General features: G+C 46.0%; 3 protein-coding genes and 1 non-coding gene across 9 annotated transcripts in view; 2 read left to right on the forward strand and 2 right to left on the reverse strand.

The window, feature by feature from the left end:
* Nucleotides 1–103,635: 103,635 nt before the first annotated feature.
* Nucleotides 103,636–232,411, reverse strand: RNF144A (ring finger protein 144A). 6 transcript variants are annotated; one of them, XM_061433381.1, is made up of 9 exons: nt 231,721–231,801; nt 222,580–222,789; nt 199,816–200,004; nt 131,841–131,945; nt 131,638–131,698; nt 123,237–123,444; nt 121,575–121,722; nt 114,555–114,644; nt 103,636–107,903 (listed from the first exon to the last, which is right to left on the reverse strand). In XM_061433381.1, exons 2-9 carry the CDS (start codon nt 222,601–222,603, stop codon nt 107,772–107,774), a joined length of 957 nt encoding a protein of 318 aa, XP_061289365.1. In that variant the 5' UTR covers nt 222,604–222,789; nt 231,721–231,801; the 3' UTR covers nt 103,636–107,771. The 6 variants fall into 6 exon arrangements, with proteins under 6 accessions (XP_061289365.1, XP_061289371.1, XP_061289369.1 ...); XM_061433387.1 differs by lacking the exons at nt 222,580–222,789; nt 231,721–231,801 and adding an exon at nt 232,318–232,411; XM_061433385.1 differs by lacking the exon at nt 222,580–222,789 and having other exon boundaries at nt 231,721–231,879.
* Nucleotides 189,449–189,520, forward strand: TRNAC-GCA (transfer RNA cysteine (anticodon GCA)). Its single transcript has one exon. It is a non-coding gene; the product is annotated as a tRNA-Cys (tRNA).
* An 11,772-nt stretch (nt 232,412–244,183) lies between the features above and the next one.
* On the reverse strand, nt 244,184–262,329 carry RSAD2 (radical S-adenosyl methionine domain containing 2). Its single transcript, XM_061433380.1, has 6 exons — nt 261,865–262,329; nt 257,581–257,742; nt 253,298–253,527; nt 250,667–250,816; nt 248,477–248,509; nt 244,184–246,560 (listed from the first exon to the last, which is right to left on the reverse strand). Exons 1-6 carry the CDS (start codon nt 262,214–262,216, stop codon nt 246,396–246,398), a joined length of 1,092 nt encoding a protein of 363 aa, XP_061289364.1. The 5' UTR covers nt 262,217–262,329; the 3' UTR covers nt 244,184–246,395.
* Nucleotides 262,330–274,114: 11,785 nt separating this feature from the next.
* CMPK2 (cytidine/uridine monophosphate kinase 2) overlaps nt 274,115–288,358 on the forward strand; it is a 17,294-nt gene continuing 3,050 nt past the window's right edge. Inside the window, exons 1-4 of the mRNA XM_061433379.1 lie at nt 274,115–275,374; nt 276,934–277,048; nt 278,364–278,565; nt 287,746–287,979. Coding sequence (XP_061289363.1) covers nt 274,307–275,374; nt 276,934–277,048; nt 278,364–278,565; nt 287,746–287,979 — 1,619 coding nt within the window. The 5' untranslated portion in view covers nt 274,115–274,306. The remainder of the gene's footprint in view (nt 275,375–276,933; nt 277,049–278,363; nt 278,566–287,745; nt 287,980–288,358) is intronic.

A 288,358-nucleotide genomic window follows, 5' to 3' on the forward strand; every position in this document is an offset into this window, starting at 1 on the left:
TGTAGTCAAGTTATGCTTGACTGTTTTTGCAGCGGTATAACTGGTGGGCAACTCAGTCCCTCCAGTTTCTGGTTATCAGGACAAGCCTCACCTTGTCCCCCAGTGCACAGCCCTTCTGGGGATCTGCAGGTGGTGCTGTCAGAATGTGAGGCAGGGGCTCTGTGTCCTGTAAATGTCCCCTTTCTCTCCTGGCATCTAACACAGGGCTGGACAGAGCTGCAATAGATTATTTGGCCAGGTGCACTGACCAGGCCCCTCTTTGGAATTAGACTCAGAGCCTGTTTCTAACTACACAGTTGAAGGGGTCAGTATTTGGCCTTCTCTCCCACCCCTTGGGGGGGTCCCTGCCCCCGAGTCCTTTCTGGGAGCTGGTGTTGCTTCTGCGCCGTTCCTCCCACCTCGCTGCATGCAGGTGACAGGGTGCCTCCCAGCTATTGCCACCACGCCCCCTTCCTCTGTTTCCGCTCCAGTCCCCACCAGTCACAGAGACATCTTCCCCCAGAGCTACAGACCCTCACCACAGGAAGACACACGAGTGCTCCAGTAAAGTGCTTACTGTGTTTTACAATCAGGTCAGTTATTTTTCAACACAGGTGCATTTAATGGATTAGAGCCACATGCTCCAAAAATGAACCAGGCCATCCCTTCTGATCTGAAAGGAACCAGCCATGCTTCAAGATGACACCAATAAGACTTGCTCAGCAAAGTACTAGAATGGCGTGGCTTATTGCTAGGATATAAGCAACATGGGCTGGAGGGATGGAAAAGAGGCGGATCACAGACTGTAAACAGGACCCAGTTGTAGCAATGACCTCAAAGGATGATATTCAACACACCGAGTCCAAAGGAGGAGATAGTCACAGTATTCGTGGGAAACCACGTCATGTGTGGGGACACAGCCAAGGAGCTCAGGTGACAGGTGGACCCTGAATCACCTTCAGTATCTGGCCCAGAATGTAGCTTGTAGTTGGCAGGCAATAAATCTGTGGATTAAGGACAAGCAAGCAGACCTCAGCCACCTAGGGAGAAGTTTGACAAGTGATGTGCAGGTCATCAAAGGTCAGTAGGAGGACCTGGGAATGAGGCAGATACTGAAGTGTTAGGTGTGCACTCCGATGGTGGTCTGGGAGAGAGCCTGGGTAGCTGAGGGGATGCTAGAGAGAGGCTAAGACTCAGACAGTAGTAGGTAGACAGGCTTCTCTCAGTCACACCAGGTAATAGACTTTAACACGGATTCCAGGGCCTCCCTCCTGGTCAGACCTTCTTGACTGGTCAGGAGAACAAAGTGTGACCAAGTCTTTAGGTAGCAGGCATTACTGATTACAGACTGCATGGAGGGCCAAGGAAGGTAAGAATTGGCATTTTTGTGCTATCATCCTTCCTTGAAGAAGCCCAGCTAAAACGGAAGGGATGCCACTGATGGGTGCTAAAGGGGCTTGTTCTTTTCCAGTGTTTCCATTTCAAGCTCAGTTGCAAGGTCTTCCCCTCCAGTGAACACTCCATCAGGTATGTCACCGGGTCTTTGAACACACCATTGTCTTCGAGGTTTATGTGTAGGGGAGGTGTTCTCATGGGTAATTGGATGGGAGTTGAGCAAAGGCACGTGGCCCCTGGGTATTTCTTCCATTTAAAGAACCAGTATTTCTTTTAAAAAAAAAAGTTTTTTATTTTGTATTGGGGTATAGCTGATTAACAATGTTGTGATAGTTTCAGGTGAATGGCAAAGTGAGTCAGCCATATACATATATCCATTCTCCATTGAGCAGAGTTCCCTGTGCTATGCAGTAGATCCTTGTTGGTTATCCATTTTAAATATAGCAGTGTGTACATGTCCATTCGAAACTCCGTAACTATCCCTTCCCTTTGGCAACCCTAAGTTTGTTCTCTAAGTCTATGAGTCTCTTTCTGTTATGTAAGTGAGTTCATTTGCACCATTTATTTTTAGATTCCACACATAAGGGGCATCATCTTATATTTCTCTGTAGAGAATGGGCATTTCTGGAGCTGGTGATGTACAAAAAAATTTACAATACCTTGCAAGTAACTTTGAAGTGTTAGTGGTATGTCAGCTGGGATTTATGGTTGCCTGCAACAGAAAACCTTAAACTTGGTGTCTTAAACCCATGAAATTTAATGTTTCCATGACCAAGACGTAGTCCAGGGTTGATATGGTGGTTCTCCATCATCTTCAAAGATGAGATACCTGTAAACCATCGCTCTGCCTTCTCAAAGGTGCCTTCCCCATCCTCAGGGTATAGGAAGTATGTGGGGGACAAGATGGGAGAAGGAGCTTCCCTCCATAGGCCATAACCCCGAAATCACACAGACCACGTGTTTGTGCCCCACTGTGTGTGCGTGTGTGTTCAGTCACTCAGCCATGTCTGATGCTTTCTGACCCCATGGACTGTAGCCTGCCAGACTCCTCTGTCCATTAACCAGAGTTTAGTAACATGGCCATCTGCACTGGGAGAAGGCTGGGAAATAGGGAGATTTCCTGGAACATACTGGTATTAGGCATTCTGATTTTTCAGAAGGGCATGAACAGGTGTCATGTTGTCCTTCAGTGGCTCTCTGCCACAGCAATATTTTCCTGTACCAACAACTCTGGGATTCTTTTCCAAGTCCACAACGAACACAGGATTCCACCGTCTTAAAACTGACATCACTCTCAACTGCTTTGCTACAAGGAGCAAAACAAAGCAGAAAATAAAAACGAAAAGAGCACACAATAAACAACAGAATGGTAAATAAAAACCTGACATACAGTATCCCACAAAAATAGGAAATGTTTTCCTTCGAAACCTACACTCACCCACCAACACACCTCCTTCAAATTTAGTTGCATTAAACAAAAACAGAGTCGAGCTCTGTTGCGATTTTCGAGTCCATATTGACACGCACCAGAATTCCACAGAGGAGCAGGAATGGGTAAACGGCATCACGGGGTCAGCTCAGCACTTTACCCACTGAGAATTCAAGCTCTGGCTGAGCCACTGAGAGATGCTTCCCAGAGTCTCGGCCGGAAGGGGAAGAACCAGGTCCTGGAGAGGGCCTCGTGGTTCTCTTTGCCACTTGGATGTGAAGCTGGATTGGCAGCTGGATGGATTGAGGCCTGTCACAGCTTAATGGGAGAGGATGACAGAGTGGTTGTGAGCACCGTGTCATATGTGCAGTATGGCTGGGGCCAGAGGTCTGGGAGATGGAGAGTGAGGGGCCATCTGTCACCCAAGGCAAGGATGTTCTCCAACCTGAGGCTGCGCGAGACACCTAGGTCTCCACCTGATGGTAGACAGCCTGTTTCTTTATTCAGGAGAAAAATAACCAGGGCTGGATGCCAGGGAGGAGGCCCTGGCTGCCCACCATCAACCGCAGGGAAGCTCATTAGCTTAATCTTCAAGCACTTGCCATTGAAAACAGGGCAGCTCCAGGATGATCAGAAAGGCCCTGGCTCAAGGGCCCCCCACTCAGCTCCCTGGGGTCAGGAAAGCCGAGCCAGGCACCCTGCCCTGGGGTCTGGCTCGGGCGGCCCATACTTCTCTGATCACTGGGGCTCAGGGAGCACGCTCCCTGCTCCGAACTCTGAGCAGTGGTTCTGTGCACTGGTGGCCTTACCTTTGAAACACCCTGCCTTACCCCATTCCAGTGATTTTTCTGTGCATCCTCCAACTGTATAATTCAAACGTAAGCCTATCGTAGCTCTTCGTAAAGCCTGCCGAACTGGAGTGTATTTGGCACACGGTCCTTGTTTGCTTCAGAGAGTTGTATGAGCAGTTGGATGAACCATCACGTTTGATACCTGCCGTCTTCAATCCAAATCTACAAAAAATCTTTTGAAGCTGCCTCTTGGTTGCCTGGGTGAGAACTAGCTCAGCTGCAGCTCTGGTCAACCACCAGCCAGCTATGGTTTGGGGGTCCTGCAGCCCTACCCAGGCATTTCCCTTAGTCTTTGAGATGGGCCCACTGCAGGATATCACCAGGAAGAAAGAGTCCCCAACACTGAATACAAGTTGATACTGGCACTTTCTTGCAGTTTCTTTAGCATTCCAGAACCTGCCTCATCAGTGCATGAAAGTGTAGTACTAGTCACCCAGTCATATACAACTCTTTGCAACCCCATGGACTGTAGCCTGCCAGCCTCCTCTGTCCATGAGGTTCTCCAGGCAGGAATCCTGGAGTGGGTAGCCATCCCCTTCTCCAAGGGATCTTCCCAACCCAGGGATTGAACCTGAGTCTCCTGCATTACAGGCAAATTCTTTACTGTCTGGGACATCAGGGAAGCCCCCATCAATGTACGACCCTGATTAATTTGACCAGTAAAGTTTCAACCACTTCTGATGTTATCATGATGGTGAAACTATAGTTCACAGGAAGCCCAGAGCAGTCTCTGGTGCATCAGCTGTGCTCCCACATCTAAATTCAACCCAAATTCTTCTTGCCCCCAAAGCTCATATTCCTGGTAAACAATGAGGTCACTTTCTCATGTCCAGTTTTCATCCAACCTAGCTCCCCTCATGTGTATAAGAAGATTCCACAGCAAGAACTGGGGCTAAACTTGAGAGAAATTGGGGGAAGGAGTAGCTGTCATCATCGCGCACCAGAAAATACCGTGATGAAAAATGTCGTAGCCTCAGAAGACTTCAGTGGGGTGCTTCTTTGCTGAGCGTTCATACAGCACGGCAGCCTGAGTTTCTGTCTGAACACAGATGGTCAGGTTGAGATGAAACATCAGACTGGCAAGAGTTCATCTTTCTGTTCTGTGAGATTCTGTTGCTGTGTGTCCAAGGAGATTTATGGTTTCCTCCAAAGGGCCAACATGCTTACACCTTTCCAAAATAAGATTCTTTCAAAGCAGCCAATAGTTTTAGTGATGGACATGCAGGACAAGGGGCCCCTGAATGCTCAAGCCCTTCGGCCAGCAAGGACCGTCTGCCCTGTGGTTTGCTGGGGTCTCACTGCTCCTGGGGAATCTAGTGAATAAATAGGTGCTGGGGACACCCATTTAGAAAACAGATTTTCTACCTGGGTCTTCCCATCTGTCAGCTCATGAAATGGTCTCACATGACACAGACTGGATGGAGGGGACCAGGTACCTGGAGCATTGACCAAGCACAGATCAAAACCCAAACATTATCTGCTATTTTGTGTGTGTGTTTTTCATTCTTCAGAGTGGGGACAGATTTCCTTTTCTAAATACATGTTTCTTGGGGAGAGGAGTGGTTTGGGGGAGAAGAAGATTTTGTAGAGATGAAATAATGGCAAAGTGCTATGCTTAGTCATTCAGTTGTGTCTGATTTTTTGCAACCCCATAGACTGTAACAAACTAGGCTCCTCTGTCCATGGGATTTCCCAGGCAAGAAGCTGGAGTAGGTGGCCATGCTCTCTTCCAGGGGATCTTCCCAACCCAGAGATTGAACCCAGGTCTCCCCCAATTTTCTTTAACAGCAGGAATATGTTGAGATATTACAAGACCATCATACAGTAGAGGGAGGATTTTGTTTTTCTTAAAAATCAGTATAAGGACTGACGTGGAGATGTAATAAGGAAGATCTCTTAGGTGGCTCAACGGGTAAAGAATCTGCCTGCAATGCAGGAGACACAGGTGACATGGATTTGATCCCTGGGTCAGGAAGGTCCCCTGGAGGAGGGCATGGCAGCCCACTCCAGTATTCTTGCCTGGACAATCTCATGGACAGAGGAGCCTGACAGGCTACAGTCCATGGGGTCGTAAAGAGGCGGACATGACTGAGTCCACACTCATGCGCACTTAGTAAAATAAATAATAATAATAAACTTTCCCAAAGTGAAGCTTTAGTGGGTTAAGTAAACATCATGCAGAGGCTGAGGTTCCCTGACTCCTGGGTGAGGGTCACTGTCTGCAGGCCTCATGGAAAGGAGCCCTGTGTGGAGTAGAGTCTGAACTCCAGATTCAGTGCAGTCTTTTCTCCTCTACAGAGCTGTAGAGTTGTGTCCACATGTGGAAGTGAATGGGCAAGACGTTTCAAGGCACAGGCCTGCTGCCCTGGACAGAATCTAGACCACACACCCATCAGGCCAGCATTATTGTTAACACGCCAACTCGGGAGAGAAATACAGGGGAACTAGCCAACACACATAGACACGGACTCTGTCACCAGCTTATGTCCATGCACGGGCTCATTCATATCCAACTTTGCAACCCCATGGACTATAGCCTGCCAGGCTCCTCCGTCCATGGGATTTTCCAGGCAAGAATACTGAAGTGGGTTGTCACTTCCTCCTCCTGGGGATCTTCCCGACCCAGGGATCAAACCTGCATCTGCATCGGCAGGCAGATTCTTTACCATTGTGCCACCTGGATGAGCACTTAAAAGCTTACTTACCCATTATTGCAGAGACTAGCTCAGGTTACAGAACTAATAAGAAGAGGACCTAGAATTTGACCTCAGGATGTAAGACCCCCAAAATTTATGCTCCCATGTTTTTCCTACACAGCCCAATAGAGGGATCTTTGAACCACACATTAGACCATCTTTTCTAGAGTCCTTGGTGTCATCACTCACCCACCAGAGAAGCAGCCAGAAGCTGCGCTTCGGGGCCTAGGGTGTCCCTGATACTTGGTACACAGCTACTGATGGGCAGAAGGGGGAGTGTGCAGGGGTGTGTCCAGAAAATATGTCACTGCGGCTCCACACAGAAGATCTCTCAGTATCCGCGGGGGGCGTTCATCCTGGGGGTCAGGACAGCTGCGTCCCACTGCCCAGTCTCCCGTAACTAGCCCCTTAGTCATAGAAAAAGCAGTGACCTTTCTGAGTAGAGTATTCTCCTTTGGTGGAAGCAATTAGACGGGCACCACCCAGTTGTGTTGGTGATTTAACTGAGGCAGGGCTGCTGGGAGAGTCCCTTTAGTGGGCCCCATGGATCAGTGAGAGGAACTCTGCTTACTTAATCCTCCCGACTTTGTCAAGCCTCTCTTTGCCCACAAAGAAGCTAGCAATGAGAAAGATGAAAACAATTTGCTTGATAGCTTTTTCCTTTTTTCGCCTAAGTCTATCTACTGACTCCACAAGAGAAAAAGACCTCAGAGCGCACGTCTGCATCCTCTCTGGTACCCACCACAGTGTTTAGCTCTAGGAGTCACATCACTTGTTAATCAGTCAAAACATAATGAACAAATAAACGTAAAATTACAGCAATGACCGTAAATGGTTCATGATCCTTCAGTAGAGTGGTCCCCAACCTTTTTGGCAACACGGACAGTTTCACGGAAGACAATTTTTCCAGGGACCGAGGGGGTAGGTGATGGTTTGGGGATGATTCGAGTGAACTGTATTTATAGTGCACTTTATTTCTGTTATCATTTTTGTTTTTTTATCTTATTGTGTTATTATTCTGTTTTATTACATCAGCTCCACCTCAGATCATGGAGTAGCCCTCATTGTTAAGAAAAGAGTCCGAAATGCAGTACTTGGACACAATCTCAAAGACGACAGAATGATCTTGTTCATTTCCAAGGCAAACCATTCAATATCACAGTAATCCAAGTCTACACCCCAACCAGTAATGCTGAAGAAGCTGAAGTTGAACAGTTCTATGAAAACCTACAAGATCTACTAGAACTAACACCCAAAAAAGATGTCCTTTTCATTATAAGGGACTCGAATGCAAAAGTAGGAAGTCAAGCAATACCTGGAGGAACAGACAAATTCAGCCTTGGAGTATGGAATGAAGCAGGGTAAAGGCTAATAGAGTTTTGCCAAGAGAATGCACTGGTCAAAGCAAACATCCCCTTCCAACAACACAAGAAAATACTCTACACATGGACATCACCAGATGGTCAATACCCAAATCAGATTGATTAAATTCTTTGCAGCCAAAGATGCAGAAGCTCTATACAGTCAGCAAAATCAAGACCTGGAGCTGACTGTGGCTCAGATCATGAACTCCTTATTGCCAAATTCAGACTTAAATTGAAGAAAGTAGGGAGAACCACTAGACCATTCAGGTATGACTTAAATCAAATACCTTACAATTATACAGTGGAAGTGAGAAACAGATTCAAGGGATTAGATCTGATAGACAGAGTGCCTGAAGAACTATGGACGGAGGTTCATCACATTGTACAGGAGGCAGGGATCAAGACCATCCCCAAGAAAAAGAAATGCAAAAAGTCGAAATGGTTGTCTCAGGAGGCCTTACAAATAGCTGAGAAAACAAGAGAAGCTAAAAGCAAAGGAGAAAAGGAAAGATATACACATATGAATGCAGAGTTCCAAAGAATACCAAGGAGAGATAAGAAAGCCTTCCTCAATGATCAATGTGAAGAAATAGAGGAAAACAACAGAATGGGAAAGACTAGAGATCTCTTCAAGAAAATTAGAGATACCAAGGGAAAATTTCATGCAAAGATGGGCACAATAAAGGACAAAAATGATATGGACTTAACAGAAGCAGAAGATATTAAGAAGAGGTGGGAAGAATATACAGAAGAAATATACAAAAAGGATCTTCATGACCCAGATAACCACAATGGTATGATTACTCACCTAGAGCCAGACATCCTGAAATGCGAAGTCAAGGTGGGACTTAGGAAGTATCACTACGAACAAAGCTAGTGGAGGCGATGGAATTCCAGTTGAGCTATTTCAAATCCTAAAAGATGATGCTGTGAAAATGTTGCACTCAATATGCCAGCAAATTTGGAAAACTCAGCAGTGGCCACAGGACTGGAAAAAGTCAGTTTTCATTCCAATCCCAAAGAAAGGCAATTTCAAAGAATGTTCAAACTACTGCACAATTGCACGCATCTCACAAATTTGCAAAGTAATGCTCAAAATTCTCCAAGCCAGGCTTCAACAGTACATGAACTGTGAACTTCCAGATGTTCAAGCTGGATTTAGAAAAGGCAGAGAAACAGAGATCAAATTGGCAACATCTGCTGGATCATGGAAAAAGCAAGAGAGTTCCAGAAAAACATCTATTTCTGCTTTATTGACTATGCCAAAGCTTTTGACTATGTGGATCACAACCAACTGTGGAAAATTCTTCAAGAGATGGGAATACCAGATGACCTGATCTACTTCTTGAGAAATCTGTATGCAGGTCAGGAAGCAACAGTTAGAACTGGACATGGAACAACAGACTGTTTCCAAATCGGGAAAGGAGTATGTCAAGGCTGTATATTGTCACACTGATTATTTAATTTCTATGCAGAGTACATCATGAGAAATGCTAGGCTGGATAAGGCATAAGCTGGAATCAAAATGCTGGGAGAAATATCAGTAACCTCAGATATGCAGATGACACCACGTTTATGGCAGAAAGACAAGAACTAAAGAACCTCTTGATGAAAGTGAAAGAGGAGAGTGAAAAAGTAGGCTTAAAACTCAACATTCAGAAAACCAGGATCATGGCATTTGGTCCCATCACTTCATGGCAAATAGATGGGGAAACAATGGAAACAGTGACAGACTTTATTTTGGGGGGCTCCAAAATCACTGCAGATGGTGACTGCAGCCATGAAATCAAAAGATGCTTGCTCCTTGGAAGAAAAGCTATGACCAACCTAGACAGCATATTGAAAAGCAGAGACATCACTTTGCCAACAAATGTCTTTATAGTCAAAGCAATGACTTTTCCCATAGTCATGTATGATATAAGAGTTGGACCATGAAGAAAGCTGAGTGCCAAAGAATTTATGCTTTTGAACTGAGGAGAAGACTCTTGAGAGTCCCTTGGACTGCAAGAAGATCCAACCAGTCCATCCTAAAGAAATCAGTCCTGAATATTCATTGGAAGGACTGATGCTGAACCTGAAGTTCCAACACTTTGGTCCCCTTATGGGAAAAGCTGACTCATTGGAAAAGACTCTGATGCTGGGAAAGATTGAAGGTGGGAGGAGAAGGGGATGACAGAAGATGAGATGGTTGGATGGCATCACCGACTCAATGCACATGAGTTTGAGTAAACTCCGGGAGTTGGTGATGGACAGGAAAGCCTTGCGTGCTGCAGTCCATGCGGTCACAAAGAGTCAGACATGACTGAGCAACTGAACTGAACTGAACTGAACCTCAGATCATCAGGCATTAGATCCCAGAGGGTGGGGACTCCTGCCTTAGTATGTTTTAGGTTTTGTTCGGGACATGAGAAATTGAAAACAATATGTCTTATGTGGTTAAGGAGATCAAAATACAGTAGTTAAAAGGGTTTTACCTCAGTTATCTCTGTTTGCGGATTCAGGTTTGAAGATTTTGAATCTTTTATCAATGCACATATATAAAAGTATATATATATACACACATATATATCTTTATATACTTATACATGTATATGTACATATACAGGCATTAACTTAGGAGAACATCAAACCTGGCAAAGAGCAGGCATTTAAATTTTGGTTTCTCAAACGTGGCACAGAACAGGCATTTAAATTTTGGTTTCTTTTTTGCCCTTGCATTTGAGAAGGTACTGAAATAAAAACAGAGAGCTACAATAGTTTGATTCCATCGTATAAATCACTTTTAAACCTGCTTTCCTCGCAGGAATGCTGCCTGTTTATACACTGAGACGTATCAGCGATGGTCTTATCCTGTCTGACCAGCTGTTAAGTACACTTTCAAACCAGCAAAATGGACTAATGACCTTGGCATTAAAGATGCATAAAAGCAAATGTCGCTGCCCTTCCCTGCCACTTGAAGGCAACAAATAAATATGTATAAGAGGGTGTTTTGTCTTCAGTCCTTTCTAGCTGACTTCCTCCCTGCAGAAGTGGTCGTTTCAGTGCTAGGGCCCTGGAGTTGCCATCAGTCATGAGCCTTTCATCCAGCTGTCCCCGTCTCCTCTCACCCGAGCAGGTACACTTGTCAAGGGTATTCAGCTCACATCAAATCCAACAAATATGTATGGATTCCAAGACTTTATGAAACAGTCATTGTTTAAATAAAACCTTAGTTTTAAAAGTTTGCTTACAGTTATAGCTTCGTCTTTTAGTTAATGGCTTAGTGGATCCTGTTTTTCAGAAACTGTTCACCACCTATTCTAGTATGAGGAGGCTTTCCCATGAGAGAATGAGGGATTCTGCAAGAAGTACGTTTGTTCTCAAATGCAAACACGTTGACTGCATTCACACCAGAGAACAAAGAAGCAAAAAAACCTAAATTCAGGCAATGACATTTTCCTACATAGAACTCTGTGTTTAAATAGTATTTACTCATCAAAGATTAGTTTATTTTAAAATGCATTCACTCTTTGCTCTATATTGGAAGCTGAAACAATACAACATTAATAAATAAAAACTAACCAAAAAATACTTGAAAAAAATTTTTCCAGGCAAAAACCAGAGCTTCTATCATTTTATTTTCGTGATGCTATCTTAATTTGGGGGGGGGAAGGTTAAATTATTCTGAAAGCTATGAACCATCTACATATTTATTCTTTTTAAAGGTTCTGTGGTGTGTTAGCATCTGTATTGCCAGAAAACAAAATTTTCTTCAAAGTTATTCTTGGGCAGGCCTGGGACTCAACCCATATGTCTCCCAGTTAGTTGCAGCTCAAGGCTTGAATTTATGTGACTTGTTCCAAACTTGTTTGCAGTGTTATTTGCTTCAGTGAATGCTTGGCGCCACCTATGGATGGACTCTCAGAATTTCACTTCTCTTTATCAGAAAACCACGTCTCACAAAAATGGTTTTTTGAAGCCCGTCAAGATTTCAGAGCATATGGGTGAAAATAAAATATTATTTTGATTAAGTTATTTTATATGCAGTAGGTGAAATGGCATCATCCTTCCACATAAGTCCTTGGGCTGGGTGATATTGTAGAAAAAGACAAGGACGCATTTTCTTATCAGCCCTAGCTATCTCTTAAAATACTTCCCTTGGCTGTTCTTTCTGAGGCATCTCTCGGGGAAGTCAAATGCATGTCTGTGCATCAGCTTTAAGAAGAGAATTACGTCGGCCCAGCAACAAATGATCACTTAACACAAAGCTGAGCATGGCACTCTCTTCTTCCTTCTGTATTACCTGGAGATACAGACAATTTAGAGACTCAGTGTTCCCTACAGAGAGAAGTCCAGGGGGAATTTCAAGATGCATTATCCTGATGTAATAAATACCTTTCAGAAAACACTTTTAGCTTGCGACAGCCCTAGAACAAGTGATGTTTCTCAAACCACACTGGCCTGGCTCCTCCTTCCCCATGTACAAAGTAACCAGAGGCACCAACTGGAGTTTTATGTCTCTTTCCTGTGAATTAGGGAAAAATCAACAAAAGCTGAAACGCCGTTCCTATTGGTATTAAATACCCCAATTCATATCTCCCGTTGCGTCTCCACAACGGAAATCGTGAGGCTTAGATGAGAGAGGCAACTGACTTGTAATATTTCTGCTAATCCATCTGCCCAATGCTAAGCCACTGCTTCCTTTTTTCATCTTCACTGTAACAAAGAACAGTTGGGCAGCTATTGATGGTGAAGCTCAGCAGTCAACTACCTTGTAAATTAGAAGCCGTGGCTGTAAAAACGGATTTGTATATCACCGGGAGTGGAGAGTGTGTCTGCCTTGTAAATTTAATTAAACAGCAGGTGCAAAAATCAGGTCATATGGCTTTGATGTGCCCCGTGCGAGGATGACAACGAGACAATGATTCTAATAGGAAGACATTTGCATACATTTGCATTGGGGAGCAGAGAGCACTGCAGCTCTCATCCACTTTCATATTTAATTTCCAGGAAGTTGAATGAGATTTGAACAAATGCTTTCTATTTAGACATTACAGGAAAACACAAGGAAGGTGTTAGCCCTGAAACAGACTCAGTGGACTGAAGACTAAGATGCCCTGATGCGCATTTTTAAAATACAACTGGGCATACTGGAAACTGGAGTACACCTAGAAACGGAAGGAAACGGCACAAGGAGAAGAGAGTGTGAAAATATGTACTATCTCTTTTTTAATCTTTTGCAGATAGTGTAACACTGATTGACTCTTCCTTCTCAGTCGTCTGTTCAGGAGGGGTCACAATAGTTCTGTGCTCCAAGAGTCGGAACCGTTAAGTGAAATGGCTGATGGATGAAAGAAGATGAAATGATGAAAGATGGGGGAAAAAAGACTTTTCACATACAGCTATTAGCACTTTAGATACGTTTTTAAAACAATATACTTTCTACTTTGCTGCCTTATTGAGGAGTCCATACCTTTGATAACAGCAAACCAGAATGTTTAGTATAGACATCTTTCCTCTCCCTGTGATTGCCTGCTCAGGTATTAGAATATAGTAAACAAACAAGCACTACTAGAAATCAGTATTATCTTTAAGGTGGCCCCAGAAAGCCCAGGTGATGGATAAAGGACTCGCCTGCCAATGCAAGAGACATAAGAGATGCAGGTTCCATTCCTGGGTTGGGATGATCCCCTGGAGAAGGAAATGGCAACCCACTCCAGATTCATGCCCAGAGAATCCCATGGACAGTGGAGCCTGGAGGGCTACAGACCATGGGGTTTCAAGGGCTTCCCCAGTGGCTCATTGGTAAAGAATCCACCTGCGATGCAGGAACCGCAGGAGATGTGGGATCAATCCCTGGGTTGGGAAGATCCCCTGGAGGAGGGCATGGCAACTCATTCCAGTATTCATTTCAGGAGAATTCCATGGACAGAGGACACTGGTGGGCTACAGTCCATGGGGCTCCACAGAGTTGGACATGAGTGAAAAGACTTAGCAGCAACAAGAGGAAAGCCTGTCCAGGTGAGAGGGACGAGACACAAGCCCTTGAGCCAAGAGGTCCAGCGCAGGGAGCGAGCTCCGCCCGTGGCAAAGGTCATGAGGAAGGAGGCTTGGCATACGCAAAGGCAGGATCAAGCCTCAGGAGTCTCCCTGGAAATTCTCGAGCATCTACCCCCAAAACCAGAGTCTGCCTACTTTCCGCTTTGTGCTTTCACCTACACCTCTGACTTTACGGGGGGCTGTCCCCCACTACCTCTCTCTGAAAAAGAGTTAGCTTACAGCTCCAGTTAATAATTCCTGGGTGTGACAGTGTTTCAACCTACAAACTCCTTTGGAAGTCCTCTAGCCTGCCTAAATAGGTTTTTTCCGGCAACATGTGATTGTTCAGAGCCTCCCAACTGTGAGAGGCAGGAGATGTTCTAAACTGTCTAAACACAGATTCCTTTGAGTAGTTAAAAGATTGATTAGAAATTGTATTGGTGAAGGGTTTTTCACTTGTTGGGCCAATGTTTGCTGCTAAGTCTCCATACCCCTTACCTACTGTGTCCTTGGCAGTGTATTGATTGATATAATGGGTGTATAGAAATGTAAGCAGTTGCCTCAATGTTTGTAACCTTGGACCCTTGAGTTAATTCTTTTCTTGATTGAGCCCACCTCACCTTTGCCCTATAGGAATGCAACTTTCTCCAGTGCTTTTTGGAGGCTGGCGCCTGACTTTAGAATAATCACCTTTAGAGAAAAATAAGTTTCTTAAAATGTTAGCAGGCTTCCTGGCCAGAAGATGATGTAAATCACCTAAACTTTTGCATATGATAAGTTTGAAAGCCTGGCTTCGATAAGGATCAGGAACTGCTGTCTTTGCATGACTCTACCCCTTCCCCCATTATCCTCTATGCACAGCTTAAGGTATAAAACTACTTTGGAAAATAAAATATGCCCTTTTTTGTTCACCGAAATTTGGTCTCCCCATGTCGTTCTTTCTTTCACCTTCTAGCTGAACTTTTCCTCTGAGGCAGGGAAGCTCGTCAAGCCTACTAATTTTGCCTGGGCTTCTAAGATCTGACCGGGGAGGCCTTAGTGTCTCCTCTCCTTCGGGAGAACGGGAGGACGCCTGTGGCCTTCGTAGGTGACGTAAATTCCCTGCTTTGGAATTTTATTCAGCCTCTTTTCTTCACTGAATTTCTTCGCTGAGCTATCCTTATTTCACCACTCTTTATATCCTTAATAAACGTTTAATTAAGCAGTTGTTTCCTGATCCTCGCCGACGCCGTCCCCGCTTCGAATTCCCTGGATCAGCCGGGGCTGGTCCCCGGCAGTCCAGGAGAACTCCCCTGCAGAGCCTGGCCTCACCTCTCCTCAGTTTTACTGAAACCTCCTTCTAAATGTTGCTGCTCCCCTTGGAGAATTCATCCTTTCCACCCCGTCTGCAGATCTGAGACTGCCCGGAGCTCTTTTCTCATCTTTCCGATCCCTGATCCCTTTCTTTTCCTGAGTACAGCTAAGGTCATCCCAGACCTTGCCCTTCTGGGTATTAACTTGGAATTCTACCCCTTTTGTGGACGTTATGATCAGACATTGTCAGCACAAGTTTGTGTGCCTGACACACAGTAGGCCAAGCACATCAAAAGCGTCCGAGCTTGGAGCAGAGAAGGGTTTACTGCAGAGCCCTGCAAGGAGATGGTGGCTTGTGCCCTAAAAAGCCCTGGGCTCCCCCAGGGAGTTCAGCAAAGCATTTTTAAAAGCCCAGCGAGGCGGGGAGTCACAAGGTCTGTGATCAGCTTGCGCATAGTTCTCTGACTGGCTGAGGACAAGGCAGCAGGGGCATGTCACAGGCTCCAGCAGGCCTGGGACTTTGAGCTCAGGGTTATGAAGTAGCTAACCTTTTCCATTTGTTTGAGGGGACTTTCACATCTGCAAAACAGCTCAGGAAATGTGCATCAAATGCTTTTGATGTATTCAAAAGCTGCTCGGTTATGACATAGGGTTAGACAAAAAGATGTGACTTCAGGTTTCCAGTAAATTTTGTTGCTATTATTTATTAAAACTAAATTTTACCATATTGTCTATTTGAGATACTTCAGAAAGTCAGCTTTCAAATAAACCATGCTTTCATTGTGATATCCGATAATTTATTTGTTCTGATTAACTTGCTTACAGTTCATCGACGTGGTAAAATATTCTACGTGTGTGCTAAGTCCCTTCAGTCGTATTCAACTCTTTTCGACCCTGTGGACTGTAGCCCACCAGGCCCCTCTGTCTTTGGGGTTCTCCAGGCAAGAATACTGGAGTGAGTTGCCATGCCCCTCCTCCAGGGGATCTTCTCAAGCCACGGATTGAACCCAAGTCACTTAAGTCTCCTGCATTTGCAGGTGAGTTCTTTACCACTAGTGCCACCTGGGGAGCCTGAAATATCTTACAGGAAGCAGGAAACCACGTGCTCTTATCTTTAAGTAGGCTTTTCAGGCACTGCTGCTGCTGCTAAGTCGCTTCAGTCATGCCCGACTCTTAGCGACCCCATGGACCGCAGCCTACCAGGCTCTTCCATCCATGGGGTTTTCCAGGCAAGAGTACTGGAGTGGGTTGCCATTGCCTTCTCCGTTTCAGGCATTGTCCCTTCTGAATTCTAATTGCTTATTGCATTGCTCATCCTCCCCCACTAGGTTGCCAACTCCATGAGGACAAGAAGGGGTTCATTCTGTCACAATGTCCTTAGTATTTACTCCAGTATCTGGCTTATGGTGCTGTTTGCTGCTGAGCTCAGTTGCTAAGTTGTGTCTGACTCTTTTGTGGCCCCGTGGACTGTAGTCTATCAGGTTCCACTGCCCATGGGCTTTCCCAGGCAAGCATACTACAGTGGGTAGCCATTTCCTCCTCCAGAGGATCTTCCCGACCCAGGGATCAAACCCACATCTCCTGCTTGGCAGGTGGATTCTTTACCACCGTACCACCTGGGAAGCCTATATATATATGTATCTTTGAATCACTTTGTTGTACACCTGAAACTAGCACAATATTGTAAATCAGCTATATTTCAATTAAAAGATATACAAAAACAAACCTGCAGCCTGTCCTGGTTACACAAAAGAGCCCTTTCCAGTCAATGAGCTTCTGCCTAGGGACTCACACACAACTTTACCCAAGGAAAAACAAGGCACCCCAAAACATCAAGATAATGGTCTAGAAAGTAGCTCTCTAAGGAATCTAATCTCTAAGGAATCTTGACTTTAAAGCAAATGCAACACACAGATTAAGTTGCTGTCACAATGAAATCATTGTGGAATACCTGTATTTATATGAGATTTTGCTATGCTTCTTGAAGGATGACTTTTGACACTGTTGAAGACAATAAAATTAGCTAATGGCCAAATAACATTTACTTCTCATCATATCGCAAATCCTAAGACTAATGCATCATTCAGAACAAGCCAGCCAATGAGACACCTCTGAGTCTGAATTTTCTCACCTGTCAAATAGCAGGTAGTGGTTAAGATTATAATACAGCAGAAACATGAGAGGGCAACTGGGACGCTCGGTACAAACGTCCTTAAACAGCCACAGACAGCATTGCTCCTGTTGTTGACTGAAAGAAAAATACACAACATGAGAGTTGTGAGCTACATTTTATTTGGGGCAAAATGAGGACTGCAGCCCAGGAGACAGCACCTCAGATAGCTCTGAAAATTGCTCCAAAGAGGTACTGGGGGAAGGTGAAAGGGGATTTTGGTGAAGGGGGAATACATGTATCAAGCACATATTTTTCCAGAAGTTTTCTGCTAGTCACTAGGAACAGGAGTCACCATGAAGGACTTTAGTGCTCTTCTAAATATGGAGAAATACAAGAATCGAGCTCATGAAATCAGCTCCTGAAAATATCTAATCATCCGAAGACCTGTCCTGCCAGTTTTTTTCCCCAGAGCACTTAGCGCCTCCTTTCTGCTCTCCTCCCTGAACTCCTTTCAGGGCGTGTTGCAGGTCAGCAGCTATAGCAGCTCATGATTTAATCCTTGTAGAGGTAAATGGCAAGTGCCAGTGGCAAGTGCCAATTTATAGCTGGCACCATACACAGGAGGAGCTGTGAATGAATGAATGCATGCATTTATAACACAGGTCTCAAGACATCTCTCATCTCCTGTGCACTGGTAGGTAAGACCCCTGGATTTCCATTTTGGATGCAATTTAATCCAATATGGGCTCTTTGCAGCCTCCCTAGTGGCTCAGTGGTAAAGTATCCACCTGCAATGCAGGAGACACAGACTCAGTCCCTGGGTGGGGAAGATCCCCTGGAGGAGTACATGCCTGCCCACTCCAGTATTCTTGCCTGGAGAATCTCGTGGACAGAGGAGCCTGGTAGGCCACAGTCCATAGGGTCACAAAGGAGACAGACATGGCTGAAGGGACTGAGCATGCATGCATACATGGGCTCTTTGTCAACAGTTCCTCAATCCTGCCTTAAAGGCCAGTCTAGCCCATTATGGCGGGCCACCTGATGCTTCCTCGGGCTCTCGGGAGGCTGGGGTGACATCTGGAAAACACTTGAAAGTGAATGCATGCAGACCTCTCCTCTGGATGTATTGTGAATCATGCACACTGATGATAGCTGCAGAACTTCTCAGCGGAGGCCCAGACAGTGATGTGGGTCTTTAGTGGGATGGGTCCTAATGAGCCGAAAAGTTAATGCACTTCTAGAGTAGAGACAGATCTTAAAAAGAATCTGATACCCTGAGGAATCCTGCTATTCTTGAAACTCGAATGCTACTCCCGGGCTGCTTTGCCAAATGCTTGCTTTGACAGCTGCATTTTTCAAGACAAGTCGAATCTTACCATCATGTTCACATTCAACATTCATTTTTATCCTTCACTTTTCACTGCCTCATAAGAAAGTCCGTTCACTCTGTAGGTTCACTGAGTTCAAGGCGACTATTATTTCTATTTTACTTCACAAAGGCCTTTGGTTTTGGGGGTGCTGATTTTCCTTTCTTCCCACAGTGATTTTCAACAGATTTTTATCAGATGAACAGTTATAGAGACACCTGGGGCCATCTCCCATCCCTACAATGTACGTCTTCCTTCTTTAAAACTCCACTTGTTCTTCTGATATCTTTAAAGTGAAAATTACACTGTGCAGTCATCTTGTACAACTTTGTTCATAATTGGAATTTAAAAAGTGGTGCAGACAGATTTTTTTATCACCAGCTTACTTTATAATCAATTTTCTTACTCAACATAGCAGGGGGGGTAAGGAGAATAGGGTTGCAAAAAGGTTATGGATTGCAGAGACATGTGTGAGCCAGAGACTGGAGTTTCTGCTGCTCAGCCCTCAGTGCAGACCCAAATGCCCTCCCCACCCTGTGCTTGCACCCCAGACGCACAGGCTGCCCTCTGTTTCTCCAGCCGTTGTCTCCCATGTGGAGAGGGTGGGAACATAGCCTCTCTGGGAAAATGGTTTGACTGCAGGCAGTTGCTACAGTAGAGTCATGCTCACCTTATAGCCTATTAAACCTTGAGACTCTGAGAGCATAACAGGCATGGAGAAAGGATGGAAGGGGGAAATAATATCTAATTTTTGGTGTAAATGGGGAAACAGTGAGTTTGGGCACGTCTCATGTTGCTTCTCCATGTCCTCCTCAATTGCAAATTTCTGCATTTATAATTCTAGACAGCTTCTTGAAACTCAGATGTGGCAAAGTATCTGATCCATGCGCCCCTTTCCATAGGATCTTTTATAGGAAGGTGGAGTGATGAGCCTAATCCCAATCCATTCCAGACATGCTTGGAAGCAAACAGAAACATGGAGATGAGCAGTCAACCTCATCTGAGTCAGCTCCAAGGACAAGTGGCTAACATGCTAGTGGGAGCCTCTAAGCAAATAGATATCTGATCACAGCAGAGGGCCTGGAACAAACTCCGTAAGAACTCACAGCACTCATCTCACACAGCCTCACCCAGGGATCCTTTAACTGGCAACAGCCAAGACAAATCTGGTCCAAGCTCCCTGCAAAGGGTTGAGTCACAGCCCTAGGGACAAGGGAAATGTATGTGCTGATCACCAGCCATACTCCCCTGAGTTCTTTCTGCATATTATTTCCCTAATCTGTAATATGACTTTGAAAGGTAGCCTTTATTGCCCCCATTTTACAGAGGAGGAAACGGAGGCTTGGAGAAGTCTTCATGGCAGATCAGAGATTCAATTCCAAGTCAATCTTATCCCCAAAATCATGCTTTGTGCTCATCATTGGGTCATGTCCCAAGTGTTTCTCTTCTCTACCATTTTGCTTTTGAATTATTTGCTCTTAAGGAAATCCCCAAAGAGGAGGCAGCACATGGAGTGAAAAGAGAACCATCTGGGACTCAGAGGACCTTGATTCTAATTCTATCTCTACGTTGACCTTTGGCAAGCCACCCAGAGTTTCCATCTCCATTTCCCAGTCTGTCCAACAAGGAGGAAAGAATACACTGTCCAGGCCAGCTTCCACATTCTAGACTTTCTGATGAGTCACTGCATGCATGTATAAATGCAATTCAGCGTTAAGGCCTCCCAAAATGATATTAACAAACTGGTTCCCTGCAAACCAAAGAAACAAAAAGGATGTACTTATGTTTCTACTTAAACTTCTTTTCAAAATGTTGTAGGATCCAAGTAAATGCTCCCATTTATTTGGAAAGCCATGTGTCTCTCACAGGGAAGATGTCCCATTTCCTTTCACAGCCCTGACCCCTCTCTATCGTAACTGTGTGTGCTTACTACCCACGTGATCAGTTTTCTGCTGACAACAGAACTCTTCCCAAGCATCTGATGAGATTTATCCCCATTAGCAGAACACAGAGGAAGGGCGGGCTATACCCAGGGACCACCCTCCGTGCTTTTGGTTTGTACTGAATACTTTTCACTCAAGAGAGGAGCATCTGTGATGAGGGACCTAAAGGACTGTTTCACCAGATTGCCAGCAGAGATGGCCACAGGGCCATTTGGTGATCCCTCTGCCCCTGGAGATTTGCCCCAGGGCTTTCCTGGTGACTCAGATGGTAAAGAATCTGCGTGAAATGCAGGAGACCCAGGTTCGACCCCTGGGCGGGGAAAGGTCCTCTCCAGTATTCTTGCCTGGAGAATCTCATGGACAGAGGAGCCTGGCCGGCCACAGTCCATAGGGTTGCAAAAAGTCAGACATGACTGAGCAACTAACACAACTAACACTTTCACTTTTTTTTTTTTTTTCCTGCCCCTGGAGGCTGAGGCTAACATGAATACAGTTCGGGCTAGTGGTTAGGGCAACAGATCCCATGATGAAGGGGAGAGGTGACTGCTGAATCATGGGAAACTTGGTAACTATGGAGATGAGTTGTCCTCAGCCTGTACCATAAGAGCATGTGCATGGTCACTGCAACCTCCACGGACAGATGATTGTACCAAGCGAGGCTGCCTTCATGCAAAGGGTACTAGGAAAGCAAATCGAAGAAAACCTCAAATACAGTTGGCCTCGGACCAAGTGTAGAATCAAGAACCATGGCCTTTGCATGGATTTCTTTGCTCTATAATGTGATTTTAAAATATATATATATATTCTACATTATGCTCGTTTCTCACCTTGTGCTTCTGCATACTGGATGTGTTGGAACCAGGAAAAAGATAGATTAAGGTGTAGAGAAGTTCAGAGGGTTACAGATGCGAGGATGGGAGAGAGACTGTAACAGAGGCTTATCTACCAATCCCCCTGACTGGTGATGAAAATTAATGGATGTCAGAAAGTTTCTACCTTTACAATTTTAAATGAAATGGAAGCAGCTGTTCCTGTGCACTTTTTTAACCCATACCAAAAAAAGACACTTCAGAGTCCTTTTTCCCTGAGTCAATAATGCAGCCGAAAGTCCTAGGCACTTTTTATTTGTTTGTTTCTCCAACCTGCGTGAGAAACTTTCTGTCTGAGAAAACCTTTCATCTCTGAAAGGGCTCCAAGGAAAGACAAAGAGAATATTGCCCTCGGAGGTTTAAGCACACAACAACTATGTCATCTTTTGTTTAATCATGCTTTTCCTTTAAAACTTTAGAGAAGAATATTCAGGATCCCTCATTGCACATGCAAAAAAATAGACAGCTGAACATGAAATGTCCAACTCTTTACCCATAAGAAGATTCCCAGTAAACAAGTTCATGTCCTACTCTGATCCTAACTTCCAACAGATTCTTTAGAATATAAGGGAAAAAAATGTTTCAGTAAGAAGGTTAATTTCCTATGACCCAAATGAATGCCACTGAGGCAAATTAGCAAATTCATTTTTATATCTAAGAGCCCCACTTATTTCAACTGAAGGGCATGGTAATTAATTATATCAATTCCTAAAGAGAAGTGTCAATTACAAAAAATGACACTGCCTATTCTATATTGCTTTAAACTGCATGGCACTTAATTATGTCTGAGCCATGGTGCAGTGCACAGATGTACAGAATTAAACATAGGAGGAAAGGGGTTACCACATTTTGCCTCAGTATTGAGCAAGAAATAAAAGCATCTTTACAACCTTCAAATAATTGCTGAAAAGCAATTTCTCTAGAGAAAGAATTCAGGTAACTGGACTTGTTCACATTCGGTAAGGTATTCTTTAGAGAATTAACTCACACCTCTGGGTATTTGTCTTTATAAAATGGGGATGATAAATCAAACTCAGTGAGAAGTTATGAGAACTCATTAACTCTTTTAATGTTTTGTTACTCATCTATTGAGACTGTGATGAGAAATATCGATAGCCTCAGATATGCAGATAACACCACCCTAATGGCAGAAAGCAGAGGAATAAAAGAGTTTCTTGATGAAAGTGAAAGAGGACAATGAAAAAACTGGCTTAAAACTCAACATTCAAAAAACTAAGATCACGGCATCTAGTCCCATCACTTCATGGCAAATAGATGGGGAAACAATGCAAACAGTGACAGACTTTATTTTCTTGGGCTCCAAAATCATTGCAGATGGTGACTGCAGCCATGAAATTGGAAGATGCTTGCTCCTTAGAAGAAAAACTATGACCAACCTAGTCAGCATATTGAAAAGCAGAGACACCACTTTGCCAGCAAATGTCCTTATAGTCAAAGCTATGACTTTTCCAGTGGTCATGTATGGATGTGAGCTTTGGACCATAAAGAAAGCTGAGCACCGAAGAACTGATGCTTTTGAACTGTGGTGTTGGAGAAGACTCTTGAGATTCCCTTGGACTGCAAGATCAAACCAGTCCATTCTAAAGGAAATCAACCCTGAATATTCATTGGAAGGACTGATGCTGAAGCTGAAGCTGAAGCTCCAATACTTTGGCTACCTGATTCAGAGTTGATTCATTTGAAAAGACCCTGATGCTGGGAAATATTGAGGGGAGGAGGAGAAAGTGGGTGACAGAGGATGAGATGGTTGGATGGCATCACCAACTCAATGGACATGAGTTGAGCAAACTCTGGGAGATGGTGAAGGACAGGGAGGGCTGGCGTGCTGTGGTCCATGAGGACATAAACAGTCAGAAGAGTCAGATATGACTGAGCGACCAAACATCAATAATTCACCTATTGTCTTACATGCAACACTGTTGGCTCATGATGGCTATTAATTTCCAATGTCTAGAACTTTTAACAACTTTTCATCCCCTCCAGAGCTTTAATTTAACAAGGGAAAGTTGCAAGTCTAGCTTCATGGTGCATTGGTATTGAATTCCCCTTCCCAGTGGCCTCACAAAGCCATTTTATCCCTACTATTAAATATACACCATCATGACTGAAATCTCACAAAGAACCCACAAGCCAGCTCTCCTGACCTTAATGGTCAGGTTTCTTTAATAGAAAGGCAAAGGAACTTCCCTCGTGGTCCACTGGTTAAGACTTCACCTTCCAATGCAGGGGCTGAAGGATTCAATCTCTGGCTGGGGAACTAAGATCCCATATGCCTCCTGGCCAAAAAAAAAACAAAACATAAAACAGAGATAATATTGCAATGAACTCAATGAATTCTTTAAAATACTTTAAAAGACACCTAAAAAGAAAAAACAAAACAAAACAAAACTATATTGGGTGCCCTTTCTAGCAAAGAAATGACATCCAAGTGCTCTGAAAGGAACTTGGCCCAAAGTCCCACTGTGTGAAGTGTATTCTTTTCTAACTGCTGGAGGGAGGGGGAAATGACTGTCATGATTTTCAGAGGAGGCCTGGGGAGGCTGGAGGAACAGATATCACGATGGCCTTTGGCTGACAGACCGTCTCCCATGGGTCCACCCTGCCTGTGCTCGGCAGATTCTTTACCACCAGGGAAGCCCCTGAGGGACCTCGCTAAAGACGTGTTTGAGCTTAGCAGTGACCTCTGTGATCAGTGTCTTCAGGGAGCAGCTTTGCCGTAGAGGGTGTCCAGGTAGGAATCCGAGGATCGCCATGTAAATCAGCAATGTCTCCAAATCGCCACAGAGAGGAAGGCAAAAGCAGACCTTTAAAAAAAAAATCAGTTTTACTGAAGTATACTTGACATTTAAAACTGTAAGATTATTTAAAGTATATGAACAGTTCTCCTAATGTTTGCCCTGGAAACCATGAAACATTAAGTTGGGGTAATAATGCCCTAGTAACTTAAGCACAAATATTCTCAAGTCTTCTCATGCTACATATATGGAATTTAGAAAGATGCTAACAATAACCCTGTGTACAAGACAGCAGAAGAGACACTGATGTATAGAACAGTTTTATGGACTCTGTTGCAGAGGGAGAGGGTGGGAAGATTTGGGAGAATGGCATTGAAACATGTATAATATCATGTATGAAACGAGTTGCCAGTCCAGGTTCGATGCACGATGCTGGATGCTTGGGGCTGGTGCACTGGGACGACCCAGAGGGATGGTATGGGGAGGGAGGAGGGAGGAGGGTTCAGGATGGGGAACACATGTATACCTGTGGCAGATTCATTTTGATATTTGGCAAAACTAGTACAATTTTTAAAGTTTAAAAATAAAATTAAAAAAAAAGTAATCTTCTTCTTCTTTTTCTCTTTTTTTTTTTTTTTGGTGTTAGTCAAATACTGTTGTATTATGTTATCTTTTAAAAATGTATTTTGAAAGATAGTACATACCTTAAAAAAAAAGATAATGTATTTAAACACTGCTTGTGGAAGCCACCTATTTGTCAGAAAGCATGTGGAAATAGACAAGTATGTGTTTCTGGTAAATACAACAGCAGTAATAATGAAAACTATAAGTGAATATTCATCAAGAGTTTGGTGATACGCCTCCACTTTCTAGCATTCTATGCTTCATTTCAGGGAAACATGGATTTCAGCTTTTTCAAAGTAACTTGGAAGCATATTTGCTCAAGGGGTTGACTTGGGGAAGCAGGAAAGTGTGCTTTTCTGCTTACATCCTTTAGTTAATAATTCAAAAATGGCTTCAGGGGAATAAAGCATGTTAAACTTGGCCTCCTTGCAAGAAGAATCTTGAGCAAAATGTGTTTTCTTAAGTCTGAGTTGCTTCTGAACTGCTGAGTGGCAGCTACAGATTTGCCTGAAAACTCCCTCTGGTTATAAAATTGAACTCTCCCTTTCTGCTGTAGGGTTTTGCCTCCCAAACCATTCCTGTCCAACAAGAAGGTAATTGCATCTCCAACCCCATGGGCGCCCTCTGCTGCCCACAGCTGGAGAGGCACACAGTTCAGTTCAGTTCAGTCGCTCAGTTGAGTCGGATTGTTTGCCACCCCATGGACTGCAGCACGCCAGGCCTCCCTGTCCATCACCAACTCCCAGAGTTTACTCAAACTCATGTACCTCGCGTCGGCGATGCCATCCAACCATCTCATTCTCTGTTGTTTCCTTCTCCTCCCACCTTTAATGTTTCCCAGCATCAGGGTCTTTTCAAATGAATCTGTTCTTTGCATCAGGTGGCCAAAATATTGGAGTTTCAGCTTCAACATCAGTCCTTCCAATGAATATTCAGGACTGATTTCCTTTAGGATGGATTGGTTGGATCTCCTTGCAGTCCAAGGAATTCTCAAGAGTCTTCTCCAACACCACAGTTCAAGAGCATCAGTTCTTCAGCACTCAGCTTTCTTTATAGGTACAGCTCAGACTTAATGGAAAGGACTGCAGAGTGCATTGCTGTTCAGTCACTCAGTCATGTCCCACTCTTTTGCAACCCGTGGACTGTAGCCCCCCAGGCTCCTTCGTCCATGGGATTTCCCAGGCAAGAATAATGGAGAGGGTTGCTATTTCCTTCTCCAGGGGATTTTCCCAGTCCAGGGATCTATCCCACATCTCCTGCATTGGCATGTGAGTTCTTTACCACTGACCCACCTTGAAAGACTCACTGTTACTAGTTAAACCTCTACTAGTTGACTGGTAGAGGGCTTCTTTAAGTCTGGCTTCACACGCATGGGTAACTGGAATCCTTCCTTCTCTGGTCTCCTCTTCCAGGGCATCCCCAGCCCCTCTCCAAGGTCGCAGGGTCATTGGCCACAATAGCTAAATTTTAGAACATGTCATTTTGTCCCATTTTGTTGCCTTCTGCAAGATGGGCAAATCCCAAATCCTATTCTGTCCTGGATCTTCTTATTCTTCACCACTAACTTATGGTCTGCAAGGTATCTTTCTCTTGTTATTCATAGTAAGGAATGCTCTCATAGCATGACATTAGTGCACTGTTTGAAAGAAAATCTTCTATCAGGGGTGAAGATAGGAAAGAAAACAAGATGACATAAAGAATCCCTGATATAATCTTTGAGGTTTTCTCCTTGGAGAGCTTTCACAATTCCTGCCCTAAATTTCTCATCAGTAAAGTGAGAAATTTCAACTAAAATGGTTCTCCTCTTGCCCCAAGCGTCTTTGGTTCACAAGTTGGTCATCACTGAGTTTCTGCCCCAAACAAATACACCTTGTGTGCCTCCCATCCTTCTGCCCCTCCTTCCATCCCCGTTTTCACTGTTAAACCAGAGTAACTTTCTGAAGGCTGAACACACACAATGAATAATCCACATCAGCAGACTAGGAATAGGGAGGAGACACACACTATAGAAACTTCGTGTGAACCACACTGCATGCTGCTGCTGCTGCTGCTGCTGCTAAGGTGCTTCAGTCGTGTCCGATTCTGTGCGACCCCACAGACGGCAGCCCACCAGGCTCCTCTGTCCACGAGATTCTCCAGGAAAGAACACTGGAGTGGGTTGCCATTTCCTTCTCCAACACTGCATGAGAATATGTCAAATACTAGCTAGAACACTAATTCCAAAATGTTTCAGAGGCAGCACCATAAAGGGAAAAAGATGAAAAATCAACACAGTAAAGATTTTCCACAAGTAACTAATGCATTCAAGGTGGCCTCAGATTTCCTTCTGGAAAGTTCTGAGCTCCACGATCTCTACCTTTTGCTTTTAGTCTCAGTATCTGTCAGTGGGCTATCACAGTCTCTCCTCTTCTTATTCTCTCCTTCCTGAATTTACCTTCACAGTGATTTTTTTTTAATTGACATTAAGTAATCACACAGAATATCACCTCTGCACAAGTAACTTTTTCATTTATAAAGACCAGATGTAGGTGCTTTGTCATAATTGAAAGTGTCCATCTCTTTTCCACTCACATGTAAAAGCTCATAGAAAGGCTAGAAGTGGGAAACTGGGCATCTTCCCCAGCCAGTGAGATCCACATAAGCGACACCCAGACCTAAGGCTAGGGAAGTCTTGCTCAGCTCTGCTATTTGACCGAAAGTCAGCATCCACAGGCAACGTCCCATCTGAGCAGAGCCAGCCAAGGGCCACAGCCGCTGTCCTGCTCAGGAGCCTCGTCCTACGATGCTTCTGCTGCTGCCTCCCTCGTGTTTCCATTTCAGGCAGAACAAACATGTGTAAATACTTTATTAAAATTAAAAAAAAAAAAACGCACGACGTGAAAGCTGTTCCCCTCTGATTGATTTTTCAAAAGCTCCCTAGACTGCTTCTGCTACAGATGTTTGCAAAATGATTGGCTGCAAAGGGGGCTTAATTCATAAAAGCAATAAGATGTTGCTTATTGACTGAACAGATGAACTAGCTGGGGTGGGGGTGGTAATTTGGAGTGTTCTTATTGGAAGTGCTTTGAACAAATGTAATGATAGTGGAGAGACAGAGTCTTATTAGCTGTGGTAAATATATTTTCTTACAGAAGGCTTGGGAGGTTTTTGGAATAACTGGAAAATAACCCTCAGATTTTCCGTTTTACTGGCTTTTCGAATAAATGTGTAACTCTCAGCTTCGTAAAACCGTATAATTCTTGATGTGCAACATTTAAAACCGATAGGTACATTTTTAGTGTAATGGGGAAACGTTTAGGGCTGGGAGTCAGGACAGCTGGGTTCAAGTTTTAGTTTTACTACAGACCCTATCACAGTTCTCTTCAATAAATAAGTGTTGGAGAGACAGAGATGGGGAAGCCTGTGCTCTTGCCTCCAGGAGCAGAGAGTCTAGGGTAGTGAGTGGGGTTCTCAGAGGACCCTAAACATTCCAAGGAAGTACACTGAGGGGCGACTGGGGAGCAGTGAAGTGAAAGAGTGACGTGGGGTGAGCTGGGGTGCTCTGGGTCCCCCACCTCTGCTTCAACGAACTATTTCTGCTTTTTCCAGTCATATCAGGCTACAAGAGTAACATTCCACCTGCCTAAACTATTGGCTTCTTTAAAGTTTTTTCGAGAAACAGTAGTTTCATGATAAGTCATGCCTGTCTTTCCTTCCAGGCAAGTGCTCCTAGAACAGTAAGAGCCAGTGGTAGGTATGCAAGATTCTGTGTTAAATCTGAGTCATGAGGAAGCAGATGTCATGTTCTCTGCTGCCACCTCTTCCGCCAGTTCGTGGATCTTCTTGGATCAATATGAATATTTTTGTTATTGTAACTCTTTATTTTTACAAAACCTAATCTGTATTTAGAGATACACGAATAAGGATAAACACATGCTATGAACGGTACTCAGCAGAGAAATGTAATGGATGTTGGCCCAAAGGATGGTCAGACACAGTGATGCCCACTCCACCCCCTCCCCCATCCACGGGAGGTCAGTTGGGAGGGAATCAATGCCAGGCTGTCTCTATCCTGACCCCACAAAACTCTTCTCCAATGGATTATGGGGACTGTGTCCTAAAAATCAATATTTAATTTGTTTAGAGCATCAGATGAGACACTCGGTAACGTATACAAATGCTGGCATCTTTACAGAACACGTCGTTTGCTGGAGCCTCTGTAACAGCAGTCCCCAGCCTTTTTAGCACCAAGGACCAGTTTCATGGAAGATAATTTTTCCGTGGACCAGGGTGGAGGGCTTGGTTTGGGGATGACTCAAACACATTACACTTATTGTGCACTTTATTTCTATCATGATTACATCGGGGCCACCCCACAGCATCAGGCATTAGATCCTGGAGACTGGGGACCCCTCCTCTACAGCCTCCCATGAGACCTGCTGCCTTCCTTCTCTGCTCTCCATCTGCTGTCACCCACTGTGATCCTTGACACCCAAGAGGTAGGCCAGGATTCCATCCTAAAACACCTTCAGTGTTGTCCCTCCTTAGTTTTAGTGGTTATACGAAAGCTTTGGGCATCAAATGGAGGTAATGAGAACAGTTTAAAAAAATTATTACTTTAAATGTCAATGACAAGAATGCATACATAGCCATCAATGGATAATTACCTATATTTCATTGCACATTTATATCAGCTCTGAGTTCCTAGTGTCTGACACGTGTTAGGGATTTAAATCATATCTGGAATGAGTAATTTTTGCATAGACCTATGCTCAGTCACTCAGTTGTGTCTGATTCTTTGCATCCCATAGACTGTAGCCCACCAGGCTCCTCCGTCCATGGGATTTCCCAGGCAAGAGTGCTGGACTGGGTTGCCATTACCTTCTCCAGGCGACCTTCTTGACCCAGGGATCAAACTTGCGTCTCTTGCATTTCCTGCATTGGCAGGCAGATTCTTTACCACTGAGCCCCTTGGGAAGCCCTGTGTATACCTCACTAAGCTTATTGCCTCCCAAGTTTGTACAGTCTGAGTTTCCTCAGGGCTCAACTTTGGGAGTGGTTGCAGTTGATGGCTGCTGCCTGGCAGGTATTCTTTGTTTCCTTCCTGCGTTCCTCCAGGGCTCACGGGCTGGAGGTGACTGCAATTGCTGATGACTGTGACTGACATGACTTAGGGATGGAGCCCAAGCACAGTCTGTCCTAACGTAAGCTCTTAAATCTTACCTGCAGTCATTACGAGCTTCCGAGGTGGCACTAGTGGTAAGAACCTGCCTCCCAATGCAGGAGACGTAAGAGACGCAGATTCGATCCCTGGGTGGGCAAGATCCCCTAGAGAAGGGCATGGCCGTGCGCTCCAGTATTCTTACCTAGAGAATTCCGTGGACAGAGGAGCCTGGCAGGCTACAGTCCACAGGGCTGCAAAGAGTTGGACATGACTGAAGGGACTTAGCATGCAGGCACACATAGTTATTCCATTATAGCTTCCCAATAAAGCAAAACATTCTACACCTTATGAAGTTTTTTTATATATACTTGGTTGGCAAGTAACAAATTTGAATTTAAACTGGAAGCACATGCATGGATTAGGTGTGCCTAAGGCGTGGGGCTCTGGGCACAGTGTGAAGAGGCACCAGTCCTTCTCCTCCTCCTTCAGAAAATCTCACACAGAGGAGATGCTTTACCCTCAGCTCTGCTCTCTGCACAGCCAAGGGCAGATGCCAGCTCATTCAAAGAGCATTGCTTGAGCAATAAAGATGAGAAAATGTGTAAATGGGTTTTCCTTTAGAAGAGAAAAGGAAAAAAATTAGTGAAACAAGACTGAATACCAAAGCGGATGGTAGAAAAACGGAAGTAGTCTAGACTGAGAACAAAGAAAAATAATAATTTTTTGTTGAAATGACTGTATTGTGATTTTGGGGGCACTCACCCTGCAGCAACTTTCATTAAATATAAAAAGACCTTGGGGATTCTCTGGAAGTCCAGTGGTTAAGACTTTGCCTTGCAAAGCAGGAGGTGAGGGTTTGATCCCTGGTCAGGGAGCTAAGATTCCACATGCCTTGGGGCCAAAACACCAAACATAAAACAGAAGCAATATTGTAACAAATTCAATAAAGAATTTAAAAACTTGTCCACATATAAAATTTTTTTTAATTAAAAAAAAAAACAGAGCCTGATGCATATAGCACAGACTTCTACAATGAGTTACAGAGTGACAGCCCTCCTGGAGGAAAATGGAAGCTGAATACTTGAATTTTCCTAAAAATTTTGCAGAGAACTCTTTATTAGACATGGGGGCAGATTACAGAACATAATAGTGTCTCAGGGCAGCTACTTCATCGGATGTAGGCCTCTGGTGGCACTAGCGGTAAAGAACCCACCTACCAATGCAGGCAGACGTAAGAGATGCAGGTTCCGTCCCTGAGTCAGGTTGATGATCCCCTGGAGGAGGGCATGGCCACCCACTCCAGTGTTCTTTCTGGAGAATCCCATGGACAGAGGGGCCTGGAGGGCTAAGTCCATATGGTCGCACAGAGTCAGCCACAACTAAGTTAACTTAGCGAGTATGTGTGTTTGCCTTTTCATACCTTACAAGGCAATGTTCTTTCTACGGTGTTTCATAGTATTAGATCCAAGTTATCTGAGATCTTGAGTCAAGAATAAGCCATTGATCTGAATGGATAACGGAAATGGAGTTGGCCTGAGGAGGGACCATTTCTTTCAAGTTCTATCTCTACTGCCAGCCAGTTGTGCAATGTGGACAGAGCAGTGAATACCACAGAGGCTCGGTTTCCTCAGGCATGACATGAAGGGGTTGGCACACACCGTCTCTCGTTTGCTTCCTAGTGTCTTTCCTGGTGGATAATTCAGCAATATGAGTGATGCTGGTGCATTCCTGACTTCAGTCCTCCACACTGTCCATGACCTTCTTAGAACTCTGTTTGAAAGGACTGGTATTTCCTTGCAAAGAGAAAAACAGGGATTGTTAGGATTCTTGTCTAAGAGAGCCTTTAGCTTGCCTTCAGATTCCTTTGAAGTTGAACAAAGATAGAAGTGGAGTCACGTCTCTGAAATCGGGCATTAGTCACAGCCCAGAGAGTAAATGACAGCTCCCTCAATTCTTGTCAGCAATTTGAAGTGAGTGAAATGAGGAGAGGTGGGTGTGTTCAAGTCTCTTTTGAACGCATTTCATATTGTGGGGAACCTTCCCTCAGGTCAAGCACCCTTCTGTTAAATTTCACATGGCTATGCTTTTTAAACTATGAATATTCATTTGATTAATATTTATATGCCCGTGAGTTTAAAAAAGAATCTATTCAAGCACAATAGCCCAAGAACACTATGAGATGGACTTATTATTGGACTTGAATGGTCTACCAACAGGGCTCCCCTATTATCAGCTTTCATGTAAGAGGGAGAAAAGAAAGAAAGAAATCCGAAAATCAAGGGTCAGCTTTTCAACGTGCAGTTACCGGCATTTCAAACACTGCAGCTAGCAGGAGAACAAAGCAGAAAGAATAATACACCTTCTTTGAATGAAGGTACATGGAAGGTGAATTCAAGAACATCCTTGACTCTGAAAGAACAAATTATTTTCAAAAGGGTGCAATGAGGCAACTTTTCTCAGTGCTAACCATTGGGGACATAAATTTATATAATCTTTTAGAGTGCTGTTAGAAAAATAAGTATTATATGGGGGATGATAGAGGGGTATATAGACAATAGGAAGAGAAATAGGGAAAAGGGAATATATATTAGAAGACTTAAGGAAGTGCATGTTCTTGTTGTTGTAGCAGTAATTCCCCTTTATCTGGAAATACATTTTAAAACTAATATTTGTATATACATGTGTGTGAATATTACATATATTAGTTGCAAGTAGGTATGTATATTTAAATGTTTACATATAAAGTATGTATATACATACACATATGTACATGCAATGTATAAGCAATTATATATGCATATACATTGTAGAATAGAAAGCCTTCTTTCAAATGTCATTGTATTTCATGCACATACACATATAGTAAATAATGTCGTGTGTCTGTATTTTTTATCAAGATATAAAAAGTTAAGCTGTAATTGACAACTTGTTGTAGGTTTAAGGTGGAGAAGTTGGAGGTTTCAAATGTCCAGGGTCCAGTCTTGGAGGAAAGACTCCCATTTATGAGTGTTATCCCCAAGATTCCACCTGGTTATCAATGTGCCTAGGATCTGAGAAGACTGTGCTCGTGACCCAATAGCGAGAGAGGAAAGATAACTATTTTGAAATACAGCCAGAACATCCTTTTCTCCTAAAGGAATCGTCTCAAAAGAAGTAATTTTCCCAGAGCCTAATAACCTGGGAAACCACACCACAGGTGCATCTAGCCTTATTGTCTCCCTTAAGGTGGGAAAGCTGAGATCTTATGAAGGTCATGATCCAGGGACACAGGCTCACTAACAGGCTGAGAAAAGCCCCAGGAAGCTTACTAAGAGAAAACAGGGCAGAAGACATCGTTGAAAATCCTTTAAATAATGTTTCTCAAACCAAAGTGATGGCAAATGAAACTTTGTTGTTATTCAGTCACTAAGTGGTTTCCAACGGTTTGTGACCCCATGGACTGCAGCACTCCAGGCTTCTCTGTCCCCCACTGTCTCCTGGAGTTTGCTCAAACTCTTGTTCATTGAGTCAGTGATGCCATCCAACCATCTCATCTTCTGCTACCCTCGTCTCCTGCTGCCCTCAGTCTTTCCCAGCATCAGGGTCTTTCCAATGAGTCAGCCCTTGCATCAGGTGGCCAAAGTATTGGAGTTTCAGCTTTAGCATCAGTCCTTCCAGTGAATATTCAGGGTTTATTTCCTTTAAGACTGACTGATTCGATCTCCTTGCTGCCTAAGGGTCTCAAGAATCTTCTCTATCACCACACTTCAAAAGCACAAATTTTTCAGTGTTCATCCTTCTTTATGGTCCAACTCTCACATCCGTACATGACTACTTAAAAAACCATAGGCTTATCATAATGAAACTGTTGAAAAGAAAAGGTCAAAGAAAATTTTTGAAAACAGAAAAAAATCACAGTCAAAAGAAATAACTATAATGACATCTGATCTCACAGCAGAAATGACAAAACCCAGAAGACAAAACATCATCTTTAAAGTGGCGAAAGAATGGAAGAGCTAACCTAGAATCTTGTAGAATTTAATACCCAGCAAAAATTCCCTTGAGATAAGAAAATTAAAGAGATATATTTCTAGCCAAACAAAAACTCAGAATTTTTTGCCAGTTGGCATCATTAAAGGAATCACTAATTTCCAAGAAGAAGAAGAAAATAGCCCAGATGGAAACATGGAAATGCCAGAAGGAATGAGGAGTAAAAAATAGTAAATATGTAATTAAGTACAAGTATATATGAGCTATGCAAAGCATGAATATTAAAGCCTCGTGGAGACTAAAATACATACAGAATTAAAATACACAGAAAAAGGACCAAAAACATCCAGTGGGTGTAAATGGAAATAAAGGTCCCAGTACTAAGCGGAAAGTGCTAAAATTACTAAAATATACTAGGCAGCAATAAGTCAAAATAAACAATGTAAGGATCAATCTAAAATATAATAATATAATTATAGCATAACAATATAATATAAACTTACCACACATCAATAGAGATGAAAATGTAATAATGAAATCTATTTACATAAAAGTCAAGGAAAGAGGTAAGTCTTATAATATGTAACTGTAATAACACACAACTTAGATGAAGAATATAACAACTTCCATTAATTCAAAAGAGCACAAGAAAAGAGAAAAAAGTGTAAGCAGAGAGCAATAATCAATGCAGAAGGTTAACAAATGCTTTTGCTTCATGGAAACATAAAGATTGAAAATTACATATCAAGAAACAAAAAGGACACCAGTTACCAGGCAGAAAGAGAGGCACATTACTAGAGATATTACAGAAATCAAAATTATAAAAAGTAGTAAAATGACTTTATGTCAACAATTCAACAATGAAAATAAAATAGAGAAATTCTTGCAGGGAAAAGTCCTTTCCAAATGACATAAGCAGAAATAAAAATCTTAGAAATAAAAATCTATTTATTAATTTAATTTTATAATTGCATCAAAAATTTTAAATATAAAAATAACAAATGACATGCAAAACCTCTTTCTAAGAAATAAAAAGCACTATTGAGGTAATTAAAAGGAAATTTAAATGTAGAGATATATCACATTCATAAATTAGAAAGCTAAATATTTCAGGACATGTATTTCCCCCAAGCTGACCTATGGATTCAAAGCCCCAACAGAGTTCAGCTTGAAGTGAATTCTAAAATGTATATGGAAAAAAAAAATGTATATGGAAATATAAAGAAATTAAAAGAGACAAAAAAGAACAAAGTTGGAGGATGTGCACTAACTGATGCTAAGACTTACTTTGAAATACAGTTATTGGTTTGTGGATACAGATTACTGGAACAGAATAGAGACCAGAAATACACCCACATATGTACGTTCAATCATTTTTTACTAAGGATCTGAGGCCTCTCAGTAGAGAAAATCTGTTGAAAGAAAATAACACTTCAATAATTTACTAAACACCTGGGAAGTAAAAAACTAATTACAGACCCCTAACTCACATTTTGCACAAAATTTAATTTGAGATGGACCATAGCCCTAAACCTAAGAGCTAAATTCATTAAAGTTCTATAAGAAGTCATAGGAGAATAACTTTCAGGTAGATTTTAAAAAGACACACATACATCATAATCATAAAAGAAGAAAGGCGAACTGGAACTGATGATAATTTAGATCCTCTACTCTTCAGAAGCTACAACTAAGAAAATGAAAAAGAAAAAGAAAAAACAAACCACGGGCTAGGAGAGCAGAGCCTCGGTAGGTATCTGACAGTGGAGTGAAGGAACCATTCTGTGTGGTGCTGGGGTGAGGCATACATGAGTCTACGCACTTGTCAAAACCCATATTGCTGTACATGCCAAGCAGAGAACGTTAATGCATGAAAGATAAAAAGTACAAATTAAACCAGGAGGCCCGGGAATCTAAGGATGGGACGCCAAGTGAATCAAAGTCTCAGGGATATGTGACATAACTTCACTGAAGGGGACAGGGGCAGAGGACCTAAGATAGCCTCGAAACTATTGTTCAAACTGGTGACTGTGAAACTAGAGATAAAGGAATCGTTCTCTAGCTGTCAATTTGCTTTTCATGGCAAAGTAGGTTAACGATTGTTAAACTTCTTCACATGTACACTGGTGTTGGACAAATAAGAAACAGATGGTAGATGGCTACAATGAAGCTTCTCGTTGCTGGAAAGGAAAATTCCAGGTAAGCAAGAAGGGAAGGCTGGGATGAACCCTGTAGTAAGTGTATGAGTCCGAGATTTCAGTATGAACCCATCTTTGCTTGGGTGTGTGCATATACATATACGAACATGTTTATACAGAGGCAACATGTCATCCCACATACATCAGTTTGTACACATACATATGTGTTCTCTAACTTGTGCACTGAGACGGCCTTGACACCTGAATGCTAACATCCAGATTTTTATTTTTAAAAATTATTCTCCTAGGACTTCCTTAGATTTCCCTGTAGCTCAAGTGATAAAGAATCCACCTGCGATTCAGGAGACCAGTGTTCAATCCCTGGGTTGGGAAGTTCCTCTGGAGAAGGGAGTGGCAATCCACTCTAGTATTCTTGCCTGGAGAATCCCATGGACAGAGAAGCCTGGAGGGCTACCGTCCATGGGGTCACAGAGTCGGACATGACTAAGGACTTCCCTGGTGGTACAGTGGGTAAGAATACACCTGCCAACGTGGCAGGGCAGCGGAACCTGTGTGACACAACTGTTGGACCTGTGTGCTCTAAACCCCACGCTCCTCAACAAGAGAGGCCACTGCAGTGAGGAGCCCGTGCAAGAGTGGCCCCTGCTCGCTGCAACTTGAGAAAGTCTGCACAAAGCAATGAAGACCCAGCACAACTGCAAACAAATAAATATTATTGTCCAAGAACCCTGAATATTCATTGGAAGAATTGATGCTGAAGCTGAAACGCCAATACTTTGGCCACCTGATGTGAAGAACTGACTCATTGGAAAAGACCCTGATGTTGGGAACGATTGAAGGCTAAAGGAGAGGGGGTGGCAGAGGATGAGAGGGTTAGATGGCATCACCAACTCAATGGACATGAATTTGAGCAAACTCTGGGAGATAGTGGAGGATAGGGAAGCCTGGCAAGGTGCAGTCCATGGGATTGCAAAGAGGGAGACACAACTTAGTGCCTGAAAAATGGCAACAACAGTCTCCTGGAAAATACACCAGGGCTCCCTGTAGAAGTGTCTGGTTCTAGAACAGTGACAGGGAATATATAAGATGAACTTGGAGCATCTTATCATTCCAGAAAGTAAGGAAATGTTAAAAAAAAAAAAAATGAAGTGATGGAGACATAGCAAAGGTACACATGAACAGGGGTAGGAGATTAAGATGTACAAAGTACCATGTATAAAATAAATAAGTTACACGAATGCATTATACAATCAAGGAATATAGTCAGTATAGTATAGTAGTTATAAATGGAAGACAGCCTTTTAAAAAAAAAAAAAAGGGAACACAGGAGCCAACCTGAAAGACTTACCAATGGCCAGAACTACTTGAGCAACAATATAAATAAGGTAACACTGGATTATCATCCACAGGGTACAATAAATCCATAGTCATATACATAAGTGGTTGGATATACAAGTAAATGAAGGCAAGGAGGCAAAATCTCTGTTACACAAAACCTCAAACATATATAAACACTTTCCCCCTTAGACGGTCCAGATAATCCACCTCCCACCCCCCTGAGAATGCTCTGAGTTTTGCAACTCACTCCACAGTGTGGAGAATGGAGAGGAAAAATAATAACTTTCCCTGGAAGAACCGGCCATCACTCCTTCACCAGAGGCTCCAGTAGATATGGCACTGATGGCTATGAGGAGGTCAGGTACCTAAATATGATGTAACAAGAGGGGCTCGTTGCCCATGTCCTATTCTTTAAAAAAAAAAAAAAAAGTCTATTAAGGAAAAAATGCACCCACATTCTGCAAAACACCTGGTGAGGATGCCTTAAAGCCATCGAGATCATCAAAACCAGGACAATCTGAGAGACTCACAGACCAGACAAGCAGAACACAGAAATGTAAAAGGATACCATTAAGGGAGAGTGAAAGTGGATGGAGAATGTAGGGGCATTCTCTGTCCTACTTCTGTGAACCTGCAAATCAGAAATTACTCAAATAGAAAGTTTACTTTAAAAATTCTCATGGTGCCATGTTTAGTGCAGCATAGGAATTCAATACCACTGAATGAAAGAATTATATCAGTAAATGGCTTGGCATGTCTGGAACACAGTAAGTAATCAGTACTATGATAGCTCAAGGTAAAAATTAAAAAGACATCATAATTTGCCCTTGATTAGGAATCACACCAAGTAAATGCTTTAAAGATAAAACCAAATACTGATTTTAATGAAGTTTGTTTATGTTTTCAATGTATGGGTCATATGCTGGTTTCCTTCTACAATATTCTCTTGGCCCATAAGATCAGCTCTAATGTCTCTAAGCAAGAATTCAGTTCACTTCAGTCAGTCATGTCTGACTCTTTGTGATCCCATGGATTGCAGCGTACCAGGCTTCCTGGTCCATCACCAAGTCCCAGAGCTTACCCAAACTCATGTCCATCTAGGCAGTGATTCCATCCAACCATCTCATTCTCTGTCATCCCCTTCTTCTGCCTTCAATCTTTCCCAGCATCAAGATATTTTCCAATGAGCCAGTTCTGCCCATGAGGTGGCCAAAGTATTGGAGCTTCCCCATCAGTAAATGAATATCCACTGATGCGTGAATACTTCCATGAATATTCAGGACTGATTTCCTTTAATATTGACTGGTTTGATCTCCTTGCAGTCCAAGGGATTCTCAAGAGTCTTCTCCAACACCACAGCTCAAAAGCATCAAATCTTTGATGCTCAGCTTTCTTCATAGTCCAACTCTCCCATCCATACCTGACTACTGGAAAAACCATAGCTTTGACTAGATGGGCCTTTGTTGGCAAAGTAATGTCTCTGCTTTTTAATATGCTGTCTAGTTTGGTCATAACTTTTCTTCCAAGGAGCAAGTATCTTTTAATTTCATGGCTGCAGTCACCATCTGTAGTGATTTTGGAGCCCCCAAAAATAAAATCTGCCACTGTTTCCATTGTTTCCACATCTATCTGCCATGAAATGATGAGACTGTATGCCATGATCTTAGTTTTTTGAATGTTGAGTTTTTAGCCAACTTTTTCAATCTCCTCTTTCCCCTTCATCTTTAAGGGGCTTCCTTGGTGGCTCAGACAGTAAAGCATCTGCCTGCAATGCGGGAGACCTGGGTTCCATCACTGGGTCAGGAAGATCCCCTGGAGAAGGAAATGGCACCCCACTCTAGAACTCTTGCTTGGAAAATTCAACGGATGGAGGAGCCTGGTAGGCTACTGGGGTCACAAAGAGTCAGACACGATTAAGCGACTTCACATACACATACATAAGAGTATGCTCTTTAGTTCTTCTTTGCTTTCGGCCAAGCAAGAAGTACCCAGCAATGAAATTCAAGAGCACCTTTTTAAACAATATATTTATCTTTAGATTTTCAGGTGCAAAGAAGACACTGATATCTTCATCGTCTTCTTCTTTTCCTTTTGTGCTCAATTTAGATTTTGGCTATTGCTTATTTCCTGGTTATACCCACTGACATGGGCAATTCCAAAAAATATTCATCTTTGTCTAGTATTACATTTCACATGGGGACAAATACAAGCTGAGCTTTAGAATTATTCATTTATTAAAGTTGTAGAAGTTCTTACATGTTAAGTCAAAGGAACACAAAGTTCAACTTAAATCCCAATGCTACACCCTGTCTGAAACCCACATTCGTAAAAAGAATAGGAACACAGAATTTTTAAGTGCATTTTTTTTTCTCTTTTCAACTCCATGCCTCAGATTGAAGCCTCTGTAAACACAGTGTCGGAGTGAAAGATATCTTGTTTCTTAACTGCGATACAATTTCACAGAACGTGGAAATGAGAGACAGAAAAGAGCTATTAAATCATCGTGTCCGCTCCCTGCCGGCACAGGATTGCTCCCTGCAGTACGTTTTCCGTTGCTTTGTCGATTCTGAAATGACTCAAGCAAGGAGGTTTTCATCACTTCCCTTGGGAGACTTTTCAATGGCTTAATAGCCCTCACTGTTAAGATTGCTTTAATTTTCCTTCGCTCAATTTTCCTTTGCTTAATTTTATTCTGTCTTTCCCGGTTATACTTCTCTGAATGTTCTCTTCCCATCCCCAGTGTCAGAGGAGCTCCCATCTGCTAGTCATCTAAGGCATGAATTTAGTCCTTTTAATCTCCACTCAGAAGCCCAATGCTAGGTCTCCTTTAACTGGTCTCATTGACTTTCTTTGGAGACATCTGATTGGTTGTCAGTTCACACCAGATCGGTTTCAGCAGAATATAACTAAATTATAAGTACTCTGTTTATTCCAGAACTCTATAACATGTGTTTGATATATTCTTGGATCAACAGCAAGCTCTTCTGTAATCTTTTTTTTAACACTTTAGTGCCACAGTGCATTAAACACTGTGCAAAGGAGAATGGCCCATTACTTCCCATGGATTTAAACCCCAAATCCAAATATGGGCTGAGTAGAGGTGAACCAATTTTTTATTGATTCATATGCTTCCATATTTTTCTAGGAGATTTGTAAAATTATAATAAAATTAGCTATGGTTTATTTCAAAGAAAGTATATGCTAACAACTGTTACAAAGATATATTTTAATAATTTTAAAAATTCATCTTTTGATATTAGACAACTTAAAAAGAAAAATTTACTGGATTGTGATACTATTTATATTTGTAACATGGGAATTAGGGTCCTGTCCTCAGCCCTGTGGAAAGAAACACAGGATCAGAGGAAGAGACCAAGGGGCACTTATTCTTGGCATTCGGTCGCTCAGTTGTGTCCGACTCTTTGCGACCCCATAGACTGTAGCCCCCCAGGCTCCTCTGCCCATGCAATTTGCCAGGTAAGGATACTGGAGTGGGTTACCATTTCTTTCTCCAGGGGATCTTTGCGACCCAGGGATCAAACTCACGTCTCCTGCATTGGCAGATGGGTTCTTTACTGCTAAGTCACCAGGGAATCCCAAGGAACATTTAGCCTGAAGCAGTTGAAGCTTCAGGGCCCCTCAATTTTCTTTCCTCTGCCATGTTCTGAATGTTTGGTTCCTTCTAAAATCCGTATGTTGAAACCTGGTCTCCAAGGAGCTGCTATTAGGAGGTAGGGTCTTTGAGAGGTGATTATGTCACAAGTGTGGAGCCTTTGTGAATGGGCTCAGAGTCTTGTAAAAACCACTTGAGAAAGCCTCCTTTCACCCCTTCCTCCCTGTGAGAACACAGAGAAGACAGCCACCTATGAACCAGAAATCAGGTTCTCAGCAGATACCAAATCTGCTGGCACCTTAATTTTGAACTTCCTAACCTCCAGAACTGAAAGAAATAAGTGTGTTGTTTATTAACTGCCCAGTCTGTAGTAAATTGTTGCAGCAGCCCAAGCTAAGACACCCTTCTTCCCTCCGTTAGCACTCAGAGTTGCTGGTAATGATCTCAGTTGTGTGAGGTGGTGGACAATTTGCAGTGGGGAAGCATTTCCATGTCATCATGGCAGGCCCACTGCCTGCAGGCAGCTCACAAAGATTGGAACCTAAATCTCTAAGGTTCCCTCAATTTGTTATGATGTATATTTTCATTCTAAATAGGCACTGCTTTCCTACTGTAATTATATGAGTAATTTTGTCAATTTTTCTCAACAAAGACCACTCAAATTGTCTAGGTTTTAGCTCACATCACTGTGAACCCACCTTGGCTGAACCAGCGATGCTGCAGGTCCCAGGCACTGACGAAGGTGAGCACAGGTGGTCTGTTCTATTCCTCTCCCTCTGCCAAGTGGCCGGACATGATCCAAAGGTACCCTTGAGGGATCCAGTGATAAGTCAGTTCATCCAAGTTTGGCGGGAGAATCATTTTATTTCCTAAATCATTACGAGCCCTGATAACTTCTGCAACTTTAAGCTTTAAAAAACCCAAAATCTTGGGGCTTCTTCGGTGGTCCAGTGGTTAAGAGTCTACCTTGCAATGCAGGGGACACGGGTTCAATCCGTGGTCCACGAAGATCCCACATGCGGTGAAGCAATTAAGCCCATGTGCCACAACTACTGAGCCTGTGCTCTAGAGCCCAGGAACCACGACTACCGAGCCCACGCTTCTAGAGCCCGTGCTCGACAACGAGAGAAGCCGCTGCAATGAGAAGCCCGCACGGCACAACTAGAGAGGAGCCTCTGCTTGCCACAGCTAGAGAAACACTGTGCAGCAACAAAGACCCAGCACAGCCAAAAATTTAAAATAAATAAGTAAAACACTTAAAATCTCTAGTTGCTGTACCAGTACTTCCTGATTTTATTTGACTACAAACACAGCTTTTTCTCTTCTTAATACATTACCCCCCATTTCACTAAAGGACTTAGGGCCTGAGGAAGACATTCTGGACAGTACTCCACTACTGCATTCCCTAAAGATCTAACATGAATGCTCTTTACACAGCAGGACTTAAAGGACACATCAAACTAAATGTGATTATTGAGTCCTATGTGATTATTGGGACCTGTAAACAGACAGGGAAGGTAGACAGACATCTCTATGAAGCTTAATGAGTAATAATCTCTCTATTCCAAGGTTACTGAACTGAACAAAAATCTTATAAGACAAGAGAAGTGAGCCCTCTCTACCTGGCCCTGAGCCCCCAGTCCTTGAAGGTAATTTCCACCTGGAGTGTATTAGGCCGATCATGAAGGACCCCCACCTGGCTAATAAATCATGCAGAATTACTGTCTACCTCAAACCTCACCAGAGGCTTCTTGCAATGCCATCTGGGCTGATGTTACTTATCCAGCTGTATTTCCTAAATCTTTAATTAGCAAGAGGTTTTTTGTGTGAGGACAGAATGCAACCCCTGGGCTATTTCACAGGTCAGTGAGCCTCACACGCTCCTGGGGAGGCTTGGTTCCAAATCCGTTCTCTGCGTACTCTTCTTCCACAACTCGTTGGAATCAGACAAGGAAACAAATTACTCTGATGCCTCCAAAGTGAAAGGAAAGGTCATTTGATTGAGAAAATCCTAATCTCCATACAATTCCTTCCACAAAAGCAGGTGTGTAGGGAGATGGACATATTCTTGCTGACTTTATGTCTACTTCTTTCATCAGTATTTTTTTTGTGGGGGGTGGAGGAGGAGTTGATTGAAATCTCCAACCATCTCTGTCCTAAATTCCTGGTGTAAAATGGTCCTCTCCTTTTCTCATCTGGTAGTCCAGGGATTAAGAATCCACCTGCCAATGCAGAGAACATGGGTTCGATCGCTGCTCGGGGAAGATTTCACGTGCTGCAGAGCAGCTAAGCCCGTGCTCTGCAACAAGAGAAGCCACCACCGCAAGGATACAGTGCAAGACAACGAGGGAGTAGCCCTGCTCAGCGCAGCTAGAGGAAGCCCCACGCAGCAAGGAAGGCCCAGCGCAGCCAAAAACAAATAAATACATAAAATAGACTGAATAGGCTCGCAATCGTTGTAGGAAAAAAATAGCCTAATAAAGATCCCATAGACTATCATAACCACTGCTCAAATTGGCGACTCTTCATTTCTATATGCAAATATAAAAGAAGCACGTGGTACCCAGTGGGTCAACTGCTGATCAAAACTGTATGTGTCCCAGGGGAAGTGGGGGAGTGGGGTACAGCTCTGTCCTAACTCATATTTCAGTACATAATTCTCAGCTGAGGAAAGATGGAAAAATACTGCTTCTGTCTCATCTGGTCCATAGACCAGGTAACACAGACATTAACCTTCTGAAAACCATTTTCCTTTTTGATCTGTATGGGTAAAACTTGTCCACAGAAGCCTCCAAAGACACCAGAAGAGGCACCCTGTGACCTTGCTGTCCAGATCTTTTTCAACTGTGTGCACATGCTCAGTCGCTTCAGTCATGTCTGACTCTTTGCCACCCCATGGACTGTAGCCCACCAGGCTCCTCTGTCCGTGGGACTCTCCAGGCAAGAATACTGGAGTGGATTGCCATGCCCTCCTCCAGGGGATCTTCCCAGGGATCAAATCCATATCTCCTGCATTGCAGGCCAATTCTCTACCCACTGAGCCACATGGGAAGCCTGTTTTTCAACTATAGATTTTGTTAAATAGCCAGAAAACTACAAAGCCCAATCCAGTGATGGAGGCCAAACTTATCAGGCAGTAATATAGTGTGAAGTAAAAAAAAAAAAAAAAAATCTGCCACCAGCAGAATGGGTATGAAGTCCTTATTTAATAAAGACAATCAGTATCTATTGCCAGCTTTCTTCTTAATTGGAATACGACAGAAATGTTGATGGATAAAAACAAGAAAATCAACTTTTGGTCATTTGTTTTTAACATCCATAACAGGTTTGGACCTGCAAACACCACCTTGTGATTTTATTGTAAAGTTTATCCAAACAAATGAAAAGCTAAAGCAACACACAAGGTATGTGCGATTCCCCCCAAAAAAGTATCCTCAGTGTCATCATATTATCGGTAGATGTATCCTTCCCCAAGAGTATCCAGCTCCCATTCTAATTGGAGAATGGTGTCTCCCTACCATCCAGGGGTGGTCCAATGTCTTCTTTCAGCCAATGAAGGGTGCAAAATGACATGTATCAACGGTATAAGCTGTAAGAATTGAGCGCACTTTGTCAGGCTTCTTTTATTGCTACTGTGGCTTTTAAGAATATTACAGACAGAGGTAGATATGACAGCCTGTAGATAGACCAGAGATGCCAGCTGACCTGAGATGAATAGCTAGGACGAGCAACATAGAAATCTTTGGTGTTTTACACCCCTGGAATGTATGGTTCCTCTGTTACCATGACAGAGGCCAGATGGTCTGCCTGACATCCTTGACTTCTGAACTTTATATCTACCCAAGAAGAAAGCCCAGTTTGGACTTAAATTGAAGAAAGTAGGGAAAACCACAGACCATTCATTCAGATATGATCTAAGTCAAATCCCTTATGATTATACAGTGGAAGTGACAAATAGACTCTAGGAATTAGATCTGATAGACAGAGTGCCTGAAGAACTATGGACAGAGGTTCGTGACATTGTACAGGAGGCAGGGATCAAGACCATCCACAAGAAAAAGAAATGAAAAAAGGCCAAATGGTTGTCTCAGGAGGCCTTCCAAATAGCTGTGAATAGAAGAGAAGGGAAAGGCAAAGGAGAAAAGGAAAGATATACCCATTTGATTGCAGTTCTAAAGAATAGCAAGGAGAAACAAGAAAGGCTTCCTCAGCGATTAATGCAGAGAAATGTAGGAAAAGAATAGAATGGGAAAGACTAGAGATCTCTTCAAAAAAATTAGAGATACCAAGGGAACATTTCATGCAAGGATGGGCACAATAAAGGAGAGAAATGGTATGGACCTAACAGATGCAGAAGATATTAAGAAGAGGTGGCAAGAACACACAGAAAAAATATACAAAAAAGATCTTCATGACCCAGATAATCATGATGGTGTGATCACTGACCTAGAGCCAGATATCCTGGACTGTGAAGTCAAGTGGGCCTTAGAAAGCATCACTACGAACAAAGCTAGTAGAGGCAATGGAATTCCAGTTGAGCTATTTCAAATCTTAAAAGATGATGCTGTGAAAGTGCTGCACTCAATGTGCCAGCAAATTTGGAAAACTCAGCAGTGGCCACAGGACTGGAAAAGGTCAGTTTTCATTCCAATCCCAAAGAAAGGCAATGCCAAATAATTCTCAAACTATTGCACAATTGCACTCATCTCACACGCTAGTAAAGTAATGCTCAAAATTCTCCAAGCCAGGCTTCAACAGTACATGAACCATGAACTTCCAGATGTTCAAGCTGGTTTTAGAAAAGGCAGAGGAACCAGAGATCAAATTGCCAACATTCAATGCATCATCGAAAACACAAGAGAGTTCCAGGAAAATGTCCACGTCTGCTTTACTGACTATGCCAAAGCCTTGGACTGTGTGGATCACAACAAACTGTGGAAAATTCTTACAGAGATGGGAATACCAGACCACTGGACCTGCCTCTTGAGAAATCTGTATGTAGGTCAGGAAGCAACAGTTAGAACTGGATATGAAACAACAGACTGGTTCCAAATTGGGAAAGGAGTACGCCACGGCTGTATGTTGTCACCCTGCTTATTTAACTTCTACGAAGAGTACATCATGAGAAACACTGATCTGGAAGAAGCACAAGCTGGAATCAAGATTGCCTGGAGAAATATCAATAACCTCAGATATGCAGATAACACCACTCTTATGGCAGAAAGTGAAGAGGAGCTAAGGAGCCTCTTGATAAAAGTCAAAGAGGAGAGTGAAAACTTGGCTTAAAACTCAGCATTCAGATAACTAAGATCATGGCATCTGGTTCCATCACTTCATGGCAAATAGATGGGGAAACAGTGGAAACAGTGACAGACTTTATTTTGTGGGGCTCCAAAATCACTGAAGATGGTGACTGCAGCCGTGAAATTAAAAGACACTTGCTCCTTGGAAGAAAAGTTATGACCAACCTAGACTGCTTATTAAAAAGCAGAGACATCACTTTGCCAACAAAGATCCGTCTAGTCAAAGCTATGGTTTTTCCAGTAATCATGTATATATGTGAGAGTTGTACTATAAAGAAAACTGAGTGATGAAGAATTGATGCTCTTGAACTGTGGTGTTGAAGAAGACTCTTGAGAGTCCCTTGGACTGCAAGAATATCCAATCAGTGCATCCTAAAGGAAATCATTCCTGAATATTCATTGGAAGGACTGATACTGAAGCTGAAACTCTAATACTTTGGCCTCCTGATGTGAAGAACTGACTCATTGGAAAAGACCCTCATGCTGGGGAAGATTGAAGGTGGGAGAAGGGGACAACAGAGAATGAGATGGTTGGATGGCATCATTGACTCAATGGACATGAGTTTGAGTAAACTCCGGGCGTTGGTGATGGACGGAGAGGTCTGGCATGCTGTGGTCCAAGGGGTCACAAAGAGTTGGACACGACTGAGCAACTGAACTGAAGAAGGCTGCTACAATCATCCAGCTATTTGTCCTGCTTCTCCCATTCCTTTGTCAGAGCCATCATCTACATTGCTGCTGGTGTAGGCCTTATGAAATCCAAGTGCATTCATGCCTTATTACAATCCTTCTGTGAAACACAGTCTAAAGGTAAAACCCAAAGTGTATAACCAAAGTCACCTATGACCTGCCACCTCCTATCAGATTCCTTCCCACTCCTCTCCTTACACCATCAGCTCTCCCATGAAGCTTCCTACAATGCTCGGATTGCTGATACTCATTTCTATTTCTGAATTTGCTCATAAAATGTCCCCTATGCAGAGGACAGAACTTTGCCAGCTCTCCGATAAAAGCTCACCTATTCTTCAAAATTCAGCTCAGAGAGCTCCGAACCTATGAAGCTCTCCCTGGTATTAACCCTACAAGCACCACCAATACTGTCACCGTCTCCTAAACATAACTTTAACACTGGATTTAGTATATTTGGCTTTGTAAGTGTGTACTTATCTCTCTATCTAATATGAATCCCTCAAAGGCATTTTTTCCAAAAGCTCAAATATTAAGGAACTTGCTTAAGATGAAGTAGTTCTAAATGCCTTTGAGGAATTCACATTAAATAGATAAGTACACAAACAACTACAAAGCCACATACTAAATCCAAGGTTAGAGCTATATTTAGGAGAGCGTGACAGTGTTGGTGGTAGCAAGATAGGGCTTTCCAGACAGTGCCAGTGGTAAAGAATCCACCAGCCAATACAGGGGGCACAGAAGATGCAGGTTTGTTCCCTGGCTCGGGAAGATCCACTGGAGGAGGAAATGGCAACCCAATCCAGTATTCTTGCCTGGGAAATCCTACGGACAGAGGAGCCTGGTGGGCTACAGTCCATGAGATTGCTAAGAATCAGACATGGCTGAGGGCACAGGCACACACACAGAGCTGCAGGGTAAACCTGCGACTATAATTCATGCCCTTTCCTGTAAGTGCTGCCTTCCACCTACTGAAGGCAGAAGAACTGTGTTTTAGTCCTCGCTCTGTGAACTATGTGCCAAAGTGGACTTTCTCAGCAATGTTGAGGTATTTGAGACATGTTAGGACTAAGTATCCGGAGAAGGCACTGGCACCCCACTCCAGTACTCTTGCCTGGAAAATCCCATGGACAGAGGAGCCTGGTAGGCTGCAGTCCAAGGGGTCGCTGAGGGTCAGACACGACTGAAGCGACTTAGCAGCAGCAGCAGCAGCAGGATTAAGTATTCTTCCTCTTTCTCAATGGCTCTTCATTTTTTACCTGATGACTCTCTGACAGGTTCCACATGATCTGCAGAACCAGGGAGATATCAGAAAAGGACTATGCATTTCTAGCCTGTCCTTCCCACTGCTCTTCAGTAAGACTTTTGTGATTTTCTGTTCTAATTCTGTAGTTTATTAAAGTTTGATTTGGAGTGTCAGCAGGGCTCTTAAACTCTTTGATGGGATAGACTGAGCTACAGAATTTTCTATGGAGATTATATGTTTTGGCTTGGGATTAAGGCCACATGTCTCAGGACTTTTAAAAAATGAACCTCATTTAGATGATCCCCAAGGTCTCTTAAGGGATTCACTGGTGGCCTAGACTGTAAAGAATCTCCCTGCAATGCAGGAGACCCAAGTTCAGTGCCTGGATCAGGAAGATCCCTTGGAAAAGGGAATGGCTACCCACTCCAGTATTTCTTGTCTGGAGAATTCCATGGATAAAGGAGCCTGGTGGGCTACAGTCCATGGGGTTGCATGGAGTCAGACACAACTGAGCTACTAACACAACAACAAGGTTTCTTGTAGGGTAACATCTCACGAGTGTGAAGGTGTGGTTCACCCAACCAGTAATGGACAACATTTACTGAGGACATTCCAAGCACAAGGTCTTGGATCAGGAGCAGGGACCTGTTCACTAACGAAGAGTTTTTATACTAAGCTCTGGAGGTGTTTTTGATAGAACAGAATCTTCCCCTGCTACACTTCTCTCTCTGTATTTCAGGTTCGTGATTCCAATGCTTTACAGCCAGCATCTTCTTGCTTATTACCAATGGCGCCCTTGGTGGGTCCCTGTGGAGTGACTGTGGGGAAATTAAATGTTTTCACGCTGGGTGCAATCCTTCAAAGAAAGTTCTTGCCTGAGACAAATTTTCTCCATAGGTTGTAGTTAGTAATTTGCTTCCTGTTAATAATTCCACGCACATTGATCTCACAGCAGCTGGTGATTATTTGGCACAAAACCCTCTGGATTTATTTTAAATTTAGAAAAAAAAAATTGTTCCAGTACCTGCTTCCTGCTTAGGCATTGCCTTGGGAGACCAGAATATTCTGAATAGCTTGATGAGAATGACCAGTGTTCTGACAACAACAAAGCCTCAAACTTCTCATCCAGCTGCCCACAGGAACAGATTTTGTTTTTCATTCAAGTGAACTTCTTCAAGCGGTTTCAAATAAAGCCTTTTCTAGCTTCATCCCAGTTCACTCAGTAATAAACTGCTAAAATGAGGCATTTTCTTTCCACAGCCGGCTTCTCTTTGCCCTTCACAGCATCCACCCCTCTCCGCCCCCACAATGAAACAGTGGCTATTTCTCATTAAGCTCCTGATATCTGTACTGGGGACACTTTTAATGCCAGAATAGAAGCTCCATTAAAGCTTTCTTGTGTTGTTCATTGTGGCATCTGGAGCAACTGGGACAGTGCCAAGTACGTAAGAGGTGTTCAAACATTACCTGTGCTAATTAATCAAGAATACCAAATTGCATTTTCTATTGCATAAATATTATTATCTCTTGCCAAAAAGCAAAGGTGAGTTAAGATTTCTCTGAGTATAATGTGATGAACATGTTTCTAAACAATTTTACTACCAATGCACTCCGTTTTGTCAGAGGTAATCACAGCGGAATGCATTCAGATCCTCTGTCTGGTTGTCTTATCTTAGGAACCGTCAATAATGGGATGAATGTCCCATTTATCACCTCCGAATTGGGACCTTGGTGTACCTCCTTTATCATTTTGTTTTTCTGTTCTGAAGCCATTAATGCTCTTGTTGTTACCAGATCACTTAAAACTTTAGCAAGCACTTAAAGCTTTCTAAAATTAACCCTAGTCAGAAACTTTGTGTCCCGAGTGCCACGTGTTCATTCTTTCCTCTTTTTATAAAAGAGCTTCTCACTTTTACCCCAGGTTTTTTTCTAAGCTTCCAGGGATGTTTCACTTTGTATATTCAACAAAAGCAAGCTCTCTTCTTTGGCCAGAGGCTAGCAGCAGAACTACATTCTATCAAAAGTGAAGTCCCAACTTAACTTTCTCATTAATCCTTCTATTAGTTCAAAGGACAACTCCCATAGATCAATTCTGTTTTACATGAACAGCGACCAAAACAGGTGACAGCAAGTGAAATGAGGACCTTTCCCTACTCAATCTTGACCCAAGTCCACTTGAGTAATGTTTTCTAAATTCTCACATGAAATAAATAAATATCATACCTCCTTTGAGGTAGATAGCCTGAGAGGTGATGCCTAATGTGATGACTGTCCTTCCCTGGAATGTGGACAGGTCCTGTGACTTGTGTCTAATACATCTTGCTAAGCTAAGTCACTCCAGTCGTGTCCGACTCTGTGGGACCCCAGAGGGCAGCCCACCAGGCTCCCCAATCCCTGGGATTCTCCAGGCAAGAACACTGGAGTGGGTTGCCATTTCCTTCCCCAATGCATGAAAGTGAAAAGTGAAAGTGAAGTCACTCAGTCGTGTCAGACTCTTCGAGAGCCCATGGACTGCAGCCTACCAGGCTCCTCCGTCCATGGGATTTTCCAGGCAAGAGTAGTGGAGTGGGTTGCCATTGCCTTCTCTGGTCTAATAGATAGAATAAGATAAAGATGGTACTTTATTGATTGGGTTATGTTACACAACAAAGGTGGATGCTACCACTCCAGGATGACATTACATTATTTAAGATTATGACTTGGCAAAGAGAGAGTTTTTCGTGATGGCTTTGAAGAAGCAAACAAGCCTGCAGTGAAGTGCCATGGAGAAGGCCAAGTGTCAGGGAGCCACAGTGCTCTAAGACCTGAGGGCAGCCAATGGGAAGCCAAGGGTCTCTGTCATCAAACCACGAGGAGAAAAATTTGACCAACAACCTGAAAGAACATGAAAATGGATTCTCCCCTAATGAGCCTCTGAGTCAGAGCACAGACCAGCTGACACCTCAGTCACAGCCTGGTAAGACCCTGAGCAGAAGACTCAGTTAAGCTGTGCCTGGACTCCTGACCCACGGAAACTGGCCAGAAACTGGATGTTGGTGATAATTTGTTGTAGAGCAAGAGAAAACTAATACACCCTTGTTTCTGAGACTTCATCCTATGAGATTTAAAACCAATGTAGTAATAATATTTACTATTAGGAAACGAGGATGATTGCATCAAATATATATTGAAAAAGAGGAATTTAACTACCTGTAATACCATATATTGGTGTCCCAGATGCTTTGCTAAACACAGAGGATGGACTAATAGAAAAAGGACGCAAGCTTTCTGGCTTCAATGAACCCACAGTTCATTGGATGGTTCTCTCTTCGTGGATGAAAGAGACATTAACAGGAACAAGGCACCACAGAGATTTCCACTGCCAGCCCCGAGGAACTGACTACAGCCCCTCTCCCGCTGATGACAGCTGAAACTGGACAGAATACAACAAAAAAGGTACTTGAGATCTCTGAAAAGTAAGGTATATCAGATGAACTGGGAACTGAAGTATAACAACTTACAACCAGAGTGACTTTCATAGATTTTTTTTCCCCCTCTTTTGTATTCTCAAGGGTGGAACTGCTCCCAAATTGCAAAACTATGCAGACTATTGTGACTATGCAGCAGTCACCAACTGCAAAAGCAGCAGAGAAAAATATCAATAAAATCAAAAGCTCATTATTCCAAAGTGTGATGAAATGGATAAAGCATTCCCCAAAATGCCCATGAAAAAAGAGAGAAGATGCAAACTGCCTAAATCCAGAATCAAAGAGGAAACATAACTAGAGACCCTCAAGAGTTTAGAAGGAGAATAATGGAATTTTATGAGCAATTGCAGGCCCTTCAGTGTGAAAAGGCCACACTGTGGCCCTTTCCCAGTGTGGAAAACATTAGTGACCTCAGTGTCTCTTATAAACGACACGAAGAATTTGGTCTTGATTTGAGGACCAGTGCAAAGCCACTGAATAATGTTCAGCACACATAGAACAAAGTTCCTCTGTCTCAGAATGGATTTGGAGAAACAAACCATAATTAGGAGCCTATGGTGCTACTTGAGACAAGAGACCATCAGATTCCCACCTGTAGTGTTGCAGTGGTGATAAGCAGAACTGAAAAGATTCTGGAACATCCATTCAACTAATGGATGAGATTTCTCATTGGCTTGGATATGGCACATGACTGCAAAGTGTCAAATATCAGTCTAAATCTGGAGTCCCTAAACATCTTAACATTTCAAGCTTTGAAGGCCACACGTGGACTCTTGCATATTTTTGGTCTTGGTTGATTTTATTCTGCTTCTTACTTTTTAGCAAAGATATTTAAAATGTTTGGCTCATCCTTAGCTCATGAACAACACAGAACTAGCCACAGGCTGGATCTGACTCATGATGTGGGAGATTCTGGCTTTCATATGACAGTAGGTACTAGGCCCTTCTGTGGAGCAGGTGATGTGGTTCAGAGTAAATCCATCGGGATTACATTTTAAAATGTTGATCTTGAGCTGCTTTTGAGGTACCACATGGAGATATCAAGAAATCACTTGGGTATACAGAATTGATGCTCAAAGGAGAAATCTGAGCAAACACACCATTCAGCACCATCTAGGACTGTGATAATAAAGGCGGAGATATGGATAAAAATGACTGAGGAAAAGTTAGATGGAAAAGAGGAGAGAGTTTGGGATTGCGTCTTGAGCAACTGCCTAAGTTAGTGTCTCAATTAAAGGTGATGAGCCTGCAGCAGAAATAAAGACAGTGGGCAGAAACATTGAAGGAAATTAGATCAGGTTGTGTTAAAACACAGCATGCCAGGCCTCCCTGTCCATCACCAACTCCTGGAGTTCACTCAGACTCATGTCCATCGAGTCAGTGATGCCATCCAGCCATCTCATCCTCTGTTGTCCCCTTCTCCTCCTGCCCCCAATCCCTCCCAGCATCAGAGTCCCTTCCAATGAGTCAACTCTTCGCATGAGGTGGCCAAAGTACTGGAGTTTCAGCTTTAGCATCATTCCTTCCAAAGAACACCCAGGGCTGATCTCCTTTAGAATGGACTGGTTGGATCTCCTTGCAGTCCAAGGGACTCTCAAGAGTCTTCTCCAACACTACAGTTTAAAAGCATTAATTCTTCAGCACTCAATTTTCTTCACAGTCCAACTCTCACATGCATACATGACCACTGGAAAAACCATAGCCTTGACTAGATGGACCTTTGTTGGCAAAGTAATGTCTCTGCTTTTGAATATGCTGTCTATAGGTCATATTCAGACCTTCAAAGAAGGTCATAATTCTTCTTCCAAGGAGTAAGCGTTTTTAATTTCAAGGCTGCAGTCACCATCTGCAGTGATGATAGTTTGATGATTTTTAGATGATTTTTGATGATTTTTGATCATAGTTTAGATTATTTTGCATATTTATTACTCTCTTTGCCCAACACTTCACTCAACACTTCACAATTCTCAGAAATTCCATGGGTGGTAGTTTTCCTTCTGCCCAAAATATATCCTTTAGAAATTCCTCTAATATTGTCTGGAGGAAATTTAAGAGTATCTACTAATAGGAAATATTTATTTTGTCCTCATTTTAAAATATATTTCATAATATATGCAATTATAATTACTATATAAAAATAATTATATAATACATATAATTACATAATGATTATAATCATGAAAGTGAAAATTAGTCACACAGTTGTGTCCAACTCTTTGCGATCCCATGGACTGTAGCCACCAGGTTCCTCCGTCCATGGAATTCTCCAGGCAAGAGTACTGGTGTGGGTTGCCATTTCCTGCTCCAGGGGATCTTCCCAACCCAGAGATCAAAGCCGGGTCTCTTGCATTGCAGGCAGATTCTTTACCATTTGCCTTGTAATTTATTTCCTCTTAGAATATTGAAAATTTTAATATTTTTGGCTTTCATTGTGGCTTTCAAGAAGTCAAATATTGATCAAACTGTCATACTTGTAAATGTAATATTTCTTTTTCTGTTTTAGAGATACTCTTTTTACCTTTGTTTTTTTCCAGTTTTATTGTAATGAGTCTATGTAAGGATTTCTTTTTACTCACCCTGCTTGGGACTTATTGGGATTTCTGGATCTTAGGATTGATTTCTTTCAAAAATTCTAGGAAATTGTAAGTCATTAAGTCCTTTAATATTGATTCTTCTTTCATTCTCTCTATTATCTCCTTCAGGAACTCCAATTTGATGCAAGTTAACAACTTCAATCTCCCCTGCGTGTGTTTCAAATTCACTCTCCTGTGTGACATCCGTTCATTTTCTTGATCATATTCCACATGATGTCGCCATCCTGCAGCTGTCTGACCTTCCATTTATTCTCTCCAACAGATTTTGATCTTAATTGTCATAGTGCTTTAATTTTTAATTACTTTAGTTCTCTCATTAACTTTATTTATTATTTATTATTTTTCACTCTCTTGTTTTTGAAGATGTTATCAAGTTTTCCTAATATCTTACTACACATAATGTAGAGAAAGCCCCTCCCAAAGATGCCTATGCCCTAATCCATGGAATTTACAAATATATCACTTCAAATGGCAAAAGTGACTTTGCAGATGTGACTGAGATTGAAAAAGAAAGTGAAAGTGAAGTCACTCGGTTGTGTCCGACTCTTTGTGACAGAAAGAGTGGCACAATCCACGTGACACGTGGAGCATAGCCTAGCAGGCTCCTCCATCCATGGGATTTTCCAGGCAAGAATCTGGAGTGAGTTGCCGTTTCCTTCTCCAGGGGATCTTCCTGACCCAGGGAATCGAACCTGGGTCTTCCACATTGTAGGCAGATGCTTTACTGTCTGAGCCTCCACAGAAGCCCATAAGACTGATTAGCCTCGATTATCCAGGCTGATCCAATCTAATCACATGCAGCCTTAAGAGGGGAGAATTTCTTCCCATAAAAAGTAAAGAAGAAGAACATAGTGGAGGGGAAAGCAGGGAGACCCCAAGTGGGAGAAGGGTTCAGTATACCTTTCCTGGCTCTGAGATGTAGGTGCTCCCAAAAAACGACCAAAAAGAGGCCCCCAGACAAGAGTCAGGAATAAAATGGACCTTAATCTTACAACTACCAAAACCCAGATTCTACCAATAACCCTGTGAGCTTGGAAGTGAATTCTCCCCAAAACCTTCTCTTCTGCCAGAAACACCTACATTTTGCATTCCTAAACCTGGAGCAGAGATCTTGGCTGAGCTAACTCCCAGAGCGAGATAATAAACTCTGTTGTTTCAAGACCCAAATTGTGGTAATTTTTATAGCAACAATAGAAAAATGATACAACACGTTAAACGACATATCAAAACTTTACCACTTAATGTGTGATCCAAAGACTGGCAACAACGGCAACCCCCTGGGAGTTTATTAGAAATGCAGGATACCAGGGCCAACTCTCAGACTTACTGAGTTAGCATTCTAATCGAAATATAACTAGGTGACTCCCCAGGTGGCCGCTAGTAGTAAAGAACCTACCTTCCAATGAAGGAGACATAAGAGACCCCAGTTCAATCACTGGGTTGAGAAGATCCCCTGGAGGAGGGCATGACAACCCACTCCAGTATTCTTGCCTGGAGAATCCCATGGACAGAAGAGCTTGGCAGTCTACATTCTACACAGTTGCAAAGAGTTGGACACAACTGAAGCGACTTAGCATGCAGATGACTCATAAATGCCCAGAAGCAGTGTTCTAAGACATCCAGTATCTGGTTATATCAACATCAAGGTCTTTGTGGTGGGTCTTGTTTTTTGGGTTTTTTTTCTGCTCATGGTGCCTGGATCCTTTGTATTTTATGACTTACTGCACATCCCAATGATTGAAATTGTATCTATGGGATTTCCATATATGCATATGTTGACCAATTCATAACTGAGTGGATCTGGTATGGATTGGGGGTATCTACATTACTAACCAGGAAGTTCCTTCAGAAAGAAATTGTATCTGTTCTCATCTGGTGCCCTGGGACCCTCAGCTCTGGCTCACATCTTTCACCTTCACAAGGAGGTGAGTTTGACCTATAGACCTCTGTCAGCTTCAGCTTCTGGTTTTGATTCTCAGGGGGTAATATGTCTTTGACCTTCAGCCTAGAACAAAACGTAATTCTCCATTTAGGGGACTGGGCAGGGAGTTTATTCTAGTTCATTCATAAGCTAAAGTCGAGGCTACTCAGAATCACAGGTTAGGTGGTGAGACCTATTGGCCCTCCCAGCATGGGCAGGACTTTGACTCTGTAGGACCCTATGGTCAGTGTGGCCTTGAATATGGAGTCTTCTAATTACCCTGCTAACAAAGGGCACCTTTGCTTTACTGTTCCAATCCACTCACTTTTCTGAGCTTTATCTTTCACACTCTATTTGGCCTCTGAGAAGGTCAGAAAGAATTTCTTAAGGGATCATCGACACCATTAAAAAAGATGATTTCTATATATTTACAGGAAAAAAAAAAAAAAAGGCCTCCCTAGGTGACACAGTGGTAAAGAATCCACCTGCCATTGCAGAAGACACAAGAGACATGGGTTCCATCCCTGGGTAGGGAAGACCCCCTGGAGTAGGAAATAACAACCGACTCCATGGACAATCCCATAGACATAAGAGCCTGGCAGGCTACAATCCATAGGGTCACAAAGAGTCAGACACGACTGAGCCACTGAGCACAGAAAAATATCTCTAAGGATTGTAAAGTGATGGCATTTTGAATGTTTTCATCAATAAAGTCATTTGAAGAGCTTGTTTTATTGTGCTGCTATAAACACAATTTTCCAGTCACCCGGCTAGGCAACACGTTACGTACAAGGCAGGAAGGTGGCCCAGCAAAGGGGTGGGGCTTCCATGGTCCTTATACCCAGGGCTAGGATGATGTGGCATTTTATATCTTTTCACTTAACTTGTCAGGTTGAATCTATGCCATGTACTTGCATATGTTAGGCAAACAGGAATAAAGCCATACCTAGTTTGTATGAAGTTTCCAAGGTGAAAGAGTTGCTAACCCAAATGAGATCCCTCGGGATGGATACCCATGTCATACACTGAAATACAGCTGGATTGAAGAGGGAAAACTTCAAGAGTGAAGTGTGAGATGTTTTCTCTTGAGGTTTCCCAGTGGCAATGTTAGCTATGCTACTGGTCCGGGCTCAGAGCAGAAATCTGGGCTGGAGACGTAAACATGGAGTGATTTGGGCAACATTAGGAAGAAACAGTATTTCACATTTTCAGTAGACAGGGCAGCTGGCTGGTCTTAGGGGAGAACGAATGCTAGCTGAAACGCACAAGGAAGGCTTCCTGGAAGAGAAGGGCTGTGGGAGCCATGGAGACTTATGAGAAATATTTGCAAGTGAGAAAGAATGATGTGTGCTGAGTGGTAAGGTTGCTCTAAAATGGAGAATTCTAACAGCAGGCCCACCTGAGAGGGGTGTGCAGGAGACAGCGGTGTTTGTTTTCACAAGAAGATAATGAGGTAAACAATCTCAGATTCATGTTATGTTCGAGTGGCATGATGTTATGTGAGGTTATTTAATCTTTCTCTAAACAAACAAACAACCCAAAAAGAACAGAAGGGGAATACCATAAACATAAGCTGGAGGAACCTCCGGAAAGGTAATCTGTTAGGCTGTAGCGATGAGCGTCAGCCCTGCCTCCCCCAGCTTCTCTGGCTATGGGTGCTGCCTTTCAGCACCTGCAGAGTCCCAGCCCCCGGCACTTGCCTGTGGTCCAGTGGTTAAGACTTTGCCTTCCAATGCTGGAGGTACTGGTTCTATCCCTGGTTGGGGAGATGAGATTCCACATGCTTTGTGCCCCAAAACCAAAACATAAAACAGAAGCAATATTATAACAAATGCAATAAAGACTTTAAAAATGGTCCACATCAAAAAAAATAAAAGAGAGAGAGAGAAAGAATCCCAATACCAGAGGGGAGAACCTATAGGACCTGGCTCGTAGGAGTACGGAAGTCTGCATTTAGCCGAAGAGGTGTTTGCCCAGACCAGAGTCTAATCTGTGTGGATAGAGTCCTGTCTGCCCTCTGCCATCGTTCCCTGTTTCATGTGGACCCAGCAGTGCCAGACTCTCCGCATCCCTGCTGCCTCAATGGTCTTCCCGCCTGGCCGCTCCTTCATGACCCCATCCTGCACTTGTAGCTCCTAGACTCACCTCACGCTGCTCCAACTCAACTCAACTCTTTGATATCTTCACTGCAGATGTCACCTCCTGCATCTGGCTTTCAGAGTAGGTCGCCCTGGATGCTGACACTGGCCTGGATCAAACAAAAGTTTGTTCCACCCCAATCCCCACTTACTACAGTGTTATTGTAATGTTGGAACACTGTTACTCAGGCTCTGGGTCTCAGGGTCTGAAGCCAGCTCAGCACCAGATCTGACTTGGCTCCAGCTTTCTTTCCTAATGTCTTAGCTCAGGTCATCATTAGTTTTTCATCCCTGTTGCTGAACCCAGGTGATTCTGCTCCATGAAACATGGAAGTTTCTAGGAAAGCCATTCATTATTTTATTCTACAAATATGTATTACTTGACTACTACAGGCCCTATGGATTCCTTACTGCCTGAGCCCACCAGGGAAGCCTGGAGATTCTACAGCACTAACAAAAATAAAACCCCTGTCCTTGGGAGATGTGTCCCACTCATTTGCGATCCCATGGACTGTAGCCCACCAGGCTCCTCTATCCATGGGATTTCCCAGGCAAGAATACTGGAGTAGGTTTCCATTCCCTTCTTTAGGGGATCTTCCCCACCCAGGGATTGAACCCACATCTCCTGCTTTCATGTGGATTCTTTACCACTGAACCACCAGAGAAGCCCCATGGGGCATTAGATGGTGTTGAATGTGATGAAGAACAATAAAGCAAGGTGAGGGAAAGAAATTACCAGGGGAGGTGAGAGAGGGGGTCCCTATTTTTAGAGTGCCTGAGGATGGGTCTCTCAAATAGAGTGATATTTAAGCAAAGGGGTAAGACCCCATGAACAGTATGAAAAGGCAAAAAGGTAGGACACTGAAAGATGAACTCTCCAGGTCAGTAGGTGCCCAATATGCTGCAGGAGATCAGTGGAGAAATAACTCCAGAAAGAATGTAGGGATGGAGCCAAAGCAAAAACAATACCCAGTTGTGGATGTGACTGGTGATAGAAGCAAGGTTCAATGCTGTAAAGAGCAACATTGCATAGGAACCTGGAATGTTAGGTCCATGAATCAAGGCAAATTGGAAGTGGTCAAATAGGAGATGGCAAGAGTGAATGTCGACATTCTAGGAATCAGCGAACTAAAATGGACTAGAATGGGTGAATTTAACTCAGATGACCATTATATCTACTACTGTTGGCAGGAATCCCTTAGAAGAAATGAAGTAGCCATCATGGTCAACAAAAGAGTCCGAAATGCAGTACTTGGATGTGATCTCAGAAATAACAGAATGATCTCTGTTCGTTTCCAAGGCAAACCATTCAATATCACGGTAATCCAAGCCTATGCCCCAACCAGTAGCGCTGAAGAAGCTGAAGTTGAGCGGTTCTATGAAGACCTACAAGACCTTTTAGAACCAACACCCAAAAAAGATGTCCTTTTCATTATAGGGGACTGGAATGCAAAAGTAGGAAGTCAAGAAACACCTGGAGTAACAGGCAAATTTGGCCTTGGAGTACAGAATGAAGCAGGGCAAAGGCTAATAGAGTTTTGCCAAGAGAACACACTGGTCATAACAAACACACTCTTCCAACAACACAAGAGAAGACTCTACACATGGACATCACCAGATGGTCAACACCGAAATCAAATTGATTATATTCTTTGCAGCCAAAGATGGATAAGCTCTATATAGTCAGCAAAAACAAGACCAGGAGCTGACTGTGGCTCAGATCATGAACTCCTTTTTGCCAAATTCAGACTTAAATTGAAGAAAGTAGGGAAAACCACTAGACCATTCAGGTATGACCTAAATCAAATCCCTTATGATTATACAGTGGAAGTGAGAAATAGATTTAAGGGACTAGATCTGATAGACAGAGTGCCTGATGAAATATGGACGGAGGTTCATGACATTGTACAGGAGACAGGGATAAAGACCATCCCGTGGAAAAGAAATGCAAAAAAGCAAAATGGCTGTCTGGGGAGCCCTTACAAATAGCTGCAAAAAGAAGAGAAACGAAAAGCAAAGGAGAAAAGGAAAGATAAAAGCATCTGAATGTAGAGTTCCAAAGAATAGCAAGGAGAGATAAGAAAGCCTTCCTCAGCAATCAATGCAAAGAGAGGAAAACAACAGAAAGGGAAAGACTAGAGATCTCTTCAAGAAAATTAGAAATACCAAGGGAACATTTCATGCAAGATGGGCTCGATAAAGCACAGAAATGGTATGGATCTAACAGAAGCAGAAGATATTAATAAAATGTGGCAGTAATACTCAGAAGAACTGTACAAAAAAGAGCTTCACAACCCAGATAATCACAATGGTGTGATCACTCACCTAGAGCCAGACATCCTGGAATGTGAAGTCAAGTGGGCCTTAGAAAGCATCACTACGAACAAAGCTAGTGGAGGTGTCGGAATTCCAGTTGAGCTATTTCAAGTCTTAAAAGATGATGCTGTGAAAGCACTGCACTCAATATGCCAGCAAATTTGCAAAACTCAGCAGTGGCCACAGGACTGGAAAAGGTCAGTTTTCATTCCAATCCCAAAGAAAGGCAATGCCAAAGAATGCTCGAACGACCACCACAATTGCACTTATCTCACAAGCTAGTAAAGTAATGCTCAAAATTCTCCAAGCCAGGCTTCAGCAATACGTGAACCGTGAACTTCCAGATATTCAAGCTGGTTTTAGAAAAGGCAGAGGAACCAGAGATCAAATTGCCAACATCCTCTGGATCATTGAAAAAGCAAGAGAGTTCCAGAAAAACATCTATTTCTGTTTTATTGACTATGCCAAAGCCTTTGACTGTGTGGATCACAATAAACTGTGGAAAATTCTTAAAGAGATGGGAATACCAAACCACTTGACCTGCCTCTTGAGAAACCTATATGCAGGTCAGGAAGCAACAGTTAGAACTGGACATGGAACGACAGACTGGTTCCAAATAGGAAAAGGAGTTCATCAAGGCTGTATATTGTCACTCTGCTTATTTAACTTCCATGCAGAGTACATCATGAGAAGCACTGGGCTGGAAGAAGCACAAGCTGGAATCAAGATCATCGGGAGAAATATCAATAACCTCAGATATGCAGATGATACCACCCTTACGGCAACAAGTGAAGAGGAACCAAAAAGCCTCTTGATGAAAGTGAAAGAGGAGAGTGAAAAAGTTGGCTTAAAGCTCAACATTCAGAAAACTAAGATCATGGCATCTGGTCCCATCACTTCATGGGAAATAGATGGGGGAACAGTACAAACAGTGTCATACTTTTTTGGGGGGGGCTCCCAGATCACTGCAGATGGTGATTGCAGCCATGAAATTAAAAGACACTTACTCCTTGGAAGGAAAGTTATGACCAACCTAGATAGCATATTAAAAAGCAGAGATATTACCTTGCCAACAAAGGTCCATCTAGTCAAGGCTATGGTTTTTCCAGTGGTCATGTATGGATGTGAGAGTTGAACTGTGAAGAAAGCTGAGCACCAAAGAATTGATGCTTTTGAACTGTGGTGTTGGAGAAGACTCTTGAGAGTCCCTTGGACTGCAAGGAGATCCAACCAGTCCATCCTAAAGGAGATCAGTCCTGGGTGTTCATTGGAAGGACTGATGCTAAAGCTGACACTCCAACACTTTGGCCACCTCATGCGAAGAGTTGACTCATTGGAAAAGACCCTGATGCTGGGAGGGATTGAGGGCAGGAAAAGAAGGGGACGACAGAGGATAAGATGGCTGAATGGCATCACCGACTTGATGGACATGAGTTTGAGTGAACTCCGGGAGTTGGTGATGGACAGGGAGGCCTAGCATGCTGCAATTTATGGGATCACAAAACGTCGGACAGGACTGAGCTACTGAACTGAACTGAACTGAAGACCCTGTTCAGTGCTGTGGGGCATCCATTCTGGATTGTGAAGTACACATGGAGTGGCCAGACACTGAAGAAATTCCAGTTCAAAAACTCTACTGTGGAAGATAACATTACAATGAGACTTGCACACCAGGCCATGTGGAAGGGCTGTTGCACGAATTGTTAGTGAACTGGTGCTCACTCAGTCACCGTTTTGACAATGATTACCTCTCTGTCTTTAGCAGGTCCCCAGGGGAAACATTTGATAGCTCTAATTCTCTCAAAATATTTGTTATGAGTATAAAGGTGAAATTGAAAATAGAATTGGTCACTGAGCTTTTTTTCTTTCAATGATATTTACTTAAATAATATAAAAGAAGTGTTGCCACCATGCTGTATTGAGAATCTGGTTTATTCAAGCTCATCACATACTTTATAGACTGTCACTCAGGAAAAACAGTTTTACCCATAAGACCCAAGGTCACATATTCAGTTTGAAACTAGAAATCAAATACAGACTTAATTGAATTTTTTTTTAATTTTTTAACTTTACAATAGTGATTGGTTTTGCCATATATCAACATGAATCTGCCACAGGTATACACATGTTCCCCATCCTGAACCCTCCTCCCTCCTCTCTCCCCTTACCACCCCTCTGGGTCGTCCCAGTGCACCAGCCCCAAGCATCCAGTATCGTGCATCGAACCTGGACTGGAGACTCATTTCATATATGATATTATACATGTTTCAATGCCATTCTCCCAAATCATCCCACCCTCTCCCTCTCCTACAGAGTCCAAAAATGTTGACTTTTTCAACATATAATCCTTACTCCTTCTCACAGGGTTTAGCCTGTTAAAATGTCCCATATTCATATGGAAATACTAAATAATTTTGGCATTCTCCCCATGGTAATGCAAAATAAAGGGTTAATTTTGAAGACAGAACCAGTTGCAAAATTTCTAGGTAGTTGAACTAAAATTCAGGAAAAAAATTTTTTTTTCTTTAACCAAGTCTCTAGTCTCTGGTTTAAATGAGAACACTTTGTCATTTAGATGAAAAAAATGTTTGCCAAATTTGATTTGAGGTGGTAAATTTTCAGCTGTAGGAGACCCTGTCAATTATATGGATATCATTAGAACCCAAAACAGAGCTAACAAAGGTAGCACATTTTCACAAAACTGCAGAAGCTTGATTTAATCAGTGAGAATTTCTTCTTCACACGGATTTTTGTTATCTCACTTAGCTCCAGGGGCCCCTTAATGACAAATTAGCAAGGTGTTACTGTATTGTAACTGAAAGACATTTTATCACATTGACATTCAGCATCGTGACCTGCTTCTTGCTAGACAAAGAATTAATATTTGCCCTAGCTACAGAATTAGCTTGTTTTTTAGATTATTTTACACTTGAAATCTGCCTTCATGTGAAGCAGGTTTTCATCTGGAAGCCAACTTTGTTTTCATTTTGTTTTATTAGTGATATTTACAAGAACAAACCAGTCCATCCTAAAGGAAATCAACCCTGATTATTCATTGGAAGGACTGATGCTGAGGCTCCAATACTTTGGCCACCTGATGCAAAGAGCCAACTCATTGGAAAAGACCCTGATGTTGGGAAAGATTGAAGGCAAAAGGAGCAGGGGATGACAGAGGATGAGATGGTTAGATGGCATCACTGACTCAATGGACATGAATTTGGGCAAACTCCAGGAGATAGTGGAGGACAGAGGAGTCTGGCGTGCTGCAGTCCATGGAGCTGCAAAGAGTTGCAAACAACTTAGCAACTGAATGGCAACAAAAACAATTACTGTGGATGAGATGGGTTTTCACTGGCCTTGCAGACATCTTGATTACCTATATGACTTCCAGTGCACTAAAGTGGGCAAGATAAATAACATTACCTCCATTTCATGGCTTAGGAAACTAATTTGTGCAAGCACAAGCAGTTGATGAGGACTGCAAGGAGATTCAAATGCCTTTCTGTCAGAATCCAAAGATGCTCCTACCTGGACCAGACCATCATCATCAAACTAAAGAAGGTCCACTCAAAAGGGAAGCAGAAATCAATCAAAATTGCAAGTTGAAGCCTCATCTTAGCAGGTGTCCTGCGCTACTATAGATCTTCTAGCTGCAACAAAGAGAAATGCTCTTCCAAACCAAATGACCTAATTGGGAGTTATCTGAATACACCTGAGCTCCCCAGGTATTCCTCTAGCATGCAAATATGATCCCAAGTACCATTTAATAAAAAAAGCATTCATTTTGATAAGTTTATACTCAGAGCTGAACCAGCCATTATATATATTTGAATCACATTCCAGAAGAACAGAAACTGTATTTTCATGTGTTTCTTCATGAAGACCAGAACAGTTTTCTTAATAGTAAGAGAATATAGTTGATGATAAATGAACCTATTACTCTATTTTATGGACTACATCTTTGCAGGAAGAGCTAACAAAAGTAAAATCACACTGGAGGGCAGTGGGAACCAACAGGCAAGCCAAGCCACCTGAGTTTACTCCCAGGAAGGGCTATTTGTTTGGGGCCTTGACTGTAGTTGAAGTCTCAGGATTCTTCTTAGTGTTTCTCTTCTAAGCGCAATTTTACTTTGCTAATGACCAAGGTTAGGACTTGAACAGATGGCAGCTGGCATTTCCAAACTGTTACTTTTTGGAAAGATTTGGGAGAAAGACTTGAAGGGTCCTAAACTGAAAAACCTAAAATTTATAAAGAAATCACCTTTAAAACAAAGGTCAAATAAGTGTTGATTTCTTCTTTTAACGAAAGGATGTTCAAATTCAGAGAGACGTTTTATTCATTCTTACTTTTACTTTTAGTGTGTGAAAGTGTTAGTCTCTTGGTCACATCCAACTCTTTGTGACCCATGGCCTGCCTGCCAGGCTCCTCCTCTGTCCATGGAATTCTCCTGGCAGAATACTACAGCAGGTTGCCATTCCCTTCTCCAAGGGATGTTCCCAACCCAGGGGTTGAACCTGGGTCTCCTGCATTGGCAAACAGGTCCTTTACCACTAAGCCACCAGGGAAACCCCGGTGTACAAATAATGAATGCTTATTTGGACAAATGGAAAGTACAGAGAATAAAAAAAGGAAAAGAAAGAAAAAAAAATGTATAATATCTTTAGAAATAAGGGAACATTACTATCAACTTGATTTGACTCATGTTAACCCAACTGTGGGGAGGAGATATATTTTTTAATTTCCGCATAACCTTCTTGGAGCATGTCTCTTTTACACCCTATAGACTCATAATAAGCATGTTTGTATTACACAATGACATCGCACTGTATATATTATCTGTAAAGTCTTATCAGGCTTTTGTATTAACAATTTCATTATCATGTTCACTATATGTGTCTTACAGCATTTAGATAATGTTCATTGTTATTTCAATGGCTGGGCCATTCCATCAAATGGGTGTCATATTTTTCTTGATATAGCCTTAAATAAGATTGTAGTTGATTAATTTTTGTTGTTGTTTTTAAGAAACACTTCAATGAACATCTTTGTGTATACATATTTTGGCACTTCTAATAATTTTTTTAGTATAAATCCCTAGAGTCAGGTCAAGGCAACAAACATTTTTAAAGCTTTTAATGCAATCTGTAGACAGGTTACAACAAATTATTTTCATACAATCTGTGTGCAAGCATGCCATCCCTCCTCACCCTCTGCGACACAGTATATTTTTATTCTGTTTCACCACCGTCAGGTTCAGCAGTACAATAAAACAGTAGCTCCTTCTTGTCTTAATTCAGCCTACCCCTTTCAAGCTGTCCTCTGCTGCTGCTACTGCTAAGTCGCTTCAGTCGTGTCCGACTCTGTGCAACACCATAGATGGCAGCCCACCAGGCTCCCCCATCCCTCGGATTCTCCAGGCAAGAACACTGGAGTGGGTTGCCATTTCCTTCTCCAATGAATGAAAGTGAAAAGTGAAAGTGAAGTCTCTCAGTCGTGTCTGACTCTTTTCGACCCCATGGACTGCAGCCTTCCAGGCTCCTCCATCCATGGGATTTTCCAGGCAAAAGTACTGGAGTGGGGTGCCATTGCCTTCTCCGCAAGCTGTACTCAGCACCATACAAATCCAGCACAAGACTTTAGGATATTTGGACTTTATGCTAGACATTTTTTCATCCTATATCTTTAAATGTTTTCTTTCCAAGCTCCTTTCCATTTTCTGCCTCACTCTCTTCTGAATGCCCAGCACTTACTTCAAACAGAAAGCCTAAAGAGTGGAGCTTGAGAACTGCAGTTTGCTGGTTGTCTCTCTGCTCAGTAGCAGAGAACAGCAGAAAGAGAAGAAACTGTGTCCCAGACCCCTGGCTCATACAGTTCTTAGAAACAGATACCCAAGTTCAGAGAAAACCATAATTCGAAGAGATACATGCACCCCAGTGTCCACTGGACTGTTGACAATAGCCAGGACACGGAAGCCTAAATGTCCATTGACAGATGAATGGATAGAGAAGGTGTGGCACATATATACAGTGGAATGCCACTCAACCATAAAAAAGAAGAAAATAATACCATTTCTAGGAACATAGACGGACCTAGAGATTCTCATACTAAGTGAAGCAAGCCAGACAGAGCAAAACAAAATCATATATTATCACATATGTGGAATCTAAAAGCAAAAAAAAAAAGACACAAATGAACTTATTTCCAAAACAGAAGTAGACTCACAGACACAGAAAGAAAACCATTTGTGGGTTACCAAAAGGAACAAGGAGATGGGAGGAAGCGTAAATGAGAAGGTTGGGATTAATATACACATGCTGCTGTGTATAAGACAGGGAGCCAAAAATGATCTGTAGCACAAGAACCTAGACTCAATATATGCAATGATCTATAAGGGAAAAGAATGTGAAAAAGAATATATATATATATGCCATAAAGAAGGCAGGTCACCAAAGAATTGATGCCTTCAAACTGTGGTTCCGGAGAAGACTTTTGAAAGTCCCTTGGACAGCAAGGAGATCCAACCAGTCAATCTTAAGGGAGATCAACCTTTAATATTCACTGGAAAGACTGATGCTGAAGCTGAAGCTCCAGTATTTTGGTCACCTGATTCGAACAGATGGCTTGTTGGAAAAGTCCCTGACGCTGGGAAAGATTGAGGGCAGAAGGAGAAGAGGGAGTCAGAGGATGAGATGTTTGGACGGCACCTCTGATGCAATGAACATGAACTTGAGCAAACTCTGGAAGATGGTGAGGGAAAGGGAGGCTTGGTGTGCTACAGTCCATGGGGTCACAAAGAGTCGGACACGACTGGGTGACTGAATAACAACATCAAATATATATACATCACTCTGCTGTACACCTAAAACTTACATGATATTGTTAATCAACTATACTTCAATGAAAGTTTTGAAAATATAAATAAATAATGTTTTTAAAATGGAAAAAAGAATGTATACCCAGGTTTCTTGGCACCTAAATTTCTCCATACTGAACAAGGCACGGGCCAGGCAATATCTGAGCCCAGCAGCTCTGTGCTAGTCCTTTTATTTGAAATAATTGTCTATTTTTATTTTCTGTTAGTGATTATCCATTCAAAATGTATGTTTGGTGGTTTTGATAATATTGACCCTTTTCCAGAAGACGATGTAGTGGGTGCATTTCCTCTCACTTTCGATGAAGAGTTTCTCCTGAGCAGGGTGCTCCTCTTTCAAGGATTCCTGGCGTAGGAGTGACTGAGAAAACACATGGACGGTTCGGCAACCAATGTGAAAACAAGCCCCGTCAGTGAGGCTCACAGTTAGGTGAACATCTCTAACTTCAGCTTCAGCCTCGTGAAGATCAGCACATGAGGAGGTGAGGCGATACAGGACTTGGAGTGAGGTAAACACTGCTCCATCCTGGAGTAAAGGATACAGCCAGTCAGTTGACACCTGTGGTATTTATGAACAGACATGGACTGGTTAAATATTGAAGCCCTGAGCTGCTTCCACCAAGGAAGATGGTTAATGTCCAAATAGGGCTCCCTTATCATTTCAGAACTGAACTTACTTTTCAAGCACTAACACATAGAAACAGGCTAAATCTCACAGATTTTAAAGAACTCTTCCAGTATTTACAGTATAGTAAACAGAAGGTTTACCACAGGCCAAGTAGGGGCCGTTGGAGAAAAATCCTCCACAGGGATGCTTGTCTTAATCACACTTACGAGAGGAAATTGACTTTAGAACCACTGTATAGATGGCTGTACCAGAAATTGTACCTAAATAGGATTAATAAAATGTGTTGTTCATATTTATAATAACCAAGACTTGGAAACAACCTAAGTGTCCATCGACAGATGAATGGATAAAGCAGATGTGGAATTTATATTACCAGGGGTTTCCCAGGTGGCCCAGTAGTAAAGAATACACATTGAAATATTATCAGTCTATCAGTCATAAAAAAGAATGAAATGTTACCATTTGCAGCAACATGGATAGCCCTAGAGACTGTTACATTAAATAGTCAGAAAGACAAAGACAGATACCATTATGGAATCATCATATGTTTAATCTAAAACATGATACAAGTAAACTTATCTATGAAACAGAAACAGACATGGAGAAGAGACTTGTGGTTACTGAAGGGGAAAGGCAGTGGGGGAGAGAGAAATTAGAAGCTTGGGTCTAGCAGATATGCAGCACTGCGCATAGAACAGATAAACAATAAGGTCCTACCTTATAGCTCAGGTAACTATATTAAGTCTCCGTAATAAGCCGTAATGGAACAGAACATAGAAAAGAATATATATGCATGTAATGTGCATGTGTGTTTAGTTGCTCAGTTGTGTCCGACTCCTTGCTATCCTTTGAACTTGTAGCCCGCCAGGCTCCTCTGTCCACAGGGTTTCCCAGGCAAGAATACTGGAGTGGGTTGCCATTCCCTTCTCCAGGGAATCTTCCCGACCCAGGCATCGAACCCAGGTCTCCTGCGTCTCCTGTAATGTAGGAGAATTCTTTACCCGCTGACCATCGGGGAAGCCCCATGGATGCATGTAACTAAATCACTTTGCTGTCACCAGAAACGAATGCAACATCGGAGGGTCTCACACAGCTCCACTTCTCCATGGTGACCCTGGGCACGCCCAGTGAACCACATGCCTTCCAGAGCACAGCTTCTGACGAGGTCATCACAGAAACACTGAGGACTTGAGCACCAGGTGCAGCACGGCCCATACAACTCCCTCCAGGCTGTGGTCCAGGAGACGAGGGCTCTGTCTCTGGTCCTCTCCATCCCTCCAGGGTGAGGAAGCAGCCCTGGCTCCAAGACATGCCAGCCCATTGCTGAGTGATGCTCTTCAGTGTTTCCCCATGAGGCCCAGCCCCTCTGTCTGGCTTCTGGAAGGATGGGCACTCAGTCTTTCAAGACATGTGGACGATTTATAGCACTTACGAAGTTTTGTACTCATTTTAGGCTTCCCTCATAGATCAGTTGGTAAAGAATCAGCCTGCAATGCAGGAGACCCCAGTTCGATTTCTCAATTGGGAAGATCTGCTGGAGAAGGGATAGGCTACCCACTCCAGTATCCTTGGGCTTCCCTTGTGGCTCAGCTGGTAAAGAATCCGCCTGCAATGTGGGAGACCTGGGTTTGATCCCTGGGTTGGGAAGAACCCCTGGAGAAGGGAAAGGCTACCCACTCTAGTATTCTGGCCTGGAGAATTCCATGGACTAAGTCCATGGGGTCACAAAGAGTCAAACATGACTGAGCGACTTTCACTTTCACTTTCAAACTCATCTCAGAGTTCCTTTTGCAAAGTTTGCCTCTCGGGTAGGGCCTCTCCTCCCTGGGGTATAAGTATCCTTGGGCTGACCTGGGCTGTGGCAGGGCTTTTGCTGTCCCGGTGACACCTGTTGTTGAGGACAAAGGTAGGGATTTCTCCTGGACGAGACCTTGGGGGCGGAGAGGGCTTTCAGATTCCCAGCGTCTGGAAGGAAAAGCGGGCTCACTGTGTAGAATGGGTACCGCTGCACTGAACAAGCAAGATCAAACGAGAGGCCAGGGACCAGAAGACAGAAACAAAGAGGGAAGACAGGTTTTGTGTGTTGAAAAGCAAAGAAATCAAAGACCCCTCTGGCCTGGCACAAAGCCTCCTGACAAGGGAAAGCAGAATAAGAACTGGCCCTCACCTGGGGAATTCGGAGATGTTACAGTGAAGGGAGCATCTCCTCGGAGACACGGAGCAGACTCTCCTGAGAGCCAAGCCCAGCACGCTCGGAGCAGACCTGGGTCCACCAGGGGACTGGTTTCTGCTGATGAATTTCTCCAAGCAATAAAGCGCCCAAAGTCACCCTGCCACCCTCCTCAGGAGGGTGTCCTCTTTCTTCTGTCCTCCCAGCCCTGGGAAAATGAATGCTTGCTGTCGCAGGCCTGTCAAGTTTACATTACAGTATCCTCATGTTCAAATACGCAGGCCCCTGATTTCTTTAAAACCGTAGAAATTATAACAGGAAACACATGATAAATGCCCATTTCATATGTACCAGTAATCTTAGCAAATAATTCTACTATTACTGATTTTAATTTGGCTTGACCCACTCTCATATTCTTTCCTGGAGAATTTGATGGACTTGGAGGCTGGTGGGCTACAGTCCATGGAGTCATAGAGTTAGACACCACTGAGCAACATACACTCTCACTTTTTACTTTAACTTTTAATTAAGGCAGGATTTGAAGTATTGATGAAATATTAAATTCTTACCTTGTTTTTTTTTTTTAAAGTAGACACATGTTTTAAGTGACCTGCTCTCCAAGTAGTTACATAAGTACTTTCAAAATAATTATTTTGGGGTCCCAAAATTCTTTTTTCTCACCTATACAGATACAAAATTCAGCTTTTGACATTCAGAGAAAATCCATCAAATGGGAATCACTAATGCCTGAAAGGGAAGAGTTTTGGCTTGGCAGGTGGGTGAGGGGGTGTGCTGGTATAGAAGTTAGCAGAAGTGGTCTGGGGAGGATAAGTGAGCTGGGCTTCCTCAGATAAATGTCTTTACCTCTCTGAGTCATAGTTCTCTATGTGTTAAATCAGGGAATCAGAGCATAACTCAAAGAGTTTTCAAACTTTCAAAGAAATCTTTAACCCTTTTTGCATATACCAAAATATCTGCAGAGAAGCCTGGTTTTAAAATGAGGAACTTTGGGGGCTTCACTTTTTCTCCCAGAGAAGCCTTGAAGACTCCTTGACAGTCGAAAGACCCCACGTAGCAGTTTGCCAAGCACAGGGTAGCTGCCTTGACCTCTTGTGGGTCCCGGGGAGTCTGCGGTCCATGGTCAGGGGCCACATTCCTGCAAGAACTACCAGCTGCAGATCCCTGCGTGTGCATCCCCCTCTGAGAGAGGAGGGTGACCAGCCTGCGGACGTGCTCCTGGTCATTATTAGAGTCGAGGGTGACAGATCATCCAAGAAAACTTGCAGTAATGGGAAAGAGTAAGTTATTCTTGCTCTTAAATAAAACTAGAAAGAATTTCATTTCCTTAGGCTTCCCTCTGCCCAACTCTAAAATGAGAGATCAGATTAGGTGATCATTAATAATATCTTGTTCCTCTAGCACAACATATTAAACATGACAATTTCATTTGCTTTTTCCGTCTCTATGGTACCGTTCCTAGCTTCATTTTCTGGCTGAAGAGACAAGCTTGAGGGATTGGGGAGGTTGACTGGCAACAACTCCCAGGTAGTTCTAACCCCCATTCCTGTAATTCCTGACCCAGTGCTCATCTATCATTCCCAAATACTTCTTCCCTCCACCATGCACGGTAGCTTCAAGCTCTGTAATTCTATGATTCTCTGAAACATTGTCCTCACGTTCTTATGAGGGAGAGTTGCAGCTTTGCACACGGATGTGAAACCAATAATTTGCAGATTCCAACATATTGTGAGTGACCACAGCACGCCCTTCTTGGGCGCGTACACATGAAATATGAGCATTCCTAACACACAGCAGCTGGACCCCAGAGCAGACTGCATCTTCAGGCAGGCTCTTCAAGGTGTTTCTGTCACGTCTTCCAGGGCCCTCTTGATCCCTCTACTCCAGACATGGGGGGCTTCCTCCATTCTTTTGAAATCTCTTGGGAACACGCTCTCAATCCTCATCACACCTGGACTGGATATTACAGCACAACTTCAGTTTCCTGTTTTCCTCTCTCATTCATGTTAATTTCACTGATTGTCCCCTTATCACTTAATACATTTCCCTCATTATTGGCATCTGGGCTGATGGCTGTAACACAAACACTCAAAGACCAAATCAAGATTTAAAAAAAAAAAAAAGAGCAAAATATTCCTGTTTCAGATGGAGAAGCAGATGGGGCTCTTGGCACTTCAGAGGATTTAAATTGACCCTCTGCACCACGCAGGGGAAGACAGACTGTCACTGCTGACAAGGAAGCATGCAGAGACCTGCTTTCCAATCGAACATAGCAGCATTTCAGAGCTTTTTTCTCTTGATGGTGCAGGACAAGAAGAAACCATATGATTTATCCTCACTCTCTGGGAACCTGCAAGTGTGGCGCTGGGACCAAGACAACCCTGGGTGCCGACATGACACTATCCCCGGTTCTACCTTGGCAGTGTGGACCCATTGACCTCCGAGCCTCGGTTTTGCCATGTGAAGATGGTAATAAAAACACCTGCCTCCCATCAATATTACATGAAGGGAGGTGAGTGCAGGTCAAAGTGCCCAGCGCATAATATAATATACTGGGATTTTTTTCCCTTTTTTCACATGGTCAGAGATGTGAATTTTTGGAATCTCTCTTTTCACAACTTTCTCTTTCACAGCTGGTAAAGATAAGGACCAGGTGGGTAGTTCTGACCTTCCCTTGGGTGACATTTATGAAATAAGCACGATCTATACATAGGACAAGTGTGATCGGCATTTGAGACAGGAGTTCCTTATTTTAAACAGGTTTTGAGCTTGCCTGCAAATCTTTAAAATATGGGAAACTTGGACAACCTTTAGTAACAAATCTTGAAGCTGTCCTCCTGTTCAGTTATCAAAATACGTTCCAAATCTCGATGTCTATCCATTTTCAGCTATTCTGAGCACTGACTTCTTTTGATTGGTGTGAACTGTTCATTTTAATAATAAAAAAAAATTTGCTTCAAACAAATCATACTCTTTGTGCTGTTACTAAAGAAAATTGGCGTACACCAAGCATAGCTAAATTAGTCAAAGGATTACTTGGTGATAAAATACTACAAAGAAAGAAAATCCATTTGGGAGATTTATAAATCAAAGTGTTTATTAGAAAGACTGTGAGAGAAGAAAAAGGGGTACAAAGAGAAAACGCAATGACAAGAAGAAAGAAAAACCTGGTGAACATGTCCTCTGAACTTGCTGCTGGACATCTTATTTCTCTGTTTCAGCTCCTCCATAGGTGCCTTGCTGGCCATAAGATGCATTCAATTCCCAAGGTATAGCGCACAGTGACTTTTCTAATTAGTCTGCCCTAACCTTGTGCAGCTCAAATTTTTGCTAAAGTGTGTTCGTTCTCACTAGCTCTCAAATAAATTTAAAAAAATTTAGTTGGCTGTGTTGGGTCTCAGTTGTGGCATGTGGCACCTTTGGTTGTGGCACAAGGATGAACCCTCTAGTTGCCATGCCTGGGCTTTGTTGCTCCATGGCATGTAGGATCTTGTCTCCCCACCATGGAGCAAATCCCCTGCGTTGCAAGGCACATTCTTACCCACTGGACTACCAAGGAAGTCCCTCAACTCAACTTTTAATAATTCCCCACATGTTCCTTCAGTGATGATCTAAGTCTCCAAACCATTCCCACTCCCCAGATGATGCTCAGCATAGTAACTGCAACTTGTACGTGTGTGTCTGCTGTTCATCCAAACAGAAAGCTGAAAAAGCATTGTGTGCAACTCAACAGGATACAGACCACATAAAATCTCAGAAGTTCCACTTACTTCAAGAAACAACAGTAAGAAGAGAGGCTAAGAATAGAATGATTAGATACCCACACAGAGACCTCCATCCACTCTCCCTAAGCCTGAGGCATCTACACTCCTCTATCCATGTGGGATACGGGGTGTTCATCTGATGGCGAAATCAAACCGCAGTCTCCAGACCTAGGAGTAAAGAAGATACGAAGGTAACGTAGGAGACAGAAGACAGAAAGAGAGAGTGAAGTCTGCATACTGAAGAGAAAGTCCTCCCAAAACCCTTCTCTCTTTGACTCCCAGCATAGCACAGGAGGAGATGGGGAAAACAACCTCTTGAGAATGGGTGTGTCTGAGGGAAAAAACACACCTCCAAGGACACAATTCTAGCACTGATTGCTCTAAATGAAGCTTGTTAATTACTAAGCAACACACTCAGAATTTCAGACCAACTCTTTAGTACATGACTCTTAAACCTAAGCAGAAAACCAAGAAACACTAGATGTTTGGGGAATTGGAGACAAATCAAAGCTTAAGAACAAGGGAAAAAATATTAAATACATTTTTAAAGTTTCTTCTGCAATGAGCAGAAAATATGTTTAATTAATATTCTCAAAGAGATAAGATATTACAACAATGAAGCAAGAATAGAATGCTGTTAAATAAGATCAGAGAACAGAGCTCTTAGAAAATAAAATAATTCATAAAATTAAAAACACAAATGATTAAAAGGAAAATTTGAGAAAATCTCCCAGAAAAATGTAATAAAACTTCTAGGAAATGGAAAATAGAAGATAAGAAATTAAGAAGATTTGTCTGAGAAACCAAATTTTTCAGTAACAGGAGTTCCAGAAAATCCAAATAGAGTAAATTGAAGAGAAGAATTATTAAAGAAATAATAAAAGAAAATGTCTCAGAACCAAAGAACTTCAGTTCCGGTTGAGTGGACTGTGGTGGGATGGATAATAGCAACCCCCCATCCCCAGCCATAGATGGGGAAACAATGGAAACAGTGAGAGACTTCATTTTTGGGGGGCCCCAAAATCACTGCAGATGGTGACTGCAGCCATGAAATTAAAAGATTCTTGCTCCTTGGAAGAAAAGTTATGACCAACCTAGATAGCATATTAAAAAGCAGAGACATTACTTTGCCAAGAGGTACATCTAGTCAAAGCTATGGTTTTTCCAGTAGTCATATATGGATGTGAGAGTTGGACCATAAGAAAGCTGAGCACTGAAGAACTGATGCTTTTGAAGTGTGGTGTTGGAGAAGACTCTTGAGATTCCCTTGGCCTGCAAGGAGATCCAACCAGTCCATCCTAAAGGAGCTCAGTCCTGAATATTCATTGGAAGGACTGATGCTGAAGCTGAAACTGCAGTACTTTGGCTACCTGATGTGAAGAACTGACTCATTGGAAAAGACCCTAATACTGGGAAAGTTTGAAGGCAGGAGGAAAAGGGAACAACAGAGGATGAGATGGTTGGATGGCATCACCAACTCAATGGACATGAGTTCGAGTAAACTCCGGGAGTTGGTGATGGACAGGGAGGCCTGGTGTGCTTCAGTCCATGGGGTTGCAGAGTCGGACATGACTGAGTGACTGAACTGAACAGAACTGAACTCCCCAAACAGTATCTGTATCCCAATACTTAAAACATATTTTGGTTTGTTTTGCTTTTAAGTGTTTGAAATGTGACTGAGTTAAGGACCATGAGTTGGGGAGATTATCCTGGATTTTCTAGGTGGCCCTAAATGCTGTCTCTTGTGCATCTATCAGAGAGAGGCAGAACGCCTGACACACACAGAAGAAAAGTGTTATGACTACAGAGGCAGAGACTGGAGGCATGCAACTGCAAGCTGAAAGACTAAAGAGTCAAAGCCTCCAGGGAGAAGGAACAAATATCTTCAAAGGAAAAAGACTCAGGTAAGAACCCTAATAATTACTACAAACCAATGCAGCAATACCTGCAGAATATAGCATTTTGAGATTAAAATAATTTCTGATCTAGAATTCTATATCCAACCAAAACAAAATAGTGTCCCCATTAATTATGTTTTGGCATGTAGTATCTCACTGGATGAATCTCTTCTTGCACATTTTCTTGGGAAGATCCTGGAAGATACACTGAAATGAAGATGGAAACTCAGAAAACAAACAAAAACAACAAAAAAGAGGAAATCATGAAGTGAAGGAAGGTAAACCGAATTAGGGGTAACAAAAATGAGACCCCAGGAAATTGGTGAAGGCAGGTTCCAAAACAACAGCTGGGCCACAGACTGAAGGCAGAATTGTCTGTGTTAGAGCAGGAAGATGAAAGTTCTCACAGGGCGTCTCGACAACAATCCCACAGTGGAATCCATATATTTTCTACATGTTGGATGACACTGCGTGGGATTCTAACCCTCCTTTCAAAAAGAATTATTGATAGCTTAATAGAAGAAGAAGATTTAAAATCAAAGGTGGATGTGGTAGGCTTAGACTATGACACCTGAACCCTCACCTTCATGATTCAAATCAATAGAGAAGATTTTAGATTTTAAAAATAGAATAAATATGATGTAGAATTCTGAATCTTGAAACCAGAAGAAATAACTAGGAGAATTTGAAGCAATTGGTTCTGGGGCCCAGGTCCCAGTTTTTGCTAAGTATTTATTACTTTGATTTTTGTAAGCCATACACACTTTTTACTATGAGTTTTTTGAAAAAAGGAAAAAATCCATGGGCCTTCTCTCTACAAAGAGAGGCCTAATCCAGTTTCTACATGACAGTAATTGTGCTAGGTATTTATATACATATGCGTATGTTTCTCTCTACACTGACAAAATGTAGCTGGCCAATGCCAATTAAAGATGAAGAAACCAAAGTTTGGAGAAATGAGGTCTGATATCCAAGGTGGTAGAATCAGGAAGCCAATGACCCATGATCTTCTAGCACGATGTATGGTGTCCTGTCAATCCAGGTCTCCTTGATCTGAGCTCTGTGCAGCAAGACAGACCTCTTTCTCTTGATCCCTATGAGCTTGCTCTCCTCCCGTTACACACACTTTCTCCACTTCACGGTATGAGGATAAGGGACATGTGCAGATACTAACTTCAACAGGACAGCCAGCGTTCTCAAAGATGCTTTGCAGGCAGTGAACTCAACCTCCACCTTCCATCTGTCCAGATGGGTCCTGGGCTGACCAGGTTCTGAGACTGAAGGCAGGGCCAGTGGCACACAGACCTGAGCCTGACCTTGAGTGAGCCTGATTCCCACCAGGTTGTCTATTCAGGCAAAGAAGACACAGGTCCTCTTCCTCTGCTCTGCTGAGTAGACGAAGTGAGAGTACAAGGTGAGTCATGTCCCATCCATGCCCTCAAGACGTCCAACAGGAGAAACTAGACATCCATTGAGAGCTAAAGAGAACGTATATTAGAAGATAGAACTGTGGTACTCAGAAGAAGGAAAGGGGCTTTCCTGATGGCTCAGTGGGTAAAGAAGCTATGTATAATTCAAGAGACACAGATGTGGTTCGATCACTGATTTGGGAAGATCCCTTGGAGAAGGAAACGGCAACCCACTCCAGTATTCGTGCCTAGAGACTCTCATGGACAGAGGAGCCTGGTGGGCTACAGACCATGGGGTCACAAAGAGTTGGACATGACTGAGCAACTGAGCATGGGAGGAAATATCCCTTTTGGCTGAAAGCTCAGAAAAGGCTCCATGGCAAGAGAAGCATTTAATCTGGGCTCTATTGAACAGGCAGTTTCAGTCACGTCCCTGAATTCCCACACCGTGAAATGCCTCCATCCTGTCTCGTCCTGACACCCATCCCCAAGGCAGGTCTGTGAGCTCCCTGCCCTGAGCCCTGTGCCCTCTGCAGGTAACCTAAACACCCATGGCACTGTCAGGCTCTGAGTCCCTCAGAGGTTGGGATTCGTCTTAACCAAAGACTAAAGGCTGCTTGGCATTTATGAACCTCTATTAAAAATACTTGCTGAATGAAAATGCAAGCGTGTTCTGGCCATTAGCTCAGCTCCTATCAGAATCCCTGCTGAGGTGAAGGGCTGAGGTCCGTTTCCAGCCTCTGGAGTTACCACACTGGGCCAAAAGAACACAGAGTTTCCAATAACTGACAAGCACTGCTTCTAATCTGTCATTTCAAAGAATGTTTTTGAAATTAAAATCTAATGTAAGTGGAAATGAAGGTGTTTTGCCTCTTAATTCAAACCCTAGCTCTTTCTCTTGGGACTTCTAAGTCCCTTGGAAGCTGGAAACTTGAATATCAAGCAACTTTGATATATTATGGGGGTTCAAAGGCTCCCAAGTGAAAAGACATATCTTTGCAAGTAAAAATCTCAAATCTTGGGGCTGGTGCCGCAAAGTCTGAGAACTGCAACCAGCATGGAAGACCTGAGGGGTGTGTGTGTGGGGAGGTCGGGGGAGCATTTTCCTGATGTTAGGGAAAAGAAGGGCTTATTTTTCCACTGCCATTCACACCAGCTGCCATGAAGCAGCAGTAAAGGCCCCCTGATGCAGCTCTCTGGCCATAGATCACGGCACCAGCCCCAGCTGCAGATGGACCCGGCAGCTGGCCGGAGAGGTGCTGGGCTCGCACCCACCCCCAGGCTCCCCCACCTCCCAGATTATGAAGCAGGAAGCAGCCAGCCAAAAAAGCTGAAGACAAAAAGTGCAACTGCTCTTCTTTTTTTTCTTAAAGCCAACGCACCTAGCACTGTTCTTAGCCACTAACACAGGCAAATGTCCGTCACCTGCACGTGTCAGGAAGCCAACACCTTGGACCCAGGGGACAGCATCATGTGCAGATGCTGTTAGGAACGTCCAAGTCCTCACAGTTTCCCGTTACTGGGGTCTAGGAACAGTTGGGAGACAGTAGTCATGTTTACCATGTACCCACTCTGAGCTGATGGATTTCTACAATACACTGAATCACCAAGTGATATTTGGAGATAAAAGATTAAGGAACGCTGAGGTTGCTCTCAGGTTTATATAGCTCAGAGATGCTCCTCATTGGGATCTAAGAGCTGCTTTTTATGGTTATATATGCTTTTATATATATATATATATATATATATATACACATATATTCTTTTTTAGATTATTTTCCCATACAGATTATTAAAAGATATCAAGTACGGTTCTCTATGCTATACAGTAAGTCCTTGTTGGTTATCTGTTTTACATATAGTAGTACGTATGGGTTAATCCCAAACTCCTAATTCATCCCTCCCCCCTTTCCTATTTGGTAACCACAAGTTTGTTTTGAAAAGAAAGTTCTAGAACTTTCTAGAGTCCTAGAACATCTTTACAAGACTTCAGAATAAGCCATTGAATTGTTGATGCTTCAGTTGTCTTTCACTGAGACTTAGATGGATTTTTTTATGGTTTCACATTATACCTGATATAAAGCTCAAAATCTCAAACTAGGTCTGGGGTGGAACTCCACCCTTCCATTTCACAGGTGAGAAAACCAAGGCCATGAGATTCCAACAGCTGCCCAACCTCACCCAATGACTTTGAGGGAGAACAGAAAGTAGAGCTCAACCTCCCAATAAATACCATTACTCTTTATCTAGTTTTTAAAAATAACTACCGTCAAAAATACATAGACAGGACTGAGTGACTAAACAAAAACAAAAATCCTCAAAAATAATGATATGTCATATATACAGCATAAATGCCCAAATTCCCTAATATGAACCCATGGACCAGAGTCATGATATAAAGACCTACTTAGGTGAGTTCCCTGTGCTATACAGTAGGTGTTGTTGGTAATTAACCTTGTATACAATAGTTCAGTTCAGTTCAGTTCAGTTCAGTCGCTCAGTCGTGTCCGACTTTTTGTGACCCCATGAATCGCAGCACGCCAGGCCTCCCTGTCCATCACCAACTTGCAGAGTTTACCCAAACTCATGTCCATCTAGTCAGTGATGCCATCCAGTCATCTCATCCTCTGTTGTCCCCTTCTCCTCCTGCTCCCAATCCCTCCCAGCATCAGGGTCTTTTCCAATGAGTCAACTCTTCGCATGAAGTGGCCAAAGTATTGGAGTAGTGTGTATGTGTTAATCCCAACTTCTTAATTTATCCCTCCCCCCAACCTTTCCCTTTTGGTAACCATAAGCTAATTTTCTATGCACGTGGGTCTGTTTTGTAAATAAGCTCACTTGTATCAATTTTTTAGATTCCACATGTAACCTGATGTGCAGGCTAAGTCTCTTCAATCGTGTCCAACTGTGACCCTATGGACTGTAGCCCACCAGGCTCCTCTGTCCATGGGATTCTCTGGGCAAGAATACTAGAATGAGTTGCCATGCCCTCCTCCAGGGGATCTTCCCAATCCGAGGATTGAACCCATGCCTCTTAAGTCTCCTGCATTGGCAGGTGGATTCTTCACCACTAGCGCCACCTGGGAACCCCATCCACATATAACTGATATCGTACGGTATTTGTCTTTCTCTGACTTACTTCACTTAGTATGATAATATTTTGTAATGATCTATAAGAGAAAAGAAGTTGAAAAAGAATAGATATGTATATACATGTATAACTGAATCACTGTGTTCTACATCTGAAATTAATACAACACTGTTAAACAACTATACCTATGTTGCTCAGTCTCTAAGTTGTGTCTGACTCTTTTTGACCCATGGGCTGCAGCATGCCAGGCTTTTCTGTCCTTCACTCTCTCACAGAGTTTGCTCAAACTCAAGTCCATTGAATTGGTGATGTTATCTAACCATCTCTTTCTCTGTCACCCCCTTCTCCTCTTACCCTCAATCTTTCCTAGAATCGGGGTCTTTCCCAATGAGTCAGTTCTTCACATCAGGTGGCCAAAGTACTGGAGCTTCAGCTTTAGCATCAGTCCTTACAATGAATATTCAGGGTTTATTTCCTTTAGGATTGACTGGTTTGATTTCCTTGCTGTCCAAAGGACTCTCAAGAGTCTTCTCCAATACCACAGTCCGAAAGTATCAATTCTTGAATGCCCAGCCTTCTTTATGGTCCAACTCTCATGTCTGTACACTATGACTGAGAAAACCATAGCTTTGACTATATGGACCTTTGTTGGACTATATCCTTGATACTTCCATTAAAAAAAAAAAATTCAAAAAAAAAATCACACTGGTCAGCTCGGGAGCTTGGTAGTTGCAGTTTAGCTATGAGACTCTTCCCATTGTTTGTCTCCAGCAAGGGAAGGGTTTAGGGCTCCTGGAGAATCAGACGTGCAGTTATCAAAAGTCACTATTTTCTCAGCATCCCAGGGCAGGCAATCAACAGTGTTGGTATAAAGGACATCATGAGCTTCCCAGGTGGTGCTAGTGGTAAAGAACCTGCCTGCCAATACAGGAGACTTAACAGACACAGGTTCAATTCCTGGGTCAGGAAGATCCCCTGGAGAAGGAAATGGCAACCCACTGCAGTATTCTTGCCTGGAGAATTGCATGGACAGAGAATCTTAATAGGCTAAGGTATGTAGAATCGCACAGAGTCGGATACAGTGGAAGTGACTGAGCACACGGCACACAACATAGCAGTCAGCGCGACAGTGCAGGTCTGCAGACTGACCCCCGTGTGCATTTGCTTTTATGCATCTGGACAGGACATCTCACAAGGCCAGACCCAGTGCCCACCCAAGGAAATGACAATAATGATGCTGAGTCCACTGGACTAGTAATAAGATAGTGCAAGCCCAGGGGTGTCAGTGGAGCATTCTACTGCTTGTGTGCTTTGGGGTTTCTCTCGAGGACTCCCACATTTCACCCTTGTGTACACACACAGTCACCTGCTCATGAACCCAGACACCAGGCTTAATCACAAAGAGGAGCACACGTGTTACAGCCAATGACTCTGTGATCACTAACCAATATCTCATACAATGAGACCTGTACACAGGCTGGAGAGAGGCAGATGTTTCCAGGGCTTAATGAAGGGGAATCACGCACCATCGTCGTATGACAGAACCCAGCCCCGCCTCAGCATGCATCATAAAGCGCTCAAACAATGTCGCTGGCCGGGTGCGAATGGTCCCTGGCTCACTTAGGTTGCGTCCAGAGCTTGCTCAGCTAAACCTCACACACTCACAAATACACACCTGTCTTGTATGTGTGCATGCGCACCCAACCAGGGCCCAGGCCGCCCGCAGGCGACAGTGAAATAAACACAGCGCCATGAAGGACTTTCAAAAAGGAACCAACCCGCTGCTGAGACTGGAAGCTTGGATACATGGTGTGCAGTCAGTCAAGGGTTCCCGAGGAAAAGAACAAAGTCTGCAGTCAGTCACACCTGGGCTCCCCACATTGTGAGCCGCAGAAGGCCAGGCATCATTTATCTTGAGGCTCTAATCTTTTGTGTGGAATTTGATGGGCAAATATTATAATACCTAAAAAGTTCAACCTGTGGATTGCTGAGCTGTGAAACACCATCATCTTTTAGGGGATCTTCCTGACCAAGGGATCAAACCTGGGTCTGCTCGCATTGCAGGCAGACACTTTACTGTCTGAGCCACCAGGGAAGCCATCATTTAAAGCAGGTGAACCCTAAGAAAGGTTTTTAAGTGACCCAGGAGCTTATGAGTCATGATAAAGTTCTCTCTCTTCCATCTTATTGCCTGTTTTCTCCTTTCACAAGGGAGCCCTTAGGCACCCGTACCTAGTTCTTCATCAGTTTTCCAGAGTCACCCTTGTGGATCCAGGGTGCTCCTGCCTGGGCAGGGCTGCACTGACCTGTGCTCCAGGGCGTGCAGGGGGAGCGGGTGGCCTCAGACTCAGGGGGAAGGCACCTCCCCCAGCCAGCCTTGCCTCTTCCCTCTCACTTTGGTCTGTGTGGCCTCCTAGCCTGTATCCAGACTGCTCATGAGGTCATGAACCACCTCCCATTGTGCAAAACCCTGCACAATGTCTGGGCTCCTGGTAAAAACCTGGCTTCGCAACGTCTACCAGAGCTCATAGTTTCCCCAGGTGGGTTCTCCCACCTGCACTTTGTGCTTTCAACTCTCTTTAGCTCACCTCGCCTCCACCCCAGCGGACTCTGATCCTTACAACCGCAGACAGCCTGGACAGTCCATCTGCCCGTCTGGTCTGGCTTCTCTGAACTCTGCCATCTTAGATCACTTCCCTTGACTAGACCATCAAAGCAGGTGACCCAGCATCACCCACACAGACTCCAGCTCCAGTCGAGACTCCTCTGGCCCAGCCAGCAGTCAGGGAAGCCTGGCTCTGTGAGAGAGCATGGCTGTTCCAGAAACCAGCAGGCTTCTCATCCAAGCCAACTCCAGGTACACAAACTGCTCACCTTTCATCTTCAGTACGATAGCCATCACACTGTGTGTGTGTGTGTGTGTGTGTGAGCGTGTGATTGTGTACACACACCTGTGTCAGTGTCTATGTGAAATGAAAGCTGTTCAGCTCTCTCTTGATCAGTCCTCCAAAATTCCAGTGCTCTGTCTGATTCTTGTCGGCTCCAGGTTCATCATCTTCTCTTCTTGTGCTCAATCCTTATCTCTCCTAACAGAACACCTAAGGGGAAATGGGAACATTTCCAAAACACCCAAAATATGCAGGCATATGGTCACTCCCTTTTATAGCTGTGGACCTTGCAGGGTACAGACCGCGATCCTCATTGTAATCAGAACATCCCTTGAGTGTTTACTGTGAGCACCTGCTATTTCAAACACCTTTGCCTGCCTGCCTGGTCTCTTTGAACAAATACCACTGATGGATGTTCAGAGAGGGACTGAGGGCGCCGGAGCAGCTCAAGTAGGAGGGATCCTGCAGGGCCTGGAGGGCCTAACTTGTGCATGACATCACATCCCGCCACTGAAGGGCACAGACTTGAGACCACGCCTATCCTGCTGCTTGGAAGGCCTGGGGGGCTTTTAATTTTTTCATTATTTTTTAAAATTGAAGTTTAGTTGATTTACATTGTTGTGCCAATTTCTGCTGTATTGCAAAGTGACTCACTTATACATGCATATATATACATTCTTTTTATCTTCTTTTCCATTAGGTTTATCACAAGATTCTGACTACAGTTCCCTGTACTATAAACCTTGTTACTGTATATATATAGACTATAGACCTTGTTACTCACCCATTCTATGTGCCACAGCTTGAATTCTGGAGGCTTGTCTGTGACCTTGGAACTTCCAGCCCCAGTGAAATCCCCACGGGGTTCTTTCTTCCAGAAAAGCCTCATCCTGCCGTGTGGGCTAGTCTCTGGGAACCTCGACAGCAGCACTCTTTCTGGCCTCATTAGGAGATAATAAACCTTGAGACCTTAAACTAGATTATTATATCTATGGGCACATACATTTAGCTTGGAAGGAGAAGAAATGCTAGAAATGTGAGTTTCCGCATCTAAAGGGCAAAGTTACTTATCGTGTCCCCTGAGCATCTTCCTTCTCTCTGGGAACGGCGTAGAATCGACGTGGTTCCAGAATCAACCTGCGACTAAATGTGGAAACTGAGGCACTGGGTCCTGTGCTCTTATACAAATGCACACACACACACACAACATATACACACACACCATATACACACACAACACACACACACAACACACCACACACACAACTCACACACATAACGCATACACACACAAAACACACAACACATACACACAACACACAACGCATACACACACAACACATGGACACACACAACACATACACACACATAACACACACACACAACACATGACACATACACACACAGGGCCGAGTCTTTCTGGGACAAATGAAGAACGAAGCCAGGACATCAGAACTTCCCAAGTAACCTCTCAAGGCTCAGCGTCTTTGCAGAGCATTACCTCTTTTGAATCTCAGGGTGACTCTCTGAGGGGACTTGGAAAAAGGTGGCACCGCATTTGTCAGGTGGAGAAATCTATTCAGATGGTGCGCGAGCTTCTCCGGATTTGTGGCCAAACTAGAATCACGCCTTGACCTCTGGCTTCTTGTCCTGGAGGTTCTTTTACTCTAAAATGCTCCAAAATCATTGAAATCCCAAACAGCGGTAGAGGTGATAACACCGGTATGGTAATAACATGGGGAGAAGCAGTTGCACTGGAAGACATACACATAGCAGCAGCAGCAGCAGAGGTCGAATCACTGAAACGCTGAAATAACTGCAGCCCAGGCGTGAACGGGAGCGCCAGGAGCTGAAGAACCAGCAGAGCTACGAGAGCAACGGCAGCGAACAGTGTGAGTCACACTGACAGTCGCCTTTGTACAGAAGTATTTACATAAACAACTTCCAAAGAACTAGAGAAACCACTAGAAAAGTGCGTCACCCATCACACCTCCATGAGTAAAGCTGCTCATTATACTTGCTAAGCCTCTGAGGAGGCTTTACAAACAGCTAAGAAAGAAGAGAAGTGGAAGACAAGGGAGAAAGGGAATAATAGGCAACTGAATGCAGAGTTCCAGAGAAGGGCAAGGAGAGAAAAGAAAGCCTTTTTAAGTGAACAACACAAAGAAATAGAAGGAAATAATACGATGGGAAAGACTAGAGATCTCTTCAAGAAAGTCGGAGCTATCAAGGGAATGTTTCATGAAAGATGGGCATGATCAAGGACAAAAACGGCAAGGACTTAACAGAAGCAGAAGAGATTAAGAAGAGGTGGCAAGAATATACAAAAGAACTATACAAAAAAAGTCTTAATGACCTGGATAACCGCAGTGGTATGGTGACTCATCTAGAGCCAGACATCCTGGAATGTGAAGTCAAGTGGGCCTTAGGAAACATCACTATGAACAAAGCTAGTGGAGGTGATGGAATTCCAGTTGAGCTATTTTAAATCCTAAAAGAAGATGCTGTTACAGGGCTGCACGCAACATGCCAGCAATTTTGGAAAAATTAGCAGTGACCACAGGACTGGAAAAAGTCAAGTTTCATTCCAATCCCATAGAAAGGAAATGACAAAGAATGTTCAAACTACCATACAATTGCGCTCATTTCACATGCTAACAGAGTAATGCTCAAAATCCTTCAAGCTAGGCTTCAGCAGTACATGAACTGAGAACTTCTGGCTGTACAAGCTGGATTTAGAAAATGCAGAAGAACCAGAGATCAAATGGCCAACATTTGTTGGATCATAGAGAAAGCAAGGCAATTCCAGAAAACATCTACTTCTGCTTCATTAACTACACTAAAGCCTTTTACTGTGTGGATCACAACAAACTGTGGAAAATTCTTAAAGAGATGGGAATGTCCAGATCACCTTATCTGTCTCCTGAGAAACCTGTATGTGAGTTAAGAAGCAACAGTTAGAACGAGACATGCAACAACAGACTAGTTCCAAACTGGGAAAGGAGTACGCCAAGGCTATATATTGTCACCTTGCTTATTTAACTTACATGCAGAGTACATCATGCGAAATGCCTGGCTGGATGACTCACAAACTGGAATTAAGATTGCTGGGAGAAATATCAACAACCTCAGATAAGCAGATGATACCACTTTAATGCAGAAAGCGAAGAGGAACTAAAGAGCCTCTTGATGAGGGTGAAAGAGGAAAGTAAAAATGCTGGCTTAAAACTCAACATTCAAAGAACTAGGATTGTGGTATCTGGTCCCATCAATTTATGGCAAATAGATGGGAAAAAAGTAGAAACAGTGACAGATTTTATTTTCTTGGGCTCCCAAGTCACTTTGGACAGTGACTGCAGCCAGGAAATTACAAGACTCTTGTTCCTTGGAAGGAAAGCTATGACAATCTAGACAGTGTATTGTCTAGATGCCAACAAAGGTCCGTAGAGTCAAAGCTATGGTTTTCCCAGTAGTCATGTACAGATGTGAGAGTTGGACTATAAAGAATGCTGAGCAGAAAAGAATTGATGCTTTTGATATGTGGTGCTGGAGAAGACTCTTAAGATTCCCCTGGACTTCAAGATCAAGCCAGTCAATCCTAAAGGAAATCAAGCTTGAATATTCATTGTAAAGACTGATGCTGAAATTCCAATACTTTGGCCACCTGATGCCAAGATCCGACTCATTGGGAAAGACCCTGATGCTGGGAAAGTTTGAGGGTAGATGGGAAGGCGGTGACAGAGGATGAGATGGTTGGATGGCATCACTGACTCAATGGATGTGAATTTGAGCAAACTCCGGGAGATAGTGAAGTACAGGGGAACCTGGCATGTTGCAGTCCATGGGGTTACAGAGAGTCGGACACGACTGAGTGACTGAACAATAACAGCCACACAATCTTCCGTTTAAATAGACCAAAAGGAAAAAAATGCTTATTATCTTTTCTATAAGTTTGGAAGAGCTTTTGATAAAATTAAAATTCCATTCTTGACTTAAAATTCTTAACGAAATAAGATTGAGCAAGAGTGTAAAACTTTTTCTGCTTACAAACTTAAGACCTTTCTGAGACTGGATGAGAGTTATGTTCTAGGACAAAATTCCCTCCACTCTGCTGCATATTGCAGGTGTGGCTGTGGTGAGGTGCTCAGATTTGAAGCGCTTTATAAATGTATAACAAACCTCACTGGGCCTTATAAATGCAAGAAAGGTGAGCTTCCAAGGTAGTGATACAAAAACAGTCATAATTATGATGCGGGGGAAAGAAAAGGTAACTCAAAATGAAATTGTGAGAAAAATGGCAAATTTGTGCACACAGATAGAAGGAAAACATAAATGGGGAATGATTCTTAAAAATGAAGAAGGGACAATACCTATATTAAAGATGTCTTGAGACTTCCCTGGCAGTACATTGGTTAGGACTCTGGGCTTTCAATGCAGGAGGCATGGGTTCAATCCCTGGTCGGGGAACTTAGATCCCACATGTTTCATGACATGGCAAAAGAGTAAAACAAACCAACCTGAAAGATGCCTAGTCAGTGGACAACAACTAGGAAACATTAATAGCACCAACTTTGTATATGTTCTAGACTGCCGTGTGTCAGAAGAGGGCCAGGAATGTTCCCAAAGTTGAAAAATCACAAATAATTTCATGGGCTCAGCGCTCTTTCAAATCAGTACAACACTGAGATAAAAATAGGGAAAACACTCACTTTGGTAGCTAGAAAGAAGTTCACGGCAATACTCATTGAGATTTTCAAGGCAAATAAACCTACTTATTTAGAAAAATGAAGCCCAGAGAGAGTCATCAATATGCTTTTTTTTTTTTAAAGCTTTAAAATGAAATCACACTCCTGTTTGGTGGAATTACCTCTGGGAAACAGAACTTTAATCCCTGCCCAATCACTTTTTTTAAAATAAATAAATGGTCTTCAAATTTTTCAAGTTCAAGGGGCTCCACAGAAGTGGGTTGAGGGAGGAAAACACGCCTTGTCCGTTCCTAAGGCTCCATCGCAGGCTGCTTCCTGCCAGGCGCCCTGGCACACGACCAGGATACAAAGGTTCTCAACAGGCTGAACATTAAATGACCCACTATTAGCAGCTCCAGCTACAGAGCTCGCTGTAGTTTTAGAAGTATTCTCACAATCCCCCATCTCTGTTTGGTCTTCTCAACAGCCTTCAGAGGTGTTTTATGAAGGGGTAGTCTTGATTTCAAGTGAAGAAATGGTGGCCAAAGTCATGAAGTGAGGCCCCAGACACAGTGGGTCAATGGTTTCAATGCAGCAGTGGAACGTGGGGTCCTCTGACTTTCTCCTGCTAATGTCCAGCTGGCAATAAGCCAACACACTGCATCTGCACCCAGACTCGACGGAGCTGTTCAGAGTGAACGAGGGAGACCTGGAATCACTCTCCTGGCTACGCAAGGAGGTCCTTTTACTTGTGAAACAAAGAGCTTGCGTCATGACTCAAACATCTCATCCTTAAGACAGGTGAGCCAATGTTTCTGACGCCATATTAGGAGTAGGTTCTAGCAGTAGAATGAAAAATCTTAGGTCCCTTCATTAAAGTTTTAAATAGATCTCCTTGTCGTCCAGGCGGGTGAGTAATCAGGTGAAATCCCAAGACACAAGGCTGATCAGTGCAATAACTAAACCTGGTTAACATTTACATGTTTATGTCAATGAATGGGACCTTTAGGGGGTTTGTACTCTTGTTCACACTTGATGGAGAACAGAGGTGGAACCTGAAGTTCAGAGACAGAGCATCGGGTGTCCGAGGCATTAAGGGGCAGAGAAGATGGGCTGGAAAAGCCTACTTCAAAGGGTTAAATGTGGTTGAAAACCCTTTCAAAGGGAGACAGCAAAGCCTGCTGCATTTTGCTCTTATCCTCACGTCCTGGGGGCGAGGGCACACTGAGGATGGGGTTGTTGAGTGACGACTGGCAGACCCCAGACAACTGGCAGACCAGGGGTGAGATCCCACTGAGTGGCTGTGTCTTTGGGGTCCCTCTCAGTCTCTTAAGGAAGAAGGGGGTCTATGGGGAGAAGTCATTGTCAGGGTTAAGAACAAACCTCTTGCCTGAAGATCTCAGAGAGAAAGTGACTGGAGAACTCCTCAGGAGAAGGTGGATTTTTATATCGTCTTGAAAGGAGACCTCTTTAAACAGGTGTGTCCACCTGGGACGAGGGATGAGGAAGGCTGTGTGCATGGGGAAGGGGTACCTGTCCATCACCAGCCTCTGGACCCCGGGATTCCACCCACCTGAGGTCTCTCCTGCCAGCAGGATGACCCCCAGGGACCAGGCGGGGCAGTGGCCACAGACGCCAGGTCTCCATCAAGCATGGGCCTGATCAGCTGCTCCCAATACCACCCTGTCCTTCCTGAACCTAGCACTTGCTTACTCTTTCCTTGCAGCCCTTCTTATTTTGATTAATTTCAAAGGAAAAAAAGAAAAGTGTCCTAAAAGAAGCTGAAAAGAAGGTAGGCGGGTACAGGTTGTTCAAGGACAGGAAAGTGAAAATGAAAGTTGCTCAGTCTAGTCCGCGACTCTTTGCGACCCCTTGGACTAGACAGTCCATGGGATTCTCCAAGCCAGAATACTGGAGTGCAGACACAAAATTCACACACACATGGCAAACAAAACACCAAAATAACACATAACAAAAGACCTCAAAGCACAGACCGCGGAGTAACCTGGATAAATGAAGCGCTGCAGCGCCACCTCCTGGCTGTCCCTTGGCACTGCATGCTGGTCGGCTTGGAAGTTAGGGACTCAAACCTCAATTCCACCGGCTGTGAGCTCCACGCTCTCTGCCACCTTTTCTTTCCTCTGAAAAATTTCTATCGTCCTCGGTGGTTCTTCCTCTTCAGATTTACCTTGTGTTTCCCTCCATCCAGTCCAGACCCTGCACCAGGTAAGTCCCCAGAATGTGTACACGCGTGCACACCTTTCACTTTCTGCAAACACTTTGTGAATTTAATTAATGGCCCAGAAATAAGCACATCAAGGAGATGCCCCAGGACCACGTCCTTGCTTCTCTCTCATCTTTCTGCTTCCATGTCTCTGGCAAGAACCAGCCACTCCTCTCCAGGCCTCTGGGGTTAGGGGCAGCCAGGTCTGATCTTCAGTTTGTACCTTAAAGAAGTTCATCAAAGACAATTTTTCTAAAAAAAAATATAGCAATGCTCCATAGAGAAGGAGTCTCCTGAAAGCATTTGATCCTTGTTATTCCACTTCATAACCAGAAAGGGCCTCAATGTCCAAGTGCAGGAAGCTCCCTAGGACCAGACGCCCCTGCAAATTTGGGTCTCATCCCTTCCATCCTCTCCTCTGTTTTCTGTGGGTTGGTCCTTCGATCCCATCTCCCCAGCCCTCTCTCTGCTCCTCAGGTGGGGATACCCAAGTCTGTCTAGCCATATGAGCATTAGTATGGCATGGGACTTCCTTGAGACTCTTAATGGCCTGCCATGGGTTCCTGCCCACTGCACGCATATTTTAAGTGGACAGGAGGATGTGGAATGTCTTATTGATACAAGATGCCGGCCATGCTCTGCAGCCCTGGAGAGGCCCTTGGCCTCGAGTAGATGCTTGGAAAGTCCACTGAGCTATGTCCTCACAGGGGCGCCTGTGGTCAGTCCTTCGGCCTCCCTTCCACCCACCCATGTGCTCAGAGCCAGGGAATAAGTGACCAACAAGTAAAGACAAGTTCCTGTCACTCTCCCCAAATGCTCACATTGTTTGGAATCCAGTCTGAGTGCAGGGACCACACACCTTCAAATCCAACTGGCCCGACTCGCTCCTTCCAAACTCTGCAAACCAGAATAAATACACTCATTTTAAGGCATGGTCATGTAAGCAAACAAAATGTTCATACTCAGGGCTGGGGCTATGATTTGAGAATCAGTTCAAAAAAAAAAAAAAAAGAGAATCAGTTCAGTTCAGTCACTCAGTCATGTCTGACTCTTTGCGACCCCATGGACTGCAGCACACCAGGCCTCCCTGTCCATCACCAACTCCCAGAGTTTACTCAGACTCATGTCCATTGAATCAGATTTGAGAATAGATCTGGGAATTAGAGACATAAAGCTTTCTCTTGAAAAATATCCACCCATATCTGTTTCTAAATCTTTCAAAAGCTGTGCAGGAGCAAAATTCTTGGCAATAGTCATTAATATATATGTTGCTTTCTTCAAAAGGATTGGATCTTTGCCTCAGCTGACTTAATCATGAGGAGAAGTCTTTTTGTTAGGAGAAAGATGTGGTCAGTGTGTTTAATTTTAGCTTTTCTAATGGGTGTGTGATCACATTCCATTGTGGGTTTGGTTTGCAATTTCCTGATGACTGGAGAAGGCAATGGCACCCCACTCCAGTACTCTTGCCCGGAAAATCCCTTGGACAGAGGAGCCTGGTAGCCTGTAGTCCATGGGGTCGCTAAGAGTTGGACACAACTGAGCAACTTCACTTTGACTTTTCACTTTCACGCATTGGAGAAGGAAATGGCAACCCACTCCAGTGTTCTTGCCTGGAGAATCCCAGGGACAGGGGAGCCTGGTGGGCTGCCGTCTATGGGGTCGCACAGAGTCGGACACGACTGAAGCGACTTAGCAGCAGCAGCAGCAGCAGAGATGCTGAACACCTGTTCATGAGATAGTTAACTAATCACGTATTTTCTTTGGTGACATGGCTATAGAAGTCTGTATCCATCTTTAAAACTGAGTTTTAAAACTGAAAACTGAGTTTTTCATTATTTTCCCCTTTCGTTATTGATCTAAAGGAGTTCTTTCTATATTTTGGATTTAAGTTCTTTGTTAGATACTATATCGTGATTATTTTCTCCCAACATGTGGCTTGTCTTTTCATTTTCTTCATAGCTTCCTCACTTGAGCTTTAGTTACGATAAAACCAGTCTATCCATCTTGTTCTCTTACAATTAAAGTTTTTGGGTCCTCTCAAAAAAAAGAAAATGTATTTGCTTACCCCAGAGCCACTAAGATATGTGCCTCTGTTTTCTTCCAATAACTGTAATGTTCAATCTGTGATCAACCTCAGGTCATTTTTGTGCAGGTTGTGGGGTTGGTACTGAGGCTCAGGGCTTCCACGTGGAGTTGTTAGGAAAACTCACCATCAAATTGCCTGGGAACTCTTAGTAAAAGCCAGTGTATTAACATATTTAGGGCTTCCCTGGTGGCTCAGTGGTGAAGAATCCACCTGCAATGCAGTAGATGCAGGTTTGATCCTTGGGTCAGGAAGATCCCTTGGAGGAGGAAATGGCAACCCACTCCAGTACTCTTGTCTGGAGAACTCCATGGACAGAGTTGCCTGGCGGGTTACAGTCCATAGAGGTAGCAATGAGTTGGATGTGACTTAGCAGCTGAACAACAACAACAGTCTGGAGGCTCTCTATTGCATTCTTCTGATCTCTTTGTCCAAAGATGAATAAACTTACTCTGTAAAGGGCCAGCCAGAGAGTATTTTAGGTTTTGCTGGCCACGTGGTCTCGGTTGCAAAGACTCACATCTCTCCATGTGTGTGGGGTATGGCTGTGTTCTGAAACTTCCGTAATGGACACAGAAAGGTGAATTTCATGTTATTTCTGTGTGTCACAATATACCATTCTTCTTTCGATTTTGTCAAACTTTTAAAAATGTGAAAGTCTCTCTTGTAACTGTACAACAGCAGGCAGCAGGCTGTTTTTGGCTCACAGCTGTGGTTTGTCAGCCCATTTTGGTCCGGCCTTATTCCCAAACCACAGGGTCTTGATTACTGTAGTTTTATGAAAAATTTTGAAATCATGATGTGAGTAGTCCAACTTTGCTTTTTCTTTTTCAAGATTGTTTTGGCTATTCTAGGTTCCTTGCATTCCCATATAAATTTTTGAACCAACTTTCAATTTCTATATAAAACATCTGATGGGACTTTGAGAACACTGAATCTATGGAGCAATTTGGGGAGAATTGACATCATAGCGCTGCTGAGTTCCCTGATTCACAAACACTGCACATCTCCCTCTCATTCAAGTCTCCTTCCACTTCTCTTACCAATGAGTTAAGGTTTTCAGAGTCAAGTGTCTTACATAGATTTTGAGAAATATATTTCTAAGTATTTTGTATTTTTGCTGCTGTTAAAATGGATTTCTAAATTAATTTCTCAAGTGTTTTCTGTGAGCTTAATGAAATACAATAAAAACCCAGGTTTGTGTTCTCAAGTCCCCTGTGAGCATTCACTACAGATAGAAATGCCCTTCCTAAACTACAAAGCTGATCAGGCCTCTCTCCTGCTTACAACTTAACCATAGAATAAATGTCAAACATTTTCAGCTTTTCTTTCTGCTCAGCACTTGAACTACAAATAATTCCAACTGAATTTTTTTCATTTTTTAAAATATAATTAGTATATTGGGCTTCCCTGGTGACTCAGCTGGTAAAGAATCTGCCTGCAATGCTGGAGACCTCGGTTCGATCCCTGGGTTGGGGAGATTCCCCTGGAGAAGGGAACAGCAACCCACTCCAGTATTCTGGCCTGGAGAATTCCATGGACTGTATAGTCTGTGGGGTCACAAAGAGTCAGACATGACTGAGCGACTTTCACTTTCATTAGTATATGAGTATATTTTTGCCAGCCCCAAAGAAGAACTTCTAGACAAAGGAGAGGATTCATACACACACAGGGACTTACCAGAAACTGTCCCATCCCTATCATAACCTCTTCGATAGGTGGCGGGATCAGAAACGCCATGTCTGAGCTGGTTTGGGATTGAGGAGGCTGTTGACGGGGCTTCACCATGATCAGTCCTTCGGCAAGAGGACAGGGTTCGCCTCCAGGTTAGCAGAGATCCAGACCAAGGAAGTGGGTGTGCGCCTCTCCTCCCTCCTCCCGTCCGTCTCACTGCACACCATTGCAGGCTGACATCATGGTGAGTGTGACTTCGTCTCTTTATCTCACTCTCTGCCTGAGTTGTCTGTAATCAACTTGTTTGAACTTGGGACCATAATGTCCTTCCTACCACGGAGGCAATGCCTTTCGTGGCCTTTCTTCCTTGAAAGTGAAAGCCCCTTGCTAATCTCTTTTTTTGCTGGGTTTCCCACGTCATCAACTAAGAACACATCTGTGACTGATTACTCAGGGGCTGCCCCCTGATCCCCCTTTACAATGTGATTTTACAGCCACTGACATCAGGAAGCAGAAAATATTTCCCTACTTCTTAACTCTGGAACATTTTTGAGATTTGCCCTGGTAAAAAAAAAAAAGGATAAAAAAGAATACCAAAAATATGCAGCAGAATTAAGGTGAAATTCTTTCAAGCCTAGACCTCCAGACACCCTGCCTGTTTATTCTCTTTGTTCAACCTCTATTCAGGTTGGCCTGAGGACAAGACTTGCCAAACTTGGCAGAAATGGGAAGATGGCATGAGGCACAGCCAAGCTGGTCATCAACCAGCAGAACCTCGTACCAGGTGACCCGAGCCAATCACAGCGCTTGACTGAGCTCTGGAGAGACAGGAAGAAGAGCCTCTTGCATGACCACTAGACTCACAACAAAGATGAATGTACCTTGTTTTAAACCACTAAATTCAGGAATGATTATCAATAGCAAACAGATACAGTACCTCTTTTTTATGTTACACAGTCAAATGGAGAAAAAGCCTATTGTTTAATATGTATTTGATAGGTGGTTCTTGTTGTTCAGTCACTCAGTTGTGTCTGACTCTTTGTGACCCCATGGACTACAGCACACCAGGCTTCCCTGTCCTACACCATCTCCTGGAGCTCGCTCAGACTCATGTCCATTGAGTCTGTGATGGGATCCAACATCTCATCCTCTGCCATCCCCTTTTCCTTTTGCCTTCAATCTTCCCCAGCATCAGGATAATGCCTGCCAAATGCTAGCTCTAATGCACAGAGTGGGAACTCCCCCATATCAACCTTTGAAACTCTATAAACGGTTCTCATTCTGGGGTTGGGTAATGTATGAAGAGCTATACCAGCCTAACCAAAAATAAGTGTGAGATACAAGTCTAGGTTCAGCATCTGGCCTAAATCATGAACTCCAAAGTACTCAGGTTTATCTCTTTGGGACCCCGGACTGTAGCCCACCAGGCTCCTCTGTCCATGGAATTCTCCAGCCAAGAATACTGGAGTGGGTTGCCATTTCCTCCTCCAGGGGATCTTCTTGACCCAGGGATCAAACCCAGGTCTCCTGCATCGCAGGCAGATTCTTTACCATCTGAGCCACCAGGGAAATTATTGGTGGCGCTAGTGTAAAGAATCCTCTTGCCAATGCAGGAAACATGAGACCTGGGTACGATCCCTGGGTTGAGAAGATCCCCTGGAGGAGTATATGGCAACCCCCTCTAGTATTCTTGCCTGGAGAATCCCATGGACAGAGGAACCTGGCGGGCTACAGTCCATGGGGTCAAAAAATGTCAGACACGACTGAAGTGACTTAGCACACACATGAACTCCGAAGAGTAGGCTCACAAAATCCACAGGAGAACACTCACACCTGAACTCTCTTCTTCAGCTGGCTGAGTGGTCATGGGTTCCCATCTTGGCCCACTGAAATGGGTACAGATTCATACAGGAGATAAGCAACTTGGGGAGAAAACTTTGGCTGAGGTTATTATCTTGCTCATCTGGGGAGGAAAAGCCATCATAAACCTCACCATGGAACTTGGCTCCTGCATTTTCCCTCAAAATATGATTAATTACTCTCTAAACAATAAAAGCCTTCCAGGAACAAAAGAAGGCAGCTACTACAGAATATTCATATTCAACTGAAGCCTGGTGGGAATGTTATACTCCCACCAGGGCTCTGTGCTGACATTGGAAGTCAGACCCCCAACTCAGAGACATTAAACTGTGCAGAAAAATATTTACATAAGTGAGCCTGGTATGACTTGTCAGAGTGCCACGCTCTGCTTTTGCCTGGACATTGGGAATTTATTTGGACCTGATGATGAAACTGAGGTCTGAAATGCTGGCAGCCTCTTTATTTCTGTGACCAGCTCACATGGCTGTCAGGGGTGCATAGAACAGGACTACTCAGGCCTCTATGTTAGTAGAGCCTGGGTCAACAAAATATTGTTTTATTTGTCTTTGGGTTCTTTCTTTTTCAGCCACTCTTTTAAAAATCACTTGGTGCCCACATACTAGACATTAGGAAAAACAAAGTGTAAACTCAGGCCCTGCATTCTCCCCTGGAAACTACATCCCAGAAAGGAATCTTCATTCAGGCCAAATAGGCCATTGCAATGCATCTTAAGTGCCATCTTGATCCAATACAAAGGGCAGGGACATGGAGGGGCTCCAGGTGCTGGTCAAGGGTGTGGGAATGGGCTGGTAGCTGGATTGACGGAAAGCCTTTATATAGGATGGGATGTCTGAGTATGGTCGCCTAGAGGAGGTCAACAGTTCTTCCAGGTGAGAGGACAGAGCAGGAGATTCCTGGCGTCGCCGGTGTGGCTTGGGAAACAGTGAAGGACAGGGAGGTTGCGGTTAGAGAGCGAGAGCTGGAAAAATCAGAGCTAAATCTGTAGCACCCATTTGGAGTCCCAGAAAAACGCTGTGACCTTTCTCCCTCTGTCTCACTGTTGGTTTATTCTGGCTGAAGTTTCTACACGAGGGAAAGGCTCTGGAGGGTCTTGGAGTATTTGGCTGAATCCTTTGTAATTTGCAGGGAACAAAAGAGTCATCCAGCACCCTTGGTTACCAGGGGCTTTGAGAATGACTGAAGGTCCTATGAAGAAAGCTGAGCACCAAAGAATTGATGCTTTTGAACTGTGGTGTTGGAGAAGACTCTTGAGAGTCCCTTGGACTGCAAGGAGATCCAACCAGTCCATCCTAAAGGAAATCAGTCCTGAATATTCATTGGAAGGACTGATGTTGAAGCAGAAACTCCAATACTTTGGCCACCTGATGTGAAGAACAGACTCATTTGAAAAGACCCTGATGCTGGGAAAGATTGAAGGCAGGAGGAGAGGGGGACAACAGAGGATGAAATGGCTGGATGGCATCACCGACTCAATGGACATGAGTTTGAGTTAACTCCAGGAATTGGTGATAGACAAGGAAGTCTGACATGCTGCAGTCCATGGGTTTTCCAAAACTCAGACACGACTTAGCAACTGAAGGTCCTACAGACCCCTGCATCCACTGGGGACACCACCAAGCTTCCTTTGTGAAGCTCTTTCAGGGACAGACCTGTGTCTGGGAAAGCAGAATGCCAGCATAAGGCCAAGTGGAGACTGCCTGGACTGAGTGGTTACTGGTGCCTTCAGCAAGATATTTTTGGATGGAGCAGTGGGTATTGAAAAAAAGCAGAAAAAAATCAGAGACATTACTTTGCTGACAAAGGTCCATCTAGTCAAAGCTATGGTTTTTCCAGTAATCATGTATGGATATGAGAGTTGGACCATCAAGAAAGCTGAGTGCCAAAGAATTGATGCTTTTGAGCTGTGGTGTTGGAGAAGACTCTTGAGAGTCCCTTGGACATCAAGGAGATCAAACCAGTGCATCCTAAAGGAAATCAACCCTGAATATTCATTGGAAGGACTGATGCTGAAGCTGAAGGTCCAATACTTTGGCCATCTAATGAAAAGAGCCAACTCCTTGGACAAGACCCTGATGCTGGGAAAGATTGAAGGCAGGAGGAGAAGAGGATGATAGAGGATGAGATGGTTGTATGACATCACTGACTCAATGGACATGAGTTTAAGCAAGCTCTGGCGATGGTAATGGACAGGGAAGCCTGGCATGCTGCTGTCCATGGGGTTGCAAAGAGTTGGAGAGGAAAAGTGACTGAACAACAAGTGGGTGCAGAAGCTGGTGAGTGTGGTGTGAAAGCAGATGAGAGGACTGGAGACCCAGCTCTGTCACTTATGGAGTGGTTCAGGTGCCAAGCTTTAGGTCCTTGCATCTGTGAGAATGTGGTCACAGATGAGGTCTGATCATTGCTGCTCAAGTTTCTGTTGACATGGAAGAAAGTACTACCCTAGGGTAGTGCTCATGCTCACATCATGTATAATTCAACACCTGGAACTTGCTTCTAACCAAGACAAAGACGTCATTCCCATGATTAATCTACACACTCACACACACAAACTCACACACACATACATATATTTATACACATATGCTATTGTTTAGTCACTAAGTCATGTCCAACTCTTCGCGACCCCATGGACTATAGTCCATCAGGCTCCTATGTCCATGGGATTTCCCAGGCAAGAATGCTGGGTGGATTGCCATTCTCTTTTCCAGGGGATCTTCCTAACTCAGAGATGGAACCTGCGTCTCCTGTGTCTCTTGCATTGCAAGTGGATTATTTACCCGCCTAAAGAGTCATCTAGAAATCGCCCTAAAATCCAGACCCTAACTCAGTAGATCTGGGGTGAGGCCTGAGATTTTGTTTCTAGCAGTTCTCAAGCTCCTGTCATGCCTCTGGTCTAAAAAACCACCTTTTCAGTGTAAAGGAGATAGACGCCTACTGAGATTCCTTCCAACTCCAGGAATATACCAGCTGGAAAGAATCACATGGGCATCAAAGAAAAGAAGTTATCACCGTTTGCAAATATCTAAACTGACTTTTGCAATTTCACTAAACATTGAAAAAGTATGTTGAACAAGTTTAAAGGCATATGGAATTATTTCACAGAAGTCATTTTTGAGAAATTCTTAAGGCCCTACAGGAGAAATGAAAAGACTAATGATGAAATAAATGTTGGAAAGAGAAGATTACAGAAAAGTCCTAGCTCTAACTAGATATTCCATACACAATGGTACGCGTGGGTCCTTATGCAGCACGTAACCTGTTTCAGTAGAAGCCTGCTTCTGTGGCTCTGATCACCGTGGGGATGGGAGGAGGCTCTTCTCTCCCTGTCTGTGCTGACCTAGCCCCCCACAATCCCATCTCTTCCAGGAGTTTGCTCGAACAGGAAGCTGCTACTCTCTGCTCTCACTGAGCTTCGGGGCAGGTGTAACCTTCACATCTCTGCACGCCGTGGCTGCAATCCCTGAGGACAGAAACCTGCTCCTGTGCTTTGGTCTGTGTGCAGAATTCAGGTGCTGAGGAGACAGAGAGATCTGCTGAGAAGATGCTGCAGGCTGGGAGTGTCTCCCCCCGCCCCCCCCCCCCAACCCTAGGGATTCCCCCCATGAGGTCAGAGGAGTCAAGAATCTGTTAGTCCTTCAAAGGCAAGTTCTTCTGTCTCTGTCTAAAGCTATACCAATCCACACTCCTGGGAGATGATAATATCTTAGAATTTTAAAAGCATAAATAAGGAGCAGTGTGGGAGGGCTGGGGTCAAAATCTAACTCTTAAGAAATTAAAAATCCAAAAAAAAAAGTAAAAAGGATAGTGTAATGAACACCCACGCACTTTTCAGCTAAGTCAAAAATAAAAATAAAACCTGAATGCTATAGAGCTCAGTTATATACCTAGTGTGCGAAATAAACATCACAGGCAGGGCTGAGGCATCTCCCAAGGGTGTCCCCTTCCTTCCCTCGCCCTGCCCCCCACTTTCCTAGAAAGTAACTGACTTTGTGGATCTGATGTGCACTGTTTCTAACACTTTTACCAGGTATATTATAATAAACTATACAGTGTGATTTATGGTAATATATTTGCAGTATGTTACAATACACAATATATACATAATACTTTTGTTTAGAGTGGATCAAGAAAGGAAATATAAAAAAACGGCGTGATGGGCAACACAGGAGTCCAGCAGGGCAGACCCATCCCCCACCGGCTGCCACGTCCTATGGGATGGCCAGTTCTCCCAGAGCCCCTTTCCCACTGCGCTGTGGGGATCACAGTCCTGGCAGACTTGGGAGCACTCGAATCAATGCCTGCATGGAGAGACCAAACTGCCTGGCCTATTCGTAACCCAAGGGGCCCAGTTCATAGCACATCTAGAGTGAGACTTCCGCCTCTAGACGGTCTGTCCATCTCCAGTTCAAATTTAATAGCTGATTTCTTAATTGAATGACCCAAGCAGCTGACACTCCTCTAATAAACACACACACACACACACACACACACACACACACACACAGGGCAATTTATTCCTCCATTTGACAAGCTCCTAACAGTCTCTACTATGTCAGACTTGATGCAAACAAGAAAAAAATCTGTATTTATAATATTAATGTCCTAAAGTCCTGGATAAAACTAACAATTGAGTTTACTCTTCTGAAACTTCCAAAACTGATTTCTTTTGTATAAAAAGTTTAGATAAATACTGAAAAAGGCAAGATAAAAATTCCTGGGTAAAACAATTGAATCTACTTTTCTGAAACTTCCAAAACTGATTTCTTTTGTATAAAAATCTTAAATAAATACATACTGAAAAAAGCAAGATAAAAAAGTCCCATGAAGGATTTTAACCCTCCCTTTCAAATGAAGAAAAGGATGCCCTGGTTAAGACACAGGCCTAAGAATTCACCCACCGGAGACCAGGGCCCTGGGCACCCTGTGGGCAGCGGCCACACTCCTGACCATGATGCTCGGCTTCCCACTGGACGTCAGCTTCACCCCTAAACACACGGCTGCGTGATGCCAGAAAGGGAGGAGTGGGTTGTGAAAGCTCCAGTAATGAGTGGGAATGGCCATTTAAAAATGACTGAGAGCCCAGGAAACAGGAGGATTTGATGCTGTCTGGGGTCTGGCCACATCAACAGCTACTCTCTCTCCCAGGACCCGGCCACAGCAATCTTCCACACACACACACACAGACACACAAGCCTGCAGTCAGTACGCACACCTGCCTACTCCCCGTAATTTGAGTTCCCTAAGAGTCTGTGATGTGGGCGAGTGCAGGCAGAGAGAAGAGTATTCTTTGTGGGGAGAACAAATCCATGCACCAATGTGTACACACACACACACAAACCATGTACATGCACAAAAATCATGTGTACACACACACATACAGAGATATTTTGCTTAAAAGCAGTTGCTCCTCAGCAGAGTATCCTCTGGGGTGATTCCCACCTTCCAGGTCAGCTTGAAGACCTGAGGTCCAACCGGAGTGGGGCAGGGCTGTTTTCAGGGTTGGGGAAGCTCGGCAACCCCCTGCCTTTGACTCTTGTCTGCCTCCTTGGATTGGCCTCCACTGGGGCAGGATCATCCCACCCACGGACCATGCTCCCAGAAAGGGAGGAGTGGGTTGCTCCCACGGACCTGCTGAGCTATTGACCCCAGAACATGCTGGAATCCGCATCCCTAGTGCCCATGACTGTGATCTCATCTGGAAACAGGGCTTCTGAAAATGGTCAGCTTGAGGTCACCCTGGACTTGGGGAGGGGGCTAATCCAATGGCTGGAGTCTTCACAGAAGCAAATGTGGACACAGAGATGGAGAGGCAGACAGGGGAAAGAGCATGAGAAGATGAAGACAGAGACCAGGGGCGGCCTGCACAAGCCCAGGGCTGCCCGGGATGCTGGCAAAGCCCAGCTGGGAGGGAGGCTGGCACGGGCCCACGCTCGGGGTTCTCAGGAGCCACTTTGCTTCCTGTGGACCGTGGGCCCCTGGCCTCCAGAAGCAAGGGGGAAGACATTCCCGTTGCTTCAGTCGTTTGCGGGGCTCTGTCGTGGCAGCCCTAGAAAGCTGATGCACCCCCGACACACACAGCTTCAGAATGAAGCCCCGGAACTTTGCGGGCTGTGCCTCCCAAGGGGGGACCCCTGAGTGGCCGTCCAGCCCCAGCGTGCCCATCAAAGTCCTTGCGCTTGCTGGACTGGGCCACTCCCTCATTTCTGCTTGGCCGATGCTTCCTCAACTCTAGACCCAGTCCACACACCTCACTCTCCCTACAGCCCTCCCTGACCACCTGTCCTGGCCCCAGTGCCACAGGGCAGCCACCAGGACCCTGGCCACACCTTGCCCTGGTCTCTGACCCTCAGATCGGCCTCCCTCCAGACGAGGAGCCCCCGTGAGCAGGGACACCGTGTCTACAATTCCAGCAATGGGTCACCCGCTCACAGAATACTCTTTCCTGTACCCGCATCTCCAGAGTCTAAGGATGGCTAGTATTTATTTTTTAATTACTTATTTTTGGTCATGCTGGGTCTTCGTTGCTGTGCTGGCTTTTTTCTGGTAGCAGCAAGCGGGGGACACTGACTGGCTGTGGTGGAAGGGCTGCTCATCACGGTGGCTCCTCTTGTGGTGGAACGTGGGCTCCAGGGCGCCTGGGTTCATTGGTTGTGTCTCCTCGACTCAGAGTTCGGGCTCAGCAGTTGTGTCTTAGATGCTCTGCGGCATGTGGATCCTCCCGGACCAGGAATCGAACCTGCATCTCCTGCATTGGTGGCGGATTCTTTATCACTGAGCCACCAGGGAAGCTGAGGATGGGTTTTAAACTGTAGCCACAGGACAGGTAACTAACCGCCTTTTCCTAGCCTTTCATTTTATGTTAATAAGTGAAGTATATATATTCTTCCAGGAAATTTAGATGAAGCAAATGAAAATCAAGGTGGAATACTCAAGAGTTACTAATTTTTTCGCCTATTAAACTCAGCATCCACGTTTCCTCTTTTTTTCTAGCAATGACAGGATGATCACTGATTCTTATGACGCTCCCATAAACTTCGGTAGTTTTTTAAGTACTTGTTTCCATGGATGGAGGCAGAGAAAGGAGGCTGAGGTGCTTTCTGATGTCATTTTCCTGGAGAAGGCACAAGTGTGGGGCCCACTTACCCAGCACTCAACATGATTTTGGCTTCGAGAGAGTTGAGAACTTCACAAGAGAGAAAACCTCAGCATATACAGATGTGCCTCAAGGGTATCACGCTAAGTGAAATGAGTCATGGACATTGAGACCCAAAGACTGTGTGATTTCACTTCTCATGGAATCTACGAAACAAAAGCAATGAGCAAAGAAAACAAAGCAGAAATAGACATAGTTACAGACAACAATCTTGGTTGTCAGAGGGAGGGGGCTGGGGGATAGATAAAACATGAGAAGGAGATGAAGAGGCACACACTTCCAGCTGTGAGACAAGTTCTGGGATGTAATGTAACATGGAGAATATAGTCAGTAAGAATGAAACACCTTTATACAGTCACAGCTACCATGTGACAAATGATTGGTGGTCTTACTGTTGGTGATCATTTCATAATGTATAAAAACACTGAACCACAATGAAGTACACCCATAACAGTATCCTACTGCGTGTTAATTATAACTCAATTTTTTTAAAAGCTGTGTTCCCAGTGGCATAAGGACCCTCTCCCGTCCACCTCCAATCCTCACAATATTTTCAATCTTCAAGCCAGCAGTCAACTAAGAGTGTAAGAAAGATGGAGCCAGACAGGATTTACAAAAGTAACCTGTATTCCAGCCAAAATATCTTTAAAAAGAAATCCCTTCGAAAGGGGTGGGGGACAAACTACATAAGACACAATACACTTAAAATATGTATTGAAATTACAAATCAAACTTGTCTATACGATTCCAAAGTACAAAACACGACATTAAAAGGCGTTCGAACAGCTCTTTTATACATCACAGTGTGAGTGGCACGAAATGTACTGACATTTCAGAAACACGAACCAAACTTGTTTTGGTTTTTTTTTTGTTTGTTTTTACCACCACTTGTCAAATGCATAATGTATACATGTGCATGACTCATTCATGCATGTTCTTACACAAGAGTAGAATACACCCATGGTAAAATGAGCACGAGATGAGGGAAAGGTTGGGTACCTACCCCTCCCTGAAGGCTGCTGGAATCTCGGAAGACAGAATTGTGCAAACTAAGGAGGGGTGAGCATGGGCTTGGTGCCCCCAAACAGCAGGCTCTCCGGGTCGGGACGCAGCAGTCATTCTGCTTTCATGCACCCCCTTCTTTCCAGCTGGCATTTTTTGGTAACACCAGTCACAACTCTTCATTTTGTTTCCTTTCATAAGGGCTTGGGTTAATGATAAGGAATAAACAAGCTTTGGTATTTTTGAGAGACCTTCAGGAAGCTTTATACATGCAAATGTTTTCCCTTGATGATTTCACTGTGATTTATATATACATAGACAGGTATTTATTAATCAATGAGAATCTGAGAAATAGACCAAAAGAAAAAAAAAAAAAAACCCACCCTGGTTCTTTCCAGTACTCTCATTTTTAAAGACAACCAAGGGAAAATACTCTCTTCTAATTTGCAAAATAACTTGTAACTTTTGGAAAACAGGTGAGAAAGATAAAATCATCTTGGAGTAATTTCTGCATATCTGATAAGCCCCTTTCCCCGGGTCCTATGTGCTAATCAGGAATTGGTCTGGTTCTTAAACTGGTTTTAAGAAACAGTATGCTGTAAAGAGAATCTGTTCCCCTTTAAAAAGATGCCAGAGGGAGCAGACGTGGTTCCTTAGCTCCCCCCGGGGGTGGAGGAAACACTGATGGGCCAGCATTCGGGCCTTAAAATGTTCTCTTTATGCTCAGGTCCTGGGTCGGTCTCTGCTGAGTGATCATCTACAACGATGCCCCTGAAGGCGCTGGTCCTCAGTGACGATGGTAAAGCTGGGCTGGCCAGGCCACAGGACGCAGGGCGGAGCCAGGCTCAGAGCCCAGGCATGGCCAGTGAAACCTCACTGCGCCGTCCGTTCCCAAAGGACTCATATTACCACACCCTCCATCACCCCCACCTGGCCAGGGGCACTCAGCCACGGTCCATCTCTGTGTTCTCCTTCCCCTCCCCACCCCCTCCAGAATTAAAGGCCTCTAAATGAATCAACAGACGTGTGCTTCCACAGGGTCAGTGTGAACACCACCTGTCAAAGGTCATCTTCAATTACAGCCACATCCACAGTGTCAAACACCCAGGCTTTCCTGGGAGTGACAGCAAGGTCAGAACCCACAACACGGGCCATCTTCCCACGTCCTGTGCACACCTGACATCAGGCCCAGTCCATCCTGCGTCCCCACGAACAACAGGGATGGCGTTCCTCGCTGAAAGGAGAGGAGTCGGATGGTGATGCTGCATGTCTCCGAAAGGATCTCAACAAGACCCTGCCGGTGTCTTTCTAGCGAACAGACAGCTTTATTTTTGCTTTTCCTGATCACACCGACCACTCTCAGGCAGGCTTGATGTAAAAACTCAGAGCAAGCAGATGTGACTCAGACCCTGGGTGACCCCAGAATCCCGGTGTGTCCTACCTGGGTCGCACCATGTGCGTTGAACTATCAGGGCTAAAGGCAAAGGGCTGGCAGGGGCTCTGGGTGTGCACGGTCTACCCGTGGACTCCCCCAGGAGAACAGGCGGCCCAGCCTGCTAGGAATGAAAGGGCCTGAGCTCTGGCCCAGGGAAGGCGGCGTTTCCAACAGCTCTGGTCCCCACCTTGAAGGAAGGGGCACTACTGCCTGGACCCCTGGAGGCGATGGGCAGCAGCAAGTACAGACAGGCTGACCTGGGATGGGGAGCTTTGCCCCGTGGACCACTGGACACAGGCCGCGAGCCTGCTGTCTTCCATGAGGACTTTAAAGGGCATTCACAAATTGCAGTGAGCTCTCAAGCCTGGGCCACCAAGCTCATCTTCAGGCCCAGGGCACTGTCGCTCTCTCCAGAAAAGCCATTCCCCACCCCCAGGCCTGACCCTGATGGCAGCACCTCCAGCTACAGAGACTCAGTGCCCCGGCTTCATCCAGGCAGATGGCCCCGGGCATGTTCTTATCGTTAGTGAGTTTTCAAACTGTAGTTATATTGGAGGCTGTTCTGCACATAATTTTGACACAGACTGGCTCCTTAAAATGGCTTCAGTTTCAAAAAGAAAATGAATCCTAGAGCGAAAGAGTGATCCTGTTTCTCCTAAGCTGATTAAATGTTAACAAATAAAAGTCATTTCTCTACCAGAAGGTAATCGAGGACCTGAGATGGATACACAAACGCAGAAGTCAAGGATACAAAACACCACCACGCTGTACAAATGTGCCTGACATAGGCAAACAGCAGAGATAAAAGACTTCATTTTCATTTTACTCTTTCGTGGAATGCTTAATAAGTTTTAAAAAGTTCCACCATGATAAATCCACAACGATCGCCTACTGTGTTTAGAAGTCCTAAGCTGGATGAAATCAGCGTGCTCTTTAAAAGCCACAGTAAAGTCCACTGTCTGTAAAGCACACATTGCCCAGAGTTAACTTATGGAGCCCGGTATGTGTTACTGATCCGGGCATCCGCCTGCCCTGGTCACGGTCACACACAGCTGTAAAAGATCGAGTGGTAATACCCCCTCAATCAAAACAACTCAGTGAAGCGGAAGATTTTTTTCAGCAGGGGCAGTAGGGTAAGCAGCGAGATTTGGAACTGTGTAAGAGAGATGATTTCTCCAGAATAACTCAGTCATTTCAAAAACTGAACATCCAGAAGCTTGTGCCCCAGCCCCCTGCCAGTAAGCCCTTCCCCCGGACTTCAGGGTCACTATTTGATTGGTTTCATCTGCTTGAGGGGACTGACGCTGCAGCCAAACCACAGGGATTCTCGACAAAACTATTACCAAGTAAAACATTTGGTTTCTGAAGACATGAAAAAATATTTGCTGATCCTTGGGTGAACAGAGAGGAGCCCTGTGAGTCGAGTTGAATCACCAGAGAGAGGAAAACAAAAGGCAAACCTAGGGGGGAGATGTTCCTTTAAATGCATCGGTATGTTTAAAGAAATGCAACTGTTTAAAGACACGGGAAACACGCTGATAACAGTATACAGCGTACAGCAATCCCAAAAGTCTCCACAAGCGTCAAGAAAAGACACAAAGAGCACACAAGGCTTCCTAAATCTCCTGCAAAGTGGCCGAGCCAGAAAGGCCATTTAACCATAACTTCTTAAAATCGCACATCTCAAGAGAAGGCATACAATGGTTTTGATGCACCGTGTTGATTTTTCACTACTCGGTTGGGGGTGGGGGGGCGGTGTGGGGAAACGCCTTCTAAAAAGGATTTTACTAAATGCCATTAGTAATAAAAAGAGTTGTCATAAACAGAGTGCTTTTCTCAAGTCAGAACACTCGGATTCTGTCTGAAGTGGAACGCGATCCTTAAAGGACTTCTCTCAGCCACGAGGAGGCGCCAGCTCGAAGCCAGGGAGGAGACAGACTGCACTCTGCATGACAAAGTCCCCTGGGCAACATCGGAGGGTCCCGGTCCAGCGGGACAGGGAGAACGTCGCCGGGGTGGGGGGCGCTCCGCACAGCACCTCCCTTGGTGAGTCTGCAGAGACCCACCCTGTGCGACGCGCCCCACCCACGCCAGCCTTGCCTCCCCCATGCCGGGGGTGACCACACCTGGGGCCTCGGCCGACGACCTGACATCAGTCCCTGGAATCACGGCGTCCTGGCGTGACACTGTGAAGCTCAATGGGGCACATAAGGCAAGAGAGATGTTTAGTGAGAGGGGGACAGCGGGGTGGGGTGGGGGAACCACGCTTCCCGCAGGCGGGGGTCCTGCTCCAGCATCGCACCATTCTCTAGGTGGGCAGAGGGTCGTCGTCACCTTTACTGCACTTGCACTTGCAGCAAAGTACAAACGGAGTGGCCAGGAGCAGGAAAGGGGAGGCCACCAGGAGCAGGAGCCCAAATCCAGCAAAGATGCCCACGACCTGCAAGAAGGAAACAGGAGCAGAGGGTAAGGGGGCTGGTCCATAGGTTCCACAGTGTAAGTACGAGCCACACAACCACCCATTCAGCCATCATCCACCTACCCAGCCATCCATCCACCCACCTATATCCATCCATCCACCTATATCCACCTATATCCATTCATCTATCCATCCATCCATCCATCATCCATCCATGTATACATTCACCTACACCCACCCATCTATCCATTATCCACCCACGTATATCCACCATCTATCCAGCCATCCATCCATGCATCCACTCATCCATCCATCCATTATACGCACAACATCCATCCATCTTTCCATACATCCATCATCTCTCCTTCCACTTGTCCATCCATCTATCCATCTATCTACAACCTGTATCATCCATCCATTCATCCATCAACCCATTCATTCACCCACTCATCATCCACTCACCCATCCATCCATCTGCCCATAGTTATTTCCCTTCACTTCCTTCCTTTCATTCTCCCTCTCTTTCCCCCTTTTCTTCTTCCTTTCCCTTTCCCTCCTTTCATCAAAGTAACCAAACATCCATTCAATTATAGATTCAGTTAGCCATCAAGCATCCTCTGAGCCCAGCACTGTATTAGGTGCTGCGAACACAGAGGCACATAAGACCTCGGTTCTCAGCTACCACCCAGTCTGGGGGAAAGACAGCATGATTACAGCTGATAATAATATAGTTTACAAAAACTGCTATCAGGTTCTGGGTGTAAAGGAGACCCGCAGCCGGACACGTACATGAGCCATGGGCAGGAGAATGTGCAACAGGAAACGGCTGAGATTATAAGGCTTACAAGGAGACGGGTGGTAACAGGAATGACTGGGATAAGGCACTCCATGTGGGAGAGCAGAAAGGCATACACAGGTGCATTAGAGAGGGACCAGATATGGTGCGGCATCACTGACCCAGTGGACGTGAGTTTGAACAAACTCCAGTAGATGGTGAAGGACAGGGGAGCCTGGCGTGCGGCAGTCCATGGGGTAGCCAAGAGTCAGACAACAGTGACTGAACAATAAGACTTGTGTTATTCCTGGAGTTTAAAGTCCAACATGTACTGTTAGAAATTTTGATTTGGTTTAAAACATACGTTGACCCCAAGAGTTGAGTACATAGCAAAGGAAATAAGCCTCAAGTGTACGTATGCTGTCATTCAAATCAGGGAGGGAAGCTGGACAAAGAAGCTGGGAGGCTACCCCTTACCTGGCTCCCTCCATCAGCTGCTACAGCAGGAATCTGAACTGAAGGTGGAGTTCATCTGCCACCTAGTGTTCAGAGTGGTAAGTACGTAAACCCAGGGGCTTGTGGTTCTAATTCTGACTCTGTGTTCACATCTCTGGGCTTCGTGCTAAGTCACTTCAGTCATGTCGGACTCTTTGCGACCCCATGGACTGAAGCCTGCGAGGCTCCGCTGTCCGTGGAGATTCTCCAGGCAAGAATACTGGAGTGGGCTGCCATTTCCTCCTCTGGGGGATCTTCCCGACCCAGGAATCGAACCTGTGTCTCTTATGTCTCCTGCCTTGGCAGGCAGGTTCTTTACTACTAGCACCACCTAGGAAGCAGCTTTCTCAATGATAAACAAATGAAGTAAAACATCTCTGAGGGTTAGTATCAGCTCTGAAATATGATAATATGCTACAGCATCACAGCGGGGTGAACGAAAGTGTCCCTTGACTTCTGATTTTACCTGAAAACTATCACAGGCGCATGCACACAGCTGCACACACACACGTGCACACACACACACACACATCACACGGTGTTTATAAATTAGACTGTGCTTATGCTAAGAGTCCATGCTTTCTGACGAGCTGGCTATGTCCATTTGTCTGAACTTAACGTCAGTAGTGCAATTGTGAGGTCTGAATTCAGATCACACTCGTAAAATCACACACACGGCTATTTCAGAATACGTAAAACCCACAGGAAGGCATTGCTGATCTGCAGGGCACCTTGAACCACCTCAGCCACTAGGAACACACTCTCATTCTCCAGGGAGCCAAGGACTCTTGAATTAAAAACAGACCAAAACCCTTGACCAGATGCTCACATCCTTGGTCAATAAGATGCCTTCGCTTTCACTCAGTCTACCCTGTCTCTTTCTTGGAGTGCTGTCGAACCAGCTAGGTTACCCGTTCGTCTCCAATTGTGATAGTGAAACAAAGCAGGACCCTAAAGGTCCTCGCCCCCGCCCTATGTCCTTTGTCTGCCTTTTGTCTGCAGAAATACTTTAGCCAAAGAACAAGTTTGATCAGAGAAGTGAGAATACACAGAAACAAAGGGAAACAATCAAAGGAGACCAAATAACAACAGTTTAAGTCATTAAGCAAAGTCAAGGACCTTCAGTTCCTCCTCAAGGGCTAGAGATAACATTCCGAGCCAAGTCCTGTGAGCTGTCCTATAGATACTGAACCCCCCACCTGGTGGCGGAGTTAATTACATGATGACTGGACTGCAGTCACGACATGAGCTGCCACAGTTCTGACAACTGTCCTCAAGGAGATGGGAACAAACCAACCCTGGAACTAAAGATTAACTGTACTTAGGACAATCAAGATGATGCTGGTCAGACCACCGATGACCAATGTGAAGGTGACAGACCGAGCTGACTGTGCTGTTTCTGCCCCCTCCTTCTGTCTATAAAAGCTCTTGTCCCCTGATTGCCGAGGGTGGGGGGAAAGTCAGCTTTTGGACAGGTGTTCACCCTTCGCCCTCCCACCCCACCCTATTGCCAGCTTCCAAAATAAAGCAAACTTTCTTTCCAATCAACCTGGCCTCTTTATCGGCTTTTGAGCAGCGAGCAGCCAGGATCCACTTCCATTATAAAAGGAGGAAACAGGTATAGTCAGAAGGAAGTCAGAAAAGAATGAGACAGGAAGCAAATATCTCACAACAAAAATCACCACTTAGTGAGCATCTTATAAACATGTCAGACAGAGATGATATACTGTGGGGACAGAGGATAAAGAGGGAATCACGTGAAACAGGACCCTTCACCCCAGACAAACCCTGGTTTAAAGGAGCGGTTAACCACTCAGACTGTTTCTCAAGGCACCCACTCATCAGGGCAGAGCCTGGTCTGTGTGAGTATCACCAGCCCCCAAGCACAGCCCAGGGGCTCTGCCTTCACAAATGTCCAGTATGGGCATATGGGATGAACCGGGCCAGTGGAGTCCAGGAGGATCTGAGTCCTCTCCCCTAGAGAGAGTTCTTCAACACAACTCCAGGGCTTGGTAGCAGTAAGCCAAGTCAAAGCGATGGTAGAACAATCAGAACACATTATGTTCATTGAAACTGGGCACTGAACATGGCGTGAATGTCGGCCGCATCATAGCCTGAATGCTCGGAGGTCAGGTCAGAGAGGCTGTGTCTGGGGATACAGGGGGTGGCTCCCATGTCTCTTCCCAGCTCTGCATGCAATGGCATCATCACCTTGGCAGCTTGAAACGGCTATCCCAGGAGAGTTGACACCGCAGAAGAGACCAAAACTACAATGTAGCCTGCCCACTGCCCCCACCCCATGGCCAACTGATAACAATTCTCAGAACACTGGCTGCACGTGTGTGTGCTTCAAGGCAGGGGATGGATGAGTTCAGAGGGCCAGCAGCCTGCCTGCTTTACACTGAAGGTGCCTCTGCTCAATTTCACCAGCCCTGAGAGGGGCCTGAGATCAGGGGCGCATCCCTCGTCCCCGTGGCTCCAGGGGTTGCTCAGAGCTGGCAGTGAGCATTTGTCCCTAGAAGGTGCTGACTGATGAGGCCAAGAGGAGCTGGTGGGAGGTGTCCACAGGCTTCTTCCTCAACAATGATGGAGGCCGGGAAGCCCTGTCCGGGTTTCTGCATTTCTTCAGTGCCTGTTATCCAAGTACCTGTTACCACCTCCGCTCACGACCCCAGAAACAACTCACGACCCCAGAAATTAAAAGGCATGAGGGCTGAGGTGTGACCACACAGCCTAGCCTTGTTATCGGACAGGGTGACAGTTTCCACCGGCACTCAGGCACTCCTGGGAAGCTCGCTGTGACTCCAGCCACGTGGAGACACGGGAAGGAGAGAAAACAGCTCCTTGTTCAGAAACAGGGTCTTTACAGAGATTGCTGTTGTTGTTGTTCAGTCTGACTCTTTGCGACCCCATGAACTGCAGCACAGCAGGCTTTCCTGTCCATCACCAACTCCTGGAGCTTGTTCAAACTCATGTCTTTAGAGTCAGTGATGCCATCCAACCATCTCATCCTCTGTCGTCTCCTTCTCCTCCTGCCTTCAATCTTTCCCAGCATCAGGGTCTTTTAAAATGAGTCAGCTCTTCACATCAGGTGGCCAAAGTATTGGGACTTCAGCATCAGTCCTTCCAATGAATATTCAGGGTTGATTTCCTTTAGGATTGACTGGCTGGATCTCCTTTCTGTCCAACAGTCTCTAAAGTGATTTTGGAGCCCAAGAAAATAAAATCTATCACTGTTTCCACTTTTTCCCCATCTATTTGCCATGAAGGGAGGGGACTGGATGCCATGATCTTAGTTTTTTGACAGTTGAGTTTGAAGCCAGCTTTTTCACGCCCCTCTTTCACTTTCATCAAGAGGCTCTTCAGTTCTTTACAGAAGGAATCAGGTTAAGATGACATTCCCAGGAGGGACCCTAATCCATTACAACCGGTGTCTTCACTAAGAGGGACGTCTGGACACAGAGACAAACACACCTGTGAACCAAGGAGCCAGGATCGCAGGGCGCCACCTGGAGCTGGAAGAGGCAGGGGGACCCTCCTGCAGGTTCCAAGGGAGAGAGGCCCTGCCCACACCTCGACTTCAGCCTCCTGGCCTTTAGAACTGCGCGAGAGTCTGTTTCTGTTGTTTGGTGTCTTATTCCGGTGTAGAGGGGGCGGGGGAGCCCTGGAGCTGGCCGTGCTGGCCCGGAAGGCAAAATAAAATGCAGCTCAAATCCGCTCTCACATAGAGGTCAACAGACTGGCCCTCGGGCTGGATGGAGTTCACAGTCCATTGTGCTTTTTTTTGTTCTTACAACTTTATGGAGCTATAACTTACATACCTTACAACTCAGCCACTTAATACCCAATTTATGGGTTTTAGTGCACTCAGAACTGCCCAACTTGCACCCCAGTCAATGCCACCTGCTGCTTTTTAAAAGCGATTTCCTGGAATGCAGCCACGGGCCTTTTTGACACACTGTCTGTAGCACCGGCCTCGCTACTAGGCGGAGAGGACAGCTGCAAAGCCGGACTGTCTACCATTGGCCGGCCAGAGACCCGTTGGCCCTGCCAGGGGGTCTGCAGTGGAGATCACGGGAGAAGCACAGTTACAGGCAGCCTGTCTCTGTTCCTAGGAAACCCCTGAGACTCGGTTCCTGCGACTCCTAGATGGCCTGCCTCGGGGCTGTGCTGAGACGTGCTGAGAACAAGGCTGGAGCCCACTGAGGCTCTTCCCTACCCCAGGAGCTGGCCTGCACTGACACCTGCCTGCCGGTCCCCTCAGGGGCTTCCCTCCACGCCCACAGCACACCTGAACATCATACCATGGCCTGCAATGCCATGGGGTCCACCCTGATCATCTCTGACCACTGCTACCTCCTCTTGCTCTGTTCGCATGGACCTCCATGCCACACTTCTGCCCTTCGGCCCAACGCTATCCCCTCTGCCTAGACTGTCCCCCTGTATGAACTGTCCCTCCTCTGGCTGAACAGTCCCCTCTCCCCTGTCCCACCTACTCCCACCACCAGCTCCCCATCACTCAGTCCTTGGCCATAGGCACCACCTCCAAGAAGCCTTCCGGGCCGCACCATCTAAAGACCCCTCCCAATCACCCCTCCCCTACAGCTCAATTCACACCCTATACTGCTCCTGGCTCACTGTCCCTACAGGAGATGTGCAGCCATAAGGGAAAGCTCCATTGATCTCCTTCACCAGCGTGTTTCCAACTCTTAGAACAGCTCCAGGCACACAGGAGGAAGTAAACATCTGCTGAAAGTATGAATAACCCCACCGACCAGCTGCCTAGACATCACCGTGCGGGGACCTTTCCATCCCTTCCCTCTCATCCCTCCCTATGGCTAACGCACTCACCCGGGGGCCTCTATGGGAAGCTCTTCAATAAGAGCCAGCAAGGACGGACCATGCGCAGTAGGTCATGACCAAGGCCAGGAGTAGGCACAAGCAATCGGATGTCTGATGTTGAAGAACCACCGTGTGTTAAAACGTGGGGCGTATTCATGTTAGGTAAAGAATCTACCTGCAATGCAGGAGACCTGGGTTCGATTCCTCAATCAGGAAGATCCCCTAGAGAAGGAAATAGCAACCCACTCCGGTATTCCTGCCTGGAGAATCCTATGAACAGAGGAGCCTGGCAGGCTATAGTCCATGGGGTCGCAAGAGTTGGACATGACTTAGCGACTAAACCACCACCACCACCATTCATGTTAGGCAGGCCTATCAAAAGCATAATCTCAGTCCAGGAAAAACTCTGGCAGCTACCACATTTACTAGCTGTTTTTCTATATGGGAGATCTTTGATCAGCTGGCAAGTCTTCTGGAAATGACACACACAGGTCCTGTTTCTCTCTCTCTCTCTGTGTCTCTGTCCCCAAGATCAAAACCCCAGGTGCGCCGCCTCCTACCTGTGTCCGATGCCAGATGACAGATGCCCTGGAGTGGCCCAGCTTGTTCCTGCAGGGCCCTTTATCATAATGGATCAGGAGGAAGTCGTCCTGCAGAGGGAGAGAAAGAACAGAGGTGGATGGGATGGCACGCTCCACTCAGTGCGTCCTGCCTGCTCCTGAGGTTTGCAGCAGACTGTCATATTCCCTCTTTCCTTTCCTAATATTTAGAACTAGAGTTCCTATCTCACATATCCGATTGAGAAGAAAGAAAACCTACTGACTGATTCTGGCTGGCCATCCCAGACTCCTCTCTGCTGAGTGCTCCAGAGTCTGAGTTCAAGTGCGGTGAGAATTCTTTACAGGAAAGAAGCTGCTTATCTTTTTGAATTAATACAAAGACTAATTAATACAAAAAATTACTTAATACAAAAATGAATACAAAAAACTAATTAATACAAAAATACAAAAAATAATTAATACAAAAATACAAAGACTACACTTTTTCAATAAATGGTAAAGACCATGTTGTTTATACCTGTGCATTCCCCAGAATAAAAATGTAGAATTATTAAAACAAAGAATTAATTAATACAAAAACTAATACAAAAAACTAATTAATACAAAAATTACTACAAAGACTAAACCTTTTCAATAAATGGTGCAGACAGTGTCGTCTATACCTGTGTATTCCCCAGAATAAAAATGTAGAATTATTAAAGAAAGTTATTCCAAATAATGGAGGGGGAAATGGCAACCCACTTCAGTATTCTTGCCTGGAGAATCCCAGGGACAGAGCAGCCTGGTGGGCTGCCGTCTATGGGGTCGCACAGAGTTGGACACGACTGAAGTGACTTAGCAGCAGCAACAGCAGCAGCATTCCAAATAAACCGTATTTTTAAATGAAAAAAAAAAAAAGAAAAAAACACTCAAAACGAGGGAACACGGACAACAGCAGAGGAAGCGAGTTCATGGGAAGGGGCTGCAGTCAACCCAGCCTCCTGGCCTGCCTCCCTTCTCCGTGACCGAAGGCTCACAGGCCACGAGAGGGAGCCCTGCTCCCACTTCGGCCCCCGTCCAAGCCTGGCTCCGGCTCCAGGAATCCGCGCTGATGCAGGGCTTCTGAAGAAGTAGGTCAGAGGCTGGGCCGCTCTGGGAGCCGCCAGCAGCCCTGGGGCTGAGCTTTCTTCCCCAGAGTCCCTGCCTTCCCGGCTTCCTGCTGCCCTGGCAGAATTACTCCCAGATGAGATGACTTCCGGTGTGTGTACTGTCCATCCTCGGCCTGTAGCACCAGCCTTCTTGCCCGGAAAGTGCTTCTTCTCTGCTCAGACCAGAAAACGTTCTCATGGCTCAAGAGCTGGCAGGAGACCAGTCTTCCGTCCACAGTTCACCCGACTGTCTAGAACGGAGAGGCGACTCCCTTCCGATTTGGCGGAAACGTCCTGCCCACCCCCCACCACACCCCCACCTTCACCTCCATCACCTGGGAGTCTTCACCAGACTGGCAGGGGCTCCTGGAGTTGGACCCCTGAAGCAATGTCAGCCTTGGTAACTACATCACCAGCTCGGAGCTTGGCACCCAGACCTCAGCAAGCAGGAACTGAGGTGCAGGAGGGCATCTTCTGTACAAACCCCTCTGCTCCTCCATTAACAGGAGGGGCTGTTTTCTCTCCTATCACCCACAAAGAGAACCAGCTCAGCAAGCAGCACAGAAGGGAGGCCCATGCTGTTTCTTCATGTAACCGAGAGTATGAACAGAGCCTCTTTCAGAGAGAAGAGGAAATAAGCCCAGCCCAGCGTGTCTGAGACAGGAGGCCATTCCTCTTGGAGCCGGGCAGAGCTGGTCATGGTGATGTCCCTTAGCATCCCCACAGGTGGCACTGCCTGGGAGCCCTCCTCTGGTCCTGGGAACCGCCAGCCTCTGGTCTGATGACCTCACAGGTCAGCCTCCTGGAGCCTGACTGGGTCCTGGAACAGCAGGAAATTCTGGTTTTGGGGGGTGGTAGTGAGCTGCCTTCCAGGGAGGTGGGCGGTCCCAGCCTGCCACCTCTCACTTCACCCCCCAGTACCAGCCCCTCAGCTGTCCAGGAGAACACGGGCAGAGATGAACACACAGCTCAGCCGGCCGGGGATGTCTTCTCAAAGCCGTTTCTGATGACTTGTGTCCACTGGGCACTCTCTCTTCCTTGAACTCCTCATTCTATGTTCTTTCACTCACATACCATGGAGGTTAACTTTTCATCCAGGGTCTCATTTTGCCAGGCTGCTCTTCACAAAGTCTTGCTCCGGAGGCTCACGGATACTCTCTGGATTTGTCTTCTGAAACACAAGGCTAACTGTGCTATCTCGCCCAGCTATGAAGCCTGCAGGGATCTCCTCCAGCAAAGCTGCACAAACCCTGTTACTCGTTACAGTCACCGGGAGCCTTTGGGACTGCAGCTCCTGACTCGGGGTCCAGATGCCCCACGTGGCTGTCATCAACCTGCCGTGGACCAGTGCTTGGGGGCTATGAGCCCCTGTGATGGAGGTCAACCTCCATCTCGGCCCAGAGACCCCAGTCACGGCCCGCACCTCGGCCAGGCCCAGGCCACGAACAGCTCACAGCTTCCTCACCACATCCTGTTCTTTGGAGGTGGCCGCCTCCCACACTCTGCCCTCTGCCTGGTCAGTGAACTCTCCATCAGCTATGCCCACACCGTTGACGCCCCTGGACCCAGGGACCAACCCCACCCCTGGAGGGGCTGCCGGAGACCCCACACGCACCGGCTTGTGGCTCCGCCCACAGGGACCTAGTGCTACCAGGGGCTTCTTGATTGCGGGGTCACCAGCTCCTCGGGGTCACAGACTCTGCCGGCCTCAACTTGGCAGTGCCCCTCTTCATGCAGAGCAGAGCTGCTGACACTCACGGCACATTTCCTGAACAAAACGAAAGTTTTCCCCCTGACAAAAGCGCTGGAAGATGCTTTCACAATGTAACAGTGATTTCATTGTGACCTTAAGTTCCTGAATGAAGGCCTGGGGAATAACCACCGCAGAGCCTGCCAGGAACCCAGGTGGACGGTGAGCATGAACGTTTCCTTCACATTGTTCAGAGGAGCCACACCAAGCTCCTGGGTGGACACAGAAACAATGGAGCTGGCTACAGAGCTCGGGCGGCCAGATGCTCAGAGACGAATGAATGAACTCAGAGCAGCCCCACCACGGAAGGCCTGAGACTTCCTGTCCCACTCTGAGTCGGGTCTGCCTGACGGAAGCTGGTCTAACCCACGTGGTGGGGTTTGGAGTCTGAAAGACTGGAGAATGGATGCTGGGTCTGTTCCTCACTCCTTCGGGGCTTTGGGAAAAGATCCCTAACCTTCGTGGGCTTCTTAAAAACAGGAAATACCTCTCACGCCGGAATCTGATGCCTGATGATCTACGGGGGAGCTGATGCAATAACCATAAGATGCACGACAAATATAATGCCCTTGAATCATCCCCAAACCATCCACCCTCCCACCACAGTGCATGGAACTGGTCCCTGGAGCCAAAAAGGTTGGGGATGGCTGGATGAAGTAACAGGTATGCAGAGCAAGGCACAGAGGCTGCATATGACCATCACTTCATACGTAGTAACTATTCACTCACCCCAAAAGAAAGAGAGTGAGTGGGTCCCCCCTGATTGTAAGTAGTGACTGTGGGGCCAGCAGTGCAGCAGATGAGCGGGTGCGGTCCAGGGTCTCCCCTGTGAGGACTGGGGGCCGGGCCCAGCTGGGTGGGCGGTTGAGGACCAAGATGGAAGGCAGCGCCAGAAGATGAGGGCTAACTCCGTGAGGCGCAGGGGCGCTCAGGAGCTGGTGCGGGGAAGGAAAATTCCCCGGGAGAGATGGAAGACCTACCAGCTCTGTCTCCACTCCGGACACGCTGTTGCTTCCAGACTTGGTTCACACACTTACTTTGAGTCATGGCTACTGTCCTTGATTGACCGTCCCAGAGCAGACTCCCTGTCCTTCAGGGTCTGCTTTCTGTGGCCACAGGGTCACTAGGCAGCAACTGCTCATCTACAGAGAAAAACAGGACACTCCTGGCCCCAAGGATGCCGGCTTTCAAGGAGGAAATTGCTGCCTTGGTCCCTTGGAGCCTGGAAACAATGGGGTCTCTTGCTGGCAGGAAGTGTGCTTTAGAACTGAGTCAGCCAGACACACGGACGTACAGACAGGGTGTCTCTCCAGAGACCAGAGCAGAGAGAGAACAACCTTGGGCTCAAAGGAGATAGGTCAAGGGGATGTCAAGGTCGCAGGAGAGGTCACAGCAAAGCTATGGTCTCTCTGGAAGTCAGGCTCTGTGTCTGTCCACGTCTAATACTTCCCCCCAGAATCCACTGGGAAGTTTGATAACATGTAGTTAAAACCGGTGTTTCACTTCCTTTCCCTTTTAGGAAAAGTTGATAAGGAATGGGAAATTGCGGGACAGAGAATAGATAATATAATATAAATTAATGATCAGTTTTCAAAAAAAAATACAGTGAAGTGTAAAATTATACATATTTATATAATATAGAGAGACTATGTATGATATATAGGATTATATAATACAGAAGACTATGTGCTGAGTCGCTTCAGTCGTGTCTGACTCTCTGCAATGCCATGGACTGCAGCCCGACAGGCTCCTTTGTCCATAGGGTTCTCCAGGCCAGAATACTGGAGTCGGTTGCCGTGTCTTCCTCCCGGGGATCTTTCCGATATACAGAAAGACTGTGTATAGACTGAAAAGTGTTAGTCGCTAAGGCATTTCTGGCTTTTTGCAACCCCATGGACTGGAAGCATTTCAGGCTCCTCTGTCCATGGAATTCTCCAGGGAAGAATACTGGAATGGGTATCCATTCCCTTCCCCAGAGGATCTTCCTGACCCAGGGATCAAACCCAGTTCTGCACTGCAGGCAGATTCTCCACAACTGAGACATTAGGGAAGCCCCATATACATATATATATATGTATATGTATGTATGTATATATATATATACGTGATACATAGAGAAACCATATACATATAGACTTTGAAGACCATACGGACTTGGTAATGCTTCAGATATCATTCTAAATATCCCCTTCCCATTGCACAAAGTCAGTGAACAAACCTATTATTGGTTTTAAGTTAAAGAAAATTAACCTTGCCAAAGTGATTTATTCAACTTGCTTAGGAAAGGAAAAGGAAACCTCCAAGACAGAAAGACGGCAATATACTCCCCAGATTTGTTCAGTTACACAAAGATCTCCTATACATTTAGTGATTTTAAGTTAACAAAGGGACAACAGGCTTTTCGAAAGAAAAAAACAGAAAGAAGCAATCTGTGTAATATTTTTATAGGTGGCCTTTGAATTACAGACCTGTTAGCTTATTCAAGCGTCCATCTCAAACAGACATTTTCTTCTCGACAGTCTCTAGACCTGTCCATCTTGGGACAGGCAAGCTTTCAAAGTTCTGCCACTTTGCACACTGTTAAGAATGCTTTTTCCTTCACCTGTGCGGCCTGAGTTGACCCTTCTTTGCAAGTATGTATAAAGCTGAATCACTTGCGATAACCTCTCAACAGGAGACTCACCCAAACACGGTGCTCTGACTGCAGGTGCTCGGGATGAGAAGGAGCAGCTGTCAGACAGGTGAGCTCCCATTAAGGTAAACATGGGGCCGTTCTGACCTCCTTTTATTCTAATTAAATCTTAATACTATTATGGGGTGGGCTGGATCCATCCAGGACACACCTTTGCTGCAAAGGACAGATAAATATAAAGCCATCCCTTTATGACATATGACTCAATAGGCTTTGACTGTCACCAACTATAACGATTTTAATAGATGATTAGTTCTGTTTGATCATAGGTGGCTCAGACGGTAAAGGATCTGCCTGCAATGCGGGAGACTGGAGTTTGATCCCTGGGTCAGGAAGATCCCCTGGAGAAGGGAATGGAAACCCACTCCAGTATTCTGGCATGGAGAATCCCATTCTCCAGAAGCCATAGTCCATGTGGTCACAAAGAGTCGGACGTGACTAAGCCACTAACACACTGTAGAAACAGATGTACAAATAAACTCTTATAAAATTGGAGTCATAATGTCATCATGTTGGCAAGATGCCCACTCCCAATACAGATGAGAAAGTGAACAGGAAGCTGGAAAGAAGTATGGTCTGCCTTAGGCCTGGGAACTCCAGAAAAGGCAGGGACTTGAGATGGGGTGGGCCTAGCACCCCTGGCAGGATCTCCCTGTGAGACAGACAGCACAAGGTACATCTGGGAGAAGAGGCCGTATGAGGCCAGATGGCAGAGGATCCATATGTTCCTCGGCCCTGCAGGCGACACGACTGTCACTGAAGCAACTGCTCTGTCCCTGGCATCCGTGGCCCTCTCATCCTTGCTCTTCCAGGAATGGTCCCTGCGATGGACTGCTTGTGTTCCCCCCTATCCAAAACTCCTATGGGGAAGCCCTAATGTCCAGTGTGATGGGATTTGGAAGCAGGGCCTCTGGGAGGTGATCAGGTTCAGATGAGGTCATGAGCTGCAGCCCCCTTGATGGAATTCGTGTCCTTGGAGGAATAGGAAAGGGTCCAGAGGGTCCTCTCTCTGCCGGGTGAGGCCACGGGAAGAAGGTGGCCGCCTGCACACCAGGAAGAGGGTCCCGAACCCAAGCCCGCCGGCTCTCAGACATCCAGCCCCCACAAGCAAGAGATCAGCAACCAGTTTAAGCTCCCTGGTGGTGGGGATGATTCGGTTTCAAGCCTGAGCTAAGACAGCCCCACAGGCAGAAACCTAAGATGCTGAGATCTACCCACTCCCTGAAAACCCAGGCTGAAGCCCACCCTGCCCTCTTGGAGCTCCTGCACCAACTCCCGTCTTCTGACACCACTGCATCTCATGAGCTTGTATTTTCACAGGCACAGAATAAGCACCTGACGGCATGACTTCTATGGCCCAGGAGCGCCCCCTTAGTCGCCGTGCAGTGGCTCGGCCATGCCTCCTGCTCAGCCTGCCCCACGAAGCACCCCACCACCCAACTGGTACTCACATCCAGGGACTCGAGGCAGTACCAGCAGAAGGCGTGTTTGCAGTTCTTACACATCATCTGGGCACAGCCTTCGTCCCGCTCGATGTAGACCTTGCACTTGGGGCAGCGCTTGATTGGTGCGTCGTCCTCGTCCAGCTTGAAAGCAGAGCTGAAGCAGGAGAGACCCTGTCAGGCTGTGCTCGGAGGCTCCGGGGTGACCTGCCAGCAGGGGCCACCCCGGAATCATGAGCTCAAGTAGCTGAGGGGCTGAGGTTGTGTGTGTGCTCAGTCGTGTCTGACCCTCTAAGACCCCAGGGACTGTCACCCACCAGGCCCCTCTGTCCAGGGGATTTCCCAAACAAGGATACTGGAGTGGGTTGTTATGAAGTCACTTGTTATTAAGTGAAATAAGTCAAAACCAAAGAATCTCAAACTCTGGAAAATAATCACCAAAAAAAAAAGAAAAAACTGAATCAGCAACTATGGGGGAAAAAAATGAGCAAGGTCAGCACAGATCTAAATTTAGATGTGTACAGACAAACCAAAGAAAACAGGGCAGAGGCTTAGAAGGGAGGTCTAATTTTATATCTTTATTCATATATTCATATACTTTCCAAAAGGTTGATAATACATAGTATGCTCTTTGTTATTATCAAGGAAAAAAATGTTAAAAACACACACATGCTAATCATTTACTTAGATCTATTTGGTGTCTGTACAAAATTGTTTTCCTGAGAGGTCTGGGCAGGCCACAGGGGTGAGCATAGACGGACTGAAGCCCAAGTTCAAGTGCAGCTCTTCTGCACATGGGCTGGGTGGCAACCTCTCTGAGCCCCAGCTTCTGGTTGGTGTGAGTATGGCAGACGGGATTATGCATGAAGGGCACTGGGCAGGGCAAGCCTGGGTGAAGTGCCCAGTAAGTGGCAGCGAGGGTTCTATGCTGCTCACAAAATGACAACCTAGGTATCTTTCTAGGTTTAACTGTAGAAGGACGCCCAGCCCATGCTGTTAAATTTTATGTCAGCTGAAAATGCAGAGTCATCTGAAGAAGTGGTTCAAATTCACCGATCATGGGGTGAATTTGCTATATCGTTGTGAACTCATGGCATTTACCAAGGGGAACATGATTCTCCACAGAACTGAGCAGATTGTGCAGAACCTAAAGAATTTATGAGTAGAGATTCACTGAAATTGAGAGCCAATTCTGGCATTTTGAATACATTCTGACTGCAGGACCTTCCACGAGCATCATAATGACTGTAAGGGTTAAATATGTCATCACTTTACATGGTTATCTGAGGACCGGTGAGCTTCCAAACAATTACACAGGTTTCCCTGGTGGCGTAACAGTAAAGCATCTGCCTGCAAGACAGGAGACCACCTGCAATGCAGGAGACGCAGGTTTGATCCCTGGGTCGGGAAGATCCCCTGAAAAAGGAAATGGCAACCTACTCCAGGATTCTTGCCTGGGAAATCCCATGGACAGAGGAGCCTGGCGGAATACAGTCCATGGGGTCACAAAAGAGTCAGACACAGTGACTAAACCACCACCAACAACAAACGATTATACCCTTGGGGTCTTCCTAAGCTCGAGACTCTTCCACTGTGAGGTGTGCACCAGTTTAACAGGTTCTGTTTCATTCATTAGTACAAGGTGACCAGGAAAGACACACTGGAAGGTACCTGGTCTCCCCGGGAAGGAAGGTGATGGGCATGGTCTCCGGGCAACCCTGGCCAGGGTGCCAGCTGGCTTTGCAGGCAGAACAGAACTCCGTGTCACAGGCTTTGCACTGGACCAGCTGGGGGGTGTGCAGCCCCATCTCCTGGAGTTGGCACACCGCCTGGCACGTAGACGCCGGGCACCAAGTCCGACAGGGGTCCAGGAGCACCTCTGACACAAAGAGAAAAAACGGGCGAGTCAGGGTCTGCAGGACCAGGAAACTGACAGGGCTTAGGACAAACAGACACACCAGCACACAGCTTTTCATATTTAAGGGAGAAAAGAAAATCAAGGTCAGATATAACATGCCCTTTAGGATCTGGGACCCACCTGGGGGTGCCTCCTCCCTCCAGCCACTCCCCACTCCCTAGCCCACTCGCATGGTGGGAGAGCAAATCCCCAATTACCCCCCGAGTCCTCAAGGCTCAAGAGCCCCATCCTGGAAACCCCGTGGTCCAGCCAGCACCTCCTGCCCCCACCTGCCTGCCCTGAGACACGGGGTTGCCACAGCAACCCGTCTGAAGGCTCACAGCCTTGGGCGGGGTGTGCTGTGGGCACCCTGAAACGCTGGGTAAGGATGGAAGGATAAGATGAAAAGGAGATGGCTGGCTCTTCTTTTCATCAAAGGGCGTATCCGCCTACAACGGTTTCCATCCCAAATTCACATCAAAACCCTGAGCTAAGGACTGTGTGAAATTCATTCTTCGACAGCCGGTTTTCCCTCTGAAGTTGAGCCTGATTTAATGAAATTAGTGAGAAAGCTAATTTTGAAAAACAGGACCCGTGACAGTCACATGCCTTCACATCTGCATCCACATCTCACGTTTCTTTAAATAAAGGGTCCTGAGCTACCCCACCACCACCACAGTGAGCCTGATGATGGGTCCTATGGGCCCTCTGTCAAGTGTGACTGGACTCTCAGTGCTGGGCCGCGGGAGGGAGCACCCAACCAGAACCCACACGGATGCTGATGCCAGGCCAAAAGGCGAGGAGGCCAAAGGATTACAGGGTGTTTGCAAAGGGCTCCAAGTCGGCCACTGATTTGCAAGCTGTTCCCAGGGTCACTCTTGAGAAGGAACGGACTGTATTTCGCTGTGAACCTAGAAGCAATGAAAGGCTCTTCTAGGCCATATGACTGGCCAATGCCGGAGTGGGCTGGTTCACCCACATCAGAGACGGAATATGTAGACACCGGGACCCCCAGCAGGCTGCAGCTGTCATGGGCTGCAGGCGGGCTGGGCTGCCCCTCAACAGGCATGTGTTTGCCACGTTCCCTGAACTGGAAGCCAGATTCAGCCCTCAAGTTCCTGTCGGGTACCCACAGACTGAAAACCACCTTATCATCTAATTCTGATGGTGAGTATTTCAGTCTTTAAGGGCCATGAGGTCTCTATCCAACTACTCAGCTCTACTTCGGAAGGACAAAGGCAGCTGTGTTGATCTGTAAAGGAGTGTTTCAATAAAACTTTATTTACAACACCAAGCCAGGGGCCAGGCAAATTTGGCCCAACAGCCATGGTTAGCTGACTCCTATCCTAACTATTTTAAAAAGGTGAATTAATCAATAGCACCTAGGGGCTTCCCAGGTGGCTCAGTGGGTAAAGAATCTGCCTGCAATGCAGGAGATACAAGCAGATGCAAATTTGATCCCTGAGTCAGGAAGAGCACCCAGAGGAGGGTATGGCAACCCACTCCAGTATTCTTGCCTGGAGAATCCCATGGACAGAGGAGCCTGGTGGGCTATGGTCCCTAGGGTCGCAAAGAGTTAGATACGACTAAAGCAGCTGAACACAATCAATAGCACAAAAACTATCAAACCGGTAGGTCCAGCAGAAGGTTTAGAAGACTTGCTAATACAAAGGAACTCTGGCATCCAGGAAAATGTGATACTTTCTCATCGATGTTTATGATAATAAGGTAAAATTTCCTGAGGCCTCAGTGGTGAGTGAATGTGTAAAACGAGGTCTTGTCATCAGCTGAGAGTGTTTGCTTTTGTAAGACTGTTTCTGGCTGCCAGATCCAAGGAGGTGGTTTTGTGGGGAAAATGCACGCATGTGGGGACAGCGGTCTGCGGGTTCCCACGCTGAGGGGGCAGGAGAAAGAAGGACGGAGGGATGAACGGTGCCCTGGGGCACAGGGGGGAGGGGGGAGGAAATGCCAAAGGCTGTTCTCCCAGAGTGCTGTGCCTTTTACCTGGTGGCCCTCCCCTGCCCCCATCTGGATTTCTCTACCAGCAGTTCTGGCTCCAGGCTGGGTGGGCCCGGACCTGCCTCACCTACATCACAGGGCCCCCCACAGGCACGGCCCCCCCAAGGACGGCATTGCAGGATGTGGGCACTCAGCCTGCAAAGACTGCAGGACACGTGCAGATAAGCTACATCCTCCTCTGAGTCAGCTTCCTGGCTGACTTGACAGTGCTCAGTGCGGGTCCACCTGAGCCCCTAAGGAGACACCACTGCCCAGTTCAGGTCCTTCCAGTCTCCACGGCGCTCCCTTCCTGCTCTCAGCAGCCTGTGACATGAGGAGGGGACCGGCTTTTCCAAGGTCTCTTCCTGCCTCTCACCATTGGGCGGCATCTCCCGGTCACTCCTCTCAGCACCGCACATGTAGCCCTGATTATAGGATGCGGTGCGCAGCAGAGGAGACCTAGTTAGTGTTTCCATGGTAACTACTTGCATCGTGTGACTTGTGTCCTCTTGGAGCTGTGAGAGGGCACTGCCCATCCCCATGGAAGAGACTCCCTGTGGCAGACGGAGGGCAAACACCCCGCCCCACTGAGCTGCCAGCTCAGAGCCCCCTTCTCTCAGTGCTGCCAGCACCCCCCACCCCAAGAGCACAACCCAGCTCTGCTCTCGGACGTCTATTAAAATTCTACAAGATCCCTCTGCTGCTGGAGTCTGCCCGCTGGGTGTGCAAGATGGGACACAACCAACAGGAAGATCCACACTGGGCACCAGCACAGCTTTTCTTTCCAGAATGTGTTTATGCATATATATTGATGTCTATCTGCCTATCTACCTATTTATCTATCCATCACATCTATATATTTATATATACTATATATACCATACTATCACATCTATATACTATACATTAGATATATTATAGCCGATATGTTATAAATATTATACACATTGTATCTAGTATGTATACATGAACATATTTGTACCTAATATATTTTCAAACAAAGCAAGAAGTGTATTTTCTGGCACAAGATGAAGAAACAAATCTACCTCTATGTACCTTATGTATCTATCTCCCCGAGATAGATACATAAAGAGAAATAAAGTAAGTCCCTAACAGCCATACTTATCAAAAAGCCCAAGACTCTTGTAAAAGGTGTTCTTCTTTCTTAAACACAATTGTCCTTTGAGAAACATGCTGTGCAAAATTGTCCTTTGAGAAACATGCTGTGCAGGGCGGTGGGTCCTCGTCCCTTATGCTGCTCCAGCTCCCACTGACCCAGAAATGTAAGCAAGCACTGTAGCATGGTCAGTGCCCAAAAAGGAACTCGTGTGTAACGCCACAGGGCGTGACCTTCCTGGGAAGCCTGTAGCTCCCAGCTTTGGGGGTCTTACAGCTGGCAAACGAAGTGCTCAGAAGAGACCTCCTCCCAGAACCTCCCTCCCAGCGTCCTGATCCCCAAGGACCCTGGCTGGAAGACTGGGGACGCTCAGGTTAAAATAAGGCTCTGATATGAGAGGTGACCATAGCACTTTTTAGTAACTTTAGTAACTTTTTAGTAACTAAATGCTGTCAGAAGATGATGTAGACTGCCACTTTTCCACCAGTCACCATCCTCATTTGAAGGTGACTTCGAAGGGAGAGAGCAAATTGAAACCTGCTTCACTGATCTCATCTAGAATTTGCTCAGTTCAGTTCAATTTAGTCACTCAGTCGAGTCCAACTCTTAGCAACCTCATGGACTGTATGTAGCACGTCAGGCCTCCGTGTCCATCACTAACTCCCAGAGTTTATTCAAACTCATATCTGATGAGTTGGTGATGCCATCCAACCATCTCATCCTCTGTCATCCCCTTCTCCTGCCTTCAATCTTTTCCAGTATCAGGCTCTTTTCAAATGAGTCAGTTCTTTGCATCAGGTGGCCAAAGTACTGCAGTTTCAGCTTCAGCATCAGTTCTTCCAATGAATATTAAGGACTGATCTCCTTCAGAATGTACTGGTTGGATCTCCTTGCAGTCCAAGGCACTCTCAAGAGTCTTCTCCAACACCACAGTTCAAAAGCATCAATTCTGCGCTCAGCTTTCTTTACAGTCCAACTCTCACATCCATACATGACACTGGAAACACCATAGCCTTGACTAGATGGACCTTTGTTGGCAAAGTAATATCTCTGCTTTTTAATATGCTGTCTAGTTTGGTCATAACTTTTCTTCCAAGGAGCAAGCATCTTTTAATTTCATGGCTGCAGTCACCATCTGCAGTGATTTTGGGGCCCCCAATAATAAAGTCTTTCACTGTTTCCCCATCTACTTCCCATGAAGTGATGGGACCAGATGCTATGATCATAGTTTTCTGAATGTTGAGCTTTAAGCCAACTTTTGCACTCTCATCTTTCACTTTCATCAAGAGGCTCTTTAGTTCTTCTTCACTTTCTGCCATAAGTGTGGTGTCATCTGCATATCTGAGATTATTGATATTTCTCCCAGCAATCTTGATTCCAGTTTGTGCTTCATCCAGTCTAGCATTTCACATGATGGACTCTGCATATAAGTTAAGTAAGCACGGTGACAATATGCAGCCTTGATGTACTCCTTTTCCTATTTGGAACCTGTCTGTTGTTCCATGTCTAGTTCTAACTGTTGCTTCCTGACCTGCATACAGATTTCTCAAGAGGCAGGTCAGGTGGTCTGGTATTTCCATCTCTTTAACAATTTTCCACAGTTTGTTGTGATACACTCAGTCAAAGGCTTTGACATAGTCAATAAAGCAGAAATAGATGTTTTTCTGGAAGTCTCTCACTCTTTCGATGACCCAATGGGTGTTGGCAACTTGATCTCTGATCTTCTGCCTTTTCTAAATCCAGCATGAACATCTGGAAGTTCACTGTTCATGTAGTGTTGAAGCCTAGCTTGGATATTTATGAGGATTACATAGCTAGTGTGTGAAATGAGTGCAATTGTGCAGTAGTTTGAGCATTCCTTGGCATTGCCTTTCTTTGGGATTGGAATGGAAAGTGACCTTTTCCAGTCCTGTGGCCACTGCTGAGTTTTCCAAATTTGCTGGCATATTGAGTGCTGCACTTTCACAGCATCATCTTTTAGGATCTGAAATAGCTCAATAGCTCACTAGCTTTGTTCATAGCGATGCTTCCTAAGTCCCACCTTGACTTCGCATTTCAGGATGTCTGGCTCTAGGTGAGTAATCATACCATTGTGGTTATCTGGGTCATGCAGATCCTTTTTGTATATTTCTTCTGTATATTCTTCCCACCTCTTCTTAATATCTTCTGCTTCTGTTAGGTCCATACCATTTCTGTCCTTTATTGTGCCCATCTTTGTATGAAATTTTCCCTTGCTATCTCTAATTTTCTTGAAAAGATCTGTAGTCTTTCCCATTCTATTGCTTTCCTCTATTTCTTTGCATTGATCAAAGAGGAAGGCTTTCTTATCTCTCCTTGCTATTCTTTGGAACTCTGCATTCAGATGGGTATCTCTTTCCTTTTCTCCTTTGTCTTTCGCTTCTCTTCTTTTCACAGCTATTTGTAAGGCCTCCTCAGGCAACCATTTTGCCTTTTTGCATTTGTTTTTCTTGGGAATGGTCTTGATCACTGCCTCCTGTACAATGTCACAAGCCTCCGTCCATAGATCTTCAGGCACTCAATCAGATCTAATCCCTTTAATCTATTTGTCACTTCCACCATATAATCATAAGGGATTTGATTCAGGTCATACCTGAATGGTCTAGTGGTTTTCCCTACTTTCTTCAATTTAAGTTGAATTTGGCAATACGGAGTTCACGATCTGAGCCATAGTCAGCTCCCAGTCTTGTTTTTGCTGACTGTATAGAGCTTCTCCATCTTTGGCTGCAAAGAATATAATCAATCTGATTTCAGTATTGCCCATCTGGTGATGTCCATGTGTAGAGTCTTCTCTTGTGTTGTTGGAAGAGGGTGTTTTCTATGACCAGTGCATTTGCTCAGTTCAGTTCAGTTGCTCAGTCATGTCTGACTCTTTGCAACCCATGAATCCCAGCACTCCAGGCCTCCCTGTCCATCACCAACTCCCAGAGTTCACTCAGACTCATGTCCATCTAGTCAGTGATGCCATCCAGGCATCTCATCCTCTGTCGTCCCCTTCTCCTCCTGCCCCCAATCCCTCCCAGCATTTGCTCAGTGACTGGCTATAATTAATAGCCGTGTTTCAGGTCTAACATTTTCATATTCCATTCAGACAGGTCTCTGCTCCTATTAAGTCTGAGTCCTTTTTTTTATTTTTTTGCTGCTTTGAACACAACGCTAGCAAAATATTCTAAAGTGATAGTTTTGAGAGATATTTTTTTAACCTAAGTCAAGTTGGGTTCATTACTATGCAAAAGAAAAAAAAAAAAATCTTCTTTGACTAAGTCAAAGTACAGAAGAAATAGCAACAGTTAAAATTATTAGGTAGGAACATTTACCCAGCTGCATTTTAAAATTCAATGTCATAGAAAGTTCATTTTCTTCTAACCCAAATAACTGCCAGTTTCTGTCGAGATTCCCTCTGGAAAATGTTTTCAGAAGAGGCTCACAGCCTCAGAAATCCAAATTAATCAAATTTATAGCTCTACATACCAACTCTTGTGTCACATGGCCATATATTTAAGCTATAAACTGCCCCCAAACCAAAGACTGTATGGCATTTCAATAAATAAGCTCTTGAAAACAAATTTCAATGTCATCAGAACTCCTGTATGATATTTTTTAGGTTGGCCACACATTACCTTTTTTTTTTTTTTGCCTTGAAAAGTGAGTCTCAAGAGGAAATGCAGCTATCTTTAGTATTTCTTAAAAAAAAAAAAAAAAAAGGAGAAAAAAACTTTCCACATTCAGCTAAACAAGGAGTCTCTGGACACACTGCTCTGGTCTATTCCGCATTCCATTCCCATCCTGACAGTGTTTTCCTGTAAACACGAAGCCCGGGGTTGTGCTCATTTCTCATGAATGCCTGATTCAGGAGACCACTAAGAACCCATCCAGGAAGAGTGGGGAGCAGACAGCAGTTGCTCAATAACCCACCCGGAAATTACAGAATCCAGATACAGCATCTTCACAATAAAGTTTTACATACAGAGTGCCATCTACACACGTCTGTTCTGCTTCTTTTCAGATGAGCCCAAGGTCCAGAAGAGATATGAAAATAAGATCAAACAAACTCCACGGTATAATACCATCTTATGAATCCAGCATGGGGCTTCCCTGGTGGCTCAGACAAGTAAAGAATCTGCCTGCAATGTGGAAGACCTGGGTTCAATCCCTGGGTTGGGACGATCCCCTAGAGATGGCAATGGCAACCCACTCCAGTATTCTTACCTAGAGAATCCCATAGACAGAGGAGCCTGGAGGGCTACAGTCCATGGGGTCACAAAGAGTCAGACATGACTGCTCGACCACACACACATGAACATGGCATATTTCAGACAGCAAAGACAAAGATCCATCCCGGACAATCAACGTGTCTTAACACTGGAGCGGCCTGGCTGCAGCCAGGAAGAGTAGGTGGGACCCTGCAGGGGCGAGGGGGACCTGGCCCATGCCCTTCCACCCACCAGAGACGGAAACCAGGGCACATTAGTTAGCCTCTGTGGGTGTCAGCTAACAGGCAACCCTGTTGGGCTGCTGTGAGGCTTAGTGAGACAAGTCCCCAGCACCCACTGGCCCCGTCGGCGTGCAGTAGACAATGTGGGCAACACACCTGTGGTCAGGGTGGTGACCATCACCATTCCACCCTGTCCGACCTCGGGACTTCCTTCCAACCTTCTTTCCAAGGATTCCTATCTTTTAAATTCTGTGACAACCTAAGAATTAGTCCTCAGACTGTTAGGCCTTAACCGGGCTGGAGAACAATGTCCCGTGAGGGTCTCTTTAAACCACTCCCATAATTCCAGATCCCTAGAAGCAAGCTGTTCCATGGATCTTTCCTGCTACCAACTAGACCCCCCTCAACAGAGGCCATTCAACTGTGAGCTCTGCAGAAAACTCAAAGGACAGCCAAACTTCAGAAGGCTAATTTACATCAATGTTTTCAGGTCCACTGCATCCAAATGATGCAGAGTGGCACCCACCCGAAGCACCCCCCCCCACCCAGTTTATACACTGGATTCAATCACAGGAGTCATAAGTGGCTGGGACACTGGGGCACCTACCTCTTTCAAACTGTAGCTTCTTGTATCTTTGCATAATTTCAGCCGCCACCATGCACTCAATCTAAGGGAAGAAACAGAAGAAAAAGGAGTCTAACCATCTGAGGGCTAGCACACAGTGCCGGGTCATCCTGGACAGAGCCCGCGACCCCCGACTCACTGGGGAGCCCCCGCACGTGCACCTCGATTTCCCCAGCCATACGTGCCTCGTTCTCCTGCAGGTGGCCCTGTTTGGGGCAGGCAGCATCTGGACAGCTAATCGCAGTTTCTAATCCTTCTTTGATCAAGAGCTCCACATACTGTTTCAGGCACTGAAAAAAACAAAACACAGAAAAGTATCTGTAAACATCTTCCTTAAGGTTGAAGGAGCAGTGACGCATTAAAAAAAAAAAAAAAAGACAAATCAAGCACATTGTTCCAGTACAGTTTTTTTTTGTATTTTTGCCCTGTAGTCCATAGCAACGACCAAATTAGAGGTTATATTCACTCGACAAATATTTGTGGGGTACCTCTGCTGCACCAGGGCTGAGGATGCGGTTGGGTCCCTGTGCCCGACCTCAGCAAACACCACGCCAGTGTGCTTGGTGGGAGGAGCAGGGAGGCAAGGGAGGCTGAGGACCCCCACGCCTCAAAAACACAGCAGACATCAGGGTTCTGCTCAGTCCCCTGTATGCTACTGTTTCACGTGGCACTTAGACTGTTTTCGCAGGAAAGTTATGACCATGCCATCAATCAGGTGTGAAAACTGAGACCCAAACAAGCAACCGCCAGCTTCCCCAGACAGCAAGGGCAGAGCCCAGACTCCAGAACAGCCTCACCTGCCTCTAGGCCGCCCCTGCGCCCCGACCGAGAACCCAGGTCGAGCTGCCCATCCTCCTTCAGTGACCTCTCACACAACGGGCAATGACTGGCCGCCACTCCCCACCCCTCGACTTGGCCGTCTGGCTGAACATCCGAAGTAAGTCAGAAAAGTAAGTAGGAGACGCAACCCAGAGCTCATGCCAAAGTGAAGTGGCCTTTCCCAGGACCGGCCCACTCATGCATTACTGTCTGCTGGTCTTGAAAATCCAATGCTCCCTGAAAAGCACTTTTTAAACAACAAGTAGAAGAAAAGTTATGGTCTTCTCTAGGCAAGGTCCCTGCCCGATGTGACTGAGACAGACACTGAAGCACTTACATCAGACATCAGAATTCAAAGAGGATAAGAAACCGGACCTCTCAGTGATGGGAGCACAAAGTTAAATGTCTCAGCATCATCTCCAAGTCCACTTCCTGTCACAGCCCAGGCTGCAGAGCTACAGAGACACCTGGAACCCGGGTCCATCCAGGCAGAGCTGAGGATCGGTCTCATGATGGCCTCGGGCCACAGCTCTCTGGACAAGAGACCGGAGATGCCCATCCTGCTGGGCTTCTGAGACCAGAAAGAAAGAAAGTATGGAAAGTCACCTGGCGTGATTCCTGATTCACCGACCAGCTAAGTAAGAGTGGTAGCTGGTATCCGATGCATGTGTATCTTGGTGATTGGTGTCTTACAGTCATGGGTGTAAAAAATATCACAACCTTAGCAGCAAGATCATTCTTTTACTTTTTTATAATTAAGTCTGTCTAAACCGAGTCTCTGGGGGGACACTAGAATGCCATAAAGTGATTAAACGCTGAAAACTCTCAGAATATTGTGCAGAGAAGTACAATGTGTGGAGAAGGCAATGGCACCCCACTCCAGTACTTTTGCCTGGAAAATCCCATGGACGGAGGAGCCTGGTAGGCTGTAGTCCATGAGGTCGCTAAGAGTCGGACACGACTGAGCGACTTCACTTTCACTTCAGTTTCATGCATTGGAGAAGGAAGTGGCAACCCACTCCAGTGTTCTTGCCTGGAGAATCCCAGGTGTGGCGGAGCCTGGTGGGCCGCCATCTATGGGGTTGCACAGGGTTGGACATGACTGAAACAACTTAGCAGCAGCAGCAAATCAAGTCTCTGGGGGATACTAGAATGCCATAAAGTGATAAAACGCTGAAAACTTTCACAATATTGTGCAGAGAAGTACACAATGAGAGAAAGTGGACAAAATACAACAGTTAAAGCTGGTGTGATAGGTACACTCAAGGGACATTTCTGACTCTAAACATCGTTGTGCAAGGACTTGCACATTTCAACAAGCAGTGCATCACACCTGGGGAGGGCTACCTGGAGGGTGAACATTCTATGCCGCCAGCAGGCTCTGCACAATCTGCAAAATGACTGTTTCTGGAAGCAACTTATTTGCATACTATATAAAAGGGATGGGGACTTCCCTGGTGGCTCAGTGGAGAAGAACCCGACGACCAACGCAGGAGACACCAGTCCGATTCCTGATCCGGGAAGACCCCACGTGCCACGGAGCAGCTAAGCCAGTGAGCCACACTCCTGAGCTTGTGCTCTAGAGGCCGGGGGCTGTAACTCCTGAAGCCCACGTGCCCTCTGGTCGTGCTCCACAACAACAGAAGTGACCACAGCAAGAAGCTGGGACACCACAACTAGAGAAAAGCTTGTGCAGCAACAAAGACTCAGCACAGTTAAAAATCGATTAATTAGTTAAATTGAAAAAAAAAAAACAAAACAAAGACTAGCAGAGCATGAAAGCCCTTTTAAAGGCGAGAGCAATGAGGATCTGTATCTGACCAAACATCCACGGAAGACAAGTCCAGTCTTCTTCCAGATAGAAACCGGGCCATGACTCACAAGCTGTGTTTTTCAATCTAATAGCAAAAAGATGTCTTGAAATGAGCACCCGAAAATGCCACAGAAACCTCGGTGAAAATAAATATACAGGACAGAGGCAGACACTGATGTATTCCCGACTATTGTATTAATTACAGCTCTCCGTAACCAAAGGCCGCAGGACTCCGCGTTAATCACCACCTGTGTCAGCCAACTAAACAAACAAGACTCTTAGGAGGTGCTAATCGCTCCCTTAGACAGAGGAGAGGACAAAGCTCAGGGAAGTCAGAAACAGGACAAAGTCGGGGTCCGCAAGTGGAGGAGCTTGGCTCAAACCCATGTGTGCCTGACTCCGAAGAGGTGGCGGTATTGTTTTTTAAACTCTCGGCTCCTTCCTCCCCAGTCAAGAATTCTTCCATAAGCAATCATTGCTTACTTATTTTCTGTTACCGCGTAAGTTTTCTAATGAGTACAAAGAATCATATGCATTTCAGACCAGCAAAGTCTGAGTCACCCCACAGTGTGTCCCTGATGCTTGGGTGCTGGGACCCTCCAGGACATCAAGACATCCAGTTCAATTCAGTCGTTCAGTCATGTCCGACTCTTTGCAACCCCATGGACTGTAGCATGCCAGGCCTCCCTGTCCATCAAGACCCCCAACCCCCACCCCCAAAGACGCACCATGCTGAGGTTTTGGGGTGGGGGGGTCCCATCCTGAGGAGGGGGGTCAGGAAAGTACCAGAGATGGAAAGCTGGCCAGAGGGACAAGGCCTCTCTAGAAAGGGGCGTCCACTGCATAAAACACAGGAGGGTCTGGGAGCCGAGAGGCAATGTATGGAGAGCTGCAGAAAGTTCCAGACTGTTCATTCTCCACTTTCTCGCCCAACCCTTTGAAACCCGGGTCCAAAGATGCAGAGGGGGAGCTGCTGATCTGCTGGGACCCCCGTTGCTTTGGAATCCTTCGCTAAGAAGGGGCTGCAGAGAGACGGCCACCTGGTGCGGAGTCTGCAACAAGCCATAACTTGGTCTGCTTTCTCCCTGGGAGGCCCATCAGTTACTGATGATGCTAACAGCTGGGAGAAACCCCCAGAAACCGTGCTCAAAGGTGCCTGAGTGGCTTCTGCTTATCAGGGGTCCATGTTTACAAATGGCCCACACAGGCAGATCTGAACGATGGCTGTGGGACTCCCGTGGACCGGGTTCAGGCAGCCAAGACCCTGGGACCACCGCCCTGGTGGGAATGCCAGTGAACCGACGTGCCAGATATGAGCCTGCACCCCTCTGAGGCCCCCGGCGCCCCATAGTGTGGAAGGAACAAACCCCAAGGACAAAAGAGGATGCTTCGGCGGCTAGGTGCCTGCACGTGTACCACAAGTTCTGCCCAGCCCCCACGGCCTCACTCAGGGAGGGTCTGCTTACCCCCTCCTCTGCTAGGAGGCAGGCTCTTTGAAACCCAGACTGTTTATCCTCCCAGGCCCTGGGCCTGATGGAGTGCTGCCGAAAAGCAGAGCCTTAACAACTCGGCAGGAGAGACAGAGGCCGACAGCTAGGGGAGTGAGTGGTCCGCACACAGACCAAGCCAACACCCACACAGATGTGAACACAGACACGCATCCATGCAGAGGAGGGGAGACCTGGGGTAGGGACCTCAGGTCACTGCCAGAGAGCTAGCTGGACGGGCACCCCGGGCCCCTTGGCAGGCAAGGAGGGCAGACACTTCCTACAGGGCTGTCCTCAGGCAGCTGGAGGCACCGCCTGGCACAGCGGGCGAGACGAGGATGCTTCATGCAAACCGCCCCCCCGCCCCCCAACTGCTGCCAGGGGCTGGAAACCTGAGCAGACCACCCAGCAAGCCCCGCCGTGTATGTTCTGGCAGCTACACCACTCCAGGCTGCAGGGATTGACTTCACCCGAACCAGGGACTCCAAGAGATGAAGGCTGCTTTTGTATTAATAAAATGTTTAGAGGAAAAAAAAAAATCAGATTTACTTTCTACTGAAAAAATGAAAACCTCTCATCTACGGGTACTCTTGGTCCAGGGGTCTTGCCAAACCACCAGCAAGCTGTCTCCTGGACTCATCTCCCCTGAGATCTCTGACCCCTCGGGCGCTGAAAGCCCAGGTGGGCCCCACAGTTGGGGGGCACTGGGTAATGTCGATGCGCAGTCCCCCGTGTGTCCCCTGGGCCTTTCCCTCAGGGTCCCTCAGGGTTTCTGAGTCAAAACCCAGTCAACAACTGGACCAGGAAAATGACTTTCCCTGCAGGCAGTGCCCCTGGTGAAGGACACACAAAGAAGGCCTCAGTAACACCAGTTCCTGCTACTCTGACCCTGCTAGCCTGCACCCACCAGCCCCTCTCTGTCCACATGGATGTCTTCCCACCAAAACCCTGCCAGCCCACCAGTCCATACTGGGGTGCCCATCCTTTCCACTGGCCCCCCGACCTGCAGCCTGGTGTCCATGCACAGCTGACCCCACAGCCGGAGGGGGCAGACGCGACCCCTTCTGAGTCCCTGTCACCCTGAAATGCCCCCACCCTTGTGGGAGAGCGTGTGACCACAGGTGCAGAGAAAGATACGGGCTGAACCCGTCTGATGGGCAATGCTCTCCTTCAAGAGCACGGAGTTGACAGTTCTCAGCTGCGAGTCTGTCACTTGCTGGGATTTTCCAGGTCAGTTAAACTAGCAGGCATTCGACACTCGCTTCTCCGGAGGGCAGCGCGGGGAGCTGTGATGGTGGCAGGAGGACCTGGGTGGCCGTCCCCGCCTCACCACAATGAGCACAAAGAGGCAGACCGGCCGGCCTGAGGTGCGGATGCTGCTCATTCAATATTGCCGCCCAGAGAGGAAGTTGTCCATCCCAGGGCTGGGTCCGCCCACGGCAGAGAAACTCCAGGAGATGGTGCACAGGTGTGATAGCACGTGGAGTCGAGAAACAGAGCAGGTGGTCCTGGGGGACTACGAAGCCCGGGGGGCAGGGGAGACGCAAAAGCGCCCCAGAGCTGAGCCGAGTAGCAGGTGTGGTCTATGGAGGCCGTGGGTTCCAGGGTGCCCAGAGTCGATCCTTATCACCAAAAGATGTTCTATAAGAACCTGCTCTCCATGTGTGAAGATGAACATGACGGGGCAGGATGACCAGCGCCAATCAGGGCACCGGAGTGGCCCTGGCTGTGGGTAGGGAACCGGGCCCAGCCTCCGCCTATCCTACAGCTACCAGGATCTGAAAAACCAGCCATCAAACGTGGACCTGCCTTGGGAAGCCCTGCTGGTGCGGTCACACACCTGCTGATAAAAACGCAGGAGGATGCCCTTTGTTCTGGAAAGAACTGCCCTGTTCTGAGAACTGGACCATGGCCACAGGGACCCAGAGGACGGGTGATGCCTGACCCTGGGGGCCGGACTCAGGGTGATGTTGGGAGGTGACCAGGAGGTGACAGCAGGGATGTTCTATGGATGACTCAGGCTAGCTCTGATGACCCGGGAGCACTCCGGGACTGAGCCGGGCCTTCCCCTTGCTCCCCCCCCAGCCTCACAGAAGAACATGAAGCTGAAGCTACACCTTCTGCTCATCCGCAGAGACCAACGCCCGTCCGACGCTGCCTGTCCCCAGTGTGCTGGCCGAGAGGCGGCGCTCCTAGTGGGCAGGCGCCATCCGCCCCCCACCTCTGCAGGGAGGGTGCTCTCCTGGGGCTTCAGACAAAGCTGCAGGAGAAGCCCTGCATGCAGGACACTGTCTGTCTGCTCCAGAGTTGTGCAGGATCAAGAATGAGCAGGTAACCCGACTACATCTTCATCATGAAGACCTCCCGGGGGAAGGGAAGACAGGAGGGGTTGTGAGAAAGTGAAGTTGCTCGGTCGTGTCCAACTCTTTGAGATCCTTCGGACTGTTGCCCGCCAGGCTCCTCTGTCCATGAAATTTTCCAGGCAAGAGTACCGGAGCAGGTTGCCATTTCCTTCTCCAGGGAATCTTCCTGACCCAGGGATCAAACCCAGATCTCTCACATGGCGGACAGATGCTTTGCCGTCTGAGCCACAAGTAGGAGGGGTTAACATACAATAATTCAGGGAGCTGCAAGTTAAATCAACAGTTGTCCCTCATGTGGATTTCTGGGGCTTCCTCTGTGTTCTTGGGCACCCAGAGTGTCCCAGGGAGGGTACAGAGAGGGACATGGTACGTGGTGCTCAGCAAATCCACCAAACCGCGATGGTCATCTGAGTGCATCTTTTAGGACAGATGTTCCCTGGGACGCACGGCTGGGGAAAGCTGCTCTTTTGGATTCCTGCAATTCTAACCCCGAACTCAGAAGTGAGCTGAAGGGGTTAAGAGCGTGCAGACAGCCTGCCACAGAGCAGCTCCTCCACACACGTGCCTTGAGCCTCGGGGTGAACTCCGTTCATCTCCATTACACGGGTGAGGCCCACAAGGGCGGCGGGGTCAGAAACAGCCTGCATTTCAGGGCGCTGATGCCCGAGCCCAGCTCCAGGCTTTCTCTGGGCCCCCTTCCTCCTCGAGGTCAATCTTCTTCGTCTGACCCAAAGCCTGTAATTCTCTGGCCATTTTTTTTATCTGAAGAGAGCCTTCCTGCAGCCTTGCACAACTTCCTCTCTTCGCTCTTCTCTTCTCAGGTCTGTCCCCAAGAAAAAGACACAGGCACTTCTGCTGGTGGGGGCCCTGGGGCCTCCACGAGGGGACGGGGCCTTCCCCCGCCCACCCAGTCTGTGGACACGCAGGTGTTTCCTGTGCTTCAAGCCTCACGGAGCTGCAGACACAAGCAGGCCTGGTCTCAACATCTTAATTTTTAATAAATGGTTGTGAAAAAAAAAATCACAACCATCCCGTTTCTTTGTGCTCCCAGCAAGCCCCCTGAGAGAAAACAGTGCTCTTTTCCTCTGTTCACAAGCCCTGACTTGAATTAAGTGTCTGATCTGAATTAGAGCTGCTCTCCGGGAGAAATAGGAAACTAAAACGGCAAGGACGACAAACGCAAGGCGGGGTGAAGCCACGGTGGGGTGAACGAGCGACCTTACAGGGGAGGAGAGCTGTGGTCTTGGGAGGCCCTCCCCGCGATGGCACATGGGGGCGACAGGGAGGGGCTGGGAGCTCGCTCCCGGGCACAGCTGCACAGGGAAGCCAGCCAGTTAGCTGAGGCTGGAAAACTTCCCTTCGGGCAAGAAAAGAGGCGATTTTGCATAAAGGGGATTCTTTAATCCAGCCAGACGCGTCTGGACCATTCCAGTTCACCCTTCAGAAATGAAAACGCTCTGTGTTCTTCTTGGGCTGGAGGTCTGTCTGTCCATCCACCTCCCCCAGTTACCCTCTGCCTCTCGTCCTTCCCCAGCTCAGAAAATGTCCCAAAACAGCTTCCTGTGCTCCAGGCTGAATTTCCTTTCTTGGGGCCTCAGTGAGGCAACATTGCTTGGCCACCAACCATGCAGCTGAGGCCGACTCTCTGCGGTTCAATCCATCTATCAGGATGATTAGATAGCATCACTGACTCAATGGACATGAATATGAGCAGTCTGGGAGATGCTAAGAGAACAGAAGAGCCTGGCATGCTGAGGTCCGTGAGGTTGCAGAAAGTGGGACATGACTGGGCGCCTGAACAACAGCAGTCACAGGTACTGCTGTAAACCAGGTACTTGGGGGCAGAACCGTGCCCTCAAGAAGCCAGGGTCTAACATAAAAGGAAGTTGGATACACAGACTTAAATGACTGCAACCTCCGTTTCCTTATCCGTAAAATGTAGATGACGCTACCAAATAAGCCTACGTTTCAAGGAGATCAAGAGATAAACAGAGCAAGGGGCAGGAAGGAAGAAGCCTCTGGGGAGGTGGCTGTGAGGCGACAGAAGCTAACCAGGACATCTGAGCAACACACAGGCAGGCCGTCCGGAGAGTTTACTTGTAACAGAAACTTTTTTAGTTTTTCACAGTTTAAAGAAAAATATTTTTTCTGGACTTTTTAAAATTTTGGAATTCCTTGAATGGGGAAAAAAAAATAAAATTCAATGAGACAAACAAAATAAATCCTACACCCTCATTTTTCTTTTCTGATGAGTAAAATGTTGGGTCTGAGTGAGGCCTGATGGGAACAGAAGACCTGCAGCCATTAAGTCCCGTATAGCCTTTGGCTCAGAATGATGCTGGTGGCGTCTTCAGGAGATTCAGGTGTGATTTCAACACTCTCTATGGAGGGGAGTTCGGGGGAGAATGGATACACGTGCAGGTATGGATGGGCTGCTTGGCTGTGCACCTGAATCTTATCACAGAGGCTTCCCTGATGGCTCAGCGGGGAAAGAATCTACCGACAATGCGGGAGACGTGGATTCTATCTCTGGGTCAGGAAGATCCCCTGGAGAAGAAAACAGTGACCCACTCCAGTGTTCCTGTCTGAAAAATCCCATGGACAGAGGGGCTACATTCCAAAGAGTCGCAAAGTGTCAGACACGACTGAGTGACTAAGTATACTGACATGTATAACTATCACAACATTGTTAATAGACTATACATCACTCAGTTAAAAAAAAATACATCCTCTCCAGTTTAGCGCTAAGGCAGTGCCAGCTGACACACAGAGCCAACTCTGCTGTGTGCACACTCGCCAGGATGGCACCCTGGCCATCTCAGGCACACCACTGTTTAATTAAATTGGACACAAGCTACGGTGGAGATTTCTTTTCCAGAAAGGAGCGTGCACACCATGGCAGGGTTTCTCAGCTGCGTTCCCAGCTTCCAAGCCTCTGTGTAACTGATCGCTTCTGCACCACGAGCACCTGCAAAGGAACCTGCCTGGGGAGCCCGATGGACTCAGAAGAGAATCCTTCCGATAAAGCTGCGTAAAAGTGAGGGTGACCCTGCATGCTGTCTCTAAAACAAAAGCAAAAGGCTCATCCCGAAATCCTTTTAAGCCGGCGTTCCCGGCGAGACCAACCAGGGTGCAGAAGACGCACTGGCACTGGGCGATGGTCGTCATCTGCTCCACGGGGTACTCCCCCAGACACAGCTTGCAGGACACCAGTGGGTCCAGGGCCAAGTCCCAGGACGGCCGGCACGCGCGCGCAGCGCTCATGGCAGAGCAGTCTGAAACGAGAGAAGCACAGGCCGTCAGATCCGCATGGCCTCCACGGAACCCAGGCAGGGCCACTCCTGGCTGAACCTGGGGTCCCGGGGCTGGCCGAGTGACCGCTGAGAGGCCAGAATTTCATAGGCCTCATTGGGTCCTCCGAGAAGTTTTAGCCAGAGGCCCCTGACCTGGTCTGTGGGTGATGCTTCCTCTCCTGTATTGACGGTAATATTTGTTTCCCATATTGATGGTAACATTCCTTTCCCGTATTGATGGTAATATACCTTCCCCATATTGATATTAATATTCCTTCCCTATATTGATGGTAACATTCCTTTCCCATATTGATGGTAATATACCTTGCCCATATTGATAGTAATATTCCTTCCCCATATTGATGGTAATATACCTTCCCCATAATGATAGTAATATTCCTTCCCCATATTGATGGTAATATTCCTTTCCCGTATTGATGGTAATATTCCTTTCCTGTATTGATGGTAATATACCTTCCCTGTATTGATGGTAGTATTCCTTTCTCGTATTGATAGTAATATTCCTTCCCCGTATTGACGGGTACTGAGGGATCCACCCACCCGCATCCTTCCTTCCATCCCTCCGATGGGTCTTGAGGAAGACACAACCCCACCAATCAAGCACCCAGCCCAGGAGGGCAGGACCTTAGCAAGCCAGCGAGAGAAGCTTTTGTTAACATAGTTGTTGATTGGGTCACGCTGTTCTCTGCTGTAGGAACATCACAGGGAAGCCAGTGTGTGAAGCTCTGGCCTCAGTGCTCTGTGTTCTCCAGGTGGAATGGTCTTCCCACACCGTCTCTGTCCTCACTGCCCAGGTGTCAACTGACCTTCCCGAAACATGCACCACTGCCTCCTAAGAAAATCCTGGAAGATTGTCTAAACCGTGAGCTTCAGGGAGGCGGGACCTTGGGCAGCCTTATTCACTTCTGTGGGTCAAGTGCATCCAGCAGTGTCTTGGGTGAAGTGGACACTACACAGAGACATGGATGAACAGTTCTCACCTCCCCAGCCTCCCTGACATTCTCCGGCCATGTCCCCCCTGGTCTGTGCTCCCCTGACAGTATGCATCTTCCTATTAATATGTTCACACACTGATCTCCACTGTCTATGGCTAGAGGGGGCAGAGAAAGGGTCAGCCTCCAGCTCTCAGCTCAGCTCTGACCCACGTGGCCTCCATAACTGCCTGCTGATGGATCAGATGCTTGCATCCAGGGATGTGGCTTCTCTCATCCTGCCCCTGGCACTGGATTTAAGCCTTAAAGACATTTATTTTGTACCTGCGTTGGTAAGTATGTGCTTTATTCTACCAGCACCCCTTGCTCCCCAAATTCAGAACCGAGAAAGACTCATATAAATTTCACATAAAATTCCTGGCCATCTGAACTCTTACCACTTGCTATCCTAATCTTAAGACCTAAATTGATTTAGACAGCTGGCATCCTTTCCTACGGAACCTCACTGTCTGAAGTGAGGAACGAAAAGATTTGGAGAGCAAGATACATCTGCATTGCCCCCAGTCTGTGAGGTCATGAAAAGAGGGTTTGTCTCATTTAACTCCACACATACGCAGAAGACTGTTTGCATGTGTGCATGCTAAGTTGCATCGGTCGTGTCTGACTCTTTGCAACCCCACAGACTGTAGCCCACCAAGCTCCTCTGTTCATGGGATTCTCCAGGCAAGAATACTGGAGTGGGCTGTCATTTCCCTTCTCCAGAGGATCTTCTGGATCCAGGGATCGAACCCACATCTCTTGTGTCTCCTGCATTGGCAGCTGAGTTCTTTACCACTAGCACCGCCTGGGAAGCCAGAAGACTGTGTGCATAGTGACAAAAACACAGCACATCCGGGGAGAGAAGAAGACAAAACAGCACCAACCAATGGCCGGAATGTACGCAGGACGGCTCTTGGATCTTAGAAAGTCTCAAAGGTATATGAGACAGAGTTCTCCACCTTGGGGTATTCAGTTTCAACTCAGGAACATTATCGGCCAAATAAAAAGCTAACTGATAACACAAGGGAGAGTTTAGGATTACGTGTGAAATCAGTGCTCAGGAACTTTGGAAAAACTAGAAACCAGCCTGGGTTAGAATTCTCAGAAGAGGAGAACTTTGCAGGGGAGAGGCTTGAGTTTTAAGGCCAAGTTCCATTACCTATAGTTGTGAAAAGGGGGTGGATATCAAAATAGGAGAGAGAAGTGTTTGAGCATCTTTCACCAGACAACAGAGGTGACACCACAGGGACTCTATGCTTCCGGGGCCAATAGAACACCCATAGCTAGTTGGGTGCTGGGTTACCTGACCACAGTCAGCCTCAGTCTGCCCATCTGTGTGATGGGGCCATAATCTCCATCTCCCAGGGCTGGTGCAGCATTAGGAGAGAGCGTATAAAAGAACTGGCACACCTGGCAAGGCTCAGTAAAGCCCTCTCCCCTTCCCCCATGATGCCTCATGTAGTCACAGCTCACCCACCTGTGAGAAACACTGGTAACACCAGTCCTTCCTACAGTCAGGGCCTGGGCGTGACCACCACCTGTGTGAGTCATTCTCAAGGTCACGATGTGTGCATGCGTATGTTCGGTGGCTCAGTCATGTCTGACTCTGCAATCCGATAAACTGTGGCCTGCCAACCTCCTCTGTCCGTGGGAGTTTCAAGGGAAGAATAGTGGAGTGGGTTGCCATTTCCCCCTCCACGAGACTGAGAGTTCATGATGAACGAGGTCAGATTTGTGATCTCCGAAGAAGAAAATTTAGATTCAGGACCAGGGACCAGGCTTGATCACTCAAGAGCTTTTATGTAGCAGAGTTTTATTAAAGTGAAAGATAACAGAGAAAGCTTCTGACAAAGACATCAGAAGGCGGACAGAGAGTACCCCGCTAGCTAGTCTTATCAAGGCCTTATATACTTTTGCCAGACCCATTCCCACAACATACATCTTAAATAACCAGATTAGAACTAACAGTAGAAAGGTCTCACCAGACTCACTCCACAACCTACATCTTAACGGGACTAGAACTAACAATAGAAAGGTCTTACCAGACCCACTCCCATAATATACATTTTAAGATAACAGGATTAGTCAGAAGGTTCTTGTTAAGGAGAAACATGTCCTAGAGCAAGGTACTTTGTTATACTGACTAAGGCAAAGCAATGTAGGAAGAAAAAAAAAAAAAAAAAAACATTTGTAGTTTTCTCCTCCTCGGGGAGCTTCATACTGCTTTGTCCTCCTTGGGGACCCTGGACTTCTTATCAACCTGCCTAGGAATTGACTCTCTCAGGATCTTCCTGACCCAGGGACCAAACCCACGTCTTTTGCATCTCCTGCACGGGCAGGCAGATTCTTTACCACTGTGCCACGTGGTAAGTCCAAGGGTTACGATACTTTTCTTAAAAAACAAAAAACACATTCTCTTCTTGTGTTTTGACAGTCATAGTTCACTGGGTATCACTAAGCAAATATTTAGTTAGGATGAAGCACTGTGGGTTCCAGGCAGGGCACTGGTGGACGGAAGGCACTGGGACTCGGGAAGAGACCACAGGATGATCTTGGAAACTCAGAAGAGATAAGACACAAGGACACAAGACCCAGGGTGTGAGTGACGTCAGGCTGACGGAGCAGCAGAGGGGACCCTGACCTGTGAGAGCTCAGACAGGCAAGGGGAATTACCGAATCCCAGCTGGAATGGGCTTGGCGGGGAGGACAGAAATTAGAATTCAGAGCAGTGGCCTCTTCCCAGGTCAGTTAATATCCGAGAGCAATTTAGTGTGAAGTGTAACTTCCATTGTTAGACGAGAACTCTGAGGTGGTCTGTGGCTAAGAATCTGCCTGCTGATCCAGGGGACACGGGTTTGATCCCTGATCAGGGAAGATCCCACATGCCACAGAGCAACCAAGCCCATGCGCCACAACTACTGAGCCGGTGCTCTAGAGCCGGGGCTGCGACTGCTGAGGGCACGTGCCCCTGCTGTGCAACAAGAGAAGCCACTGCCGCGAGGAGCCCGCACACCGCGACCCCAGAGCAGTGCCCCTCCTTCCCGGTAAGGAGAGGAAAGCCGCATGCAGCTATGAAGACCCAGTGCAGCCAAACATAAATAAATAAAATTGTAGAAGAAAACATTAAAAAGTAGAAGAAGAAGAGAACTCTGATACAAATTCAAGTAGCTTTTGGAAGGGTTGGAGTCTTCCAGATAATTAAAACAAACATGATAATGTGAACTTAAGTCAAAGGCGCCAGAACATTTAGTTGATTTGAGGGGTCATTCAGCAATCTGGAGGGTGCAGAGGGTACTAGAGTCAAGACTCCCCCACTCCCTGAGTCTATTTTCTTTTGTAACATTTCCCTGAACCTTGAATCTACGATTATTATTATTTTAAATGTCCACTGTTATTTGGATCCCGGGATCATGGGCCAAGATTATTTTGTTTATATTTCCCAGTAGCTTCTTCTGTAATGTCTCTTAAAGCTCACAGGATGGAGCACCAACTATATTTTGATTAAGTTGTTGTCCAGTAGCTCAGTTGCTCAGTTGTGTCTGACTCTTTGTGACCCCATGGACTGCAGCATGCCAGGCCTCCCTGTCCTTCACCATCTCCCGAGGCTTGCTTAATGTCCATTGAATCAGTGATGCCATCCAACTATCTCATCCTCTGTTGTCCCCTTCTCCTCCTGTCTTCAATCTTTCTCAGCATCAGGGTCTTCTAATGAGTCGGCTATTCGCATCCGGTGGCCAAAGTACTGGAGCTTCAGCTTCAGCATCAGTCCTTCCAATGAATACTCAGGATTACTTTCCTTTAGGATTGATGGGTTTGATCACCTTGCTGTCCAAGGGACTCTCAAGAGTCTTCTCTAACACCGCAGTTCAAAGGCATCAATTATTTGGTGTAAGAATGTTAGCTAGGCCCTAATAGGGATCACAAAACTTTATTGGAAGCATTGAGAAATCACTTAAGACTGGAAGTGTCCCCAAGGGGGCAGAGATTGTTTAATTGGCTTTTCTGTCCTGGCGAGCTGCGGACAGGCAGCAGTGGACACTGTCTGCGAGGTCTGGGGCCCAGATTCTGCAGAGATGTCACCTGCCAAGCATCAGATGACACGGTATGTCACCCAGAGACCCGGGTTCAAATTCCTGTCCTGCCACTTGGTCATGTGATTTTGGAGAAATTACTCAACCTCTATGAACTTTAGCTAAGTTTTTTTTTTTCCTCTCTCTGTAAAACCTATACATCATCACCTCCCATGTACAGCTGTGAAGAGTGAGTGAGAAATAATATATTTAAAATTCCTGGGACATAGTGCCTGGAGAATCCCAGGGACAGAGGAGCCTGGTAGGAGGCCGTCCATGGGGTCGCACAGAGTTGGACACGACTGAAGCGACTTAGCAGCAGCAGCAGCAGTACCTCCTTGGAAAGCAGAGGTCATCGTGCTACGTCAGACTGAAGAGCCTGAACATGAACCGATGCGAACGAAATGAGGAGAGAAGCTGAACCAAAAAATAAGATTGACTCAGGGTCAGGAAGTTCACGCTGATGGGCCCAGATTACTTTGGAAGAAGGAAACAACCCAACCTCAGAAGCCTCCAGCTTTATCATCTGCTGCGCAGGCTGCGGTAAGGCTGGAGATCACCCCAACGGGCAGAAATCGGGAGCTTAACCCTTGTACACTGTCTTGAAGCCCACAGCCCCGGCCCCACACACTGCCTCTCACCCTGGACTGCAGGTTGCCCCTAACGGGTCCCTTCCTAGACGACTCACTCTCCTGCAGCTTGGTGCCTTTCCTGTTTACAGCCTGGCCAAATATATGACTCTCAGTCCAGCGTGCAGGGCTTGACCTCTTGCTTCCTTTCTTCCTGGACCACGATTTCCACTTGACCTGAGACAGCACGGCCTTCTGCTGCCCTGGGCACAGGTCAGCTGCCGCCCCTCACCTCCGTGTCTTCCAATTTAGCCTTGGAGCAGGTCAGACATGATTTCCTGGTACCTGATCAGTACTCTTTCCTCCAGAGTAGACCCTCTCTGAGGTGAGCTCATCATAACGATTAAGAGGGAACAACAATTGGGCATATTTTGCCAAAAAAAAAAAAAGTTACATTGTCTAAGCCCATCACGACCTCAGGATGGGCTGAATATGACCTTGCAAACATTGAGCAGCTGCAAACTTGAAATAGGAGTTGGCAAAGAAACTCACAATGCACAATGCGAGAAAAAAACAGTCTTTGTTTTCCTAATGTGAATGTCAAGTCGAATGAAACAACAAACTATTTTAAGAACATCTGGTCGATTATAAGTATTATTCAATCTGAGCAACTCAAAATGTTTATAAGGCAAGTCACTCATTAAGCACCATGGGGTTATGCAAAGAGGGTACCTGGTGAGGTCTACAAGGATGAGAAACAGCCAGAAGGGAAAAGAACCCCTTGAGGGAGACAGTTGTAAAGGTATGATATGGTTTTTTGGCCAGAACCATCCTAGCCCTGGGGCATTCCAGGTGACTCAGTGGTTAAGAATCTGCCTGCCAATGCAGGAGACAAAAGAGTCTCAGGTTCGATCCCTGGGTTGGGAATATCCCCTGGAGGAGGAAATGGCAAACCACTGCAGTATTCTTGCCTGGAGAATCCCATGGACAGAGGAGCCTGGCAGGCTACAGTCCAAGGGGTCCCAAAGAGTCTGACATGACTGAGTGACTAACACACATCCCAGCCTCAGGCTCTGGGGCTGTGGATTCTGCACGTCCCTCTTTACCCTCTGTCACCCCTTCAAAGCACAGCAGTGAAAGGGAAACCAAACCAGGAGCCAGCCAGTCACACCCACCCTGTACTCTCAGGACCCCCTCCAACAAGCCCTGCTGCCCTAAAGCCGACTGGGGTGTGTCCATGTTCTTCCCCGGCAGAGGGAGCAGGAGAAGACATAGCAACCTGAGTCTTCCAGGGAGTTCCCATCGCAGTGAATCTGAGAAGCACTGGGCTGAGGTTCCACAGGATGGCATCGCCTCAGGCACCTCCCAGCCAGAAGTCCATGGAGGTAGAAGCTTAACACACGATCGACTCTGAAAACCGTGGCACTGGGCAATCTGTGTCTGCCAGGCACTACGTTAGACTCCATGTACGGACCTGCCTTTATTCTTTGCCATCACCCTCTCTGGGGAGGCAAACGAGGATCAGGGAGGAGGAGCCCCCTCTGAAAGCCACAAAGATGATGTGTCACTTCATAGGTGTAACACACGTGCCTCTGGTGGGGGCCGGAAGTCAGCACTGGTGGAGGCTATGCGTTGGGGGAGGAGGGGAGGGCGAGGGCTATGCAGGAACTCTGCATTTTTATCTCGATTTTGCTGTGAACCTAAAACTTTTCTGTATGGTAAGTCCCTAGAGATCTGTATCAGTTTTATAAATCTAAAAAGTCAAATCTGTTAATCTAAATCTAAATTTAAAAACCGAATGTGTTCATCTGACTTGCCCTAAAATAAAACATTTATTTAAAAAATTTGTTTTTATTTAAACCCAAATAACCCTATTAACGGAGAAAGCAATGGCACCCCACTCCAGTACTCTTGCCTGGAAAATCCCATGGATGGAGGAGCCTGGTAGGCTGTAGTCCATGGGGTTGCTAAGAGTCGAACACAACTGAGCAACTTCCCTTTCACTTTTCACTTTCATGCATTGGAGAAGGAAATGGCAACCCACTCCAGTGTTCTTGCCTGGAGAATCCCAGGGACAGGGGAGCCTGGTGGGCTTCTGTCTATGGGGTCGCAGAGTCGGACACTACTGAAGCGACTTAGCAGCAGCAGCAGCAGCCCTTTAATAGAATTAAAGGGTTTCCCTGGTGGTACAGTTGGTAAAGAATCTGCCTGCCAATGCCAGAGATAAGAGAGATGTAGGTTCGATCCCTGGGTTGGGAAGATCCCCTGGGGAGGAAATGGCAACCCAGTCCAGTAAAATTCTTGCCTGGGAAATCCATGCACAGAAGAGACTGAAGGGCTACAGTCCATGGGGTTGCAAGAGTCAGACACGACAACCCTATTATTAGTAAAATGCAGAGTCAACTGGGAATATTTCAGGAGTCTAAGATTTTAATCTGTTTTAAGATTGTATTTTCCCCAAGCAGCAATATTTTTGTTTTTAACTTTTTTTTTTTTAATTGGAATACAGTTGATCTACAATGTTGTGTAGGTTTTGGGTCTGCAGCAAAGTGATTCATATATATGGATATATATTCTTTTTTCAAATTCTTTTCCATTACAGGTTATTATAAGACACTGAGTCTAGTAACCTGTGCTATGCAGTAGCTCCTTGCTGGTTATCTATTATGACAAGTGTGTGTATGTTAATCCCAAACTCCTAAATTATCCTTCTCCACCCCCTTTTCTCTTTGGTAACCATAGTTTGTTTTCTGTGTCTGTGAGCCTATTTCTGTTTTGTAAATAAATTCATTTGTATCTTTTTCTTTTAAGATTCTACCTCCAACAGTACAATTAATTGTGATACTAAAAATCAGAGGCCATGGGATTAACTGGGCAGATCAGTGTGTATATTTTTAACCATCCAACCCCATGTGGGTCTTGAGATGCTAATGAACGCAGTAACACTCCAAGAAGCTGTACTACAGGCTGTCTCCACTGGACAAAACACAAGCCACGTTTTGTTTTGTCCACACATCATCAACACATAAGCACAACCACACAGCATCAAGGTTAAAAAGAAAATAAAAACAACTTTTAAATCATTTCACTGTCACAGGCTCCCCAGTATTCAGACAAAGGACAAGGGGCCCATGGAGCAGGGAGCGTGCTGGCCTGTCCAAGTGCACTCGGCACAGAACGAGGTCTTAGATTCATTGAAGAAACAGCCGCAGACTGTCCTGCTCAGGGAAGGGTGTCCAGGCTGCACACTGCTGAGGGGACACTCCATGGTCCACGGGTCCCTCACTGCACTCAGGGTGAGGACACTTGCCTTCATCTACCCTGGGATCTTCTGTCTAGCTCCCTCCTGCCTCTGAGAGATTCTGACCATTTTACAAGCACTATGAATTCACCTCTGTTAACAGCGGCTCAGAAGCTTCTTTGTGCTAAAGCGTGGATGGCTGAAGGGAGCCAGTCATTCCCCGGGAAGCAGAGCCCCTCCCACTTCATTCGCTGCCCCAACCCTGTCCTGAAGCCTCACCCGGCGGGGCCACTCTCTTGCCAGGCTGCCCCATTCATTACCCATGTCCCTGCAAGACCCTGTGTTTGAGGAAGGTAAGGTTGGAGAAGACTCTTGAGAGTCCCTGGGACTGCAAGGAGATCCAACCAGTCCATCCTAAAGGAAATCAATCCTGAATATTCATTGGAAGGACTGATGCTGAAGCTGAAACTCCAATATTTTGGCCACCTGATGTGAAGAACTGATTCATTTCCTAAGAAACTGACCCTGATGCTGGGAAAGATTCAAGGCAGGAGAAGGGGACGGCAGAGGATGAGATGGTTGGATGGCCTCACTGATGCAATAGAGATAAGTTTGAGTAAACTCTGGGAGTTGGTGATGGACAGGGAAGTCTAGTGTGCTGCAGTCCATGGGGTCACAAAGAGTTGGACAGGACTGAGTGACTGAACTGAACTATGTTTTTAAAATATCTGTATTACTTACAATTAATTAATAAAAGTGACCAAAGTGGGTTTAAAAAGCCGACCCAGGAATGGGAGCTCTGTCCCTTTCAAAGGCCCCTGCACAGGTGATGGGGAGAGGAGTCCCTTCCTGGAGCATCTATTACTGGGCACCGAAGTTCACGGCGTGGGGTGGGGGCGGGCAGGGGAAGGGTAAAGGCTCGGGGGTGAGCAGAAAGGGGACTTGAAAGAGCCGCTTCCTTCCACAGAGCAGCCCGCCCCTCCTCCAGCCCCTCTCAGGGCCCTGAGTCTGCACTTCTCCTGCCAGAAAAAGTCTGGGCTGGTCTGAAGCCAACAGAGCGCACCTTCCTGCCGCCACCGGGGCTGTGACAGAGAGGGAGCCCCTCACGGACACGACAGAAATCCGGCTGAAGAAGGCCTCAGGAACATTTCCAACACCAGCCAGGCTTGGGCCTGGACACCCTCCCTCCAAGCCTGGGCAGACCTGCGGACTTGCTCCCGGGAGCTGTATCTCTTTCACCAGAGGCTTGTCTTTGGAAATAAGTGGCCATGAGCACAATCTTTCCCTTCTAAGTCGGACAAACCCTCTGCAGGAGAGCTCAAAGGGTCCCTGCGGCTTCCTGCTCATAGTCTGTTTCCCACAAACACTCTGCCCTTCTGACCTCCGTCCCGGAACGGGGTGCAGCGGCACACCCAAAGAAACGATCACCCCCACTGCGGATGGCACACTCTGGCCAGCAGCAAGCAACGCTTTAAAAGCCAGACACAAAGTCACTGTGTTTCAAGGCTGATGGGGGTCAGCATCATGTGTCCTGTTAGGGATGATTTCCTTACTCCCCGCTGCTTAGGGGTCTGCTCAGAGGTCGAGTGGCCACCCCACCCCACCCAGAACCTTCTACGTGGTCATATACCACCCTGAGTGCACCGCATTTTGCCAGGGACACAGGGACCCCTTGTCTCCACTCCTGTTTTTCAGACAAGGACACACAGACAAGAGCAACAGCACATGTCAATGCATGTATGATAGAGCATGACCAGCATGGGCCGCCCCCTGCTCTTACGCATCCCGAGCACCTTCTGCCAATCAAAGGGCAGTCTTCGGGGCACAGGCGTGTCACCTGCGTCCTCTGGCCCCTTTAGTCAGTCCCGGGTGATGGCAGGTGGTCGGGGAGTAGCTCTGGCCAGTTCAGATGGGAGGAGGATAGACACAGGGCTGTTTCCTTGCAGGCGGCCAGGCGGAGTTCTTGTTGCTATGACAACGAGCCTGGGAAAGTCCTGGGTGTGGAGCTTGTCAATCCTTTGGTTTAACAGAGCAGGACATCACGGAGTAGGGACTGTGCGGTGGCATGGACACAGGCCTCTGGGAAGATTCTAGAAGCCAGGGCTCTGATGTCAGCACCGCTGCCCACTGACCACTGGACGCCCCCCCCACCCCCGACCCCAGGGCCTGTTCTGGAACTTCCCGGGCCAACAATCCTCATCTGAGCTCTGGCTGGGACCTGGCCCCAGGATTCCCCAAGCTTTTACCCCTCCCTTCTCCACCCACCCGGGAAGGTGTCACCCAGCTCTCAGTGAGAAGCCTGGCTTCCGTGTCTACAGCGGCAGAGAGGGGCTTCAGGGCAGTGAGGATACATCTCAGAGAGCAAGCTAGAGGATAAAATAATCTCTTGAAGGAGCAGCCCTGAAGCCACAGATCCACCTGGGAGCTCAGGCATGCCTGTGGCTGGGAGCCCTGTCTGTCCATGAAACCATCTAAACACTCTCCGCCCTCCCTTTCTAAGAACTCCCCGCAATTCCACCTCCAGTCCTTCCCATGGCCACGCCTGTTTACACTCAAATCCCTCCACCTACTCAGGAGCAGCAGTGAGCCAGCTGGCATTAGGTTCCTCTAAGGCTCTAAAGACTGCTCTAGACTCCGGATTACAAGAGTCAGAGGCACTACCCACACAGCATGTTGGAAAACAACCAGAGCCTTTTCTCTGGGCAAGCACCTGCCTTTAAGGATCTCATCATGAAAGGAAAAAGATTCAATAAAGCTGGTGCTAGTGGTGAAGAACTCACCTGTCAATGCAGGAGACATATGGGTTCAATCCCTGGGTCGGGAAGATCCCCTGAAGGAGGGCATGGCTACCCACTCTAGTATTCCTGCCTGAAGAATCCCATGGACAGAGGAACCTGGTGGGCTACACTCCATGGGGTTGCAAAGAGTTGGACACAACTGAAGTGACTTAGCATAGCACACATACAAAAGGTATAAAATGACAGGGAATCTGTTTAAAGACAAGTGGAATCACCCTTTTATCAATACTGAGTTGCAGATGGCTTTAGCTTCCCTGACATACTTTAGTCAGAAAATTAAGCAAAATCTGGGACTTCCAAATACATACAGCAGATTTCTTACTGCACCACTCCAAGATCTAAGTTTCTTCTAACAGATTTATTTGCTTTTTAAGGTCTTTGCTTTTTAAGACCAGATGAGAGAAGGGAGTATTTCTAAAAACACAGAAGTGGATACAATAAACTCCACACAGGTGGTAAGAGTTGATGACAGTGAGGACAAATATCTGCCAGGTTCTCTAAAGACAAAACCAGGATGACTGGTGACATGCCAGTGAGGACTCCTGGGTGAGGCTCAGAAACAGGAAATCCCTGCCAGTATCATCCAGGAGAGTGGGTTCAAGGTCAGGACCAAGGCCAGGGCCTGACAACCACATCTTGGAAATGTCACTTCAAACATGCGTAACCACGAGCAGCCCTCCAAAACCTCCTGAGATTCAAAGACAGGAAGAGACAGAACTAGAGGTTTGGGCCCTGTCTCTGCCTTCACACGTGACAGCAACATATGATGTCCAGAGGCTGGGCGCTGCCTGGACAAGTCAGCTCTGAGTGCCCCGTCCTTGGTATTCCAGCTCATGGACACCCACGGGCTTCTAAGGATTTCTTCTAGAAAGACGGTAGCAGGAGCAAGTGAGGGGGCCCAGCAACACACCCTCAGTGTCCAGGAGACTTCTTGTGGGAAAGTAAACAGGAAGCTTTAAATTCCACCTCTCCTGTTAGAAGCATGCCAAGCAAGTAGCTCACACAAGGACCAGACATACACAAGTGCAATCAGCTCATGGTCTGAGCCTCTGTGTCCTTAGATCTGGAAGAAGTGACCTCTGACATCTAGCAGCACAGACGTGGGAGAGACACATACCTCCCATGGGAAGAGCTGGAGTGGTCCTCACTGCAGGGGCCACTGTAACACGCTGATGACAAGTATCCTCCCTAGGCTGTCCCCACACTCTCATTTATACCTTTGGGTATACTCAGGGTTCACTCTTAATCACGAGTAAATTATAACCCGCTGTGCCCCGAGACAGGCAGAATCCACGTCATTCTATTCCATGTGGGCTCAGCTACACTCTCAGTGTAATAATTGAGTAATGTAAAACTGATGTTTCAACCTAAGAATGTTGAAAGTGTCATTTTTTGCACCTAAAAACATCTTTTTCATCACTGGGAGCTATTAAAGGTCTGGGAACTCTTAAAGGACCCCTGTGTTTAGAAAACAAGAACTTGTAACAAGCCTAAAGAATCCCATGTCAGTTCATCTGTATGACAATTACGACACTAATATCACAAATCTTTGTTTTCCAAAACCCATGACCTATAGATCAACACATCGTTCACCATCTTTCAGTCATCTGATCACCTACGTAAAACTGCCTGCCTCCCATCCCCTCTGGTCCCCTGCCCCTTTTGATGTTACCCCAGGAACTGTCTACAAGCACTTCTTCATTTATTTATCATTTCCTTCCCCCTAGAACATAAGTTGCATGAGAACAGTAGGTTACTATCAAGCTAGAGTTTAAAATACCTACCCAAAGAAATATATGGCTGCATTTTGTTCTTTCCTTTACTGCCAACTTAACTACGTAGAAAAAACAAAAACAAAAATACTAGCTTCTGTGGGGCGTTATCTATTTCACTGGGGAGAAGAGGACAGACCTATTTTCTGATCAAACAAGGCTGACTAGCATCTCCGGATAACCTTGTGATTAACTGCGATGTTTCTGAATATTTAATCAAAACTGCTTTCTATTTTGTAGCTAGTAACCAACATATCAGAGACAGGAAGTCAGCTCAATTATCTTCACGTAACAGATGAAGAGAAGAGGCTCAAGAAGGGTAAGACCATTTGCCCAAAGTCTCAAATGGTAAATCCAGGCTTCACACCCAGTCTCCTGACTTCCTGAGCCATGTTCTCTTCCTGCACCAACATCCACACTGCCCTCGGGTCCACCGAAGGCTCTCACATGCCCATGGCTTGGACAGTTGATGGGCTGGTGGGGGCTCCCAAGAGCCTTTGTCTGCTGCACAGAAACGCCAAATGCCAGGGGCTTCCCTGGTGGTCCAGTGGTTAAGAGTCCACCTGCCAATGCAGGGGACACAGGTTCGCTTCCCGGTCCAGGAAGATCCCAAGTGCCGTGGGCAACTAAGCCCGTGCATCGCAACTACTGAAGCCCGCAGTCTAGAGCCCTGCGGTCCGAAACAAGAGAAGCCTCCACAACGAGAAAGAAGCCCGCGCACCACAACAAAGTGTGTCTCCACTCGCCGCAACTGGAGACGGTCTGTGCGTGCAGCAACGAAGACCAGTGCAGCCAAAAATGAATAAACAAAACAAAAATAAAGTGGTTTTTAAAAAGCCAATTGCTAACCTGGCTCTTCCACCTTCTTATGACAAAAGAGGCCAGCCACTGTCTGGGGGCGGGAGGGAAGCCACTGATGTTTTAACCTAAGAATGTTGAAAATGTCGTATTTTTTACCTAAAAACATGTTTTTCATCAATGAGAGTCCTCTGGTTACGAAATGAGGTGTCTGGCCCCCACGAGGGGAAGGACAGTCTATCGAGTTGGCCGAGACGCCGAAATCAATCCAGAGCTCAACTTCCTTGATGAGACAACGAGTCACAATCTCACAACCTTCTCTGTCCTCCCCGGGCTGAGTGCCGAGACAGTGTACTTTCTAATAATTGGGGAAAAAAAGTCTATCATCCTCCCGGTCTCCCAACGTCTCTGTAAGGAAGGCTGGGTCATCGGTATGTCCTTGGACTTGGACAGGACTGAAAACCCGGGGTCCAGGGCCTCCAGGGGTGTGGCCAAGATTAGGAGGTCAGGAAGGGTCGTGCTCCATCCCACCCAGCCCTGAGCCCCCTCACTCCCCCACGTCAAGCCGCCTTCTCAGCCCTCACCCACCAGCCTAGAGTTCACATTCCAGCAGGGACTCAGAGCACACCACGACCGCTCTAGTCTCACTTTTCTGACTCTGGCTATAAGCAGACCCCACGCGCCGATGGGCTTACTTGATGGAGAGAGAAACCCAAGTCATGACAGAGACGGGATCAAGGCAATGCCACAAACCCCTTTTCGTTCCCTTGTTCCAACAGTTCGCCCATCCCCTCTCTCCAGCCCAATAACGAGACACCACTGGGGGCTCCGTTAGATAGAAAAGCCACAAAACTTACTCAATATTAGTTCTGACATGGCAACAAAGATCCCCCGCAGGTGCAGACACAAGAGTTTTCATTTAGAGAAGATTCACGCAGAGAGAAGGCCCCAGACCAACAGGGCCAGGGCTCTGCCTGCAGACCTAGCTCACTGTCTCCCGAACACGAAGCTTTGTTGGAAGCCCACCCGTGAGGGAATAGGAGATAATCAAATAAACTGATGCAAACTTCCCTGCGGGGAAACAGATGCAAACTTCCAATTATTCCCAAGAAAACACCAGCTTCCAAGGTGGGGAGCATTCCTGCTGGGAATACCCACAATAGAGCAAGTCTAAACAGTGTATTTACTTCCAGCCCTGGGTGGAAGCCTGACTTGGACTCCCAGGACCGGCGCCCAGTGTCCCTGTGCGTGGAGCCTTCCTTCATGGAGAACAGACGTGGAGGAGTCTGTTTCAGGGAAGGACCAAGTTGTTGACATGATAATGGGTCTAAAGGGACTACGTTCTCTCAAGGATGTAAAACTTTGGCCACTTGAGAATCGTTAGTATAGAACTACAGCACCAACAATAATAAGACCCACCAGGTCCAGCCAATGTTTTCCTCTTTCTTAGGTTATCACAGGACTCCAGGGCCTGGCATCCAGGGCCACCTGTCAGCTTCCTGACAATCCAGGAATGAGCAGGTCCGGGTGACCCCGGGGCCGTGGAAGACCACTGACACCCTCACCCGCAGGCACCCAGGTCTTCTTTCTGGGTCTGCTCACCACTTATCCAGAGATGCTGAGGGATGAGGGGCTGGGGCGGGGGGACTGTTTTTCTGGGCTCCGCAGCAACCTTGTGTCTACAGGACGCTGCTTCATCAGGTCTCGCTCTCCTGCTTGAAAACTTCTGACGACCCCAGCGGTGCAGGAGACATACGAGCCCCTCAAGCCCACCTGCACACACACGCTTCCATCTTCTCTTCCTGCCAGCGCCCATCAGTGTCTGCAGCGTAATTTGCTTATCTCGTTTATTCTGTCGCCCTGTCGGGAAGACACATTCCTCGAGGAAACTGATTTTCACTGGCTTTGCTCTCTCTCAGGTTCCACGGCCCTGGCACAAAGGAGGTGCTCCATAAAAATGGGTAGGCACAATCTATCTGATGAACTCACCCCTGGGAGAAAGCCAGCGGGGAGGGGGCTGGGGGCAGGGGGTGGGCATGTGGGAAGGATCACTGCTCTACCAGAGATGTCACCAGGACAGGCAGGATGCTATGTCCACATCGTATCACTGCCTGGTATTACAGGCTGTATGTGGAAAGGAAATATTTACTGAGTGGATGTATCAGTAACTACTATTAGCAATTAGGTGTGATATTCTCTTCTGGGAAATAAAATTTCTCGTTTTGGCCCAACTCAATGTATGTGAAAACTGTCCAAAGAACCAATTCTAGTCACCTGTGCTTTGGTGTGAATTCATGTAGAAATGTGCCAGCTTTCTCTTTCTTCCTGGGGACCAGGACACGGGCAATAGCCAGCTCTGCAACTCTGGCACATCTGCTAAGCTCTCTGCAGCTTGTTACTCACATGGAAAATGATAACGGTGGATTTTCCACCTATGAAATCAACTGCATTGTTTTTAACTATAATAATCTGATTACAGTCATGGTTGTCGTTGAGCTGCTCATCCATGTCCAACTCTTTTGAGACCTCCCGGACTGTAGCCCACCAGGCTCCTCTGTCCACGGGATTTCCCAAGTTGGACTACTGCAGTGGGTTGCCATTTCCTTCTCCAGAGGATCTTCCCAACCAGGGGATCAAACCCATGTCTCCTATATTGGCAGGAAGATTCTCTACCACTGAGCCACCCGGGAAGCCCAAACTCTACAGTCATGGAGCCAACAGCAAAACACACGTGACTAATGTAACACACAATGATAGCATGCTACTGAGAGGCAGCAGGCAGTGTTTATTAAGGACCTTAAAAACATTCAACCCCTTTGATCAAGTAATCCCATTTCTGGGAATCCATCCATAAAGCATGAAAATAAACTATGGGCATGAAAATATTTGTCATAGCATTTCCCATAAATGTAATTTTTAAAAAGAAATATCAAACCAGTAAAAGCAGAAGAGTGTAAGACTATGAGCCACAGGATGATATTCTGCAGTCTTAACCAATGCCTTAATGTAATTTTGGTGAGTGGAAAAGGAGTATAAAAATCATATGCTGTGTGAGCCTCTAGAGACAAAGAAAGGATACACACTCACACAGGTGGAGTCATTGCATCATTACAATGAGGAGACATTCTGCTCTTCCTGAAATAGTCCCACCAGGCTCCTCTGTCCATGTGATTCTCCAGGCAAGAACACTGTAGTGGGCTGCCATTTCCTTCTCCAGGGGATCTTCAGGACGCAAGGATCAAACCCATTATCTCCTGTGTCTCGTGCATTGGCCGACAGATTCTTTACCACTGAGCCACCAAAGTGAAGATGAAGTGAAGTGTGAAGTGTTAGTCACTCAGTCATGTCTGACGCTTTGTGACTCCATGGACCATAGCCTGCCAGATTTCTCTGTCCATGGGATTCTCCAGGCAAGAATACTGGAGTGGGTTGCCATGCATGCCCTCCTCCAGGGGATCTTCCAGACACAGGGACTGACCCCACATCTCCTGTGGTTCCTGCATTGCAGGTGGAGTCTTTACCAATGAGACACTGAGGAAACCTTTACAACCCCATGGTCTGTAGCCCTCCAGGCTCCTCTGTCCGTGGGATTCTCCAGGCAAGCATATTGGAGTGGGCTGCCATTTCCTCCTCCAGGGGATCTTCCCGACCCAGGGATCAAACCTATTTCTGCTGCATTGGCAGGTAGATTCTTAAGTGTTGAGCCACCCGGAAAGTCATACATATAATTATATGATCTCAAAAACTTCTACAAGCCCAAGGCAAGTCAAAATAAATTGTTTCAGTGAACAGTTGCAAAACTTATCCCAAACAGTTAATCTCCTTTATACAGAGTTTTAGAAACTGAGAGATGAAAGAACAACAGTAATAGAAAATGATCAAAGAACAAGAGACAGTTCACAGGCAAGAAAGACAAGTATCCTCCAGAGGGACCCAGTCCTAAGAAGACATGCAAATTCACGACATAAGATGCCATTTCTCAATTTTCTACCCAGCAAACATTCAAACGTTTTGCAAAACACTCATCCATGAGGCTGTAGGTCAATAACTGCTCTCCTGATCCACTGGAGTTCAAAATGATACAACACATCAAAAGGTTTTTTTGTTTTGTTTTGTTTTTAAAATTTACCAACACTTTATCTATATTTGCCCATTGATCCAGAAATCCTACTTCTAGGGCATGTGACCAGAGTATGAAGTTTGTCACTGTGGTGTTGTTTGAAATACCAAAAGATGGAAAACATTCCAGGTAGGAGACAGGTTAAATAAACCAAGGAAAACAACCCTGGAATGCAGTACTAGGTGATAGCAGAAAGGAGGAGAAATATTCTACAAGTTAAAAAGGGAAGATCTGCATGATGCAGTAAATTAAAAATGCGAAGTATAGAATATGTATATTATATGCTGAATTTTCTGTATATTTGCACTTATTTATATTTGCATAAAGAAACACTAGATGTACAGGTGTAGCCACCATGGAGAACAGTATAAAGGTCCCTTAAAAAAATTAAAATAGAGCTACCATATCCCACTCTTGGGTATATACAGAGAAAAATTTACAATTTGAAAAGATACAAGCACCCCAGTGTTCTCCACAGCACTCTTCAAAATTAGCCAAGACATGGAAGCAACTTAAATGTCCATCAGCAGATGACTGGATAAAGAAGACACCTCATATGTATACAATGGAATATTGCTCAGCCATAAAAAATGAAGTAATGCCATTTGCAGCAGCATGAATAGACCTAAATTCTGTCATAATAAATGAAGTTAAGCCAGATTGAGAAGGACAACTCTTACAAGATATCGATTATATGTGCAATCTAAAAAAAAAAAAAAATTATACAAATGAACTTACTTACAAAACATACAGACTCACAGACATAGAAAAAGAACGTACGGTTATCAAAGGGGAAAAAGGGAAAACTAGGAGTTTGGGATTAACACATATACACTACTATATATAAAATATTAATAGATAATCAACAAGGAGCTATTGTATAGCACTCGGACCTATACTCAATTTCTTAACCTATAATGGGAAAAGAATCTGATACAGAATGTGTGTGTGTGTGTGTGTGTGTGTGTGTAACTGAATCACTTTGCTATACACCTGAAACTAACATAACACTGTAACTCAACTATACTTCAATTAAAAAAAAAAAAAAAGAACTCCTTAGGAATACCCAAATCCTAATTAAAACAGTTACCAAACAGGGTGGACTGGGCAGAGGGTGGAGAGACTGAAAAGGCCCAGCTGGCAAACAAGACTCCTCAATTATTACCTTTAAATAGAACTGGCTGTGAACTACATGGATAAGCTTACAGAGACTTTAATAAAACAGACTGAACTATCATAGTCATTTAGCATAAACAGAGGATCTCTTGCTCAGTGTTAATTCAATCAAGGGATAAAGCTTGTTCATTCTACACATTGGGGATGTCAAGGTCAGGGGATGCATTTTAAAATTATATAAGAGAAAAGTTTCAAATGGTTTTAAGAGTGTTTTTCTTCTCTGAGCTAGCTCAGAGTTCCCAAAATGTCAGTGTATATCTGCTCTACTCCAAATTTAAAATCTGCCACTTATTGTCAACATTCTCTGATCCTCTGCCTGTCAGAGCTAAGGTTTTAGACAGAGACCTGTCAGCTCACAGAGGAACAGGACTTTCACAGTGTTCACAGTCAGCCCCTGGGGAAGGCTCTTATTTTTCCCATAAAGAAAACAAAGCAACATCAAACAAAGATTGTGCGTGTGCCTGTTCAGTCGTGTCAGACTCTTTGGGACTGTAGCCTGCCAGGCTCCTCTGTCCGTGGGATTTCCCAAGCAAGAATCCTGGAGTGGGTTGCCATTTCCTCCTCCAAGGGATCTCCCAGACCCAGGGATCAAATGTGTGTCTCCTGCATTGGCAGGTAGATTCTTTACCACTGTGTCACCTGGGAAGTCCCAAACAAAGATTAAGAAATACCAATAACAGCTAACACCGACTGAGAACTTCCGAGGTGTACACATTTATGCGCCACTTAATCATACAACAGCTCCAAGAAACACTGCACCTCCTTTGCAGGAGGGCTGGGGTCCAGGAGGCTGAGTGACGGAGGCAGGGGTGGCCTCAATCCTGCTAACTATAAGGGTCCACTTCCTTATTTTCTGAACAAAACTGGACTGAGTGTAGCTCAGGTTGTCCTGAGGCAGCTATAACCTCAGCGGCACGAAGGCCACACTCCAACCGCCGTTCTTGCTTCTTATGAACCCTGTGTGTTCAGTTAAGACACTCCTGGTGAACAGGGGTGAGTGAACTGCGCCAGGCCATCCCACAGAGTGTCAATGAGATGGAGCTGACAAATGAGCAGACTCCAGACTGCCCTCAACACAGGAGCATGACAGTGGCCTGGAAGCTGTGGGATCAAGGTTCTCACACACTAAGTCCGACATCCTCCCTTCTACTAACTAATGGCATGCTACAAAAGCCCAGCAAAGGTGTAGACCAGATGCCGGAAGATGTTCCCCACAGGGGATCAGACAGTTCCTGCTCTGGGTTTTGTTTCAAGTGTCTCCACAGCAAAGGCTAGACTCCACTGCTACATCCCCAAATCAGACAGAAGCAGCTCCTCACCCGTGGGCGGGCCGGGCATCAGGGAGACCAAGGACTATATCCTGGCCCTGGTGCAGGCACCTATGGGAGCATCCTGTCCCCTCCTCCCCCGTTTCTGACCCCTGGCCTTCTCTAAACATGGTTAAAGATTGTAACAAAGCTGTCATGGTTTTACTTTGCTTTTTTCATTTTTACAATATTGTGTTGGTCTCTGTCATACAACTCTAATCAGCCATAATTATGCCTATAACCCCTCCCTCTTTTTTTATCATTTTATTTATTTACTTATTTTTGGATGTGCTGGGTCCCGTACACGTGGGATGAGCTAAGCAAGTGCAGCCCGAAGACCCGGCAGGCTGTGGTTGAACAGCTGGTGGCACTTCTAAGAAAAGATCCCAAGTCTCTTTATCCAAGGGGCCCGAGGGACCATGGGCACCTCTTATGCCAGACAGCAGCCTTTCCTGGAAAGCAGACAGTGTCCAGGACCCGAGGCCATCAGGTTTGAATCCCAGTTCAGCCCCCCAACCACGGGATGGCGGCAAATCAGTGAAGCTGAACATCAGTTCACAGTTCCCAGGGCACGATCTTAGGCTACATAATATGCATATTGCTTCACTCAGTACTTCCACCAACCGTGACGTACATGCACTCTTCTTCCCATTTTACAGAAAAGGAAACTGAGGCACTGATGCTCCACAACCGGTTCAATATTAAGGGTCAGAGCCTAGTTCCAAACCGAGGTACCCTGGCTCCAGAACCCCACTCTTCCAACCCATAAACTCTAGGGTCCTATGAGCACTGCCAGCAATGGTGTCTGCGGTCACTGGTTATTCAGCATACGCTGCTTCATGCTGATATACAGCAGAAACCAACACGATATTGTAAAGCAGCTATCCTCCAATTAAAAATAAGTAGATTTAATAATAAGTATAGCCCTCAACTCCAATACTTTGGCCACCTCATGCGAAGAGTTGACTCATTGGAAAAGACCCTGATGCTGGGAGGGATTGGGGACAGGAGGAGAAGGGGATGACAGAGGATGCAACGGCTGGATGGCATCACCGACTGGATGGAAATGAGTTCGGGTAAACTTCGGGAGTTGGTGATGGACAGGGAGGCCTGGTGTGCTGCAATTCATGGGGTCACAAAGAGTCAGACATGACTGAGTGACTGAACTGAACTGATAGCCCTCAAAAAAACAACAACAAAAAAAAACAGATGCTGTTATTATGATTGTTCTCTCTGGACTGGTTCAGGAGACACATCACTCTAGCCAAGGGCAGTTGGAGAACCGACCCCACCATCTCTTTTCTGCCCTATCATCTGCTCTGCCAGCCACAAGCATCTACGAGAGGTCTTCCTCTGGGAGTCTGGGCCTGGACATAGCCCAGGGACGGGACCCCTTCAGCCAGGGAGATGTGGACAGCACCCCCACGGAGAGTCAGACATGCCCAGAGACACAGCTGGCTGCCTTTTCAACCAAGGGCACAGCAATATGGTAAGATGGTGGGTAAGCTAGAAAGGCCAGCAAGTGGCAGGAGGGGGCACAGAGCGGGAAAGCGTTGCCAAGGAGCCTGATCCTACGTTCTCGTCCCAAGAAAGAGCAATCAGCCCACAGAAGAAACCACCTGGGGCTGTGTCCGCTTAGCCCGACCCACTCGGAACTTGTCTAAAAGGGAAAAATCAGCTACAAACATAGGAGCTTGTCTAAAAGGGAAAAATCAGCCACACACATAGGAGCTTGTCTAAAAGGGAAAAATCAGTTACACACATAGGAAGACGTGCAGCTGAAGAAGGTGAGGGGTGGGGTGAATGTCAGAAGTTACATAACATCACTTCTGTAGGCTGGGAAAGCTGTCTCCCAGAGTTTGACAAGTGAACAAAGAAACAGGGCAGCATTTGAGACTGCCACCCAGTCTTGCTGCGGAGCTGACGTGCCCACGAGCAAGCTCAGCCCAAACCCGGCCTTGGGATGAAGAGGAGGGGGTGGCGGGGCGGGGGAGGCAGACCACGTAAATTTAGCATCCTGTCAGCGGTGTGCCATGCTGGGCCTTCCAGGAGAGTGGGTGGGTGCAGCGGCTCCAGCCTGATTTGCGGTTATTGCATAAGGCTGTGGGCTGGGGGTGGGAGCCATTCCTCCCCAGGTGCCCGGACACAAAGAAATGAGACTCCTCCTCCAGGACCCAGGGCTCATGAACCAGGCTGCAGTCTCTCTTGGGCACAAACAAGTAAGAACAGACCAGAAAGAAAACTGCATTAAGTTCAAAAGAAGCAAATGAGGAATCTAGAAATATACTTTCTGTACTTTTTCTTTTCATATATATATATATTTCTTTTTTTATTAAAGTAGTGGGTAAAGAATCTGCCTGCAATACAGGAGATGCAAGAGACACAGGTTCGATCTCTGGGTGGGGAAGATCCCCTGGAGGAGGAAATGAAAACCCACTCCAATATTCTTGCCTGAAAAGTTCCATGGAAAGAGGAGCCTGGCAGGCTACAGTCCATGGGGTGACAAAGAGTCAGACACGGCTGAAGGGACTAAGCACTCACATACGCAGAGTTGATTCACAGTGGTGCCAATCTCTGCTGTATACAGCAATGTGACTCAGTTATACATTTATACACACACATACATATATATATTCTTTGCTTAAATTCTTTTCTATATGGTTTATCACAGGCTACTGTGTATAGTTCCCTGTGCTATGCAGTAAGACCTCCTTGTTTATCCATTCTAAATGTCATAGCTTGCATCACTCATATGTGGAATCTAAAATATGACACAAACGAAACTGTCTACAAAACAGAAATACACTCACAGACATAGACAACAGACTTGTGGTTGCCAGAGGGGAGGGGAGAAGGAGAGGGACTGGGAGTTTGGGGTTGGGTGGATGCGAACCATTCTGCACTGTCTTAACCTCCAGAGAACATGCTAGGCCTCATTCAAAAGCAAAGCTGCAGTTAAGTAGAGCTGAGTCCATGATGTAAACACCATAAAAGAACAGGGAGAGCTTTGGGAATCCCAGTGTCCAAGCCCTTTTCAGGGACAAGTGACCTCCAAGGCCACAGAGTGGCAGAATCTAATCAGAAGACCAGACTCACTCCTAATCCCCAGGTCAGCGTAGGTGCCAGGACAGACTGGAGGGCTGTTACCACTTACAGTGAGCTCTCCGCAGGGCTGCAGTGAGTCAAAGGCTCGGGGTCTCCCAGAGAAGGGTCAGGGAAATGCTCAGTAACCCTGACACTGTATCTTGTCTTAACCAGACCCACCCAAGATCTCTGTTTGTTTTCCAGTCTTCAGCATCACATCTCAGAGGTGGTTTCATTTTGCAACATTCACCATCTTCCCGGCATTTACATGGAACAAGATAAGAATTACCATGTGTACCGGATGCCAACCAGTGGGACATGCTTTCCAGCCACCCCCACCACCCACCCGTCCCAGGCTCACAGAACCAAAGAAATGAGGCCAACTGGGGAAACCAGAAAACTGGAGGAATATTCAGACCAGTTCACAAACTGAAATTGGGGAGTTGAGAGAACACTGCACAGCCCTCCTAGGGGCCCCCGGATACTTCCGGGTCACCGTGAACCTCAAACCAGCTGCAGCTTCTGTGGCCAGGACGACAGACAAGGATGGTGGGAAATCCAGTGACACCAGCAACAAAGTCGAATGAGGTGTGAATCAGTGATCCTTTCTCTAGGCCTGCCAGATACTTCACAAAGTGCGTGTCATGTCATGTGGGAAGAAAAACAAGAAACGCGGCAAAGACAAAAAAGTTCAGGAGTGAGCACAGAATTCACGGCCTCAAGGCTTCTGCTTGTCTTTCTGGTTTTTTTGTTTGTTTGTTTTTCACAAATGTTGCTGTGCAGTAGGTTTTCTGCAGGCCATGCTTCAGGGGCAATACATCTGGCTCAAAAGTTCAAACAGAAACAAGATCTTGGAAGGAAGGGAGAGAGCCCAGGGCCACTTGAGAAGTCACTGCAGCATGACAAAACTCAGCCCCTGAGGTTACATGGAGGTCACGTCACCTGTCCCCGGAACCTGCAGGCTGAGAACACAGGCTGGAACCAGATGACCTTGGGTCACACCCACCTGCAGCCCCTGCTCTCCGGGGACCTTGACCAAGCTACTTAATCCACCCAGCCTCAGTTTTCCCATCTTCAGAAGGAGGATAATGAGACTTGCATTAGTTAGCTAAGGCTGCCTTAACACCACACCACAGACTGCAGCTTGAAAAGTGTTAGTGGCTCCGTCGTGTCTGACTCTGTGCGACCCCATGGACTGTAGCCCACCAGGCACCTCTGTCCATGGAATTTCCCAGGCAAGAATACTGGAGGAAGTTACCATTCCCTTCTCCAGTGGACTTTCCCAACCCAGGGATCGAACCCGCATCTCCTGCCTTTCAGGCAGCTTCTTTACCACTAAACCACCCGGGAAGCCCCACAAAAGCAATTCTTTGTGTCACAGTCTGGGGGCTGGAAGTCAAGGATGAAGTGGTGCCAGGCTGGTTCCTCTGCAGCCTCCATCCTCAGCTTGTTGATAGTTGCCTTCTCCCTGTGTTTCTTCCCTTTCGAGGTATTTATTTGTCTCCATTTCCCCTTTGGATGAGGACATTCATGATACTGGGTTAAGGTCCACCATAAGGACCTCATTTCAACCTAATTCCATCTGTAGAGACCAAATCCAAACAGGTGCAATTCTGTGGTACTGGAGTTTAGGGATCCGACACTTGGCTCTGGGGACACACTTCAGCCCCCACAATACTTATGTCAGAGCTTTGCTATTGTTGTTAAAGGTCTGGGAACTCTTAAAGAACCCTCATGTTTAGAAAACAAGAGTTTTTAAGAAGCCTAAAGAATCACGTCAAGTCATCAGTATGACGATTGCTGTTGTTATTGTTCAGTCGCTAAGAGTTGTGTCCAGCTCTTTGCAATCCTGGACTGTAGCACGCTAGGCTCCCCTGTCTTTCACTCTCTCCTGGAGTTTGCTCAAACACATGTCCATAGAGTCGGTGATGCCATCCCACCATCTCATCCTCTGCCATCCCCTTCTCCTCCTGTCCTTAATCTTTCCCAGAATCAGGGAAAGTAGCCAAAGCACTGGAGCTTCAGCTTCGGCATCAGTTCTTTCAATGAATATTCAGGATTGGTTTCTCTTAGGATTGACTGGTTTGATCTCCTTGCAGTCCAAGGACTCTCAAAAGAGCCTTCTCCAACACCACGGTTCAAAAGCATCAATTCTTCCAGGCTCAGCCTTCTTTATGGTCAAGTCTCACATCTGTACCTGACTACTGGAAGAACCACAGCTTTGACTACACGGACCCTTGTCGGCAAAGTGATGTCTCTGCTTTTTCATATGCTGTCAAGGTTTGTCATGGCTTGATTCTGCTGAGGGGCCTGAACTCAGCTAGGGTTCTATATAGAATGATTGTCATTGTCATCATCATGCCCAGAGCTCCATCCCTGGTGACAGGCTGTCACCATGGCCATGTCCACCCCCTGGACCAGAGGCAGGAGGCAGATGACCCCATCTGTCCGACAGGGTGAGTCATGCTCTGCCAGCCTCACACTTTCTCTGCAGGGGACAGGCTGGCCTGGAAAGGCCAGGCTCAGAGACATAGCATGGCCACCATCACCCCTTCTGATGCTGGAAGGAGGAAGACTCGTGGAGGTGTTGCCCATGGCCCCCCAAGTTCAAAGTGCCTCCTTAGTCTTGAAGAAGTGTGAATTAATTTTTCTAGACATTACGGCTCAGCTGACTTGTAACGAACAAACGTGCAAGGAATTCTGGATGTTATTTTGCATGGTGGGAGAGAATGACTTTTTTGTCAAGCGTGTTCATTTTTGGTGATGAGAGCAGGCTAAACTGGAGAACTTGAGACGGGTCTTCAAGGTCAGGAGGCCCCCCTTCCAGCTGCTGCCATAGGACACGTTTGAATTACTGGCCAGGCTGGTGTGTTCCCAGAATAAACCAATGTGTGTCCAACCGAGGAGGGAATAGCAACTGGCACGGCAGGTCCTGCCAGCCAGGAGCAAGCCTTAATTCCAACCTGGCTTCCTTCAGTGCCCCGAAAGTTCCCCCACACTCCTCCTTCAACCAAAATAAAATGAAATGCACTCTGCCAACATATTTCAACTTGTGAATCATCCTGGAGGATCTTGTGATCCTGTATTTTCTCCCGCAAATAAGGAGAGCGGGAGGGCCCAGGAGCGTCTCTGTGCCAGCCTTCAGGACAGTGGCCCGGAGAGCGGAAGGGACAACACAAAGCACAGCCTGGGGGTTGGCAGGGCCACGCTGTCTGCAGACTGCAAGTCCAGCGCATCTGCCCCGCCTGCTGTCTGTCTGTGCACCACCCCGTCCCAGGCTGTAACATCCTGTCTTCACACAGAAGTTCCCTTCGATCCCTGCCACAGCTGCAATACCCAGGGAACAGCAGGGAGGTGCGGGAGGAGACACAGTTTAACAGCAACCAGCAGGGGCTTGCCCTGGTGGCTGAGTGGTAAAGAACCCACCTGCCAGTGCACGAGACACGGGTTCCATTGCTGGTCCGGGAAGATCCCACGTGCCTCGGAGCAGCTAAGTCACAACTGCTGTGCTAAGAGTCTGTGTTCTAGAGCCTCGGAGCCACAGCTACTGAGCCCCCACGTGCCTAGAGTCTGGGCTTTGCAGCAAGACAAGCCACCGCAATGAGAAGCCCACGCACGGCAACAGGAGAGTAGCCCACCCACCCCCTGCTCACCACAACTAGAAAAAAGCCCACAGGCAGCAACAAAATTCCAGCACAGCCAAAAACAAATAAAAAAATTAGGGAAAAAAATTAAAAAATTAGAAAAAAAAACCTAACAGCAAATCCCACAGAACTCACTCTTTTCAAGAGGAATCGTTTCTCAGACCCCACACGACTCTCTGCAGACATGACCCGACTCTGCAAAGCATCAGGGTTCCCCTGAAACGCTCACAGGAGGTCCATCAACACACAAGAGGCCAAAGTCAAATAAGTTAGAGCTTTGAGTTTAAAAGTACATTCCTGGCTTTTAATCCATCTGATTCTCCCAGCTCGCAGGGAAACCGCCAATGAGAGCATTTTAGCTTGGCCTCCCTGAGAGGCAGTCTACTGGGGTAGTGATCCCGGAGACACAGTTGTAAAGGAGCAGAGGGAGGCGGGAAGCGAGGGATTCATCACTGAGGGTTGACGCTGGGGTTCACGGGAGCCCTATCCCTCGGGGAAAGTGAGGGGCCGCTGTCACACCCCCTCAGTGTGCCCCCATCCTGGAGGCAGGCGCTGGGACAGCTGCCCCTCTTAGGTCACTCGCTGGCCAGGGAGGCTCCCACCCAGAAGGAGATAGGGCTCATCTCTACACCTGCAGGCTCCTCCGAGGAATGTCTCAGGTGGGGAGAAGCAGGCACCCGGGGGTGGGCACTTCAGGATGGGGGCAGGCACAGACCATAGGAGGCACCACTCCCTGGGGGTATCTGTCTCACCCCCTCGTTGTGACAGCCCGGCTCTGCGCTTCAGGAAGATTCCCTGGGGCAGATGACAAATGGCTGTGTCTTCCTGAACATGTGGAATTCCATGTTTCATATAACATTTTCAAAGCTTGATTTGGGATGATCTGTCAGGTAAATTAAACTCTAATTGGAGGCGGAACAACCTAAATGCACAGAGATGGGTTGGAATTTATTAGTCCATGTGTATGAACTGATGAAAGCTGATGGCAAAATGAAGGAGTAGAGGGTAGACGGGACAGTCGGTGAGAGAAGATGCTACGGGAATGGTGGAAGGGTGGGGGGCAGGGGAGGAGCCAGAAAGTGTCCTCCTACAGCCCCCTAGAAGGTCCTGAATAAACTCATGACGCAGTAACAGAAGTTAAGAAATCAGGGTTGATTTGAGAACATGAGTCTGTGCAGGGCAGAAGCATGGACATTTCAAGGACAAATGAACTTCCAAGTGGACACAAACCCCGGGAGAGGCAACTGAGGTCTATCAATAGGGAACTGGGTAGCTCATATACACATCTGGGCACCCACGGTCCAAGGAGCCCGTGCCATGCTGCAAGCTGCTCAGAGGCCCCACCACTCACCTCCCAACTATCCTGTTCACAGAACAAGCTCCTCAGTTGTTATTCTACAAGACAACCTTGAGGTTCTTCAGACCACCCCAAAATAGCCTCTGCTCACTCACCCTTTCAGACCAATATTGACTGTACCTCCCAAATGCAAGGGAAGAGGCCTGTTATGGGAAAGGAATTTAGCTACTATTAGCCTCTATCTGAAAAAAAATCTTTTCATAATAGACTCTTTGGGATATTTTGGGGATTGGGGATTTCTCCAGTGGCAATTTACCCTTCTCCCAAAACAAACCTCAAAGCACAGCCCTTCCAGGCTCTGGGAAGATGGGGCGGGGCGGGGAGGAGGGATGTTGACTGGAGACCTTGTAATCTGACCACTGTGCTTGCTGGCTGGATCCTGTACCCCAGCAAGGAGAGAAAACACACACTTTGAGAAGATGCCCCTAAGTTTAAAATATTCCAGAATGCTTCTGGCCAATTTGTCACCATGAGACTCACACCGTCAGTTATAATAAATCTCCTCTTTTCTTACTATACATGAAATAAAAACAAGGTAAACTCATGGCCACATGAGACTAGGCACAGCAAGTACTTGGTGATGGAGACTCTCCTAATTCTGATCTTGGAGTTTGGGTTTGGGGGGAATTTTCTGTTTTCTTCCCTTTTCTTTGTTTTCCTTTTTAAAGTTAACACTAAAGCTTCAATTCTCTTAAAGCTAAAATGCAAATCCTGTTTAAAAACTGGAAATGTAATAAATGGAAACTCCAATAAACATATACCTGGTAGTTTAAAGATTCTCTTCTACAATTACAGAATTACTTGCACAAAAAGAAAAAGGCTGTGTCTATTTCACTGTTGATCTGGAGAGCAAAGGGAAAAGGCTTCATACAGGAAACCCTAACGATAGAATTCTAACGTATTTTCCAAGAAGCAGGGCCACTGGCCTGTCAGCCTTGTGCATCCAAGGAAGTCAGGCGTATGGATCAGCCACCTGTGCTTACATCTCACATCCTTGTCCAAGACTTTGGGAGATTCTCTCTCTTACAAGACACTGGACCCCAAAACTTTATCAAGGTCCTAAATGTACAGAAAGTGAAAGTGAAGTCGCTCAGTCGTGTCCGACTCTTTGTGACCCCATGGACTGTAGCCCACCAGGCTCCTCCGTCCATGGGATTCTCCAGGCAAGAATACTGGAGTGGGTTGCCATTTGCTTCTCCAGGGGATCTTCCAGACCCAGGGGTTGAACCCAGGTCTCCTGCATTGGAGGCAGATTCTTTACCTACTGAGCTATGATGTACAGACCTTTCTATAATCTAGAGAAACCTAGCTTCCCCATGGAAGGGAGCCTGGTGCTGCCCACCCGCAGACCCCAGGGCTCCTGTTAGCCTTGACAGTCATAGTGGGGGGCAGGGAGGGCCAGCAGGGAACCTGCAGAACCCTCTGAGAGCCTCAGCCTCTCCAAGAGGGTCAGAAACCTGTCTCGTGTCATTGCCTCAGACAACTGTCTCCAACAACCACGGACACGTCCCATTCCCCCAACGGCCCCATCACAACCCATCTGTCTGCAGAGTAGGTACGCTTCTTGCATTAATAACATCCTCAGGGCAGCCTCACTAGCCAAGGTGAAGGAACCCACGTGTCTACGTGCAACTCTAAACGAGTGCCCTGCAGAAGCACGCACGCGGGACTCCTTCCTAGGCAGAAACACAGCTTTTCTACCTAATCTCTCTTCACTGCCTCCTTGATCTCAAACTGAGCCTGGCTCCAATGAAGGAGAATTCAGACCAGAACTAATGTGTTCTTTGTCCCAGTTTTTGTTGGTGGTGGCGGTGTTCTTCCTTTCCACCTCCGCTCCTCTCTCAAAGGTTCTTCTTTAATGTTATTCCTTTTTTCTGGGCCACTTCACTCATTCTTCTACTGTACTACTTGAGCTGGTGGGCCAGTCGGTGAACAAGGACAGTTCTAGACTAGACCAACCACGTGTTAGCACAGCTACCCGAGAGATCCTGCTCCAGGGACAAACCCCCTCATTGGATGCGAACTGTGTACCCCATGCCCTCCTCCAGGTGGGGACCAGGGCCTGGATCAAATGCATCCCAGGGACCCCACTTCCTCACCCAGGGACTAGAACTTATGGTGGTATGAGGGCATGAGCCAAAAACCCTGAGTCTCACCCTAGATGTTCCAAGAACCAGTTGGAAGACTTTTACCCATCAAAAGAAGGGAAGGAAGGGAGGGAGGGAAGGAGGGGGAAAAGAAGGGAAAATGGAAAAAAGAAGAGAAGAGGAGGAAGAAAAGGAAGGAAGAGGAGAGGGAGTTGTTGAAACCACGTGGTTTATCTGGTCCTCTTCTAATGTTTGGAGAAGGCAATGGCAACCCACTCCAGTGTTCCTGCCTGGAGAATCCCAGGGATGGGGGAGCCTGGCGGGCTGCCGTCTATGGGGTCGCACAGAGTCTGACACAACTGAAGCGACTTAGCAGCAGCAGCAGCAGCTTCTAATGTTCTTTCATTCTGTCATTTTCTCTTCAGACATGGGGTTCAGGCAGTTGACACCTAAGTGGACATCACATGTTCAACTCTACGGATTCTGAGAAGGAAAGGACGAAAAACAAAAGGCTTAACAGGAGAACAAGGCACTGAGAAGCTGTGTAAGATGGGAGGAGGAAGGTGGGGTGTGGAGGGTGCTGAGCTCAGTCAACGCCTCTGGGAACAGGACAAAACCAACAGGGCGATGCACCTGATCAGAATGTGCTGCATGCTAACTCTGGAGAAATTCTTTCTTCTGTAAAATGCATGGACATATTTCGACCCAAAGACCCCTTGCTTGGCCAGTGAAGGTGAAAAATACACTCATGCAATTAGTCGGGCTCGCCTTGTCAGATATTTAGAGTCTGTGTCATCGGAAAACCGCAGTGCCCTTTGATCCCGCCTCTCCAGGCCCCAGGGACGCTCTGTGGAAGGGATGGCTCAGGAAAAACGTCCTTGCAGACCTCAGACACAGAAAGCTTATCCATTGCTGTTCAGTGGCTCAATCGTGTCCGACTCTTTGTGAGCCCACAGACTGCAGCACACCAGGCTCATCTGTCCCTCACTATCTCCTGGAATTTGCTCAAACTCATGTCCATCGAGTCAGTGATGCCATGCACCCATCTCATCCTCTGCAATCCCCTTCTCCTCCTGCCTTCAATCTTTCCCAGCATCAGGGTCTTTTCCAGTGAGTCAGCTCTTTGTGTCAGGTGGCCAAAGTACTGGAGCTTCAGCTTCAGCATCAGTCCTTCCAATGAATATTCAGGACTGATTTCCTTTAGGATTGACTGATTTGATCACTTTGCAGTCTAAGGGACTCGAGTCTTCTCCAGCACCACAACACAAAAGCATCAATTATCAGTTCAACCTTCTTTATGGTCATGGATCTCCCCAATCAACCTGCTGCCCTCAAACTTGCTGCCTGATTCCAGACCCCATGTACCTGTTCCCCTGTCCTCTGCGACTCTGTGTTGGAGACGGCCTCCTTATTTATCCATCTATCAAAATCACCATTATGATTAGGAGGTCTCCCAAGGCCAAGACCAACCAAAGACCCCAAAGGTCCAGCATTGGCCTCACAATGGCACAGACCACGATGAAGGCAGAGGATTGTCCAGGCTGTGTGAGAGGGTCTGTGCCAGGCACTGGGAGGTTCACCCTCTGGAGGTTTGCAATGCAGGTGATCAACGCAGACATATGCACAAATAACTACACCACAGAAAGGAAAAGACGTGAGGTTTTATGGGCTGCCCAGTAAGTGTTCAGAGTTTTATCTGTTTACATGGATTTAGCCATGACTGCAGTCCAATGGGATATTTTTATCCTAACCTTACATATGAGGAAACTGATCGTTAGTGGGTTAAGGAGTTCTCACAAAATCTTATGTGTATTTGGTGACTGATGGGAGATTTCCAAATGCCAACCAGACGCCAGAGCTAATGCCGTCCACTGCTCGCAGTTCCCTGAAGAGACCCAGATTTCCTGGTGAACTCATCAATCATGCTTCACAACAGAGGAGCTATTTGTGTGGCTCTGAGAGACTGGTGGGATGCTGTTAAGTGACAGGAAAGAGGTGCCGGGCAGAGGGACCAGGGAGTGATGGGAGGTCACAAACCAGGTGCTGGAAAGGAAAGCCTGACCTCACTAGGCTGTGAGAAGGAGCCATTTCACCTGGAAGACCACCCTAGTTGGAACTCCCACTTCTTAGTGACATGTGTCTTTTGAAACAAAGTATTAACCAGCTTCTTATCACGCACACCTCATCTCTCCAAACGTGCTGACGTCTCCGTGAAGGCTGGATCTCTGCCTAACATCTTCGGATCCCCAGAAGCTCTACTCACAGAGCCGCCAGTGTAGTCGACGCTTACCACAGCGTGGTAAGTGCTCAACAGCGCGTAAAGTCGGCGCTTACAGGAACAGATAGCATCCTGAGACACAGTGTACTTTTACAGGAATTCAACCGCAAAAATGACATACCCCCACCCCTTAGAAATACTTCGGTTTTTTTTTCCTGGTCTGATCTGTGCTGAGCATTATCATTTGAACATCTGAGTACAATGACAGAAATAAAACGTAATCTAAATATATATCAAATACCTATGAAGCAACCAACCTCTCTGTAACGCAATAAGAGGCAGTAAGAAATCCACAGAATGTTTTAACATCAGACATAAAGAGAGAAATGCATTTATTACTTCTTTTTCCAATTACAAAAGAATGGCTGGACATCTTAAAGAGAAAAATACAAGAAAAGGCATAAAGCAGACAAGTGATACATCTACAAACAAAGGAAAAAATGAAGGGGGCCAAGTTTATCCCAAACATCTAGGCAGCCTGTTTTAAAGCTCTCTCCAAAAGCCCTCCTCCCCACCACACACATGCACACACACGCACGTGTGCGTGCACACACACATATACACACACACCCCCCAAAGTGGCATTATACTGACCAATGGCTTCACACAATCCCATACTGCCAAGTTCAAAAGCAAAGGCAGACAGTACTTTCCTCTGTTCTTCCCTTCACGCTGAAGGAAGTAAACAAACCACTTGTGAATGTGAACACAGCGGAGATCCCGACACCCTGCCTGCAGCTCCTCGTCCTTCCAGGCCAAGGGGGGCGAGTACACACAGACACACAGTGGGTGATCGGCAGGCACGACTGCCAACCCCTCTGCCTCTTACAGGCGAGGAGGCGGAGGGCAGGGGTATGAAAAACACCCAGCAGAGAGCACGCCTGTGGTTCCTCTGACTTCAGGAGTTCTCTCCCTGCACGCGACAAGTCTGAGCTACGAACGCTTTGTCTTCATATTCAAGACTGGGTTAAATGTCTGGTTACGGTTTGGTCACCACTCTGTCACGCGCGCCTGGCAGCTCCCCTCGAGGAGCGGTCACCAGAGAACGCAGGGATCTGGGTGGACTCGCCCCCATGCGACCCACTAACAGCACAGAAGCAAAGGCTCCCTCTTCCCACTCTGTCTTCCGAGCATCGGAGCAGACTCTCGCTAGACTAAGCTTCAAAAAATAAGAACACAGGCCAGCATTTATCTGGAAACCTCAGAGGCTTTGGCTCTGCTATAAAGACTGTATTCCAAAGATACAAACGTCACCATCTATGCTGAACATCTTCCCAAGCCCATCCCAGGGGAGAAACAGAAAAAAAATTAAATTAAATTAAAAGGTTTCAATGAGCAAGAAACCAAAACAACACACAGTTAACTTTTCCTCCTCCCATGTTTCCACGTAGTTTTCCAAAGGCCTTCACTGTCATAAAGCATCCTCTCAAGTAGCAGAGGCAGTCTGTATGTTTCCAAAGAAAAACTAATTATTAGAATCACAGAATGTGGGGGCCGGGGACAGGGTTGCCGTGAAAAGCCAAGAGAGGAAGTGGCTGAGAGCAGAAAACTGTGTCTCGGAACCTGCGGGAAGGTGAGATCAAAGTCCTATTTGGTGCCACAAAAGTCTCGGGGGACCCACGGGCTTGGGGCTCCATGAGCTGTTGCGACTGCAATTCTCCTGCCTGCATCTGAGTGTTCAAAGGGACCCAGGCCTCATAATTAACCATCAGACTGTGCAGAGGTTCTGTGCTTACCAGCTCTCAACTACTTCCCCTCACCTTTCCCAACTCCTGGCAACCCCAGCCCTCTCACGAGGAGAGCATGTTGGGAATATCTCAGGGTGTCCTAAGATGTAGACTTACTCCAGGGATGTGGACTTTGAGCATCCCCCAGGTTTCAGCCTGGGGTACCTGTGCTGTATAAATGGCCAACCTGGCCCCAGGCTATGACTCGAATGTGACAGCACATTTTACAGGGATAGGGTGGGGAGGAAGAGGTATGTAGTCTAGGAAGTCTGTGTAGTCTGTGATGTGTGTAGGAAGAAGTGATAAGTCTCTGGGGACTCCCACATCCCTGCTCTATGGGGAGGAAAGAGCGATCAGAGGAGAAGCCAGCCCTGCCCCATGGGGACCGGGAGCCCTGCTCTGGCTCATCTAAAGTAGAATTTAGGAGGACTTCCGTGGTGATCCAGTGGTTAAGCCTTCGCCTTCCACTGCAGGGATTGCAGGTTCAATCCCCACTAGGGGAGCTAAGATTGCACATGCCTCATAGCCAAAAAAAAAAAAAAAAAAAACCAGCACATAAACAACAGAATCAGTATCTTAACAAATTCAGTGAAGAGTTTTTAAATGGCCCACATCAAAAAATATACATAGATTAAAAAATAAATTTTAGTAGTATTTAGGGAGGCTGCCCACTGGGTAAAGTATAATTCTTCGTTTAGTGTCCAAGGGCATCTGAGATGCCCCCGGACCCCACTCCAGACCTTGATCTTTGCACAACTCACCCCAGTGTCACCCTGAACCCTGGACACTCAACCCATGTCATGACCCCCGTCCTCCCCTCCACTTCTCTCGTTAAGGTTTTGGGAGACACGTGGCCGTTTCTACATAGTGTTTTCATCTTTTAGGTCTTATAACATTTGCCTTCCCCCAAGTACAAGCTTGGGATGTGTATGCTGAGTTGAACTGGTTGCAAGAGAATGGGCACAGGTGTACAAAAATATACAGAAATAAAAGACAATGCGCCCAGACAGCGGAATGAGTGGAGTGCGGTGGGCAAGGCAAAGGGGGCAGCCGTGGAGCCGGGCAAAGCCAGCCACTGAGGTGGGGTCAGCACTGGAGGCCTGGAGCACGGCCTGACCTCCCTGGGTCTCTGTTTCGTCAGGATCAGGGCGATAAGGCCTATCTCGTGAGGTTTCCACGAGGGGTGAACCAGGCTCTCTGTGCACAAGCCCATCAGGGCCTGGACAGAGGAAACTTGCAAATGACCACTGCCTGGATCGGATGCTTCATGACACGGTCAACACCCAACTGAAGGCAACCTGGCTTTGAAGTGACTCTTAGAGAAAATAAAACAAAACCCTGAGCTCCCTGATGTTTAATATAAATGCACCACATCCTAACTGCAAGTGTTTTTAAGAAGTGGTCAGGGGGAGGGGGTGGCCACGTGCTGCACTGTCCCCGGTGCTGACCAAGTGAGTCCTCCTCGGCACCCACGGCGGCCGCAGTCCAGAAGGACAAAGGTGAAGCCACAGCCCCCAGACAGCCCGCCCCTGCCGCCTCCGCCACCTGAGCCGAGCTCAGTAAGAGGCGTGGGGGTGCTGAGTGCTCACAGTGAAGCCGGGCTCCAGGATCAGGGCAGGGAGACAGCACCTTGGCCTTCCTCCTCTCTCTGCCCGACAGCCATCTGTGCCTGGACAGCCAGCCAGGCCCCTCAAACCCGACTGTCTGTGTGTCTGTGCATCTGTGTGTCTGTCCCCCTGTGTGTCTGTCCATCTGTGTATCTGTGCATTTGTGTGTCTGTCCCCCGTGTGTGTGTCTGTCCACCTATGTATCTGTGTGTCTGTGTGTCTGTCCACCTGTGTGTCTGTGCGTTTGTGTGTCTGTCCATCTGTGTGTCTATGCATCTGTGTATCTGTGAGTCTGTCCACCTGTGTGTCTGTGCATCTGTCCATCTGTGTATCTGTGCGTTTGTGTGTCTGTCCACCTGTGTGTCTATGCGTCTGTCCACCTGTGTATCTGTGTGTCTATCGTCTGTGTGTCTATGCATTTGTGTGTCTGTGTGTCTGTCCACCGGTGTGTCTGTGCGTCTGTCCATCTATCTGTGCATTTGTGTGTCTGTCCATCTGTGTGTCCGTGCGTCTGTGCATCTGTGTCTGTCCACTGTGTGTGTGTGCGTCTGTCCACCTATGTATCTGTGCGTTTGTGCATCTGTGTGCCTGTGTGTCTGTCCACCTGCGTGCCTCTGCATCTGTAAGGCAAGTGGACTGGCCTAGAACCAGGAGGGCCTCCAGGAAGGGCCTCACTCCCTCCGGGTAGTAGGGAGGGGGTTGTGCACTCTCCACCCCAGCACAGATCACACACAACAGCTGATTCAGAGGAAAGTCTCCCTGCCAGAACGAAAGCACTTTGTCAGCATGTGGCCTGTACTCCCTGCCAAGGCCCCGCAGGTCTGAGATCTTCAGACTTAAACCCCAGCTGTGGACAGGCTTTAGGCCTGACAACAAAAGCAAAGACTGAAAGGCCCCAACTTCCTTTGACTCCCACGTTGTCAGGCACTACCACGGGGAACCCAGGGTCAAGGACACCTGTGCCCGCGTGTGGGCCAAGCCCTTGCCACCCTCTGCCGAGACTCAGGAACATCGATCAGCCAGCACGGACCTTCTGGGAAGTCCACTGTGGTCACATGGATGATCCCAGAAGAGTGGACGCGGAGGCCTTGGCCTGGCCCCAAAAGCCACATCACAGGCCCGGGAACTCGCCACTGTGACTGAGGAAAGGCCGCCACGCCATCAGCTGAAGGTGTGGGTCTTGGCCCGTCTGTGCGATGCCCAAAGGAGCTGGGGGCTCCCTCAGCACCTCCGACGGGTGCCCTGACCACTTTCTCAAGGTCTGTGCTGAGCAGTCTGCAGGGAACTCAGGACCTTCCTTCTCGGCATCTCGGCAGGCTGCTCTACCTGAGCCAGGACTTTCTACTTTTTCTTTTTCTTTCTCCCTATTTCCTCCCACTGAGTGATGGAAGGAGAGCAAGCAGGGCTTGTCCGTTTTGTGTCCATCTGTCTGTGTGCATTATGTCCATCACAGCAGCGAGTGAGCTGGCTCGGCTTCAGCTTTCCATCCTGCCTTTTGTGCTTTCTGGGCCTTTCCTGGATCGACGGGAGCATCCATCCAGGGCAGGGGGCCTGCACAGGGCGGAGCTGACGGAACCGGCTGCGCATCCCGGGAACGAGGGCCCAAGAGCCGCGCTGCAGCCAGGCCACAGCCCGCGGGCCGGCCCTCCGTGGGCGTCCATCACGGGCACGGCGTCCACCACGGGCGCAGTGGCCCCTGCAGCCCCACCAGCGTGTCGGTGCCTGGCAGGCTCATCCAAGATTATGTGGCCTCAGTCCAGGAGAAAAGCTGAGAAGCCAGAGTGGGCATCTCAAAACAGACAAGTTGAGGCTGGATGCTGAGAAGGGAGTGGGTGCCAGATCCCCAGGGTCCTCCAGGGTGACACAGGGGGTGCCTACGGGGTGACACACGGGGGTGCCTACAAGGTAACACACAGGGCAACACAGCTCAAAGAGTGGTAAGGGTGGGAGAAGGGACTCTGCTTTCATGGAAAGCATTGGCAGAACCAGCTCTCTGAGCACCCCTCTAGTGTTCTCTGGGATCTATGGAGGCCCAGAACTGAAAAAGGTTCAAAAAGTCTAAGCATTAAGAGGAGTTACATTGCTGCTCTATCCCACAAGCACGCTGAGAGCCAGTGCCATGCAGAGCTGCCTGGGAGCGCACAGAGACCCCACCCCGGGGGCGGGGGGACCCTCCCTGGCAGAGGTCACAGTGATCTCCATACATCAGACACCATGAGCTCAGGACCAAGGCCAAGCTGGACATCAGGTCGAGCCGGGTCCCTCTGAAGGACCCCGCAGCCAGCTCCCTCCCAACCATCACAGCCTCTAAACACCCACAGAGCATGCGCACACGTCAGGGAATTCAAAAGGGAATTTTTGTAAATGCAGCTCCTTCATTGACTGACTAAGGGCACGGCCCTCCAGGGGATGTCAGAGTCCAGGAGATCCACAGCCCTCCCTGCCAAGCTCACTGTCGACTCAGCTGGGTAAACCCCAGTAATCACGGGGAGGAGGGATGCGGTCTCCGAAGGGGCTAGTTCGGGGATGGGGAGGGGCATCCATCTCCACGGACCTGGATCTTAGGACCAGCTTCCTGCAGACACCTGACCGAGGGGAGGGAACAACCACGGAGAACTCCCTCCTCAGACACCAGTCAGGCATGCATGGGGACCTCAGAGTGCACCAGGCTGCAGGGAGGCCAGAAGCTGATCTTGCAGGTTCAGATAAAGCCTCAGAACTTGGTCTTTGGAGCTCCAGTGACGGAGCTTTGATCAGAGCATGTTTATCACTTTAGAACAATCACTCCGTTGCAGAGATCCAGTTAGGTTAGAGAAACCAGTGAGAGCTTTGCTAAGATAGCTGCTGCTGCTGCTGCTGCTAAGTCGCTTCAGTCGTGTCCGACTCTGCTCGACCCCACGGACTGCAGCCTACCAGGCTCCTCCATCCATGGGATTTTCCAGGCAAGAGTACTGGAGTGGGGTGCCATTGCCTTCTCCGGCTAAGATAGCTAGGGGCGGAGAAACCAGTGAGAACATAGCTGAAGACCACTAACGATTTGGAAGTGGCCTCCCTGTTTTTCATAGTGTATATCCGCAGCGAAAGGCTATCAGGTGTGAGGGCATGGACCCTAAACCAGCAAGCCTTCCAGAACATGGTGCTAAAGCTGTGCAGTAAGCCCACGTGCCATCAGATTAAAACATAGCATCTTTGAATACATACCAGTAGTGTAACAGAAAGAACACTTCTCTAAGGTTCAGGAGACCCAGACTTAAGACTCGATTGCACCTTAAATTCACGAGCTCTTAGACACTTCCACAACCCCTTGGAAGCCTCAGCACCATCATCTATAATTTGAGGTAAATAATAAATGCCCTGCTTCTTGAGGGGGGGTCATGGAGATGGCATAAATGAAACAGGAAAGCATCAGGGGTGTTCACACAGGAGCATGAAGACAGGGAGCTGCTGGCCCCTTCTGCTCTCGGCACCTCTGACTCTCTAGTTCAGCCACTTCACAACTATTTCAGGTATACCCATATGCCAGACACCAAAGTTACCAAGGCAGTTAAGGAAAGCGCCATCCTCAAAGAGTGTATAAGAAAATAAATGGCCGTGACTGGGCATCTTGTCCTAGGAAAACAGAAACAAGAAAGGAGTTTGCCAATCCACAGCCAACATGCAATCCTCCATGAATCAGACCCCCTTACCATGTAATCTGGGCTATTTTGGAACAGCCTTAAGAAGATTCAGAGGGACCACCTCATTGTCAAGGTCTTAGAGTGCTCGTGGCCATGGGATATTTTTATAGCCTCTCTTGGAGTCAAGAGCAGTGCAGATTTTATACTCATTCTGAATTTAACTAGTATTTAAGTGTGCTGATTATAGCTGCAAATACACTTTTTATTCCAGTTTGTGGTTGGAGAGGTGGCCGGGGAAGAAGCCTTGGAAATTTACAGCACAGAAATAGCATGTGGTCTGTCCGCTTGAAGGAACCAATCCTTCCATGAGCATCAACGAGAAGGCCAGCAAAGGGCCTGAAGCAAAGACAAGACAATGAAATGAGGCTTTTTGTCACCATATCCCTGTTACCAGGGGCTTCCCAAGTGGCGCTAGCGGTAAAGAAGCCGCCTGCCAAAAAAGGAGACCTAAGAGACGTAGGTTCAATCCCTGGGTCGGGAAGATCCTCTGGAGGAGGAATTGGCAACCCACTCCAGTATTCTTGCCTGGAGAATCCCATGGACAGAGGAGCCTGGTGGGCTACAGTCAATAGGGTCTCAAAGAGTCAGACACAACTGAAGTGACTTAGTACACAGCACACCCTGTTACTATAGTCTGGGAGAGACCCCCGAAGAAGCAGGCAGCAGCCCCAGGGCCGGGGTTTAAGAAGACCTAGGACACAGCAAGTCTAGCTGGTGAACTGGGGTCACCCAAGCAACACATCTAGACATGATCTGAATACGAAGAAAATGATGAAAGTGGAAACATGGAAATCGCTTTCTAACGGGCTTGCCTGAAAGAGCAGCTCTCCTGCTTGTGGAGTGAACTCCTGGTGGCAGAAGGGCTTAGAAAAGACTGCAAAATCTGAACTCGGGTCCAGCTGCCAGCATCCTGGGGATGCTCTGAGGTCACCAGGTTCTCCTCTGCTGAACTAGGGTTTCAAAGGAATGGCCCTTAACCTTGGAGTTCTTGCACATCCCCTGTTCTCTCCCAGGGCTTAAGAGTGGGGAGATCTTAGCTGGTATGGGCCACAAGTGCCCCAAGTTTATTCCAATCTGAGCCTATTTATTTTTAAGACATCAGGCTTCCAGAAGACTTCTTTGAAGAACTGGTAACTCAACTACCTCCCCAAAATAAGTCTGGAAATCCATGCGATGTTAGCAACACGACTTCCTTTAAGCACTCTTCAATTCTACATCCAGACTCATGGGTGCTGCCTGGCAGGAATGTGTGCAGGAGAAGAGGGCATGGAGATCTTGCCCCATAGGATCTGGCATGGCACCGGCCACCTAATACACGCTTTTGACGATGAAACCCTCGTATGTCCCAGAATGTCAAGTCATTGAGAAAAATGTGGGACAGACAGGTTTCTTTTCAAACAAATACACTCCTGCCTGGACTTTTTTTTCTTCTTTTTTTTTTTTTTTGAGAGAAGATGGTGTGAGTTTCTTTATAAATACATTAGAAAGTAAGGGCAAAATGAAATTATACGATAAGAAAATCTAGAACATCATGTTGGAGAAGGCAATGGCAACCCACTCCAGTACTCTTGCCTGGAAAATCCCATGGATGGAGGAGCCTGGAAGGCTGCAGTCCATGGGGTCGCTGAGGGTCAGGCATGACTGAGCGACTTCACTTTCACTTTTCACTTTCATGCATTGGAGAAGGAAATGGCAACCCACTCCAGTGTTCTTGCTTGGAGAATCCAGACAGGGGAGCCTGGTGGGCTGCCGTCTATGGGGTCGCACAGAGTCGGACACGACTGAAGCGACTTAGCAGCAGCAGCAGAACATCATGTTGATAACTAATGTTAATGCTCTTGTGTTCTTTCTCTGTAATGGATGAAGGAAGCCCCTGTGTTACATACAGATTAAATTTGGACCCGTCATCTAATCCAAACTGACCAACAAATATTTCTTTACACTAACACTTGTTGCTCCCATTTCACTGCCCATCTATGCAGGAGTCAGTTGGTAAAGAATCCGCCTGCAATGCAGGAGACCCCGGTTCAATTCCTGGGTGGGAAAGATCACCCAGAGAAGGAAATGGCAACCCACCCCAGTGTTCTTGCCTGGGAAATCCCATGGACAGAGAAGCCTGGCAGCTACAGAGAAATTTGTCATCTTAAATGCATTTACTTAAAAAGAAATCTGAAAATCACTAAGCTGTCTCTAGTCTAAGAAGTTAAAGAGCAACTTGCAGAACGAACACACAGTAAGTAGAAGGAAAGATCTATTAACAGATAAAAACAAAAATAAAATGCAAAATTAAAGACAGTCACAGAGTCAAAAGTATTTTTCTTTTAAAATAATAATAAAACATACACTGTCTGGCAGGTTGGTCAAGAAAAAAATGAAAAATATAGCCCAATTAACATATTCATAATGAAAAAAAGATAGCAGGGATTTCAAGCAAAATGAATAATTTTATGCTAATTTTAACCTGAAAAACAGGTAACTATGAATATACTCCTAGAAAAATATAATATAAGAAAACTGAAAAAAGTCCAGTTTAAAAAGAAATAGGAGTTCAGATCATTTTAAACAGCTTGAAAAAATTAGATAAAAATCTAGCAACAAGGAAACCACGAGTTCTTGTTTTTAGTTGAGTACTACCAAAATTTCATGAGCAGATTAATTCAAATCATACACAAATTCTTGCAAGAAATAGGGGTAAAAAAAGGGAAAATAGGAAATAAAAACCTCTCTCTAAATCAGACAAAAGCAGTTAAGGAAAGGAAAAATATAGGCCAAAGTCACTCATGAGCAAAGAAACAAAAATTTAAAACAAAATAAAAGCAAATAGAATCCAGATGTGCATCAGGCACATATTTAGCGGGGAAAGTAAAGTCAAACAAGCTAGATTTATTGTAGTCATAGAAGAGGGTTTACCATTGAAATAAGTCATATGTGTCAGATAACATAGTAAGAAGAAAACGGTGGAAATCATACGTTCATCCTAACAGATACAGAGCAGTCTTTGATAAAACTCAACATACACTTGTGATTAAAGCAGAAAACAAAACTCTGCAAAACAGAACCATAAGGGAACCTCCTTAACCTAATAAAGGGTAATTGGAAAAAAGTGACAGCAAACATCAGTCTTAATCAAATAAGAACATTTCTTATAAAGATGAGGAACAATGAAGGGCTATCCTTTATTGCTTCAGTTCACTATTATATTAGAGCTCTAACTCAAACAAAGAAGACAGGAAAAAGAAAACGCCAGAAATGAAAAGAAATAAACCATATATCAATTATTCACAAATGACTTTACTTCTAGGAGGATCTGTAGACAAAAATATTAGAATTACTAAAAGTTTAATAAAGTGTCTGGATGCAAGATACGTATAAACATCAATTAGACTTTTATCCTTTGCAAATATGACATCTCTTAAGGCATCCTGAAACTAAAGTGGCTGGAAACAAACATGTACATGTACCTAGGAGCATACAGAAAATGAGTAAGACCTAGTCACAAAAGTATACAACTTTCCCCAAATATATGGATAAAACACAAATATATGGATAGTGATACAATATTCATGCATAGGAGAACTCAACATAAACAATAAACTCAATCCTTTCTCAACTGACCTATAGATTGAAAGCAATCCTGGCAAATCCCCCACTGGTTTTGTTGTTGTCTTTGTCATTGTTCTTCCTGTTTCATAAATTAACTCTAAAATTTCTATAGAATGGCAAAAGTCAAGGACAGCCAAATATCACCCCGTAAGAGGAAAAAGGTAAAAGACCAAATATGAAGGTGTCACAGAGAATTACGGTAATTAAGAGCAGGCAACACTGATTCAGAAGTGGGCAAATTAAGCAAGACAGAGAGAAAAGACGCAGAAACAAACCCATGTACCTGGGGAAACAAGACGTCACAGGCTGGGTGTCCCAGATACATGGGAAAAACGGACTGTTCAATAAATGGTACTAGGAGAATCACTATTCATTATGCATAAAACCAACACTGGATTCCTATATCACACACAAAAATTAACTCCAAGTAGTTTTAAAATTCTGAAGGAGATCAGCCCTGGGATTTCTTTGGAAGGAATGATGCTAAAGCTGAAACTGCAGTACTTTGGCCACTTCATGCAGAGTTGACTCATTGGAAAAGACTCTGATGCTGGGAGGGATTGGGGGCAGGAGGAGAAGGGGACGACAGAGGATGAGATGGTTGGATGGCATCACCGACTCGTTGGACATGAGTTTGAGTGAGCTCCGGGAGTTGGTGATGGACAGGGAGGCCTGGCGTGCTGTGATTCATGGGGTCGCAAAGAGTCGGACACAACTGAGCGACTGAACTGAACTGAACTAAACTGAATTTTAAAATAGGTAAAAGAAGATGAGGGAGTAACTTATAACCTTGGGACACAGAAGAAAATCTTGAAGGAAAAGCTCTAACCATAAATGGGCAAGGTTGTCTACATAAAATACACTAAAATCAAGAAAAGCACCTTGTGAAAACATACAGCACAAACTAGAAGGTGATCTTTTTTAACACATGAAACCACCATTGTGAGTCTTCTGAATATGTAAAGAATGCTTTCAAGTCGATGAAAAAACATAACCCAACGAGAACCGACATCAAGGAGATGAACAGTCTTTTTACAGTAAATGAAACAGATGATAACTAAAAATGTGAAAGAAGCTCAAAACTGCTGGTACATTAAGTTCACTCTACTATTAATTTGTCAAAAATTAAGAAGGCCAATGACACCAAGTGTTGGGATAAGACAAGCGTGAATCTTAAAGGACACTTTTATTCACTGCTGATAACAATGTGTGTTGGTAAATTAACAAGGCGTTTTCTTGTAAAGTTGGTCATAAATTAGCCTTTCTTTAGTCCCAAACTCTCCTCCCTGGTACATAACCAAAAGAAAAAGAAATGGCATATGTGCAGCAGAGATATGTGCAAGAATATAAATAGCAGGATATTTTGTGACAGCAAAAGACTGAAAATAACTCAAACACCCACTGACAGGAGGAAGCATGGATGTTAACCTTATCAGATATTATATAAGTGAGATGAATAAATATAGCTGCACAGAACAAGGCTGTTAAATCCTAGAAACAAAACACTGAACAACATCATGACACAACTTTTAGTGAGTAGTATTATATATATTTTTAGGGATACAGACTACCAAAAACAGCAAGGAAAGATGAAAGGATAGTGCAGGGAAGGGCAGTCAGATAGATGAAAATGTCCACATCGGGGTCACCGTGTTGGCGATGATTTGTTTGAGACAGATTCATTAATTATACTTCATAACTCACGTATATAAAGTGTTATATATATCAGATCCAACCTATCAGATGTTTTTTAAAAGATATGATTAGAATGGTATTGTCTAATCTGGTTCAGATTTAAAATGGGTCTCTCTCCAGTGAAATGGTATCTCACCATCTTTAGATGGTGAAACTAAAAAACAAACTAAAAATTATTAGTGTTATTTTTCTGGGGAGGACAAAGAGATGAAGCATTTACACTTGTGTTTAATGATTTTTCTGTATTTTAATAATTTTACTACATTCATGTGAAGTGAAAGTTAAACTCGCTTAGTTGTGTCTGACTCTGCGACCCCATGGATGGTAGTCCATGGGATTCTCCAGGCCAGAATACTGGAGTGGGTAGCCTTTTCCTTCTCCAGGGGATCTTCCCAACCCAGGGATTGAACCCAGGATTCCCACTTTGCAAGCGGATTCTTTACCAGCTGAGCCACAAGGGAAGCCCACTACATTCATATATGTATTAAAAATATTAAGTAACCAGCTTAAATTGGTGACCTTCAGAAACACAGAGGCTGAGAGCAACAAGAGCTCCTCAGAGGATTCCAATGGACCACTGTTAATTTACTGTCAATGAATTTAAAGAAAACAGGGATGTCCGGGCTGAGCTGGTAGCCAGATCTCTGAATGGATGTCTTAGACCATGTCCACACGCCACCCCCACCCAAAGCCTCCATCCATCTCCCTGGCCAGGGAGACAGCTCTGGGTTCAAGAAGTCAAGAAGTTCAAGGAATCAAGAAGTCAGATTCAACTCCAATACCAGGTCTTAAGGTCTATGGATTTCATGATCCTTTTTAATTAACAAGACGTCCTTTAGGTCCTGTCCTATAAAAGAACAGGGTCATGTACTTATAATTTCTTCTCTATTCCAATGGAAACTTTTCGATTCTCTTAAAAAGAAAAGAAAAAAAAAAAAAGGACTATGAAATGCTTTCCCTTGGCTAGGCCCCTCTTCAGAGATTGTGAAATATGATTTTTCACCCCCAGCTTGGAACAATTTATACATGAAACATCCTGCTTCTTGTTAGTTCTCACATTCAGTTCACTCACTCACACAGTATGCTCTTCATTCTGATGTTTCAAAACCCCACAGTGCATCTGATTTTCTTTCTAGGGGGTGCTGGTGATAAGATTACACTCTCTGATGTTCACTTCAGCTTGCCCCACAATGTTGAACTTGAATTGGGCAGAGAGGATCTAGAACAAAATTGCAAAGTATCTTGTAGGGCTGACACTACTTGCAAAGTATCTGGTAGGGCCGACACTTCCTAACACATCTAGGGATGGCTGCCCCAGAGCCCGCTGGCCTCATGTCAGCCTCGTCTCTCCCCACACCAATCCTGCCCACTAATGGATTTAAAGTGATGCTCCTGAACTCTGCAAATAATTCATCAAGGTCAATATATATGGCCCCTCCCTCAGCTGGGTAGTGACTACTCAGGATATCTTTATATTTCCATAAAGCACACGCCAACCCCTCTTTATTAAAGAGGCTCTTTCAAAATTCCAGCCCAGAGAGGACACCATCCCACTGCCACCAACTTCTTGCTTGTAGACATCTCGCAAACCTAAATAATGTCCATTTTTAACCAAGCTCTTTTCCAAGACTTCCTATTCCTCCCTGCTTTCCTGGTGCTGTAAGTCCATCCAAAACCTTCTTTACAGGCAGAAGGTCAAGTGAGATGTGGAAGCTGGGTGTGCTGGGTTAGCTGGGCTCCACCATTTCCCAGCTGCATCATCCTGAAGTCGCTTTTGGTCTTAGTTTTCTCAGCTGGACCGTGGGAACAACAGTAGCTATCATCACAGGAGAGCTGTGTAAGCGAACAGTGCAGAGCACACATGGAGGTTCAAGTATAAACTCCAAGGCCTACACCAACTACAGCTGTGAGCAGACATCCTTTGTTATTTAATCTCTCCCTAGGCACGTGGACAGTGGCTTCAGGAGCCCGAGAATAAATCAAGATTATGGCTTCTTCCTGCTGTGCTGGAAGGCATCCCTCAGTCCCATCCTCCAAATTCCTACAGCCCTCCCTAGTAACCGGACCATACCTCCCCTGAACACAAAACACACATGACCATGGGAATGCTTAGCCCTCCTCACAGCTGTGCGCAGGGTGCTTCCTGTCATCTTGTTTGCATCTTCTGTGCTCCCAAGGTCTGCCCTCTCCACCCCGCCCTCAGGTCCCAGAGGAGGCTGCAGGTGGTCATTCTATTTGCATTTGGTTTCTGATCAGTAACGAATAGCTGAATGTTGTTTACACATCATGAGAATCGTGCCCACCCTTCTGGCACAGCTGGGACTTCCGGGTAGGTAGGGAGGCACTGCTGTCATTCCCATTTTAACAAAGAAGAAATCCAGGCTCAGAGATGCCAGTGACCTTCTCCAGCTCCGATTTCTGGGTGGCTCAGATGGTAAAGCATCTGCCTGCAATGCAGGAGACCCAGGTTCAATCCCTGGGTCAGGAAGATCCCCTAGCAACCCACTCCAGTATTCTTGCCTGGAAAATTCCATGGATGGAGAAGTCTGGTGGGCTACAGTCTATGGGATTGCAAAGAGAAGGACAGGATTGAGCAACTTCACCTTCACTTTCCCCAGCTCCTGGGCAGGAAGGGGTGAAGCTGGGCCTGGACCTGCCTTCTGACTCCCTGTGTCCACCTCTTCCCACCACAACACAGAGCTTTGAATCTGCTCTATGTGCCCCAAAGGAGAGATTTTCTGGTTTTCGTAGGGAGGAACTGAGCTACAGCCAACAATAACATTTTATAAGTACACAGGACTTTAGCACATTCCTCAGTTGTCATAAAATTACAGAAGAATTTTAAATAGTTGCAGAAGATACAACTTCTGGCATACTGGAAATATTGTCTTTTTAAAATAAAGTAGCAATAGTTGAAAGAAGTATAATTTCTAGTATATCATTTATTCTTTTAAATATCCATGAATAGCTAAAGCAATCCTGAGAAAGAAAAACAAAGCTGAACACGTCCTGATTTCACACTATATGTTGAAGCTACAATAATCAAAACAGTATAGTATTGGCATGAAACAGACACACCAATCAATAGAACATAATAAAAATCCTAAAAGTTTCTGCATGGCAAAGAGATCATCAACAAAATGAAAAGGCAACTTGTAGTATGGGAAAAAAATATTTGTAAACCCCCTATCTGATAAGGAAGGGGTTAACATTCAAAATATAGAAAGAACTCATATCACTCAATAGTAAAAGTACAAATAATCCAATTTTGAAATGGGCAAAGAACTTAAACAGATATTTTTCCAAAGGAGATGTACAAATGGCCAACAGGTAGATGAAGATATATGCTCAACATCACTACACATCATGGAAAGGCAAATCAAACCGCAAGATGTCACCTCACACCTGTTAGAATGTCTGTTATCAAGGAGACCAGAGATAAATGCTGACGGGGGTGGAGAAGAGGGTACCGGTAGACACTGATGATGGAAAGTGTAAACTGGAACAGCCCTGTGGAAAACAGTATGGAGGGTCCTCAGATTATTAAAAATATAACACACGATCCAGCAGTCCCATTTCTGGGTATACATCTGGAGGAAACAAAATCATTAACTCAAAGAGATGACTGAAGTCCCATGTTCAGCTCTACCCTCCGCAGGCAAGATGTTAGAAACAATCTCAGTGTCTGTTGACAGATGAATGGATAAATATATATATATATGGCATATATATGGTATAAATACAATGGATTATTATTCAGCTTTAAAAAAAGACGAAGTCCTGACATGGATGAACTGGTGGCATTATGCAGGTGAAATAAACCAGACCACATGGTATCATTTATATTGAAATCTAAAAAAAAAAAAACAAACAAAGGAAAACTCATAGAAACAGAGAGAAGAAAGGTGGCTGTCAAGTGCGGGGGTTGGGGGGTGGGGGAAATAGGGAGCGGTTGGTAAAAGTGTGAAAACTTTCAGTTATACGATGAATAAGATCTAAGGATCTAACCTATAAATGGTGACTATACAGGCCTCTGGTTTAAACCAATACATTCAGAAAAAATTTCAGAAAAAATATATTCACTTCAATACACCTCTCCACAGAAAATACCTTAATACATGATTTTATCATAACCATGTTTCAATTTTATGTTTGTCCATATTATTTGCATATTTATCTCCTTCCAATAGTTTAACAGATGAGAACAGTTTTCACTGTTAAGCCAATGAACCGATAAGAATTCCTTTCTATCAGGAAGATTTTACCTTATTTTAAATTCAGATAAGTGTGTTTATACACAGTTGATACATAGAATAAATTATGGAATATGCTTATAAAATAAGCCATTAAAATAAGTAAATTCAGGACTAAAATGAGATTGAGGTAAGTCAATTATGTTATGCAGTTTTCAATAAATGATAATGACCAGATACTAAAGATTTACTCACTGACATTAATCAAGCATGTTCACTGTAGCAGAAACCATTAAGTATCATAAAGGATGGTATTTCTTTGGTAAAAGGGCTTGCATGTGTTTGTGAAGCTCGGTTGTTAAGCTTTGGGTAATTAAAAAAAGAAAAAAAAAGTGCTGTATGCAGGAGGAAATGGCAACCCACTCCACTTTCCTTGCCTGGAAAACCCCATGGACCAGGGAGCCTGGCAGGCTGCTGTCCACAGGGCCACAAAGGGCTGGGCACAACTGAACGACTGAGCACGCACTCACTGTGCATTTTTTAAATTGAGAAGGGGAAAAAATTTCCATTATTCCCTGTTTTCCATCTTTTCTTTGCAACAGTGCCCAATGAATCTGTCCAAATTACTTTAAAAAAATTCTATCACTATGCTAACAAATCCTGATGGTTCCCGACCAGCCACAGGAGGGGGTCTAATCCAGACCTGCAGGGTCCAGCCCAAGGGGCCCTATTGCCTTCCACCCTCTGTCCCTCCCTTCTCTCCACTCAAGACACATCCCTTCAGCCGTGAAGGGACCTAGTACTCAGCACCTCTTTCTCAGTCTCAGTTCTGCTCCATCCTGCACTCAAGTTTTGGGAACTGGCATCCCACACCTGCTGGCCAATGTGCATCAGAGGAAAACATCAGAGCAGAAAACCCACCCACGGCTCCTCCTCCATCCCTCTGGACTTTGCACACAATAGATGCTCATCAACTGTCTGCTGCCTGGATGTCCAGAGAAACTCACAGCATCCTGGCACTTGCTTGTCTCTGACCAGAGGTCCTCGCTGCCGCTGGGCCCTGAGACATGCAGACAGTGAGAATGATTAGCAGACTTGCCCAGCAAATGCTGACTTGACAGCACAGCCTAGACCACAGCACATGTAGCTCTCAAAACAAACAGAACAACAGCAGCAAAAGCTCAAGAAACTGCAATGGAGACAAATGTGGAAAATGTGACACCATCACCATTTCTTTTACCGAGACCCTCAGCCACGGGATCTCAGAAGAGCATCTTTACGTGTTTCTGTTTCCAAAAATACTGCTGGCCTAACCGCCTCAGCCACTCTGAAACCAAGAGAACTAAAGCCAGGTATTGATATTTTCGATTCTAGTTAATCTTTTAAGCGACCTTTGCCTTAAAGCTTCACCAGCCAAGACTGAGCCCCGTGTCCCAGCTGCAGCTCTCAGAATGCCGGCCGTTCCCAAGGCCGTGCTAAGGCCAAGGCTCAGCTAAACTTTCTTTACAGAAGATTTCTTTTCTTATCGATGACATTCTCCAATTGGCGGGGAGGGGGGAAGGAAAAGGAAAAAAACTCTTGTTTCAGATTTAGCTACTTCAATCACAGAAGTGAGACCTGGGGGTGGCTTATATCCTCTGGAGGCTGTTTCTCTTTATAAATCCTAAACATTTAAAAATAGCTTTGCCTGTGCTGGAATGTCATTTTCTGGTATTTGGGCTTCTTCCACACGAATCTTTTTGTGACTATGAAGCCATTTCAGTTCTTGGAATTTGCTGGAGACCGATTCCCAAACACAGCGTCCTGGGAGGTGGGAGTGGGTCAATGCAGGGAGAAAACACAAGTCCACTCTGCTTCACAACGCCTTCTTTCCCAGAGTGCTTTCACGTTCCCCTCATACCCGGGGAGACTGTGTCTGAACCAGTCAGGGTACTGCAGAGATAGCTGCAAAAACCCTAAATCATTGCAGCTGAGGTCAAAATACACACACACACTCACTCAGTACCCAAGGCCTGTGAAGAAGTAGGGGGCCGTGCTTGAAAGGTCACACTTCCTGTTTCCTTGCAGTGCTGATGAGCCAGCTGGAGACCTCCCTTGGCCTCAGCAAAAAAAAATGTGTCAGTGAGAAATTAGCAACAGATTCCCAGGATTACTGGAGAAACGCTGGTAATGTCAGTACATGGTACACTGTCAGGGATTCCACAGGGATTCTCAAGCAGGCCCTTTGAGAGTGCAAGCGACAAGGCTGGCCTAATGGTTAGGACTCCACATTCCCACTGAGGGTTCAATCCCTGGTCAGGGAACAAACATGCTACTTGCCAAAAAAATTTAAAAATAAAGTGCAGGTGGTGAAAAGGCAAGGCCAGCTAATGAGGACTTGAGGCTGTTGGGGAGGGAATGTTGGAATTTAGCTTCCCTAAACTGCCCCAACAACACAAGAGATGACTCTACACATGGGCATCACCAGATCACCAAATTCAGATTGATTATATTCTTTGCAGCCGAAGATGGAGAAGTTCTCTACAGTCAGCAAAAACAAGACCGGGAGTTGACTGTGGCTCAGATCATGAACACCTTATTGCAAATTTTAGACTTAAAATGAAGAAAGTAGGGAAAACCAATAGATCAATCATGAATGTGAGTGAAAAGTCGCTCAGTCGTGTCTGACTCTCTGCGACCCCATGGACTATATAGTCCATGGAATTCTCCAGGTCAGAACAGTAGAGTAGGTAGCCTTTCCCTTCTTAAGGGAATCTTCCCAACCCAGGGATCAAACCCCGGTCTCCCGCATTGCAGGTGGATTCTTCACCGGCTGAGCCACAAGGGAAGCCCAGGATATGACCTAAATCAAAGCCCTTATGATTAGACAGTAGAAGTGACAAATAGGTTCAAGGAATTAGATTTGATAGACAGAGTGCCTGAAAAACTAGGGACATAGGTATGTAACACTGTACAGGAGGTGGTGATCAAAATCATCCTCATGAAAAAGAAATGCAAAAAGGCAAAATGGTTGTCTGAGGAGGCCTCAAAAATAGCTGAGAAGAGAAGAGAAGCAAAAGGCAAAGGAGAAAAGGAAAGCTGTATCCATCTGCATGCAGAGTTCCAAAGAATAGCAAGGAGAGATAAGAAAACTTTTATAAGTGACCAATGCAAAGAAACAGAGGAAAACAATAAAAGGGAAAGACTCTTGAGATCTCTTCAAGAAAATTAGATATCAAAGGAACATTTCATGCAAAGATGGGCACAACAAAAGACAGAAACGGTATGGACCTAACAGAAGTAGAAGATATTAAGAACAGGTGGCAAGAATTCACAGAAGAACTATACAAAGAAGATCTTCATGAACCACATAACCACAATGGTGTGATCACTCACCTAGAGCCAGACATCCTGGAATGAGAAATCAAGTGGGCCTTAGTAAGCATCACTATGAACAAAGCTAGGGGAGGTGATGGAATTCCAGCCAAGCTATTTCAAATCCTAAAAGAAGATGCTGTGAAAGTGCTGCACTCAATATACCAGCAAATTTGGAAAACTCAGCAGTGGCTACAGGACTGGAAAAGGTCAGTTTTCATTCCAATCTCAAAGAAAGGCAATGCCAAAGAATACTCAGACTACCTCACAATTGCACTCATCTCACATGCTAGCAAAGTAATGCTCAAAATTTTCCCAGTCAGGCTTCAGCAATACATGAACTGAGAACTTCCAGATGTTCAAGCTGGATTTAGAAAAGGCAGAGGAACCAGAGATCAAATTGCCAACATCTGTTGGGTTATAGAAAAACCAAGAGAGTTCCATAAAATCATCTACTTCTGCTGTATTGACTATGTTAAAGCCTTTGACTGTGTGGATCACAACTAACTAGAAAAATCTTAAAGAGATGAGAATACCAGGTATTCCTGAGAAATCTACATGCAGGTCAAGAAGCAACAGTTAGAACTGGACATGGAACAACGGACTGGTTCCAAATTGGGAAAGAAGTATATCAAGGATGGATATTGTCACCCTCCTCATTTAATATATATGTAGAGTACATCATGGGAAATGCTGGGCTAGATAAAGTACAAGCCGGAATCAAGATTGCTGGGAGAAATATCAATAACCTCAGATATGCAAATGACACCACCCTTATAGCAGAATTAAAGAGTCTCTTGATGAAAGTGAAAGAGGAGAGTGAAAAAGCTGGCTTAAAACTCAACATTTAAAAAACGAAGATCATGACATGCAGTCCCATCACTTCATGGCAAATAGATGGAGAAAGAATGGATACAGTGAGAGACTTTATTTTCTTGGTCTCCAAAATCACTGTAGATGGTGACTGCAGCCATGAAATTAAAAGACACTTGCTCCCTGGAAGAAAAGTTATGACCAACTTAGACAGCATATTAAAAAGCAGAGACATTACTTTGCTGACAAAGTTCTGTCTAGTCAAAGCTATGGTTTTTCTAGTAGTCGTATATGGATGTGAGAGTTGGACCATAAAGAAAGCTAAGTGCCAAAGAATTGATGCTTTTTAACTGTGGTGTGGGAGAAGACTCTTGAGAGTCCCTTGGACTACAAGGAGATCCAACCAGTCCATCCTAAAGGAAATCAGTCCTGAGTATTCATTGGAAAGACTGATGCTGAAGCTGAAGCTCCAATAGTTTGGCCACCTGATGCGAAGAACTGACTCATTGGAAAAGACCTTGATGCTGAGAAAGACTGAGGGAGGGAGGAGAAGGGGACGACAGAGGATGAGATGGTTGGATGGCATCGCGGACTCAGTGGGCAAGAGTTTGAACAACTCAGGGACTTGGTGATGGACAGGGAAGCCTGGCGTGCTGCCATTCAGCTGTAGCAGAGTCAGACACGATTGAGCTACTGAATGGAACTGAAAGTGCCCCGTATCCCCAGGTCCAGGCACACTGACAACCCACTGCTCCTGTCTTCCCAGCCAAGCCCTCCAGTGTCCTGGTACAGACAGCACTGGCCCTTCCCCTGCCCCTCCAGGCCACCCATCACCCAGCCTGACCTCCTCCTCACAACCCACATGCTCTCTCCTCAAGTCACCATGGTAACCTCCCAGTGACCTGGGTCATCTCTCTCCTGCAGACACTGTTGTTCAGGATGTCCTTTCATTTTTTCCCTTCTGCTCAGCCAAACAATATTCTGGTTTTTTTTAAATTTTCATTGGAGTATAGTTAATTTACAGTGTTATATTAGTTTAAGGTGCACAGCAAAATGAATCAGTTTTATATATATATATATATATATATATATATATCTCCATTCTTTTTCAGAGTCTTTTCCTATATAGCTTATTAGAAAATATTGAGTAGAGTTCCCTTTGCTATATAGTAGGCCCTTTTTCATTATCTATTTTATTTATAGTAGTGTGTATGAACCTAGAAATTATAATACTGAGTGGAGTGAGTCACAAAAAGACAAATAGCACATGATATCACTTATATGTGGGATCTAATTTTAAAATGATACAAATGAACCTTTTTACAAAGAGAAACAGACTCACAGATCTTGATATTTTAAGTCTTGAGCTACTGTGTGCGTAGTTGCTCAGTCATGTCCGACTCTTTGCGGCCCCATGGACTGTAGCCTGCCAGGCTTTTCTGTCCATGGGATTCTCCAGGCAAGAAGACTGGAGTCGGCTGCCATAAGCTCCTCCAGGGGATCTTCCCAAACCAGGGATCGAACCCAGGTCTTCCTCAGACGGTAAGGCGGATTCCTTACCGTCTGAGCCACCAGGGAAGCCCAAGAAGACTGGAGCGGGTGGCCTATCCCTTCTCCAGAGGATCTTCCCGACCCAGGAATCAAACCGGGGTTTCCTACATTGCAGGTGGATTCTTTACCAACTCAGCTACCAGGGAAGCTACCGTGCATGCTTTCAAGTCCCCAGCTGAACTGTCTAGATAAACACACAATCACACGGATGGGGGTCTTTCCATCTGTGGCCATGAGCTCCACGTGGATTCACACCAGGGGATCACGCCGCATCTGTCTCTCCCTGGAGGTCTCCTCACTCTTTCTCTTTTTCCCCAAACTAATAAGACCTCCTGCACCACGGAAGTCTCACCTGAAGACTTCACTTCCAATTTCACAAAGAAAATAGAAGCAATCACAAGAAAATGCCTCTTCTGAGCACCACACGTGTCTGTCATGTAGTCCATCCCCACCAGTAACTATCTGTGTTCCTCTCTAAACAACCCCACCTGTACACAAACACCTCTCCCTCACCTACTCAAGACACAGTCCCAGCAACCCTCTGTCCTATAGTAACATTTTTTCCTCTCTACTAGACCATCCCCACGGATGTGTAAACAAAGCTAATGCACCTAACTAAAAACAAATTCTCTCAGCCTGACTTACCCCACCAGCTACCATCCCATATTCTGCTCCCCTTGGCAGCAAACCTCCTCCAAATTGTTGTCAACAATCTCTGTCTCAGATTCTTCCCTCCATCTTTCCCTCCAAACCCATTCTCCTTGGCCTTGGTTGCCATAGCCACCAGACCCACATGACATTTTGCTGTTTTTACTGAAGCCACCAATGACCCGCATGGCACTGGTTCAAGAGTCAGTTCTCCGTTTCCACCTCACTTGGCCTGTGCACACACTGGGCACAGCTCATCATTCCCTCCTTCTGAAATGACTGCATGTGGCTTTCAGGCAGACTCCCCCCTGGATTTCCCCCTTTCTGCCTGGGGCTTGCTTCTTGGTGCTCCGAAAGCTGGAAAGTCCCAGGACCCAATCTTGAAAACTCTTCTATCCCCAGGATCTTATCTGACCTTATTCCTTTAATAACCACAGACCAAAGATCTCCGTTGTATCTCCAGCTCAGACCACCGTCTTCAACTACCAGATCTGGATATACCTGTCACTCAGCCTCTCCATTTGGGGGTCTTATAATCTCAAACGCAATCTGTTCAAAATTGAACCCCTTGTGGCACCACCCCCTTGCCACTACCCTGGCGGAGTTCCCCATCTCAGGTGGTGACAACTCTCCAGTTATGCAAGCTAAAATTGTTGCTATCATGATGGACTTTCACTTCTTCTCAAGCCCTACATCCATTCTGCCAGGACACCTTAAGGGCTCTTTCTTCAAAATATATCCAGAATGTGACCACTTCCTGCTTTTCATGACTACCAATGGAGCAGGCCACTGAATTATCTCTTGCTGAATTACTAAAGTGGATTTCTCTAATGACCTCTAAGTGGCCTCCTGGTCTTCCCCTATCCTCTAACATCAGTGCCAGAATGAGCCGATTAAAACAGATCCTGTCCCTTCTCTGCTTAAAACCCTGCACTGATTTTCAAACCTAGAATTGCTCCAACGGTCCACGATGCTAAAACATGGTCAGTTCTCCACTGTCTCCTGACCACCCCACACCACCTGACTGCCTCTCGGTGTTCCTGGACTCTGGGCCTTCACACATACATCTTCTTCTAACTCCATTTCTCTTGTCCCAGATGCTAACTGGCTAATTCCCAGTTCAGTTCAGTCACTCAGTCATGTCCAACTCTTTGCGACCCCAAGGACTATACCACACCAAGCCTCCCTGTCCATCACCAACTCTCGGAGTTTACTCAAACACATGCCCATTGAGCCAGTGATACCATCCAACCATCTCATCCTCTGTCATCCCCTTCTCCTGACCTTATTCCTTTTCAAATGGGTCAGCTCTTCGCATCAGGTGGCCAAAGTATTGGAGCTTCAGCTTCAACATCAGTCCTTCCAATGAACACCCAGGACTGATCGCCTTTAGGATGGACTGGTTGGATCTCCTTGCAGTCCAAGGGACTCTCAAGAGTCTTCTCCAACACCACAGTTCAAAAGCATCAATTCTTCGGTGCTCAGCTTTCTTTATAGTCCAACTCTCACATCCATACATGACTACTGGAAAAACCATAGCCTTGACCAGACGGACCTTCGTTGGCAAAGTCCCACGGTTCCTTAAATTCCTGTTTAAATGTCAGCTTTTTAACGAGACCTCCCAGAGCACTCCATTTAAAACTCCACCCCTCTAGAGCTGGCAGCTTTTTATTTTCTCCACGACACTTACACCTGGGAATGAAACGTAAAATTCACTCCCTCACGCGGTGGAGCAGACACGGTCTGTCTCTTGGTGCCTGTCCCCACCCTCACGTTCCACTCACATCCCGCCATCCGGGAACTTCCAAGAAAGCAGAAGGGTTGGAGCAGCACCGGGCACAATGCAAGTGGCTCAATGCATCTCTTCTAGGTGAATCCATGAATCATGGAAACCCTGGAGACACCACTTTGATTTTCTAAACCTGTTTCCCAGTCTACAAAACCAGACTGGCAATATCAACCTCATGAGGTTGTTAAAAGCAGTAAATGAGGACCTGGGTGGAAATCTTCATAAAATATTAATTACTATAATCACTTAACATAATATGCTAAGGACCATCCTCAAAATTCATTAAGGGGAAGCAAACTAGGCAACAGCTTACATGGTGTGGTTTAAGAGGTTTAGAAAAACTCATTCAGGGTCTTTCGCAACAACTGCCTGAGATTCCACCTAAAAGACATAAATCAAAGTTTTCAAGCTTTCCTTTTCCAAATTCAAAGTTACCTCTGAAATGTCCTGATGGGAGGAGAGGAACGGTCTTCCGGCCAAATTCCAGGGTCCCCAGAGGCTCAGCTGGCTCGCCCTCTCATGGCAGGACGCCCTCCTGGAGAAGGGGGAGGAGGTCTCTGGCACTGGGGTCCCTGCAGACCTGGGGGATGGGGAGAACACCAGACTCCGCCGAATGCTGACCACCTGGGGACAGGAGAAGGGTGCAGGAGCTTAGTGAGCAGGTCTGGGCGGGGGGCGGCAAACATGAACATGCCCACTCAGCACCCTCCCAGCATCAGCCTTTCCAATCTCCAACCCAAGAGGGAAAGCCTGTGAAATAACCACTGAAGTCTAGGCAGATTAATCTATGAAAGTATTACAGTTCACTGGAAGAGGAGCTGAGGCTTATGGTGTAAGTAACCAAACTCCACCACGAGGTTAACAGATACATTTGCCAACACAGACAATTTTCAGATGACTAAGTGTCCCTGGTCTTCCTTTCCACCCCCTCTTTCCCCAATCACAGCTATACAGGTTTGCCCTAACTGGACTCCTACAGGGAGAGGTTTAGGTCCATAGAATAGCAACATAAAGCAAGATTGCATGAACTGCAGTCCCCAATGTAACTACTAAGGAGATAACTGAAAAATGAATGAAGAATGAACTACAGAATTAAAAAGGCAGATTAGAAACTAACACTAAAGAAGGCAAAATAGAGGAATAAAGGAACGCCAATGACACAGATCCATAGGGAAAAACAGCAAAACCGCAGACATAAATTCTATCTCATCAGTAATTGTACTAAATAGTCTAAACACTCTAATCAAATGGCAGAAATGGGTACAATGGATAAAGAACATATGCTGTCAAAGGAGACCCACTTCAGAACAGCATCAAAGAGTAAAACCCTTATAAATTCAATAAGCTATACAATATTTATATGTTGAAAATTACCAAAACATCATTACAAGAAATTAAAAACTAAGTAAATAGACATCCTGTGCTCAAGGACTGAAAGGCAATACTGTTAAGACAGCAGTACTTCCCATATTGATCTTCAGGTTCAATGCAATCTCTGTTAAAATTTCAGCTTTCTTTTTCACAAAAATTGACAAGTTGTTCCTAAAATTCATATAGAAATCCAAGACACATAGAGACAAAACAACCTTAAAAAGGAAAAGCAAAGTTGGAGAATTCACATTTACTGATGTCAAAAAAAAAAAAAAAAAAAGCTACCATAATCAAGATAGTGCAATAGTGGTATAAGGACACACAGAAAAGGAAAATGGCTTAGAACTGACGTTCAGAAATAAACCCACATATTTATGTTTAACTGACTTTTGACAAGAGCGCCATGACAATCCGGAGAGTAAATGAGAGCTTTTCAAAAAATAGTACTGACATTCAAAAAATGAATCTCTACACAGACCTTATACCTTCCACAGAAATTAACTCAAAATGGATTATAGACCTAAATGTAAGAACCGAAAATTACAAAACTCCTGGAAGAAATCATAGCAGTAAATCTTTGTAATCTTTACATACTAGTTTCTTAGATATATCTCCAAAAGCGCATACAACAAAAGAAAAAGCGGTAAGTTGGAACTCAATCAAAATTTTAAAATTTTGTGTACTACTGACAACCATCAATAAAGTAAAATCAACCCACAGAAGGGGAGAAAATACACACAAATCCATCTATCTGATATAGATATTCTACATACCTGATAAAGATGTATTCAAATTATATAATGAACACATTCAAATCAACAATCAAAAGAGAAATAACCCAAATAAATAATGGGCAAAAGATGTAAATAGACATTTCTCCAAAAACAAGATATCCAATTGGCCAACAAGCACATTTAAAAAATGCTCAACATGATTATTCAGCTTAGGAAAGGCAAATCAAATGAGATATCATGTCATACCCACTAGGATGACTAGAATCAAAGACAGAAGACAACAAGTGTAGGTGCAAATGTGAATTCTGAACCCTTACATTACACATTGCTACTGGGAACTTAGTGGTACAGCTACCTTGAGAAATTGGCAGTTCGTCCAAGTGTGAAACAGAGAGTCACGTAAAACCCAGCAATTTCACACCTAGGTATGCACCCAAGAGGATGGAAAACAAATGTCCGCAACAAAAACCTGTATGTGAACGTTCGCAGCAGCATCACTCAAAATAGTCAATAAGTGGAAACAACCCAAATGTCCATCCACTGGGGAATGTGGTTTGTCCACACTTGGAGTTGGAATGCTACAATAAGGAGGAACTATGAGCATCCCAGGTGGCTCAGCGGTAAAGAATCTGCCTACCATGCAGGAGACCTGGGTTCGATCTCTGGGTCAGGAAGGTCTCCTAGAGAAGGAAATGGTAACCCACTCCAGTGTTCTTGCCTGGGAAATCCTACAGATGAGGAGCCTGGCAGACCAGTCCACAGGGTTGCGAAGAGTTGGACACGACTTAGCAACTAAACACACACATGAATGCATCATGCTAAGTAAAAAAAAAAAAAAAAAAGAAAGTCAAGCAAAAAAGCTACAAAATGCAAGAAAATGTATACATGAAATGTCCGGAACAGGCAAATCCAGAGACAGAAAGCAGACTGATGGTCTCTAGGGGGCTGGGGCATGCAAGAGTAAGCAGGGACAGCTACTGGACTGGGGTTTGGGAGGGAGCTAAAACTCTACTAGCACTGGAACAGGCGTGACATATGTACAACTCTGGGAGTATCCAGAAAATCCCTGAATTGTGTACTTCAAAATGGTGAATTTTATACTACATGAATTACATCTCCAGGAAACTTCTGTTTAAAAAGAGTAGTAGTGGGCTACTTCCACAGGGTCGCAAGAGTCGGACACGACTTAGTGACTAAACTCCCAGCACACCTGAGATACATCCCAATGGACAGACCCACATCTCCTCGGGGGCCAGCCCTCCCTCCCTGCTCTTGTACTAAGATAACAAGTTTGGCCCCCCAGGAGGCCGGAGCAAGTGAGTTCTCCCGCAATGCTCCGGACCAGCTCCCGAAGTCTACAGCCTTCGACATACAGGCTGAGAGTTCTGAGCAACCCTTGCCCCTTGCCTGGTCCCTGCACAGAGCAAACCCCTTCTCCTGCAGGAAGCTCCTCCTACACCCCCGAAGCATCAAGGTTCCAACTCCATAAAACGTGCCCTGTGTTTTGCGCCTCCTTTCTCTGCCTCTACTTGGCAATCCATCTGAACCCTTCAAACAAAAGGCACTACAAAACAGTCTGCTCTACCACCAGTTTCGGCCATTTTTCCCATGTACAAAGAGCCAGTAAATAAAATTATAGTCTTCAGCCAGAAAGAACAGCTCAGACTGAGCTGGTACAGGGACAACAGGCAATCGAGCCGCAAGAGGAGGAGGTTTATGAAGAGAGGCTGCATGCAGGGCTCTCTGTCCAGAGGCTGTGCTGGGATCCCGGGTGTTTTCAGGCCGCCAGCAGGTTGCGGGGCCCCCCTGCCAATTTTCCAGAGCCCCGCTCAGGGGGCGGCTTTGCGCTGGCATCGCCTGGCCCCCACAAACAGGCGTGAATTAAAGTTTTAAAGCACCATGGGGTTTCCCGTTTCCTGGGGTGGCTCCTTTTCTACACGGGTCACGGAAGTGGCGGCCACCTTCAGCCTCAGCTCAGTCGCCCAGGTATGAACCACGGGCCTCCGCAGAGCTCAGCTGACAAAGCTGCACAGGTCGTGATGGGTCAGTGGCCATGCTAGTTTCCCACCAGCCCTGTGAGTTTTCACGTGCTATGCTGTATGTACAGAAAAAAAAATGAAAGTGACGTTGCTCAGTCGTGTCCAGCTGTTTTCGACCCCATGGACTGTAGCCTACCAGGCTCCTCCATCCACCCATGGGATTTTCCAGGCAAGAATACTGGAGTGGGTTGCCATTTCCTTCTCCAGGGGTATCTTCCCAACGCAGGGATCGAACTCAGGTCTCCCACATTGTAGGCAGACGCTTTTACCGTCTGAGCCAGGGAAGAACTAGGAATATATGCACTAAGTTTTTAGCAGAAATGTGTAGTAAATATTCATCAGCTATTAACCTTGTTTTGCAGCAGTCCTACCTTGTGCTGAGATGATGGGTAGGAATGATCCAAAAAAAAGCTGATAAAATGTTGATATCCTGATCTCAAGGAGATCAGACTCAGTAGGAACCCTGATGCCCACGCAAGACTCTTCAGACTCATTAAACATAAAACACACTACTGTTTGTCACTGGAAGCAAAGACAACAAACTGCAGCCTAAGATGAGGCTTCTTGTTTCCTCAGTCTGCGCTCCTCGGGAATCTCAATGCCATTCCAATATAAATTTAATCAATTCACTCAGAAGGACAATGCAGATAGTAGAGTGCAGTTTATCACACCAGCGGGCCCAAGGCAGAGTCTCCTCTTAGCCAAGGACCCTGACCAGTTCTGTGAAAACCTTATATACCCTAAGTGTACGTGCTGCTACATCAAACAATGAAGGTCTCAGCCTGAGGAAGTCAACCTGGCACAAAGATATGCATTGAAGAAATTATTTCACCAACTGTATCATATGTGCATGCGTGTGTGTTCAGTCACTCAGTTGTGTCTGACTTTTGCAACCCCATGGATTGTAGCCCTCCAGACTTCTCTGTCCATGGGATTCTCCAGGCAAGAATACTAGAGTGGGTTGACATGCCCTCCTCCAGGGAATCTTCCTGACTTAGGGAATTGAACCCACGTCTCCTGCATCACGGGCAGATTCTTTACCCACTGAGCCACGTGGGAAGCCCCAACTGGGTGTACATCAATATATAAATGAGTCCTAGCAGTGAGTTACAAAGACTTCCCTGGTGACTCAGACTGTAAAGAATCTGCCTGCAATGCAGGAGATCCCAGTTCAACCACTGAGTCAGGAAGATCTCCTGGAGAAGGGAACGTATTCTTGCCTAGAGAATTCCATGGACAGACCACAGGGTTGCAAAAACTCAGACACGACTGACAGACTTTCCCTCACTCAGTGAGTTATTATAAGATTATTTCCTGTTAAATTAACTCACCAAAGGACAGCTGGAATCACTAAAATATAAGAAAAAAACTGGTGGTAGGGATAACCACTCAAAACCTTCAAACTTTGTAACACACACACACACACACACACCACACATATATGCGTGCAATATTTATATATGGGCTTTCCAGATGGCTCAGTGGCAAAGAATCCACCTGCCAATGCAGGAGGTGTGCGTGGATCTGATCCCTCGGCTAGGAAGATGCCCTGAAAAAGGAAATGGCAACCCAGTCCAGTATTCTTGCCTGGGAAATCCCATGGAGAGAGGAGCCTGGTGGGCTACAGTCCATGGAGTCGCAAAGAGTCAGACAGTACTTAGTGACAATATATATCTATGTATGTGTGTAGATACATACATACACACACTGCTGCTGCTGCTAAGTCGCTTCAGTCATGTCCGACTCTGTGCAACCCCAGAGACGGCAGCCAACCAGGCTCCCCGTCCCTGGGATTCTCAAGGCAAGAACACTGGAGTGGGTTGCCATTTCCTTCTCCAATGCATGGAAGTAAAAAGTGAAAGTGAAGTCGCTCAGTCATGTCTGACTTTTATCGACCCCATGGATTGCAGCCTACCAGGCTCCTCTGTCCATGGGATTCTCCAGGCAAGAACACTGGAGTGGGTTGCCATTTCCTTCTCCAGTGCATGAAAGTGAAAGTGAAAGGGAAGTCGCTCAGTCGTGTCTGACTTTAGCGACCCCATGGACTGCAGCCTACCAGGCTCCTCTGTCCATGGGATTTTCCAGGCAAGAATACTGGAGTGGGGTGCCATTGCCTTCTCCACACACACACACATACATATATACGTACACAAATATATACTCAGACACATACTGCAGAACTGGGCGCCCTGCTAAAGGAGCACTATGGTCAGAACCACAGCAGCAGGGGGCCAGACCGAGCACCTGCCCAGCCCCATACCGCAGCTCAAGTGCAAGCGCACAGTAGCAGGAAACTGGACTTAGCTAAAGCTGGGTTTTACCAGGTGACTATGAAAGTGGGAGAAAGGGCCACGTTTTAGAAAGAAGAGGACTGACAACATAAGGGTGGCAGGGAACACTGGAAAGGAAGTGGGGCTGAGGGTCCCGGGAGGATGGGGCATTTCTGAAGCCCAGGAGCAGAAGGACGAGGACTAGCTGCAATGAAGGACGACAGTGATCAGAGAGGGTGCTGGACGTCAGGGTCAGAATGATCAGGCACCACTCAGGAAATGCACAGGCAACAGAAGGCCTCGCAGCATTCCTTGCGAGATAAAGACTGCAAAATGACTTAAATGTCCATCAACAGGAACAAGCTGAAGGATTAGGATGATGTCCTTCACACAAAAGAAGGAGCTGGATCTGAATATACTGGTATGAAGAGATGTCAGAGTCATAATGAAGGAGGAAACAGACAGAACAGGTTCCATCTTTAAAGCAGGACTCCATCTTGGGCCGGACTGTAGACTTGGAGCTATATGCCCAATATTTATGGAAATGATAAACCCACTGGAAAACCAGGCCCCCAGAAGGAAGAGCCCTGGGGCTCACACCTAGACTCTCTGCCGCCTAAAAGAATACCCTAATTATCTGTGTAACCGAATAGAATCATACATTCTATTATGCTTATTGGGGTATGACCACAGGCCTATTGATAACTGTCCACTGTTACCTACCTAGGCTTAAGGCGTATGAATCACAGGTTAACTTTGATTGTATCTTGCTTTTCCTTTGTTCAGACTGCTGCTGCTGCTGCTGCTGCTAAGTCACTTCAGTCGTGTCCGACTCTGTGCGACCCCATAGATGGCAGACCACCAGGCTCCCCCATCCCAAGGATTCTCCAAGCAAGAACACTGGAGTGGGTTGCCATTTCCTTCTCCAATGCGTGAAAGTGAAGAGTGAAAGTGAAGTCGCTCAGTCGTGTCCGGCTCTTAGAGACCCCATGGACTGCAGCCTACCAGGCTCCTCCCCCATGGGATTTTCCAGGCAAGAGTACTGGAGTGGGTTGCCATTGCCTTCTCCGTTGTTCAGACTAGTTTCAGGGAATTTGGGGAGGTGGATTTGGGCATGTACACTTAGGGTATATAAGGTTTTCACAAAAACTGGTCAGGGTCCTTGGCTAAGAGGAGACTCTGCCTTGGGCCCACTGGTGTGATAAACTGCACTCTACTATCTGCATTGTCCTTCTGAGTGAGTTTGTTTCCCGGAACTCGTGGCTACAACAATAAGAACAAGGACAAACACATAATACAAAACAACGTATATAATAATCCCATTCAGAGACATAGCTTAAGTTACACACACACAAAATTTTTCTAGAAGAATGTAGAAAGAAAACCTGTTAATAATCACTTTTATACTATAGGAAATTTTATCCTTCATTTTATTCCTAAATTTTTTTTTTTTTTACTTTCTGCATTTGTAACTCAAGTTTTTAGAACCACAGATTTTTTATTTTTTTATGTAGTGTATTAACCATGAGATGCTACACATGAATGCTATACATTCTTTGGCCTCTCCAAGGATCTTATTTTGCAAACTCTGAATTAAAATCCCACAAAAAGGCCCACTGCTTTGCATTCCAGGCTCCCTGAAGCAAATCCTTAGAGAGCAACAGGCTACCCGAATTGGGCACAGGGATTAGTTAGTGGGAGGTCTTCCTTCTTCCTGTCTCTCTGTCTCCCTAATGAATGGGCTTTAAGACTCAACTAGACATCAGTGTAGAACACAGCTCACAGAGAGAAAGCTTCCCACTTACCTACAGTTCCACACACCCAAGTACACACAAGAGATTCAAAAACAATCCCTCTACCTTTTCCCAGTCTTTCAATTTGCAGATCAAGAATTGTCTTTGGGCTGCTGCTGGGCTTGCAAGTTCCTAATTCAAAAATCCATGCGACTCCACGAAGCTCAGCTTCTGCAGTCCCGCAAGCGGAGGCTTTCCTATGTGTGATGTGTTTGACTGTGATATGAATAGAGGTCTTGTCCTGCGTCTATAAAGCGAGCTCTGTCTCCGAACATTGTATACTAATAGTCTTGCACATGGAGAGACAGAGGGCCCCACAGTCAGCCCTCTAGAGCTGTCCTGCACTTACTTGTTACTTCACATTGATCTTCTCGGGAAAATATAACTCATTCTTCAGCAATGGAGATATTTGTCAAATTATAGCTATGGAACAGATTCATGGGCTCATTAACTATCAATTAATTAAATGAGTTTTCTTTTCAATTCTCTTGCTGTGATAAAAGGCACTGGGCTGATACCATCATCCTTCCTGATTCTAAGAAATGACTCATAAAAATGAAGCTAATCCTTAGGCTTAAACCTGCTCACAAAGAACAGATTGCTTTCCCCAATTGGATACCGAATTAGGCACAAATTAAGCGGCTTGTTATAGTAGAGGCATTACAACAGGAAAGAACAGTTTATTTAGAATGGTGACATGAAACGTGTACCTTTTAAGAACTTAGAAAATAATTCCTTTGACTATGTAGCTCTGAAAAAGAGAAAGGTAGATTTTTCACATGCTGATAGGGAAAAGCTCCAATTAAGTAGAAGAAAAGCTGCATGCAGCATCTGCCATGCAAAAAGGGAGGTCGGGGGCTGGTGTCGAAGTGCCAGTAAGCACGGACAGCAGATGCCTCTGGCTCAGAAGACTAAGGGCCTGGGGCAGAAGGAAGAATCGCTTTGCATGATAAAAGGTTTTGCACTGTTGAATGGCTAATGTACTAGATGTAACTCTTACTGAGGTGAAATTCACATAACATAAATTCAACCATTTTAAAGTTAACAATTCAGTGTGTTCCATGCATCACAGTGGGGTGGCTCAGATGGTAAAGAATCTGCCTGCAATGCAGGAAACTTGGGTTCAGTCCCTGGGTCAGGAAGATCCCCTGGAGGAGGGCATGGCTACCCACTCCAGTATTCTGCCCTGGAGAATTCCACGGACAGAGGAGCTCGGGCTACAGTCCATGAGGTCGCAAAGAGTCAGACAGGACTAAACATGCACGCACGCAATGCTGCACAAGCAGAACCTCAGTCAGGTTGCAAGACATCCTCATCACCCCAAAACAGAACCTATTAAAGCAGTTAATCTCCTCTCTCACTCCACCCGGTCCCTGGTAACCAGAAATTAGCTGTCCCTACGGTTTTACTATTCCAGACACTTTAGACAAATGGAATATACAATATGTGACCTCTTGTGTCTGGGTTCTTGTGCACTTCAATTTAAAAGCCAAAATTTAAATAAAATATTTCCTGGAAAAATTCTATTGAAGTCATTCATTATATTTTTCAAAAATATATAAATGCCTCATGTCTGTAAATCCATGATAGCATGTCCCATAAATGACAGAATGATGAAATTAGACAAGAAAAGATTATCCAGATAATTATATCCTGCTTCAAAGGGCAAAAAGTTATGAGGCTAATGAAGGAAAGTTTGAACACCCACCCTATGCAAAATATCCTGCAAAATACCATGAGTAATTTAGAAGAAAGAGATGGTTAGATTTATAGCTGGAAGAGAACAGAAATTTCCTTTACTTATGGGCTTCCCTGCTGGCTCAGACAGTAAAGAATCTGCGTGCAATTTGGGAAACCTGGGTTCGATCCCTGTCCCTGGAGGCAGGCATGGCAACCCACTCCAGTATTTTTGCCTGGAGAATTCCCAGGACACAGGAGCCTGGCAGGCTACAGTCCAGGGGGTCCTAAAGAGTCAGACACGACTGAGTGACTAAGCACACAGGTTAGAAAGTCAAGGCCCGGACCTACAAAATTCTCCAGGCTCATGCCACAGTTCTGAGTGCCTTGGTCTCCACTGGTGTCCTCTACACTACCATGGCTGACACTCTCAGGAGGTCTGTTATTGAATGAACGAGAGTGAGGCAGAACAGCACACGTGGGCAGAAAACTGTGAGCGTGGAGATCTGAGGTCTCAGCGCTGACACAGAACGAGCTGTGACTCCCATTCTTGCATAAAGGCCTGAACAAACCCACAATCTGCTATTTTGTTGACTCATCAGAAAACTGAGAGTACAGGGCAAAGGACCCATCTGAAATCTGGAGAGGTCAGCAAGTCAGAGCCAAGATCTGCTCACGGGAAGGAGACTCCGCCAGGGTCAGGACAGATGGGATCACGCACGTGTTCATTTTCATGAACTGCTGGATTGAGGATGTGCTAACCTGAGTGAGAAAGGAAACTCCCTGGGGCCACCATCTTAGGGGGCCCCACACTTTGGTGGGTCTGACCTCCAGGAAGTCCACCAGGTTGTCACAGCGAGGAGTCAAGAAAATTCATTCCTGGCTCTGGCTAGGAGAGGGGAAGAAAAACCAACTGAGATAGGCCCAGGACTGTCTACATAACAAAGGCCCAGTCTTCAGGCCTCAGTGAACCTGAGGAGCCGTAATGATCCCACTCCAGTCCTGCTCACCCAAGGAGGAGCAGGATACCCAAGGGACTCTTGTGAAGAACTCAGCCCAGGTACCCTGCCTGCGAAGTCAGGTATGGAACTTTACCTGGTGCTCTCTAGTGGGCTAGTTAAGAATCCACCTTGCAATGCAAGAGACACAGGTTCAAACCCTGGGTGGGGAACTAAAATCCCACATGCTAGGGACCAACTAAGCCCACCTAGTGCGAACAGTGTGTGTGCGCTCAGGCGTGTCCCCCCAGGCTCCACTGTCCATGGAATTTTCCAGGCAAGAACACTGGAGTGGGTTGCCATTTCCTCCTCCAGGGGATCCTCCTGACCCAGGGATCAAACCCACGTCTCCTGTGTCTCCTGCGCTGGCAGGTAGATTCTTTACCACCGAGCCACCTGGGAAACCCGGCTAAGCCCGCCCACCTCAACTATCGGGCTCACATTACAACTAGAGTCTGCACCCCACAGGGCAGTGACCAGCGAAGATCCTGCAGGCCTCAACTAAGTCCTGATGCAGCCAAATAAATAAGAGAACCGTTTTTTAAAAGACTGAGGTTTAATGTTCAGCACACACAATGTTCCCCTGCCCCTCAGCTAACAGCCCCGCTAATAAGGCGCCCGTGTGTGTGTGTGTGTGTGTGTGTGTGTGTGTGTGTGTGTTTGGTGACAGTGAATCACAGCTCAGAGAGCTTCGGGAAACAGACACTCTCTAATGAAGAGTTCTCAGGAAACCCCAAAGGCATCAGGGAAGACAAAAAAGGTCACGAGAGGACTCTGAGGCCTCTGGCACCTACAGCTACCACACACATTAAACACAGTTCAGCTCCTATGACATTAACACAAAACCTCACCCTACAGGCCTTTTACCTCAGTTCCTACTAACAAACACATCATTCTCCGCTATCAACAAAAAACCCCCAAAGCATACCGCTGGCAAGAGAAATTACAATCTGAAGAGACAGAGCAAGCCCAAACTCAGACATGACATAGATACTGGAATTATCACACAGGGGATTAAAATAGCTGTGGTTAATACATTAAGGGCTCTTTGTGGGAACGCAGACAAAATATAAGAGCCAATGGGATATGTCAAGTGACAAAAATGCACGACCCAGAAGTTGAGAATTACATTTGATTTGGCAGATTTTCTGAGGACTTAAGCCCAGAAGACAGTTTTTCAGATAGCTGTGAGGGACTGCTCCGAAGAGGTAAGGGAAGAGCCAGGATATATAGAAGTTTAGCAAAAAAAAAACAAAAAACAGGTCAGTTCAGTTCAGTAACAGATTCAGTTCAGTTCAGTCATTTAGTCAAGTCCGACTCTGCGACTCCATGAACCACAGCACGCCAGGCCTCCCTGTCCATCACCAACTCCCGGAGTTCACCCAAACTCATGTCCATTGAGTCGGTGATGCCATCTAACCATCTCATCCTCTGTCATCCCCTTTTCCTCCTGCCTTCAATCTTTCCCACATCAGGGTCTTTTCAATTGAGTCAGCTCTTCACATCAGGTGGCCAAAGTATTGGAGCTTCAGCTTCAACATCAGTCCTTCCAATGAATATTCAGGACTGATTTCCTTTAAGATGGACTGGTTGGATCTCCTTGCAGTCCAAGGGACTCTCAAGAGTCTTCTCCAACACCACGGTTCAAGAGCATCAATTCTTCAGTGCTCAGCTTTCTTTATAGTCCAACTCTCACATCCATACGTGACTACTGGAAAAACCAGAGCCTTAACCAGACGGACCTTTGTTGGCAAAGTAATGTCTCTGCTTTTGAATATGCTATCTAGGTTGGTCATAACTTTCCTTCCAAGGAGTAAGTGTCTTTTAATTTCATGGCTGCGATCACCATCTGCAGTGATTTTTGGAGCCCCCAAAAATAAAGTCAGCCACTGTTTCCACTGTTTCCCCATCTATTTGCCATGAAGTGATGGGACCGGATGCCATGATCTTAGTTTTCTGAATGTTGAGCTTTAAGCCAGATTACAGTTAATTAAAACAAACAAACAATATCTCATGTTAATGAATTTAGCACTTTTCTATGTATGGGAAGATGAAATGCAAGAGCCTGGGCTCGTTGAAATCACTCTTTTGATGAGCACTTCGGCTACCTGGGGCCAGGGTCCTACTTTCTCCATCCTGAATACCCTCATGGTGTGCAGTTGGGGTCAGCTTCTGTAGATGCTGGCTTGATGTCCATAACATCCTTCATTTACTGGCAGGCGATATTTTCCATCCACAGTTATATAAGCAGAAAGATGGATTTTTTTTTTTAAAGAATCAAAGGAAACGCTAGAAAACAAAAACATTTTAAAGAATGAAAAATGTCTAAGTCAGGCTCATCAACAGAGTAAGTACAGCCAAGACAAAAGTCAGTAAGTTTGAAGAGAGGTCAATAGAAAGTTGCCAAACTAAAATGCAAACAGAAAAAAAAAATAATAATAATTAAAAAAAAAACCAAGAACATCCAAGAATGGTAGGAAAATTTCAAAAAGTATGGCATATGCATAATTAGAATGTCAGAAAAAGAAAAAAGAAAACAGAGGAGGAAAATATTTGAAGCAAGAATGGCTGAGAATTTTCCATAATCAATTACAGACACCAAACCACAGGTTCAGTAAGCTTAAAGAACATCAAACAGGATAAATACCAAAATAGGCGCTCCTTAGCACGTCATATTCAATTGCAGAAATCAAAGACTGAATTAAAATCATGAAAGAAAGCAGAAATGAAGGAGAAAAAAACACTCTACCTGTAGAAGAGCAGGAATAAGAAATTAGATCTGACTTCTCTTCAGAAAAAGAGAAGTCTCTCCACACGTAAAAAGTGGAGTGAAATATTTAAAATGTTGAAAGAAAAACATCACCACACTAAAATTCTACTTCCAAGAAAAATATCCCTCAAAAGTGAAAGAAAAATAAATATTGGGTTGGCCAAAAGGTTCGTTCAGCTTCCTGAACGAACCTTTTGGCCAACCCAATATTTCTTTAGAGAAGCGAAAATTGAAGGAATCTATCACCAGGTGTCCTGCCTCACAAAAAGTGTAAAGTTCTTCAGAGAGAAAGAAGATGATACGTCAGAAACTCGGATCAACATAAACACAGGAAAAGTTAGAGAAGGAATGAATGAAAATATCCATTTTCCCTTTCTTAATTGATCTAAAAGAAATTATTTAAAGCAGAAATAGCAACGTCAGAATATGGATAAATGAAAAAAATGTCAATAAAATCATAAAGGCAGGTAGAGAATAATCAGAAATACTCTGAATCTTTACTATGTACGCATCAAGTGGAACAGTGTTACCTGAAAGTGGAGTTAGTTTAGTATTAAAAAAATATATAAATATATATATAGCACAAACTCTATGGCAACCACAGAAAGATATTAAAAAGAAGTTTAACTGATATGCTAATAGAGGAGATAAAATAGAATGATACAAAATACTCAAAACCAGAGAAGTCAGAAAAATAGAGGAGAAAAAAAAAAATCAAAGAACAGATGTCATGAACAGAAAACAATTTCAAATATGGTGGATACTAATCCAACTATATCAGTAGTCACTTTAAATGTGAAAAGTCTAACTGCACCAGTTAAAAGTCAGAGATTTCCAGGGTGGATAAAAAAAAATAAGATTCAATGATATGTTGTTTAAAGAAACCAATTTTAAATAAAAAGACTCAGGTTAAATATAAAGGAATGGAGAAAGACCCGTATGTCAATGCTAAAGAAAAGAAAGCTGGAGCAACTATGTTAATTTCAAACAAAGCCGACTTCAGACCAAGGAAAACCATCAGGGGTAAGGGACACTGCGTAAGATACAGGAGTCAGTTCTCCAAGAAGACATGAAAGTACTAAATACATATGCATGAGCAGCATAGTGTCAACATATGGAAGCAAAAATTAACAGACCTGCAAGGAGAAACGGTGGCTGAGATGGTAAAGAATCTGCCTGCAATATGGAAGACCTAGGTTCCATCCTGGTTTGGAAAGATTCCCTGCAGGACGGCATGGCAACCACTCTAGTATTCTTGCCTGGAGAATTCCATGGACAGAAGAGTCTGGTGGGCTACAGCCCACGGGGGTTGCAAAGAATGGGACTCGACTGAGTGACTAAGTACACAAGCACTATTATAGTTAGAGAATTTCCACTCCTTTCAGTAATGGACACGGAGAAGGCAATGGCACCCCACTCCAATACTCTTGCCATGGAAAATCCCATGGACGGAGGAGCCTGGTAGGCTGCAGTCCATGGGGTCGCACAGAGTTGGACACGACTGAAGCGACTTAGCAGCAGCAGCAGCAATGGACAAGATTCAACAAGAAGAAATACAGTTAAGTACATGGCTGACCTGAACAGGACTAAACAATCAACTTGATCTATTTGACACACAGAACTGTCCATTCAACAGCAGCAGAATACACATTCTTGAGGTTCATATGGAACATTCAAGACTATAAAACATTTTATCAAATTAACAAAAGCAGCAGAAATCATACCAAGTATGCTTTACATCAGGATGGAATGAAACTGGGAGTCAGTAACAGGACAGTAGCTGGAAAATTCCCAACGATCTGGAGATGAAGCAGCACACTTCTAAATAACACGCTGGTCAAAGAAGTCTCAAGAGAAATTTAAAAGTATTTTGAACTGAATGAAAATAAAACCATAACTTATCAAGATGAGCAGACTGGAGCAAATACACTGCTTATAGGGAAATTTATAGCATCAAATGCATACATTCCAAAAGAAGAAAGATCTGAAATTAATAACCAAAACTTGCTTTTTTAGGCCTAAAACAAGCAGAGGAAGACACTGTAAAAACTAGAGCAAAAATCAATGAAATCATAAACAGAAAAGCAACAGAATCAAGAGCTGATTCTCTGAAAGATCAATGAAATTGATAAATATTTAGTTAAGCTAAAATTGTATTGGTTAAGATGGATACATAAAACACAAGGGTTGTGAACTCTGGACATAAAAATGCATGAATGACTAACCTCAGTCCATAGCTATAGTCTCTACTATATCTATCAGCAATGCAGTACTTTGGGGCATTTTCACCAAAAAATTAAAGCAAAACAACAATCAAAAGAGAAAACTTTTGTAAAGGAAGAAATATGGCACTATTTCATTTAGGCTGTGCTAAACAGAAAGAGCTGAAAAGCTAGAGAAAATAACAGGCTTAATGGGTCTAATACTTTCCATTTTTGTGGACCAGAATGGCAATATTTTATTCAACCAGGAGGAGCTTTCAAGATGGGATACAAGTGCATTAGGCAGTGTCTGTCCGAGTTCCCAGATGCCTCACCACTGCCTCACATCTTACATCTGACTGCCTCCTTGCTCTCGAAACTCGGAAGGGTTATTTGTGCATCTGCCTTCTGATGGATGTTGAATGTTCTCCTTCAGAGCTTCTCACTGGCAATGTATGCAGTCCTCAGAGGAGCCTGTAAAAGAAGCAGCCCTAGTACTAGCCTCAGTTTTCGTGAACAAACTGGGACCATTTACAGAGAGGCTAAGGGTCTTTCCAGAAGTTTCCAATGGGACGTGAAGTCTGGAGAAGGATTCCAAGCCACTGTCCTTGTGGTACTGCTCTGCTCTGCTCTGCTCAGCAGTGACAACAGCCACAGATGCCTGGACTTCATGAGGCCAGTGTCAAGGTCCTGACTTTGACCGCCACTGCTCAGATGCAAGCACGTGAGCTAAAAGCAAGCCTCAAAGAGTCCCCTTTCAGGGAAAATGTCAGTGTTCACATTGCTTTATCTCTTTAACTGACTGGACAGGTGTTTACTAATTCGCCCTCACTTCTCTTTAAGCCCCGGCAGCAAAATATCCACTTGACATACAAGGTTATTTGCTGAAATATATTTGCTGTGTATGAAACAATAAACTGCTGGGGGAGGGTGTGCAGAATTTAAGGCTTCCCTGGTAGCTCAGCTGGTAAAGAATCCGCCTGCAATGCAGGAGACCCCGATTCGATTTCTAGGTTGGGAAGATCCTCTGGAGAAGGCAACGGCTACCCACTCCAGTATTCTGGCCTGGTGAATTCCATGGACAGAGGAGCCTGGCAGGCTACAGTCCATGGGGTCGCAAGAGTCTGCACATTGTAAATTGGGCAGAATTTACAAGTAAGACCACTTTTAAACTGAAATAATTTCACTATAAAATTAAATTAGAACCACAATTTTAAAAATCAAAAGTAGGAAAATGAAAAAGTCCATAGGAGGAGCCTGGACTCCCGTCTTCAGTATATTTTCCATATCTGTACACATAGTGTACATACAATTCAGTCTCATAACTGTTTTCACTTAGTGATATATTACAAACATTTTCCTATGCCCACCATCTCCAAAAATCTTATGAAATTAGAGCAGGATATTTGCTTGTCCAAATTTAGATGTTCTCCATTTGGGGCTATTATTTAAAATGAACAAACAAATGAAGAGCCTTTGGGCCTAAAGCATTTCTTTTTCTCCACATTCAGTATCGTTTTCCCAAGCAAAATTCTCCAAAGTACGACTGTTTGAAGTAATTATGCAGCTGCAAACAAAAGTCATGCCTTTATCCTTCAGTCACCCCTTCCCCCAGCCTAGACCTAGAAATTCCTTTCCTCTGCTGAGGCAACACAATTTATATTTCAAAGGTTCCTGCTCTGCAGAAGAGCCCACTTCATCGTATTAGCAAACGTTCCCTGTAGCTAGTTTATCTTTGAATTGTTTTTCAATTTAAAAAATTTTTAACCCAGAAATATCCTTTATCTTAACCACCAAGATATATATTTGCTATCATATAATCTTAGGTGCTAGAGAAGACTCTTGACAGACCCTTGGACTGCAAGGAGATCAAACATGTAAATCCTAAAGGAAATCAACCCTGAATATTCATTCACTGGAAGGACTGATGCTGAAGCTGAAGCTCTGGTACTTTGGCCACCTGATGAAAAGAACTGACTCATTGAAAAAGAGCCTGATGCTGGGAAAGATTGAAGGCAAAAGGAGAAGTAGACAACAGAGGATGAGAGGGTTAGATAGCACCACTGACTCAAGGACATGAACTTGAGCAAACTTCAGGAGATACTGGAGGACAGAGGAGTCTAGTGTGTTATAGTCTATGGGGTTGCAAAGAGTCGGGCACGACTTAGTGACCAAACAACAACAAAATGGTAGTTACATTGTCTAGACTTCCCTGGTGGCTCAGTGGCAAAGACTCTGCCTGCAAATGCAGGAGACACAAGAGATGCCGGTTCGATCCCTGAGTAGGGAAGGACCCCTGGAGAAGGAAATGGCAACCCACTCCAGTATTCTTGCCTGGAAAATGCCATGGACAGAGGATCCTGGCAGGCTACAGTCCATATGATCACAAAAGAGGTGGACACGATTTAGCAGCTAAACAATAACAAGATCAATGTCTAAGCAAGCAGCGTGGTGCAGATTAAGCACATAGGGTCCACGGAAGGAAAACTCCACATACAATTTAAGCTAAAATCATACAAACTGCATTTTCAGCTTCTGAATGATTATTTTTATTAGCAGCTCATCTAAGGGTTTTTGTCATGTGGAGTCAGTTTATAAATGTCAGTGGTTTTAAAAACTACCATATGGGCAGTGTTTCAGAAAATAACAAAATGTAAATCTTCAAGCAGGATCTTAATGTCCTGTACTTATTTATGTTTTTAATGTACTGCTGCTGCTGCTGCTGCTGCTAAGTCGCTTCAGTCCCGTCCGACTCTGTGTGACCCCAGAGACGGCAGCCAACCAGGCTCCCCCGTCCCTGGGATTCTCCAGGCAAGAACACTGGAGTGGGTTGCCATTTCCTTCTCCAATGCATGAAAGTGAAAAGTGAAAGTGAAGTCGCCCAGTTGTGTCCAACTCCTAGCGACCCCATGGACTGCAGCCTACCAGCCTCCTCCATCCATGGGATTTTCCAGGCAAGAGTACTGGAGTGGGGTGCCATTGCCTTCTCCATTTAATGTACTGAGATGAGTTAAAAGTTTAGTATAGTGAAGCAGAATGTACCAGGCCCTGGGCTGGGAATTCAAAATGGAGTGACAGGCCAGGGTCACTAAGCCAAGAGAGCGACAAATAAATGTGGAAGTCTGCGTCTCATTTCTGGTGCCAGGCAGAGGTGGGAAAGCAAGAAGTGTGGAGGGTAGTGCTTAACTTGGGGAGGTTTCGTTCCCAGAGGCCTCAGCGAATCAAGCCAAACACTAAAAAGCACGCTTATTTCAGGGTAAACACGATTTTCTACGTAACTGTGTCTTAACTTTCAGTTGACTAAATCATGGTTATATCTTGTCAACATAACACAACACAGGTGCTACCATCAACTCTCTTTGGCGAAGGCTTTTGGTTTTTGTCTTGCTTTTTTTTTTTTTTTTTAATACTTTGGAGCTAATGCTTATTTCCAGGATTTTTAAAATATTCAATATTGCAAAGCTCACGGGCCCTAGGCACTGTGCCTGCTGTCCCTAGGAGTACAAGCTGACTCAACTCCACGTTACCATGAATGCCAGGGCAGATCAGGAATGTGATGGGGTCTGAGGGAGCCACGCAGTGCTCCCAGGAACAGGCAGGAAGAGGAGCAGGGGGATGAGCCAGGAGCATCTCAGGAGCAGGCACAGTGCCAAAGCGGGGGAGCTGAGACGAGCCTGGGATGCAGAGGAAAGCAGGTGATGCGGGGGCGGGGGACCCTGCAGTGCCCTGGACCACCACTGCTGTCCAGCGACGGCAGCCAGCCAAGGACAGCAGGCCGGAGAAGGGACAGGTGGGCGAAAAGACACATCTCAAAGATGCAGGAGCAAAGAGCAGGTGGCTCTGAAGCCAGGATGCAAACAGGGCCGGCACCACGGCCAGGAATGAGGGCAGCAGCTTTAAGAGGTCAGCTGGAGCCGGACACCTGGGTGGGCAGTTGATCAGCTGCAGGCAACACCCTCCTGCATCCCTGGGCAAGATGTGTGGCCCTGGGCCCGGAGCAGGTAGCAGGATTCACCACGATGGCACGGGTGTGGGAGAGGATTCTCTCAATCAGCCTCCATTGGGCATTCAGGGGTGGGTGCGGCTGGACTGGACCCTGGACAGCGGGCGGCCGGAGCTGAGGTTCAAAGGCCAGCAGTGTGGATGCTGTGAGACACATGGGACTTGGATGGGAAAATCAGGAGGGCTCGTGACAATTAACCTGAGGCCAAAGGTCAAAATCAATGGACATGAGTTTGAGCAAACTCTGGGAGACGGTGAAGGACAGGGAAGCCTGGCGTGCTGCAGTCCATGGGGTCACAAAGAGTAGGACATGACCTAGAGACTGGACCAAAAAAAGGTCAGGGTCCAGGCAGATTTCAAGGACTAAAGAGTTTGGTAAAGAAAAATGTTAAGTTCCTCTAAAGCAGGCCCCTCATTTTACACATTAGACATAAAAATCCACAGACTCTTGCATCTGTGTTGGGACTGAATGGAGCCAGCAGAATGGTTGAATCTGAGTAACACAGGCTGCTGAGAAGAGGATGGGCCCCGCTGAGCAGGAATGTCAAGCATCTGGGACTAAACCCAAGAGAGAACAGTCCCGGTGACAACGAACTCTGCACAAGTCAGGCCTGGACCCGCTCCTGGCTGGCCCACCAGGGCTGGCTGCATCAAGTCCCCATGCAGCCAGCCTCAAGAACAGGCAGGGCTGGCCGCAGGGTCTGTGAACCACGAAAGAAAAGCACCTCCCCAAGTCCCTTCTTCAGATCGTCAGTCTAGGAAACTTGAGAGCCGCATCTGTAATTTTAAATGTCCTGGTGAAGTGAAGTGAATGAAGTGAAGTCACTCAGTCGTGTCCGACTCTTTGCGACCCCGTGGATTGTAGCCTACCAGGCTTCTCTGTCCATGGGATTCTCCAGGCAAGAATACTGGAGTGGGTTGCCATTTCCTTCTCCAGGGGATCTTCCCGATCCAGGGATCGAACCTGGGTCTCCCGCATTGCAGGCAGACACTTTAACCCCTGAGCCACATTAAAAAAAAAAAAAAAGGAAAAGGAAGCAAAGGAAATTCATTTTAGTATTTAACTCACTGTAGCCAAACTAAAATCATTTCAACGTGTGATCAACTTCAACGTTATTATTGAGATAATCTGCATTCTGTTTTTCACACTAGATTTTGGAAACCAGACACTTTACACACTCGGGGCACAGTTCACATGGGACTGGCTGCAGTGCAAGGGCTCGAAAGCCCCACCCTCTGCCCACTCTCCCCTCTACCCCCAGCCCCTTTGGTTTGCTCCTACTGCACCAGCAAGAGAGCCTGCCCCCCCAGGGAGAAGGCTTATCTGCAAGGCCCCGGGACACAGCCCAAGGCCTCCCACCAGCACTCTGCAGTGGGCAAGGTCCTCCTGGAGAAAGTCTGGGCCAGCTGCACGTGGCTGGAGAGGGGAAGAAAACAAGGTCACCAGCAAGGAAGCATGGCTGCAGGCCCAAGGAAAGGAATCCTAGGAGCGATTAAAGTATTAACAGATAAGACCGTTCCCAGCCACTCTGCTGAAGGAAGGACACATTCATTTCAGGACAAAGACTCCCGCTTGCACATTCCATAGCACAGGACCCAGCAAAGGAAGGGGGCTGGATAAATATTTACTGAGCATATTAAAAAGCATGCCCTTTAAGCTGGAGTTATTTCACAGAGAGGAGAAATGGAGAGTGAGCAATGTCGCTGGATGGAAATTCCTAGCTATCCCAACTGGTTGTTTTCACTAGAATGAAACTGACACTTCTTGTTATTGTTCAGTCACTAAGTCGTGTCCCACTCTTTGAGACCCCACGGACTGCAGCACGCCAGGCTTCCCTGTCCTTCACCATCTCCTGGAGTTTGTTCAAATTCATGTCCATTGAGTCAGAGATGCCATCCAACCATCCAACCTTTGTCACCCCCTTCTCCTCCTGCCCTCAATCTTTCCCAGCATCAGGGTCTTTTCCAATGAGTTGGCTCTTGGCATCAAGTGGCCAAAGTATTGGAGCTTCAGCTTTAACATTAGTCCTTCCAGTGAATATTCAGGACTGATTTCCTTTAGGATGGACTGGTTGGATCCCCTTGCTGTTCTTCTCCAACACCACAGTTCAAAAGCATCAATTCTTTAGCACTCAGCCATCTTTATGGTCCAGCTTTCACATCTGTACATGACTACTGGAAAAACCATAACTTTGACTATATGAACCTTTGTCGGTAAAGTGATGTCTCTGCTTTTTAATACACTGTCTAGGTTTCTCATAGCTTTTCTTCCAAGCAACAAGCATATTCTAATTTCATGGCTGCAGTCTCTGTCCACAGTGATTTTGGAGCCCAAGAAGATAAAAATCTGTCACTGTTTTCACCTTTCCCCCATTTATTTGCCATGAAGTGATAGAACCAGATACCATGACCTTAGTTTTTTGAATGTTCAGTTTAAAACCAGCTTTTTCACTCTTTTTTACCCTCTTCAAGAAGCTCTTTAGTTCCTCTTCACTTTCTGCCATTAAAGTAGTATCATCTGCCTATCTGAGGTTGTTGCTATTTCTTCTAGCAATCTTGATCCCAGCCTGTGAGGTCATCCAACCTGTTATTTCACATGATGTAGTCTACATATAAGTTACTGAAATTTACAAAACTGCAAAAGTGTAAGAGATTGATACCTGTCTTGCTGATCACTGATCTTGTTTGTCAACTTAAGTGTTAGTTGCTCAGTCGTGTCTGACTCTTTGTGACCCCACAGACTGTAGCCCACCAGAGTCCTCTGTTCATGGGATTCTCCAGGCAAGAATACTGGAGTGGGTAGCCATTCCCTTCTCCAACGGATCTTCCCAACCCAGGGATCGAACCTGGATCTCCTGCATTACAGGTAGATTCTTTATCATCTGAGCCACCAGGGAAGCTCTCACAACCTAAGAGTTGAGAGTCATGTTTTATTCAGTGGGAATTATTAGGACTTTAAGCCAGAGAGACAGCATCTCACGTGACCCTGAGAGAACTGCTATGAGGAAGCAAGGGGAGGGGCCAGGTTACACAGAAATTTTGCGACAAAGGGCAGGTAGTCCAAACATCAAAAGATTATTGTTCATTAAAGAAAACCACACATCCCAAGTTAAGGATTTTAGTGTTTTTCTAATGCGGGACACACAGGTTCAATCCCTGGTTTGGGAAGATGCCCTGAAGGAAGAAATGGCAACCCACTCCAGTATTCTTACCTGAGACATCCCATGGACAGAGACATCTGGTAGCCTGCAGTTCATGGGGTCACAAACAGTCGGACACGACTGAGCACGAAGGCATACAGGGCGCTCGTGCACGTCTGGGAAGATGCAAGAGTCTGGGCTCACCGCAATCATTCCTTTCATTTGCATCTCAGCTACTGGGGCCAGTATCCTGTGTTTTCACATTCTGGTTCCCCGGGGGAGCTCCCCGTGTGGAGTGGCTGCGATCCCACGGCTGTTAGATTGTACATATTCTTCTCCTTCCTGAGTACCCTTAGGGCTCACCAGCTCACACGGGAGGGCTGTAATCGCTGATGACCGTGGCATCCTTGTTTACTGATAAGGCAAGAAATACTCCATTTCTCACGTTCTAGAAAAGCCTCATCAGCCCCCTACCTGCCCACTCCCCATGCCCTCACCTTCAGTCTACTCCTTAATCTGCCTTTGAACCCCCAGGACCAAAAAGGTTTTGCCAAATGAATGAATGAAATAAACACAAAGAATGAATGAATGGATGAGATTGTTTCTGGACCTGAATGTCTCTGAAGGGAACAGATGCCTACTAAGTTCAACAAACATTCACTGAGCACCTACTGTGCAGCAGGCACCACGTGCCAGGTGTTAGAGGGAATCAGAAATGAACAGGACAGGGCTGTGCTTTTCTGGCCCTCAGTTCAGTTCACTCAGTCGTGTCCGACTCTTTACGACCCCATGGGCTGCAGCACGCCAGGCTTCTCTGTCCATCACCAGCTTTCCAGAGCTTGCTTAAATTCATGTCCATCGAGTCAGTGATGCCATCTGGCCCTCACAGCACCCAAAACCACAAATACCCACAGAGGTTCGGGTGTGCTGGCACCACACTGGAGAGATACCAAGAACATTTAAGCCCCGTGCACAATAGCCTGGATGTCACCCTGTTTGGATTTCTGTCTTTCAAAGAAGATCAGGTAAGAGCAGCAAAGACGATTATTAGATGGCAGTCCAGCCACGCGGAATGCCAGGAACTCGGTCCTGTCCTGTCCCACCCTACCTGCTCCTGCGATCTCTCGCTTCCTTGTCTTCTCTCACTCCCACCAGGAGCCACCCAGCCCAGAGCAATGAGACAGAAACACAGACAGCCACGCACTTTCAGAAAAAGTGGCTTCCATGATTAAAAAGCAGACAAATGGATCCGACACCAACTGCCCCTCTCCAGCGACTGCCCCAGGGCCTGGCACAGAACGGGGCTGCCTCAAAAAGACCCCAGTCCTCGGGGCAGCTGACCCAAGGCCAGCAACTGGCCCCTTCTGGGGCGTGTCACCAAACACAGGGAGTATTCCATTGCTGGCCAAACACACAGTAACATACAAGGACATACGCACATGTACTCCGTGGTACTGGGAGATGCGTGCTATGGGCTGAACTGTGTCTCCAAAATACATGCTGAACTCTGAGGCCCTGGCATCTGGGAATGTGACCTTACCTGGGTCTCAGAGGATGATCAGCAGTGGGGGGTCTCACCCCCAATGTGACTGGTGATGAAACACTTTTGCCTATCTTAGTCCATCCGGACTTCCCTAATAAAAAATCCCACAGATGGAGCGGCTTGTAAACATAGACACCCACCTCTCACAGATCAGGAGCCTGGGAATCCAAGATCAAGATGCCAGTGGATTCAATGTCCGGTGACAGCCACTTTCCCGCCCAAGACAGTTGTTCTGTCGCCGTGTCCTCCCACGGAGAAGGGGCTAGAGAGCTCCCTGGGGTCTATTTTATAAGGCCACTAACCCTGTTCGTGACTACTGGAAAACCCACAGCTTTGACTATACCCACCCTTGTCAGCAAAGGGATGTCTCTGCTTTTTAATATGCTGTCTAGGTTGGTCATAGCTTTCCTTCCAAGGAGCAAGCGTCTTTTAATTTCGTGGCTGCAGTCACTGTCCACAGTGATTTTGGAGACCAAGAAAATAAAATCTGTCACTGCTTCTTGCTTCTAGTTTTCTCCCTTCTATTTACTACGAAGTGATGGGTGCTAATAAGTTCCAGTCCTGTGCCATCTGATAGGAAGAGCCGACCCATTGGAAAAGATTCTGATGTTGGGAAAGATTGAGGGCAAAAAGGACAATGGAGTAGCAGAGGATGAGATGGTTAAACAGCATCACCGACTCGATGGACATGAGTTTGAGCAAACTCCAGGAGATAGCGGAGGGCAGAGGAGCCTGGTGTGCTGCAGTCCATGGTGTCGCAAAGAGTCAGACATGACTTTGTGACTGAACAACAACCCTATTCGTGAAGTCCCCACCCTCATCACCTCCCAAAGTCCCCACCTCCTAGCAACATCCCACTGAGGATTACGTTTCAACACACGAATTTGGGGGCACACAACCCTGGGTCTATAGCATCACTCCCTGCCTGGAGACAAGAGAGAAGTTAGGAAGGAAACAGTGAGTGAGACTGAGAGTGTTAGACGGAAAATAAACTTGGAAACGGAGGTAATTTCTTAGGGTCCCAGGAGCTGACGTAATAAAGATCCTATTTTTCTTCCTTCTAATACATCTGGCCCACCCATATCTGCCTCCCACAACCAGCCCATCTCAGTTCTCAAGGCCCCCAGCTAAGGCTCAGTGGAGACATAAAGAAGAAAGAAGAGACTGAGCTCCCAGCAGGGACAGCCAGCTCTGTCTGGTCCGCAGGAGCCCTGGGACCGCCTCACCCTGCCAAGCGATTAGGAAGAAATACACAGTTCCCGCCAACAAATTTAAATTATCCCAAGGCGCCCAGCTCTGAAAGTCTGCAGGGAGCTCTTTTGTTCCATTTCCTAGGACTGTTCTGAGCAGTGCGTGTGGTACCAAGAAGCACTGTGTGGCAATCAGGGTGTCAGGAAAAATTAATTTATGGGACTGTTTGTTTCTTTCTGTTCTCAATGGCATAACAAACAGCTGCCCCCTGTCCCCCTGCCCAGGGTCTCTGCAGACTTTCAAAACTTGCCAGAGCAAAGCTGCTCCTGGAATACACAGCCTACCACCAGCTTCTGGATGCAAACTGGCCCCGTGCACAGAAGGAGAGGGGAAGACACCCAAGAAACAGACTCCCTGGGGACAGAGAACAGGATCACTGCCGCGGGTCATATCACACACCCTGGCTGCACCAACCCTCTGACCACTCTGCACATCCATGTGAAGCGAGGGTCCCCACCACGTTCTCTGCAAAACACTCTTTCCAGAAAATCTAACCACCTCTTTACCTAGAGCACCTCTCCCTCTCGTTAGAAAGATTCAGACTCATGACGCCAATGGAAACTCACCCCCAGCCCAGGCTCCCCGATATCCTCATGAATACATCCTCTTTGCCCCCTCCCACACCAGCACAGGGCGCCCCCTTCTCCAGTGACCCCTCTTCAAGGTCTACCCACCTTCACCCCACTTCCCAGCAGTCATTTCCTCACTGGAGTTCCCATAACACCCACCTGGGTGGGCCCTAGTGGGGTCACTGTCCCCCCATCAAGTCTCCCTGGCTGGGCCCTGCACAACCCCTTCCCTGTCTCGACCTCCCTGCGCTACGGAGCTCAGGCCCCCTGGCCCCCTCCAACTGGTCCATGCAAGGCTTGCCACCTAACTCTGGAACTGGGGTGCCTGCCCCCATGTCCAGGTGGCTCGGGACTGTCCAGCCCGCCCCCCGACATCCCAGAAGGCCCACCCGTGGGCTGGGTCTTGTGGTGCATCCCTGCACCACAAGCCAACACCCCACCCACTTCGGCCCCACACAGTCCTGCGGTGTCCCGCTCTGTGGCTGGACCTCCCCAAAGACAGAGCATGTCTCTGTTTGTTCAGATCCTGCTGGAGACCAGAACACGAGCCGGGATCCCATCTCCTCGTCAATAACCTACCCCACGTTCCCTTCTGGACCCGGTTTCTTTCCCATGGATTCAATCATGGAGCAAAAATGCATTTAGAGACACCATGACGGGCACTGAGGGAATGTTAAAATGAATAGGTCCCTACATTTGTAGGGCTTGCAATTTAGTAAAGGAAGGATAAAGTTACAGAAAAATTAGATTAGAGAGCTTAAGTGCAATTGCAGGTTCTGAAAAAAAGTCGCCATAGAAACACCTGGTAGAGAAGAGGCTCCCGGCTCATGGCAGGAGGAAGACAGATGCTCGGGCTGGAAAGGGAAGGGGCCTGACGGGGCTCCCGGGCCTGCGTTCTTCCCTCTCTGCTCCACGCCTGCATTTCCTCCTCTGTAAGACGCCACTGCTGGAGGAGTCAGCCTCCACGGCCCCCACATCGGTGATTCCACAGCTTTAAGAAAAAGGCAATATGCCTGTGGAGCCTGGAAGGATCATTAGGAATTTGACACCTGGAGGCGGAGGGAGAATGTTTCAGGGTCTAAGTGTGGAGGCTGCGAAGAGATCAGCATGGAAAGACGGGCTGGAACCCAGGAGAAACTTACAGAGCCTCACTCCAGAGGCACAGCTGTGACTTCATGAGCAGCGGTGTCTCAGCCAGAAAGTTGTCAACTTTCTGGGTCAGTGGTGAGCCTAGAGGGGGGCGGGGAGTGGAGGAGAGACACCACAGAGAAGGAACAAAGATTGTCCCAGGATGTGACACACGCCTGAATAATTCTGGCTTTGGGACACCCAATGAAGAGATGATTTACCTTCAGGTGGAAGAGGCCCCTAACACAAAGGTCTGCACACTTTCCACCCACGAGCTAGGGGAGCAAAGAGCCTCTCTGTCCTGAAGGCTACCCCTCCATGGACAAGCCTCACCAGGGAGGGGGGACGCAGGGGCTGGCTGGCAGGGCTACCCTGGAATGACGGAGCAACTGCAGAGGAGCCAACCATGGAGGGTGGGTAGCAGGACACACATATCACCTGCCACGGTCCGGGAACCACTTCCCAGATGCAAGAGACAGAGCATCACGGAACAGCTCCCTGCCTGCCTGTGAGGCTAGCAGGTCAGTGGGAATCTGAGAGGCAGTTTTTGCTGCTCCTTGGGTGCAGCTGGCACAGTCCCACCTCCCTCCAGATCACCTTTAGACACTGGTACCCCAACATCAAACATGCCCCGTTTCAAAGGACTGCTTGAAAACTGACCCTCTGGAAATTAAAATATGTCCCAGGTCAACCACTGTGGGGGAGGCGTTCCAAGGACAGACGTGAAGCCCTGTTTAACCGATAACCTAGCCTGAGAGATAGAGTCAGTATTTTGGTTTGGAATCCTCTGCCCCAGCAGGTCTGCCGTGTCCTGGCCTGCAGAGCAGAGCTGGCAGGAACAGGCATGACCCCAGCTGCACTGGCATCCTTCAGAGGCTGCACTTCCAGCTTGGTGCTTGCCCACCAGGTCGGGCTGCCACCCTCTGGGGAATCACGGCAGCCTCGCTCAGGTGACCTTGCAGACAGAGCAAGCAGACCCTGGGCTGCAGCTGGGCTTCCTCTCATCTTCCCGGGACACCCTCTCCTCTACAAGCAAACTGGCAGAGTGGGGGGTGGGGGGTGGGAGAGAGACAAAAAAGGACAGAGGCACTAAAACCAAAGAACTCTCGCTGATGGGACCATCCAGAAGGTTCCAGAAGTGACAGCAATGCTGCTGCAGCTGGGGGGTCTTGCTTTGAACAGGATTCAGAGACAGGGTCACCCCCCAGCAGGACAAATCCAGCACAGCCCCACTACACCAGCCCGACGTTCCCTGCACCCCCAGGCAGCTTCTTGCTGCTCTCGGGCCCAGCCTGTGACCCTGACCTCATCTGCCTGCCAACAGGGACTTGTCTTCAAGACCCAGCCTGCCTCACCAGCTCCAGCGGGCAAACTCCTCACCATGCCCCCCTGCACTGTGCGTACCGACCCCAGAGCCAGAACAATCTGTGACTGGCTGCTTCCCAACGCCCAGATCGTAGCCTCCTCAAGGACAGGGAACATACCCTTTTTCCAAGGGGCTCTGAGTTCCACGCTGGCTTTAGCATGTACCAAGTGCCTGGCCTTGGACTCCATAAGGGCTCCTTAAGCCTCTCCCCTCCCCTGTAGATCGGGTAAGTTAGTGATGCCTGTCCTTTCTATGGACCACCTGAGAATTGGGTCCACAGCACTCAGAGCACTTCCCATCAGCACCTGGTGATGGAAAGGCTAAATGAACATCCACTGCTTCCTGGTTTTCCAAAGTTAGACCCCAAGAAACTGCATATCACCTAGTTGGCACAGTTCATCACGCCAGCCAGGAACTTATTTTTCTCGTAACACTCTATCCAGCTCATCAGTTTGCTCCTTAGAGAAAGTCCTGCTCTCTCTGTACCTACAGGCTAATCAGGAAACACCATCAGATCCAGGCTTTAAACTCCAGGAAAGAAAGAAGATACAGACTCTCATCATCAAGGAATGACCCTCTTCAAAGCCCCATCTCTCAACTTATCATCTCTGAAGAAAACCATTTGTCTGAAACTGATACATATATATAAATATTTACATATATATAATTTTTTATCTTGCAAAATTTCTTAAAGATGGTTGCATTGTAAAGACTGATGCTCCTGGAAGAGACCTTTAAAGCAGCACATTCTTATATCCAGATCTGGACGATCATTTAGACCAACATCTTAGTTCCACAGTGGGGGTCAACTGGGGCCACACGAGGTAGTTAAGACACTTGCTCAAGGTCACAGAGCTGGGTTCGAAAGTTGTACAGGCTCTGTCCTTCAGCCGAACTCCCCAGCAGGTATATGAACAGTTGCTTCCATTTAATTTCTTCATCTAATTAAGAAAAGGTGTCCATGAGTGTCAGTGATGCAGAAACAAAGGAGAGAGGAGACTGCTTCCAGAAATGATGACCTCGGATGACTTTTCATCTCAAAGAAAAGAAACTTCAACTCAATCCTTGGACCTCGAAGGTAGGAAACTCCCCCAAGTGAGTGTCGACAGGGTCCATCTTCCGTTGAAGTATTCCATTCTACTCACAGCCTCCTGGCTGCCCCTGACTGTCCACACCCCAGGGACCCAGGGCAGGTCCTCGCTTGACCAGATCCCCTGGAAGAATCACCTGAAGTGGCTCCAGACCAGCAGACCCCAAGGGCAGCAGACACGTCTCCATCCTCCAGTTTAAGCATGGAGCCAGAGAAAGAACAGCAGACCATCAGGAGGGCTGGTGCTGGGCCCAAGCTGGCCACGGCTCTCTTTGTGGCCGCACCCCTGACCTCCCCCTCCAGTCCACAGTGTCCTCAGTCACAATGGGCGGCTGGACTGGGGATCTGTGATGACCAGTGAGCTGTGATGCTCACTCTCCGTGTGGACAGACTTTCCCTGTTTCCACACCAGAGAGAGAGAGGCTCCTAAGAGGGAGGTGAAATTTGCACAAAAGAAGGCAGTGGGGCCAAACCATGAACCACAGTGGAAAACACAGGCGACGTGGCTCCCGGCGTCTGGCCGAATGGCACGTTCATTCCGCTGAATGCCAGCAGCGTCCACTGAAGTGTGGGAGGTCCCTTCCGAGTCCCAAACCACATGGAGTCCACAGGCCAAGCCCTGTACTTGGGCAAGTATCTGGGTGCGATGAGCACACTTGATTAAAGCCAGGACGTTGGACAAGCTTATAAAGCACAGGAGTTTGAAAGTGCTCGTGCAGGTCTCAACACCCACATCTTTCAGGCCCCTGGGAGCCCACACCATCACCCACTGGCCACAGCTCTACCCCCAGCATCTGACTGGTTCACCTGTTTCCCTTCCAAGGATCCTGACATTTGAACCAGAGCTTCGTTTTACACAAACTTCCGAACTCCAATGATGCTGGATCTGGAAAACTCCCCTCCCATTAAAATCAGGTTGTTTGCATCTTGCTTTTTCCTGAGGTTCTCAAGCCCTGCCTGACCTTTGATGAGAAGTACCAGGGGGACTACAAGCCACACCTTCCACAACAGACCACCCCTCACAGCCACCTTCCCCACTCTCAGTGGGGGTCCAGCCCACTCTCTGAACCATCCAGAACCATCTATGGCTCCCACTGCCACAGGATCAAGGCCATAGGTTGGCCTGGAATTCCACATTTCACCATCTACCCCTATCTGACCACACTAGTCATAATTCCTTTGCACTCTCTAGAAAATAATAAAAGTAAGATTTGAAAAGGCACTAGAAACCCTTAGAAGACTAGGAAAAGGGGATCTCAGTTCCCTCTCCTGAGAACCTGCTCTCGGCACCATCCCAAAGGGACCACATCCAAGGAGCACACGGGCTGCACGTCCGAGGGTAAGGTCAAGGTACACACCTGTGTCCCTTCTCCCTTCCTCCTCTGGCCAGTTCCCTCTGGCCACCCAGAACCTGTCCCACCGCCAAGCTCTGACTCAATTCCGTCTTCACCAGCAGTCCAGACCCTCCTTCCCCGGCTTCTCCCTCCTGGGAAGTTCCAGGGTTCTCAGGCAGGCGGTCCTCACCTTGCTCTCTGGATCTCACACTTTCTTTATCCACAGGGCTAATCTGCCCTGCCCCTGGCCAGATTGCCTGGAATGCGTCCTTATCAGATCCCCAGGCCCCACTCCTGGGAAAGGGCTTCCTTCCCACCATCAAAGCAAGAATTGAGTCTGTTTCCAGTTCGGAGACCAGATCCCCCTCACCTCACGGAGGACAGGATCCCCTGGGGATAGTCCCCTGGGTTTCCTCACCCAGCCTTAAGGCCTGGCAGGAGGCCAGCACAGGCTATTTGTTGACTGGGCTTTTTATGATGATTGTGCCTGGTCGCTGGGAAGAGGGCAGGGAGAGAGAACTTTTGGAGCTGGACATCTACGAGATGATGAGGGCGCAGTGAGTAACCCCTTCCTCCTCGGGACCTGATCGTCCAGATTCGCAGGAGGCCCAGAGCTGGGTGCCCAGGACAGTGCAGGGGAGCTGGGGAGCCTGCTGGAGGGTAGGATGGGGGGTGGGGGGTGGCAGACAACTTTCTGCGCGCCCCTGGGGAGGGGACGGCTTGGAGGGACGCGGGCGGCCGCGGTCCCGGGAGCCGGGATGTGCACCCCGGAGGACGCGGCGCCGGCCCACCGCGGCCGGGCTGACCTGCCCGCCTCCTGCCCGCGCCCCGCCGGATCGCCCCGGCCGGACCCCATAGGCCGCCCCCGCCGCCCCGGGGACCCGCCGGAGCTCCGGGACGCGGCGGCACCCGGGCCACCCAAGGGCAGGGCCGGGAAGGCGCCCCTGGCGGGGATGGATTGGCCGTCGCCGCCGCCGGATCCGCTCGGCACGGCCACCTCCCCCGGGGCCCTCGGCCGCGCCCGCCCCGGCGAGGCCGACACAAAGGGGCCGCGCGTCACCCACCTGATCCCGCGCGTCCGGGGCCCGGGGGTGGGGGCCGCCGCTCCTGCTCGGCCGCGGGCGGGGCTCCGAGCACCGAGGTCCGCGGTCCGAGGCTGGCTGTCCGCGCCGCCCCGCGCGGAGCCGCCCTTTATTCCCGCCCGCCCTCCAGCCGGGGCGCGCGGCCCGCGGGGGGAGACTGGGCGGCGGCGCCGCGCGGCACAAAGACGCGGGGCGCACGGGCTCGGCCCCCGCCCCGCCCGGCGCGCAGCGCCCCCTGCCGCCCGCGCGAGGCCCGCGGGGACCCAGGCTCCCCCAGGACCTCCCGGACCCCAAGCTGCCCGGAGGAACGCCGCGGCCTCGGTTAGGTGGCAGCCAGAAGACGAGGGCCCTGATGTCGACGCTCGGGGGCACAAAGATCGGCAAGCTGGGAGAGGAATGGGGGACCCAAAACAGTCTTAGCGCGGCGATAGAAAGAGAACCGGCCGGGCCGCTTCGGACCAGATCCGGGCTCCCGGAACCTGGGCTCCATGCCCTGGCGGTGGGGACCGTGCGTAAAGGCTGAGGGCCTTTCTAAGCTAGCATCTCATCAACGCGCCAAAGGTCTTTGCCTCCCCGTACCTGACCTGCTGGACGGATGGAGCCCCGGGCTCGTCTGGTCCTTCGGCTCTGTGGATTCCCGAGTTCCAGTTCTGGGCTGTTGACTTCCTCTGCCTTACGGTTTCGAGCTTGTTAGAGCCAAAGGTATTTGAAGGTATAATTTTCCTGTAAGATTTCTCCTTGCCACTCCCCCAAATAACTAGAAGTTACACAGGTATTTAATTCTGTCTCCAGCATGCGTACCTGAACAAGACCTACTGATGGGTATGAAAGAATGCCCCCTTCAATACATAGATTCTTCTCCCGAAGTATGGGAAAACCCACCCTCACCGCTTTCGTCCTTAACACCACACCCTCCAGTGTTGACTCTGCAGTTTAGTACCATCACCTAATGGGTCCAGTGACCTTAACTGAGCAAGTTAGTTAACTTCTTTGTGTTTTGATTTTCTTATCTGAAAACTACTAATGGTCATAGAGGTCATAGAGATCTTGGCAGGGATTAAATAAGGAAAATAAGCAAAGAGCAATCTCAACATAACTGGAAAATTTTAAGGATTTCATAATCCTTAGCTGTATTTTGTCTCATTTCCCCCCAAACTACAATATTAGCTATCGTGACACTGCATAATTTATCTTCCCCTACTACATACACATCTTTAAAAATAATAATAAATCTGTCTCATCTACACTGAGAAGTTATTCTGGTAACTTTTTAAATATGAATTCCTCCCAAATATGAATGAGCGCTTCTGATGTCTCTGTCAAATTCTTTGTATAAATGTCATCATTCAAGAAAGAAGGCACAATGGGAAGAATTCTAACGACACTTGGTTACCCCAGCCTCTCACCAGAAGATGAAAATGGTTCTGCATAAAGGCCTGAGCTTCACAGAAAATATATTCGGCCCTTCTGTACAGGGGTTGTGGAGCCAGGAAAGCACTGTGTGATACTGCTTATGAATGAAGGGATGGATGGATGAGAGCAAGTATCCGGGGAAGTGATGAATGTGTCCACACGGATGCAGATGCTTCTGTAGATTACCAGGGGCGTGGGAATCAAGCCTGGGGGAGGGGGAAGGGGGGAGGTTGGCAAGGAGAGGGTTGATGTACAAAACCAACCTCTTATCCAATTGTGTCATTGAGCCTTTGTGTCTCTTGCAAGTGCTTAAGCAGTGATGTGACTGTGTGTGACTGTGTGTGTGAGGTCATTCCCATGTTTGTTTGTCTTTGTTAACCTGCTTGTTGTTGGGGCGACGGGGAAAGACGACATCATCATTGATAACACAGTTTGCAGCAGGCCATGCCCTGAATTTCATGTCTCAAGACTTTTCTCTATGAAGTCTTCCTAACCCATCACTGCTCCCCATCTCCAGATGTCTGGAGTTGTGTAATAGTTCATTTGTCTCCATGGCATCTGTTAGACTTCATGTTTTGGATATTTACTGTCTGATTATTAGGTCATAAGAGTCTGTAGATGAGAAATGAAGTAAATTTTCTATTGAGTTTCCAGAGGGTCTTGGGCATAGTAAGTGCTCAGTAAATGTAGATGAGTCCTCTGCCCTGAGCTGTGTCCTTCCTAGTTCTCTCCAATGAGCTGCCTGCATCTCTCAAGGTCACATCCACCCATCACTGATTGATTTTCAGTCCATTCCTCTCATGGCTGTCAACCGTCTCACCCAGACGTTTGTTGTGTCAAGCTCATTTTTAAAAATACCCACTGTTGCTAAGCGCTTGTGCCTGTAGGCAACATGACTCATCGTTCTGAAGAAGCCCCTTGTTGATTATCTACTGAGGGCAAGGTTTTGTGCTAGGTTGTTGCCAGGGAGTCAATGCCCCAGCAAATGGTTCAGAGGCTGGAGAAATGGAAGTCCATCAGGAAGTTCCTTCTCTAGCTACAAAACTGAGTGAAGATCAAGATTCATTCGGTGGCTTAAGTTTAAACCTTTTCAGGCAGTGGAGTTTGCATGGGTTCATAATCACACATTCTGAAAGTCCAAAACATTCACATTTCTTTAATTTTTAAAATTGCCTTAAATTCAGTTCCTTATTTCTGGAGAGAAGCAGGCAATTAAATGTCAACTATTGCTCTGATTGTCTCTCCCTGGAGGCCCACAGGTCCCTGGGGGTTTTACGGTGTTGGGATCCAGGGTGTAACCCTTCATGCTCAGCCCATCTCCCTATATATCTAGCAGCTCCTTCCCTGAGTCCTGGGTCCCTTCCAAGCAGGCTACACTCAGTTTCTCTTCCAGGGGCCCAGCTTCCCAGGTGGGCTAGAAAGCTGCAAGTTTCCTCACCTCTCAGAGTGATGCAAAGTCTCTGCTGCTCTCAGGGACTCTTGGGAAAGCTTTTCTTGTTCAACCCCTGCCTCCATTCCCACAAACACCTCCCCTCTTTCTTTCCCAGCCTTGTTGTTGTTCAGTTGCTAAGTCGAGTCTGACTCTTTGCGATCCTATGGACTGCAGCATGCCAGGTTTCCCTGTCCTTCACTATCTCCCGAAGTCTGCTGTAAAATATCCATTGAGTTGGTGATGCCATCCAACAATCTCATCCTCCACTGCCCCCTTCTCCTCCTGCCCTCAGCCTTTCATAGGACTTCGCTGGTGGGCTCAGATGGTAAAGAATCTGCCCACAATTATTAAGGAAGAAAAAATAAAATTTAGGAAAGATAACACATGGAAAGGGGGAAATTCATCCTTATAAACACGTAGAAAGAGCGCTGCTAGGGGTGAATTGGGCTTCCCTCATAGCTCATTCAGTAAAGAATCCACCTGCAGTGCATGAGACCCTGGTTCAATTCCTAGGTTGGGAAGATTGCCTGGAGAAAGGATAGGCTACCCACTCCAGTATTCTTGGGCTTCTCTGGTGGCTCAGCTGGTAAAGAATCTGCCTGCAATGCAGGAGACCTGGGTTCAATCCCTGGGTTGGGAAGATCCCCTGGAGAAGAGAAAGGCTATCCACTCCAGTATTCTGGCCTGGAGAATTCCATGGACTGTATAGTCCATGGGGTTGCAAAGAGTTGGACACGACTGAGCAACTTTCACTTTCAGGGGTGAATTGTGTCTCCAGATTCACAGGTTAAAGTGTTAGCCTACCCCACCTCCTGACATGAACTTGTATGGAAATAGGGTCCTTGCAGATGGAATTAGTTCAGATGAGGACATTCTGACTCAGTGAGGACATAGACTCAATGAACATCAGTTTGAGAAACTCCGGGAGTTGGTGATGGACAGGGAGGCCTGGCTTGCTGCAGTCCACGGGGTTGCAAAGAGTCGGACACGACCGAGCAACTGAACTGAACTGAACTGAGGACGTACTGGAGAAGAGTGGGCCCTAATCCACTATGACGGGTGTCTTCATACAAAGGGTAAATTTCAAGGGACTTCCCTGGGGGTCCAGAGGCTAAGACTCCATGCTCCCAATGCAGGGAGCCTGGGTTCCACCTCTGGTCAGGGAACTAGGTACCATAAGCCACAACAAAGAGTTTTCATAAAAAAAAAATAAGAGTTTTCATGCCACAACTCATCCTGAGTTGTGCAACTAAGAACTGGCATAGCTGAATAAATAAGTTAGAAACAAATATTAAAAAAACAAAGGGTAAATTTCAAAACAGATACATAAAGGGGGCACTCTGGGAACATGAAGGGATGGAGATAAATTAATTTCTGGAGATAAATTAAGCATCACCGAAGATTCCACCTGACCCCTGGAAGCTAGGAGAAGACCTGGAACAGCTTTCAGGTTCCTCTCAGCCCTCAGGAGGAACAAACCTTGCTGGCGCCCTAATCTCAGACTTCTAGCCTCCATAACTGTGAGATAGTAAACTTCCATCGTTTAAGCCACTGGGCCAATAGTATTTTGTTTCAGCACCCCCCAGCTCACTAAACAAACAGCTAGACAGTGCCCATGTGTGACTACAATTTAGAGAATAATTTCATAACAAAAATAAAAACATCATCAAAGGTCATAGCTGCTGCTGCTGCTGCTGCTAAGTCACGTCAGCCATGTCCGACTCTGTACAACCCCGTAGACAGCAACCCAACAGGCTGCTCTGTCCCTGGGATTCTCCAGGCAAGAGTACTAGAGTGGGTTGCCATTGCCTTCTTTAAAGTTCGTAGAGTATGTGCTCATAAGATTTCCATGCTAGTAAAAGAGCAAAAATATTTTCCAGACACCTCTCAGGAAATAGAGACATTTTCTCTCTTATTCACCACTAAGCCCAGCACAGTAAGAACAGGTTCTGGGCACTTAATACATATTTGTTGAATAAAATAGGTGTATCTTGTCTTTTAGTGTTCTCTGCTAACTTGTCCTTCTACGTGGCTCTGATGCAAAGGCCATGGATGCTACATAAACGTTTAGACCAGAGAGAAAGTTTCATCTCATCTTTTCACGTCACACATAGAAACACTGAGGTTGAAAGTGGTCCTTGAAGTTCCCAAGTTCACTGCCAACTAGTGACATACACGGTGCTGTTACTTGCTGTTACTCCAGGTTCTTGGCCAATTCAGTTTTACTATATTGCTTTTCTGGAATAATCAATAGGATATGACCCTTGTGGCTTGACAGAATTTTAAAAGGTTTCCCTAACTCTCAAGGAGTGATTAAGTTATATTCAACATTAGATGAACTTAACTATGGGCAGAAAGTTGATGCTCACTGAACACCCATGTGCTACTGCACAGGTCCCAGCCCCTTGCAGTTAGGAAGGGGCATGTGACTCGTTTCGTTCACTAGACAATCAGCAAGACTGTCACTTCTGGGCTGAGACAGAGAGAGGAATTTCAAGACCTCTAACTGGCCTGGCCGGTCCCCATTACAGTAACCACACAGCCACCCACTGCGATGGTTGGACTCTACAGCGAGGTCAGCCTGAGTCCTTGGATTGTCTCCTGTGGGGACAATTCCCAGGAGACATACACGCCCGTGTTAAGCTATGGGAGTCTAATCTATACTTACTCATGCATTTGCTCCATACTGCTTTTGCTGTTGTTTAGTCGCTAGTGACGTGTAGTGAAAGTCACTCAGTTGTGTCCAACTCTTGCAACCCCATGGACTATAGCCTGCCAGGCTCCTCAGTCCATGGGGATTCTCCAGGAAAGAATACTGGAGTGGGTTGCCATTTCCTTCTCCAGGGGATCTTCCTGACCCAGGAATCAAAACCAAGTCTCCTGCATTGCAGGCAGGTTCTTTACCAACTCAGCTATGAGGGAAGCCCTAAGTCATGTCCAACTCTTTACGACCCCATGGACTGTAGCCCACCAGGTTCCTCTGTCCATGGGGATTCTCCGGGCAAGAATACTGGAGTGGGTTGCCATTTCCTCCTCCAGGGGATCTTCCCCACCGAGGGATCAAACCTACGTCTCCTGCGTTGATAGGCAGCTTCTGGACCCACTGAGCTGTCGAGTCACAGTCACTCTCCTGGGTCTTAGGGAAAGTCAAAGCGCAGTGTCAGGGAAGGAAAGTAAGTCATCAAGTCTTAGATGAACCTCTGTTTGAAGCAAATGGCCAGCTGTCGGTGAACATGAAAACCTGAAAGGAACTGAGGATCAGAGAGGCAGAAGGCAACATCAGGAGGAGCTCCTTTATCTGGGGTGTGACCATGTGCTGTAACGTCTTTTTTTTGTTGTGTAAGTCACTCAGTTGTGTCCACATGTCCATTCTGTTTGTGACCCCATGGACTATACAGTCCATTGAATTCTCCAGGCCAGAATACTGGAGTGGGTAGCCTTTCCCTTCTCCAGGGGATCTTCCCAACCCAGGGATTGAACCCAGGTCTCCTGCATGGCAGGCAGATTCTTTGCCAGCTGAACCACCAGGAAAGCCATCTGTAAAGTCTTACAGGTCATTAAAATATAGGCTGAGGGTGCACGGAATGGCTGCTCCGTCCTCTGCACAGGGCTTGGGTGAGGTTCGGCAGATTGATGCTGTGGTTTGTTGACCAGACCTGCCTACAGAACCAGAGGCTCACCCCGGGCTGCTGGTATGCCAGGTACCAACAGTTCACTTCCTGGGAATCATCTTTTGCCAGAGGAGGCTACCTCAGCCAGATTTCTGGAGGCAGTGCTTCTGATCATTGGTCCACTGGGAATTAAAGGCCTGCCCAGCTGCCTTAACTCCAGACAGTCCTGAAGAGTCCCAGCAGCTGCAGCTCTCTTCGGCCTCATCCCAGGCCCTCTACTCCCCACTCTCCCTGGGAGCCCCTTGGAGAGCATCCTGCCAGCAAACACCAGGTGTCAGATCTGCTTCCCTGGGGGGCTGACCCCTGGACACAGGGCCGTGCGGGAGGAGCCCAGCACAGCCACACCGACGGAGCCAGGGCTCATCAGGAGGTTCATCTGGTTTGGTGAGGACTGGAAATGAGGGTGGAAGTGGGTCCCGGGAGCCAGGATCCACGGGGCCTTGGGTACCACCTGTGGATGGACAGTTCTGGGGAACCTGGGAGTAAGAATAGAACTGGTGGGAGGTGGGAAGGCCCCTATGGTGGAGGGTGATTGCCAGGGCGCCCAGTCATGTGATTGGAGCGTTAGAACTTTCAGTCCCAACCTCAGACCTCCAGAAGGGGGAGTACAATCACCAGTGACCAGTAATGTCACTGGTGAGAGACCTTTGGAGACTTTTGTTTGTTTGCTTCTAAGAACCATTTCGGAGAAGGCAATGGCAACCCACTCCAGTACTCTTGCCTGGAAAATCCCATGGACAGAGGGGCCTGGTAGGCTGCAGTCCATGGGGTCGTGGGGTCGCACAGAGTCGGACATGACCGAGGGACTTCACTTTCACTTTTCACTTTCATGCACTGGAGAAGGAAATGGAAACCCACTCCAGTGTTCTTGCCTGGAGAATCCCAGGGACGGAGAGCCTGGTGGGCTGCTGTCTATGGGGTCGCACAGAGTCGGACACGACTGAAGCGACTTAGCAGCAGCAGCAGCAAGAACCATTTGACTTCTTTGTGCGTGCATGCTTAGTCGCTCAGTCGTGCCTGACTCTTTGTGACCCCATGGACTCTCTGTAGCCCACCAGGCTCTTCTGTCCATGGGATTCTCCAGGCAAGGATACTGGAGTGGGTTGTCTTGCCCTCCTCTCCAGGGGATCTTCCCGACCCAGGATCAAACCCATGTTTCCTGCATTGGCAGGTGGGTTCTTTACCACTGTGCATCCTGAAAAGCCCTGACCTCCTCGTATTTAACTCTTACTCTGCTATGATTTTTAAAGCTACTTTATTTTAAGGAGCTTATTCAATCCCGTGAAGTGCTCTATCCCTGGACAGTCTGGGGTCCTCTTCTAATATTTTGGAACTCGGTTCCCGGCTGTTGCTTTGGTGTCTCCTCCATGACTCCGTCTGGATCAGGGTGGGTGCCTGACCTGAGCTCTCAAACTCCCCGAACTCTCCGTGTCTGTGGCCCTGGCACCAGGACTGATCGCCAAGTTAGGATGGAAGAACTCAGCTTCCTTCTCCCTCTTCTGCCCTCTGGCATGTGTATAAAGATCTGTATCAATTCTCTATCTCCCCTTTTCCTTCCTCTCCCATGTCATATGTGTTGATGAATGTTAGATATCAGGCTGTATTTCTGAGAATCTCGTGTTATCACAGGATCTCGGGGTAAGGCCTCGTCTCATTTCCCCGAAAGAAGACACACAATCACAACATCTTATCAAGAGAAGGTGCCACAGACTCCAGCAAACAAGCACACACCAACCAAGCAAAACCCAAAGATGCAGAGTCGGGGTCTCCTGGGAGTGGAGAGGCATGGGGAGCAGCCCCTCTCAGAGCCTGGAGCCCTGGGCACCCTCCCCAGTGTTACTGACTGGCAGTCTCTCTGCCACGTGAGGGCAGGCCAGCAGGAACTCATTACCTGGAGCTGGCTCAGCTGTCACCTTGATCTTGGGCTTCCAGCCTTCAGAAATGAATGCCTGTTGTTTGCGGGGCCCCCAGTCAGTGGTGAATTAATAAGGCCACCAGAGCTGACATGCCACAGGTCAGGGCGGTGCAGACAAGACTGCAGTCAAGTGACATCTGAGTTATGCTGGAAGGAGCGACAAGGTGTATTTTTTACCTTGTAAAAATACACAGCTCCCCCTTCACGCACGCACACACACACACACACACACACATGTCTTGTAACATCTTATGGGAAGGAGTTCTAGCCAAGTTCACTACAAAGCAAACCCCAAGAAAGAATTGACTAGTAGAGGCCAGTCTACTCAGACACAGAACAAATGGGGATTCAAGGTGAGATATTATGCTTTATCAATTCAGTTCAATCTTTCAGTCATGTCTGACTCTTTGCAACCCCATGGACTGCAGCATGCCAGGCCTCCCTGTCCATCACCAACTCCTGGAGCTTGCTTAAACTCATGTCCATCAAGTCAGTGATGCCATCCAACCATCTTATCCTCTGTCATCCCCGTCTCCTCCTGCCTTCAATCTTTCCCAGCATCAGGGTCTTTTCTAATGAGTCAGCTCTTCACATCAGGTAGCCAAAGTATTGGAGCTTCAGCTTCAGCATCAGTCCTTCCAATGAATATTCAGGACTGATTTCCTTTAGGATGGACTGGTTGGATCTCCTTGCTGTCCAAGGGACTCTCAAAGAGTCTTCTCCAACACCACAGTTCAAAAGCATCAATTCTCTGGCACTCTTATAAGAAATGAATATTTGGTCTTCACCCTCCTTCCTAGTACAGAGCTCCAAAAACCCATGGAATTTCCTAAGTGATGATGGTACTGCCCTGGGTTCCAAGATTCTAGTCGATAAAAATTGCTGAGAGGCCAGATGAGGAATTCAGGTGGGGCTTTACGGGGACTCATGCTGCAGCAGGAGGGAGTGAAGACAAGTAACAAGTTCCCTCGTTCACTACCCAAAGGGGGTGAGCTGGTCCCTTAAATAGGATGAGGATGGGGGCAGACGGGTGGGTCAGGAAGGAGGGGGTGGCTTGGATGGGCAGTGCACCCCTTGGGGGTGCTGCCTGCAGGGGTCACGCACAGGACACTCCTGTTTTCTCCCAGCTACGGAAGCAGCAACTGGATTTTGGCCTTTGTGTATTGTGTCCGTCGTTTGCCCCAGTTGTGCAAGTCACAGTTGCTTTTAGCCCCTTCTAGTTTCTTCACATCCTGTTGCCCTAGGAGACATTGGTCCGAGTACAAGCTCTCCAGGAGGGGGACAAAGGGTTCCTGGTCCCAGGTCCCAGCCTCTCTCAGTGACATGAATACAGAGGTCTTTTACTATGATACAAAGCAGACTTTGGGCAGGCTCTAGGCCACCTATGGTGGAGGGTGATTGCCAGGGCGCCCAGTCATGAGATTGGAGCGTTAGAACTTTCAGTCCCAACCTCAGACCTCCAGAAGGGGGAGTGCAATCACCAGTGACCAGTGATGTCATGCTACAGAATGAGTCCTCCATAAAACCCAAAGGGACCAGGTTCAAAGAGCCTCTGGGTTGGTGAACAGGTGCAGATTCAGAGTGACTGGTGCCCCTCCAGAGGGCATGAATGCTTTGTACCCTTCCCCCACACCTCGCCCTCTGCAATTCTTTCTTCCAGCGGCTATTCCTAAACTGCATCCTTTCATAATAAACTGGTAACCTAGTAAGTACGGTGTTTCTCTGAGTTCTGTGAGCTCATCTAGCAGATTAATCCAACCCTAGGAGGGAGTTCTTGGACCCTTCGACATAGCTGGTCAGTCAGTGAGAAGCACAGGTGATAACCTGCAGTTGTGATGGGCATCTGTATTGGGGATGGGGGAGTAAGGTGCCCTCTGGTGGGACTGAGCCCCTAACCCGTAGGATCTGATGCTGGGTGTGTGCTGTGCTATCGTATCTGACTCTTTACTACCCCATGGACTGTAGCCCACCAGGCTCCTCTGTCCATTGGATTCTCCAGGCAGAAATACTGGAGTGGGTTGCAATGCTTTCCTCCAGGGGATCTTCCCGACCCAGGGATTGAACCTGAGTCTCTTATATCTCTTGTATTGGCAGGCGAGTTCTTTACCACTAGTGCCACTTGGGTCTGATGCTACCTCCAAGTAAAGAGTGTCAGAACTGAGCTGAAGCAGAAGGGCTGCCGTCTATGGGGTCACACAGAGTCGGACACGACTGAAGTGACTTAGCAGCAGCAGCAGCAGCAGGACATCACGCTGATATGGGAAAATTGCTTGCTGGGGTGGAAAAAACTCACACATGGGAATTGAGGGTAGAATCAGACAAGGACAAGCCGAGATGGCCCGGATTAAAATAATAAATCACTTTTGTTCATTTCCCCAGATCCTCCAGGAATGAGTTTGCCCAGAGAACTTTTGTTTTTATTATTATATGTATATTTTCTAGATAAAGTGAATTCCCAGAACACGAGTTGTACTCACATTCGTAATCAAATTTGTAAACAATTCAAAACCCAAATCTGGTGTGTTTTTTTTTTTTCCAAATTAACTGAGGCTTTTAGGATACCATTGAATCTCTTCTCATCTTTTCGTGTGAATTGTCAAGAACTGGCTGTTCTCATTAAAGTATAAGAATGCCCGTTGGTTTTAAAATCCTTCAGAAGCTATGTGGAAAATAAAATTGAGTAAGAACTCAATTCTATTAAAAATAAGCACTCCTGGAAATATGCATGAAATGAACTAGCAGTTGCCTCTGGGCCACTGTAATTATGGGTAATTTTTATTTTCTTCATTTTGCTGTGTTCTGTTTCTCAAATATTCTCCAAATGCTTATTTGTCTTAGAATCATGGGGGGAGCATGTGGTTAAAAAGCCTTTCTCATCTTTCAAACCCAACTCAATGGCATCTGAGTTGAACTTGCTATGTGGGCTTTCTGTGGAATTTCCCATTCTTTGCCACTGACTGGAACAGCAGACGCCAGCAGAGACTTGACGCTGGGTTATGCACCCCAGACATGGCTGCCTGTGTCCCGGCCACAAGGCTAGACAACCTGGGCTGCCTTCTGAGTCCCCTTCACTGTCCTCAAAGCCCTGGATCTGATCCCTGTCCTGGGGGCTAGAGCCCAAGGTTGGCCTGACTAGTCCAGTGTGGGCAAAAATAATGAGGCCATATCCTTCCTGAAGAAGTGAGTAAAGTGAAAGTAAAGTCATTCAGTCGTGCCAACTCTTTGCAACCCCATGGACTGTAGCCTACGAAGCTCCTCTGTCCATGGAATTTTCCAGGCAAGAGTACTGGAGTGAGTTGCCATTTCCTTCTCCAGAGGATCTTCCCCACCCAGGGATCGAACCCAGGTCTCCCACATTGCAAGAAGACACCTTTACCATCTGAGCCACCAGGGAAGCTCAGGAAGTAAGTACTTACAACTGAAGATTAAATGCAATGAAATGTCTGAGAAAATGCCCCATGTCCAAGAAGGGCCAGTCCGAGTCTGGAGGGTATGGGGTGGGCATTGGAGCTGGGGTTGTAGAACTCTTGACTCCAAGGGCTGGGAAAGGCAGGCCTGGCCTGAGGCATCTGAGGGGCAGGGATTGAGTGGGCAGCTCAGAACCAGGTGCTCCGAATGGTTCCGTGCCCCCTGGGACTCTGGGTGCCAGGCTCCCGCTCTGCAGACTGCAGACCCTGTGATATTCAGAACAGCGAAACAGCGGCTCTGCGACCACGCAAATCCTGGGCTGCTGCTATTCCTGCTGCCTGTCTACAGGAATTCATTCCTTCCAAAGGGATCAAGTTCAGGACACCAGGCCCCCCAGATGCTGGCTTTCATTTAAAACAAGAAGGAGTCCTTCTCTGCTCCATCTTGTTGTCAGTGGGGCTGTCTGAAATGTGCTCATTAATTGTTGGTAACTTTGTTGATTTTTAAAGCATACTTGCCTTAGCAATAGTGGTTTGTAAAAGCCTGCAATTACTTAAACACACACCAAGGAGAGACTTCATTACATTGACCCACTGAGAATGAAGGTAGTGTACAAAAATTACTTTATTACAACATCTTACAAAACAAAAGACCAGCAGTCAAGAGCATCCCACATATAGAAAAAAATAAACATATATACATATATTTCCCTAAAACTGAGATGTCCAAAACACACTCAAGACAAAGTCTTAAAAGCTTATGGCGTGAGTAGCCTTCATCTAATCACGAGGAATAAATTAGTCCTTTCAACAAGAGAGCGGCCTGTGCAATGAATTACTTTCTGATAGAACCTCATGGAGAATTTGTCCACCTGTTTTTTATCATGATTCTCTTTATTGATCGAAGAACTAGACTCCAAACTCCAGATTGTCATAGAAGAGGAGCTGACATATCAGATGTTTCATATTCATACTTTGTATACCAGCATGGTGTTACTAATGCCCAGTCTTTCCAGGTTTCCTAAGACAAAATTCCATTCCTATTGTCACAACCTAACCAAGAACTAATTGAAAGCACCACAAAAATACTTGCCTTTAATACTTTAATGGCGATACCTCACTGAAATTACCTTTTATTTTCCTAATAAAAAGAAATACATCTCACAAAATAGACCCAAATATTTAAAAACAAAATATAAAGCAAAATGTTATATAATCCAAACTTGAAATTTACTGTAATGCTACTTCTTCAGCTAAAGAAAAATGAACACTTGAATATTTTAAACATTAAGGAATTGAAAATTCTGTCAGTGCATAAGGAAGTGGGTGGTGGTGTAAAAACAGCTGGAAAATGTATTTAAAATAGCTTATTTTTCATTTTTCTTTTTTTTTCATTTTTTTAATTTTATTGTTTTTATCTTTATATACATATTTTTTTCATTTTTCTAAGTGCAATGTTTTACTTTATATTATTTCTCTTTGGGGAAAGAGAAATGTAGTTTCCCTCAGGTTGAGAGAAATTCACTTCATATTTCATTTGAATCACAGTGACTTAACATTTGAAGTAAGGATATCTTTTCTGAGGGAAAAAAAAATCACTTAAACCGAACTTTTAAAATCTGCAAGTCTTGAAAAAAAGATTCTGAAGTAGAATTTCTACGTGGAGGCTTAACAGAATCAGGCAACATTTAGATGCCATCTACTGGCCAAAACGGCAGCTGGATTATTAATTAAAGAGTTCTTCGAGCAAAAAATTGTGATTTTGCTGTTTTAGAGCAATGATAGGAAATTATTACTTCCCAGGCAATGGGATAGTGTTACATGAATAAAATTACACGAATAAAGTTCAGGTGGTATTTCCACCAGAAGAGGGTTTTGTTCCTTGACCCAATTCAAATGACGTTTTTCTTCGAGCTCTTTCTTAGCAGTAAGAGAAGGCTCTGGAACTTTCTCACATTGCCCTAGATTACATCCTTATTTCAAGTGGTTCAGAGTTAAATGGGAAAGAGTAGCTTTGTGCCACAGCTTTATTCACAGAAAAGCCAGGTCCAGTCGCAGCCCCCTGCTCCAGTGTCACCTGGTGCTTTTGCCAACGGGATCGTGCCGATCCAGGAAACTGTCACTTCCTGGTGATGTGCAGACAACCGAGCAAATAAACAACGTTGTTGCCTGCAGGCTCAGAAGATCCGCACAGCAACCCAAGCCCCGACCCCGTGTCAACTCCATCACGAAACGTAAAGCATACCTGGGTTTTGTTAAGACTCTTGGAAAACAAAAGGGAGCTGGCTCACATTCCTGGCATAGTCAGTATGGGCTGCAGATTTTCTCTTTCTGGGTCTCACCAAAGCCTGATAAGATGAGCATTTCTTATTTTTTGAAATATGTATGGACTATTTATCAACGTCTAGTTAAGTATCCAAGGTTGCAATGATATAAAGGCTGAGAAATAAAAAGCCTCCCCACAGGTGGAGAGACTTCCTAATTTTTCCAGATGGGAAAATAACTATCAACTGAAAGGACTGGGAAAACAACTCCAAAACGGAAGCACAGGAGCCACAGTAGACACTACTTGAGCATTAAATGCAAAATGAGCTACTTAACTAAGGTTAATTGTCTTGTATGAGCTACGGATTTCAATTATCTATGTTATTTGTGTGGGTGCAGTTACCACAGACAAGCAGATTCCACATGCGATGAAAACAGGATTTGGGGCCCCTGAGAAGTGCCCATCAGAAGGGGGGCAGCCACACACAGAGCCCCAAGGTGGTCCCCACGGGTGGGCAGAGGGTGGTCCAGCTTCCAGCTTCACCAGTTCAACTTCACCAGTCTAACTTCAGGTCTGCTTTGCTCCATACATATTTCCCTCCTCGCTTTAGAAACATCTTCTCATCAAAGCCACTGAATTTTATAGCTTCTTCTACACCCACGTCCAAGATGGACTTGGAAGGATCCTTCCGCCCATTTCTACAGTTCAGGAAGCGCATCTAGGAAATTCAGGACAAAAGTTAGAATAGTTCCATATAATTTTCCTATAAAACTCAACTAGAGGGATCAACTCAAAATGATTCTGGATATTCCAATCATTCCAACAAATGTTTGTGGAGACCTATAAGCGAGATGCTCCCCTGGGGATGCTGAGCCCATTGGACAGCATCTCTGCTCTCAACCAGCTCCCTTCACCCACCTGAACACGTTAGGCCAGGTAAGTGCAGCATAACCAGAATTGTATACATGTACGTATCCCTCCATTGGAGGGTAGGATAATTTGGAAAGTCTTCCAAAAGATGCTGACATCTGAGTTGTGTTTTGAAATTGTAAGCCGGAGAGAGTAGTATTGTTAAAGCCCAGAAACAATACAGTAAATTTGTGAAATTTCAGGTAGATGATATTGCTGGTGTGAAAACTGTGTGTGCACAAGCAAGTGAATAATAATAAAATGTTCTTTTAAGAAAGGGAGAGAAGGTTGTACGAAAAGGCACTTCAAAGCCAGGCAGGTCCCACATCAAGAAGTGTCACGTGCCCTGTTAAGGGTCTTGGTGGTGGTATTCACTCACTCAGCCTGTCCGACTCTTTGCTACCCCCATGGACTGTAGCCCGCCAAGCTCCTCTGTCCCTGGGATTTCCCAGGCAGGAACACTGGAGTGGGTTGCCATTTCCTCCTCCAGGGGATCTTCCCGGATCAGGGATTGAACCCACATCTCCTGCATTGGCAGTCAGGTTCTTTGCCACTGAGCCACCAGGGAAGTCCAGGGGTCTTGGTTTTTTTCCTAAATTAAGCATCCTGGAGCGAGGAACCAGATCTTCATACCTTATGACCTACCATGGCACAGAGCATTTTATAGTAATTCTTACTGAATCAAAATGCTCTTAAATTGTCAAAAGTAAATTTTGTTCCCACTCTGTTTATTCCAACTATGCAGATACCAGAGAATTTTGAAGGAACATTGGTAAAAATCCCCAGGCAGTAAGGATACTCCAAAAATAAATTCCGTTTGACTTTTCCTCTCTACCTTGAACCCATTATCTAAACACTTGTGTTATCACCCTCACCCCTCTGCTCTGTAAAGAAAGCTCATATTGACAAAAAAGTGAATGACTGTGAAGTATCACTGATTAACTTGAAAATAATAAAGTGTCAAAAGTCACAGTAAGCATTTCTTGAAACACCAAATCCAACTTAAATATGGAAAAGTCACTGTTCTTGGAACTCATTTCTTAAACACAGGTCTTTGAATGGAAGTATTTGTCCTGTGCTAGAAATATTGGCAAACGTTTCTGAATTGGGACAAAAACAGAAGAGACAGAGAGGGAAAGGGAAAGTGATTTTTCAGTTTTGAGAATGCTGGGTTATCTTTTCCCTCGGAAGGCAGTGGCATAGGAATGTATTGGTGGCTTTAGGGGACTCTGCAACCTCTTCACCCCAAAGCCGACGGCAATCTGTTAGAGATAAGCCGGCAGCATCTGAGGAATTAAAGGCAATAATGTGACTTGTGACACATCCTTCCTGCAAAGAACCCCTGGTACCCCATGACCAGAGAAGCCAGCCAAAGATGGCATAACAGAGGGAGTCTACTTTGTGTGATGTCAGCTCCACACAACCTCCGTGGATCCATGGCCACGGGGAAGACACCGTGTAGTGGCGGAGGGGGCAGGGTGGTCATGCAAACATGGGCACTGGGTTCAAGCCGACACCTGCCCAACGCCTTAGCTCCAATGTGGGCACAGTGGATGAAGTCAGGGCTCTATAGTGTTGATGCTAATCAGTGACAATAAAAATAGGAAATGCTGGCTAAAAAGAACGAATATGGGTTAAACGGTTATGCTGATTGTAACTCAACTCTGGCCTTGCTGCTTAGCTAATTTTTAAGGGATCATTTTATGATGCACTAGAAATACTCACATATTCATCCAGAATAAGGTAGGAATCTCTCATCTGCAAAGGAGAAATTACAGACAAATTTAGTTTCAGGCATATTTTTCAGTACGTACACTCAGCTGTCTGCCTTACAATATTCGTGTGCTTGCTTCACCTTATCTCTGGAGTCACCATTTCTCAAATCTCCTGAGCATCTTTGGATTCATCTCCACAAGGTAAGCCACCTGCCAGGACCCCGCCCCCACCCAAAATGCCCCCCACCCGGGCAAGCTGTCTGTGTCCATTCAGATTCTAACAGATTCCAGCAAGCTGGCCTCTGCGTCCTGCTGGAAGGGTCACAGGGCGCTCTGAAAGCGCCTCTGACAAGGAAGCACCCAGGCTAACTCTCCATGCCCTCCAGATCTTGGAGTGCCCCGTCCTTCCCTGTTCAGTGTTCCTCACGTGTGTGACATGCCTCTAACGGACCCCCTTTTCAGTGAATAAAGCAGAATCTCTAATGCTACTTCCTGTGTACTAAGTTGCTTCAGCCGTGTCCAACTCTTCGCCACCCCGTGGACTGTAGTCCCCCAGGCTCCTCTGTCTATGGGATTCTCTAGGCATGAATACTGGAGTGGGTTGCCAGTTCTTTCTCCAGGGGATCTTCCCAACCCAGGGATCGAACCTGTGTCTCTTATGTCTCCTGGATTGTCAGGCGGGTTCTTTACCACTAGAGCCACCTGGGAAGCCCTTTAATGCTATTACCTGGGAGCTTACTGAGGACTTGAACATTGCTTTCATTCCTCGTAACTAGTGACGTCTTTCAGAGGTAGGCGGAGGGTGTATCTGTACTTCTGTAGGAAGTTGTACCCTCCCTACGTACCCACAGAGGTTGGGGTCTGCACATGTGTTTGCATAAAGGCCAGATTGTAAATATTTTTCAGTCTTGTAGGCTGTTGGTCTCTACGGCAACTTTAGTTCACCTTTCTTTACCTCTGACATAGGTGAAGTCAGCCCAACCTTGCCTCTCACACAGCTGAGGTCAGCTAACTTTATCTCTGATGTGGGTGAGGTCAGTTAACCCTTTTTCTGATGTAGGTGAGGTCAGTTAATCCTGCCTCTGACATGGTGAGGTCAGTTAATTCTATGACTCAGGCCCCTGTGTTTCTGAAATGGGGGAGTGATTTCTGGTTCATGGTCCCTCTGTGAAGAACTCACCCAAGTATTAATAGTAATGCTTATTATAACTTATATGTTCTTTGATCTCACATTAACTGCATAATTAAGACAACTTTTATAAAGTCAAATACAACAGTGTGGACATATGAGTATTCTCCTCTGTTTTCTGTCCTCTTTTTGAAAGCTGCTCTGACCCCATCTGGGAATTTTCTTATTCATGCTCTGGTCAACATGACTTAGGAGTCTAAAGCATAAGGAATGAGTCCTTGTTCTGGAATTTCCAATATGATATAAGCATGTGAGGGAGAGATTTTGCTGCATGTTTATTCTTCGGGGGAAGATGGGGAAAGCTTTTGATTTTTAAATAATTGAAAATAATAAAACTACCTATTTTAGAAAAATTTAAAGTCTGAAGAGTTATCAAAGTAGACAAAAATGATTGATAATCCATTACCCCAAGACGACCACAGGATGCATACATACACACCCGTGCACACTAGGATTAAAGGTAGAATGGATTTTGCCTGTTATTCTTTATTTCCACCCAATATCATATCATGCAAATTTATCCTGGCTCCCTAATGTACTTAGTATAACATTCCATACTGACAACATGAGTTTACCTGTTCTCTGTATGCTGAGTATCAGACTACCTTCAATTTTTTTTTTTTTTTACTCCTCTCCTTAACACTGCAGGAACATAGCTTTGAACAAGAAGTTCTTTTTTCCTTTGGCTGCAGAGAACACTCTGATTATTTACTCTGTGGAATCTCTGCAGGGTAGACATGCTTTGGCTAACATGGTTTAATCTACAGGACATATGCATTTGTGCTAACAAGACATATCCACTGTTCTCACTGGAAACCTAAAGATTTAGTACAGCTTCTATATCTACCATGAGACTCCTCCCCTTTCTCCACGAAACCCTCCCGCATCCCAGCATGGGCAGCCCTTGGTGGAGACACTTTTCTCTTTGGAGCTACGTGTGTGATGGGAAACAAAATGATGTTCACTTTCTATTAATACACTTTAATACACTTAGAAAGTTCACTTTCTAACCTTCTGGTTAGACTCGGGCACCAAGCAGGACACATCCTTGTGGCGATCCAAGAACGCTTCAAACTCCTCGTCGCTGATCACGAACCGTTCCGCTTCTCTCAGAGCATCTTCTCCAGAGTTCTCACCCTCAATTATGAGACACTGGAAGACCTGAAACACAAGGGTGGTGTTGGCCTCCTAACGAGCTTTCCACCACTTTTTATCCCAAATTGCATTTCCCTCTGAACCAAGCTTCATCCCTCCTGAGCAGAGAAAGTGAAATTGTTAGTCGCTCAGTTGTGTCCGGCTCTTTGCGACCCCGTGGACTGTGGACTGCAGCCCACCATGCTCCTCTGTCCATGGGATTTCCCAGGCAAGCATACTGGAGTGAGCACACATTTCCTTCTCCAGGAGATCTTCCTGACCCAGGGATCGAACCCACGTCTCCCGCATTGCAGGCGGATTCTTTACCATCTGCGTCACCAGGGAAGCTCAGCAGAGAAAACTTGTTCAACTGAGGAACATTCTAGAAAGACACTGCTCTGGCAAAATGAAAATGTGACCTGAAATTTAGGAATATGGTACTAAAAGCCCAAATATTCCCCAAATATAATGTTTTAAAAAACTGATCTAGGTTATATTTGATTTAGTCTTTTTTTTTTTTTCATAATATGAGTGAAATGAATTGAAGTTGCTCAGTCGTGTCCAACTATTTTCAACCCTGTGGACTGTAGTCTGCCAGGCTCCTCCATCCATGGAATTTTCCAGGCAAGGATACTGGAGTAGGTTGCCATTTCCTTCTCCAGGGGATCAACATTGGGTAATTGGCCATCTTTTACAAAATTAGAAACTTCAGCTGAAATCAATGTAAATTCATAAGAATATTTTATATGTCTAGAAATCTCTCTTAGTGTTCTGAAAATAATCTTCATGAGATGAACAGAATTGGAATTGGAAAGTATAGGAGAGGAACTCCTTTACTATTACTTTTGGGGGCATCTCTAGCCTTTGGGTTTGGAACATCAGCTAGTTATACCTATTGAGATGAACAGTTTTGGGGGACTTGAGGAATAGAAGTGATTTTTATGTATATATCTATGTCATAGTTCTTTGATACAAAATAATCAGGTTTATAATACGCGTGCTCAGTCACTCAGTTGTATCCAACTCTTTGCGACTCCATGGACTGTAGCCCACCAGGCTCCTCTGTCCATGGGTTTCTCCAGATAAGAATACTGGAGTGGGGAGTGGGTTGCCATGCCCTCTTAACAGGGGCTCTTCCTGACCCAGGAATCTTCCTGAGATGCACACCTCCTGCATCTCCTGCATTGGCAGGCACATTCTTTATAACTAGTGCCACCTGGGAAGCCATTTATAATACATCTGCCTATAAATTTTCAATTTTTTAGATCAGCATTTTATTGTTAGTATTTATACTGTGGTGTTTTTAAAAGTAGTTTTTAAACCTTTATAGAAATGCATATTGTTTCTTACTACATTTTAGATTTAAGTGATGAAATATACCAGTTGAAATAGGCTTCCTAAAATATTTAACACTTTAATTTTGAGGTAGTCCCTTTAGGTTTTAAGCCATTATGTGCATGCATGCATGCTAAGTTGCTTCAGTCATGTCCGACTCTTTGAGACCCCATGAACCATAGCCCGCCAGGCTCCTCTGTCCATGGGATTCTCCAGGCAAGAATATGGAGTGGGTTGTCATTCCTTCTCCAGAGGATCTTCCAGACCTAGGGATCAAATCCAGGTCACCTGCACTGGATTTAATCCACTGCAGGAGGATTTTTTACCATCTGAGTCAAGGAAGACTCATCTGCTAGAGAAGGAGTCAAATACCGCCTCCTACATGAAGTCTTCCTGGTTTTTTGGCAGAATTAAACCTTTCTCATTTTGCCTTCCCACTTTATCCCAGCAGACATAGCTTCATATTCCATGAGTTTTCTTCCTCTCTTTTCCTTCCTAGAATTGAATTCTACATCCTATCTTCAGTTGTATTAGTCTGGGATCCAGCCACAGACTTTGATGGATTCCTGCATGACAATGACCAGGGCAGATTGTTAAGAATACATATTCAGGGGCTTCCTTGGCGGTCCAGAGATTAAGAAATCTCCTTGCAATGCAAAGGACACAAGTTCAATCCCTGAACTGGGAAGATCCCACATGCCTCTGAGCCACTAAGCCCATGCACCACAACTACTGAGCCCAGGAGCTGCAAATCCTGAGTCCACATGCTGTTAACTACTGAAGTCTAAAGCTTGTGCTCTGCATCGAGAGAAGTCACCATAATGAGAAGCTCACACCCTGCACCTAGAGAATAGACCCTCACTGCTGCAATTAGAAAAAAGTTCATGTGGCAGTGAAGACCCAGCACAGTCAAAAATACATAAATCTTTACCAAAAACAAAACAAAACAAAAACCGACATATTCACACAAGTCCTCCTGCTAATCTGTTTCAGGACAGTGCGTATGGGATGAGTCTCCAGAAGCCAATTCTAAGTCTAGCAGCAAGAAGGACCAAACCCAGCTGGCTCTCTGAGTCCAGAGCTCTCTGTATCCTTATCATTTTTGGTGTCCCTGAAGCAAATCTCTCCTGAACGCTCACTGCATTACAATCACAAAAGCAACGAGGTTGGTACCTTCCAGCGGACAGGGTTGAGCGCGGTTATCTGTTCCTTCATATCCTCGTCCACGTTGAATCGATTGATGACTGAGTTTATCTTGAAGGCCACTCTGTATTCCTTACACCACGTCCTCAGTTTCTGGAGATTTTCCACGTGGTTCTTCTTTCCTTGACCACGGCCAATAAGGACATTGACCTGCTCGTCAAAGCTGTCACAGGAGATGGCTAGAATGTCCAAATATTCACCTGAGGGAAAACGATCACTGTTAGGCTTTTCTGTCCAAGGAGGAAAACTTAGGTTAAGCTTTTCCATCCAAGGATGAAAGCATAGGATTTGGGGCCTCCTGGTGGCTGACGGGGAAAAAATCGGCCTGCCAACGCAGGAGACACGGGTTCACTCCCTGATCTAGGAAGATGCCCACATGCCTCAGAGCAACCAAGCCCGAGTACCACTACTGAGCTTGGGCTCCAAGCCCAGGAGCCACAGCGACAGAAGCCTACATGCCCCTGAGCCTGTGCTTCGCAACACGAGAAGCCTCTACAAGGAAGAGTTGCCTCTGGTGCCCAAAACTAGAGAAAAGCCCTCACAGCAGGGAAGTCAGCACAGCCAAAAACAAAGAAATAAAATTATATATATATATAAAAGAGCATAGGCTTTCAAGCCAGAGGTGGAGAACTGGAGCCTTAAGGACCACAGAAGTAGGCAAAAACGTTTTGTTTGTTCCTCCAGACATTTAAAAATGTTACAGGAGCTAAATCTGACTACTTGTCAGCTCTGTGTCTGTTACTTTGACCTTTGCTTCCCTTTGCTATTGTTCACTAAAAGAATACTGTCCATACACAATGGCCTGCCTCAGAGAACCCTGGCCCTCTGCCTGAATGTTAAACCAAAATGCTTTTGTTCAGAGAAACACCCTGAACTTGTCCACCTGCAAGAGAAAAGAAACTTATACATATCCTTCCTGAGGGCCCTTGAGGGAATAATTGCAAAACCTGGGGCCTTTTTACTTTATTCCTCATCTGCTCCAGACCCCAGTGAGATGCTTTTTTTGAGACAGTCTGCGATCTGGTCCTTCTGCCAGCTTTTGGAGTCAAGTCCTTATTCCTTGTCTCAACACCTCTTCTCCCAGTTTTAAGGCCTGTCCTGTGGTGAGCAGAGCGAGCTTCGACTTGGTAACAAAAATATTTCATGCTGTTTTTAAAGAGTTTTATTTGGGAGATTGAACATAGTCATTAAAAGGAATGAAATAATGCCACCACAGCAATATGGATGGACCAGGAAATTGTCATACTCAGTGAAGTCGGGCAGAAAAAGAGAAACATGGAATGATAGGGCTTGTATTGCAGAATCTTAAAAATGATACACATGAACTTATTTACAAACGGAAACAGACTCTCTGACTTAGAGAATGAATGCATGATCACCGGGAGGGAGCAGGGCAGTGACAGCCTCGGGTCTGCGACTAACTAAGTGGAAGCACTTGGGACTGACCTGGACAGTCTATGACCATAGACTGACCATAGCGGTCTAAACTGCTATGTTTAAAACAGACAACCAACAAGCACCTACTATGGAGCCCAGGGAACTCTGCTCAATACTCTTTAATAACCTTAATGGGAAAAAGAATTTGAGAAAGAGTAGATTTATGTATAACTAAATTGGAGGAGGAAATGGCAACCCACTCCAGTATTCTTGCCTGGGAAATTCCATGGACAGAGGGGCTTGGCCGGCTATATAGTCCATAGGGTTGCAGAGTCTGACACGACTGAGCGACTGAGCACGTGGAACACACTCTAATACAAAATAAAAGGTGTAAAAAAATAGTGTGTAGATTTAGGATGTATCTTTAATAGTCTGAGGGTATGGCAACACTAACCCTGATCTCTGATATAGGACAAAAATCAATGGCTGTTCACAATTGGCTGTCAAAGTGTCTGCTATGAATAGTCCTTGCACTTTCTTGTTTTCTCCAGTGATCTTTTTTCTTTGCTGTTTTTCAGTCACTAAGTCATTCATGTCTGATTCTTTGTGACCCCATGGACAGCAGCATGCCAGGCTCTCCTGTCCTCCACTAACTCCAGGAGTTTGGTCAAATTCATGTCCATTGAGTTGGTGATGCTATCTAACCATCTCATCCTCTGCCTCCCACTTCTCCTCCTGCCTTCAATCTTTCCCAGCATCAGGGTCTTTTCCAATGAGTCGACTCTTCGCATCAGGTGGTCAAAGTATTGCATCTTCAGCATCATCCTTTTTCTTGCTGCTACTGCTAAGTCACTTCAGTCGTGTCCGACTCTGTGTGACTGACCCCATAGACGGCAGCCCACCAGGCTCCGCTGCACCTGGGATTCTCCAGGCAAGAACATTGGAGTGGGTTGCCATTTCCTTCTCTAACTCATGAAAGTAAAAAGTGAAAGTTAAGTCGCTCAGTCATGTCCAACTCTTCACAACCCCATGGACTTCGGCCTACCAGGCTCCTCCGTCCATGGGATTTTCCAGGCAAGAGTACTGGAGTGGGGTGCCATTCTTAGACACTTCCAAATTTGCTACTTTGCACTGCCTTTCCAGACCAGCTTCTGAGCTTTTGCCCTAAGGTGCAACACTGCTCGTGGTCCTTACTCCTCATACCACACTCTTGGAGGGAACGCACTGCCCAGGACACAGCCAGCAAACCCAACTCAGTCTTCTCTGCTTACATGGCTCCCTAACCCTGTCTTATCTCTCTAAATCCAGTTCCCAAAGCTTACTTTTGAATTTCTGATGGTCACCTTTGACTGAGTGACTACCTTCACGGGTGTTTTGTTGCTGACTTGTGGCCCTGTGCTCCTCCTGTTAACCTTTCCCAGATGGGAAGTACAACCCTCCCCCACACCCCACCCTCCCCTCCCCCACGTCCATATTTCTTCATTGTTTAGGAAAGAGGGTTTCATCAGAGATTCCCGTGAACATCCTCAATAAATCATACATGCAACTACCCTTTGAGTGATTTCAAGACTCAAACAACTCACAGAAAGCAAACACAGAACATTTACCCAAAGAGTCCAATCAGAACTCTTTACTAAAATGGTAGTAGTGCTCTGTGCTGACCTAAATGGGGTGGAAATCAAAAAAAAGAGGGGATACATGTAAACAAACAGCTGATCCACTCTGCTGTACGGCAGAAACTAACACAATATTGTAAACAGCTATACTCCAATAAGAATTAATTTTAAAAAACTGTTAAAAAACAAAATAAATAGAATAGACTAAATAAATAAGTCAAATAAAGTGTAATAATAGCTAACATTTTTCATATGCTTCCTAAATTCCAGGTAATGCTCTAAGAATATTAATAAGTGTAAGTGTTAGTCACTCAGTCATGCCCAACTCTTTGCAACCCCATGGACTGCAGCCCACCAGGCTCCTGTGTCCAAGAGATTTTCTAGGCAAGGATACTGGAGTGGGTTGCCATTTACTTCTCCAAGAATATTAATATCTATGTAAAAATTAGCACTAAGGGACCTCTACAGTCTTAGGCTTCTCTGGTGGCTTAGTGGTAAAGAATCCACCTGCCAATGTAGGAGACACAGGTTTGATCCCTGAGTCAGGAAGAGCCCCTGGAGAAGGAAATGGCAACCTACTCCAGTATTTTTGCCTGGAGAATCCCATGGACAGAGGAGCCTGGCAGGTTACTATCCATGAGGTCACAAAAGAGTAGGACACGACTTAGTGGCAAAATATCAACAGTCTTAAGACCAGGCGTTCGTAACCCTGATTGCAGAGTGGAATCCCTTTGGAGCACCCCAAGTTGGAATGTCCACACACCACAAGGCTCTGAAATAAATAGTCTGGAGGCCAGTCCCAGCAGTGATGTCTTATTTAAAGTTCCTCAGTAGCCAAAAAATACATAGCCAGAGGGGAGAATGACTATTTTAGTCCAATCCCTCAATTTATACAGGATACTACTAAAATAGAGTCATTTACATAAATACTCTAAAAATTAAACATGAATAGGAAACAATAAGGTCAGGGCTTGCCAAACTGTCCACTGTGTTCATCTTCCCCACTAATGACTCAACTAAAGCTACTTTGATAATGGACGGGAGCATCTGCTGGTGGGTCCTGCTATCTGCTTTGCCATACTTGTTTATGAGAGCCCTACTGAAACTTGGCGTGCAGCCTGAAGAGAGATTACAACAAGCATACTTGCTTTTTTCCTCCCTTCGGATCCCCAGCAGGCCAGGCCAGAGGCCCAGGATGGAAGGAAATACAGTGACCAACAGTGACAGAGGCCAGAGTCACATGCCGTGGGGGCTGCTTACCGTACTTCTGGAACCACCTCTCGCGGATCAGGCTCCCGTTGCTGACAATGCTGACGCTGGGCAGCTGCAGCTCCTGCTTACAGAACTTCACCAGCCTGCCCAGGTACTCGCCCCGGTCCTGGAGGAATGGCTCCCCGCCTGAGAAGTTGATCTTCTCCATACCTGGGACAGACAGCACATGGAGTTTCCTTCTATTTTAGCACTTCATTAACATCCATTATCATTTTAATGGCAAAAGTAGAGTTTTCTCAAGGTAATAGAATGAGACTGGAGAGAAATGGCAAATAGATAGGGAAACAGTGACAGACTTTATGTTGGGGGGCTCCAAAATCACCACAGATGATGACTGCAGCCATGAAATTAAAAGACGCTTGCTCCTTAGAAGAAGAGCTATGACCAACCTAGACAGCATATTAAAAAGCAGTGACATTACTTTGCCAACAAAGGTCGGTCTAGTCAAGGCTATGGTTTTTCCAATAGTCATGTATGGATGTGAGAATTGGACTATAAAGAAAGCTGAGCACCAAAGAATTGATGCTTTTGAACTGTGGTGTTGGAGAAGACTCTTGAGAGTCCTTTGGACTTCGAGGAGATTCAACCAGTCCATTCTAAAGGAAATCAGTCCTAAATATTAATTGGAAGGACTGATGCTGAAGCTGAAACTCCAATACTTTGGCCACCTCCTGTGAAGGACTGACTCATTTGAAAAGACCCTGATGCTGGGAAAGATTGAGGGCAGGAGGAGAAGGGGACAACAGAGGGTGAGATGGTTGGATGGTATCACTGACTCAATGGACATGGGTTTGGGTAAACTCCGGGAGTCGGTGATGGACAGGGAGGCCTGGCGTGCCACAGTCCATGGGGTTGCAAAGAGTCAGACACGACTGAGGGACTGAACTGAACTGAACAGAGAGAAATGGAGCTAGGACATAGATCCAAGGACATAGGTCCAAGCTCCAAAGCCTTTGATCTTTCTAAAGTGAGTTTGCCCTCCATCCTGGCTTTCCCAGGACAGTCCTGGTTTACAGAGACCACATCTCATCAGTTGTTCTTCCCAGGACCTGTTTTGCTCTCAAATGTTTCTGCAGTAGGACAGTGATAAATTATATCATCTCACTCTTCATAAGCTAACATGCTAGGAGGCAGCTTGTGTGACAAGCATTATTATTCCAAATAAAATATTGTTCCCTAAAAGTGTGATTAAGCAGGGACAGGTAACTGGGGAAAGTGAAACAGTGTGTTGGCCAGTGGTGTAGCCCGTGATGAGTTTGAGGAGCAGGCCAGAGGGGATGAGTGAACGAGAAGACTGAAGGAACGGGATGTAGAGATGCAGCTAAGAGCTTAGAAAAGGAGCCATTCATTCACAGTGGCGGCAACACACAATCCATCCTGTCACAGCTCAGGTCAAGAGCTGTGACGATGCTCATAATGGCTGTGTTCTATTCAACCTGCTGTGTAAAAATCAGAGGAGTAAATAATATATTTTGGAAGCATCTTCATCCAGAGTGGTGGTGGTTTCGTTGCTTCAGTCATGTCAGACTCTTTCGACCTCATGGACTGTAGCCTGCCAGGCTCCTCCATCCATGGGATTCTCTAAGAACTCTGGAGTGGGTTGCCATTTCCTTCTCCAGGGAATTCCTTCCTGACCCAGGAGTCAAACCCAGGTCTCCTGCATTGCAGGCAGATTCTTTACCCACTGAGCTACGAAGGAAGCCTCTTCCTCCAGTGTAGCAATTTTAATTTTAAATGTAATGTATATTTACATTTATTTTCTTAATTTAAATTTAAAAGGAAATTTAAATTTTAACAGTCACCAAAATAGATTTTCCTTCATTTACCAGAAATTTCACTTACAGGACATGCCGCCCATACTATACCCTAACCATCTTAACTAACTTTGGTTTTATTTACTTAAAACTGAGAGGTCACAATATGTATTAATCATAACTATAATAGTTTATGCTCTACTGAAAAAACAAGAGCATTCATTTATTTGTGGCTTGTAGAAACTTTGTAAGATTGATATATGAGCTATCATTTTGCTCTATATTTTAAAGAATATTAAACTGATAGTCAGAAAGTCAAATTTCTTGGCACATCTAATGAGTGCTGGAGCAGGAGCTCAAATACTGGCCTTATGAATCAAGAGTCTAAGTTCTTTCCACCACCTCAGTCCTCTCCTCATTTGTTCATTCATGCATTAATTCATCTATTCAAAAAATTCATTAGATTCCTATTACCTGCTAGATATTTTGTTAGATAAAATGATTAACAGAATGTCAAGTTTCAGTCTTAGAACTCAAACTCTTGGGGGGACCCAAGTATTAAAAACAGAACAGTAAAACAAAAGAGCACAATTTTAAACATGCTATAACAAGCAGTTAGGCTGCTTCCATTCCTTGGCAATGTAAGTAGTGTGCTGTGAACATAGCACTGTGCCATGTGCTTAGGTGCTCATTCATGTCTGCCTCTGCGACCTCATGGATTTTGGCCCACCAGGCTCCTCTGTCCATGGAAGTCTCCAGGCACGAATACTGGAGTGGGTTGCCATTCCCTTCTCCAGGGGATCTTCCTGACCCAGGGATCGAACCCCAGCCTCTTGGGTTTCCTGAATTGGCAGGCGGGTTCTTTACCTCTAGTGCCACCTGGGAAAGTATCTTGCATGAAGAAGACCAGGAATATTTCTAAGGAGCTTTGAAAGTTCACTAACAGAGCCTGGGGTGCCTGGCATTCCAGAAAGAGAGAACAGTGTGATCAGGGTCCACGAGGAAGGTGTTGGGGGAGAATTGTGTCACGTGATGTGCCCATAGCACGGGGTCCTTCAGGAAGTGGGGTGAGGACGGCAGCATGGTACTTGAAGCCTGTGCTCATAAGTTTGGGCTTGGAAGCCAGGGAAGAAAGTTCAGTAGGGGCAGTTATGCATCCAACATATATTTCCATATGATCACGTGCTTTCCGTGGGGACAAAGGGACAATGAGATGAACTGCAACAGTCCTGGTGAGAAATACCAAGATGCTGAACTAGACGCCACTGGGAACGGCGGTGAGGTGGGTCAGGCGCTGGATGAGCTTCGGATGACCGGGCAGACATATGGGGAGTGAAATACGTCAGATCCAGTAACGGTCAGGTGCACGTTCTCAGCATGCTGCTGCTGCTGCTGCTGCTAAGTCGCTTCAGTCGTGTCCGACTCTGTGCAACCCCAGAGACGGCAGCCCACCAGGCTCCCCCATCTTGCCTGGGATTCTCCAGGCAAGAACACTGGAGTGGGTTGCCATTTCTTTCTCCAATGTATGAAAGTGAAAAGTGAAAGGGAAGTCACTCAGTCATGTCCGACTCCTAGAGACCCCATGGACTGCAGCCTACCAGGCTCCTCTGTCCATGGGATTTTCCAGGCAAGAGTAGTGGAGTGGGGGGCCATTGCCTTCTCTGCATTCTCAGCATATAAATTACCAAATTTGGCAAGGCTGGTGTCAGAATAGGAGCTAGTGGTTACCTCAGGCAGAAAGGGCAGGGGCTGAAGGTGGCAGGAGCTATGGGCACCCTGCTGTTCTCTGTGCAGATCTGCCTGCTCTTTATCAGGATGTGGTCACTGTGACGTGCAGTATGTGTGCAAGACAAGTACGTGTTATATGTCTGCAGCAGAGTTAAGCAAGTTGAGAAAGACGCTGGTGATGTGGCTGAGGTTGCTGGCTTAGGAAGTGCTCTAGGGAAGACAGGCAGATGGGAGAGGAGGAGGGCAGATCACCTTAGACCTGGACTGGCTGGGCTGTCTCTGAGATGCCTGCCTGTTACTGATACGGTGACACTCAGTGAGCAAGTCTCCAGAGCAAAAGCACTGCCTTACTTGAATGGTACACAGCTTCTCTAAATATTCATGATAAGAGCACGTAAATAATCCCAAACAACAAACCCAAACATTGCATTTCTTAAGTCAAAAGTTTTTGTATTTGTTGGTAGCTCTTATCAGCTGTTTCTGGGGAACTCAGTACATCAACTCAGAGAGAGGCACAACTTCCCAACCTGCCTCCTTCCCCATGCTGCTCACTTAGAAGAAGCGGTGATGCTTTGCTCCCTGATGCAGCCCACTCTGCAAGTTGGGAAGATCTCGGCACCCATCCACAGCTCACCCCCACCTCCTCTGGCCGGAGTGCATCCCCACTGTGTCCTGGGAAGGACTGAGTTCCTGGGGAACCTCTCCGACCGGGACTGCTCCCTGACCCAGCCTCTTCGCCCTTCTTGAAGTGACTGAGCACCTGAGGGTTTTCCTGGGTCTGGGGACTCACCTGCTTCTTTCAGCATCAGCAGACCTTTCTTGGCCTCCTCCAGCGGCAGCACGAAGGACGTTTTGGCTGTGTGGAAGCAGAAGCCACACTTGTAGTTGCACTGGCGGGTGAAGTGGTAATTGACGCTGGTGGGGGTGGTGGGCAGGTCGCCGCCGTCCTCTCCCTCCGCCCTGCCGGGCTCCCCCGCTTCCCTCCTGTCCTGGAGCAGCCGGCTCCTCTCGCCCCCTGCCAGCCAAGATGCTGCACGGAGCTGGAGGAACAGGGGCCCCAAGCTGCTCCACACAGAGCCCAGGGGCTGCAGGAAGACATTCAGCAGCTTGAGAGCAAATGCAATGGGTACCAGCATCCACATGGTGGCAGGTGCCCTGAGGCTGCGCTGTGCTGGCAAGTGCCCTGAGACTGCGTTGCAGCTGCAGGCTGGCTTTTATACATGCCTGGCCCCCTGTCATACGGGAGGAGGAACACACCTTCCTTGACTAACGCTCAGCTGAGTGTTAAGTTTCGATTTCCTTCTTCGTGAAAATGAAAGTTGGAACAGGGCCAAGACTAAAGTCTCAGGAGTAGGACCAACATCTGGTTTTCTCTGCCCCATGGCATAGCTCCGTCTCCTGGAATCAGTACTAGTTCAGACTGGATGTAGATGGACATGCTGCTCTCGAATCTCTATTTGGATCCAGCAGGTAGTGATAGAACTAGGCAGAGACATAGCCACCTCTACAGCTGCTGCATTACTAGTGCAGGGCATAACCTGTAGAAGCATCTGCCCCAGTGCCCTTTACTTGCGAGGGCTCAGTGAGAGTTTGTCTGGAGAGCCAAACAGTGAAGACTGATTGCCTGGTAAACGATGAGAGCAGACTCTATCAGCTCAGGACCCCTTTCAGATCTCAGTTGAAATGTATAGGCACATAAAAACATCAATGCCTGAATCTTCCTTTAGTGATTCATCTTAATGAATGTATTTTCACATGGTGAAAAGTTTCAAATGTTGAAATTAAGCCATTTATCTTTGCCTGCAGGTTTATGCTTGTCTATACCATTTTTAAAAGACAAGAGAAGAATCAGATGCTTTTCTAAGATCCTTCTTTTTTTTAGAAAAAAATTGAAGTATGGTTAATTTACAAGGTTGTATTAGTTTCAGGTGTACAAAAAAGTGATTCACTTATCAGTACAGTTCAGTCACTCAGTCATGTCTGACTCTTTGCGACCGCATGGACTGCAGCACGCCAGGCCTCTGTGTCCATCACCAACTCCTGGATTTAACTCAAACTCATGTCCTTTGAGTCCGTGATGCTATCCAACCATCTTATCCTCTGTTGTCCCCTTCTCTTCCCACCTTCAATCTTTCCCAGCATCAGGGTCTTTTCCAATGAGTCATTTCTTCGCATAAGGTGTCCAAAGTATTGGAGTTTCAGCTTTAGCATCAGTCCTTCCAATTAATATTCAGGACTGATCTTCTTTAGAATGGACTGGTTTGATGTCCTTGCAGTCCAAGGGACTCTCAAGAGTCTTCTGCAACACCACAGTTCAAAAGCTGTGGTACTCAGCTTTCTTTATAGTTCAACTCTGACATCCATACATGACTACTAGAAAAACCATAGCTTTGACTAGACCAAGCTTTGTTGGCAAAGTAATAATGTCTCTGCTTTTTAATATGCTGTCAAGGTTGGTCATAGCTTTTCTTCCAAGGAGCAAGCGTCTCTTAATTTCATGGCTGCAATCACCATCTGCAGTGATTTTGGGGCCCCCCAAAATAAATTCTCTCACTGTTTCCACTGTTTCCCCATCTATTTGCCATGAAGTGATGAGACCAGATGCCATAATCTTAGCTTTCCGGATGTTGAGTTTTAAACTAACCATTTCACTCTCCTCTTTCACTTTCATCAAGAGGCTCTTTAGTTCTTCACTTTCTGTCATAAGGGTCATGTCATCTGCATATCTGAGGTTATTGATATTTCTCCCGGATATCTTGATTCCAGCTTGCGCTTCCTCCAGCCCAGCATTTCTCATGGTGTTCTTTGCATATAATTTAAATAAGCAGGGTGACAGTATACAGCCTTGATGTACTCCTTTTCCTATTTGGAACCAGTCTGTTGTTCCATGTCCAGTGCTAACTGTTGCTTCCTGACCAGCATGCAGATTTCTCAAGAAGCAGGTGAGGTGGTCTGGTATTCCCATCTCTTTCAGAATTTTCCACAGTTTATTGTGATCCACACAGTCAAAGGCTTTGGCATAGTCAATAAAGCAGAAATAGATGTTTTTCTGGAACTCTCTTGCTTTTTTGATGATCCAATGGATGTTGGCAATTTGATCTCTGGTTCCTCTGCCTTTTCTAAAACCAGCTTGATCATATGAAAGTTCACAGTTCACGTATTGCTAAAGCCTCTTTGGAGAATTTTGAGGATTACTTTACTAGCGTGTGAGATGAGTGCAATTGTGCGGTAGTTTGAACATTCCTTGGCATTGCTTTTCTTTGGGATTGGAATGAAAACTGACCTTTTCCAGTCCTGTGGCCACTTCTGAGTTTTCCAAATGTGCTGACATATTGAGTGCAGCACTTTCACAGCATCATCTTCCAGGATTTGAAATAGCTCAACTGGAATTCCATCACCTCCACTAGCTTTGTTCGTAGTGATGCTTCCTAAGGCCCACTTGATTTCACATTTCAGGATGTCTGGCTCTAGGTGAGTGATCACACCATCATGATTATCTGGGTCGTGAAGATCTTTTTTGTATAGTTCTTCTGTGTAGTCTTGCCACCTCTTTTTAATATCTTCTGCTTCTGTTAGGTCATACCATTTCTGTCCTTTATTGCGCCTATCCTTGCATGAAATATTCCCTTGGCATCTCTAATTTTCTTGAGGCAATCTCTAGTCTTTCCCATTCTATTGTTTTCCTCTGTTTCTTTGCATTGATCACTGAGGAAGGCTTTCTTATCTCTCCTTACTATTCTTGGAACTCTGAATTCAAATGGGTATCTCCTTCCTTTTCTCCTTTGCCTTTCACTTCTCTTCTTTTCACAGCTATTTGTAAGGCCTCCTCAGACAACCATTTTGCCTTTTTGCATTTCTTTTTCTTGGGGATGGTCTTGATCACTGCCTCCTGTACAATGTCATGAACTTCCATCCATAGTTCTTCAAGAACCCAAAAAGGATGGGTCATGGTGGAGAGTTCTGACAAAACGTGGTCCACTGGAGAAGGGAATGGCAAACCACTTCAGCATTCTTGCCTTGAGAACCCCATGAACAGTATGAAAAGGCAAAAAGATAGGATACTGAACGATGAACTCCCCAGGTCAGTAGGTGCCCAATATGCTACTGGAGATCAGTGGAGAAATAACTCCAGAAAGAATGAAGAGACAGAACCAAAGGAAAAACAACACCCAGTTGTGGATATGACTGGTGATAGAAGTAAAGTCCGATGCCGTAAAGAGCAATATTGCATAGGAACCTGGAATGTTAGTTTCATGAATCAAGGCAAACTGCTGCTACTAAGTTGCTTCAGTCATGTCCGACTCTGTGTGATCCCATGGATGGCAGCCTACCAGGCTCCTCCATCCATGGGATTTTCCAGGCAAGAGTACTGGAGTGGGTTGCCATTTCCTTCTCCCAAACTGGAAGTGATCAAACAGGAGATGGCATGAGTGAACATGAACATTTTAGGAATTGGTGAACTAAATGGACTGGAATGGGTGAATTTAACTCAGATGACCATTATGTTTACTACTGTGGGCAAGAATCCCTAAAAAAAAAAAAAAAAAAAAAAATGGAGTAGCCATAATAGTCAACAAGAGTCTGAAATGCATTACTTGAATGCAATCTCAAAAATGACAGAATGATCTTTGTTCCCTTCCAAGGCAAACCATTCAATACCACAATAATGTAAGTCTATGCCCTGAACGCAATGCTGAAGAAGCTGAGTTGAATGGTTCTACGAAGACCTACAAGACCTTCTAGAACGAACACCTCAAAAAGATGTTGTTTTCATTATAGGGGACTGGAATGCAAAAGTAGGAGGTCAAGAAATACCTGGAGTAAGAGGCAAGTTTTGCTTTGGAGTACAGAATGACGCAGGGCCAAAGCTAACAGAGTTTTGCCAAGAGAACGCACTGGTCATAGCAAACACCCTCTTCCAACAACACAAGAGACAAGTCTACACATGGACATCACCAGATGGTCAATACTGAAATCAGATAGATTAGATTCTTTGCAGCCAGAGATGGAGAAGCTCTATACAGTCAGCAAAAACAAGACCGGGAGCTGACTGTGGCTCAGATCATGAACTCCTTATTACCAAATTCAGACTTATATTGAAGAAAGGAGGGAAAACCACTAGACCATTCAGGTATGACCCTAATCAAATTCTTTATGATTATACAGTGGAAGTGAGAAATAGATTCACTTATACATATATATCTATTCTCTTATAATTCTTTTCCATTATAAGTAATTACAAGATATTGAATATGGTTCTTTGTGCTGTTCAGTAGCTCCTTGTTGATTATCTGTTTTACACATAGTAGTGTGTATTGACAGAGAAGGCGATGGCACCCCACTCCAGTACTCTTGCCTAGAAAATCCCATGGACGAAGGAGCCTGGTAGGCTGCAGTCCATGGGGTCGCAAAGAGTCGGACACGACTGAAGCGACTTAGCCGCAGCAGCAGCAGCAGCAGCAGCAGCAGCAGTGTGTATTGAAGGGAGGAGAAGAGGGCAACAGAGGATGAGGTGATTGGATGGCATCACTGACTTGATGGACATGAGTTTGAACAAGCTCTGAGAGTTGGTGATGGCCAGGGAAGCCTGGTGTGCTGCAGTCCATGGGGTTGCAAAGAGTCAGACATGACTGATTGACTGAAATGAACTGGACACCACTGATTGAACTGAAAGGACACCACATCTTTTTTATCCATTCATCTGTCAAGGATATTTAGGCTGCTCCTATGTCTTATTTATTATGAATAGTGCTGCTATGAGCATCGGGGTGCATATTTCTTTACAAATTATGGTTTTCTTTGGATATATGTTCAGGAGTGGGGTTGCTGGATCATATAGTAGTTCTACTTTTAGTTTTCTAAGGAACCAAATACATGTTCTCCATAGTGGCTGTGCCAACCTACCTTCCCACCAATGGTGTTGGAATTGTCTCCACATTCTCTCCAGCATTTATTATTTGTAGACTTTTTAATGATGGCCATTAAAAAGTGACCAGTGTGACTGGTGTGAGGTGGTACCTCACTATAGTTTTGAAATGCATTTTTCTAATAACTAACATGCTTCTTAGTTGTCAAGAATTACTGTGGTTTTTCCTTTTCACATTTTTCCTAGAAAATGTTGTTCAACTGTGTATTGGGATTTTCTCTCCTTGAACCCTCTTTGATCAGAATAGCGTTTGATTGCTCCTGTGTGGTCTGGCTTTCAAGAGACTTGTAGGAAGTTGGGATAGTCCTCGTGGTTAAGTTTGTGAAACCACCAGCCTAGCTCATCTCTTACTAGCTGAGCTGACTGGGTTACTTTCTCTCTCTGGATCTTTAATTCCTCATCTGCAAGACCAGATATCTCAAGGGATCCTTGAGGAGACTGAAAATTCTAATTTGTGTGAATCACTTAGAACATTCAGTTAGGGTTAGCTTTTGTTATCATACTTGTGTTGTATTTTGAGTGGAAACAGAGATGATTTTCATTTCATTGGGAAGGAAACTGAAACTAAATTCACTGTGACTGAAACCGAAAGTAAATTACCAAGCCTGTCACGTGTGCACGGAGAAACAAAAACCAAGTCTGTTTCCATTTCAAATCAAATATGAGTAATGTAATAGAAGGTAACCATACAGGCTTTTGAAGCCAAACATTTAGAGGTTTGAATCTCAGTTCAGTCAGTATTGTTTTGTTCAGGCTAACTTTCTTTACCTGCCTGATATTGTTAAAACATCTGGGAAATATGGGTGTTAATGTCTGTCTCACCTAGAGCATTTTAAGGATTAGATGACACGATGTTTATTAAGCACAGAAGAAAGAGCTAGAGAGAATCAATTAGAAATATCTAGCCTGTAAAGTCCCACGGACGGGGGAGCCTGGTAGGCTGCAGTCCTTGGGGTTGCTGGGAGTCGGACACGACTGAGTGACTTCCCTTTCACTTTTCACTTTCATACATTGGAGAAAGAAATGGCAACCCACTCCAGTGTTCTTGCCTGGAGAATCCCGGGGACAGGGGAGCCTTGTGGGTTGCTGTCAATGGGGTTGCACGGAGTCAGACACGGCTGAAGAGACTTAGCAGCAGCAGCACATTTAACATTGTGTACCAGGCACTGGGTTATATTTTGAAGTCACTAACTTACCTTGTTGTTTTATTGTAAAATAATATTTGACTGTTACAACCCTGTGGACTACAGCCCACCAGGCTCCACTGTCCATGGGATTTTCCAGGCAAGAATACTGTAGTGGGGAGCCATTTCCTCCTCCAAGGATCTTCCCAGCCCAGGAATCGAACCCACTTCTCCTACACTGGCAGGCAGATTCTTTACTACTGAGCCAACTTATCTTACAGCTGGTAAAACCTATGTCACATAGGGAGTGAGGGTTTGAACCAGGACTTAAACACCTGCAATACTGCTCAATAATTGATAATTACTATCAAATTATTTTATGATTTCTTCTTTAGTCTGTCCTATTCAAGGCAGTTTCTTTTATTCATTCATTTGCTCATTCAATCATTCATTCAGGGATTCATGATTCATTCAAGAATCATTCAGGGATTGTTTATTTCCTTCCTTTCTTTTTTTTTTAATTTTATCTATTTTATTTTGGCTGTACTGGGTCTTCGTTGTTGCATGCAGGCTTTTTCTAGTTGCGGCGAGCGGGTCGGTGGCTACTGTCTAGTTATGGTGTGTGGGCTTTTCATTGCAGTGGCTTCTTCTGTTGTGGAGTACAGATTAGTTGCTTAAGAGCACGGGCTTAGTTGCTCCACAGCACATGTGATGTTCGCGGACATCAAACCTGAGAGATCAAACCTGTGTCCCCTGCATCGGCAGGCAGATTCTAAATGCCTGAGTAACAGCCAAATGTCACCGCCATTTTTCTTTAGCCAGGCACTTTTCCCTTTGAACACCTGCACGTCCCTAAGGTAGCCCCTGCTCCCAGACGTGCATCATCCTTGAAGCAACATCAAACAGCTACTGCCACACGTTAGACTATGGAATCCATTTAGCTACTTGAAGTCTTCATATTATTTCTCTGGTAAATCTTGTGTTGAGCATCTTCTGGATAAAGAAAAGTGCACAATTCACACATGTGCAGCTGAACAAATTTTGGATGCTCTGAACACATGTGTGTAACAACCGTCTTGATCAAGAGATAGAACTTTTCCCAGACCTTCAGACGTCCAGGACCTCCCCCCAGGGTCCTAAACCCTACCTCTGCCCGAAAGATAACCCTGTCCTGTTTTCTAAGACCACATCCTAGGTGAGCCTGCTTTTGGAGTTGTTATGAATGGAATCACGCCATACATACTCTTTTCTGTGTAGTTTCTTTCACTTGAGGTTATCTTTGTAGATTTATCCACTTGGTTGTGTCTAGAGTACTCTGTTCATTTTTGTAGCTGTCTAGGATTCCGTTGCTCGGATTTACCACAATCCACTTAATATATCACAAACCACGTCATCATTATGAGGAGCGTTTGGACTGTTTTCTCATTATGCTATGAATTTTCTTGTACTTGTCTTTCGGTCGACATCAGTATGCATGTGTGTTGGGTATACACCCAGGAGTGGGCTCGTTGGTTCATGCAATATGCACATGTTTCCCTTTAGTACTTATTTCCATAGAGTTTTCCAGAGTGCTGGACCTATTTACACTCCAACCAGAATAATAGAAGGGTTCCCATTGTTCCTTATCTTCCTTCTCACTTGGTATTGTCATTGTAAAAGTTTTGTTTTGCCTGGTTTAATGTTAGCCATCTCAGTGGGTGTGGAGTGGTGTCTCATTGTGGTTTTAGTCCCCAGTTTCCTGATGACTAATGATGTTAAGCATCTTTTTAATATGTTTATTTGGAGACGGAAATGGCAACCCACTCTAGTATTCTTGCCTGGGAAATCCCATGGTCAGAGGAGCTTGGCGGGCTACAGTCCATGGGGTCATGAAAGAGTTGGATATGACTTAGCAACTAAATAACAACAACAACATGTTTGTTAGCTATTCGGTTATTCTGTTTTGTGAGGTGCCTGTTCAAATTCCTGGTTTTTTTGTGTGTTAGGTTTTCTGCATTTTTATTATTGATTCGTAGGAAGTCATGTACCATGTGCTTTCTTGGTTATATGTATTGCAAACTTATTTAACTCTTTGTCGTTCCTGTTCACTGATTTACTGGTTGTAATTTAGATCATCTGATGAGTGTCATTTCACTAATTTGCAGAGCCGTATTTGTGCATATGAGTATTTCAATAAACAAAACGGAATATGAAAGTGCTTCAGAATAAGAGTTCTTGAACTTTTAAGTTCTGTATGTGTGTGTGTGTGTGTGTGTTGGACTGTGTTTAGGAGTCTTAGGACCACCCACATGTTTGCTAATTGGCCACAAGGACTTGCAGGTCTTTGGAGCAGGTCACACTCACAGCTGAGGTTTATTCCAGGGAAGAGGTGCAGAGCAAGGACAACAAAGCAAAGAGGGACATCAGAGGAGTTTGGAGAGGTGGGCGCAGCTTCTGAGTCTTTCCCTTCTGGGCTGCACAGATAGATGTCCTTTTCCTCCCCCGCCCAAGACAGGTGTGAGAAAGCAGGTCAGGGATGCCTGAGGAGTCTCCCAGGTCTGCCTTGATGTTGCTGAGTTCAGTCCAAGCTCGCTCTGCTCACTGCACAACAGGCCACGTTGAGAGATGAGGTGGCATATCGAGAGAAGATGGCAAACTAATGTCTCAAAGTAACCACCTTTTCAGGGACTGGAGGCCACTTTCTTCTATAGAACAGAGAGCAGGAGGAGAGGAGGAAGGCAAGTAAAGAGCCCATTAATCTTGCAAATATCCCTAGAATGCCAGCCTCAGAGAAAATGTGTATATTTCTTTTTTCTTACAGCCATCCACAGATGGACAGGGTCAGGGTGTTTCCCCGAACAAATGTACTTCGGTTTAACATTCAGGCAGAGGGGCAGGGTCCCCCGAGGGAGGCCATTGTGGGTGGACAGCGTTGTATTAATAAACAAAAGCAACAGGAAGGATCTGACATGTAGTCAGATTTTGTTACAGTGACATGGTGCTGGGCTGGACCTGTAGACACATTCTCCTGTGTCCATCCTTAGCCACCTAATCTCAGGACCCCACCTGGGAATGAGGCACCATGTTGATGGTTGTGCAAAGATACTCAGACAAAACAGAACCATCAGTGATTGATAAGAGAAGCAAGAAACTTTTTTTTTTTTTTAAAGTTTCTAAGTTAATTTGTATTTTATCCATCATAGAGCAAAAATACTATTTTAAAAAATCTTTAATTTTATACTGGACTATAGTTGCTTAATGATGTTGTGTTAGTTTCACGTGTACAACAAAGTGATTCAGTTATACGCACACATGTATTCATATCTATTCTTTTTCAAATTCTTTTCCCATTCAGGTTATTACGGAATACTGAGAAGAGTTGAGGGCATATTTCTAGGATTTGGACAGTATCAATCATGGTTCTAGACTTCCCTGGAAAGATGCCAGGAGTAAGTATCTGCCTTTGCCTTGTTAACTTTCTTCTCACAGAGATCTATCTAAACTGTCCTTCTTAGTGGGAAAATCAACTCCACATAATAGCATGCCCTTCAAGGCCAGAAGCCCACAAATGTGCCCCAAAGAACTTTTATGAACCAGAAACTAATGGCTTATGTACTAGAGGGTTTACCTGTTTCTTGACAAAGCAGCTGCCTATAAACCTGGCCCAGTGTTTCTCAGAACCTTCAGCTACTTTTCTGGGATTGGGATTATAGAAGTACCACTCTCTTGGATTTATTTTGATATATTTTATTTTCCCAGTTCATTATTTATTTTGTGACATTTGTATTTATTGACGTAGGATTGTATGTGTCTTTTTTGTGTCCTTTATAGTCTGTGGTTCTTTCCTCTCTTGTGTTACTATTAATATTATGCTGATTTCATTTTCTTTTTATGCACTTGAATGGTCTACCTAGAAGCAAATCTGTTTAAACAGGTTTTCAAAAACCAATCTGTTCTTCAAAATAAAAGCTATTTTTTCATTTTATTAATTATTATTAATAATTACTGCATTTATGTTAGTTAATTCTCTCTGCTTTCCCCCTATTAACAGAATGACTAGAATATTTCATATTTAATGTTTTCCTGATTGATGCTGCGTTGAAGATTCTGGCTTTTTATTTTTTTCTGATTTATACATCTCATAAAATTTTATTTCTTATTCATTTTTCTTTTTTGTTTTTTAAATTATGAAAGTATATCACATTTACAAGAGGTTTGGAAAATATAGAACAAAGGTACATTTAGTTCCACTATATATTACAATTATTAAGTGGATAAATTAAGATTTTTAGTTGGAGTTTCAATATCAAACTGTCAAAAATTAACAACAGAATGATATACAGCAATGTAGGATATAGTAGACCTGAAAAACACCATGAACCAATTCAACATAATTAAGATTTATACAATTTTCACACAACTGTAAGATACAAATTCTTTTTTTTTTTTTTTTTAAGATACAAATTCTATTCTGGTTCCCATAAACTGCCGCTGCTGCTGCTGCTGCTGCTGCTAAGTCGCTTCAGTCGTAACCGACTCTGTGCAACCCCATAGATGGCAGCCCACTAGGCTCCCCTGTCCCTGGGATTCTCCAGGCAAGAACACTGCAGTGGGTTGCCATTTCCTTCTCCAATGCATGAAAGTGAAAAGTGAAAGTAAAGTTGCTCAGTCGTGTCCGACTCCTAGCAACCCCATGGACCGCAGCCTACCAGGCCCCTCCATCCATGGGATTTTCCAGGCAAGAGTACTGGAGTGGGGTGCCAGTGCCTTCTCCGTCCCATAAACTAGGAGACACTAAAACTTATCCAGGGACATAAAACAAGGTGCAAAATTTCTTGGTCTAAAGATACTGAAGTCACAGAAGAAGCCATAAAATCATCTGACTATTTAAATGAATAAGGCCATGCTATTTGTTTACTCTGGAGTAGGAAATGGCAACCCACTCCAGTATTCCTACCCAGAGAATCCCATGGACAGAGAGATTGAGAGAGAATCCCATGGACAGAGCCTGGTGGGCTACAGTCCATAGGGTGGCAGAATCCAACAGCACTGAAGTGACTGAGCATATTGGTTTATTCAAAGCCCTCTGAGGTGTCTTCCCAGCTCCCAGCTTCTCTACAGTTACGGGACAGGTCACTGCAGGCAAGTGTATTCAGTCAAACATCCACCCAAGCTGGATCCATCATTCTCTGTCCTAGGCATTTGAAATTGAGCTAAACAATAAGACAGATTTTTTTCCCTTTATCAATGAAGACATTGTGTCTCCGGTCTTCAACACAAGGTTACCACTGACTGAGCCCAGATCCTACAGTGTCACTGAGGTCACAGTCTCCTGGTAGGAAAGTGGAGAGGAAAACCGGAGTGAAGAGCAGATACGACGGGGTCGGGGCGGGTGGGGGGAGGCGGCGGGTCATGGGAAAGAGGTAACAGAGAGGTTCTCTGGAGGATGCACTACAGTCCTGAAGAACAGAAAGAACTTTGTACTTTTCCTGTTTTCTTATCCTCCACACTCTTGACAACCTGCTCTCAAAGTCCAAAAGTCAAATTGTTCATACAGAACTAAAAATATCTTAATCTCAGAATTATTCCTTCCCTATTAACCCATACTTCACATGAAATAGCTCATACTTATTAAAAAGGGGTTTGCTTTCAGAATTAAACCTAATCCCACTCTAAATATACACGGATTAAATCATAATTATTTGCTTTCTGTTTATCTACCGTTTTCCATCTTTGTTTCTAATTTTGGGGTCTGCTTAGCAATTATTTTCAAAGATACCAGCGAAGGCGTACAAACAAACGAAAACATCCAAATAATCTGGTAATTGCTGCTTTTCTATGGAAATCAGTGCTGGCTGAAGAAGGCGCTGTCAGGTCACCTCACTGCTGTCTCATTGGACCTGCGTGCAAGACTTGGGCGTCTGTAAGGCAATTTGGAGGGGCCAACCTGGAGACACCTCTCAGTCTGAGAGGCAACTGAAGGAGGGAGATAATCCTGAAACAGGGTAAAGCATGTGTATAGCGGACGGAAAGCGCTCAGCGGCTCCCAGCACCGGAGTCTGGGCGCGGCCGCGGCGGGGGAAGGAGGTCGGAGCGCAGCGCCGGGTCTGCGGGGCGAGCCCAGGGGAAGCGTCGGCGCTGCAGCCGGGCGGGGAAGAGCCGGTGAGGGTGGTGGCGCGGGGCGCGCAGCGGGGGGGACCCTGATGAAAAGATACACACGCGCTCGCGCACACGCGCGCGTTCCGTACCCGGGCACAAGCAACACAGGAGGAATTATTCAACCGGGGGCCTGGGGCCACCGGCCCGCCTCCCATTGTGGGTCCCTATCGGAGGCGGCCCGGCGGCCGGGCCTCTGCGGTTGCCCCTCCGGCCGCTCCTGGAGTCAGCCTGCTCGCGGCGCGACCTCGCGGTCGGGCGGAGGCGGAGGCGAAACCGAGGAGGTCGCCCCAACCCGGGCCCCGCCCACTTCCCGCCGCCGCCGCCGCCGCCGCCGCCGCCGCCGCCGCCGCCGCCGCCGCTTCGTTTTCGTTTCCATCGGGGTGCCGCCCGCCGGTTCCCAGGTTTCGTTTCCCCAGCGTCCGGGGCGGCACCGGGAGGCGCCCATGACCTTCGGCCGCCACCCGCGAGCGCGGCGTCTGCTCGCGCGCCTATCGGGCCGGCGGCGCGGGGCCTGCGCTCGGGCCATGGAGCCGCCGCGCTGCTTCGCGCTGGAGCTGCCGGGCTGCACCTTGGCGCACTTCGCGGTGGGCGAGCTGGCCCCGGGCGCGCGCCCCGACCCCCGCGTGGCCGCCCTCCTGGGCCCCCCAGGCCGCAGCTACTCGCTGAGCGTGCCGGAGACCGGGGGCGTGGGGGCCCGGGTGCGCGCGGCCCGGCTTCATCAGCACCTGCGGCAGCAGCTGCGGCGCGGCCCCTTCCAGCGGTGCGAGCTGCGCCGGCTGCTGGGCTACCGCCCGGACGGCGGCGCCGGGGCCCTGCAGCACGGCTTCCTGCTCCGCGACCCCCGCGACAGCCCCGACACCCGGCAAGCGCTGCTGGAGCTGCTGGACGCCTGCCCCGAGGCCCCGCGCCCGCTCCTGGCTGAGTTCTCCGGGGACCGGCTCTGCCAGCTGTGGCAGCGCCCCTGGGAGCGGCGGGACGGCCGGGGCTGGCGGCAGCTGGGCGGCGAGCGCGTGGGGCCCGCGCCGGAGCCCGCGCTGCACCCGGTGGTGCCCGACCTGCCCAGCGCGGGGGTCTTCCCGCACCGGGAGGCCGCCTGCGCCGTCTTGGAGGCGGTAAGTCAGGTCCCTTCCCAGCGCTCAGGTACCCCCCGGAGCAGGGACGTGGAGACAGTGGGCTTTCCCGGGGCGGGTGGGGGTGCGGTGGGGTGGGGTGCTGGCCTGTCCCGACGTCTTTTGCCTCTTTACTCCTGTTAGCAAATCGGGTGGTGAAGGCGGCCTCTGTGTCAGCCGCTGTTTAGACCCCGGGCTCTTTCCGGATTCTTGCCCGCCAGGACCCCCAACCCCACATGGGAGGCTGACATCCCAGCAGGAGCGGTGGGGTGCCCCGGGAGGGGAGGGGAGGGGCCGCTGGGTGTGTGCAAGAGCTGTGCCATCTCAGAAGCAGTTATCCGGTTCTGGGAGGTCGGAGTGTAGAGAAGAGGGCTTGAGTTTGGGGATTGGAGAAACTTAGACTTAAGTGGTGCCCACCTGCTTACTGACAGCTACTTATTTCGTGTGTAACACACCTGCCTCGCTGTGTTAGGACAAAGAATCAGGTGACACACAGAGGTGCTTGGTGCGGGATGGCTGACATTCTGACCCCAGCCTATAGGCAGGTCCTGAGGCTGGACTCTTGTATCTTAGATACATTTTAGGAACTTGGGCTTATTTCTGAACACTTACAATTGCAAAACCTGGATTTGGATCCAGACACTGGTATTTATTGAACTTCCCAGGTGGTGCTGCTGGTAAAGAACTCACCTGCCAATGCAGGAGACTTGAGAGACTCGGATTGGATCCCTGGGTTGGGAAGATTCCCTGGAGGAGGGCTTGGCAACCCACTCCAGTATTCTTACCTGGAGAATCCCATGGACAGAGGAGCCTGACTGGCTACAGTCCACAGGGTCGCAGAGTTGCACACCACTGAAGCAACTTAGCAGGCACTGGTATTTATGACCTGTGTCACTTTCAGTAAATTTCTTAAGTGTTTCTTTTCCTTGGTTTCCCTAATCCGTAGATGGGGTTAATAACAATAACACTCTGGTAGAGTTATCTTGAAGAGGGGCCAAGTTGATACTCCCAACGGCACTTAGAATATTGCCTTGCTCTGAGAAAGCACATAAGAAAAGATCACGTTTGGGCCTCGCTGTAGAGATTCTGCGAGTACACAGCAAGGTCAGGAACAGTTCACAACCTTGAAGCCAGGAGACCCGCAGCAGTTGGCACTCTGCTGAGCCCTGAGAGCTCAGGGAAGGACAGGGTGCTGACTGCTTTCCTTGGAGCCTCCAGTGGGGCTGACTCCCCATGTTTGTGACCCATGGTCCACAGGTCTGCTGCCGCCGCGTGACACTGCTCTGCACTCAGGCATCTCTCCCGTCCTTCCTCCTCTGGGGGAAGCTGGTCTGTGAGAATTGTAGGCCGAGTAGTCCTGACACTTACTGCCTGTTTGAGCCTCCGCTGCATCCTAAAATAAACCAATCCTGCCCTTTCTGAGGTTCAGAATGCTTTGCACTTTGGCCTGGTGCCAAACACAACTCTGCCTTATCAGCCCCATGCAGTCTTCTCAGCAGTTAGACATAGCTTCTGCCCCGGCCCTGTGGCTCCGCTGCTGATGTGCGGATGTTGCTTTCCAGTGCACGTCCTTCATTCCTGAAGCCCGAGAGGTGCTCGACCTGGTGGACCAGTGCCCAGAGCAGGTCCAGAAGGGGAGGTTCCCCGTCATTGTCATTGAGGGCCTGGATGCCACAGGTAAGAAACTGTCACCTGCTGGTTCTAGGCAGTGAGATTAACATCAGTTGCAGAAATAGATGGGTCTTGCAAGCAAGACGTATTGAGGGTTCAACTCCTAAACCTCCTATAAGCCTCTGTTGTGTGCCAGGGATGAAGTGAAGCTGGTTTGGGATGAAAAATGGATAACTTCTGGGGTAGCTGAGCCTCGGGTGGCCCTGTGAACACGAGGCAATGCAGCCCCCTTGGTGTGAGAGAAGGGGTGGGTCATGGTCTGGCAGAGCTTGGAGGGGTGGATCCCTGGATTGGGTTTTCAGCGGGACAGGCGCTGGTCGGGTGAGGAAGGTGGGAGAGATCCTCCAGACAGAAGAAATGGCAGCGTGCAGGTAGTTGGAGACTTGAAGCGGCCCCGTGTGGCCAGGAACCACAGGAGCAAAGTTTGGGAAAACTGGGGAGTGGAGGGCAGAAGCCTTCAAAGCTGCCACAAGGTGTCAGAATGCAAGAGATGCGCCCACACTTGGCCCGAAACGCAGCAACAGGAGGAGGGTGGCCCAAGGGCAGGGCAGACCCGGGACAGCCACAGTGTCGTGAGGCTCCATGGGAGGCTGTCTCCTTCTGTGTCAGCTGACTGAGGAGGGGAATGAGGCCCTGGGAGCTGATGCCAGAGTTTATCGTTAGTTTATAAACCAACGAGGTGACCATTTTGTTTTGGCTCAGACTGTAAAGAATTTGCCTGCAATGCGGGAGACCTGGGTTCCATCCCTGGGTCGGGAAGATGCCCTGGAGGAGGGAAAGGCTACCCACTCCAGTATTCTGGCCTGGAGAATCCCCATGGTCAGAGGAGCCTGGCGGGCTACAGTCCAAGGGGTTGAAAAGAGTTGGATAGGACTGAGCAACTGAACACAACATACATTCTATTAATAGTGCTTCCCAGGTGGCGCTAGTGGTAAAGGATCCGCCTGCCAGTGCAGGAGACATGAGAGACATGGGCTCAATCTGTGGGTCGGTAAGATCCCCTGAATCGAACCCACCCCAGTATTCTTGCCTGGAGAATGCCATGGACAGAGGAGCCTGGTGGGCTACTGTCTTTGGGGTCTCTAGAGCCAGACACGACTGAAGTGACTTAGGACAGAGGTAGGATACTATTAATAACACCAATAGAGGAATCCCAAGTTCCTAAGGGTCAGCAACTTTTTTAAAAATAAAGAATCATATTATTTAATCAACTCGTAAGTTTTATAGGTAGAAAAATTGTCTTTGCTCTTTCTGAGTTACTGTTGGGGAGAGATACTGTGGCCTTGGTTAAGATCTGCTGTATTTTGTGTGTGACCTGCAGGTAAAACCACCGTGACCCAGTCAGTTTCAGATTCACTCAAGGCTGTTCTCTTGAAGTCACCACCCTCTTGCATCAGCCAGTGGAGGAAAATCTTTGATGATGAACCAACTATCATTAGAAGAGCTTTTTACTCTTTGGGCAATTATATCGTGGCTTCTGAAATAGCTAAAGAATCTACCAAATCGCCTGTGGTTGTCGACAGGTAGGTGTAATGTTGCCTTGAATTTGGCGTTTTCTTCCTAACGTATGAGTGTATGTGTGTGTCTATGTAGTGTACATACGTATATGCAATTGTACAATTGTGTTTAAGCCAAACTATTATGATAATAATAGGAATAATGTCTATGATTTATTAGCCTATACCATTGGCTGGCATTTTGCCAAGAACATTCCACAGACTATCCTAACCTCTGGAACAATTACTACTACTTGGATCCTGAAGTTGCTAATGAGAAACACAGGTCTTAGAAAAGTTAAGTAGCTTGCCAAAGTGAGAAAGTTAGAAATACCATGTTGGGAATATTAACAAAAGTCCCTACTTCACAAATCGAGCTTTCAGTGACTCATTTGTTTATTGGTTTGTTCACCAAACATATATTGGGCATTTACTGTTTGCCAAAGACTTCTTGATTTAGGGGATTCGGAGGGGAATGAGCTAGAAAATGCCTTGCTTTCGTGGAGCAAACGTTGTGCTGAAGGAGAAGATGATAGTCAAGCACATGGATACATAAGATAATAATCAGAGAATGGTAAGGACCGTGAGAAGGAGAGTGCAAGGTCGTGTGGTGGAGGATGGCTGACCCCCCACTAGATGTGGTTTTATAAGGCCTGTGCGAGGAGGTGCCATTGGCCTGAGCTGTGAATGACCCTAGAAGGACAGACATGGAAAATTGTGGAGCAAAAGCTTTGCTGGAGGGGGATGCAAGAGTAAAGTGTAGAGACAGGAAGAAGGGAACATGTTCCAGGGCTGGAAACAGGCCAGGAAAACTTCTGGACAAGTGTCTGCTATCTGGATGGATAAAAAGACAGAGATCAGCAGTGTCTGTGGCTGTGATAAAGTGTGCGGATTTTATTTTGAGTGCAGAGGGGAGCCTTGGGAAGGTTTCAGATAATAGAGTGACATAAGGTGAGTTATATTTTAAAATTCCATAAATTAAAAAAATGGCTTTAAAGTGCCACAAAAATAGACAACGGGTACGACAAGCAAGTCGTACTAGGGTTAAAGTCACCAGGAATCGGTGAAATGAAAATTAAAACAATGATGAGGTCCAAATTTCCTCTCATCGGGGTAGTAAGCCCTGATTGAAAAGGTCTGAGCTAGAGATGTTATGGATCAATAGAAACCCTTGTGGTGCTGGTGGGAGTGCATACATGCCTGGTGACTTGGGGAGCAATTTGAGAAGATGTAGAATCCCAGGGACGGGGGAGCCTGGTGGGCTGCTGTCTATGGGGTCACACAGAGTCGGACACGACTGAAGTAACTTAGCATAGCATAGCAAAATGGAGAAGGCAATGACACCCCACTCCAGTACTCTTGCCTGAAAAATCCCATCGACGGAGGAGCCTGGTGGGCTGCAATCCATGGGGTCGCTAGGAGTTGGACACAACTGAGCGACTTCACTTTCACTTTTCACTTTCACGCATTGGAGAGGGAAATGGCGACTCACTCCAGTGTTCTTTCCTGGAGAATCCCAGGGACGGAGGAGCCTGGTGGACTGCCGTCTCTGGGTTGCACAGAGTCGGACACGACTGAAGCAACTTAGCAGCAGCAGCAGCAGCAGCAAAGTAGAAGATTTGAGCAGATTCTTGTATCTCCTGGACCAAGAGAGTCTATTTCAGCTTTGTTCATAATACTGAAAAACTTGAAAAAGCAATAGGCATCAGCAGAAGAAAGTACATAAATACTGGTGTAGATATAGAATGGAGCGTCCTGTAGCTGTGTACATGAGTACGATGTGTCAGTGTGCCTAAGTTACAAAACCATCATTTCAAATGAAAGAAATTGTTACAGAAAGATGTTTAGTAGACTACATGCAAAATAATAGAAAAACATACCATAAAAAGGGGTGGAGGGTGGGAGGAAAGTTCAAGAGGGAGGGGACACATGTATGCATGCATGCATGCTAAGTTGCTTCAGCCGTGTCTGACTCTTGGCAACCTTGTGGACTGTACCCGCCAGGCTCCTCTGTCCCTGGGATTCTTCAGGCAAGAATACTGGAGTGAGTTGCCATGCCCTCCTCCAGTGTGATCTTCCTGACCCAGGGATAGGACCTGCATCTCTTATGTCTCCTACATTGGCAAGAGGGTTCTTTCCCACTAGCGCCAGGAAGTTCTGGATATATGAATACTTATGGCTGAGTCACACTGTTGTATGGCAGAAACCAACACAACATGGTAAAGCAATTATCCTCCAATTAAAAATTTTAAAAGGGCTGGAAAGGTGTTGACCATTCAATTTAGGAGAATGCTGTCCCCTGGGAGGGAGAGAGATACAATTGACAGGGAGGGCCACAAGACTTCGATTGCAGCTGAATTCGTCCTAAGCTTTTCTCCCATGTACATCTTACTGTTCCTGCTGCAATTTTTCTTATTTTTGGAAAGATGAGCGATTGCATTAAAGTCTGACAAGTGTTAAGGGGAGAGAAGTAATTATAAATGGAGGTCTCCAGGAATTTCAAAAAGTGAACACATTTGAGGACAACCTGCACCCACATCGTGACTTAGAACCTTACTCACCCTGTAAGTCCTTCCCTTTCAGTCACGACCCGTCCTTCCCCTGGTGGGAACCACAGCCTCGATTATCCATTCCTGGATCTTATTTGTTCTGCTTGTTCTTGAACAGTCTACCCAGGCAGATAGACTTCAAGTGCCATTTGCATCTGACTTCATGCCACCTGTGAGCTTTGTCGCTGTTACCACAACCATTCTTTCATACAGCTTTGTTTGCCCGAGTGTGTTACTAATCCTGGTTGGTTTGCCCAGAGCTCCCCAAGCCAAACCCTGAGCCTCTGTTTGCAGCAAAGAAAGGCTGTTTTCACAAGGTCACCAAGCTAGGAGATGGGAGAACATCTCAGGTCCACCTTCTCCAAAGTGAGGGGCTTGGATATTTATGGGATAAAGACGCATGGTAGTCGAGGTGTGGTGAGTGAAGTGAAGTGAAAGTCACTCAGTTGTGTCTGACTCTGTGATCCCATGGACTATACAGTCCATGGACTTCTCCAGGCCAGAATACTGGAGTGGGTAGCCTTTCCCTTCTCCAGGGGATCTTCCCAACCCAGGGATCGAACCCAGGTCTCCCGCATTGCAGGCAGATTCTTTACTAGCTGAGCCACCAGGGAAGCCCCTGTGGTCTTGAGGTGTGGGCAGCCTGGGAAAAGGTGGTAGCAAGTAGGGGAAAGGTGAGGTGATCCTACAGTGCAGGTGCGGCCAAGCACGTCTGGAGAAGGGCTACACAGTTGACGTTTTTGGCCCTCTGACACCAAAAGGTAGCTGACCCGTCACTCCCTGGGAGGGTCAGTGATCCCAGCCAGTCCTAAGCCTGGAGCTTGAAACGCACACCACTGACTCCAAGTTCCTGAAAGAACTCCAACTTGGGTAAACATCTTAAGACTCTTAGGACCAAGATACTATCGATAGGGGTGGAGAAGGATCTTGCTACTTACTCTTTAGGCTATGTGACGCTTGTAGAATATGCAGGGGTTTGTGAAAACAGTTAAATCAGGCTTGATGAGTCACGGCAGGTTACAGTTTATTATTTATTAAGCAAGTTACAGTTGAAGGGACCTAGCTGATGCTGGGCCTCAGTTTCCCGTGTATGCCTCTGTTGCCTAGAATCCCAGGAGTGGGATTGCAAGGATGCAGGGGGCTCACATGTACTCACCTGGAGGAGGTGCCACAAAAAAGTGCTGAAGTGGTTGAAACTTCATAGCACCCTCCCCACCTACCCCCCACAGTGGTGTCCGAGAATTCCCTTTGACCCACATCCTGGTCAACATTTAGCATTGCTGGTCTTCCACTATAACTAGTCCAACTTTTCCACTGTTCTTGGTGGGAACGTTAGTCATTTAAAAGCTATAGCCAGAGCATGGAAGCGACCCAGATGTCCATCAACAGAGGAATGGATAAAGAAGTTCAGTTCAGTTCAGTCGCATAGCCATGTCTAACTCTTTGAGACCCTATGGACTGTAGCACGCTAGGCTTCCCTGTCCATCACTGACTCCCGGAGCTTGCTCAAACTCAGGTCTGTTGAGTCGGTGATACCATAAAGATAAAGAAAATGAGCACATATATACAATAGAGTATTACTTAGCCATAAAAAGGAACGGAATTGGGTCATTTGTAGAGACGTGGATGGACCTAAAGAGTGAAGTAAGTCAGAAAGAGAAAAACAAATGTTGTATGTTAATGCATCTAGAAAAATGGTACAGACGGCCCAATTTGCAGGGCCTGCAGATGTGGAGAATGGATGTGTGGACAAAAAGTGGGGGAAGAAGGGTGGAAGGAATTGGGAAATTGCGATTGACAGGTACATGTAAACACGACCATGTGTAAAACGGATGCCTAGTGGGAAGCTGCTTTATAGCTCAGGGAGCTCAGCTCGGTGCTCTGTGATGACCTAGAGGGGTGAGACGGGGGAGAGGTCCAAAAGGCAGGGGACATATGTCTATATATGTATAGTTGATTCACATCCTTGTACAGCAGAAGCTAGCATAGTATTCTGAAGCAACTGTTATGCAATTTTAAATAAAAGCGAATTGCCACACCCAGAAATAGGACTTCTACCTCTTCACATGTCTTTCTCCATGCAAAAGAGACAGATACCTGCATATCTGAAATTTCATAAAGAGATCACTGTACACTGAGAATGAAGTGTGAGGTGATGATTGAGGGGGAGAGATAAAAACAGTAGAAATTAGTTAGAAGGCCTTCACTGTCATCTCAGCCCTATTATGGGTACTATTATGGGTACTTTTGACTGTGGGGATAGCAAGATAGTGATTGCAGAGTTGGCAAGTCACAAAGGACCCTAGACGAAGGGTAAGGCTTTGCTTTCTATCGTGGGACTTCACCACCTGTGAGATATTTTCGGCCTGTTGTTAAAGTGTCTGGATTTATCGCACTGATATCTTTTTTGTGATACAGTCCCCTTTATCTTGTGGAGAAATACTAGGCTTTTCCTAATGAAGTGTGGCTCCACGAGGTGTAATATTTCCTGAGATGTCCCCAAACGAGCAGCACTGGCTCCTGCATGGAGGCAGACACTTATTCTTGACACCCTAATTCCTTATCCGTTCCCTGCTGACCAGAATCTGAAAAAGAATAGATACATGTGACTGAATCACCTTGCTGTACTTCTGAAACTAACATAGCATAGTTAACTAACTCTACTCCAATATAAAATAAAAAAAAAAAAAAGACTCGTGATGAATATCCAATGAGTTGATGTAGGCGGACACGCATTGCAAACAACAAATTGCTCTTAAAATATAAAGCATTATTATATAAACATGTATAAGACGTCAGCAAATTGCATTTGATTTGAACTAATGTGGTTTCCCTGATGGCGGGAATGGAGAAAACTAAATAATAAAGAGTCTGAAATCGATGGCCAGAGGCTGATTATTTAAAATGAGCTGCAGTGTTGTCAGTGAGAGGCCTCTGTCTTTGCAAAACAGGGCCCCCATTCTTCCCTGATTTTTCTTCTTTGTGTCTGTGAATTGTGGGCAATTTTGGTCTTTAAAGAGATAATACTAGATCACCTTGTCAGATGAGAAGAAAAGAGCAGTTATTTGTTGTCTGAGTGGGTTTTGTTCATGTTTAAAGATTTTAACTAAATCCATTTTAGACAATACCATCATCTAGCTGAAAAAATAAGGGAGACAGAGTAATTTTTGATGGTGACTGTGGTTAAGGTTGGCAACTTAATCACCCTTATTACCTTTAAAAATCTATTCTTGCTGATGGTTTTGCTAGAATAAAGAAGGCTTTTTACATTTAGATGGTATCAGCCTCTATATTCATAGCTGAGTATTTAATTTGGTGAACAGGGAGAATGTGCAAAATGCAGTGCAAATTGTAGTTCTGTTGCCAAGAAGGAGAAAACCTGGACCTGCGTGGATTTATTCAGCTGGGGAGACAAGATGTATCTGATAGAAAAAGTGAGAATACAAGTTTGTACGTGATTAGGAGTCTGGTAAGGGATACACAGGGCTTCACTGGTGTCTCAAAGGTAAAGAATCCTCCTGCCAATGGAGGAGACATAAGATACATGAGTCCTATCCCTGGGTCGAGATCCCCTGGAGGAGGAAATGGCAACTCACTCCAGTATTCTTGCCTGGGAAATCAGTGGGGTTGCAAAGAGTCAGACGTGACTTGGCAACTAAACAACAACAACAAAAAATGATACACGTGAATGGCCCCAGGCACAATTCAAGCATGCAGCAGCTACAGTGGCCAAGCTTTTTGGAGGTGGAAAGGGACTCTGAAGGATGAATGACATTAGAATTAATCAACTCCCAAATTAATTTTTTTACATTTATTCTTTTCAGTACTCTTGGTATTGTCATAATTTGAAATTATACAGCTTTTGTTTAAACTGGTGCCCAGTAAGAATTAAATATTTTCTTATAATGACAGTGTGATATATTTTTTGTAAGCACTTGACTATTTTTGTAAGAACTATGGGGAAAAAAACAAAGCTTTCATTTTCATTTTCCAGACAAGGAATTTAAGACTCATCTACATCCACAAACCAAGTAGGTGGCGGAGAGTAAAACAACACACAGCTTTGATAGCTCTGTGGACTATTTTGTAGATAAAAGACAAGCACGTCCTTTGCATTGTGAAATGTAGTTCAGATCTAAAGTGATTCACAATCTGGGATTTTAAAACATCGCATACAGTGAGTGGACAGCCCAGACAAGGATGGGGCCGTGGGGCTCTGTACAGTGGGATGTGTATTAACTGTTTCATAAATATTTGTAAAGGTGTAAATGTTTTTGTAGTCCTTTGATACTGGATTTGGAATTTTGCATTTTGTCACTTAAAACTGGAATATGACAAAAACAGGGCAAGAGTGTAATACAGGATGCCAATTAATAAAATGATTCTAATTGTTGTTTTTCAGCCTTTAAGTTGTGTTTGACTCTTTGCGGCCCCATGGACTGCAGCATGCCAGAGTTCCCCGTCCTTCACTATCTCGCAGTGGCTTCCTGGTGTCTTAGACAGTAAAGAATCTGCCTGCGATGCGGGAGACCTGGGTTCAGTCCCTGGGTTGGGAAGATCCCCTGGAGGAGGGCATGGCTACCTATTCCAGTATTCTTGCCAGGAGAATTCCATGGACAGAGGAGACTGGTGGGCTACAGTTCATGGGTTCTCAAAGAGTTGGACATAACTGAGTGACTAACACTTTCACTGTCTCCCAGAGTTTGCTCAGATTCATGTCCAATGAGTTGATGATGCTATCTAACCAATCTCATCCTCTGCCGACCCCTTCTCCTCCTGCCTTCAGTCTTTCCCAGCATCAAGGTCTTTTTCCAGTGAGTCAGCTCTTCAGATCAGGTGGCTGGAGTATTGGAGCTTCAGCATCAGAATCAGCCCTTCCAATGAATATTCAGGGGGTGGTTTTCTTTAGCATTGATTCGTTTAATCCTAATACAGTCTTTCATACATCCAATAAAACATTATTCATTGCATACTTATTGTGTGCCAGACACTCGTTTCAGGCTTCAGGATGTAGAGATGACTAAAAAATGAATTCTCTAATGGAGGAGACAAAAAAGAGCTTGTAAACGGCTAGGTCTGACTTAAAATGAATCCTTCAACAGGGTCGAGTAGGAAAGGGTTGAGAGCCCGGAGGGGAGGAACAGTGAATTCTGTTCAGGGTCTCCTCTGAGTGAGATTCCCTTTTCTGTTACGGTTTATCGCAGGGTGTTGAATATAGTTCTCTGCGCTATATAGCAGGACATTGTTGTTTATCTATTCTATATATAATAGCTTACATCTGTTAACCTCGACCTCCCACTCCATTCATCCCTCAACTGCCCTCCCCCTTGGCAATCACTAGTCTGTTCTCTGTGTTTGTTTCAGTATCTTCAATTCAGTTGTGTCATATTTTAGATGCTACAAAGTAAGTGACATCATACGCATTTGTGTATCTCTGACTTGTGTCACTTAGTATAATAATCTCTAGGTTATCCGTGTTGCTGCAAGTGACATTATTTCATTCTTTTTCATGGCTGAGTAATATTCCATCATGTATATGGACCCCCATCTTCTTTATACATTTCTCTGTTGATGGACACTTAGGTTGCTTCCGTGTCTTCTCAACAAGTTCTGTTTTAAAACACCATAGGAACCGAATGGGCCTGTGTATTTTTATTTGATCAGCACACAGTATTAAATACCAACAGACTACCAAATAAATCTACTGAAACAATAGAAACAGTGACAGACTTTATTTTCTTGGGCTCCAAAATCACTGCAGATGGTGGCTGCAGCCATGAAATTAAAAGACACTTGCTCCTTGGGAGAAAAGTTATGACCATCCTAGACAGCATATTAAAAAGCAGAGACATTACCTTACTGACAAAGGTCTATTTAGTCAAAGCTATGGTTTTTCCAGTAGTCATGTATGGATGTGAGAGTTGGACTATAAAGAGAGCTGAGCCCTGAAGAATTGATGTTTTTGAACTGTGGTGTTGGAGAAGACTCTTGAGAGTCCCTTGGACTGCAGGGAGATCCAACCAATCCATCCTAAAGGAAATCAGTCCTGAATACTCACTGGAAGGACTGATGCTAAAGCTGAAACTCTAATACTTTGGCTACCTCATGTGAAGAACTGACTGACTTGAAAAGACCCTAATGCTGGGAAAGATTGAAGGCGAGAGGAGAGGGGGACAACAGAGGATGAGATGCTTGGATGGCATCACCAACTCAATGGACTTGAGTTTGAGCAAGCTCTGGGAATTGGTGATGAACAAGGAAGCCTGGCATGCTGCAGTCCATGGGGTTGCAGAGTCAGACATGACTGAGCGACTGAACTGAACCAAATAGATCTACATCCTCTGCCATCATGCCTTCAAAAAAGAAAGCATCCTGCAGGGCCAAAGCAATAGAGTAATCTTGCTATACATGCAATTTCAACTGAGAAAATGGAGCTCTGAGAAGTGTGCACCAGATTCTTATTGTGGTTACTGATTCTAGTTTTTATATGTTATAAATATGTTAAAAAATAAGATTTTGTTTTATCTCTTTAATGGATACAGTACTAGGACAAGTTCAGCAGAGCCATCCCTGATTTTGACATCCTCAGTGGCTGATTTTTAGGCACTGCCTTGATTTCCTCTGCAGATGGAGAACTCACTACCTCTTTCCTTCTCAGGTACTGGCATAGCACGGCCACCTATGCCATAGCCACTGAGGTGAGTGGGGGCCTCCAGCACCTGCCCCCCATCCATCACCCTATATACCAGTGGCCCAGGGACCTGCTCAAACCCGACCTGATTCTGCTGCTCACCGTGAGCCCCGAGGAGAGGATGCAGAGGATTGAGGGCCGAGGCATGGAGAAGACCAGAGAGGAGGCTGAGCTGGAGACCAACAGCATATTTCGTCAAAAGTAGGTGTCCTGATGTGATGTGAGAGACAGGGGTCTCTGGCTGTGGTGATGACCCAGAAACAGCACTGACTCCAGGAGAATGGAGGAGATGACATGGCTCCCATTTTCCAAACCAGCGAGGCAGTATCCTCCTAGTTAGAGTCACCCCTTCTCCTGGGTCTGTTCCCTGGGGCTCCAGCGAGGTTGTTCTGTAGCCAGGGGATACCTTCCTGCTAGTCCTGGCTGTGTCAGCGGCAGGGTGAATCTGAGTGAGACAACACGCCTTTCTGGGCCGTCGTATGCGCATGAGCTCTGTATGATGACCACACTGAGTCTTACCTGCTAGGGGCTCCCTGTGTGTCGGGCGTTTACGTCTGATGCTATGAAACCCTTGCAGGGA

Source organism: Bos javanicus, chromosome 11, assembly GCF_032452875.1.
Source record: "Bos javanicus breed banteng chromosome 11, ARS-OSU_banteng_1.0, whole genome shotgun sequence".
Taxonomy (NCBI): Eukaryota; Metazoa; Chordata; class Mammalia; order Artiodactyla; family Bovidae; genus Bos; species Bos javanicus.

Excerpts from the sequence above, each read along its gene's own strand:
- RNF144A (XM_061433381.1), bottom strand. The coding sequence starts at position 222,603 with ATGCAAATGAAAGGAATGATTGCG. Across the intron at positions 131,699-131,840 it reads GCCACCTGCAGGAGAACGAG|ATTGAGTGCATGGTGGCGGC; the intron begins GCACGTATGGCT and ends TTCTTCCCTTAG. Across the intron at positions 121,723-123,236 it reads TTCCTTCCCGGGGAGACCAG|CTCTGCTTTCAAGCTGGACG; the intron begins GTACCTTCCAGT and ends CTCCTGCTTCAG.
- RSAD2 (XM_061433380.1), bottom strand. The coding sequence starts at position 262,216 with ATGTGGATGCTGGTACCCATTGCATTTGCTCTCAAGCTGCTGAATGTC. Across the intron at positions 248,510-250,666 it reads TGCCCGAGTCTAACCAGAAG|ATGAGAGATTCCTACCTTAT; the intron begins GTTAGAAAGTGA and ends TCTCCTTTGCAG. Across the intron at positions 246,561-248,476 it reads ACCTTATTCTGGATGAATAT|ATGCGCTTCCTGAACTGTAG; the intron begins GTGAGTATTTCT and ends TGAATTTCCTAG.